This window comes from Perna viridis, chromosome 2 (genome assembly GCF_037379345.1).
Source record: "Perna viridis isolate PV_CMFRI_1.1 ecotype Kerala chromosome 2, ASM3737934v1, whole genome shotgun sequence".
Classification (NCBI taxonomy): Eukaryota; Metazoa; Mollusca; class Bivalvia; order Mytilida; family Mytilidae; genus Perna; species Perna viridis.
Genome location: NC_142446.1, coordinates 7,116,529 through 7,396,960, shown reverse-complemented (window position 1 = coordinate 7,396,960; position 280,432 = coordinate 7,116,529). Strand labels below are relative to the sequence as shown.

General features: G+C 32.6%; 10 protein-coding genes and 1 long non-coding RNA gene across 17 annotated transcripts; 5 read left to right on the top strand and 6 right to left on the bottom strand.

Moving 5' to 3' along the window:
- Positions 1-40,617: 40,617 nt before the first annotated feature.
- LOC148623498 (uncharacterized) lies at positions 40,618-45,603 on the bottom strand. The gene is made up of 2 exons (XM_088565339.1): positions 44,602-45,603; positions 40,618-42,398 (listed from the first exon to the last, which is right to left on the bottom strand). Exons 1-2 carry the CDS (start codon positions 45,527-45,529, stop codon positions 42,361-42,363), a joined length of 966 nt encoding a protein of 321 aa, XP_088421465.1. The 5' UTR covers positions 45,530-45,603; the 3' UTR covers positions 40,618-42,360.
- An 11,967-nt stretch (positions 45,604-57,570) lies between these two features.
- Positions 57,571-58,767, bottom strand: LOC148623497 (GPI-N-acetylgalactosamine transferase PGAP4-like). Its single transcript, XM_088564857.1, has one exon. The coding sequence runs from the start codon at positions 58,765-58,767 to the stop codon at positions 57,571-57,573; it is 1,197 nt and encodes a 398-aa protein (XP_088420983.1).
- Positions 58,716-69,561, bottom strand: LOC148623496 (uncharacterized). 2 transcript variants are annotated; one of them, XM_088565332.1, is made up of 5 exons: positions 69,454-69,556; positions 68,981-69,048; positions 66,114-66,359; positions 61,945-65,118; positions 58,716-58,853 (listed from the first exon to the last, which is right to left on the bottom strand). In XM_088565332.1, exons 2-4 carry the CDS (start codon positions 69,036-69,038, stop codon positions 63,686-63,688), a joined length of 1,737 nt encoding a protein of 578 aa, XP_088421458.1. In that variant the 5' UTR covers positions 69,039-69,048; positions 69,454-69,556; the 3' UTR covers positions 58,716-58,853; positions 61,945-63,685. The 2 variants fall into 2 exon arrangements, with proteins under 2 accessions (XP_088421458.1, XP_088421459.1); XM_088565333.1 differs by lacking the exon at positions 68,981-69,048 and having other exon boundaries at positions 69,454-69,561.
- A 414-nt stretch (positions 69,562-69,975) lies between these two features.
- On the top strand, positions 69,976-75,648 carry LOC148623495 (uncharacterized). Its single transcript, XM_088565338.1, has 3 exons — positions 69,976-70,216; positions 71,028-71,143; positions 75,014-75,648. Coding segments are annotated over exons 1-3 (561 nt in total). The 5' UTR covers positions 69,976-70,214; the 3' UTR covers positions 75,457-75,648.
- Positions 75,649-79,142: 3,494 nt separating this feature from the next.
- On the bottom strand, positions 79,143-105,471 carry LOC148623494 (histone acetyltransferase KAT5-like). The gene is made up of 12 exons (XM_088565335.1): positions 105,371-105,471; positions 105,213-105,270; positions 99,815-99,883; positions 95,713-95,876; positions 94,088-94,171; positions 90,627-90,776; positions 90,204-90,287; positions 89,865-89,954; positions 89,038-89,178; positions 87,165-87,258; positions 85,389-85,551; positions 79,143-79,483 (listed from the first exon to the last, which is right to left on the bottom strand). The coding sequence occupies exons 1-12, from the start codon at positions 105,392-105,394 to the stop codon at positions 79,267-79,269; spliced, it is 1,338 nt and encodes a 445-aa protein (XP_088421461.1). The 5' UTR covers positions 105,395-105,471; the 3' UTR covers positions 79,143-79,266.
- Positions 105,472-105,537: 66 nt separating this feature from the next.
- Positions 105,538-129,448, top strand: LOC148623493 (DNA-directed RNA polymerase III subunit RPC6-like). The gene is made up of 9 exons (XM_088565336.1): positions 105,538-105,695; positions 110,259-110,376; positions 111,436-111,503; positions 113,128-113,195; positions 114,178-114,290; positions 116,013-116,156; positions 125,442-125,549; positions 128,872-129,060; positions 129,320-129,448. The coding sequence occupies exons 1-9, from the start codon at positions 105,541-105,543 to the stop codon at positions 129,395-129,397; spliced, it is 1,041 nt and encodes a 346-aa protein (XP_088421462.1). The 5' UTR covers positions 105,538-105,540; the 3' UTR covers positions 129,398-129,448.
- A 2,910-nt stretch (positions 129,449-132,358) lies between these two features.
- Positions 132,359-157,305, bottom strand: LOC148623492 (methylated amino-acid transporter SLC25A45-like). The gene is made up of 6 exons (XM_088565337.1): positions 156,993-157,305; positions 152,951-153,055; positions 152,521-152,564; positions 150,013-150,093; positions 145,901-146,153; positions 132,359-136,191 (listed from the first exon to the last, which is right to left on the bottom strand). Exons 2-6 carry the CDS (start codon positions 152,994-152,996, stop codon positions 135,731-135,733), a joined length of 885 nt encoding a protein of 294 aa, XP_088421463.1. The 5' UTR covers positions 152,997-153,055; positions 156,993-157,305; the 3' UTR covers positions 132,359-135,730.
- A 2-nt stretch (positions 157,306-157,307) lies between these two features.
- On the top strand, positions 157,308-196,504 carry LOC148623491 (uncharacterized). 2 transcript variants are annotated; one of them, XM_088565330.1, is made up of 25 exons: positions 157,378-157,547; positions 159,891-160,001; positions 162,672-162,737; positions 164,214-164,307; positions 164,674-164,753; positions 165,092-165,183; positions 166,334-166,555; positions 167,319-167,398; positions 168,138-168,244; positions 168,943-168,960; positions 169,745-169,817; positions 171,436-171,530; positions 171,798-171,892; positions 172,606-172,741; positions 173,781-174,464; positions 175,545-175,735; positions 177,114-177,207; positions 180,241-180,308; positions 183,699-183,858; positions 184,189-184,351; positions 184,646-184,708; positions 186,780-188,180; positions 189,677-189,772; positions 191,968-192,114; positions 193,452-196,504. In XM_088565330.1, exons 1-25 carry the CDS (start codon positions 157,545-157,547, stop codon positions 193,478-193,480), a joined length of 4,368 nt encoding a protein of 1,455 aa, XP_088421456.1. In that variant the 5' UTR covers positions 157,378-157,544; the 3' UTR covers positions 193,481-196,504. The 2 variants fall into 2 exon arrangements, with proteins under 2 accessions (XP_088421457.1, XP_088421456.1); XM_088565331.1 differs by lacking the exon at positions 168,943-168,960 and having other exon boundaries at positions 157,308-157,547.
- A 7,135-nt stretch (positions 196,505-203,639) lies between these two features.
- LOC148623490 (uncharacterized) lies at positions 203,640-213,290 on the top strand. 2 transcript variants are annotated; one of them, XR_015919450.1, is made up of 3 exons: positions 203,640-204,883; positions 212,519-212,578; positions 213,152-213,290. It is a non-coding gene; the product is annotated as an uncharacterized LOC148623490 (long non-coding RNA). The 2 variants fall into 2 exon arrangements; XR_015919449.1 differs by having other exon boundaries at positions 212,914-213,290.
- Positions 204,950-239,382, bottom strand: LOC148623489 (RNA-binding protein 34-like). Of its 2 annotated transcripts, none has more exons than XM_088565329.1 (12): positions 239,288-239,382; positions 233,415-233,561; positions 228,797-228,972; positions 228,335-228,461; positions 225,239-225,298; positions 224,802-224,845; positions 222,143-222,226; positions 221,317-221,377; positions 214,699-214,741; positions 213,431-213,549; positions 211,332-211,442; positions 204,950-205,187 (listed from the first exon to the last, which is right to left on the bottom strand). In XM_088565329.1, exons 2-12 carry the CDS (start codon positions 233,553-233,555, stop codon positions 204,957-204,959), a joined length of 1,197 nt encoding a protein of 398 aa, XP_088421455.1. In that variant the 5' UTR covers positions 233,556-233,561; positions 239,288-239,382; the 3' UTR covers positions 204,950-204,956. The 2 variants fall into 2 exon arrangements, with proteins under 2 accessions (XP_088421455.1, XP_088421454.1); XM_088565328.1 differs by having other exon boundaries at positions 239,209-239,357.
- LOC148623488 (serine/threonine-protein kinase PAK mbt-like) lies at positions 239,361-270,465 on the top strand. 3 transcript variants are annotated; one of them, XM_088565319.1, is made up of 10 exons: positions 239,361-239,565; positions 245,461-245,699; positions 247,053-247,670; positions 251,467-251,604; positions 256,660-256,848; positions 258,788-258,924; positions 260,477-260,603; positions 262,595-262,720; positions 264,670-264,804; positions 265,054-270,465. In XM_088565319.1, the coding sequence occupies exons 2-10, from the start codon at positions 245,493-245,495 to the stop codon at positions 265,213-265,215; spliced, it is 1,839 nt and encodes a 612-aa protein (XP_088421445.1). In that variant the 5' UTR covers positions 239,361-239,565; positions 245,461-245,492; the 3' UTR covers positions 265,216-270,465. The 3 variants fall into 3 exon arrangements, with proteins under 3 accessions (XP_088421445.1, XP_088421446.1, XP_088421444.1); XM_088565318.1 differs by having other exon boundaries at positions 239,378-239,565; positions 245,458-245,699; XM_088565320.1 differs by lacking the exon at positions 251,467-251,604 and having other exon boundaries at positions 239,377-239,565; positions 245,458-245,699.
- The last annotated feature ends 9,967 nt before the right edge of the window (positions 270,466-280,432 follow it).

The window sequence follows — 280,432 nt, the reverse complement described above, 5'->3', positions numbered from 1 at the left end:
CAACCGACGCCAAGTGATGACAATAGCTCACATCGCCTTTAGTTGGGCGAGCTAAAAACGTGAGCCATTTTCAGGCGCGGATCCAAGGACGGACATGCCGTGCGTACGTCCCTTAAAATTGGGACCAAATAACTTTGCTTGCACGAATCTTGATTTTTCACCATCAAGTTCTGTCTTCAAAAAATCTTGTTTAAGGCTAAAAACCACTAATTCCACTTCCCATAGGCTTCTATGCTAATTTCACAATATTCAATGGCTTCTCTGGACTTTACCTTAACTTTAACCTGCAGATGACTATATATCAGCATGATTCTACATATGTCAGCTCACAATCCTCAGAATGGCATGTGGGGTTAGCAGACTTGCAGTGCAGTACTGGTCACCGGAAGTGAAGGGTCTATAAATAGCATGGGAAATCCCAGTGTTTTCACAAGATAGGGGTATATTTAAAAATCATTATGGAGATTAGGCTTCACATCACAAGAAGCAAAATGCACCTATAAAATGTACAGAAATGTTTTTCCTTTCAGAAACTCTTTAAATTTTTAAAATAAGATGAGAACTTTTTTCACAGCACTATGAGGAACAGGGGTAATTTCTGCGTAGGACTATTTTTGCGTACGTTCCAAATGCTCATTGGTTGAATTGGTGGTCTGTAACCTAAAGAGTCACTTTTTGTCTTAGAAAATATAAATAACTATACAGGTATCTTCCTACACACATACTGAATGCATTTGCAAAGTTTCAGTGAAATGTGACAAGCACTTTTTTAAATATTTGATTTTTAAATATAGGGTAACCAAGTTGTGCGAGCAAAAAAGTGAAAATATTCTACCATACTGAAATGCATTAAATATTTGCAAAGAACTTTTTCTGACTTCTCAAATAAGAAATATCAATCACAACTTGTTTTTTAACAATATTAATGAAGAAATAGTTTTAAAAGTAATCATTTTCTGAGAAATTGGTCTATTTTTAAAAATTTATTTCTGACATGCCTCCCCCTTTTTCTTGATCACATGTCAAAAATCCTAAATCTTTAAATTTTCACAAAAGGTGATATATTTGGCATTAAATTTGTAAATACAGTGTTTTCACATTAAAACATGACCAGTAAAGGGCACCTAAAGCAAAAAAAGTGCTCAATAATGGATTTTCCATGTTGCCATAGGGGAATGCTTATATGGCCTTAACCGCAGTAATGAAAGTGAGTTTTTCCTCATTTCTAACCTAATTTTTGCTCAAATCTACACAAAACTTGATTTCAAGTGCTTATTACTACCATATTTAGGTAAATACAGCCCTCAAAGTTTAATATTTGATATTTTTACTAAATTTTCTACACTTTTTACAAGATAGGACATAAAAATCAGCCAAAAAGACCAATTTTCCATAATTTGGACCTATAACTTAAAAAAATGCATATTTTGAAGGATTTTTGTAGTGTATTCCTCTCATGGCAAAGTTAACAAGATCTTCAAGTAGTTTAAAGCTATTTCAAGAAACTTTTCATTTTGCCATGGCTTCAGCTTAAGGCTAAAAACCACTAATTCCACTTCCCATAGGCTTCTATGCTAATTTCACAATATTCAATGGCTTCTCTGGACTTTACCTTAACTTTAACCTGCAGATGACTATATATCAGCATGATTCTACATATGTCAGCTCACAATCCTCAGAATGGCATGTGGGGTTAGCAGACTTGCAGTGCAGTACTGGTCACCGGAAGTGAAGGGTCTATAAATAGCATGGGAAATCCCAGTGTTTTCACAAGATAGGGGTATATTTAAAAATCATTATGGAGATTAGGCTTCACATCACAAGAAGCAAAATGCACCTATAAAATGTACAGAAATGTTTTTCCTTTCAGAAACTCTTTAAATTTTTAAAATAAGATGAGAACTTTTTTCACAGCACTATGAGGAACAGGGGTAATTTCTGCGTAGGACTATTTTTGCGTACGTTCCAAATGCTCATTGGTTGAATTGGTGGTCTGTAACCTAAAGAGTCACTTTTTGTCTTAGAAAATATAAATAACTATACAGGTATCTTCCTACACACATACTGAATGCATTTGCAAAGTTTCAGTGAAATGTGACAAGCACTTTTTTAAATATTTGATTTTTAAATATAGGGTAACCAAGTTGTGCGAGCAAAAAAGTGAAAATATTCTACCATACTGAAATGCATTAAATATTTGCAAAGAACTTTTTCTGACTTCTCAAATAAGAAATATCAATCACAACTTGTTTTTTAACAATATTAATGAAGAAATAGTTTTAAAAGTAATCATTTTCTGAGAAATTGGTCTATTTTTAAAAATTTATTTCTGACATGCCTCCCCCTTTTTCTTGATCACATGTCAAAAATCCTAAATCTTTAAATTTTCACAAAAGGTGATATATTTGGCATTAAATTTGTAAATACAGTGTTTTCACATTAAAACATGACCAGTAAAGGGCACCTAAAGCAAAAAAAGTGCTCAATAATGGATTTTCCATGTTGCCATAGGGGAATGCTTATATGGCCTTAACCGCAGTAATGAAAGTGAGTTTTTCCTCATTTCTAACCTAATTTTTGCTCAAATCTACACAAAACTTGATTTCAAGTGCTTATTACTACCATATTTAGGTAAATACAGCCCTCAAAGTTTAATATTTGATATTTTTACTAAATTTTCTACACTTTTTACAAGATAGGACATAAAAATCAGCCAAAAAGACCAATTTTCCATAATTTGGACCTATAACTTAAAAAAATGCATATTTTGAAGGATTTTTGTAGTGTATTCCTCTCATGGCAAAGTTAACAAGATCTTCAAGTAGTTTAAAGCTATTTCAAGAAACTTTTCATTTTGCCATGGCTTCATCTTAAGGCTAAAAACCACTAATTCCACTTCCCATAGGCTTCTATGCTAATTTCACAATATTCAATGGCTTCTCTGGACTTTACCTTAACTTTAACCTGCAGATGACTATATATCAGCATGATTCTACATATGTCAGCTCACAATCCTCAGAATGGCATGTGGGGTTAGCAGACTTGCAGTGCAGTACTGGTCACCGGAAGTGAAGGGTCTATAAATAGCATGGGAAATCCCAGTGTTTTCACAAGATAGGGGTATATTTAAAAATCATTATGGAGATTAGGCTTCACATCACAAGAAGCAAAATGCACCTATAAAATGTACAGAAATGTTTTTCCTTTCAGAAACTCTTTAAATTTTTAAAATAAGATGAGAACTTTTTTCACAGCACTATGAGGAACAGGGGTAATTTCTGCGTAGGACTATTTTTGCGTACGTTCCAAATGCTCATTGGTTGAATTGGTGGTCTGTAACCTAAAGAGTCACTTTTTGTCTTAGAAAATATAAATAACTATACAGGTATCTTCCTACACACATACTGAATGCATTTGCAAAGTTTCAGTGAAATGTGACAAGCACTTTTTTAAATATTTGATTTTTAAATATAGGGTAACCAAGTTGTGCGAGCAAAAAAGTGAAAATATTCTACCATACTGAAATGCATTAAATATTTGCAAAGAACTTTTTCTGACTTCTCAAATAAGAAATATCAATCACAACTTGTTTTTTAACAATATTAATGAAGAAATAGTTTTAAAAGTAATCATTTTCTGAGAAATTGGTCTATTTTTAAAAATTTATTTCTGACATGCCTCCCCCTTTTTCTTGATCACATGTCAAAAATCCTAAATCTTTAAATTTTCACAAAAGGTGATATATTTGGCATTAAATTTGTAAATACAGTGTTTTCACATTAAAACATGACCAGTAAAGGGCACCTAAAGCAAAAAAAGTGCTCAATAATGGATTTTCCATGTTGCCATAGGGGAATGCTTATATGGCCTTAACCGCAGTAATGAAAGTGAGTTTTTCCTCATTTCTAACCTAATTTTTGCTCAAATCTACACAAAACTTGATTTCAAGTGCTTATTACTACCATATTTAGGTAAATACAGCCCTCAAAGTTTAATATTTGATATTTTTACTAAATTTTCTACACTTTTTACAAGATAGGACATAAAAATCAGCCAAAAAGACCAATTTTCCATAATTTGGACCTATAACTTAAAAAAATGCATATTTTGAAGGATTTTTGTAGTGTATTCCTCTCATGGCAAAGTTAACAAGATCTTCAAGTAGTTTAAAGCTATTTCAAGAAACTTTTCATTTTGCCATGGCTTCATCTTAAGGCTAAAAACCACTAATTCCACTTCCCATAGGCTTCTATGCTAATTTCACAATATTCAATGGCTTCTCTGGACTTTACCTTAACTTTAACCTGCAGATGACTATATATCAGCATGATTCTACATATGTCAGCTCACAATCCTCAGAATGGCATGTGGGGTTAGCAGACTTGCAGTGCAGTACTGGTCACCGGAAGTGAAGGGTCTATAAATAGCATGGGAAATCCCAGTGTTTTCACAAGATAGGGGTATATTTAAAAATCATTATGGAGATTAGGCTTCACATCACAAGAAGCAAAATGCACCTATAAAATGTACAGAAATGTTTTTCCTTTCAGAAACTCTTTAAATTTTTAAAATAAGATGAGAACTTTTTTCACAGCACTATGAGGAACAGGGGTAATTTCTGCGTAGGACTATTTTTGCGTACGTTCCAAATGCTCATTGGTTGAATTGGTGGTCTGTAACCTAAAGAGTCACTTTTTGTCTTAGAAAATATAAATAACTATACAGGTATCTTCCTACACACATACTGAATGCATTTGCAAAGTTTCAGTGAAATGTGACAAGCACTTTTTTAAATATTTGATTTTTAAATATAGGGTAACCAAGTTGTGCGAGCAAAAAAGTGAAAATATTCTACCATACTGAAATGCATTAAATATTTGCAAAGAACTTTTTCTGACTTCTCAAATAAGAAATATCAATCACAACTTGTTTTTTAACAATATTAATGAAGAAATAGTTTTAAAAGTAATCATTTTCTGAGAAATTGGTCTATTTTTAAAAATTTATTTCTGACATGCCTCCCCCTTTTTCTTGATCACATGTCAAAAATCCTAAATCTTTAAATTTTCACAAAAGGTGATATATTTGGCATTAAACTTGTAAATACAGTGTTTTCACATTAAAACATGACCAGTAAAGGGCACCTAAAGCAAAAAAAGTGCTCAATAATGGATTTTCCATGTTGCCATAGGGGAATGCTTATATGGCCTTAACCGCAGTAATGAAAGTGAGTTTTTCCTCATTTCTAACCTAATTTTTGCTCAAATCTACACAAAACTTGATTTCAAGTGCTTATTACTACCATATTTAGGTAAATACAGCCCTCAAAGTTTAATATTTGATATTTTTACTAAATTTTCTACACTTTTTACAAGATAGGACATAAAAATCAGCCAAAAAGACCAATTTTCCATAATTTGGACCTATAACTTAAAAAAATGCATATTTTGAAGGATTTTTGTAGTGTATTCCTCTCATGGCAAAGTTAACAAGATCTTCAAGTAGTTTAAAGCTATTTCAAGAAACTTTTCATTTTGCCATGGCTTCAGCTTAAGGCTAAAAACCACTAATTCCACTTCCCATAGGCTTCTATGCTAATTTCACAATATTCAATGGCTTCTCTGGACTTTACCTTAACTTTAACCTGCAGATGACTATATATCAGCATGATTCTACATATGTCAGCTCACAATCCTCAGAATGGCATGTGGGGTTAGCAGACTTGCAGTGCAGTACTGGTCACCGGAAGTGAAGGGTCTATAAATAGCATGGGAAATCCCAGTGTTTTCACAAGATAGGGGTATATTTAAAAATCATTATGGAGATTAGGCTTCACATCACAAGAAGCAAAATGCACCTATAAAATGTACAGAAATGTTTTTCCTTTCAGAAACTCTTTAAATTTTTAAAATAAGATGAGAACTTTTTTCACAGCACTATGAGGAACAGGGGTAATTTCTGCGTAGGACTATTTTTGCGTACGTTCCAAATGCTCATTGGTTGAATTGGTGGTCTGTAACCTAAAGAGTCACTTTTTGTCTTAGAAAATATAAATAACTATACAGGTATCTTCCTACACACATACTGAATGCATTTGCAAAGTTTCAGTGAAATGTGACAAGCACTTTTTTAAATATTTGATTTTTAAATATAGGGTAACCAAGTTGTGCGAGCAAAAAAGTGAAAATATTCTACCATACTGAAATGCATTAAATATTTGCAAAGAACTTTTTCTGACTTCTCAAATAAGAAATATCAATCACAACTTGTTTTTTAACAATATTAATGAAGAAATAGTTTTAAAAGTAATCATTTTCTGAGAAATTGGTCTATTTTTAAAAATTTATTTCTGACATGCCTCCCCCTTTTTCTTGATCACATGTCAAAAATCCTAAATCTTTAAATTTTCACAAAAGGTGATATATTTGGCATTAAACTTGTAAATACAGTGTTTTCACATTAAAACATGACCAGTAAAGGGCACCTAAAGCAAAAAAAGTGCTCAATAATGGATTTTCCATGTTGCCATAGGGGAATGCTTATATGGCCTTAACCGCAGTAATGAAAGTGAGTTTTTCCTCATTTCTAACCTAATTTTTGCTCAAATCTACACAAAACTTGATTTCAAGTGCTTATTACTACCATATTTAGGTAAATACAGCCCTCAAAGTTTAATATTTGATATTTTTACTAAATTTTCTACACTTTTTACAAGATAGGACATAAAAATCAGCCAAAAAGACCAATTTTCCATAATTTGGACCTATAACTTAAAAAAATGCATATTTTGAAGGATTTTTGTAGTGTATTCCTCTCATGGCAAAGTTAACAAGATCTTCAAGTAGTTTAAAGCTATTTCAAGAAACTTTTCATTTTGCCATGGCTTCATCTTAAGGCTAAAAACCACTAATTCCACTTCCCATAGGCTTCTATGCTAATTTCACAATATTCAATGGCTTCTCTGGACTTTACCTTAACTTTAACCTGCAGATGACTATATATCAGCATGATTCTACATATGTCAGCTCACAATCCTCAGAATGGCATGTGGGGTTAGCAGACTTGCAGTGCAGTACTGGTCACCGGAAGTGAAGGGTCTATAAATAGCATGGGAAATCCCAGTGTTTTCACAAGATAGGGGTATATTTAAAAATCATTATGGAGATTAGGCTTCACATCACAAGAAGCAAAATGCACCTATAAAATGTACAGAAATGTTTTTCCTTTCAGAAACTCTTTAAATTTTTAAAATAAGATGAGAACTTTTTTCACAGCACTATGAGGAACAGGGGTAATTTCTGCGTAGGACTATTTTTGCGTACGTTCCAAATGCTCATTGGTTGAATTGGTGGTCTGTAACCTAAAGAGTCACTTTTTGTCTTAGAAAATATAAATAACTATACAGGTATCTTCCTACACACATACTGAATGCATTTGCAAAGTTTCAGTGAAATGTGACAAGCACTTTTTTAAATATTTGATTTTTAAATATAGGGTAACCAAGTTGTGCGAGCAAAAAAGTGAAAATATTCTACCATACTGAAATGCATTAAATATTTGCAAAGAACTTTTTCTGACTTCTCAAATAAGAAATATCAATCACAACTTGTTTTTTAACAATATTAATGAAGAAATAGTTTTAAAAGTAATCATTTTCTGAGAAATTGGTCTATTTTTAAAAATTTATTTCTGACATGCCTCCCCCTTTTTCTTGATCACATGTCAAAAATCCTAAATCTTTAAATTTTCACAAAAGGTGATATATTTGGCATTAAATTTGTAAATACAGTGTTTTCACATTAAAACATGACCAGTAAAGGGCACCTAAAGCAAAAAAAGTGCTCAATAATGGATTTTCCATGTTGCCATAGGGGAATGCTTATATGGCCTTAACCGCAGTAATGAAAGTGAGTTTTTCCTCATTTCTAACCTAATTTTTGCTCAAATCTACACAAAACTTGATTTCAAGTGCTTATTACTACCATATTTAGGTAAATACAGCCCTCAAAGTTTAATATTTGATATTTTTACTAAATTTTCTACACTTTTTACAAGATAGGACATAAAAATCAGCCAAAAAGACCAATTTTCCATAATTTGGACCTATAACTTAAAAAAATGCATATTTTGAAGGATTTTTGTAGTGTATTCCTCTCATGGCAAAGTTAACAAGATCTTCAAGTAGTTTAAAGCTATTTCAAGAAACTTTTCATTTTGCCATGGCTTCATCTTAAGAGTCACTTTTTGTCTTAGAAAATATAAATAACTATACAGGTATCTTCCTACACACATACTGAATGCATTTGCAAAGTTTCAGTGAAATGTGACAAGCACTTTTTTAAATATTTGATTTTTAAATATAGGGTAACCAAGTTGTGCGAGCAAAAAAGTGAAAATATTCTACCATACTGAAATGCATTAAATATTTGCAAAGAACTTTTTCTGACTTCTCAAATAAGAAATATCAATCACAACTTGTTTTTTAACAATATTAATGAAGAAATAGTTTTAAAAGTAATCATTTTCTGAGAAATTGGTCTATTTTTAAAAATTTATTTCTGACATGCCTCCCCCTTTTTCTTGATCACATGTCAAAAATCCTAAATCTTTAAATTTTCACAAAAGGTGATATATTTGGCATTAAATTTGTAAATACAGTGTTTTCACATTAAAACATGACCAGTAAAGGGCACCTAAAGCAAAAAAAGTGCTCAATAATGGATTTTCCATGTTGCCATAGGGGAATGCTTATATGGCCTTAACCGCAGTAATGAAAGTGAGTTTTTCCTCATTTCTAACCTAATTTTTGCTCAAATCTACACAAAACTTGATTTCAAGTGCTTATTACTACCATATTTAGGTAAATACAGCCCTCAAAGTTTAATATTTGATATTTTTACTAAATTTTCTACACTTTTTACAAGATAGGACATAAAAATCAGCCAAAAAGACCAATTTTCCATAATTTGGACCTATAACTTAAAAAAATGCATATTTTGAAGGATTTTTGTAGTGTATTCCTCTCATGGCAAAGTTAACAAGATCTTCAAGTAGTTTAAAGCTATTTCAAGAAACTTTTCATTTTGCCATGGCTTCAGCTTAAGGCTAAAAACCACTAATTCCACTTCCCATAGGCTTCTATGCTAATTTCACAATATTCAATGGCTTCTCTGGACTTTACCTTAACTTTAACCTGCAGATGACTATATATCAGCATGATTCTACATATGTCAGCTCACAATCCTCAGAATGGCATGTGGGGTTAGCAGACTTGCAGTGCAGTACTGGTCACCGGAAGTGAAGGGTCTATAAATAGCATGGGAAATCCCAGTGTTTTCACAAGATAGGGGTATATTTAAAAATCATTATGGAGATTAGGCTTCACATCACAAGAAGCAAAATGCACCTATAAAATGTACAGAAATGTTTTTCCTTTCAGAAACTCTTTAAATTTTTAAAATAAGATGAGAACTTTTTTCACAGCACTATGAGGAACAGGGGTAATTTCTGCGTAGGACTATTTTTGCGTACGTTCCAAATGCTCATTGGTTGAATTGGTGGTCTGTAACCTAAAGAGTCACTTTTTGTCTTAGAAAATATAAATAACTATACAGGTATCTTCCTACACACATACTGAATGCATTTGCAAAGTTTCAGTGAAATGTGACAAGCACTTTTTTAAATATTTGATTTTTAAATATAGGGTAACCAAGTTGTGCGAGCAAAAAAGTGAAAATATTCTACCATACTGAAATGCATTAAATATTTGCAAAGAACTTTTTCTGACTTCTCAAATAAGAAATATCAATCACAACTTGTTTTTTAACAATATTAATGAAGAAATAGTTTTAAAAGTAATCATTTTCTGAGAAATTGGTCTATTTTTAAAAATTTATTTCTGACATGCCTCCCCCTTTTTCTTGATCACATGTCAAAAATCCTAAATCTTTAAATTTTCACAAAAGGTGATATATTTGGCATTAAATTTGTAAATACAGTGTTTTCACATTAAAACATGACCAGTAAAGGGCACCTAAAGCAAAAAAAGTGCTCAATAATGGATTTTCCATGTTGCCATAGGGGAATGCTTATATGGCCTTAACCGCAGTAATGAAAGTGAGTTTTTCCTCATTTCTAACCTAATTTTTGCTCAAATCTACACAAAACTTGATTTCAAGTGCTTATTACTACCATATTTAGGTAAATACAGCCCTCAAAGTTTAATATTTGATATTTTTACTAAATTTTCTACACTTTTTACAAGATAGGACATAAAAATCAGCCAAAAAGACCAATTTTCCATAATTTGGACCTATAACTTAAAAAAATGCATATTTTGAAGGATTTTTGTAGTGTATTCCTCTCATGGCAAAGTTAACAAGATCTTCAAGTAGTTTAAAGCTATTTCAAGAAACTTTTCATTTTGCCATGGCTTCAGCTTAAGGCTAAAAACCACTAATTCCACTTCCCATAGGCTTCTATGCTAATTTCACAATATTCAATGGCTTCTCTGGACTTTACCTTAACTTTAACCTGCAGATGACTATATATCAGCATGATTCTACATATGTCAGCTCACAATCCTCAGAATGGCATGTGGGGTTAGCAGACTTGCAGTGCAGTACTGGTCACCGGAAGTGAAGGGTCTATAAATAGCATGGGAAATCCCAGTGTTTTCACAAGATAGGGGTATATTTAAAAATCATTATGGAGATTAGGCTTCACATCACAAGAAGCAAAATGCACCTATAAAATGTACAGAAATGTTTTTCCTTTCAGAAACTCTTTAAATTTTTAAAATAAGATGAGAACTTTTTTCACAGCACTATGAGGAACAGGGGTAATTTCTGCGTAGGACTATTTTTGCGTACGTTCCAAATGCTCATTGGTTGAATTGGTGGTCTGTAACCTAAAGAGTCACTTTTTGTCTTAGAAAATATAAATAACTATACAGGTATCTTCCTACACACATACTGAATGCATTTGCAAAGTTTCAGTGAAATGTGACAAGCACTTTTTTAAATATTTGATTTTTAAATATAGGGTAACCAAGTTGTGCGAGCAAAAAAGTGAAAATATTCTACCATACTGAAATGCATTAAATATTTGCAAAGAACTTTTTCTGACTTCTCAAATAAGAAATATCAATCACAACTTGTTTTTTAACAATATTAATGAAGAAATAGTTTTAAAAGTAATCATTTTCTGAGAAATTGGTCTATTTTTAAAAATTTATTTCTGACATGCCTCCCCCTTTTTCTTGATCACATGTCAAAAATCCTAAATCTTTAAATTTTCACAAAAGGTGATATATTTGGCATTAAATTTGTAAATACAGTGTTTTCACATTAAAACATGACCAGTAAAGGGCACCTAAAGCAAAAAAAGTGCTCAATAATGGATTTTCCATGTTGCCATAGGGGAATGCTTATATGGCCTTAACCGCAGTAATGAAAGTGAGTTTTTCCTCATTTCTAACCTAATTTTTGCTCAAATCTACACAAAACTTGATTTCAAGTGCTTATTACTACCATATTTAGGTAAATACAGCCCTCAAAGTTTAATATTTGATATTTTTACTAAATTTTCTACACTTTTTACAAGATAGGACATAAAAATCAGCCAAAAAGACCAATTTTCCATAATTTGGACCTATAACTTAAAAAAATGCATATTTTGAAGGATTTTTGTAGTGTATTCCTCTCATGGCAAAGTTAACAAGATCTTCAAGTAGTTTAAAGCTATTTCAAGAAACTTTTCATTTTGCCATGGCTTCATCTTAAGGCTAAAAACCACTAATTCCACTTCCCATAGGCTTCTATGCTAATTTCACAATATTCAATGGCTTCTCTGGACTTTACCTTAACTTTAACCTGCAGATGACTATATATCAGCATGATTCTACATATGTCAGCTCACAATCCTCAGAATGGCATGTGGGGTTAGCAGACTTGCAGTGCAGTACTGGTCACCGGAAGTGAAGGGTCTATAAATAGCATGGGAAATCCCAGTGTTTTCACAAGATAGGGGTATATTTAAAAATCATTATGGAGATTAGGCTTCACATCACAAGAAGCAAAATGCACCTATAAAATGTACAGAAATGTTTTTCCTTTCAGAAACTCTTTAAATTTTTAAAATAAGATGAGAACTTTTTTCACAGCACTATGAGGAACAGGGGTAATTTCTGCGTAGGACTATTTTTGCGTACGTTCCAAATGCTCATTGGTTGAATTGGTGGTCTGTAACCTAAAGAGTCACTTTTTGTCTTAGAAAATATAAATAACTATACAGGTATCTTCCTACACACATACTGAATGCATTTGCAAAGTTTCAGTGAAATGTGACAAGCACTTTTTTAAATATTTGATTTTTAAATATAGGGTAACCAAGTTGTGCGAGCAAAAAAGTGAAAATATTCTACCATACTGAAATGCATTAAATATTTGCAAAGAACTTTTTCTGACTTCTCAAATAAGAAATATCAATCACAACTTGTTTTTTAACAATATTAATGAAGAAATAGTTTTAAAAGTAATCATTTTCTGAGAAATTGGTCTATTTTTAAAAATTTATTTCTGACATGCCTCCCCCTTTTTCTTGATCACATGTCAAAAATCCTAAATCTTTAAATTTTCACAAAAGGTGATATATTTGGCATTAAATTTGTAAATACAGTGTTTTCACATTAAAACATGACCAGTAAAGGGCACCTAAAGCAAAAAAAGTGCTCAATAATGGATTTTCCATGTTGCCATAGGGGAATGCTTATATGGCCTTAACCGCAGTAATGAAAGTGAGTTTTTCCTCATTTCTAACCTAATTTTTGCTCAAATCTACACAAAACTTGATTTCAAGTGCTTATTACTACCATATTTAGGTAAATACAGCCCTCAAAGTTTAATATTTGATATTTTTACTAAATTTTCTACACTTTTTACAAGATAGGACATAAAAATCAGCCAAAAAGACCAATTTTCCATAATTTGGACCTATAACTTAAAAAAATGCATATTTTGAAGGATTTTTGTAGTGTATTCCTCTCATGGCAAAGTTAACAAGATCTTCAAGTAGTTTAAAGCTATTTCAAGAAACTTTTCATTTTGCCATGGCTTCATCTTAAGGCTAAAAACCACTAATTCCACTTCCCATAGGCTTCTATGCTAATTTCACAATATTCAATGGCTTCTCTGGACTTTACCTTAACTTTAACCTGCAGATGACTATATATCAGCATGATTCTACATATGTCAGCTCACAATCCTCAGAATGGCATGTGGGGTTAGCAGACTTGCAGTGCAGTACTGGTCACCGGAAGTGAAGGGTCTATAAATAGCATGGGAAATCCCAGTGTTTTCACAAGATAGGGGTATATTTAAAAATCATTATGGAGATTAGGCTTCACATCACAAGAAGCAAAATGCACCTATAAAATGTACAGAAATGTTTTTCCTTTCAGAAACTCTTTAAATTTTTAAAATAAGATGAGAACTTTTTTCACAGCACTATGAGGAACAGGGGTAATTTCTGCGTAGGACTATTTTTGCGTACGTTCCAAATGCTCATTGGTTGAATTGGTGGTCTGTAACCTAAAGAGTCACTTTTTGTCTTAGAAAATATAAATAACTATACAGGTATCTTCCTACACACATACTGAATGCATTTGCAAAGTTTCAGTGAAATGTGACAAGCACTTTTTTAAATATTTGATTTTTAAATATAGGGTAACCAAGTTGTGCGAGCAAAAAAGTGAAAATATTCTACCATACTGAAATGCATTAAATATTTGCAAAGAACTTTTTCTGACTTCTCAAATAAGAAATATCAATCACAACTTGTTTTTTAACAATATTAATGAAGAAATAGTTTTAAAAGTAATCATTTTCTGAGAAATTGGTCTATTTTTAAAAATTTATTTCTGACATGCCTCCCCCTTTTTCTTGATCACATGTCAAAAATCCTAAATCTTTAAATTTTCACAAAAGGTGATATATTTGGCATTAAATTTGTAAATACAGTGTTTTCACATTAAAACATGACCAGTAAAGGGCACCTAAAGCAAAAAAAGTGCTCAATAATGGATTTTCCATGTTGCCATAGGGGAATGCTTATATGGCCTTAACCGCAGTAATGAAAGTGAGTTTTTCCTCATTTCTAACCTAATTTTTGCTCAAATCTACACAAAACTTGATTTCAAGTGCTTATTACTACCATATTTAGGTAAATACAGCCCTCAAAGTTTAATATTTGATATTTTTACTAAATTTTCTACACTTTTTACAAGATAGGACATAAAAATCAGCCAAAAAGACCAATTTTCCATAATTTGGACCTATAACTTAAAAAAATGCATATTTTGAAGGATTTTTGTAGTGTATTCCTCTCATGGCAAAGTTAACAAGATCTTCAAGTAGTTTAAAGCTATTTCAAGAAACTTTTCATTTTGCCATGGCTTCACCTTAAGGCTAAAAACCACTAATTCCACTTCCCATAGGCTTCTATGCTAATTTCACAATATTCAATGGCTTCTCTGGACTTTACCTTAACTTTAACCTGCAGATGACTATATATCAGCATGATTCTACATATGTCAGCTCACAATCCTCAGAATGGCATGTGGGGTTAGCAGACTTGCAGTGCAGTACTGGTCACCGGAAGTGAAGGGTCTATAAATAGCATGGGAAATCCCAGTGTTTTCACAAGATAGGGGTATATTTAAAAATCATTATGGAGATTAGGCTTCACATCACAAGAAGCAAAATGCACCTATAAAATGTACAGAAATGTTTTTCCTTTCAGAAACTCTTTAAATTTTTAAAATAAGATGAGAACTTTTTTCACAGCACTATGAGGAACAGGGGTAATTTCTGCGTAGGACTATTTTTGCGTACGTTCCAAATGCTCATTGGTTGAATTGGTGGTCTGTAACCTAAAGAGTCACTTTTTGTCTTAGAAAATATAAATAACTATACAGGTATCTTCCTACACACATACTGAATGCATTTGCAAAGTTTCAGTGAAATGTGACAAGCACTTTTTTAAATATTTGATTTTTAAATATAGGGTAACCAAGTTGTGCGAGCAAAAAAGTGAAAATATTCTACCATACTGAAATGCATTAAATATTTGCAAAGAACTTTTTCTGACTTCTCAAATAAGAAATATCAATCACAACTTGTTTTTTAACAATATTAATGAAGAAATAGTTTTAAAAGTAATCATTTTCTGAGAAATTGGTCTATTTTTAAAAATTTATTTCTGACATGCCTCCCCCTTTTTCTTGATCACATGTCAAAAATCCTAAATCTTTAAATTTTCACAAAAGGTGATATATTTGGCATTAAATTTGTAAATACAGTGTTTTCACATTAAAACATGACCAGTAAAGGGCACCTAAAGCAAAAAAAGTGCTCAATAATGGATTTTCCATGTTGCCATAGGGGAATGCTTATATGGCCTTAACCGCAGTAATGAAAGTGAGTTTTTCCTCATTTCTAACCTAATTTTTGCTCAAATCTACACAAAACTTGATTTCAAGTGCTTATTACTACCATATTTAGGTAAATACAGCCCTCAAAGTTTAATATTTGATATTTTTACTAAATTTTCTACACTTTTTACAAGATAGGACATAAAAATCAGCCAAAAAGACCAATTTTCCATAATTTGGACCTATAACTTAAAAAAATGCATATTTTGAAGGATTTTTGTAGTGTATTCCTCTCATGGCAAAGTTAACAAGATCTTCAAGTAGTTTAAAGCTATTTCAAGAAACTTTTCATTTTGCCATGGCTTCACCTTAAGGCTAAAAACCACTAATTCCACTTCCCATAGGCTTCTATGCTAATTTCACAATATTCAATGGCTTCTCTGGACTTTACCTTAACTTTAACCTGCAGATGACTATATATCAGCATGATTCTACATATGTCAGCTCACAATCCTCAGAATGGCATGTGGGGTTAGCAGACTTGCAGTGCAGTACTGGTCACCGGAAGTGAAGGGTCTATAAATAGCATGGGAAATCCCAGTGTTTTCACAAGATAGGGGTATATTTAAAAATCATTATGGAGATTAGGCTTCACATCACAAGAAGCAAAATGCACCTATAAAATGTACAGAAATGTTTTTCCTTTCAGAAACTCTTTAAATTTTTAAAATAAGATGAGAACTTTTTTCACAGCACTATGAGGAACAGGGGTAATTTCTGCGTAGGACTATTTTTGCGTACGTTCCAAATGCTCATTGGTTGAATTGGTGGTCTGTAACCTAAAGAGTCACTTTTTGTCTTAGAAAATATAAATAACTATACAGGTATCTTCCTACACACATACTGAATGCATTTGCAAAGTTTCAGTGAAATGTGACAAGCACTTTTTTAAATATTTGATTTTTAAATATAGGGTAACCAAGTTGTGCGAGCAAAAAAGTGAAAATATTCTACCATACTGAAATGCATTAAATATTTGCAAAGAACTTTTTCTGACTTCTCAAATAAGAAATATCAATCACAACTTGTTTTTTAACAATATTAATGAAGAAATAGTTTTAAAAGTAATCATTTTCTGAGAAATTGGTCTATTTTTAAAAATTTATTTCTGACATGCCTCCCCCTTTTTCTTGATCACATGTCAAAAATCCTAAATCTTTAAATTTTCACAAAAGGTGATATATTTGGCATTAAATTTGTAAATACAGTGTTTTCACATTAAAACATGACCAGTAAAGGGCACCTAAAGCAAAAAAAGTGCTCAATAATGGATTTTCCATGTTGCCATAGGGGAATGCTTATATGGCCTTAACCGCAGTAATGAAAGTGAGTTTTTCCTCATTTCTAACCTAATTTTTGCTCAAATCTACACAAAACTTGATTTCAAGTGCTTATTACTACCATATTTAGGTAAATACAGCCCTCAAAGTTTAATATTTGATATTTTTACTAAATTTTCTACACTTTTTACAAGATAGGACATAAAAATCAGCCAAAAAGACCAATTTTCCATAATTTGGACCTATAACTTAAAAAAATGCATATTTTGAAGGATTTTTGTAGTGTATTCCTCTCATGGCAAAGTTAACAAGATCTTCAAGTAGTTTAAAGCTATTTCAAGAAACTTTTCATTTTGCCATGGCTTCACCTTAAGGCTAAAAACCACTAATTCCACTTCCCATAGGCTTCTATGCTAATTTCACAATATTCAATGGCTTCTCTGGACTTTACCTTAACTTTAACCTGCAGATGACTATATATCAGCATGATTCTACATATGTCAGCTCACAATCCTCAGAATGGCATGTGGGGTTAGCAGACTTGCAGTGCAGTACTGGTCACCGGAAGTGAAGGGTCTATAAATAGCATGGGAAATCCCAGTGTTTTCACAAGATAGGGGTATATTTAAAAATCATTATGGAGATTAGGCTTCACATCACAAGAAGCAAAATGCACCTATAAAATGTACAGAAATGTTTTTCCTTTCAGAAACTCTTTAAATTTTTAAAATAAGATGAGAACTTTTTTCACAGCACTATGAGGAACAGGGGTAATTTCTGCGTAGGACTATTTTTGCGTACGTTCCAAATGCTCATTGGTTGAATTGGTGGTCTGTAACCTAAAGAGTCACTTTTTGTCTTAGAAAATATAAATAACTATACAGGTATCTTCCTACACACATACTGAATGCATTTGCAAAGTTTCAGTGAAATGTGACAAGCACTTTTTTAAATATTTGATTTTTAAATATAGGGTAACCAAGTTGTGCGAGCAAAAAAGTGAAAATATTCTACCATACTGAAATGCATTAAATATTTGCAAAGAACTTTTTCTGACTTCTCAAATAAGAAATATCAATCACAACTTGTTTTTTAACAATATTAATGAAGAAATAGTTTTAAAAGTAATCATTTTCTGAGAAATTGGTCTATTTTTAAAAATTTATTTCTGACATGCCTCCCCCTTTTTCTTGATCACATGTCAAAAATCCTAAATCTTTAAATTTTCACAAAAGGTGATATATTTGGCATTAAATTTGTAAATACAGTGTTTTCACATTAAAACATGACCAGTAAAGGGCACCTAAAGCAAAAAAAGTGCTCAATAATGGATTTTCCATGTTGCCATAGGGGAATGCTTATATGGCCTTAACCGCAGTAATGAAAGTGAGTTTTTCCTCATTTCTAACCTAATTTTTGCTCAAATCTACACAAAACTTGATTTCAAGTGCTTATTACTACCATATTTAGGTAAATACAGCCCTCAAAGTTTAATATTTGATATTTTTACTAAATTTTCTACACTTTTTACAAGATAGGACATAAAAATCAGCCAAAAAGACCAATTTTCCATAATTTGGACCTATAACTTAAAAAAATGCATATTTTGAAGGATTTTTGTAGTGTATTCCTCTCATGGCAAAGTTAACAAGATCTTCAAGTAGTTTAAAGCTATTTCAAGAAACTTTTCATTTTGCCATGGCTTCATCTTAAGGCTAAAAACCACTAATTCCACTTCCCATAGGCTTCTATGCTAATTTCACAATATTCAATGGCTTCTCTGGACTTTACCTTAACTTTAACCTGCAGATGACTATATATCAGCATGATTCTACATATGTCAGCTCACAATCCTCAGAATGGCATGTGGGGTTAGCAGACTTGCAGTGCAGTACTGGTCACCGGAAGTGAAGGGTCTATAAATAGCATGGGAAATCCCAGTGTTTTCACAAGATAGGGGTATATTTAAAAATCATTATGGAGATTAGGCTTCACATCACAAGAAGCAAAATGCACCTATAAAATGTACAGAAATGTTTTTCCTTTCAGAAACTCTTTAAATTTTTAAAATAAGATGAGAACTTTTTTCACAGCACTATGAGGAACAGGGGTAATTTCTGCGTAGGACTATTTTTGCGTACGTTCCAAATGCTCATTGGTTGAATTGGTGGTCTGTAACCTAAAGAGTCACTTTTTGTCTTAGAAAATATAAATAACTATACAGGTATCTTCCTACACACATACTGAATGCATTTGCAAAGTTTCAGTGAAATGTGACAAGCACTTTTTTAAATATTTGATTTTTAAATATAGGGTAACCAAGTTGTGCGAGCAAAAAAGTGAAAATATTCTACCATACTGAAATGCATTAAATATTTGCAAAGAACTTTTTCTGACTTCTCAAATAAGAAATATCAATCACAACTTGTTTTTTAACAATATTAATGAAGAAATAGTTTTAAAAGTAATCATTTTCTGAGAAATTGGTCTATTTTTAAAAATTTATTTCTGACATGCCTCCCCCTTTTTCTTGATCACATGTCAAAAATCCTAAATCTTTAAATTTTCACAAAAGGTGATATATTTGGCATTAAATTTGTAAATACAGTGTTTTCACATTAAAACATGACCAGTAAAGGGCACCTAAAGCAAAAAAAGTGCTCAATAATGGATTTTCCATGTTGCCATAGGGGAATGCTTATATGGCCTTAACCGCAGTAATGAAAGTGAGTTTTTCCTCATTTCTAACCTAATTTTTGCTCAAATCTACACAAAACTTGATTTCAAGTGCTTATTACTACCATATTTAGGTAAATACAGCCCTCAAAGTTTAATATTTGATATTTTTACTAAATTTTCTACACTTTTTACAAGATAGGACATAAAAATCAGCCAAAAAGACCAATTTTCCATAATTTGGACCTATAACTTAAAAAAATGCATATTTTGAAGGATTTTTGTAGTGTATTCCTCTCATGGCAAAGTTAACAAGATCTTCAAGTAGTTTAAAGCTATTTCAAGAAACTTTTCATTTTGCCATGGCTTCATCTTAAGGCTAAAAACCACTAATTCCACTTCCCATAGGCTTCTATGCTAATTTCACAATATTCAATGGCTTCTCTGGACTTTACCTTAACTTTAACCTGCAGATGACTATATATCAGCATGATTCTACATATGTCAGCTCACAATCCTCAGAATGGCATGTGGGGTTAGCAGACTTGCAGTGCAGTACTGGTCACCGGAAGTGAAGGGTCTATAAATAGCATGGGAAATCCCAGTGTTTTCACAAGATAGGGGTATATTTAAAAATCATTATGGAGATTAGGCTTCACATCACAAGAAGCAAAATGCACCTATAAAATGTACAGAAATGTTTTTCCTTTCAGAAACTCTTTAAATTTTTAAAATAAGATGAGAACTTTTTTCACAGCACTATGAGGAACAGGGGTAATTTCTGCGTAGGACTATTTTTGCGTACGTTCCAAATGCTCATTGGTTGAATTGGTGGTCTGTAACCTAAAGAGTCACTTTTTGTCTTAGAAAATATAAATAACTATACAGGTATCTTCCTACACACATACTGAATGCATTTGCAAAGTTTCAGTGAAATGTGACAAGCACTTTTTTAAATATTTGATTTTTAAATATAGGGTAACCAAGTTGTGCGAGCAAAAAAGTGAAAATATTCTACCATACTGAAATGCATTAAATATTTGCAAAGAACTTTTTCTGACTTCTCAAATAAGAAATATCAATCACAACTTGTTTTTTAACAATATTAATGAAGAAATAGTTTTAAAAGTAATCATTTTCTGAGAAATTGGTCTATTTTTAAAAATTTATTTCTGACATGCCTCCCCCTTTTTCTTGATCACATGTCAAAAATCCTAAATCTTTAAATTTTCACAAAAGGTGATATATTTGGCATTAAATTTGTAAATACAGTGTTTTCACATTAAAACATGACCAGTAAAGGGCACCTAAAGCAAAAAAAGTGCTCAATAATGGATTTTCCATGTTGCCATAGGGGAATGCTTATATGGCCTTAACCGCAGTAATGAAAGTGAGTTTTTCCTCATTTCTAACCTAATTTTTGCTCAAATCTACACAAAACTTGATTTCAAGTGCTTATTACTACCATATTTAGGTAAATACAGCCCTCAAAGTTTAATATTTGATATTTTTACTAAATTTTCTACACTTTTTACAAGATAGGACATAAAAATCAGCCAAAAAGACCAATTTTCCATAATTTGGACCTATAACTTAAAAAAATGCATATTTTGAAGGATTTTTGTAGTGTATTCCTCTCATGGCAAAGTTAACAAGATCTTCAAGTAGTTTAAAGCTATTTCAAGAAACTTTTCATTTTGCCATGGCTTCATCTTAAGGCTAAAAACCACTAATTCCACTTCCCATAGGCTTCTATGCTAATTTCACAATATTCAATGGCTTCTCTGGACTTTACCTTAACTTTAACCTGCAGATGACTATATATCAGCATGATTCTACATATGTCAGCTCACAATCCTCAGAATGGCATGTGGGGTTAGCAGACTTGCAGTGCAGTACTGGTCACCGGAAGTGAAGGGTCTATAAATAGCATGGGAAATCCCAGTGTTTTCACAAGATAGGGGTATATTTAAAAATCATTATGGAGATTAGGCTTCACATCACAAGAAGCAAAATGCACCTATAAAATGTACAGAAATGTTTTTCCTTTCAGAAACTCTTTAAATTTTTAAAATAAGATGAGAACTTTTTTCACAGCACTATGAGGAACAGGGGTAATTTCTGCGTAGGACTATTTTTGCGTACGTTCCAAATGCTCATTGGTTGAATTGGTGGTCTGTAACCTAAAGAGTCACTTTTTGTCTTAGAAAATATAAATAACTATACAGGTATCTTCCTACACACATACTGAATGCATTTGCAAAGTTTCAGTGAAATGTGACAAGCACTTTTTTAAATATTTGATTTTTAAATATAGGGTAACCAAGTTGTGCGAGCAAAAAAGTGAAAATATTCTACCATACTGAAATGCATTAAATATTTGCAAAGAACTTTTTCTGACTTCTCAAATAAGAAATATCAATCACAACTTGTTTTTTAACAATATTAATGAAGAAATAGTTTTAAAAGTAATCATTTTCTGAGAAATTGGTCTATTTTTAAAAATTTATTTCTGACATGCCTCCCCCTTTTTCTTGATCACATGTCAAAAATCCTAAATCTTTAAATTTTCACAAAAGGTGATATATTTGGCATTAAATTTGTAAATACAGTGTTTTCACATTAAAACATGACCAGTAAAGGGCACCTAAAGCAAAAAAAGTGCTCAATAATGGATTTTCCATGTTGCCATAGGGGAATGCTTATATGGCCTTAACCGCAGTAATGAAAGTGAGTTTTTCCTCATTTCTAACCTAATTTTTGCTCAAATCTACACAAAACTTGATTTCAAGTGCTTATTACTACCATATTTAGGTAAATACAGCCCTCAAAGTTTAATATTTGATATTTTTACTAAATTTTCTACACTTTTTACAAGATAGGACATAAAAATCAGCCAAAAAGACCAATTTTCCATAATTTGGACCTATAACTTAAAAAAATGCATATTTTGAAGGATTTTTGTAGTGTATTCCTCTCATGGCAAAGTTAACAAGATCTTCAAGTAGTTTAAAGCTATTTCAAGAAACTTTTCATTTTGCCATGGCTTCATCTTAAGGCTAAAAACCACTAATTCCACTTCCCATAGGCTTCTATGCTAATTTCACAATATTCAATGGCTTCTCTGGACTTTACCTTAACTTTAACCTGCAGATGACTATATATCAGCATGATTCTACATATGTCAGCTCACAATCCTCAGAATGGCATGTGGGGTTAGCAGACTTGCAGTGCAGTACTGGTCACCGGAAGTGAAGGGTCTATAAATAGCATGGGAAATCCCAGTGTTTTCACAAGATAGGGGTATATTTAAAAATCATTATGGAGATTAGGCTTCACATCACAAGAAGCAAAATGCACCTATAAAATGTACAGAAATGTTTTTCCTTTCAGAAACTCTTTAAATTTTTAAAATAAGATGAGAACTTTTTTCACAGCACTATGAGGAACAGGGGTAATTTCTGCGTAGGACTATTTTTGCGTACGTTCCAAATGCTCATTGGTTGAATTGGTGGTCTGTAACCTAAAGAGTCACTTTTTGTCTTAGAAAATATAAATAACTATACAGGTATCTTCCTACACACATACTGAATGCATTTGCAAAGTTTCAGTGAAATGTGACAAGCACTTTTTTAAATATTTGATTTTTAAATATAGGGTAACCAAGTTGTGCGAGCAAAAAAGTGAAAATATTCTACCATACTGAAATGCATTAAATATTTGCAAAGAACTTTTTCTGACTTCTCAAATAAGAAATATCAATCACAACTTGTTTTTTAACAATATTAATGAAGAAATAGTTTTAAAAGTAATCATTTTCTGAGAAATTGGTCTATTTTTAAAAATTTATTTCTGACATGCCTCCCCCTTTTTCTTGATCACATGTCAAAAATCCTAAATCTTTAAATTTTCACAAAAGGTGATATATTTGGCATTAAATTTGTAAATACAGTGTTTTCACATTAAAACATGACCAGTAAAGGGCACCTAAAGCAAAAAAAGTGCTCAATAATGGATTTTCCATGTTGCCATAGGGGAATGCTTATATGGCCTTAACCGCAGTAATGAAAGTGAGTTTTTCCTCATTTCTAACCTAATTTTTGCTCAAATCTACACAAAACTTGATTTCAAGTGCTTATTACTACCATATTTAGGTAAATACAGCCCTCAAAGTTTAATATTTGATATTTTTACTAAATTTTCTACACTTTTTACAAGATAGGACATAAAAATCAGCCAAAAAGACCAATTTTCCATAATTTGGACCTATAACTTAAAAAAATGCATATTTTGAAGGATTTTTGTAGTGTATTCCTCTCATGGCAAAGTTAACAAGATCTTCAAGTAGTTTAAAGCTATTTCAAGAAACTTTTCATTTTGCCATGGCTTCATCTTAAGGCTAAAAACCACTAATTCCACTTCCCATAGGCTTCTATGCTAATTTCACAATATTCAATGGCTTCTCTGGACTTTACCTTAACTTTAACCTGCAGATGACTATATATCAGCATGATTCTACATATGTCAGCTCACAATCCTCAGAATGGCATGTGGGGTTAGCAGACTTGCAGTGCAGTACTGGTCACCGGAAGTGAAGGGTCTATAAATAGCATGGGAAATCCCAGTGTTTTCACAAGATAGGGGTATATTTAAAAATCATTATGGAGATTAGGCTTCACATCACAAGAAGCAAAATGCACCTATAAAATGTACAGAAATGTTTTTCCTTTCAGAAACTCTTTAAATTTTTAAAATAAGATGAGAACTTTTTTCACAGCACTATGAGGAACAGGGGTAATTTCTGCGTAGGACTATTTTTGCGTACGTTCCAAATGCTCATTGGTTGAATTGGTGGTCTGTAACCTAAAGAGTCACTTTTTGTCTTAGAAAATATAAATAACTATACAGGTATCTTCCTACACACATACTGAATGCATTTGCAAAGTTTCAGTGAAATGTGACAAGCACTTTTTTAAATATTTGATTTTTAAATATAGGGTAACCAAGTTGTGCGAGCAAAAAAGTGAAAATATTCTACCATACTGAAATGCATTAAATATTTGCAAAGAACTTTTTCTGACTTCTCAAATAAGAAATATCAATCACAACTTGTTTTTTAACAATATTAATGAAGAAATAGTTTTAAAAGTAATCATTTTCTGAGAAATTGGTCTATTTTTAAAAATTTATTTCTGACATGCCTCCCCCTTTTTCTTGATCACATGTCAAAAATCCTAAATCTTTAAATTTTCACAAAAGGTGATATATTTGGCATTAAATTTGTAAATACAGTGTTTTCACATTAAAACATGACCAGTAAAGGGCACCTAAAGCAAAAAAAGTGCTCAATAATGGATTTTCCATGTTGCCATAGGGGAATGCTTATATGGCCTTAACCGCAGTAATGAAAGTGAGTTTTTCCTCATTTCTAACCTAATTTTTGCTCAAATCTACACAAAACTTGATTTCAAGTGCTTATTACTACCATATTTAGGTAAATACAGCCCTCAAAGTTTAATATTTGATATTTTTACTAAATTTTCTACACTTTTTACAAGATAGGACATAAAAATCAGCCAAAAAGACCAATTTTCCATAATTTGGACCTATAACTTAAAAAAATGCATATTTTGAAGGATTTTTGTAGTGTATTCCTCTCATGGCAAAGTTAACAAGATCTTCAAGTAGTTTAAAGCTATTTCAAGAAACTTTTCATTTTGCCATGGCTTCATCTTAAGGCTAAAAACCACTAATTCCACTTCCCATAGGCTTCTATGCTAATTTCACAATATTCAATGGCTTCTCTGGACTTTACCTTAACTTTAACCTGCAGATGACTATATATCAGCATGATTCTACATATGTCAGCTCACAATCCTCAGAATGGCATGTGGGGTTAGCAGACTTGCAGTGCAGTACTGGTCACCGGAAGTGAAGGGTCTATAAATAGCATGGGAAATCCCAGTGTTTTCACAAGATAGGGGTATATTTAAAAATCATTATGGAGATTAGGCTTCACATCACAAGAAGCAAAATGCACCTATAAAATGTACAGAAATGTTTTTCCTTTCAGAAACTCTTTAAATTTTTAAAATAAGATGAGAACTTTTTTCACAGCACTATGAGGAACAGGGGTAATTTCTGCGTAGGACTATTTTTGCGTACGTTCCAAATGCTCATTGGTTGAATTGGTGGTCTGTAACCTAAAGAGTCACTTTTTGTCTTAGAAAATATAAATAACTATACAGGTATCTTCCTACACACATACTGAATGCATTTGCAAAGTTTCAGTGAAATGTGACAAGCACTTTTTTAAATATTTGATTTTTAAATATAGGGTAACCAAGTTGTGCGAGCAAAAAAGTGAAAATATTCTACCATACTGAAATGCATTAAATATTTGCAAAGAACTTTTTCTGACTTCTCAAATAAGAAATATCAATCACAACTTGTTTTTTAACAATATTAATGAAGAAATAGTTTTAAAAGTAATCATTTTCTGAGAAATTGGTCTATTTTTAAAAATTTATTTCTGACATGCCTCCCCCTTTTTCTTGATCACATGTCAAAAATCCTAAATCTTTAAATTTTCACAAAAGGTGATATATTTGGCATTAAATTTGTAAATACAGTGTTTTCACATTAAAACATGACCAGTAAAGGGCACCTAAAGCAAAAAAAGTGCTCAATAATGGATTTTCCATGTTGCCATAGGGGAATGCTTATATGGCCTTAACCGCAGTAATGAAAGTGAGTTTTTCCTCATTTCTAACCTAATTTTTGCTCAAATCTACACAAAACTTGATTTCAAGTGCTTATTACTACCATATTTAGGTAAATACAGCCCTCAAAGTTTAATATTTGATATTTTTACTAAATTTTCTACACTTTTTACAAGATAGGACATAAAAATCAGCCAAAAAGACCAATTTTCCATAATTTGGACCTATAACTTAAAAAAATGCATATTTTGAAGGATTTTTGTAGTGTATTCCTCTCATGGCAAAGTTAACAAGATCTTCAAGTAGTTTAAAGCTATTTCAAGAAACTTTTCATTTTGCCATGGCTTCATCTTAAGGCTAAAAACCACTAATTCCACTTCCCATAGGCTTCTATGCTAATTTCACAATATTCAATGGCTTCTCTGGACTTTACCTTAACTTTAACCTGCAGATGACTATATATCAGCATGATTCTACATATGTCAGCTCACAATCCTCAGAATGGCATGTGGGGTTAGCAGACTTGCAGTGCAGTACTGGTCACCGGAAGTGAAGGGTCTATAAATAGCATGGGAAATCCCAGTGTTTTCACAAGATAGGGGTATATTTAAAAATCATTATGGAGATTAGGCTTCACATCACAAGAAGCAAAATGCACCTATAAAATGTACAGAAATGTTTTTCCTTTCAGAAACTCTTTAAATTTTTAAAATAAGATGAGAACTTTTTTCACAGCACTATGAGGAACAGGGGTAATTTCTGCGTAGGACTATTTTTGCGTACGTTCCAAATGCTCATTGGTTGAATTGGTGGTCTGTAACCTAAAGAGTCACTTTTTGTCTTAGAAAATATAAATAACTATACAGGTATCTTCCTACACACATACTGAATGCATTTGCAAAGTTTCAGTGAAATGTGACAAGCACTTTTTTAAATATTTGATTTTTAAATATAGGGTAACCAAGTTGTGCGAGCAAAAAAGTGAAAATATTCTACCATACTGAAATGCATTAAATATTTGCAAAGAACTTTTTCTGACTTCTCAAATAAGAAATATCAATCACAACTTGTTTTTTAACAATATTAATGAAGAAATAGTTTTAAAAGTAATCATTTTCTGAGAAATTGGTCTATTTTTAAAAATTTATTTCTGACATGCCTCCCCCTTTTTCTTGATCACATGTCAAAAATCCTAAATCTTTAAATTTTCACAAAAGGTGATATATTTGGCATTAAATTTGTAAATACAGTGTTTTCACATTAAAACATGACCAGTAAAGGGCACCTAAAGCAAAAAAAGTGCTCAATAATGGATTTTCCATGTTGCCATAGGGGAATGCTTATATGGCCTTAACCGCAGTAATGAAAGTGAGTTTTTCCTCATTTCTAACCTAATTTTTGCTCAAATCTACACAAAACTTGATTTCAAGTGCTTATTACTACCATATTTAGGTAAATACAGCCCTCAAAGTTTAATATTTGATATTTTTACTAAATTTTCTACACTTTTTACAAGATAGGACATAAAAATCAGCCAAAAAGACCAATTTTCCATAATTTGGACCTATAACTTAAAAAAATGCATATTTTGAAGGATTTTTGTAGTGTATTCCTCTCATGGCAAAGTTAACAAGATCTTCAAGTAGTTTAAAGCTATTTCAAGAAACTTTTCATTTTGCCATGGCTTCATCTTAAGGCTAAAAACCACTAATTCCACTTCCCATAGGCTTCTATGCTAATTTCACAATATTCAATGGCTTCTCTGGACTTTACCTTAACTTTAACCTGCAGATGACTATATATCAGCATGATTCTACATATGTCAGCTCACAATCCTCAGAATGGCATGTGGGGTTAGCAGACTTGCAGTGCAGTACTGGTCACCGGAAGTGAAGGGTCTATAAATAGCATGGGAAATCCCAGTGTTTTCACAAGATAGGGGTATATTTAAAAATCATTATGGAGATTAGGCTTCACATCACAAGAAGCAAAATGCACCTATAAAATGTACAGAAATGTTTTTCCTTTCAGAAACTCTTTAAATTTTTAAAATAAGATGAGAACTTTTTTCACAGCACTATGAGGAACAGGGGTAATTTCTGCGTAGGACTATTTTTGCGTACGTTCCAAATGCTCATTGGTTGAATTGGTGGTCTGTAACCTAAAGAGTCACTTTTTGTCTTAGAAAATATAAATAACTATACAGGTATCTTCCTACACACATACTGAATGCATTTGCAAAGTTTCAGTGAAATGTGACAAGCACTTTTTTAAATATTTGATTTTTAAATATAGGGTAACCAAGTTGTGCGAGCAAAAAAGTGAAAATATTCTACCATACTGAAATGCATTAAATATTTGCAAAGAACTTTTTCTGACTTCTCAAATAAGAAATATCAATCACAACTTGTTTTTTAACAATATTAATGAAGAAATAGTTTTAAAAGTAATCATTTTCTGAGAAATTGGTCTATTTTTAAAAATTTATTTCTGACATGCCTCCCCCTTTTTCTTGATCACATGTCAAAAATCCTAAATCTTTAAATTTTCACAAAAGGTGATATATTTGGCATTAAATTTGTAAATACAGTGTTTTCACATTAAAACATGACCAGTAAAGGGCACCTAAAGCAAAAAAAGTGCTCAATAATGGATTTTCCATGTTGCCATAGGGGAATGCTTATATGGCCTTAACCGCAGTAATGAAAGTGAGTTTTTCCTCATTTCTAACCTAATTTTTGCTCAAATCTACACAAAACTTGATTTCAAGTGCTTATTACTACCATATTTAGGTAAATACAGCCCTCAAAGTTTAATATTTGATATTTTTACTAAATTTTCTACACTTTTTACAAGATAGGACATAAAAATCAGCCAAAAAGACCAATTTTCCATAATTTGGACCTATAACTTAAAAAAATGCATATTTTGAAGGATTTTTGTAGTGTATTCCTCTCATGGCAAAGTTAACAAGATCTTCAAGTAGTTTAAAGCTATTTCAAGAAACTTTTCATTTTGCCATGGCTTCATCTTAAGGCTAAAAACCACTAATTCCACTTCCCATAGGCTTCTATGCTAATTTCACAATATTCAATGGCTTCTCTGGACTTTACCTTAACTTTAACCTGCAGATGACTATATATCAGCATGATTCTACATATGTCAGCTCACAATCCTCAGAATGGCATGTGGGGTTAGCAGACTTGCAGTGCAGTACTGGTCACCGGAAGTGAAGGGTCTATAAATAGCATGGGAAATCCCAGTGTTTTCACAAGATAGGGGTATATTTAAAAATCATTATGGAGATTAGGCTTCACATCACAAGAAGCAAAATGCACCTATAAAATGTACAGAAATGTTTTTCCTTTCAGAAACTCTTTAAATTTTTAAAATAAGATGAGAACTTTTTTCACAGCACTATGAGGAACAGGGGTAATTTCTGCGTAGGACTATTTTTGCGTACGTTCCAAATGCTCATTGGTTGAATTGGTGGTCTGTAACCTAAAGAGTCACTTTTTGTCTTAGAAAATATAAATAACTATACAGGTATCTTCCTACACACATACTGAATGCATTTGCAAAGTTTCAGTGAAATGTGACAAGCACTTTTTTAAATATTTGATTTTTAAATATAGGGTAACCAAGTTGTGCGAGCAAAAAAGTGAAAATATTCTACCATACTGAAATGCATTAAATATTTGCAAAGAACTTTTTCTGACTTCTCAAATAAGAAATATCAATCACAACTTGTTTTTTAACAATATTAATGAAGAAATAGTTTTAAAAGTAATCATTTTCTGAGAAATTGGTCTATTTTTAAAAATTTATTTCTGACATGCCTCCCCCTTTTTCTTGATCACATGTCAAAAATCCTAAATCTTTAAATTTTCACAAAAGGTGATATATTTGGCATTAAATTTGTAAATACAGTGTTTTCACATTAAAACATGACCAGTAAAGGGCACCTAAAGCAAAAAAAGTGCTCAATAATGGATTTTCCATGTTGCCATAGGGGAATGCTTATATGGCCTTAACCGCAGTAATGAAAGTGAGTTTTTCCTCATTTCTAACCTAATTTTTGCTCAAATCTACACAAAACTTGATTTCAAGTGCTTATTACTACCATATTTAGGTAAATACAGCCCTCAAAGTTTAATATTTGATATTTTTACTAAATTTTCTACACTTTTTACAAGATAGGACATAAAAATCAGCCAAAAAGACCAATTTTCCATAATTTGGACCTATAACTTAAAAAAATGCATATTTTGAAGGATTTTTGTAGTGTATTCCTCTCATGGCAAAGTTAACAAGATCTTCAAGTAGTTTAAAGCTATTTCAAGAAACTTTTCATTTTGCCATGGCTTCATCTTAAGGCTAAAAACCACTAATTCCACTTCCCATAGGCTTCTATGCTAATTTCACAATATTCAATGGCTTCTCTGGACTTTACCTTAACTTTAACCTGCAGATGACTATATATCAGCATGATTCTACATATGTCAGCTCACAATCCTCAGAATGGCATGTGGGGTTAGCAGACTTGCAGTGCAGTACTGGTCACCGGAAGTGAAGGGTCTATAAATAGCATGGGAAATCCCAGTGTTTTCACAAGATAGGGGTATATTTAAAAATCATTATGGAGATTAGGCTTCACATCACAAGAAGCAAAATGCACCTATAAAATGTACAGAAATGTTTTTCCTTTCAGAAACTCTTTAAATTTTTAAAATAAGATGAGAACTTTTTTCACAGCACTATGAGGAACAGGGGTAATTTCTGCGTAGGACTATTTTTGCGTACGTTCCAAATGCTCATTGGTTGAATTGGTGGTCTGTAACCTAAAGAGTCACTTTTTGTCTTAGAAAATATAAATAACTATACAGGTATCTTCCTACACACATACTGAATGCATTTGCAAAGTTTCAGTGAAATGTGACAAGCACTTTTTTAAATATTTGATTTTTAAATATAGGGTAACCAAGTTGTGCGAGCAAAAAAGTGAAAATATTCTACCATACTGAAATGCATTAAATATTTGCAAAGAACTTTTTCTGACTTCTCAAATAAGAAATATCAATCACAACTTGTTTTTTAACAATATTAATGAAGAAATAGTTTTAAAAGTAATCATTTTCTGAGAAATTGGTCTATTTTTAAAAATTTATTTCTGACATGCCTCCCCCTTTTTCTTGATCACATGTCAAAAATCCTAAATCTTTAAATTTTCACAAAAGGTGATATATTTGGCATTAAATTTGTAAATACAGTGTTTTCACATTAAAACATGACCAGTAAAGGGCACCTAAAGCAAAAAAAGTGCTCAATAATGGATTTTCCATGTTGCCATAGGGGAATGCTTATATGGCCTTAACCGCAGTAATGAAAGTGAGTTTTTCCTCATTTCTAACCTAATTTTTGCTCAAATCTACACAAAACTTGATTTCAAGTGCTTATTACTACCATATTTAGGTAAATACAGCCCTCAAAGTTTAATATTTGATATTTTTACTAAATTTTCTACACTTTTTACAAGATAGGACATAAAAATCAGCCAAAAAGACCAATTTTCCATAATTTGGACCTATAACTTAAAAAAATGCATATTTTGAAGGATTTTTGTAGTGTATTCCTCTCATGGCAAAGTTAACAAGATCTTCAAGTAGTTTAAAGCTATTTCAAGAAACTTTTCATTTTGCCATGGCTTCATCTTAAGGCTAAAAACCACTAATTCCACTTCCCATAGGCTTCTATGCTAATTTCACAATATTCAATGGCTTCTCTGGACTTTACCTTAACTTTAACCTGCAGATGACTATATATCAGCATGATTCTACATATGTCAGCTCACAATCCTCAGAATGGCATGTGGGGTTAGCAGACTTGCAGTGCAGTACTGGTCACCGGAAGTGAAGGGTCTATAAATAGCATGGGAAATCCCAGTGTTTTCACAAGATAGGGGTATATTTAAAAATCATTATGGAGATTAGGCTTCACATCACAAGAAGCAAAATGCACCTATAAAATGTACAGAAATGTTTTTCCTTTCAGAAACTCTTTAAATTTTTAAAATAAGATGAGAACTTTTTTCACAGCACTATGAGGAACAGGGGTAATTTCTGCGTAGGACTATTTTTGCGTACGTTCCAAATGCTCATTGGTTGAATTGGTGGTCTGTAACCTAAAGAGTCACTTTTTGTCTTAGAAAATATAAATAACTATACAGGTATCTTCCTACACACATACTGAATGCATTTGCAAAGTTTCAGTGAAATGTGACAAGCACTTTTTTAAATATTTGATTTTTAAATATAGGGTAACCAAGTTGTGCGAGCAAAAAAGTGAAAATATTCTACCATACTGAAATGCATTAAATATTTGCAAAGAACTTTTTCTGACTTCTCAAATAAGAAATATCAATCACAACTTGTTTTTTAACAATATTAATGAAGAAATAGTTTTAAAAGTAATCATTTTCTGAGAAATTGGTCTATTTTTAAAAATTTATTTCTGACATGCCTCCCCCTTTTTCTTGATCACATGTCAAAAATCCTAAATCTTTAAATTTTCACAAAAGGTGATATATTTGGCATTAAATTTGTAAATACAGTGTTTTCACATTAAAACATGACCAGTAAAGGGCACCTAAAGCAAAAAAAGTGCTCAATAATGGATTTTCCATGTTGCCATAGGGGAATGCTTATATGGCCTTAACCGCAGTAATGAAAGTGAGTTTTTCCTCATTTCTAACCTAATTTTTGCTCAAATCTACACAAAACTTGATTTCAAGTGCTTATTACTACCATATTTAGGTAAATACAGCCCTCAAAGTTTAATATTTGATATTTTTACTAAATTTTCTACACTTTTTACAAGATAGGACATAAAAATCAGCCAAAAAGACCAATTTTCCATAATTTGGACCTATAACTTAAAAAAATGCATATTTTGAAGGATTTTTGTAGTGTATTCCTCTCATGGCAAAGTTAACAAGATCTTCAAGTAGTTTAAAGCTATTTCAAGAAACTTTTCATTTTGCCATGGCTTCATCTTAAGGCTAAAAACCACTAATTCCACTTCCCATAGGCTTCTATGCTAATTTCACAATATTCAATGGCTTCTCTGGACTTTACCTTAACTTTAACCTGCAGATGACTATATATCAGCATGATTCTACATATGTCAGCTCACAATCCTCAGAATGGCATGTGGGGTTAGCAGACTTGCAGTGCAGTACTGGTCACCGGAAGTGAAGGGTCTATAAATAGCATGGGAAATCCCAGTGTTTTCACAAGATAGGGGTATATTTAAAAATCATTATGGAGATTAGGCTTCACATCACAAGAAGCAAAATGCACCTATAAAATGTACAGAAATGTTTTTCCTTTCAGAAACTCTTTAAATTTTTAAAATAAGATGAGAACTTTTTTCACAGCACTATGAGGAACAGGGGTAATTTCTGCGTAGGACTATTTTTGCGTACGTTCCAAATGCTCATTGGTTGAATTGGTGGTCTGTAACCTAAAGAGTCACTTTTTGTCTTAGAAAATATAAATAACTATACAGGTATCTTCCTACACACATACTGAATGCATTTGCAAAGTTTCAGTGAAATGTGACAAGCACTTTTTTAAATATTTGATTTTTAAATATAGGGTAACCAAGTTGTGCGAGCAAAAAAGTGAAAATATTCTACCATACTGAAATGCATTAAATATTTGCAAAGAACTTTTTCTGACTTCTCAAATAAGAAATATCAATCACAACTTGTTTTTTAACAATATTAATGAAGAAATAGTTTTAAAAGTAATCATTTTCTGAGAAATTGGTCTATTTTTAAAAATTTATTTCTGACATGCCTCCCCCTTTTTCTTGATCACATGTCAAAAATCCTAAATCTTTAAATTTTCACAAAAGGTGATATATTTGGCATTAAATTTGTAAATACAGTGTTTTCACATTAAAACATGACCAGTAAAGGGCACCTAAAGCAAAAAAAGTGCTCAATAATGGATTTTCCATGTTGCCATAGGGGAATGCTTATATGGCCTTAACCGCAGTAATGAAAGTGAGTTTTTCCTCATTTCTAACCTAATTTTTGCTCAAATCTACACAAAACTTGATTTCAAGTGCTTATTACTACCATATTTAGGTAAATACAGCCCTCAAAGTTTAATATTTGATATTTTTACTAAATTTTCTACACTTTTTACAAGATAGGACATAAAAATCAGCCAAAAAGACCAATTTTCCATAATTTGGACCTATAACTTAAAAAAATGCATATTTTGAAGGATTTTTGTAGTGTATTCCTCTCATGGCAAAGTTAACAAGATCTTCAAGTAGTTTAAAGCTATTTCAAGAAACTTTTCATTTTGCCATGGCTTCACCTTAAGGCTAAAAACCACTAATTCCACTTCCCATAGGCTTCTATGCTAATTTCACAATATTCAATGGCTTCTCTGGACTTTACCTTAACTTTAACCTGCAGATGACTATATATCAGCATGATTCTACATATGTCAGCTCACAATCCTCAGAATGGCATGTGGGGTTAGCAGACTTGCAGTGCAGTACTGGTCACCGGAAGTGAAGGGTCTATAAATAGCATGGGAAATCCCAGTGTTTTCACAAGATAGGGGTATATTTAAAAATCATTATGGAGATTAGGCTTCACATCACAAGAAGCAAAATGCACCTATAAAATGTACAGAAATGTTTTTCCTTTCAGAAACTCTTTAAATTTTTAAAATAAGATGAGAACTTTTTTCACAGCACTATGAGGAACAGGGGTAATTTCTGCGTAGGACTATTTTTGCGTACGTTCCAAATGCTCATTGGTTGAATTGGTGGTCTGTAACCTAAAGAGTCACTTTTTGTCTTAGAAAATATAAATAACTATACAGGTATCTTCCTACACACATACTGAATGCATTTGCAAAGTTTCAGTGAAATGTGACAAGCACTTTTTTAAATATTTGATTTTTAAATATAGGGTAACCAAGTTGTGCGAGCAAAAAAGTGAAAATATTCTACCATACTGAAATGCATTAAATATTTGCAAAGAACTTTTTCTGACTTCTCAAATAAGAAATATCAATCACAACTTGTTTTTTAACAATATTAATGAAGAAATAGTTTTAAAAGTAATCATTTTCTGAGAAATTGGTCTATTTTTAAAAATTTATTTCTGACATGCCTCCCCCTTTTTCTTGATCACATGTCAAAAATCCTAAATCTTTAAATTTTCACAAAAGGTGATATATTTGGCATTAAATTTGTAAATACAGTGTTTTCACATTAAAACATGACCAGTAAAGGGCACCTAAAGCAAAAAAAGTGCTCAATAATGGATTTTCCATGTTGCCATAGGGGAATGCTTATATGGCCTTAACCGCAGTAATGAAAGTGAGTTTTTCCTCATTTCTAACCTAATTTTTGCTCAAATCTACACAAAACTTGATTTCAAGTGCTTATTACTACCATATTTAGGTAAATACAGCCCTCAAAGTTTAATATTTGATATTTTTACTAAATTTTCTACACTTTTTACAAGATAGGACATAAAAATCAGCCAAAAAGACCAATTTTCCATAATTTGGACCTATAACTTAAAAAAATGCATATTTTGAAGGATTTTTGTAGTGTATTCCTCTCATGGCAAAGTTAACAAGATCTTCAAGTAGTTTAAAGCTATTTCAAGAAACTTTTCATTTTGCCATGGCTTCATCTTAAGGCTAAAAACCACTAATTCCACTTCCCATAGGCTTCTATGCTAATTTCACAATATTCAATGGCTTCTCTGGACTTTACCTTAACTTTAACCTGCAGATGACTATATATCAGCATGATTCTACATATGTCAGCTCACAATCCTCAGAATGGCATGTGGGGTTAGCAGACTTGCAGTGCAGTACTGGTCACCGGAAGTGAAGGGTCTATAAATAGCATGGGAAATCCCAGTGTTTTCACAAGATAGGGGTATATTTAAAAATCATTATGGAGATTAGGCTTCACATCACAAGAAGCAAAATGCACCTATAAAATGTACAGAAATGTTTTTCCTTTCAGAAACTCTTTAAATTTTTAAAATAAGATGAGAACTTTTTTCACAGCACTATGAGGAACAGGGGTAATTTCTGCGTAGGACTATTTTTGCGTACGTTCCAAATGCTCATTGGTTGAATTGGTGGTCTGTAACCTAAAGAGTCACTTTTTGTCTTAGAAAATATAAATAACTATACAGGTATCTTCCTACACACATACTGAATGCATTTGCAAAGTTTCAGTGAAATGTGACAAGCACTTTTTTAAATATTTGATTTTTAAATATAGGGTAACCAAGTTGTGCGAGCAAAAAAGTGAAAATATTCTACCATACTGAAATGCATTAAATATTTGCAAAGAACTTTTTCTGACTTCTCAAATAAGAAATATCAATCACAACTTGTTTTTTAACAATATTAATGAAGAAATAGTTTTAAAAGTAATCATTTTCTGAGAAATTGGTCTATTTTTAAAAATTTATTTCTGACATGCCTCCCCCTTTTTCTTGATCACATGTCAAAAATCCTAAATCTTTAAATTTTCACAAAAGGTGATATATTTGGCATTAAATTTGTAAATACAGTGTTTTCACATTAAAACATGACCAGTAAAGGGCACCTAAAGCAAAAAAAGTGCTCAATAATGGATTTTCCATGTTGCCATAGGGGAATGCTTATATGGCCTTAACCGCAGTAATGAAAGTGAGTTTTTCCTCATTTCTAACCTAATTTTTGCTCAAATCTACACAAAACTTGATTTCAAGTGCTTATTACTACCATATTTAGGTAAATACAGCCCTCAAAGTTTAATATTTGATATTTTTACTAAATTTTCTACACTTTTTACAAGATAGGACATAAAAATCAGCCAAAAAGACCAATTTTCCATAATTTGGACCTATAACTTAAAAAAATGCATATTTTGAAGGATTTTTGTAGTGTATTCCTCTCATGGCAAAGTTAACAAGATCTTCAAGTAGTTTAAAGCTATTTCAAGAAACTTTTCATTTTGCCATGGCTTCATCTTAAGGCTAAAAACCACTAATTCCACTTCCCATAGGCTTCTATGCTAATTTCACAATATTCAATGGCTTCTCTGGACTTTACCTTAACTTTAACCTGCAGATGACTATATATCAGCATGATTCTACATATGTCAGCTCACAATCCTCAGAATGGCATGTGGGGTTAGCAGACTTGCAGTGCAGTACTGGTCACCGGAAGTGAAGGGTCTATAAATAGCATGGGAAATCCCAGTGTTTTCACAAGATAGGGGTATATTTAAAAATCATTATGGAGATTAGGCTTCACATCACAAGAAGCAAAATGCACCTATAAAATGTACAGAAATGTTTTTCCTTTCAGAAACTCTTTAAATTTTTAAAATAAGATGAGAACTTTTTTCACAGCACTATGAGGAACAGGGGTAATTTCTGCGTAGGACTATTTTTGCGTACGTTCCAAATGCTCATTGGTTGAATTGGTGGTCTGTAACCTAAAGAGTCACTTTTTGTCTTAGAAAATATAAATAACTATACAGGTATCTTCCTACACACATACTGAATGCATTTGCAAAGTTTCAGTGAAATGTGACAAGCACTTTTTTAAATATTTGATTTTTAAATATAGGGTAACCAAGTTGTGCGAGCAAAAAAGTGAAAATATTCTACCATACTGAAATGCATTAAATATTTGCAAAGAACTTTTTCTGACTTCTCAAATAAGAAATATCAATCACAACTTGTTTTTTAACAATATTAATGAAGAAATAGTTTTAAAAGTAATCATTTTCTGAGAAATTGGTCTATTTTTAAAAATTTATTTCTGACATGCCTCCCCCTTTTTCTTGATCACATGTCAAAAATCCTAAATCTTTAAATTTTCACAAAAGGTGATATATTTGGCATTAAATTTGTAAATACAGTGTTTTCACATTAAAACATGACCAGTAAAGGGCACCTAAAGCAAAAAAAGTGCTCAATAATGGATTTTCCATGTTGCCATAGGGGAATGCTTATATGGCCTTAACCGCAGTAATGAAAGTGAGTTTTTCCTCATTTCTAACCTAATTTTTGCTCAAATCTACACAAAACTTGATTTCAAGTGCTTATTACTACCATATTTAGGTAAATACAGCCCTCAAAGTTTAATATTTGATATTTTTACTAAATTTTCTACACTTTTTACAAGATAGGACATAAAAATCAGCCAAAAAGACCAATTTTCCATAATTTGGACCTATAACTTAAAAAAATGCATATTTTGAAGGATTTTTGTAGTGTATTCCTCTCATGGCAAAGTTAACAAGATCTTCAAGTAGTTTAAAGCTATTTCAAGAAACTTTTCATTTTGCCATGGCTTCAGCTTAACAGTCACTTTTTGTCTTAGAAAAAATAAATAACTATACAGGTATCTTCCTACACACATACTGAATGCATTTGCAAAGTTTCAGTGAAATGTGACAAGCACTTTTTTAAATATTTGATTTTTAAATATAGGGTAACCAAGTTGTGCGAGCAAAAAAGTGAAAATATTCTACCATACTGAAATGCATTAAATATTTGCAAAGAACTTTTTCTGACTTCTCAAATAAGAAATATCAATCACAACTTGTTTTTTAACAATATTAATGAAGAAATAGTTTTAAAAGTAATCATTTTCTGAGAAATTGGTCTATTTTTAAAAATTTATTTCTGACATGCCTCCCCCTTTTTCTTGATCACATGTCAAAAATCCTAAATCTTTAAATTTTCACAAAAGGTGATATATTTGGCATTAAATTTGTAAATACAGTGTTTTCACATTAAAACATGACCAGTAAAGGGCACCTAAAGCAAAAAAAGTGCTCAATAATGGATTTTCCATGTTGCCATAGGGGAATGCTTATATGGCCTTAACCGCAGTAATGAAAGTGAGTTTTTCCTCATTTCTAACCTAATTTTTGCTCAAATCTACACAAAACTTGATTTCAAGTGCTTATTACTACCATATTTAGGTAAATACAGCCCTCAAAGTTTAATATTTGATATTTTTACTAAATTTTCTACACTTTTTACAAGATAGGACATAAAAATCAGCCAAAAAGACCAATTTTCCATAATTTGGACCTATAACTTAAAAAAATGCATATTTTGAAGGATTTTTGTAGTGTATTCCTCTCATGGCAAAGTTAACAAGATCTTCAAGTAGTTTAAAGCTATTTCAAGAAACTTTTCATTTTGCCATGGCTTCATCTTAAGGCTAAAAACCACTAATTCCACTTCCCATAGGCTTCTATGCTAATTTCACAATATTCAATGGCTTCTCTGGACTTTACCTTAACTTTAACCTGCAGATGACTATATATCAGCATGATTCTACATATGTCAGCTCACAATCCTCAGAATGGCATGTGGGGTTAGCAGACTTGCAGTGCAGTACTGGTCACCGGAAGTGAAGGGTCTATAAATAGCATGGGAAATCCCAGTGTTTTCACAAGATAGGGGTATATTTAAAAATCATTATGGAGATTAGGCTTCACATCACAAGAAGCAAAATGCACCTATAAAATGTACAGAAATGTTTTTCCTTTCAGAAACTCTTTAAATTTTTAAAATAAGATGAGAACTTTTTTCACAGCACTATGAGGAACAGGGGTAATTTCTGCGTAGGACTATTTTTGCGTACGTTCCAAATGCTCATTGGTTGAATTGGTGGTCTGTAACCTAAAGGCCAAGGGTTCCGGTTTGTCCTCCGGGACAGGACCGTAAACCTTGGCTAACGAAGATGTATGAAAACAAGAACATTTGAACTTGGTTTTTTCAAATACACAATTATAAAAGAACTTCGGGTAAATCTAGATATCACGTCGTTATTGATAATGACAAATTAAAATATTCTAATCAAGTGATTAAGTATGACTAGTGAGTACATGATTTTGTGGATTCGTGGCATTTTGGTCATAAAAGTTAAACCGTTAACATGAAAAATTAAAGTTTTAGCTCCCATTTCTGTAAATTCATGCTAAATATTGTCCTTATAACAGACAATAATGCCCACTGCGTTATCTCTATTTTTGCAATTTGACGATTATTCGAGGCGTAAACATTCATATAATCGATATAAACTGAATTATAAAATTAAATTGAATTGAAGTAAATGAGTACTTTGATTTCTCTTGTAGTATTCCCCAACCCTAGACAAATATCCATAAACTAAATATGCAAAACATACGTTCTCTTTGTTATGAATGAATGATTCATAGGACTGATGCGAAAGTAATTATGGGTGTAACACCTTTTTCAACCTTCTCATCGTTACTTCCGCTCTACCAGGCTTTCTGTTTAGATTATTTGTTCAGCCATAACGGAAATCGAATAACAATCCGGGGCATATGCGACATACTATTCTATGAATTGATGACATTTCGTATTATGCAAGACTTTATTGCAAATAACACAGAAAAGCTTTCATTAAAACTAAAAGGAGATTCCAAAAACTACCAAATAGCAAGGTTGGCAAAATAAAAAACACGGTCAATACGAGTATTGACCGGATCGGTGGTCAACACTGGTTTTTACCGGTTAATACCGGTCAATACTGGTCAACTGGATGTTAAGCAATACAACATATGAACAGGGGTTCCTAAAAAGAATTAATTATATTTAATGTGTACTGTTTATTACAAAATGACTTTTCACTATTCACCCTTTGACCCATGTGTCTTTGTACTTCTGTCCTGACTATGTCCTTGTAATCTTTGTACTTCTGCCCTGACTATGTCATTGTAGTCTTTGTACTTCTGCCCTGACTGTGTCATTGTAGTCTTTGCATCCGGCACTGGTTTTATTTGTGTCTCAATAAATGATGTAGAAGTTCCAAATAGGATCTTCGGGTTTCATCTTGATGAGACATGCTGTGACAATGACCGAGTTGTGTTTTAAGCTTATAATTAAAGGACTGGTCATTTTTGGACATTATTATATTTCATCAGGTAGGAAACTATACAAATGTACACGAAATAAGCCATAGAGAGTAATTCCTCAAACATTTTCCATTTTTCCATACAATAGAATTTTATCTGGTACGTGAAAAAGCTTTAAAAAACATGTATTTTCTTAAATTTATCTCTTCTGACCACTTTTATGGTCTTTTTCCTGGTTATGAGGGTATGTTGTTTTAACAATTAAAGTTGTTAATTGACGGTACCATCTGTCAGCTAGATAAGGAGTAACCTCTTGTTACCTGTTATTTACCTGCAATAATCATTTCATCAAACAAAGAAAATTTCATGAATTTTAGTTTTGATTTATTATTAAGTTATGTATCCATTTTTTTTAAAGGAAATGTATATTTTTTTATAAAAATAAATACAGCTAAAAAGAGATATTTGAAATATAAGAATACAGAAATATAAAAGTTATTTGATATACTAATTTTTTTCAAAATGCAGTACATAAAATAATAAAAAATGACAGAAAGTCTGTTTGCCAAATTTAAATCGACCAGTATTTACCAGTATTGACCACTTTGGGAGTATTGACCAAGGCGATTATAACCGGATAAAAACCGCTGGTATATACATATATGTTAGACTATAAAGCAACTAAATATGGACAATATCGATTATAACCGGATAAAAACCGCTGGTATATACATATATATGTTAAACTATAAAGCAACTAAATATGGATAATATTGACTGCACCATGGACTTTTCCATGAATGTATTAATCAGGGGAGGATCCAGGATTTTAGATTGGGGGGCGCACAGTTAAAATTTTTTAGGGTAATTTTATGAAATATTCTTCTAGAGTGGGTACAATGTAGACATTTTTTTGTGGTAAAATTAGCGAGAAATTAAAGTTTCAACCAAAAACCGCCTAAATCTACAACTGACAACCCATGCTTTCCAAATTTAAGGGGGAGCGCACGCCCACGTCCCCGCCTGAATCCGCCCCTGTTAATTCATTTTAACATTCACTACCTGGTAGCATAAAACAAGCAGCTGTATACAAATAAGCTCAGCATTTTCCAATCCAAGTTAAAAAATAAAGTTTTGATTATGGCATATGTCAGATCGCGTATTTTAATCTGTGTGGTTGTAAATCTAAATTGTCTTGGCTGCATGTGGTCTTGGGATAGAAACTTTACGTTTTCTGGATACTTCATTTTGCTTTCTTTGCTGGGATCTTCGGGTCTGCTTCTGTAAATAGAGACCATTGATAAGATATATTTACTCAGTATACAGGTCCATACAATACTACAAGAATGTTACCACAAATTCTCAACAATTAACTCTTGATACCCTATCAGACAAACTACAAGGGTTTGCGGAGCACAGCATGTTACGACAGTTGGGGCAAGTGTGGACACCTTGTTAGTTTTTGACACAATTAAGCATTGGGACTTACAATTCATTATCGACATAACAACTGGTTGGACACTATAATGCACAAAATTTGAAATTCAAATAAAAAAATTCAAAATCAGACCAAAAACCAAAAAAAGTCGGTTTTTTGGGTGTGGCCACTTTGACCCATTGTAACTGAAAAACTGAAAGAGATATCTGAAATCTGATTGAAAACGCAGGCATGGATATTTATGAGGAATCCAATAAAAAAATCGAATAGGACCAAAAATTAAAAAAGTAAATTTTTGGGGGTGTGGCTCTTTTGACCCCCTTATAACTCGAAAACAGTAACAGATATCTGAAATCTGATTGAAATATGCAGGAATGGATTTTTATAAGGAATCCAATCAATTTTCGTAATCGGACAAAAAATAAATGTTATTTTCTTCACATCAGGAAAATGCATGTTTCTGGCCGTTTATTTCTGAAAAGTTCAAGTCTTTACGCCCAAAATCAATTTAAGTCTGACCATTGTGGTAAAGAATATTGTGAAACTGTTCAAACAATTTCATTGACATTTCTTTGCTTTTACTAGAGTATTACAGTTGAAATCTATGAAATGCTTGTTTGATGCCCCTTTTTTGTTCCTAATACTAAAACTATAACCCCCTAAATCAATACCAACCTTCCTTTTGTGGTTTGTAACCTTATTATAAAATTTTATAAAGACACAAGTTATCGCACGAAAAACATGTGTCTACGGACGACGCCGACGCGACAGGGACGACGACAGCACCATACCAATATACGACTGCAATTTTTTTGCGGTCATATAAAAAATTTTATCAGAACCGAAGTGGTCACTTTTTGACCCCTTATTCCTATATGGTTCCAATTGAAACATCCAATATCGAGGCACCTATCAGTTTAAATATGAGATCCGTTCATTTCTACTTAAGTTATTATTCGGACATACGGAAAATGCTTGTTTTATGCCACTTTTTGGCCCTTAATTCTTACAAGGCTCAAGTCTTAATCCCCAAAATCAATCGCAGTCTCCCTTTGGTGGTATGATATGACACCTTGTATAACAATTTCATACAGATTCATTCACTTATAGTCATTGTCTGGACATCGGAAAGGGAAAGCAATTTTCTGGCCCTCGTCTTGGCCCATAATTTCCAAAAATGATCGTCTTCACCACTAAAATCAATATGTCTCAGTCTGACCATTGTAGTATAGACAATCGTGGAACATTCCTACGCCTTTTCAGGAGTTATATAGTTAAATTATATGAAATGCTTGTTTTGGGGTTCTTTTGGGTCCTAATTCTTAAAAATAAACAAATGAATACCAACTTTCCTTTGTTGTACGGAACATTGTTATAGATTTTATAAAGATCAACGAACTAATACTCAAAGACTCAAATTATCGCACGAAAACCAAGTGTCTACTTTATGGACGACGACAGCACCACACCAGTTATACGACAGCTTTTTTTCAGTATAAAAACGATAATTTCATTGGTAAAAGCCAAATTTTTAACAACTCTTAAAAATGTGAAATTCACAAACGTTCTATTAAAACATACATATGCTTATTACATAAAATATGAATCTGTTCATTTGAAGTGCATTTCAAATCACTGCAGCTTTCAGGTTGACGGAAACCAACTACTCGCAATCGTAGAACAAAATGATCAATTATCACTTTAAACTGAACAGAATATCTATCATAACGATGTCTTTTGAAGCAACACACTCTCGCCACTAAATTATTGAAGTGTTTCAGGAAAATGGAAAAATATAACCAATCAAACACGGATAAAACCACGTCTTACCTTAATTGCAATAGGGATGAACAAAATTAAACTAAGATGACGTAACTAATACTCCAGTGAATTTGCAATTATAGGACTATCTTTTGAGACACAAGTAACACTTTTATACATATATTTTTTTAAAACCAAAACAGATTCATAACTATACGTATACATGTAGGAATGTTTGGTTACTGATTTTTTTATTGTTGAAACATAGAACAAATATATACTAACCGTTTGTCTTCCTTTTTACCGGTGACCCACAAAATCTTTTTACCGCTTTCTCCACCATTTCTTGGTCGTTTTTCTTTAATTTGTCGAAACCATCAACTAAAGATGGCAATGCATCTGTGCCATGTACGCCACTGAAACTTTCTTTCGGTAGCTTTTCGAAACATTCGAAGTGGCACCATGCAGTACTAGCTACACCGAAGTTAGCTTTCCCAATAAATCCAACACGAAGTTTGTCCTTTTCAATGCTCTTGGAACATTCCTTGCATGACGACTTGGCAGATTTTGCGTAATCAGCATTCAACAAATAAGACTTGGGTCCCTTTTCAACAGCAGCCTTAAAATGTAAAGGAAGATCACCTTTAAGAGCAGTTTTATCACCATCGTTCAGCTGACTAAATCCCTCAACAACTTTTTCTACTGGCTCAGATCCATTTATACCTCTTAAACTTTCACTTTCGGACCAAATGCAGGCATAATGGTACCAGGCCGTTGCCCCAAAGTTTGCCTTACCGGCAAATCCTACACGGAAAGCTCCTTTTTCAATGGGTTTCAAGCATCCTTTGCAAGACGATTTTGCAGACTTCGCGTAATCAGCTACCATGGGAAGTTTCGCTTCAGTGGAATTTGCTGTCTTCCCGGCAGCTTCTAAGCAAGATTTCGACAAATCAGAATCAAGCTTTTTTTTGTCATCACTTTTCAAATCGCTGTAACCCTGTACAACTGCTCTAGCTCCCTTAGATCCATCTACTATTTTTAGATTATCGTAATCAGGCCACACACAGACGTAATGATACCATGCAGTAGCACCAAAGTTAGCCTTTCCAATAAATCCTATTCGAAGTTCGCCTTTCCCGATGTTCTTCTGGCATCCTTTACACGCAGACTTCCCAGATTTCGCATACTCGGCAGCTAACGGTTCAGAACTCATCTTTCAGCTTACCACTAGTTTCGTTTCCAAACCAAAAGTAGGTAATATACTGCAACGTGTTCGGGCAGAGTATAATGCAAAATTGATTATGACGAGGATATTCCTCTCAGTTAGGATTGTATAACATTCTAATTTCATTATAATCCAATCATGGTCCTTCTGGGCGCATTTATATTCAACATTGATATCCAACAAGTGGCATAATAATATGGGAAGCCAAAGGGATCAAAATTCTAAATGCTTTTTTTTTGCTTATTTCTAGTGCTTATTTCTAAATTCTTAATGCTTACTTCTAAATTCTACATGCTTAGTTCCAAATTATTAATTTGTGTGGAAAAATGGGGTATTTTTGGTCATTTCCCAATATAACCAGTTTAGCTCATTAAGAACTACATTTCTATAAATTTAGAAATTTTGTACCTGATACATTTAAGGAATGACTTGTATATTTTTTCGGTCTTAGAAGAAATAAACTCAATCACGTGGTGCACAATAAATATCCGGCGTAGCAAGTTATTTGCAGGTATGCACCACGGGCATCGAGGTAATATCAATAGACCCAAAAAAATATAACAGTCATTCGATATAATTTAATTTTAGTATTAAAATTTGACGAGTAAATCATCAACAAGGTTGATGACATCACACTCACATAATAAAATTTGGTCTATGAGATGATGGACATTTTTTTATCCAATTAGAACTATCGTAAGGAGCGGTCGTGCGAGATCCGCAAGGATAATCAAGACCGTAAACCACCCCCCAACCCCCCCCCCCCAAAAAAAAAAAAAAAAAAAAAAAAATCATCAGAATTAATATATCAGAATTAAGACAGAAACATTCATGTAAGACGTATCGTGCTGGTTTCATTACAAGCAATAGCTTTTCCTAGCCGTCTCTTAGCTTTAATTGTAGTTTAAGATACTTAGTATATTGACTTTTACTATATTGAGACAAGATTTTTGTTGGTTACGAACTCGCTATGTAATTGAAGATGAAAATGTTATTATAGATGTCAAAAACCAAAATTAAATTGGTCGAGTGAAGAAATGAATGAATTAATGAAGCAGTGACAAAAGATAGCTTATTTTTCTTTGTTATGGTAGATACTTGAATAAATGTAGGAGTCACAATTATAACTGCTCTATGAGAATTTGTAATCTCCTGAACGAAAGTCATCCCAGTGAAAGTAGTAAAGTCAGTGGCGGATCCAGGGGGCAGGGCCGGGGGACCCACCCCTTTCGAAAATTGCAATTTTTATTGTTGAAAAATTGTTCAAGATACCCTCAGAATGCAGGATTTGAGGTTTAATATTTCCCAAACCCCCTAGCAAATTCAGATCACTTAATAATCCGCACCAGTGATCCTGTCAAGAATTTCTTTTTGGACCCCCCACCCCTTACCTTAAACTCTGGATCCGCCACTGAAAGTAAATATTTAACTTTACAGATTACTTACTAAACTTATATGTTTGATTAATTGATAAAATTGTTTATCTCAGCAAATATGATAATTGGAAATCTAAATCATTATTTTTGTTGAATAATTATATCAAGTTTAAAGTGTCCATCATTATTCGATTATAAATGACTTTTGGTTGGGATTATGTCGGAGAATTTTGAAAGGTCTGTCTGCAGCGATTAGTAAGAGAGGAAACGAACATCTGCTGCTGTGTGGAGCTTTTAAAGGACGTTAATTGTAGTATTCACAAATATATTATGGACGGTCGGTTGCGTTACTATATCCCATCTCAATTTTGTTGGTTAGGGGATAATAAGACAGTTAATATATTCCTTTTAACACATCTGTAAATGTTTTTTTTTTTGCTTTGTGTAAAGTTTAATTCGGAGCCATGAAGTTGTTTACGAGATATGCTTACGACAAATGTGGACCAAAAACAGTTAAATTCTTTAGTATATATTTGTGTTGGAATCATAATCACTCATGCATATCATTATATAGTGTCGATTTATTCAGTAAGGTTTCATTTATACCCAGAGGCATAGGAGGACTATCACCGAAGAGAAATATTGACCAAAACTTATTTAAAGTCTAATTATTTTACTCTCATGATATTTGATAATAAGTTGAATTTTCATGGACATCTTCACATGGGTACTTTCATTTTTGTAAAGTTTCGTAAAATTTGTGCTGCAGTAAACTTTAAGGATGACTTGTGAGAAGTGTGAAAAGGGCGCAAAATGAAGCTGTATCTTGTATTTTCGATAGATTCCGCATATTTCCGAAACAGGATTCTATATTTTTTCATCGAAAATAGTCTTTAAACACACGCTAGATTGTTATTCTAAGTAATATTCATCTCCTAAGAACATTAATTTTTTGTCTTCTTATCTTTTCTATTGTTCGCGTTTACCTAGTTTAAGAGCCGCCATCTCGTGCTGAGTGCGGAATCTCATCCTCATTTCAACCAAACAAGCGACTTCCCCAATCAGCAACCGTTATTTCCTTGACTGTTACCCATATAAAGCGATTGGTTTCCCGTGCTAAGCTTTCAATTCTTTATCCCGTCTCGAATGCGAGACGGGAATTATAGATTTCAATTTTTATTTCTGGATTCTATTTCCACAACTATAATATAAGAAATATAATTTCTAAATTATAAATGCATATATTACAGTAATAATTCAAAATGAGGAATTGAGAACTGAGGGAGGGATAAAAGATAACGAATTTTAAAATAAGGATGAAAAATCACGAAATGAATGTAGAAATCAGAATTTGGAATTGTTTGTTTGGAACTAAGCATGTAGTATTTAGAAGTAAGCATAAACAATTAGCAATTCACCAATAAGAATCAAGAAATTAGCATTAAAATAAACAAATGAGCATTAAGAATTTTGACTCCTTTGGCTTTCCATATTATACGATGTACCACTTATCACTTGTCTAGTTATAGTCCTACCGAGATGAGATGTCTTACAATTAAGAAAATTAGGTGTTTTAAACTGAGGCTTTTCTACAGAAAATTTGTCTTGTGACAAGGACAGAACTCTAGCTGTCTTGGTAAGGCATATTTGGGTTATTTCTATAAAGGTACATATCGGATCCAGACTCTTTGATAAGGAGGGGCACCAGCCGGGGTTACACAGAAAAAGTGTGTAAAGTTTGTAAAAACGAATGTTGTTATGTATAGAGGAATTACACCTTTTAAACAAATAGCGGCATCGAACGGGCACCAAATTGAACCCGATCTGTTTCTTTATTCATATGAATCAAAGTTTTTTCAAAATCTTGTGAAATACAAAAACTTAAAGGAGATAGATCGATCCTTTAACTTCACATATCGACATATTGACAATGTACTAAAAAAAATCCCATGTGTGGCTTACGTTCATTTACCGAGCATAACTAGAAATGAAAGAGCCTACTGACAAGCTTCCTCACTGTCATTTTAAACCTCTCGTTCCATTTATAATCCTACGGGTCATTTTTAGACCTTCACCAGGGATTCGACGACAGCAGTCATCTCAGTAAAAAAAAATAATGTAAACGATCTTGATTTTAAAATTATAAATTTCTCTTGCATGCGCAGAAATATACCTGGTCCAGCTTCCCGCTGCATATTGTGTTCATATTTCTCGGTAGTTAATGTATTATGGCAGAGCTAGTAACCACTATCATGTTTTCTTAATGCGCCATCGTTGTCTAAGAGATGAAAAACACGTCTTACTTGCTGCATGAAAAAGTTTTATTCCGATATCCAGATCTCATTGAGAAATATTTTGTTTCTAGCCCTTTCCCAAAATAAAGAGCATCGTAGAGCCCAGTATTATACGACCACAGTCGTCGAACTTTGTTCACTTGGGTCAAAAAGTGGGACACAATACTAGTTTGGAAATGTTAATAAATTTTCCTTGAATCATAAAACTTTGTTATCATTGACACGTATGCGAACAGTGTATTGTGCTATGGATCTAAGATATAGGGTATTCTCAAAGCACAGGATGTCGAAAAAAAATCATTTTGAGTTTAGTAAAAGAATTTAGAATATCAAGTCAACGACATCTAATGTTATAGTTTATTATGAACTGGGTAGATATCCATTATCCGTGCATAGAAAAGTGCGTATTTCTAATTACTTGTTAAAGTTGTTAAACTCAAACAACTGTATTCTGTCTAATTAATATCAATATTTATGTGAACAGGCACTAGAGTGTCCTTATAATAAAAACTATACGAAATGAGTTATGTAAACTGGGTCTTTATGATATATGGAATAATCAAGGTGGTGTTAATTGTATACATATTATAAAGCAAAAATTGTACGATGTTTACTTACAAGAATTTAATGTAGACTTAAATACTGCTGGCAAGGGTTCATTGTATAAAAATATGATTACTATTTTTTGTCTTCAATTATATCTATGTAAACCTATACCATGTATGTATAAGAAATTCTTCACCAAGATCAGATTATCTTCTCATGGTCTTGCCATTGAGAGGGGTAGATATACTAATGTCAGTAGAGGCCTGCCAATTTGTCGACGTTGTTGTTTTAATGATATTGAAGACGAATACCATTTTAAATTTGTATGTCCTGTTTATCAAGATTTAAGACAGGTGCTTATCAATCCTTTTTTTTTTTTTTTTTAAAAAAACATTCTGTTTACTAATTACTGCAGGTATTTAGTTAAGAGAGTGTCAGACACTTGTGCAATCTTGGAATATTTATTTATAGAGCTTTTAAAGTTAGGAGTGACTTTCTTTAAAAATAGTTTACTTGTTATTTATGTACTACTGTTAGTTACATTACTTGGTATTTATTATATTGCATTTGTATGCACATGATTAATTTACAGTTATGTATTATAAAATTCGTGTCTTCTATATTACTGTTATGTCAATTGACGTATATGCTGTATAGCATTTGGTATAATAAAGAATAGAATAGAATAGTATAGTTTTTGGCACACTTAAGCATAGGGACTTACAGTTCATCATACACACTTAAGCATAGGGACTTTAGTTCATTATAGAACTAGTTTGAACACAATATAGCACAAAATTCATAATTCAATTAAAAATTTCAACATTGGACCAACAATAAAAATGTCGAGTGTGTGTGTGTGTGTGTGTGTGTGTGTGTGTGTGTGTGTGTGTGTGTGTGTGTGTGTGTGTGTGTGTTGCTGATTCGATCCCGTAAAAGTCGAAAAATGTAAGTGAAATCTGAAATCTGATTGAAAATGAAGGTATGGATTTTCATAAGGAATCCAATAAACATTCTTTTTAAATCGAATAAAAAATAAATAAGTCATTCTTAGCGTGGCCCATTGACACTATTTAAATCGAAAACCGAAAGAGATATATGAAATCTGATGGGAAAATGCAGGAAGGGATTTTCTTAAGGATTCAGTGAACAGAAATATTTTTTTTAGCGGATCAAATATAAAAAAGTGATTCTTTGGGGGTGGGGTGTGGCCCATTGACCCCTAATAACTCGAAAACTCTGATTGGAAATGCAGGCAATGATATTTGCATAAGGAATCCAATAAAACAAATCGGATCAAGTAAAAAAAATATTTTTGAGGTGTGTGGCCCCACTGACCCCTTGCAACTCGAAAACAAATTTTACCAACTTAACCCGGCCGGTGACATTTTATTCTACCTGTTTGTATTGCTATTAAGCGTAAGAAATGTCTGTACACGTGTACCAAGCGGTTGTTGGTGGAGATTCTTCATACTTTGTAAAAACGATTCCAAATCATCTTCGAAATATACCGAAGATATTTTCAAAATGCTTGAATTTTTTTTTCCACAACATATTTGTCCAGTGTAGGGAACTTGTTTTTCAACAAACGGTCGGCATTCCAATGGGAACAAATTGTTCTCCTCTATTCGCTGACCTATTCGTTCACTCTTATGAGACTGATTTTATAGCTGATCTAATCCAAAGGAAGGATCATTGTTTAGCCAGATCCTTTGATCTCAGTTTCAGAATACAGATGACTTATTATCGTTAAACAATCCTAGTTACGGGGATTTTATACATATCATCTACCCAAAGAATTTGAGATAAAGGTACTGGACAGTGCGAAATCAGTCTCATATCTTAACCTACACATAGAACTCGATGGTAAAGGAAAAATATGGACTAAACTATACGAAAAAAAACGCGATGACTTTCATTCCCTATTGTCAACTTTCCTTTTATCTGTGGCAACATCCGTTCATACATGTCTTAGTTATTTACATGCTTTATTTTAGCTTGTATGAAATGCCTTTTAGTTTTAGTTTGCTTGTATTTGTATGGCATGCCTTATAGCTTATGTCTGCTTTACCCGTATATGTCTAGGATTCATTTTATGCGTTTTATTTGTCTTAAATGTTTCTATATCATATAGTGTTTGTATGTATGTAATGTCGATTTTAAAAGCTCATTAGAGCTTGTGCTATTTGTTTTAATAATGTATCGACCTATAAATATTACTTGACTTGCCTATCCAATGAAATTAAAGAGACAACTGATACACCCTCTGCTTCATACCTAGACCTTAACCTATACACAGAATCGAAACGAACTTTATGACAAAAGTGATGATTTTCACTTTCCAAATTCTTAGTTGCAATAAACGAAGATCTCCAGTCTACACGGATAGTAGTATAGATGTGGGATACGATTATTATTTTTCGGGTGGATCACCCCAATACGCATGCGCATGACGTCGCGTCCGGTGGTCGTGGACCGGAAGTGGCCGGTAGAGGGAGTGGGACCGGGAGTGGACCTTGGGTATGACCGGAAGTGGACCTTGGGTGACCGGAAGTGGACCGTGGGTGACCGGAAGTGGACTTAGAATGGGGACCCATAAAGGGAACATGGGGACCTTTTGATGAAGGAAGGGGTGTCTTAAAGGTAAGGAGGCGGAAACGACCTCCATAGGTATCCTCATTAAGTGTCCTAATTAGTGTCATTATATAGTATACTATGAACAGGTAAGTGTAAAGGTCTCACTAACCACTTCTAACGTTTCCATTACTTTACATGCTAAAAAAGTAATTTTCAAAGTTTCACTGTGAATTCCCAGGACAAATGACATCTTAAAGCTGCATACCGTTGCAAAGCTTGGAAAATAAGGCTTTCAAAATAATTTTGCTAATGGTACGATGATTGTACAAATTCTTCACAAAATTTACTTGAATGAATAATACTGAAAATCCACATTTTTACCTGTTCTGCTAATTGACAGCATGGAGGCAAATTACTCACACATGTAAACAATATTCATACACTTTTGTAGTTAATTACATATATGATTTTAAAGTACACATTCTCAGCTTTATTTTGACTACTTTTAATCATAATACACACAAATAATGCACTTACAATGCATATGTCTAGGTTCAGTGTGTTTTTAGTACTACATAGGGGGTGGCCATTTGACCTGGAAGTGATTAGTGAGACTAAAAAAGGGGGTATATTATGACAAGAGTTATCTTTCTTTGTTTATATTTCTTTTTCTATTTTTCATTTTCATTATCGTTAATTGTTTTTTTTTAAATTATTTTTGTAAATTAATTGTAATTTCATTTTCTTTGAATAAATTTTAAATTTTGATTCGATTTTCTTTGTGTTCAATGGATTGTGTAATTTGAATAGATGTCTCACGGATTAGACAGAAGTTTGAAACTCCATTTTAATGGTGATTACTGTAGCCCATGTAATGATTTTTAATCGTTTTTATTGTGCTTTATAAAAACATTACAGGTGTAAGGACGTATTGTGCAATGTTTACCACTAGGAAATAAATTTTTATAATTGTTTTTTGTTTAATTATTAGGGTCTTTCCCATTTCCCGTAGCGGAAAAACTAATTTTGGGAAATTATCTTAAACCGTTTTAGATACACACAAACCGAAAGCCCCATATTGTTCAGAAACAAGGGGCAGTACTATTTGACAAGGTTTCGTAAAGATTTGAGGTTTCCCTGGTTACGCGATTTTGCGACTTATAATTCGGTTGGTCACCTAACTTTAAAACCGTAAGTCGTACAGACTTGAGATCTTCACTGTTGATCTTAGATGATATATTACATGTTTAAAAATGTCAAGGTCAAAGGTCAAAAGTCACTTTGAAACATGACCTTGGCCTTGGTATGGGATGGACTCCGAAACCGTTACAGATAGAAGAAAATGATTGACACATAAAATGTGTATCTAAATAAGATCTACATTCGGTATGAGGAAACTAAGCGTTTTAATGTTATAGCCCAAATACAGGTATTTTTTGGTGATTTTTTGCAGTTTTTTTTGCGAATATGTCACAAACAGAGATAGAGGTCTACTGTAAATGACAGAAATGTTCAGAATAACGAGCTGTACAAGAAAAGTATAGGTGTCCATTCAATATTTTCAAAATTGTAAGAGCTATGGCCCAAAAACTGATTTTTAATGCTATTTTCATAGGATCGGTCTTTTTTTTTTCAATTGATTTCAAATAAAAGTACCTACAAACTATATATATATTCATGAACACGAGCATAAATGCTACCTAAAAATACCATGGTCAAAGGTCAAGGTCATTTGTTTCAATGGTCAAAAACTGGGTCAAATGGTTTTTTTGCCATTTTTGCCAATATGGTTCAAGATAAACAACTCAAACTACTTCCATTCAATTTAGAAGCATGGTTCCACATCCAATGATAGGCTACAATGCATACTTCCGGTCAAATTTGACGATTTTCAGAAATCGGTGAAAATACACCAATACGCGACATCATTTTTTTGTCGTATTAACTCCAGTATACCATATATTCATTCGAATAACCAATATAAGCCCTTTTCGACAAATTTTATTCTTCTTGCATTTCTTCTGATTGTTATTTTTTTTCCTGCCGCCCAATTTCCCCGCTTCTCATTAAATCATATCGTGACAAGATTTTGACCATCTTTTGCAATCTGAGATAAGACTTTGGAATTCACCCTGAGAAACGTGATCATTTGTCGTTCCAGAGTTATCTGCCACGTGGCGGAAAAACTAATTTTCGGAAAATTTTCTTACATGTTTCGAAAAAACGTTATACTGAAATGCCACATTGTTTCAACATTGTTGTGTCAACTGACATGATGGTGGAAAATTACTCGCACGTTAACACTATTCATACACTTATCTAATAAATTACAATTATGCTTCAAAAGTACACATCATGTGATTTATTTTGACAACTTTTGAATATCACACACAGTTTATCAATATCCAATGCATAGATCTACTTCCAGTGTGTAATTTTAGTACTACATAGAGGGGTGGCCATTTGACCTGGAAGTGACAATTGAAACCTTTTGCTTTAGAATACTTTATAATTATCTCCCTTTGATTTTTTTCCATTTTCATGAAAATTACAAGTTCATTTTTTTCTCTCAACTAATTGTATTGATGGAATTGACAGGAAAAAATAGTCCATAACTACACAATTACTACTGAATTCATCTTTCTTCTAAGAATCAGAACTATTTTGTAAATTTAACAATTGTCAAAAACCTCGCCTTTTAAAATATATGCAAGGAATAATTATTGTCGATCGACACGTCGCTATTAGCTGTTAAACAATGAGCCACTAAGTCGTGAGTCAAAGAAAATTACTTGTGAACATGATTACTGTCAGAAGAGAATTGGTGGGAAAGACCTTTCACTTACAAACGACCTTATCATGTTTAATATTTTAGTGTATTCAGTTTAAAATTTTGACCACTTACGATTATCCTGACAATTGTAAGACTTACTTTTGGAATGTCAATAGCTTTTGGTGTATTGCCTTTCATTTAAGATTTTTATAGTCGACCATTTCATCACCTATAATAGACCCACTCAACCTTTTCATCGATTTTATCCGTGTTATGGGACTATCGGGTAAATTCCTATTTTCATCCTTTCAATGTTTACATGTCGCGTGTACTTGATTTGACCCGCTAGTAAACCATTGACGAATTTTAAATTTCTCTCCATATTTTCATTCGTACTTTGTTTCTCACGTCCTTTTTTGTTTGAGACTTGTGTGCTCGTTAAATTCTTTTCTTTTGTTATTATAAGGAGATTGAACTTTTTACTGCTACAATATTTTCGATATTTGCATGTCGAAGTAAAGCGGAATCATAAGAAGATCGCATCGCGAAGTGTTATTTATAGGGGAAGAAGAACACTTAATGGAACAGGCCATTGAGCAGGACCCGGATTTGAAGACACCCCGACGAATATATGAATATGAATTGTAAATAAAATATAAAAGAACAAAAATCTTGTTGTGTAATAAAACTAGATTAAAGAAAGACCTCCTTACAAAACAGGGTAGCTCAAAACCGATAACACCTATTAGCAATAGCATAACAAACATATTTACTATTAAAGCCTCATAACACGGGTCAAAGTATAAGTAACATACTATAGCAATACAAAGTTTCTTATAAAAAATCATACAATACTTAAACGAGCACACAAGTCTCAAACTTTAACAAAAATGGCGTAAGAAACAAACCACGAATGAAATTATAGAGAGAAAAAAATATATGTTCCGTAGTTCAATGGTTTACCCCCATAACGAGTCAAATCTAGTACACGCGACTTGTAAACATTGAAAGTATGAAAAAAAGGAATTTACCCAATAGATCCTCATAACACGTTCAAAGGGTGTACGCGACTTGCAAATATCGACAATACTATAGCAGTAAAAAGTTCAATCTCCTTATAATAACAAAAGAAAAAACATTAAACGAGCACACAAGTCTCAAACAAAAAAAGGGCGTAGGAAACAAAGTACGAATGAAAATATGGAGAGAAAAAAATCAACAAATCAATGGTTTGATAGCGGGTCAAATCAAGTGCACGCGACATGTAAACATTGAAAATATGAAAAAAGGGAATTTACCCGATAGAGCCCCATAACACGGATATAATCGATGAAAAGGTTGAGTGTGTCTGTAATAGGTGATGAAATGGTCGACAATAAAAATCTTAAATGGAAGGCAATACACCAAAAGCTATTAACGTTCCCAATGTTCAACGTGTACACCTTACGATAGTCAGTATAATCTTTAGTGGCAAGTCAAAATAGAAATATTAATTAATCAAACTGAATACAAAAAATATTAAACATTATTAAACAAAAAACAATGATCAGGCGCGTAGCTGCCGTTAGGCAAAGATGCTTTTGCCTGCACTTAATTTTGCCATTTTTTTGGAGATAAAATACATCCAGGAGAGGCATAAATGATGCTCTAAAACGCTATCCGCGGAGCTTCGGGCTGAGGGCTTCACCCCCTGGACCTTCAATTTGGCCTCAGCTACGCGCCTGATGATAAAAATTTATTTCTTGGTGGTAAACATTGCACAACACGTCCTTACACCTGTAATGTATTCATAAAGCACAATAAAAAGCCGTTAAAATCAATACATGGGCTATTGAAATCACCAGTAAAATGTTTCAAACATCTGCCTAATCCGTGAGACATCTATTCAAATTACACAATCCAATGAACACAAAGAAAATCAAATAAAAATTTAAAATCTATTCAAAGTGCCCAATCAATTATTACACAAAAACAACGAAATTACAAATAATTAGCAAAAATACTTAAAAAAACAATGAACGTTAATAAAAATGTAAAAATAAAAAAAAGCAATATAAATAAAGAAAGATAACTCTTGTCATAATACATCCCCTTTTTATATTTACCTGTCTATAGTATACTATATAATGACACCAATTAGGACACTTAATGAGGATACCTATAGATGAACGGAGCACCTGAAGTCACTAACTTTTCATGTAACATTGTATAATAACAAGTGTTTTGTTTTTTTTGTGTGCTGTCTTTTTAATTTTTATAGGTATTGAATTTTTTATTTTGTTCTATTTTCCAATATTTTGTTAAGTTAATTAATTGCCTGCATACTTATAATAACAGTCGTAGATTTGATATATAATCATGGGGAATATATATACTTCATTACGATTCTTAATCTCGTTGCGGATCTTACCATAACGCTCGTGACTAGGTCAGACAAACAATAATAAATCACACAACTAATTATTATCGTATATCAAAGATGAATTCTTCAGCATTTTTATGCTTCCCCGAGGATAATGATGTATACATGCCCACATGGTAGAATAAATTCGGTTCTATTTGGTAAGCTGGGATTCTGGTTACGTTCGTAAAATTATAAATGGCAAGGTCAGTGTGCAAATTCTTATGTTTACGAGACAAGAAATCTATTATGGCAGGTATGAAGCGACGGGTGTACAGCATGGCCTGTGTACAACACCCTGGTGAATTCTTCAATGTATATAAATAGTTAGATATTCTATAGAAATCATACACATTTTGTCTTCCTACAATTAATGCCATCGTTACAAACACCCAAGCACCAAATAAAAAATAGGTTAGTTGTACACAGTAATGTTTAGAATCGCACATTGCAAAATGACAGAGGACGAAGACACCTGCCCCTAAACAACCAACAGATACTATCTCCAAGATCCTGTACTTTTCGTTTGCATATCCCTGCCATCTTTGTGGATAGTATAACTTAATATAGGAAAAGCGACCATTCAGTATTCTGTTTAAGTAAGATACTTTAATTTTCAGTGCATCTAAAGCATCCATTCTTGGAAGGGCGTCATCTTCCATTAAAAGTACATACTTAGCACCAAGAGAATACGCTGCTTCTAAGCAGTACATATAATCCACAGTCTCTTTGTCGTATTTACTATTGTAGTTCTGGTTACGGTACAATACGGTACGTGATTTATTTAAACTGACAGGTAATGTGGATTGTCCGTAACGCTCCAGTGTAGGTATGACATATTTTAAGAAGGCGATTTCGGTGAAATTCTGTGGTTTTATATCCACATTACATATGATCATGGTTTTGTTTGAGAATGTTTTGTCGTGGGCAAAGAGTTTATGAGTAGCTGCAAGAGTTTGTAAAACGTAACCAAGACGACTGGAATCGTAAGCCCGTCTCTTTACAGTGACAACAACAATGGCTAGTTCTGGCGATTGACTGTATAATGACTGATCTGTCTGGCGTAGGGACTCTAAATATTCTTTTGCCGTTTTCAGTCGTTCACTATTTAAGGTTTTCGCTCGTCTTAAGATGTTGCTATTCGAGTTGAATGCATGAAAAACTTTAGAGAATGGTTTATTTCTTCCATAAATAACAGACAAAAAGATAAGTAGTGATGATGTCAGCAATAGCAATAAGATATGCTGGAGCGTAGACATTGTTCCTGTCATAAAAATAATCCTAGCCTCAGGAAATGAAAAATGTTCATGACAACAAACATCTACTAACCCAATGTAGTGACATCCTACAACATAAATTATAAGTGTTAGTCTTTCATTGCATTTAAAATAAGAGTCAACTCCAAGGGCTCAAATTGCTCATCGAGCCTCATACACCTAAACAAAATGGGCACTACACTATCAAAAATTAAAAACGCATCATAAACAAAAGCTAGAGGTCCCCGACTTGAGAAGTGGCGTTCAGAAGAAATATGCTGGTGTCAGAGCTACTTACAGAGGAATTTGACACATGTAATGCCGAAACAAAACATACAGTTGGACCTTCATTCAAATAATAGTCCATGTTCTGCTGACGTGAGTGAGACATGAAACAAAATCTAAAATAGGAGATGCACATTTAATCTTTCATGAAGATTCTGTACAAGTTTCATAAAATTCCATTCAGCTTTGTGGAAGAAGAAACTGAAAAGAAATGGGTACACCATTCCCCCTTTTCCCTAATTTTCATTACTGATAAACTTCGTGCTTTGATACATGTATGTGAAACCTCTAATTGATTAATTAAGCAAATATTGATAATAAAGAATGTCCGTTTCTTGATCTTAGTAGTCATATCGATGATGGTAAACTTAATACTAAAATTTACGATAAAAGGGATATTTCATTCACTGTTGTCAACTATCTGTTTTTAGATGGTGACGTCCTCTTGTCACCATCAAATGGTGTTTCCGGGAGTGTATATTATATGTAATATAAAGTCCCTGGGTGTTTACATATCACAATTGATTCGATTTGCTCGTATGTGTAACAATGTTTCGGATTTGAACGAAAGGAATCTTACTATAATCGAGAAATTACTACATCAAGGTTTTCGATATCACAAGCTGGTAAAAACATTCACAAAATATTTCAACCGATACAAGTAACTCACTCTCAAATGCAGATGTACTTGTAAAGGATTAATACGTGCGGGTATCTCACATCCTTTGTTTAACGGTGATAGTCTACACAAAGCTCGACACTCACCCAATCAGTTAACTAAATCGTTGAATAGGCTCATTCGTAAGAAAATAGTTATGATATGTTGTTAAGGATAGCATTTTCTTTTGTATATACACTGATTCGCTCATAGGGTCTTTACATAAAAATTAAAACACTATATATCTAAAAGCAGTTTTTTCGCATGACATGGGTTGTGTTCTAACTGTAGAACTAATGGTGTACCGTGATTCTTAACCCCGCATGGAAAGAATTGTGATTGATTTTACATACGATGGGGCAGAACTTTTACTATGACTAAGACTAAGAAACTTTATTTAAAGTCGGTACATGTAAACATACAAAACAAAAGCTCTGTAGAGCTTTTATCCGACATTACAACAGTAAAATCAACAACATACATGTAACAGCACATACATACACATACACAAATATTAAATACATAAATATGGCAAAGCAAAGACAAAGCAGAACTAGCATGCTGCATTACAAGCACTAGCAACCAATTATAATTCATGCACTATTAAAACAAACTAAAATGAAGCACTATAAAAGCACTAGTAACTAATTATAATTCATGCACTATCAAAGCAAACTAAAATAAAACACTATGAAAAGAAATACGCAAGACATACATACATGTATATGATATAGCATATTGCACTCATTGAGACCCGAGTGCATTTTTGTAGGTTTAGACTGGTCTGGAGCTGGCATGACTGTCAATTAAGTGCTAGCAGTCCTTAATTTGTGCATTTGTTTCTTTATTTCCGCTCTAACAAGGGACTCGAGCCTTTTCATACTGATTTTTAGGTGTTTTTAATTGTGTAATATTTTTCCACAGTGGCAAGATTTTAAAGGGGAGGGTTGTGATCATGCCAAAGTACTTTACCCCTGCCACGTTTTTGCACCTGCCCCAAGTCAGGAATTTCTGGTCTCACTATGTCTTGTTTTGTTTTCACCTTTAGTTTATTTTTATGTTACTTGAATATATAGGGGCAACTTTTTCCCTGTAGCTGTGTATAATGATGTTTTGGAGCCAGCTGCAGCCTGCCCTGTGGAATGACGGTTACCTAGTCTTCACTGAAGACAAATAAGTGGCCTTTAGCTGGCATTTTCAACACTGTGGGATTGTTGTCTCTTTGACATATACACCATACTTATTCTCGTTATGACTACATGTAATTTGGATCAAAAGCTAAAATGGGAGATGCACAATGGGAATATGTATTTATTATCTACTGGGTAGTGCCTTGTAAACTGTATAGGATTGAAGAAATGGATAGTGCACTGGCTGACCAAAGTTTAAGAGGGGGACTTAATGTCACGCTTCAATAATTTTCTTTCATTTCAACCAATTTTTTTTCAGAAGATGGGAGGGCGTGCCACTAGGATCTGCCATTGACCCTAATCCCTTTTGGAATTTGGTGCTGGTGAATTTTTTTGTTTTAACCATTACCGACTGATGGTGGTGGTCAAAACAAAAGAAAATATTAAGCGCCGAATCCCAAAAGGGATTACCCAAGCTCCATGCAGCAGCAGACGTTGATTTCCTCCAAGTCCAAATAATTATGCCATCTTAAGAGGCTAAGGTTGCACTATACAAGTGGGATTGAGGTGAACTGTTTTGTACACAAAACTGACCCGGTCTAATTTTGTAAAACTTAAAAATAAAAGGTGAAACTTTGTGGAAATATTGATTGTGGGTAGTAGAGCATTTGTACATAAATAAATGCAATACTTGTGGTGGTACAGAGGTGTAAAATGCACGCTTTAAGCTATTCGGAAAGATTCAGATCCTCTCCGGATTGGTTTCTCTTCCTGCACCAACTGGCTGTTTTTCAAAAATGCTAAATTTTGCATGAACTTTAAGAATAAAGATTATGAACAAATGAGCAGAAAAAGGTACACTTTTTATTTGTTTTTTTTTACAATAATACCATGCCTACTTACTTTTTCTGGTAGTATTAACATGGACGGCCCAATTTGATGTGCTTTAACTTGCTATTTATTTAAATTGTATTTTATAACGCCATGACCATCGGCACTGGCTATTTATAGCCTCTTAAGTGACCTGTCCGAATTGTTTGAGTCTCTGGGCATAACGAATGTGTGTCTATAAGTTTTACCACAATATGCCCGTCAAAAATATCTTACCTACGCATTTGCACGACACAGAAATCTAAATCAACACGTTCTAAAATCTGACCTTGATGTTTATTATTGTATAATTTCGAAGCAGATCAGGAATGGATTGATTGAATCCGGATGAAGACGGGGAGAACGAAGACCTTGCATAAAATGATCCACAGGCGCGTGGCTGAGGCCAAATTGAAGTGTAGGCTAAATTACGGCAGGGGGTCTGTGGGCCGCTTAAGGCCCCCAGCAGGTCCAGGGGGCGAAGCCTCCCAAAAGCTCCGCCGAGATAGCGTTTTAGAGCATCATTTATGCCTCTACTGCATGTATTCTATCTAAAAAAAAAAGCTTTTTTGCCTAACGGCAGCTACGCGACTGATCCAAGATAAAGAGGAACATTACAAAATGGATACATACGAGGGGGTGGAACTACTCAGTCTTTCTCTTTAAAGTAGTGTAGTAGAAATGGCCGAGGAGTTCTGTTTTATATTAAAAAAAAAAGGGATTGTGGTTTCTAAGCCAAGCTTCAGTCATTCTAATTTAAATTATGCCTATCTATTGTTCTATTCACTGCCTGTCAATCTAATTAGCATGTAGACAGCCCAAGTCGGGGGGGAGGGATGTTAAAACTTCAATACTTCTTTGATTTTGTCATTTTTGTCAAATTGTCATTTTCATGTTTAAAATTGACAAAAATGGCAAACAATGCCATAGCTCCCCCATTTCTGAAGAACCCCGGGTGGCACCCCTCCTTTTCAAAGTGTCTGGATCCACCCCTTTTTTTACCACAGGCCCTTGAGACCAGGATTTTACTTCTCTAAGTATATAGATGAAAACTGGACATAGTATAAACAGCATTAAATAGCAAGCGGACATGTCAGAGAACACACATAATAACTCAAATATGGAAACAAAATGATTTAATGACAATTTTAGATAAAAAAAATCCTGGTTGCAAGGGCCTGTGGTGTAAAGGTAATAGAAAAAGGAACTGATATGGTGAAATGCAACGAATGCACCATCGTATGACCTTTATAAAAATAGGACATACGTATGTAGCGTATTTGGAAACGTTTTAGCAGTAAATTGTATCAGCTGTAGAACGTAAAATTTCCCTCTTTTCAAGAAAATGTAATCTGCGTTAAAATGACAATTCGGTAAAATGACGCACGGTCGCACGGATCTCGGTGTCGTGAAAACGGTGTTTTGTTAGGAGGCGTATGTTTAGTGTAGTTAGTAAATTAATATTGAATTTCATATTCGGGGTTACAATCCACGCTACGATGACAGATATTATAACAATCCACGCTACGATGACAGATATTATAACAATCCACGCTACGATGACAGATATTATAACAGTAACCAACATTAGTTAACCTTACTTTATTTAGGATAATGTTATATTTTTAATTGCATTTACAAGTTTACTTTTACACATGTATGCAAATTTCAGGCAAATTTGCACATGTGCAAACTAGTTGCTCAGGTATGTAAATTATTGTTATTAGATACATTCGCTTTTCTTCTCTCCCATGAAACATAAACAAAAATTGTAGTCGTCTGAATAATAGAGCAGTTCTTTTTAATTGAAAAAACGATCCATATTAATAGCAAAACAGCAACACATGATAATGAAAGGTAACAAAAACAACATAATTTTAACTTATGCGAGTATTACTTAAGTTTTGAATAATGTTAACTACATAATATTATAATATGTATAAATTAACTCCTCCTATCTAACTAGAGATCTATCATATCACTTGTCAACCTCATCACATCTGTTGACTGAATCAGCGACAGGATCGTATAATCGGTAAACGATGGGTATACCCATAAACACCTTCTTTTTGGTGGTTGGCCAGCGAAAAACATGTGCAACAATTAGTGGGCGTTCTCCACTGCCATCTTGTAGTTCAGGGCATGCCTTCCAAAGCTGGTTGCTGTAAGTTTGGGCAAAAGTTTCACATGTCATACGGAGGAGAATTTTTACTACATTCGTGATTTCTCTGGATTCGAAGTTCCATGGATATACTTGGTCGCTAGAGATGATGGTCTCTGTGTATTTGTCCAACAGACGATTCCAAATAACCTGACCTAAATATTCGTTCCCATAATGTATGGCTACTTCCAGTATCCGTCTATAAGCATTCTTAGTTGTAGCCGACTTCAGTTCGTGTTGGGTAAGAAGATAAACCAAATCCGTGTCATGACTTTCAACAGCATAATGAAGCGGACTTTTTGCCCGATTGTCTATCAGATCCACCATTGCACCGGCTTTCAATAGGGTGTCAACCATCGTTATTTCTCTTTTTTCCACAGCAAGAAATAGTGGCGTTTTCCCTTCGTCGTCCTGAACGTCAAGGCGGACACCCTGTCTCAAAATATCAATGGCCGTTGTAACCATTCCTTTACGGGCAACAATGTGGAGAGGTGTCAGTCTGTTTTTATCAGCAGTCTTTACAGAAGCTCCATAATTTATTAATGCGTGCACAATATAATCATGGCCTTTCTCGATGGCCAGAAAAACCGGGGTTTGGAGATTGTTGTCTAATACGTCAAGCGTTGCACCACGAATGACTAAATAGTCAATTATAGGAAGGAATCCTAATTCCGCGGCGTAGTGGAGTGGTTTACGCTGTTTCCCATCACTCTGGTTAACTGGCGCACCATGCATAACCAGGGCCTTGACAATTTGAAGGGTGTTCTTTTCAACTGCGTAATGAATAGCTGCTTTCATTGTGTTATCTAAAGAATAAACTGAAGCTCCTGATCGCAATAAGAGATCTACCATCAGTTTTCTGCCATCTGCCACAGCGCAATGTAGAGGCATCTTCTTTGTTCGGTCAGCGCAGTTTACAGATGCCCCTTTCTCGATAAGTTCTTTAGAAATAACTACATAACCATGTTCTACAGCATAGGACAGAGGCTGTTTAATTCTGTTGTCGGTCATATTTATCACAGAACCCGCCTTTAACAGCATTCTCAAAGCCGGGAGTTGTCCGTATTCAGCAGCGTAGTGAAGTGGAATTTTACCATTACTATCTTGAGAATTGACCCTTGCACCTACTTTAAGCAGTTGCTCCATAAGTATAGTATCACCACAGATGGCAGCACCATGTAACGTTGTTTTTTTCACGTCTACGTCGATGTTATCACTGTTGTCGTCATCCTTTTCACTTTCTGGTTCCTCTGTAAAGAAAGACCATTAATCATCCTATTTTTGTTCGGTTATATAACAGAGCTCTTTATTTTTAAGAAAGATTAACAAATAAGAATCTTTAATCAAAGGTTAATTTAAATGTATTCAACTACAATGTCACAAGGTAATAGCGAGGAAAAAAAATAATTATTTGGGTATTTGTCAAGACTTTCGATAGTAACGGCTAGGGTAGTAAAGCTGTCTGGTTGAGTTGTTGTCATTTTCTACAATTCCACCACTACTGCAGATTTCATACAAAATTGACTCTCTGTAATTAACAGGTGATTGCCTTTCTGCATCGTGCATATTCGCTATTTCAATGCTTTACACCTTTGCCACATTCATGCAGCGTCGATTCCAACTCCTCTATGCAAATTAGTACAGTACATCGGAAATAGTATCGAGGATTTGTAATGAGTTGTGTTCATGCCCAGTGATTATTTTCACACTAATTCTTAAAAGAATTTTCACACGAAGAGAGAAGCTAAGAACAAAATATTGGTAAAAATTCAACCTGTTTAGCTGTAATTTTAGAATCGGACTGGACAAATTCCTGATAGATTTGCATCCGAGGTTTTCCTCCTTTGTAACGAAAGAGGCTAGGTAGTTCAGATTGTACTGAGAAACTGTTCGGCTTGTGACGTCATGTGATAAAACGGTTCTTACAGACGAATCAGAATAGTAAATTGCTGATATTCTGCATATCGCAGGATGACCCTTTGAATGTTGTTCTGACGATGTTGTACAAAACCTGATACGCATTCTGATTGAGTATAGTAGTCACGAAAACTTTTCTCGTTATTATTATTTGTGTTTGTGTGTGTGTGTGTGGTAACAAAAAAGGCTGAGTAGTTTCTGCTTGCCGGATCTAAAAGTAATAAAAGTGGCCACATTTAAAAAAAGATCAGCTTTACAGTTTAATTATTAGGTGGATACGTAAGGATTGGAAAATCATCATGCTGTTATATGTACCTAATTATCTTACTTGAATTATTCGACCACCGTTCTTTAGCAGCTTTAAACAGGTCTACAATCTTAATGTCCTGGTTTAGCAAGACACGCTCGGCATTCTTGTGGGCCTTCAGGCATTCAACATTTGTTTCTTTGGATTGAAGTAACGATGTCCTACATCTTTTTATCTCATCATCTAGTTCAATGTCCCTTTTTATTTGGGACAAGTTTGGCCAGTATGACATACTAGTGTTATTTAAGTCTTGATAACTAGTATTAACTGAAAAAAATGACCAAAAAAATCGAAGTAAGTACAACAAAAACAAAACGAAACAAAACAAAACACACAAAAAGACATTTCCCTTCGTCGGTTTACAGCGACCAACTTCATTGAAGCAATAAGTCTTTTATAAGATTATCATCGTGACAGTTGAAGGTTTTCTCCGGGGTTAAATATGCCGGAAATATAGTCGGGATAACAGACGTACATAAGATTTATGTTTGTACAAAATTTAGTTTAAAAGGCCAGACCAGTATTGCACACAATGCTCTTGGCAGTCACATAATATTTTCACAAAAGAATGAGACGTTGTGCTCATTTAAAGCCAAGAAGCAATTTGCAACCATGTCAGTGGCGTGACGGGTCGGGTGGGGGAGGGGCCCAGGATTTGGAAATCACCCCTTTGTTGGAATTTGTTTTGTTAATTTTGTTCAATTATGGGTTACATTTGACTAATATATAGTTTGTACACCACTAATTCAACAAATGAGCTTACACAAATTTTAGTGCACTTGTGGTATGTCACTGTGGAATAAGTGTGCGTCAAATCTGCACAAGTGAGCCTGTTTTAGCGGAGAGTCATATTTTTTTCATCTGTACATAAAATGGTCACGGTAACTTACTGAATTTAAATATTTTAATGAGTTCTGCATCCAGACTTTCTTTTTGTGAAATGTCGGGGATTTAGCTCATTGTCTTAGGAGCTGGTGTTGCACGGCAAGGTAGTAAACCCTACATGATATTTTCAGAGCTAATAGTGAAAACATGCAGCATTTGGGTGATATATAGTCTTCTTCAGGAACACCCTCTCTGGATAAACCAATTCACAGACACGGATGGTTCCGACCAAACCCAACTATTTTCTTCGACAACTATTATTTTATTTAATTCTTTATTCTAATTTTAAAAAATGCATCTTTGTCAGTTCTACGTTTATGAATTGAAGAAATCACAAAGAAAACACATTATATCACCATCTGATAATAAGATAATGCTTTAGCGAAGATTAAGGGTGAAGATGTTTGTGATCGTCACGGAACTAATTTTATATATGTAAGTTTTCCGTTCGTTAGACCGCATGTATTATCAATTTTCCTACAATACTGAGTTAAAACGCAGATATATTAAATGATATAAAAGTAAGGATATGCAATCGCTACATGGAATAGCATAAAAACTGAGCACTAAAGAGAAACTTCGTGCAAACGTTTCAATTAAAGATGGAATTTTCACTCATATAAACAGCATTAAGCTTACCATCATCATCTTTAATTTAATTCCTCTTTTACGGAGATTGGTAAACAGTAGACAATTCTTTGAATGAAACAAAGCATGAAAAAATATTCATTTTCAAAATAGGGTAAATATCAGTCCTCCTTCAAACTGGCCACATAAGTTCATGAATTAAAACAATAATTGTTCATTGTCAAAGATATTTTATATGTCTGTGGTTTTGTAGTTTGAAAAAAAAAATAGAAATCAGAAGTTTTTCTTAAAAACTGAGAACATAAGTTCATGAATTGGAACGATGGATGTTAGGCAGCAACCACTTGATTTTCAGGGCTATCATGATATTTTGTGTTCGTCCTCGGCTCTTTTTTTCGCAACAATTCAAAACATTTGTCTCCCAAAAATCAAATGGGTGCAGCCTTTATTGCCAAAAGTGGTTTTATCAGAATATGTCGGGGCTGTTGCCATCAGTTTATCCAGAAATAGAAGAAAAAGGTGCTCAAAACATCAGCCCAACCATGTCGCCGAGAGAAGAAATTCAATGACAAGATAAGACTACAAACTGGTCTTTACAAGACACATTTTTTTAATGATGAATGGATATAGTCAACCACGAAGGTCGAGTTAAAAATGATTAATTGTTTACCAAAATAGCATAAATACTCATTAATTTGTAAACAGTATATTCCAGGTGCCTTGTTTGGCTTAAGTTTTGCACACTAGTAAAAACGTTCTCAAATATGACAAAGAACTGTACCTTCAGTTGTATCCACTATATCACCGTGTGAAACATTATAATCATCTCTCATGAATACAGTTTTAAATTCGTAAAAATAAATAATATGCACGTACCATTCGGGTTTTCATGATTAATGGGCTGTAGACCTACCCCCACATAAATAATTTTTGAAGATTTTAGCCTGGAAAAGCTTCATTCTTCGAAGATATCTTTTGTATATGATATATATGACAAAAATAATAAAAATCGTTATATTTGATTACTGTTGTATGTAGAAAGATTCTCCATTTATTCCCAATTTGTAAAAAATGAGTAAGGAGTCTTTGTTGGTTATATGACACAACCAGTTGACAATAATAAGGCGTTCGTACGATGTAAGAAGTTATGTAAATTATGCCACATATTATGGCACGAAAATTCGATAATGTTTACAAATATCCTGTTGATAAACATGTTATTTTTGAAAGTAAGATACAAACAACATCTGAAATTCTTACCCTTTTCTAACATCTCAGACTATAAAAATATAGAACGTTTTGGGCCTTGCGTCTGTAACTACCCATATAATCCCCCAATGGATCAATTTAATCGTTATTAAGTCATTTTTACTTATTGTAGCTCTTTAGTTAACTAATGAATAATGTGAGTATACCTGAGCTGATGCTGCTTATTGATGAATCAAAAAATCCAAAAGGTGCACTTGATTCCATAGTTGATGATCTACAGATATGAAACGTGAATGAATAGTGTATAGTGCTCTGCCTGTGAGAAATGACAACCAATCTAAATGTGATGCAAAGAAGTAAGGCACGTGATATGTTTAAGCAGAATGATGCCATAACACAACAGAGAGAGTATATATGGATCGTAAGCGATTTGAAGACTTCAAAAAACGCTCAGTAGGGCACTGGTGAATAAAATGTATGACTGATTATTTAATTCTTGATAAACTTTTGAAAACAAATAAGAAAATGCCAATGAGCTTTTCATGTTTAATTGAATAATCATTGAACCTTATACATTTAATGTTAATGAAATGATTACCTCCAACTATTCACGTTTGAAAATATACTAAAATATAGAAAGTGTCAACCAAACACAAACGAAATAACAGTTATAACTCACCGTTATTATCCTCTGCTTATATATTATCTAGTTATAATTGCTGACGGTGTCATAATTCTGTGTGTTCCACCTTCACAGTCCGTGGGCAGGTATAGCGGGCTATTGTTAAGTAATCAAATTTATCATTCATTTAAGTCATAATTCTTTTGTTTGACAATCTTTATATTTATGGCAATTGCCCAAGTCCTCTTATGCCTATGCAGACAATGATATACGTGTAGTGATTTTTTTTCTTCATTTTAGAATCTGTTGGGATGGCGGAATTTCATTCTGTACTATCTTGAAACCATGAAACGAAGTAATTAATATCACGTGGCTGAATCAAGAGTTTGTTGAAAAGTTCGCTTCCCGAGTGCGACTAAAGGGACTTTGTCGATCGATTTTTGAAGTTTATTTTTAAGTATATAGTTCTGAGGAAAGATATATTTGCTTCCCGAGCGCAATAAATTAATACAAATGTCAACAAATTATACAAATGTCGCTGAAGGGACTATATTGGTTATTTTTTTTTTTAAATTTGTATCGGAGTATAGTTCCGAGGAAATACAGGTTCGCTTCCCAAATGGTACAAATTAAAAGACTTTAACGATCGATTTTTGAAGTTATTTTTAAGTAAAATTTCGATTGGTTCGTGGTCATTTAATATTTTCTTTTAGACCTAAGTCCATATTTACACATCTATATGGAGACGGTATCAGTGTGTACACAACTAATTTTAACTCAAGCAGGATTCCTGAAACACACAGCGTCAACACATTGGCATGTAAGTTATAACACTGCATCTATTAAGACACTAAGGCCCACTCAAAAAATTACAACCAGGAACTTGTTCTTCCTATCAACAGTGATGCTCTACACAACATCTTTTGTCACTCAGGCATTACATATATTTTTTTGTCGATTCTCTTTCTACACCGACTCAATTTATATTGTCTATTGTCGATCATCTTTGTACACTGTCACATTTGTCGATTCTCTTTCTACACTGACGCACTTCATACGGTCTTCTGTCGTTTTCATTACTGCACTGACGCATTTCATATCGGTTTTGTTTCTACATCAACGCACTTCATACGGTCTTCTGTCGTTTTCATTACTACACTGACGCAATTCGTATCTTTTTTTTATTTTGTTTATTTTGTTTATTTTATTTTTTTGTCGCTTGACTATATCTTTGTGTATCTAGTCCTTGTTCTTTTGAACGTTATGATTTGTAAGTTTTATTACTGTAACCATGTATATTCTTTTGGTATATTTGGTTTACGGGTAAACATAACTATGCGAATGCCTTTCTTGGCTATTAATGAGGTATTGACACCACACCATTAAATGCTGAAAAACCTTTTTGAGCCACAACACGGCTATTGTATCCATTTTAATGAGCATTGGCGGATCTAAGAAATTCTATAAGGATGGGGCACTGACTGGTTTATGAGAGCTTTACTGATATCCAGTGACATACTCAACCCGAGCACGGAGTTTTGTTTCGTCTATGATGGGAATGACATTTAATTGAGCCGTGTTTAAATTGCCAAATGTACTGTCGTGTATAATTGTTTGTTTTTTTTTTGTAGGGACTTTACAGAGATAGGACTTTTCCAAAGGAAACGAACGTTCACAGACCAATACAATGGCAATGATCACAATACGGCTGCCAAGTATCGACGCACATTCGAAACCCATTGTATAAGTAAGAAAATAATCACCTTTGGAGAAAAAAAGATAAATATTGGATATTTATCCACGCGACAACAAACCAACCATAAATCCTTACTTAATTAAAAGAAGACAACAGACAAGAATGTAACGAGATTGGATCACAGGTACGTGATGACAGGACCCTGTATGGCACCCCATAGCGAAGCGCTTCGCTCTTACATTCGAACTGGACATGATTGATAGAAAATTGCACATATGCGATGACATTATGTTATATTGGTACATGTATGATGCAAATAAACGATAATTAGTGTTTTTTTATATAAATATGATAATGAGTAGGGCTATTGGGGTGCCATACAGGGTCCTGTCCTCACGTACCTATAAATTGAATATTGTGATTATGTCAAAGAGACCACCCCACCTGGATGAAAAATGTCAGCACAAGGCCAGCCATGTGTCTTCAATGAACGACGAGGAAACCCTCACACCAAAGGGCAGGCTGCAGCTGGCCCCAAAACAGCATTATACACAGGTACAGCGAAATAGCTGCCCCTATATTCTCCAGCAACATAAAAGTAAACATAAAAGTGAAAATGAAACAATACTGAAAGAAAGACTTATTATGGCATTTAATGCTGAACCAGTCTTTCAATTAGCTATTAATCTAGTTAAAATTAGAACTATCAATTATTCCATTCAGTCACTGCAGTATGCAGTAATTGATAACTGAACATTAGATTGAATTAGCTAACAGAACAAAGCCTTTCCTCTTCTTATCATTATGAAGAATTCATAAATGTGCAAGTCTTTGTAAAACCCATACTCAAGACCAGGACATATAGAAGAAATTAAAAGGTGTCTGCCATATAACATCAGGAAAGCACCACGTTATCTATTCAAGGCACAAGTGAGTCAAGGAATGTGCGAATAACCAGAAATATAAACCCATGTCGTCTTTTTCACTTTGATTGATATTATGGAGGCTCTCGGATTTGGGTCGTTAAAATGAAAACGCCTGGGGTTACAAAATTTGATATTCATATATTATCACGATTATGTTCAATGGCATGCGTAATGGCTGGACTGGTGATATGATATACATTTTAGTCCCTTTTATTTAAGAATTTATCCACATATGTATCAACAAATTTCTGCTATATTGTTCGAATTTATCACATTTAATAGAATATTCGTTCTTTTGTTCAATGCGATCGAGTTTGAATGTGTTTCTATGCATTTCTGTTGTATGTAAGAACATGACTCAAAAACCACCCCATTTCTAGGAGGGGGTACCGTTTGTAATTTTGCTGGAGTCACAAAACAAACAACACAAGGTATCTACTCATACTCCATTTAATATGGGTATACATTCTTAAGTAGATTTATGCAACATTTGAAATCATTGGATGAATTGGCTTCCCTTATAGGTACATATATAAATATGGTAAATATTCATGTCGTCAAAAGGACCACCGCTTTTGGGGAGACCAATCTGGCATAATGAGAAGGCCAGTGCCCATGGGATTGAATAATATTTTTCCAATTTAATATAATTTGAAAGACTTTATTTGCTGTTCAATTTTGTTTTCACGGCACTTTACACAGTGGTGGGGACTAGGGTCAAAATTTAGCACTTTTCACATTGTATGTAAAGAAGCCATGGAAATGGCCCAAAACTGCCGCATGATCCTATGTTTTGAAAGTTGCAAAAGATGACTTGGCTTATGAACCTAAAAAAGTGATACAGAAAACTGCTTTATTTCTAAAGGTTTATTCACAAAGGGCATCACTTAAAATATGGGTTTGCATTGGAAGCAATGGGAGTTTTTTTTACTGAATTTATTATTCATCAACAATTTTCCTATTGATACTTTTTATTACTTTTCGGATGTAGGTTGAGTTCAACGTAAAGAAAATGCAGAATTTATAAGTCTATTGCTACTTACAAACCTTTACTTAGATATAAGAGTCACCAAACAGCTCAAGTCATGGCTACCAAGCTTTCAAAACGGCCCCGTGCAGGTCCGGGTGTTAAAGGAATAGGCCTGCAGCAGCGCTAAGCTTGTCGTAAAAGGCGACTAAACTGTGCTCAGAACCCTAGCCGGGGGCTAGGGCGCTCTGCCCACAGAGCAACTGGGATGTGTGCCCCAGGTGGTGGAATGGGGTACCCCTGGCGTTTTACATGCTGGGGTTGTCAGGCTACAATACGGAAAACCTGACAGCAAACCATAGTGGTGTACCGTGTTGGGAAAGATGCCACGTTCCTTGCACGTTAAAGAACCCTACTGTGGTATTCTCCCGGAGTAGGAACCATAGGGCTCCGCCACAGGAGGCTAAATTGCCCGACCCTACCCAACTCTCCCTATTTTCAGTGGCAATCAAAATTTGTCGACCGCATTGTCCTTGTGTCCTATCCCTTTTTCATTTCATCATCATTTCATGTCCATTTTGTCATCAATTTCATGTTCATCGTCTGAATATAGCTGAAATATTGCTGCACGGACGTAAAACCCCAACAAAAAAAACAAACAAGCTTTCAAAACGCAAATGTGTGAGATTTGACAGGAAAAAATGAAAGATCAAAATAAAAAAAAACCAATAGTTTCCTTTGATCTATTGGTGCTTTTTTGGCTTTGATCTTTCATGATTATGCCGCTAAATCAGTTTCAAAATGAGGGAGTCTCATGCAAAATGCACAAGACTTGATAGGCCTGGACCTCAGTTTTCTGCAACTTACCTGTTGACAGTTAAAATCAACGTGGTACTTAAAAAAGTAATGATCAAAGTCATCGCGATGGAAGTTAAGAATATCACGATGTCATTTAGAAGCACTACGATTGAAATCGAAGATCTTAGAAGCATCATAATGGAAGTCAAAATCATCGCGATGGAATTGACTTTCACCACTATGCTTTCGACCTTTTATTCCTTCGTGATGATTTTTACTGTCATCGCGATGCCTTTGTCAGTTTAAAGATACTTCGAGCAAATGTCATGATACGTTTAACAAAGTCCAATGAGTTGCGGATTATAAGATGCCCCCCCCCCCCCAAGGTCAACCAATGACGAAGCGCACGTTTTGCATCAAGTAACCCCAAAAGTCATTCAGATGGTAAAAAATCATGCAGAAAATATCGTTATTTTGACATGATTGGCCACTTAAAGATTTATCAATCCTGATAGTCACATCTTTATCAAAATGAATTTTTTTGGTCAAATAAAACCTTATCTGGAACTATATATAGTATTTTACATGAACTACCAATTACAGGCGAATGGTAATTGTCACCTTAAACCCTGAAATGATCAGATTTGTTACTAAGGGTTTTTTTAACGTCCTTGATTACCCTGTCGGGTCTCGCACGGACGGCCCAATTTGGTGGGCTTTATATAATTTTTCTATTTATTTAATTTGCATTTTAACAACAAAAAAAAAACAAAACAAAAAAACAAAAAACAAAACAAAAAAACAAAACAAAACAAAAAAAAAGAAATAAGTAAAAAAAAATTAGAATGAACCATGTAAAGGAGAAAAATGCCAAGTTTAATATTTCATCAAAATGCCCAAATTGTATTTACTGGGATTATATACAAAATAATATATTGCAATTTTGTTTTTTTTAATTTTGTTTTGGGTAGGAATGTCAATTTTTTCACCTTATTTTAAAACTAAGACACTATATGAGTTTACTGTACCATATGAAGGATTGTTTGAACGATGGTATTGAAAAAATGTCAATAACGAAATGATTGATTAATTGATCTAGTCTTAGATTGATATACTAGGCACCCGAATTGAACAGATATGTTGCATACTTTGTTATTATTTAAATGAGATATATTCATATTGTAGCACTTACTCAAATTTGACTTGCAATTCATCATATTGATCTTTCAGATATAAAAAACTCGAACATATTTCTGGATTTTAACCAGCATTATGAGGCAGTTCAGTTTCAATGTGCAATGAAACTAGACCAATACAGACCTGGTGTACCTTACAGACTGCTCCACTACCCACTCAAAAGTTATGTAGAAATCCTGTTCAAGATTTCGGACTTCTCATTCTTGTCAGAACTTCATCTGGTTTTGAACTGCGGGTCGATGATGTACCAGGGACGTATTGACATTCTTTTCAATGATAACCCTGTCGTTATGGACTACAGTGGACTAGCCTGTGACATGGCTTTCCATGAGCATTTGTTCTCTCTACCAAGACAATTGTGTGTTGGGGGAGATAATAGAATTAAAATCCAACTAAGTGACAAAAGCCCTGGTGTATGCTGGCTATCAGATGCCAAGATCTGTGGTGTCTATCATCAATGTAATTTATTACTTTAGTGTGGATTCTTCTTGGATTGTCATTGGGAAGACTTATTCCACTGGATTAGTCTCATTTTTTTTTCTTTCCATTTGTTTGTACATTGGTAGTCATACAGTAGAAACACATGCTTTTTGAAAGTAGAATTTCAATCAGTTTGGTTAACCAAAAGTGGTATACCTTTTTTGAGTAAACAAACTTGGAAGTTTTAACTGTTGAAATGTTCTTTAAAGGTAGGTTGCATATGACTATCGGTTTCAGTTGTAACAGAATCTTTTTTTACACATGTAAAATGCCTTTTTTGGTTTAAGACTAAGACACCCTGTTTAAACCTAATTCCGGAAAATTTTGATAGTGCCTACAAAATACCGAGTACACAATATCAAACACGGCTGTCATTATTTATACTAGAATATAGGATAACAAAATGTTGAAACTTGCCCAGAAATAGACTACGACTAAACAAACTTATAAAAGTGACCAAAAAAAAAAACAACAAAAAAACAAAGCTCACTTGGTGATAACCCCGCTCCCTTCTCCAGAAACCAATATAGGAAACCCCATAAGTGATTCAAGGCATTTAGACGTAAAAAATGAGGTGTACAAATCAAGTGGTGCTATGTGCAGTAGTTACGGATTAGAAGATGGCCCCCCTTGGTCGACCAATGACAAAGTACATGTTTTACATCAGGAAACCCCGAAAGTCATTTCGGTGGAAAAACAAATTAGGAGTTGCACAATGGCACCACACGAAAGGCCGGTCATCAAATTCCATTGAGTGGTTTCAGAATAGTTGAGTGCACGGACTCCATGATCACTATACAACTTCCGCTTTTCAACGGGAATAAAACAAATAAATGCTGGCAAATATGCAGATCCGAAAGGGGTGCCGGCCTTCTCTAATGCAATTGAATATATTTTTCTATGTGTTGTAGTTTTTTTATATTTAAACGTTTCATGATTGCTTTCAAGTGTTGGTAAGAATAATTTAACCAATAGTTGAAAATTACCCCTTTGTTTTAATTAAGAAAACCCTAAAAGAATACAAAGTCAAGCAAGTAACGAGAATATTGTATTTGTTAACATTAACACTATATATGAAATCGATATTTTTTAATGCGGATCAATACTGGAAACCATTAAAGCACACCAGTTCTGTAGTTCGTGGGCCAAAATACCAAGTTGATGGACAAAATTCATGTTTTAGTTACCATAATATTAAAAATGGTTGGTTATGTGCAATACCCACATGGGATGGGCTAAATACACTGAAATGCATTTCAATAGATAGGTACACGAAATTAAATAGAAAGCAAAATATCGGTAGTTTAATAATTATCAAGCAAATTCGTAATTCAGCATTGATTTATCAAAACATGTGAATTTGATACACAATTAAATTCAGGGCCCTGGGAATGGGCCAACTCCTTGTTAATTTATTGCCATTTAAAGGGGATAATGTTTTTTTTTGTGTTTTCTTTTTGAATTTTCTAGCCAACATCTTGTGAACCAAAAACCATAACAACTTTCATTGATGAAATGTTCCTTTCTTCAGTCAAATTACACTTGTTTACAACCACATACTAGTATATTACATCTGCCTATGCATAAATGCTCCACTACATTTAATCAGTATATCCACCAATTTTCAACTGTTAATGTTAAGTTTTACAAAATTAGTCAACTTGGTGTGCAAAACAGTGCATCTGAATGTAACCGTATAGTACATCCTGTTAGACTTAATCTAGCCTTCCCTTTTACCACACATTAACTATTTATATGATCCAATAAATGCTTTCTAGGGCACAGCTTAATATGTCACAGAATTCTGAAAAGTTGAGGTAAGTTTGGACACATCATTCAAGCTAAATTCAGCATTAATTTGGATTGTGTTTAACCTTTTCCTTCTGACTCTCTTATTTTCAAACCCTCCCCCTTTTCTAGGGCTTGAAGAAGGCTAAAACCATGGATTTCTCTGCACTTTTTTTGGCTAATTTGACTCGAAAGGCTTTCAGCTAAAAAAAGACAATCTGTAGAGAAACCCTACAGGCGGATCCCAGAGGGAGAATGTGCCCCCTCTGGGGATTAAGGGGAAGAAGATCCCTTGCTGATGGGAAAATCTGGAAGCCTTACAGTTTTGTCAAATAGTCTAAAAAATTGTTCGATACCTATATTTTATGGGTTTCGCAGGTTTCTGACCTAACCATTTGATACTGGTTTTTAAAATGTCAAAGTCATTTTCAGTGAAAAAATGCATTTTTCTGCCCCTTTGAGACCTCCGGCTGTCTCCATGGTAAATATGAACCTGTCTCTACAACCTGTGATGCCCAACACTCCACATTGACTGTAAAGCAAAAAAGTATAACTCCCTACAAACATTTTTGTGTCTGGAAGACACAGATGATGTCTCTGCACAGGAAAAATATGTCTCATTTGAATTGTTGGAAGTGCTTTTGAGTTATAGTGTGAAAATTGGAAATCACCCCTTTTTAATTTTGAATTTCTGTAACTAAAAAACAATTACAAGATTTGAATTTAAAAGAAAAATAAAAATAACAACCGGCTCCCAGGAGCCTGAATCGCTCACCTGGTTAAATTTTGTCTTTCAATGGCAATGAATTTAAAAAGAAGTTTACTAATAATTTTGACCCAAGAAGACTTTGGTAGGACTTATCATAATGATCAATACATGGCTTAACAGATAAAAATGAAAATTTGACCACAGATAGATCTCATCATGCTGAACACTTTTACCCTAAGTCAGTATTTGGATGAACCTAACGGTTTTGGAGATATTCAATCGAAAATTGACAGTCTGACCCCTACGTTCTGTTTTTAGTAATGGCGGCCATGCTTTTTGATGGGTAAAAAATCTAAACAAAACTGTTGTGCAAGATACTCCAAGGACATTCATATAAAGTTTGGTTCCAGTTGGTCAAGTAGGGTTAGAGGAGAAGATTTTTGAAAGAAATGATATAAAAAAATAGCAAAAAAAAATTGTCGAAAAAGGGCAATAACTCCTAAATGGCTGGACAGATTAAAATGAAAATTTGACTACAGATATATTTCATGATGCTGAACACTTTTATCCACGCCAGAATTTGGCTTAACAAAATGGTTTGGAGATATATGCGAAAAACTACAGTCTGACCTCTATGTTCCATTTTTAGTAATGGTGACTGTGTTTTTTTGACGGATCAAAAATCTGAAGACAATTTTTGTGCAAGATACCCTAAGGAACATCTGTGCAAAGTTTCATATAATTCCTCTCAGTAGTTTCAGAGAAGATTTTTGAAAAATTGTTAACGGACAACGACGACGGACGCCAAGTGATGGCAATAGCTCACATGGCCTTCGCCAAATTTGGAACTTTCTGATTATGTGGACCTACAAGTTTAAGAAATTTTTACAAAATTGGTTTTTCCACTATGGGGCAGATAACTCTGAAAGAACAAAATGTCTCGCAGGGTGAATTCTTATCTCAGATTGCAAAAGATGAATCTTGTTGCGATATGATTTAATCAGAAGTGGGGATATTGGCTGCAGAAAAAAAAAGAAAAATAATAATCAGATGAAACACAAGAAGGTCTTAACCATTGAAATGGGAAAAACCTTAATTAATAACCAGTTAATGAAAGAACAAAGAAAATGCAAATACTTCTTTTAAATTCAAGTTTGAGGAAAATGCAGACAAATAACAATTAAATCAGCTAAGTGCATTTATTGTTTGCCATGTCATAAGAAATATTTTACACAACACATGACCTGTCATATTCTACAAGAGAACATGCCAAATCAAAAGGTCACAACAAATTCTTCGAAACAGGTTTTCACCATTTCCCACGCTTACTCCAGTCTTTAGGTTGCCAGTGTAAACACTTTGGATCTATTCGTATTGTTCTTTTCACTATAGCTTTATTATTCATGTCAATGTGTTCCTTAGTTAATGTCACTATATATTGACCTTTGTAGTAGTTAATGAGGTTGAGATGTTGTAATGTTGATATTACATCTTCTTTCTTTATACTTGTAAGTTCTGAGATCTCACTGGAAACAATAAAAAAATAAAATTAGAAACAATAAAGCTTGTTTTGGTGTCAAATTCAAAGACTTTCAACTGATGAAATAAACAGCTGCACCATGGATGCATGACACGCCCAAAATATAATTTATGGAATAACACGGGGTTGTACATGATGTCATTCTAAGTATATCCTGACTCATTCCTTATTGCGGCTCAATAGGAAGTTTATATAAGAGACCAACAAAAACTGCTTACATGTTTTACATGTATATGATACCAAATTGAAGCAATAATTCTGATTAAGGGAGCGAAGATTTTTGCAATGAAATTGTGCATGTCGGTACATAAATTGAAATTTCAATGTTCCATAAAACAGAAAGTAGATAAAAGAAGAAACAAAAATTAGTTACATGTTTCAGTGTTCATCGTATAATGTTTCTATTAAATAAATCCCCCATATTGGTTCTTTCTGAGGGCTATTCAATCAATAAATATATGGGAAAGTTGGAAGGCAGTTTTTTGTGACCCAACCACCTCCTGAATTCCCCTCACAAGACATGAAATGTGAAAAAACACCCCCTTTTACAACAAAAATCAATAAAAAATTCAGTAACTAAAAAATGAAATAAAGAATCATCACAAATAAGTATACAGATCTACAGATTGATATAACTAACATTTATATGCAAAAATCATAAATATTTTTTGAGATACAGCACGACATGAGAATTAAACACCCCCCCACCCCATTTCAGTATCAAAGTCCTGTAACTCAGAAAGTTTTCATCAAACTTTCACCAGAAAGTATACAGACCATTTGACCATTATGAAAACAACAACATTAAGTTTCAAGAAATTTGAATAAGTTGTTCTCAAGTTACAGTGTGACATGTTTACGACAGACAAATGGGCGGACAGCGGACATTTGTATACAGGTACCTTAATACAACCCGACAAAATTGACAGGTGCATAAAAAAGACAAAAAATTGAAACTTGTAACAAATTTTCATGATTATTTGAAATTACATTCCTTATGATTTAACAAACAAAATCACAACAATTTAAAATATTAATTATTTATAATTTGATTGTGGCACCAAGAACCCCTTAGATCTGCCCTCAGTTTCTTAAACCTTGTAGGTCATTTTTGGTAAATACCCTAAAATTACATATACAGATAAAGCTGTCTTCAACAAAACCTGAATTAAACCAGAAACCTACTTTAATTGTAAAATAAATGAACAGTGTTCCAATGTCTCCCATGCAAAAAAAAACAACTTTTAAATTCACTGAAATTTTCTAAGTCCAAGGGCCATAACTTCCATAAAAATCAATTAACTGTAACTGAAGTTGAACTTAACATGTAACTTCCAATAGTAAGACTACATACAAGATATAAAATCAATTGGTGAAAGCATTACAAAAAAAAAGGGGGAAACTGAATTCACCAAAATTTTCGAAGTCTGAGGGCCATAACTTCCATAAATATGAAGTCGATCTTAATCTGAAACTCTTCATAATAAGGCCACACACTATATACAAACTTATTTGGTAAAAGCATCACAAAACTAGAGGCTCAAGAGAGCCTGAATCGCACACCTGGTTAACCATTTGCTTATTTGAAAAACTTGAGGAATGAGACAGGCTAAGTTAAAATCAACTAAATTGACCCCTAAGTTCCATTTTTAGTATAGGCAGCCTTATCTATTCACAGATTAAAAATCACAACAGTCATTTTCAGCACAATACACTAAAGAACTATTATGCTTATTTTCATTCAATGATTTTAAATGGTTTTAGGGAAGATTTTCAAAGTTGTACATGTGAAAAAAAAAAAAAAAAATCAACAATCCCAAAAGTCATTTTGTGTGGGATACCCTAAGGAACATAAATGCCAACTTTCATTGAATTCTGTGCAATGGATTTTGAGAAGAAGATTTTCAAAGTTGCACATGCGAAAGATGCAAAAAAACTGTTTTAGGGGCCGTAACTCCTACATCAGTTGACCAATCGTTTTGAAAATTTTGGCATAGGTCTGTCTAATGATACTGAACAACATTACCCATACCAGAAATTTGCTAAAGGCAACGGTTTTTGAGTTATTTGCAAAAAACTGCTATCTGACCCCTACGTTCTATTTTTACTAACAGCGGCCATGTTTTTTCATGGATCAAAAATCCCAATGGTGATTTTGTGCAGAACACCCTAAGGAACAATCATGCAAAGTTTAAAACCTGTCAGTCCAGTAGTTTCAGAGGAGAAAAGTTTTAAAAATTTGTCCATGACGACGACGACGATGGATGCCAAGTGATGGCATAAGCTAAAAAAGTGAGGAAATGTGGATGTTTGGACAGATGCCTGGCATTTCCATGTCCCGTCGTGACGCATCGCGGCGGACAGAAAATCTGAAACTTGTTCAACTAAACAAAACCTGAATAAAACCAGAAACCTGTTTAACTGAACAAACACTGAATAAAACCAGAAAATCTGTATAAACTGAACAAAACCTGAAAAATAACAGCAACCTGCTTAAACAAAACCTGAATAAAACCTGAACTCTGTTTGATCTAAACAAAACCTGAATAACACCATAAACCTGCTTAAATTGAACAAAACCTGAAAGAAACCCTGAAACCTGCTTGAATTGATAAAAAAAACTGAATAAAACCCTGAGCCTGCTTAAATTGATAAAAAAAAAACTGAATAAAACCACAAACCTGTTTAAACTGAACAAAACTAGAAAATCTGCTTAAACTAAACAAAACTTCTGATTCAAAAGGTTTTAACAGGTTGACTATCATTTCAATTTCATAAACCAATGTATCAAGTTTTATAATGTGGGACTCTTTTGCCAAATTGCAAGATTTTCCTACTAAGTCCCATTTTTCCCAATAAAAAGGTTCATTACTTTTAAAACAACACTAATATAAAAATAAGGCATCAATGGAACAAGTGAAACCCCACCAAGTAATGGTGAAAAAAGGGGGATGGCAAAAGGCAGTTGGGTTCTAAAAGACTAAAACTACATTTTCGATTGTGCTGAAAATTCAACTCATCCTTATTTTAATGTACTAAACATTTGAGCAAAGTTTCCCAAAAAAAATTCTCAAGTTATCTCTTGGAGAAGCAAGATAACAAATACTAGTTATAAAAGATAATAATATTTTGGTACATGTGCTGAAAATCCCTCACTCATTTCACAGCTTATTATATTTGTCAAAAGGTAAAGTGGGGTCAGACATTACTTAAGTACTGTAAAAGTGGAAATTTTCGCTACTTTCGCGATCAAAAAATATTCGCGAAAATATCCCCCACGCGAATTTCTATGTGTTATTTCAGGTCTCGAGTGAACATCGACAATACGTTCATTATTATTTTGGGTGTCCTAGTTTGGTTATTTTCATTGATTATGCAGGTTTATATGTTCAATTAATAGAACGTTGTTTCATTTGTAAGTTGAAAGACATGTAATTTAATTTCATGTATCAATTTTATTACAATTTACCGCAACAAATCAAAATATTATCAAGGATGCATGTCAATCGTCAAAATATCGCTGTTTACAACATTCAGAACTTTCACTGGGCATGTGCAGAATAAGAGGCTCACATGGGGAGTCCAATGGCCTCAAACGATTGCTGAATATATTCAGTTTCTTTTTCAAACTTCTCGTGACATTTAATAACCCATTTGGCGTGTAGTAGCTTTACAACGGATGTTCGTAAGTCAATTTTCACGTGTTCGCGTTCTTCGCCGGATTTTCTATCCTTCAACATTTTAGCAAACTCATCGGCGTACCAAAGTTGAAATTGTTTTTTAATGTCATCTTTGTATCGTTTGTTGATCGTTTGATCGAGAGGTTGCAGTTGGTCAGTACAACTTGCAGGCACAAAAACATAATGAATCCCCGACTTTCTCAACAGTGATAGTAATGTTTCACTTCTGTGTGCCTTGAAAACATCAAATATGGCTAAAGCTGTTTGGTTGTGTTTAGTCACAGGTAAAGACTCTCTAACCGACTCGACGTACGGAATTATGATTTTTTTTGTGAAGCGAACCATCGTTTCTTCTGTACTCCAATGAGATTCAGTATGAGTTACATCCCAATCCTCTGGGAATGTGACTTTCAGATGGCAAGCATCGGTTTTACCGGGATATATCAACTGCGACGGCAGTAGTCGGCCTGATTTAGTTACGGATAATAAAGCAGTTATTTGTCTTTTGTCACCCAATCCAACCATTTTCACTTGTTTAGAACCCTTTAAATCCATTGTCCATTCACTTGTTGGTACAACGTTGAGACCTGAAATTTAATTAACGGTCAATGAAATTCTAATCACTGACATGTTTACTGTTATAAAAACATACACCGGGATAGGTGACACTTCAAACAGCTGATTAGAGGGATTAACAATAAAACCAATCACCTGTAAACATTTGACAATAGTTAGGTATCAGAGAGTGGGCTAGATCAGCGTGTGACAATGTATTAATAGTATTTTGACAGATGAACACAAATTATTGCAACAGAAAATTTTCATTGATTTGCTTTGCCATTTTGTTTAAATATTGTAATTTTTCTAAATATTAAAATGCCTACCAGTTTGATATTGTAATATTTCTAAATATTAAAATGCCTACCAGTTTGATCCCAGTTTATAACCAGTTGATCTGGAATGTCGTATTTTTTAACAGTTGTTTCAATTCTATTCAAGTATTCCCGTTTCACATCTTCGAAATCTGCTGGTAAATGTTTAATTCCTTTTGTAGCTTTTCTCTTTTTAAAGTTCAACCTGTCTAACACGGATCTAGCCCATTCTCTTGATAGTTCAATTTTTCCCCCGTATTCAGGTAGCGAAGATTTGTTTCTTTTCAACATAACTCCTCTGCCGATGCTTTGCACTATTAATGTGTTCACACATCCACCTTCATCCTGGAGGTCACGAATGTAGTCACATACTTCTGTGTCTAATTCCTCACCAAGAAGGTTCGGTCGACCTCTCGGTTTAAGAACAATTTCAGTTAGAGTTTCTTTATTGTTTTTTGACTGCAGCAAATACGACGATTTCATCGAACGAACAGTACTTTTGTTAAGTTTCTTCCCAAAAGTATCAGAAAAGTGACGGGCAGCTCTAGTGGCTCCATGTTCTATTGCGTAGCGGGCTATCTTAGCTTTCTGTTCTGGAGTATAATGAACATATTCCCTACGTTTTCTTTTCCTTGATTCAGACCCTGGAGTTTTAGCAACATATTCGATTTCCACAATGTCATTTAATTCCTCCGTAAGTTTTTGTTTTTCTGGCGTAGAATGCTTTGTTGGGTCTGGTAATCCAATTTTTTTCGGAGTTTGCTCTAGCCATCGACGAAGCATTTCAATTGCCACAAAATCCGTCTGTATTTAGATGTAAATACGACTACATGTAGTTAGTAAAGTTCACCCGTAAATATAGATTTAATCCCATAGGGTAACCCCTGGACTTGGTTAATCAGTGAAAGAAGGATAACTCTGTTTCATTTTATTTCCAACAATCGCGAAATTTCACATTTTGGTAAGAAATTTTCTGTGAAAATTTCCCCCATGCGAAAGGTTTTAACATGTAAAACGCGAAAATATCACCCCGCGAAAATTTCCACTTTTACAGTAACTAATTATATCAAAAGTTAAAAGTATAATAGAGCAGAGCTAAAGCCTTAAACTGATCATGACTTAAAGATACCAAGCAGTGTAAAATGTGAATTTCTGGATACATCAATGTAGGGGCACAGTATATAGTGTATCTAAAATTAATATTTGAAAATGAAGTACCGTACCAATGCAAATCAAGGTGCTACACCTCTGAGATGTGTAGAATAAATGGACAAGTATAGTTCCCTGTTACGTTCTAGGGTATAAAAACTATAAACAACTTAAAATTCAGAATACATACTTGATTGTTATTATTGGAGTTTCATTTCCATCTGTCGGTTTCAACCCTAAGAGTATTTCCAGGAGAGTTTGTGACCAATAACTTCTATATGAGAGTAAACCAAGATCAGACAAAGGTTTTTCTGGTGAACCAGTTTTTCCTTCACATTTTGACAGTTCATAACCTAAAGAAATCATGAACATATTTTCTAGTTTTTGGGGCATATCAAACCCTTGAAAATATTTGTTTTTAAATGTGATACTAGTATTTTTCAAACCTTGCAAGTGTCAGCTGGCAATCAAATTGTTCAACTGTTTAAAATTAAGAAAGAATTTTTCAAAACACAAGTTGATTCATGATCATAGTACAAAATGCTATAATGAACCTTAATATTTATGTTAGCCCTAAACTAAAAAAATTAAAGAAAACATTAAAAAACTGAAATTACCAATGAAAATGGACAACAACATCAACTGGATTTGCAAGTATGATTTTATTTTTAACAAAATAAAACACAGCAGGCGTTGGTTCACTTTTCCGTCTTAATTAAAAAACTGAGTTTAACAATGCACATTTATACATCTAATTCATTTTGTTCTGGTATTTGAATTTAATGAACAAAAGTGTCCAATTGGAAACAAGTAAATCATTGAGACTTACATTCAACTTTAAGTTTAATCATCATACTGGTCATTGACGGCTATTCAAACTTAAAGGACAGTGTCCAATAGATCACACAGGTGTACTGTGGTAATTAAGTAGGACACAGTGATATAATAAAGGGCAGATTTAAATTACCCAGTAGCCTATATAGATTTGTACAGTGAAACTTCTCCAAACCGGCCACCACTGGGACAAGAAATAATGGCTGGTTTATAGGGGTAGACGGTTTTGTGAAAAATAGCAATCCATTCTAAGAGATGTTTCCATTAATGTGTTCTATAATCCTACACCTTGTCATTTTGTTGGTCGAGACATGTTTTATGACAATTCAAAACTTTATGCCTTTTATTACATTTCAAATCTTGCATCATTTGTAAATGATTTGATTTTACAAACGGTATTGCCAACAAAATAATGTTCAAGGTTTTGAAAGAATGTGTATTAAAGATCAAAGGGCTATTGATGGTAATTAATCATTTATATTGTTTTCGTAGATTAACTATCAACAAAGTCTAATAATTTCACCCCTTTATTGTTTTGGCTTGGGTACAGGTCACTTAAATTGACAGTTTTAAGATCATACTATTAAATGACCCCAATTGCCTGACGTTTGTACACACTAATTAACACCCAACCAGTGACAAAATGTGATGTCTGGATTAAATTTGTTTTTTTAAACTACCGTTCTCTTCAATTATCATCTGTCCACTGATGAAATGCACACCAGTCAGTGAATGTGAACAATAACTGGGCGGCCGGAATTGAGAGGTTGTTTTTACTTGAAATATGTAACTAAAACTGTGAAAAAACGGCTGATGTACCGTTTTAGGGGGTGGCCTGTCTATTGAAGACAAAACGCACAGGTTTTAAGCTATATCGGCAGGGACTTTTGAAAATGGCCGGTTTGAAGGGAAGACTGGCTTTCTGGGTGCGGTTGGGAGAAGTTTCACTGTATTATAAATAATCTGTACCAATAATTTTCAAAGTGCTTTAAAATTTCATGAAGATCTCTATTATTAAAGTTATTACATAAAGATTAAAAGTACATACCAATGATAATGACAGTGCTATGCCGTTAGAAATTTGTAGTCATATTCAAAATAAAACCATTTTCATAGACTGGAAGTAACTTACTAAACTCTATCAGCAGTTTTCCGTAACCTTTTCTTTGGTAGGGAGGTAGTGATAAAATACAAGCTACATTGTAATCTTCTGAAGATTCTTTCTCCTGAAATATACAAGACATACTGTATAAGCTTTTATTTGGAAACAGAAATGTTCAAGGTGTGACTAAAACCATCTGATATTGTTTCAGCAGTCATACAAAGTGAAACATAACATGAAACAAAAATTTAAATTTTATAACTTCATAAAAGTGTTCCTAAATGAAACCTAAAATATTACTAAGCTGTACAGCAAAACTAAGTAGTACAGTAAACAGGAAGTAATATCATTATGTTCTACAATAAACAGGAAGTAATATTATTATGTTCTAAAATAAACACGAAGTAATATTATTATGTTCTACAGTAAACAGGAAGTAATATCATTCAGTCCTACGGTAATCAGGAAGTAATATTATTATGTTCTACAATAAACAGGAAGTAATACTATTATGTTCTACAGTAAACATGAAGTAATACTATTCAGTCCTACAGTAAACAGGAAGTAATATTACTAAGTCATATGGTAAACAGGAAGTATTATTACTAAGTTGTAAGGTAAACAGGAAGTAATTTTACTAAGTCCTACAGTAAACAGGAAGTAGATAAACAAGGAACCTGGAAAAGGGAGACACTGTACAAGTCATGAAAAAGCAACATATTAAATATCTTAGCATTCCCTCTAACAGAAGCTTAGACAGACAGAGTGACTACAATGAGTGGGGTATAATTTATGGAAATACATAAATGAAGAAAATGCTTATTTTGTATCCTTTTTTTACATTAATTCCTATACTGTAAAGGCCATAAACCCATCAAAAAAGGTCTCACTAACCACTTCTAAGATTTCCATTACTTTACATGTAAAAAAATAATTTCCAAAGTTTCACCGTGAATTCCCAGGACAAATGATATCTTAAAGTTGCATACCATTGCAAAGCTTGGGAAATAAGGCTTTCAAAATCATTATGCTAATGGTATGATGATTGTAGAAATTATTCACAAAATTTACTAGAAATAAATAATACTTAAAATCCACATTTTTACCTTTTCTGCTAACTGACAGCATGAAGGCAAATTACTCACACATGTAAACAATATTCATACACTTTTGTAGTAAATTACATATATAATTTTAAAGTACACATTCTCAGCTTTATGTTGTCTACTTTTAATCAGAATACACACAAATAATGCATAGGTCTAGGTTCAGTGTGTTTTTGGTACTACATAGGGCGTGTGGCCATTTGACCCGGAAGTGGTTATCGAGACCATATTACTCATGTGGTTACAGAACCTATAATTTCACTAAGATTCATACACTTTAAGTTGAAAAATTATTGCCCAAAACAAGAAAGGTGTTGGTTTTAGCCCATCATTTCTTCACAAATACATTAACACTTCTATAATCAATCATAGTCTGACTTTGTTGGTACGGAATCTTGTGATACAATTGCATAGAGGTTCTTTTTAACCTTTTTTCCTAACCAGTAAAGGTTATAAAAAGTACATCAAAATCTTCCAATGATGGTATAGAATGGTACTAACCTTAACATAAGAATGGTTTTACCATTGAAGGAACATACCAGTAAGTGTTTAATTAACAAAGATATATCATACTGTCAAAGTACTATTGTTTGTGGGGTACCAATTTTCGTGGTTTTCATGGATAGGTCAAACCACATAATCTGGTTCCCAAGGAACAGTTGATTCTCATTAATGTGTATACTGAAATCTTTAAAACCACGAATTCAAGAATCCATGACCTTGTGATTTTTCCCAGATCCACGAAAATTGGTATCCACAAATTAAAGTACTTTCACAGTAGTCTATTGATTGTTTACCTTAGAGAAATATCCAACTATATGATAACCTTTGTTGTCTATTTCACACATAACATAAAACAGGAATGGATCTGTATCATAATATAATGTCTTGTGATCTAGAAATAACTTGGCTAGGAGACATAAGTTCTGAGCATATACCTGAAACAAAAAACAATTAGTTTTTAATGTTTCCATCCTCCTAACACTTGCAATTGAGTGCCGATAAAACCAGAATATAAATAAATAATCTCCCTATTTACATGAACATGAGATATTTGGTTACAATTGAAAAAAAAGGCTCTCGAAGAGCCTGAACTGTTTACCTGGCAAAACATGCCTTATTAACTAAGTAAATTTTAAATGATCAATTTATGCAGGATACCCTAAAATTCTATTATGCCAATTTTCATAAAAGTTTGTTGCATGGTTTAAAAGAAGATTTTCAAAGTTGTACAAAGAGCCTGAAATGCTCACCATGAAAATCATGCTCTATTAACTAAGTAAGTAAAGGTATCATGCTTTGTTGGCATGTTTGACAAAAAATTGCTGAAAAAGAGCATATATAGATGAATTCAGTGTTCAAAAGAGTACCTAAGGCACTGTTATATGATAGAAATGCCTTTTTTATTCAATGAAAGTATTCGAAAATCTATAAACATGTATTTCAACTGAGGATAGTCCTTTAGTCTGGTTTGAATAAGTGACTCTTACTATGTATATACGGATGAAGTTCAAACAAAAAGATCTGTCCTTCATAAGCAAAGCCTATTCACTAAATTTTTGACAACACACTGCTTTTAGGTTGTCTAACAAAAAATGAATTAAGCTAAGCTACTATAACTTACCTTATTTTTCCTGCCATCTATCTCAAAGAAAGATATGTTTGCCTTCCTGTAGATCTCATTTCCAGGTGGATATTTCAGCATACATTTAGCCTGAAAATGTTTTACACAAGTATGCATTAACAAGTTCACAATTTTCTAGTAAATTATAACCGACAAGACAACAATTACTTTGGCATGACCAAACTTTCGAAAACTAACAGAATCTGTTTTCATGCTTTGGAAAAGAAAAGAAACCTAGAGATCTAAGTTGACTTGGCATAAGGTTAAATAATGAACATAAAAGTATCAAAACTTGACACATTAGACAAGACTTGAGTAAATATAAAAAAATAGACTTACCAGGTGTCTCTCCAAACACTTTTTACTTTTGACATATTTCAAACAATATTCACAGATATAAACTATTGGTGCTGATGTTAACTCCTACAAAAAAGAACACTCATCATTGTAAGAGTCTGCAGAGGTCACTATAAACAATTGGGACAAGTGTGAACACAACATTCAAGTATCATAACAAAGTCAATTAACAAATGGTGGAGCAGTCAAACAAATGATAAGACAGACAAGTAGAAATTAATGTGGAGGCAAAAATACCGAAATAATATGTTTATCCCTGACCTTTGCAGGGATTGGACAAATAAAATTGTTGTGTGAGAGATAGAAAATAACTAGAAATATTGGGAGCAGACTCACAGTAAAAATTATATTATTATTATCATATACTGGACTGAGAGATTGTGAGATCCAAATATAAATTATAACCTGTGGGTATGGTGAGAAGTACCAGGGCTTGATTCTGTTTTTACCAAGTTCAATCAGTTCTATATTTTTCATTCGAGTAACAATGTCATCATTATGTGCAACCATACTTCCTGTCTGCCGTGGCTTCTTTTCTGCTGTAGGGTCTTCTGGCTGTAAAGCATAACAAATTCACTGCAACATTAACCTATGAAAATGCTAGGACCGTACTGAAAATAATTGTTATTTTAATATAATATTATTTATTGTTTTTTTATTTGATAAAAAAGTATTAAAATGCAGAAGAGAATCAAACATAAACAACTTAACTTTCTACCAATAAGATAATAAAATGCTTTGCAGGGTGCAGCATGGTGTGACCACAGATGTTGAACCTGAATAATTAGGACAAGTACGGACACAGCATTCAAAGATTGTGATTCAGGGCCTACTCTGGCTTCCAAATTTCTGTTGCCAGAAAAATCAACACCTCATAATTTTCATTGCCAATTTTCAGAAAGTGGAGCCAACATGGGTGCAAAAAAAAGCAAGAAATCTGTTAGCAATGGCTCACTAGTGATACTCCTGCTTTCAATCATAATATCAGGAACATACACTAAGTCCATGGTAAACAGGAAGTGGTCGTTGAGTTTCCAGAAGGTGGACTCAACCATAAAAAGAATGTGTTCAAATTTGAAGCAGTTGTGAAGAGTAGTTGCTGAAAAAAGTGTGAGGAAAACCTCAACTTGCAAAATCATAAAGTAAAAAAAAAATAAACAAAGTCCTTGATAAACAGGAAGTTGTTTTCGAATTTTTCTGAAAATTGAGCCCACCATATAGCATACCTACAGGATTTCAAGCCACTTAAACAAGTAATTGCTGAGAAAAATGAAACTGAAATCGGACAAGAAATAAAAAAGTAGATTTTTTTAGATATGGCCCCTTTGACCCCTTCCAACTCAAAAAAGGAGATATCTGGAATCTGATCAAATATTGCAGGCAGGGATTTTTATAAGGAATAAAAAAAATTTTTTTTATATCGGACCAAAAATAAACAAGAGGCTCCCAGGAGCCTGAATTGCTCACCTGGTTAAAGTTTGTCTTTCAAGAGCAATAAATTTAACAAGGAGTTGTCAAACAATTTTGACTCAAGAAGACTTTGGTAGGACTTATGATAATGATCATTTCAGCATTATTATCATAGGTTTCAAGATATTGACTGAAAACTATAAAAAAAATTTTTTTTTCAACTTTCAAGGGCAACAACTCTTACAAAGAGTTGCCTGACAACTTTGATCCATGAAGACTTTTGAAGGCCTTATGATAAGGATCATTTCAGCAATTGAAAGAGTTTGGCTAAACCTAACGGTTTTGAGATATATGTGATCCCTACGTTCTATTTTTTGTAATGGCGGCCATGTTTTTTGATGAATCAAATATCCCCAAATCAGCTCTATGCAGGATATCTCAAGGAACATTCATACTAAGTTTGGTTTCAATTGGTCAAGTAGAGTCAGAGGAGAAGATTTTTTAAAGAAATAAAATTAAAAATAGCAAAAATCGTTGAAAAAGGGCAATAACTCCATTATGGTTTAACAGATTAAAACCAAAACTTGACCAGAGATAGATATCATCATGCTGAACTTTTTTTATCCATGTCAGAATTTAGCTAAACCTAACATTTTTGGAGATATATGTGAAAAACTACTGTCTAACCCCTATGTTCTATTTTTAGTAACAGTGGCCATGTTTTTCGACAAATCAAAAATCCCCACATTAGTTCTATGCAGGATACCCCAAGAAACATTTATACCATGTTTGGTTCTAATCAGTCAAGTAATTTCAGAAGAGAAGAGTTTTGTATAATTGTTAACGACGAGGACGGATGCCAAGTGATGCCAATAGCTCACATAGCCTTGGGACAGGTGAGCTAAAAAGTTGATTTTTTGGAAGTGCTGCCCCTTTGACCCCTTATACATCGAAAAACGGTCCAAAAATAAAAATTCATCAAATCTGCTGATACATTACCAGAATTACCAGGTAAATAAGGAACAAATAAAAAAAGAATAATCAAAATCGGAAGAAAAACATTGTACATTGGTTTTCATAAAAAATTATTTTTACCCTGTCTGGCCTCTTATTCTAAAAATGTTTGGGGCCAAAAGCTTCAACAGAACTAATTCCTCGTAACCATGTACATTTGAAGACCAAAGAGGATATGATTCATATTGGATGCAATTTTTATGGTGGATAGACTAAGCACTTTTGACACACAATTTGCTGCCATTTCTAAAACACCCAACTCAAAACAGCAGTTAGTACTATTTCTTGTTGACAACACAATTACAGAATATGTCTAATTCTTGACAATATGTACATCTCCATACAGCAATCTAACTCTCCATTGACTTTCATAGTAATTGTGCAGGTTGTTGAGGACAACGTATCAGATAAAGTTTGTTGAAAAATGCCTAAGTTCCAACAGCCGTCATTTCTACAATATTTGTCCAAACATAAATTCCTGACAATATGCACACTCCAAATGGTAATGTCACACTCCATGGAGTTTCATAACAATCCTGCAAGTTGTTAAGGAGAAGTTGTGGACAACACATGAGACCAAGATTTGCTGGAAAACAGCCATCATTTCTACAATTTTTGTAAAAAACAAAAATTCCTGACAGTATGTACATATCAATGAGGTTATATTACATCCCACGAAGTTTCATAACAATGTTCCAAGCTGCTTAGAATACAGATCAGACAGACAGATGGATGGATAGGGGTATAATAAGTCTATTTTTATTAAAGCTGCATTAGGTGTCATTTTCATAAATTTTTGTTTCTGTTGAAATATATCTTAACTTTAAACCATTTGTACTAAATTGCACTTTTCCTGTATAATTTCATTTGATATCCACATAATAAAATGCATTACATACATGAAAAAGGTGTCTATATATTTAGTGTCTTGCAAGACAAAAAATCAACCTAAATAAATTCGTATGCATTTGACTTCTGGTGACCTTAATTCGCGCATGTGCTGTAAAGGTCGCTTCTTTAATCACAAATCTGATTGCAAAGAGAAAGTAGTTTTTCAACAGCAAGGAAGACTGATGGACTCAAGTCGTAAATGAAAAAACTTCAAATATATAACCCAAGGATCCTTTTGAAATTAACCTATTAGGATATAATGTGGCTCAAGACTAATCAAGAAATAGATGAAATGAAATGAAAACAAGACACGTGCTTACCTGCTATCCGTTTTTGTTACTTTTTAAGTAAGGTTAAAGTATTTTTAACCCAGGTGAATGTCCTGTCGGCAATCTTCTGAAGTAATGGCGAAAAATAATTAGATCAGAGCTATCAATCTTCTCTGATTAAAAAAAATGTTTTTTTCACAATATTCTGTAGGTATTAACAACACTTATTGCTTCAATTGCATTACTACAAACATATTTCATTCAGGTAATAAAAAATCTTACTGGAATTTCTTCTTCTGGTCTCGGTCTTTTTCTGTTTGCTGAGGCAGAGGCTGTGGCTTTTTTATTGGTATTACTATTTCCATTCTACAAGTATACACTGATAGCAACAGATTCATTCTTGTATGCCTTTAATGTTTTAGTAGAACACTTCCACTTAAAAGTCTGCACACTTCATAAAAGCTGCAATTTTTATCATGAAATTCATGGTAATCTGTACATATTACAGCTCTAATAAAAGTATGGGAAAACTAGTCTAAACCAAATCCTATTGGGACAGATTTATTTTTCTGTTTAGATAGGTGTTTAGTTTATAAACAATGCAATGCTTTGAATCTTATATAAAGAAACTGCATAAGATTTAGACAGGTTTCCTGATGAATCAGGTTTGGACTATCACTGTTTAAGAATGATAACACTGCAAATTTGTTAAGAACTCGATTAAGTCTTATAAAAGCAATACCATTACTGAAGAAAAGTTTATCAACCAAATTACTTGTATATACATGTATGTCTCTGGGATGTTCATTTACATAAAAAGTATGCACTTGAGGCTAATATGACTTCATTAATCTTACTAGCATGCTATTGTGTTATATTTTGTAAATAAAATGTATTAAAGGGGAATATATTGCCTTCCTTGGGTCTCACTTACCACTTTTTAGTGAAAAGACCACCTCTATATAATACCAAAAGTACTTTAAATTTAGATCTATGCATTGTATTCAAGTGAACAATCCGTGTGTATGTTGATCAGAAGTAGCCAAGATAAAGCTAAAAATGTGTACTTAAAAATCATACTACAGAAGCGTATGAATGTTGTTTACACGTGTGAGGTATTTGTCTCCATGAAGTAAGTTAGCAGAAAAGGTAAAAAATGTGGATTTTCAGCATTATATATTCAAGTAAAGAAGTAAGTTCACTAAAACCCAATATCAACCCTGATATAAGCCCAAATTTTCATAGACATCATAATGACGTAGCAAAATGAACAAATCTCCATTTTTTTTTTTTTTTGACCATTTGGTTTTTTGCTAAAAGTGACAATGGCCACATGCCTCAACCATTGTAACAATTTGCTAATCTAATATGTCCAAGTCAGATACATGTACATGTATCTATCACAAAATTTGTTTGGTTGATGGGTGCGGCCAGTGTTGTTGCAATAGATTTGTAAGTGGAAACCTCTGAAAATTGTCATGAATTAAGATTCCCAGAAAACTTGTCCATGTTTCCTCGTCGTTCATTGAAGATCAAATGGGTGGCCTTGGGCTGATATTGTCATCCTGGTGGTGGTGTTGTCTCTTAGACATCTACACCAAACCTATTCTTTTTATATTTGGTTGATCACCATCCACATTACTTTTATTGCCTTTTATAATTTGTTTCTTAAAATATTGAGTCTTATGACTACCCTAGCAATAGATTTTAGTGAGATTTTTGGCCCAATTTGTACTTTCCTGAACCTACTCCTTTGGTGAAAAATCAAACCAATAGCATAATGATTTAAAAAGCCTTCACCTGAAAGACATCAGTTGTCTTGGGAATTCACAATGAATTTTTTTTAATTACAAGTTAGGTCATGGAAATGTTAGAAGTGGTAAGTGATACCTGGGGATGAATCTCACCACAAGAATTATTTCTCTTTCTGGACTACTTTGTCTAGATCCAGGTCCTGAACCGATTTTACTCGGAACTTCTTTTTTCGGGGTTTTCTGATCCTTCCTGGGTGGTTCCAACTTGCTCATGTCCATCCTTTCTTCAGGTACCCATTCATCCAAACGTTTATTATCTAAAAATTCAGATGTAACATGTATATAAACATAAAGTTGCTTTGTCATTATTTTTCAATGGTAAGTTTTATCATACCAATAACTACTGATAAAGTTGATACCAGTATCATGGTAAGTAAAAGAGTTGTTTGTCTTTTGTTAAATGTGTATCTGGTACTGTGAAAGTGCTTTAATCTGTTGATACCAATTTTCATGGATTAAGGAAGATACACAAATTTGAGGATTCTTGACTTTGTGGTTTTGTGGTTTTCAGTGTATACATCAATGGGAATCTCCTTTCATTGGGAACTTAATTTTGTGGTTTAGCCTACCCACAAGAAACCATGAAAATTGGCACTCAAAGAACAATACTTTCACAGTATTGAAAATGGATTTTAGAAGTAGAGAGATGAGTGGTTAAGCAAAAATAGTTATATATACAAATGTACATTATAAATTTGAATGAATATTAATAGTGGTAGAAAAATATAATGAATACTAAGCTTGAATACCTCTACAGTACAGAAATTTTTGAAACAGAAACGACAAACAGCTGTACCCAAAGCGCATGACCAAGGAAATGTGTTGACAGTAGTTTTAACCCATGGAGTGTAAAAAAGGTTTTGATGACATTACAAACCTTTCAAACCAAAGAACAAAAGCAAAATTAAGTGGGTCAACTATTAAAAGGTTGAAATGTCAGAGGTTGAACCCTGAACAGCTTCAAATTATTGCGATTACACATTTAACCCCTCATTCCTAAACGGTTCAAGTCTTAACCCCAAAGTCTTATCTTTGAGCAGGGGAGTGTATTTCAGAGGGAGAAGTCACGTGTAATAATAAGAGACAGGAGAATGGCATTACATTTTTCATTTATTTGAAATAAGAGGAATGCAAATATTTCCCAGTTCTTTTGTCTTTTTTGACAAATGACAGAAAAAAGTCAGTTTTTTAAAGGTTGATAAAGGTTGATTTGTCATTGAATGTTTGTGAAAACTACTGCAGCTATAAATAAAACTCATATCAATTGAAAGAGAAAAATCTACTGAATGGCTACTTTTTATGGTGTATCCATCAGCACCATGAAAACTGATGTATTCAACGGGTCATAGTTTTCCTTTCCTCGTTAGTCTACCCCGGACTTGACTTTTTATGAGCAACTTGGTGGTATTTCTAGAAAAGCAGAGGACGCTTACCCTATCGGTGCACCTGGTCCATGCTCCCAGTTTTTAGTGGAGTCCAAGTTGCTCATTTACTTTTGTTACTTTGTATGTATGATTTTAGTTACTTTATGTTCTTTGTTGTGTATGTCTGTTTTCCATGTCTGGTCTTTGTCCCTGGATTACATTCTTTTAATTACCGCTATAACCTTGGTTCCCTTGATTACTCTTTAACAAATGCGATTTGAATAAAAATTAAATGATGACTAAATGAATGTATCCATGTCTTGAGAAAGTAATATAAAAACTTTCAATTTCAAATACTATACTCCAGTATGCTGCTGCATGTTTAACCTTTAGAATTTAATACCAATTAAAAGATTTAAGAAACCTCTTAATAAATTAATTGCATAACAATGAGATTGAAATACTTAACTAACAGTTAGAAGTTGACCAATTCCATTAATTTTCCCTAATAACTAATAAGTAATTATTGATTTTTAGAGGTATATTTTTAAATTCTTATCAACCGGAAAATCAAAGAATGAAGTCTTCAAAGTTGCTAATCGTCAAATATTCTGTGCCACTGATTTTGGCTTGCTTTCAACATCTGAAATGGCACCAAGATGATATGCTTTAAAATGGGGTGACTCCCGCCAAAATTTTTGGTTCCTAGACATGATTACTCTTTCGTAAACGTTATGACCAGATTGTTTCCCAATAAAAACAATTGGTTACCAGAAAGTGTGGGTTGCGTTTTCATTCCACAAGTTTCTCTTAAATATTTAGTGATCTTTGGGTCGTTTATGATACTGACCAGGAACCAAAATTAGGAACCATATTAAACAACTGGCAATGACTATATATATAACACATTTAATGGAAAAGGAAAAGAAAGCTTGGTTTAAAATAAAATAGTCTTTGTCATTAGACAACCCCTGTAAGTTAATGGAGAAATTATTTGATACTTTAATAGTTCCTGTTATTTTATATGGAAGTGAGGTCTGGGAGCTGCTAAAAATTACAAAGACTCACACCCATATGAACATTTACACCTAAAATTTGTAAAAGAAATTTTCGGAGTTTACAGCAAGGCAACAAATATCGCCTGTTTATCTGAACTAAATAGGATACCTTTACACCTCAGAGTTAAATTAAATATTCTGAAGTTTTTAGTACACATACATGTACTTAACTCTCCCATTCCCTGGTTCATAATATTTTTAACAAATTTAAAGAAAGTAGTGTATGGATGTCTCACATCCAAAATATGTTGAATAATTTAGGATTCAGCTACCTAAATCTAAAGATAAACATCATTGAATCTCACATTAACAGAATTGAGCAAAGAATGCTTGACTAAACTAAACAAAATATTATTAATGTCTTATCAGCAAGTGAAAATCGAACATTTTTCCGAAAAAACCATTTACCAGTAAAGCGACCTGCATATGCAGACATTTGTAAAAATAAATCTGATAGATCCATTCTTTGTAAATTCCATATTAGTGCCCATTCTTTAGCAATAGAAAAGGGGAGATATTGCAAAATAGATAGAAATATTAGAACTTGTAATTCATGTAAAAATTGTAATATTGAAGATGAACACCACTTTTTCTCAATATGTTCCCACTATAACCTACAAAGAAACAAATTAATAGAAAAACTAAATAAAGTTGATAATCTTGTCTCTAATTCATTTTTCACAATGACAGAATTAGTTTCCCTATTAAACAGTCGCCTATTCAATGTTATCAAACTATTTACAAAATTTATGAAAGAATGTTTTGAAATCAGAATAAATACATAAATTTATTAAACTGTATACCATTGTTGCACCTTGATCATATAATTGTTCATATTAATATGTCATATTACTTTTATTTGCACTTTGTTTTGTATTGCTCTATACCATAACCATTTAATGTAAATGTGTTAGTGCTAATAAATATGATCTATTGTCTATATGTCATAAACATTATTGGGGCCCTGATATGTTTATCACCTATACAGTCAACTGTAACGAAGCCCTGTGTCTGAATCCAAGACTGCGTAATATTAGGTTCAATGCTAATCAATCATTTCATCTTTTATGGTAAACTTCCCATTTTCATACCAGTAAAAAACACATATAGAACACACATGTATGATATTAAAAGACAAATCACACTAACCAGTTCTGATGTTAGGAATTTCATGAAAATTTACTGGAATGGTCTCAAGTATAAAGACATTGAAATAAGCTCCTAAAAAATATAGGTCACCATGCTTTTAATAAAGATATAGCAGTTCAAAAATTTGTAAAAAAGTTTTTGTCATTTTTCCGAATTCAATTCAGACGTCTCTGATCTTGCCAATATTTTTATGACACATACCATACACCTGTAGATTGGAAAATTGCATCTACTTCATTCATAAAACATTTAAAAACAAAACTAACTTTTGAACCATATTCATATGTTAAGATTTTTTTCAAACTTGCGGTATGAAAAAGTATCCATTAGCTGATGGTATAAACTCTTTAAAAAGTGAAGGTCACTGATCAAATAAGAAATTTAATCACATTTGTGTACCATTTCTGTATCATTTTGTTTGATTTGAACAATTTCTACTCCAAATGTTATGTTGGATGAAATTACGTCATGGTCAGCGACGGGACATCTTTACTTTTCTCTTGTGATATTAACTTTATTTGAGGTCACTGATAATTCGTAAATCTGTGCATAACAAAATTTATATGAAAATAAAAGTAACTTGAAGAGAAAATCTAAATAATAAATAATTAAAAATATACATACAGTCTTCATAATGGACATAGTACATGTGCTTTCCATTGACTTCTTTCTTTCCCAAAATCTCTGCAAAGTCTGTAAAAAAATAAAAGGAAACTGGAGACATTCAATGCTAAATGATAAGAGATCAGAACCCACATAAACATAAACTATTGTCACAGAGATTTGCCTAGCCTGTTGCACATGGATTTTAATTGTGACTAGAGTGATGCTGACATTGTTACTAATTTCATATATTGTGGACAATATATAATATCAATATGACCATTTGACACCACTGAAGTTGACAGATTCTTCAGGTATATCGACTGCATACAGGGAACTGTGTTAAGTGATATTTCAGTAACTCAAAATTTCAAAGTCAATAGACTATGAATGTGGGGCATATACATGAAATAGATATAGAACTATGAAGCAGTGATGCAAATGCAACTACATACCAAATACAATTGACTTAGTACAAGTGATTCATGTTTAAATGACCTCAGGCCAAAACAAAATAAATGTGTGTTTCCTATTACACGCCAAAAATGACATAGGGTAGGTAGGTAGGAAAAACATTTTATTTTGAAAATAAAAAATATTTTCTTGCCTTTTCATGGGCTGCAGAATGGTTTGATTGAAAACTTTTACTTTTCATCTGTTAAATCTTGAATAGCAAGTACTATTACACAGACTTTCTTACTTGTGTTTAATTTCCGTTAAACGGGATGTGCTAAAACCTACGTGACGGTCCTGATCTCATATCAGTAGTCAAACGAAATTATCTTGGTAATTTATGATATTTTATATTGCAAATTAGTTGTTTATTGTCAAAATAAAAATGAACAAGAAGCAAATGATAAACATTTTCTTGTTTCATAATGATGAATCTGTTGAAATATAATTTTATTTTTTAAAAATATGAGTTCAGAAATGGAGTACTTATATTGTTACTGTAAAGTACATGAAAAACTTCAATGGTGGGGAACATTATAAAATGGAAAAGTTTTTGATGTTTCCCACACTGGTTATAGGTTATTCGCAAAATATTCCATCTTCCATCAACTGTTTGAGAAATGGGTCATACTTAAATATGCTTGTAGAAGAAAAGCATACGCCTGCAGCATAAATATTGTGTTTTCTGTGAAAATAATGTTATATTAGCTTAGTAAGATGTATTTTGTTCAAATAAATTACACTTTCAGGAAATATATTTGTTGATGGGAAGTAGAACTAGCCGATGTAAATAACGACCTGGCAGGCGTTCCGACAATCGTGATTGGGCATGCGTATTTCATATGAGATAACTATAATTATGGAAGTAAGAGAGATGAAAATAAATGTATTGACTTATCTAATGTGTAATTTCAGGGAAAGTGTGGTGTACTCTGGTGTAAAAGTCTTGTAAATGGTGTGTATAACAAGAATGTTCAAGTTCAAAATATCATTTAATATAAAAGAGTAATCAAGGGATCTAAGGTTATAGTGGTAATCAAAAGAATGTAATCCAGGGACAAAGACCAGACAAGGAAAACAGACATACACAACAAAGAACATAAAGTAACTAAAATCATACATACAAAGTAACAAAAGCAAATGAGCAACTCGGACTCCACTAAAAACTGAGTGCATGGACCAGGTGCAACGGTAGGGTAAGTGTTCTCTGCTTTTCTAGAAACACCCGCCGAGTTGCTCATAAACAGTCAAGTCCGGGGTAGACAAACAAGGAAAGGAAAACTATGACCTGTTGAATAAATCAACTTTCATGGTGCAGATGGATACACCATAACGATCCACGAGTTCATGATGACAACCATAAAACTTCTGTAGTGATGACTTCAATCTTCTAGCAACATAACCCCGTTCCAGAAGCCTATTTGTTAGAGTTCTAGCGCGATACAAAAAGTCTGCATAGTTTCGGCAAGCTCTGGCATAACGTATGAGTTGTGATATGAACACTCCATACGCAGGTGCCGAAGGGATGTTGCCACAGATGAAAGGAAAGTTGACAATTCTGAATGAAAAGTCATCACGTTTGTCGTAAAATTTGGTCAATAGTTTTCCTTTACTATCGATTTCTAAGTGTAAGTCAAGATATGAGGCTGACTTCAGAGTGTCTGTAGTATCCTTTATCTCAAGTTCTTTTGGGTAGATGTGATGTATCAAATCCCTGAAATTAGGATTGTTTAAAGATAATACGTCATCTATATAGCGGAAACTGAGATTGAAGGATCTAGCCAAAAGATATTCTTTCTTTCTGATCAGATCAGCTATAAAGTCAGCCTCATAAGAGTAAAGGAATACGTCAACAAGTAAAGGAGCACAATTTGTTCCCATTGGAATGCCGACTGTTCGTTGAAAAACACGTCCACCACACTGGACAAATATTTTGTAGATTAGAAATTCCAGCATTTTGTAAACATCTTCCTCTGTATATTTGGAAGATGATTTGGAATTATTTCTTACAAAGTATGAGGAATCTCTACAAAGAACTATATATTTGTATCTAGGTGTACCATCTTTTTTGGAAAAACAACGATGTATGTTTTTAAGTCAGGATTTTAACTGAGTATGGGGAATAGAAGTATACAGTGTTGAAAAATCATAGGTTTTAATGCTATTCTATTCAGATAATAGTCTTGAACTGATTGTCTCCAAAAGATCTTTCAAATTTTTCAGGATCCACATTGAATTAATACCACTACAGGAGTAACAAATGTTGTGGTAATACTGCAGACCCTCTTTGATAGTTGTGAATACAGAAGTTAAAAGTTTTGAAAGAGGTTTGGTGGTACATTTTGCAAATCCAGCTATGAACGTTTGTATGGATTCTTGTGGAGTTTAGGAATCCAGTACATAGAGCATTTACATGTATTTATTCATATTTATTAATTTTAGTTTTAAATTCAACTATTCAAACCGGCAGGCATATACATTTCTTCTACAGGCGTATTTTTAACCTGCAGGCATCTGCATCTGTAGGTCTCAGTATCGTATTAATTTTCCCATAGACTTCTATAGTGAAGTGCATATTTTTAGGATTTTTTAAAAAATATGTAAATTGATTCAATAAAACTTTCACTTATGTAGCATTTCTAAGGACATGTGAAAAAATTATTTCCCGCAAAGAAAATAGGGTGAGTCCACAAAGATCGGACAGAAAAGTAGTCTCGAACTATAAATAGCCATTTTCCCTACTTTCACTTTCGTTTTGCACTCACCAAACCAACCTTTTCAGTGGAACATTTTTATGATATTATGTTAGATTTTCTTTTAAAAAAGTTCTTCATCTTACAGTGTGATGTTTGCTCTATTTTATAAGTCATTGTTCATATCTTTTGACAAAATATTAGTTTGTAGAGAGGCAGAAAGAAAATGCACTATATTTTTTATAGCATCCATGTTTTGACGTACACCTGCTCAGGGATATGCAATATGATACTGGTACCTATTACTAATAAACATTTCAATATAATCATAAAAGTTGTTGTTTTTCTGCTAGAGTATTCATTTTCATACTGAAAATTCAGAACATCATTGCCCTGCTATAAACATGAGTTTTCTATTAAAATTTTTATATAGGTACCCTATTCCAGGCATGAGACTAATATCTCAGTGTTAGCCAGAAAATATTACTTTTGATAAAAAGCTGCTGCATTAGTCAAACTAAGCAAATTTGTGGTTTATTCTGACATGGTAGATACATGAGCTGTACTAAGAGTTCCAAATCATTATTTAATCCCCACTTGTGACTTCCATATATGGAAATATTAATATTCGAACCTCCGTTTTTGTCTTTAACTCAAGGGAGCCTCTTGTTTAAAGTAAAGTATAATGACTGGTACAACCAACTGTTTTAAACTATAGATATGGTCATTTCAATTATAATAAATCCAAAAAAAATTATACCAATATCATAGTTTAAAAAAAATATAGCTTTTCATATGCAGAAAATACAGATTTTAAGCCATTTTGGTACCCCAGGCAGATACAAAAGGACCTCAATATGACAGGAAAAGGACTTTTTCTTTAAAACAGATAGCTATGATGCAAGAAAATAGTTTATTGGTATAAATATTATAATAACAACTGTCTGCTTTAGATACTTTTTGAAAAAATTCAGTTTTTATATGAAAAAACACCTTTATTTTTCTTGCCGCATTAGAATCTGTCCATTTGAACCACTAAAAAAAGTCCACTAAAAAATTGGCTGTTGACTTTTGTGACATTTCTGTGTTTAAATCAACCACACAGTTATATGGCAACTCATTTTAGCTATTTATTTGAAAGAAAAACAAAAAATAAAAAAAATATTCATTTTTTCATATATAAGAGGCAATGTATGGAAAATGACTATTTTCAAGTCCTAACCACATACTTAAAATGTGTTGTAACTTGAAAACTATCCTTTATGCAGGAGTATTACTTGCTTTAGGTTACATGAATATAGATATGCTCATCATAAACAGTCAAGATCATAATTTTATTGAACTGATATTATACAAATTCATGAAAACAAAATGCATTTCCAAATTTGGTAAAGATTAACCATAAATGCAAAAAACCAGAGCTACCATAAAAAATCAGGTTCAAAAGTTGGCTAATTCATCTTAAAAGTGTTACCTGCACTGGGGCACTACTTTTTCAGCTGGTAAAGACCACTTGCTGAATATCCAACTTTACTTGAAAAACTGGCTTACTAGGTCTCAGTATCGTATTAATTTTCCCATAGACTTCTATAGTGAAGTGCATATCTTTAGGATTTTTTAAAAAATATGTAAATTGATTCAATAAAACTTTCACTTATGTAGCATTTCTAAGGACATGTGAAAAAATTATTTCCCGCAAAGAAAATAGGGTGAGTCCACAAAGATCGGACAGAAAAGTAGTCTCGAACTATAAATAGCCATTTTCCCAACTTTCACTTTCGTTTTGCACTCACCAAACCAACCTTTTCAGTGGAACATTTTTATGATATTATGTTAGATTTTCTTTTAAAAAAGTTCTTCATCTTACAGTGTGATGTTTGCTCTATTTTATAAGTCATTGTTCATATCTTTTGACAAAATATTAGTTTGTAGAGAGGCAGAAAGAAAATGCACTATATTTTTATAGCATCCATGTTTTGACGTACACCTGCTCAGGGATATGCAATACGATACTGGTACCTGTATTAAAGTATGACCAGGGAGGGGGGGGGGGGAATATACAAATTTTGAAACCTTTTATTAAAATGTAATATATGCTGGACCTGTTCATTTCGCATGAAATTTCAAGTATACTGATACTCATATTTTTAATAATGGTGCAAACTTTTATAGGCAATACATATAAATACTCCCCATTTACAGAATCTTGACCTGAATATTGAACTCTTATATTTTTTTGTTTACAAGATTATCCCCCTTAGTACGTTACTTACGCCACCCTTCTCCATTTTTCAATAAAACTGGTAATCTACACCCTTCTACTATTTCAGTCTGGAAAGAAAAAATAAAGGTATTAAAATGAACAGACTGGTCGAATAAGATAGCGCTAATATTCCAATCAAAATGACAAAAACCCTAGAATATTAGGTACCTGCACTTCCGTCATCACGGTCATATTGTAGCCCTGCACTGAATTTCAGGAGAGTCCTACTTTTTTAACTTCTATTTTTTTATTTTTGATTTATGTTTTACTTCTACTCAAGTTTCATACGAAAAGAATCTCTTTTAGTATATATTCACATATATATTTTTTATTCTGACATGTATCTTCATTGCAGAAATAAAATCACCTGCAACATCCGGTTTTACTTTCGGTTTTATCTCCGTTCTTATGGTACATGTACATGTAGAAGAATGGCATCAGCAGCCATAAGTGTAAACGAGGATCAACCAGAGATTCTGAGTTTAGAAGCAAGGTAAGAATTTGTCTGTAATTCCGTTTCCCCTGTTATATGAAACAGGTGCTAACTGAAGAATGTTTTTAAGTAAAATTATGAGGGCCATGAAAATATGGCTGCCTCCCCCCTAAAAAGGGTAATTTTAGTACTAATATTTAGTAAAATTGAACAACTGAGGAAGTGCTTGAAAATAAACAATAAGAAATTATCATTGAAACTGAATATAAAGGTAATTTCGACTTTTGTTATTTCAAGCCATCATTAAAGGCACTGATTTGTTTCCAACACACAATCTGAAAAAAAGTGTAGCAGATTACACGTTCTATATCTACAATGAATTTTGTCATAAAACATTCTTACCATGGACCTCCCATTCTTTTTTTTTTGATAAACATGTCTGTTCTTGGTGGAATATCATTTTAGCTTACCCACATGGCAAATTTTGAGTTCCACATTTGTGAAAAACCCATGCATTGCAATTTTGCAGGGGAAAGTCGCCAAATTGTTGCAATTTTAAATATGTATGTGTTGAATATGAAGGAAAAAATCAGTTTAAACATCCTGTTAAAATTAAAAGTATTCATGCATCTAACAATATATACAAATTGTATCATACTTGAAAACTGTTGTATTTTAATAGTATTTTAATAAAAAGATCTTTGTATTTTGTACATGTATATATTCATTTATATATTATTTATGTTTGTGATAATGAATGCATAGAAATTGTATAAAAGAAGGAAGTTTTGAATGATGCTAAAGTTTTCCTTTCCTCGTTTGTCTACCCCGGACTTGACCTTTTATGAGCAACTGGTGGGTGTTTCTAGAAAAGCAGAGGACCTTACCCTACCGGTGCACCTGGTCCATGCTCCCAGTTTTTAGTGGAGTCCGAGTTGCTCTTTTGCTTTTGTTATTTTGTATGTATGATTTTAGTTACTTTATGTTCTTTGTTGTGTATATCTGTTTTCCATTACTGGTCTTTGTCCCTGGATTACATTCTTTTGATTACCACTATAACCATGGTTCCCTTGATAACTCTTTCAAGAATAAGCTACACTGAATATGTAATTGGTGGTTATAAGAAAAATAGCATTATTCAAAATTTTTATGACCCGTTGAATAAATCAGTTTTCATGGTGCAGATGGATACACCATAACGATCCACGAGTTCATGATGATGACCATAAAACTTCTGTAGTAATTACTTCAATCTTGTAGCAACAGAAGCCTTTTTTTTTTTTTTTTTAAGTAACGAATTATGTGCTCATTATGTAGAAATTTCTTTTTTCATCATATGCCTAATGTTAAAACATTTTTTTCTCCAATGAAGTTTATTAGAGTTTTCCTTATTTTTGGTCTAAAGGTAAGTAAATCAAATTTATTGCTATTGGTAATCATATGGTCCATACTTTTGTCTAAAAAGTAGTTCCTGACAGCTATTATTTTGTTGTTGAAAATACAACCCTTTTTTACAGGCCATATATTATTGAATTGGACCTTTGACAACATGTTAAGCCATAGCAGGACTTTATAATATTGATACTGTCAACTATTATTTGATCATTTCTGTGGTGTCTATTTAATGCTGCAGGTTTTTGTATTAGTGTGTATAAGGTACACTCTGTTTTATTCATTGCTTGTTTATAAACTTCATAAACCTTTGAAATAATACAGTGTTAAACTAGGAAGATTTTGCTATATACTAATCAATATTTATAAGGAAATGAAATTTTAATGATTTTTTTGTTATTTATGGATATATGGGTTCATATGAACCTTGATAAAAAGATATTTATCTTTCATCTCTCAACAATGATATGAGGCAGGGTAAACCTGTAAGAGCCTAATAATAATAAGTTGGAGAGGCTTTATTTATATTTATGTAAACTATAAAAAAAACTTTGATGAGTCCTAGTAGATTAAGCAGATAGACTCTCCGAAAATTGTTTCATGGAAATGATGCTTGGAACATACAGGATTTATGTAGATTTGTTAAACTGCATTAGGCTGAGCTACATCAATAGATATTTATTGAATTGTGTAAGTAAGAAAGTAATTATTATAAACTAAACTAATGAGATAACATGACTGAAACAATCTTGTGGAAAACAATGGAAGGAGGTGAAATATCAAAACTCTTTTCACATGCAGGAACTGTCAGCACCCCTGCTGTGCATGATATGCTGTCATACATAATGTACAAGGAAAGTAATAAAATTCCAAATTGTATCCCTTGTTTCTTCACATATTGCTACAAGCAGAGTTGTTTTAAAAAAATGGAAGGAAAATTGCACTGTGACTTACGAATATAAAGCCCGAATGCACTCCAATCTTTAGTAATACCTGAAACACTCCAGTGATCTCCTGAGGGCCAAATAGCATCACATTGCGCTGATGCTATATTTTTTATCAGGAATTGCTATCCAAAAAAAATTTTCATAGAGTCCAGTACAAATGTGATTCTATAAATTGTAGTTGCAAGATGCTATATTGCGATTCAGGGGTTATCAGGATGCTTTCTATAAATCTTATGGAGGATACTGCACTTCTGAAGAAACATAAGTTTATACCACTTTTTTAGGTCAAATCTTTGTCTGTCTTTCCAATGTTTCATTGTGGGATCATGGCATTGCTGAGGTTTGAGAGAAATCTTGTGCCAGAAACCCCTTAAATAAACCATCTTGCAGAATTGTTTTGGAGCTTATAGTATATTAGATCATTAATTTTTAAATTTAACGATATTGGATCCCTCTGCTTAGATCCCTTCAGGAACATATGCATCTTATCCCTTTCGTGAAGTTAACAAATAATTTTGTTGTAAACTAAACCAATAAACACTAACAAAATATGTTAACTTGTACATTGTCTCTGTTGCTTATTGTCTAACATCTCAGACACAAATGTCTAATTATAAAAAAATGTAAGCTCAAGTCCACCCACTGGTCTTCAATATATGGGAAGGGAACCTTCAAACCACAGGGCAGGCTGCAGCTGGCCCCAAAAGTATTCTAAGATATTTTTCATGTTGATAAATGCCATGATATTTTAAATGGTAACACTCAGTGAAGATTAAATGTTGGTCCTTAATGTGAATTTCAGATTTGATTATTTAAAGTGAATATTTCATGTTATTGGCAAATATTGCCAATAGTGATTACAGTCTTATTACAACTTTGTATTAGTCTACACAAATATCCATATTGCTGTAATAAAAAAAAATCTTCCACTCTCATCCAACTTTTCTGAAAAACTAGGGTAGGGGGGACAAATTTTATTCTATGTTTTTTTTATTTTTGCTACAGTTTCATGTGTGCCAAAGAACTGGTATTGTTCTTATCATTATCTGTCTGTGCTTAGTGATTGACTTTTACAGCACAAATGTGTAGAGCTTTGTGGAGGTATATGTGTCCACTGCTACACCCATACCAGATTTCACTAACTTGGAACCATTTTTAATAGCAGGAAAACAGTTATGATGACTTACAAATCCGAAATTACTAAATTGAGATTATTTTTTACTGGGACTGGACAGGCCACAAAAAATTTGAGTCAGGGATCATTTTTCCAAAGCATTTTGGAAATTAAAAAAAATTGGGGCTGGCATAAAAAATTGGCTTGGGTAGGGATGAGAATCTAGGATTTTGTTTATTATGGCCTTAAGTCCATTTTATGATTATATTCTGTTAGTATTTGATAGTTTGAAAGAAAGGCAATAGAGTTGTCTTTTCCTTACCCAATTGTTGTCATAAAAAAGATTATTCTTAAAAACTGACACTTCACTCTCAAAGCATAGGGGTTATAAATGCTGTTCCATTCATCATAATTCTTTCAAAACTACAACATATAACTCATGCAAAGCTTTCAGATTAAATTGGCATCTTTCAGTATTTTGAAAATGGTAAAGGAGGGAAAATAACAAAATATTTAGATTTTTTTACGAAATGACTTTTATCTTAAGTATTAAAACAAACAAAAAACAACAAAAAAGTAAAAGGAAATGATTATGAAATTATTTAAAAAAACCTATGGCTGTTGGCTGTGTCATTGTGCCTTCTGACACAGAGGGCTGTGTTAATGTGTCACATAGGAGGAGATAGTTATGTTTGGGTTTTAGTGTTAGAGTTAGGGTTAATGATTTTGGCAAAGGTAAGGCTAAAGGTAATTGTAAGGGTACTGAGTTGGGATTTGGAGTTATGTTTTAGGATTAAAATTTAGGGCAAGGGTTTAGGGTTAGGTTTAGGGTAATGTTAGGAGTTAGGATTAGGTAAAGGGTCGAGGGTTAGGAATAGGGAATTATGATAGCAATAAGTGTAAATGTCATATTTTAACATTAAAGACTGTTTCAGTGTGCCAGATACATGTATCACCATTGTGCCAACTTTTGTCAATGATTTGATGTTTCAATGTTTCAATATGTCGATGCTTCAATGTGTTGGTGTGTCAATGTTTAAATTTGTCTATGTGTTGAAGTGTTGATGTGACCATTTTGCTATTTTTATAGATTCAAAGTAGAGAACTACATGTACTTGGTCTGTATATGCCAGTTGATCAGATATTTGTATTAATTAATTTTTTTTTCAGAATTATAGAACTGTGTCAGGACCAGATAGATGGAATTACTGATGCTATTATTATGAAAGATTTACCAGACTGCAGCCCACAACAGAGGGTTACTGCTATAAATAGGTTGTTATCTACAGTAAGTAAAGATTAATGCATACAATTTGCATATTCATTCATGCACAGTAGTGGATCCAGATGAGGGTGCAGGGGGTTGGCACCTCCACGTTTTATTGGAAAAATTGTCATTTTCATGTGTAAAATTGACAAAAAAATGGCAAATAATGTCCTAGCATCCCCTTTTTTTCTGAGAAACCCTGGCTGGTACCCTTCCTTTTCAAAGTGCATGGATCTGCCCCGATGCATACTTCATGTTGATCATTTTTCATATAAATGAAAAAGTGAATTACATTATTACACTCCCCTTTAATTTGATAACACAATGTCATGCAAATGTAAGGTTGTCCATTGATTACACAATGTCATTGACTATGTAACATTGATTACCAATGTCATACAAATGAAACATTGATTGCACTATGCCTTGATTACAATGTCCTACAAATGTAACCTTGATTGAAGTGTCATACAAATGTAACCTTGATTGAAATGTACTACAAAATTAACAGGGGTTACCACTGTCATATAAATGTAAGATTGATTGCACAATTTCATTCAAATGTAACACTGATTATGCAATTTTTTTTCAAAAGTAATCTTTATATACAAAATGTAATCTTGATGTACACAGTTCCATACAAATGTAATCTTTATATACATGATGTTATACAAATATAACATTGATACAATGTCATACCAATGTAACAATGATACAATGTCATACAAATGTAACATTGATAGGATGTCATACAAATGTAATTTTGCTTGCCAGTGTCATACAAAAGTAACCTTGATTACAAATGGTATACAAATTTAATTTTTATATACACAATGTCATATAAATGTAATCTTGATATGTTATGAAAATGTAACCTTGAAACATGAAGTCATACCAATCTGCATGTACCTGCTACCATCTTTAAATTATCTTATTAGGAAACCATAGATGAAACTGTTTCAAGCCCAATTCAATAACGATTTTTTTAATAGTCAACTTAAATTGGCCTATTTGTATTTCATAGTTGTATAAGCATTTTACATAAAATTAAGTAAAAGTGTTATGTATTTTCTGTTTCAGGGGAAAATTGATCTTCTGAGAAGTGGGAATAAACTCATTTATAAACTGAAAGATCTTGATGTAGCTGGGTTTGTCTTTACTTACTACATGTACCATAACAAAAATTTGTAACACATAAGTCAGCTTTTGTCACAAAGAATAATTAAGTAGCACTCCAGCTAAGAATCATGCAAAATGTGATACATAGTTGGAAAGCCTACATATTTTTATTTTTGATATTTTGTTTAAAATGCTTTAGTAAACAGAAATTAACATTTTGTTTTTCATATAACCCATGCTCATAAGAGATAAAAATTGTATAGAATGCACTGTAGAATTCGAAAGTAATGGAGATAACTCTGTAAATGACACTCACATACAATAGAATCTATTGGATTTTCAATGTTGATTATCTCCTAAGAGCAGGCAGATATGAATGAATAATTACACATTTCATAATATAGACCCGTAAAACAACTTAATTACAAAAAAAAAATATGTAGCCTTTTTTTGGGGTGTGTCACATTTTTCAGATTTTGTATGATTCTTACAAAGACAGCTACTTAATACATTTGAAGTAAATCTAAGAAACAAGAAAAAAATGTACATACATGAATAGGTTGTATGGGAAAAAATGTACATACATGAATAGGTTGTATGGGAAAACAGATCATGTAAGGTTATCCAATGAAGAAGTGTAACAAAGTTGTCTAGGGAAGAAGTGCACATTATAAAACAAGGATGTCCATGGAAGAAGTGCACATTAGCACATTATGAAAGTAGATTTTCCAGGGAAGTAGTGATTTTTATGAAACAAGGTTGTCCATGGAAGAAGCACAAATTTTAGAACAAGGCTGTCCAGGGAAGAAGTGCACATGATAAAAGAAGGCTGTCATGGGAAGAAGTGCACATTATAAAATAAGGTTGTCCAGGGAAGACGTGCACATTATAAAACAAGGTTGTCTATGGAAGAAGTGCACATTATAAAACAAGATTGTCCACAGAAGAAGTGCACATTATAAAACAAGGTTGTCCAAGGAAGAAGTGCACATTATAAAACAAGGGTATCCAAGGAAGAAGTGCATATTATACGACAAGGTTGCTTGGAGAAGAAATGTGCATAGAATAATTTTGTTTAAGAGAAGAAATGCACATTATGAAATAAGATATCTTGAGAAGATATGTGCATAGAACAATGCTGGATAGAAGTATCGTTTAATGTCCTATGGCAGATATTATAAACCTTTTCAAGATAATTTCAAGTCTTCAGTGAGTCTCAGCCAGTTTATGGTAAAGAAAACAGATTTTACAGCATAGGTTAAATAAGTGCATTGATCATAATGACATTAAGACCACAACTGATGTTAGCAACTTAAGTGCTATGTACAACATAAATACATAAGGCCATGTTTGATCTAATAACATAGGTTTATATATAATTATAATGAAATAAAGTTTGTGGATGATTGATCACAGAGAAAACATGTTGTACATGTTCCAGCTGAGGTCATTTCTGTAATGACATTGAAGTCATGGTTAATGAAGTTTGTATTTTGGGAAGGCAAATATGTTGCCTTGTCTTCTCTTCAAGTATACAATCTTCTCTGGCCATTGTTACAGATTCTCTTTACTTTGTTTTACATGTGCTGATTCTAAATTTTCTTATTTGAATTTTCTTTTACAGTACTGAAAACGAGTTTTGTAAATTGACAGGTTGACAAAGGGTTCAGATCATCAAGAGAAAGTTGTTTATCAGATCATTAAGGATGCAGGTAATAAAGGTAAGTTAAACTATATAATGGTACATACATGACTATATTATATTACATAATCATACTATAGTCATGTATATACCTGGTTAAGAATTGACACATTGATGTGACCACAGGGGCTTGCTCCCACTATCAAATGCAGTCCCACTAGTATATAACCACAAAAAGAGTGATCCTAGATTTGGGGATACCTAGCTTCAACTCAATTTTTGTTTCTAATAAAATCGAATATATCACTATTTACTGCTCAGCAATTACTTGACAAATGATGAATCTAATAAATAAAGACAGGTGCCACAATCAAATACTCCTAATCAAATCAACACAATAATTTAAACATTCAAACTCCATATTTCTGGACCGAAAGTGAAACTAATGCAACCTTGACATCGCTGCACATTTGATAATGGAAACAAGCCCCTGTGATGTGACATTGCCATCAGTGTCATTGGTCATGTATGTACCTGGGTGTGACATTGTCATCAGCGTCATTGGTCTTGTATGTACCTGAGTGTGACATTGGTATCAGTGTTGTTGGTCATGTATGTACCTGGTGTAACATTGTCATCAATCTCATTGGCCATGTATGTAAATTGGTGCGACTGTCATCATTCTCAAAGAATATTCTTGCCTTACTTCTCTCATCATTTAATTCTATTTATGCCACCCATAGCCCAAATTCCTTGATTGGCTCTCTTCTAATCTGAAATACATATAACTTCACTTACCCATACTGGTAAGTCATGGGTACACTTGTAAAATATGCTGTGGAATTATTGTTTAAATGTTTGTTGTAAAGGTATATTTAAGGGGTTCAGGAGGTCATTTTCTAGGTCAAAAGATGGAATTATGATCCTTTAAGTCAAAGGTCAGGGATTGAATGACATAGTTATTCATTATTTTGTGAGGTTTGTAGATCTTATAATGATTTATAAATGTGAAATGTTAGATGACATGAATTAACCATTTATATTACTTTTTTATTCTATAGGAATATGGATTCGGGATATAAGATTTAAGTCTAACCTTCTTTTGACACAAGTGAACAAGATACTGAAGAATTTAGAGAGTAAGAAACTGATTAAAGCTGTTAAATCTGTTGCTGTAAGTAAACATTGTTTTGCAGTACATATTAGAGAAAAAAGAGGAAATGATGAATTTGCCAAACAAGAACCAAACCAAACTGTGAAAAAAAAACAAAAAAAACAACCAAAGGCAGTCTATGGGCCTTCAATGAACAGTGAGAAATGTCCCACACCCCCAGTCTGCATTTAGCTGGACCCTGAAGTGACCAATATACTGGTTCAGTAAATTGGTCATTACCCTAAAACTTATTCAGTGTCAATGAAGGCTCGAGACTGGACAGGCATAATAGATGCATCAGGGTTGAATTAGTTTGATGGAGTCCCATCCCTCCCTCTTCCTCTAGCTAATGCAGACAACAAGATACTCAACAATACACAATCAAACTCAATTCAAAAGAGGTCTGTGTAAAGAACTGATGAAACCTAGCATAAAACTATTAACATTCAGTAATAGAAGTTACTGACATGCTAGCTCAAGACCACAATTTATTGATTGAAAGATTATGCTTCACCTCATAGCACATGAATCATAACACTTCCCAAGTAAAATGTTTTAGTATAATCATTATAATGATATCATAAATTATGATAGAGAGAATAACCTATAACATGCTTTTAAACAGATTTTTAACTTTGAATCACCTTGTCAATCCCCTGGTCTGAATTTCCTCGCTATTTTTGCATCTCCCAATGAAAGGATTGATTTCAATTTTTGTTGTCTGGCTTTTTATAGATATGGCATACGTTTAAGGAGTTTTGGGTGTTGTCTGATATAAATTTCCTGTTTCATGCAACTTTTCCATTTTTCTCTATATGGAATGATAGAGATAACTTTCTTCACAAATATCTCAGCTTCCAATGGACAGAATGATTTCAAATTTGGTATATGGCTGCATATAGACTGGGCATACATTGTTAAATGATTGGCTGCTGTCTGATATCAGCATCTTGTACAAGTGGGCATATACCAAGCAGGACAACTTTATGTTGTAAATTAAAGAAGTTTTTATGAAGGCATTTCTATTTTTGTACTTTAACAATTTTGAAAGTATTATTGTATACCACTGTTCATCCATCAGTCCACCATCAACACTTCTTACAATTTTTCAAAAGTGCTTTAAGCCATTTAAAACAAAACTTTGGTCAATTGTTTATATTGATGTAAGAAAGCTCTGTTTAATTTTACATTAATTTTGAACATTTAGTTTTTGAGTTATAGGACGATTTATATATATATTTTGATTTTATGTTTTTGATTTTTGGCATTTATTCATAAAAAAATACAAATTAAAATACAAAAATTGGCCAGTGTTAGAAATTTGCATTCACCATGTATCAATCATGTGTAGATTATAAAAATATTGGAAATGTTTTGAAGCATATTAAAATGGCTTTTTGTGTCTAGCAAATATCATCAAAAATGAAAAATATAGGGACTTCAAAACACTTAATGTTTGGTATATCAGCCCACGGGCGTATCATGTGCTTATGGCTCGACTGTTTATTTATCTTGATACTAATTACAAAAACTGTCAAGTTCAAGATCAATTTTATAATGTGAATAGCATAATTTGGAACTTTGGAGAATGTGCAATGTCAACAATTAGGTTTGATTTTTGATAAATGGAAGTTATAATCTATATCTATTGTGTGAAACTCCACACAATATTTCTGATTATTATTTTACTTTACAGTATTTAATGTATCTGTAGCAATAATTCAAGCCTTATATGTTTTATAGCAATCTAAGAAGAAAGTATATATGTTGTATGATTTGGAGCCAGCTCAGTCTGTTACTGGGGGAGCTTGGTACAGCGATCAAGATTTTGAATCTGAGTTTGTTGAAGTGCTCAATCAACAATGTCATAAGTTCCTGGAGCAAAGAGTATGTATGATGATTTTAGGGGTGATAAATAGATTACCAAAATTGCTGGACAATCTCAGTGATAAAATTGATAGGCATGGTTGAATGCTTAGGTTGTTTTTGGGTGTTATGACCTGAACTGTTTAGGAATAAGGGTCTATGAAAGACCCCCCAAAAAAATAGCGTGAGTAAAGGTGTGTTGATTTTTCTAAAAATTTACAACAAAGTTCCATACCACAAACGAAGGTTTTGATCAATTATGTGGTTTTGACCATAATTATGGAGGACTAAGGGGCCAACCAGAGTGTATGGATCTTTATGTACTTTTGGGTTCCACATCAACTTCCTGTTTACTGGAACAATTTTGTTGCTTATGAAAATTTTAACGTTTTATATTTTTTATATGAAAATATATAAATCTAAGGGAATCTTTTTATAGAATGATTTGTAATTCAGTATGCAGCTTTATCTTGATGAGTTGTAAGCTTTTTGGATCAGTTCCTATTTGCTTGAATGATTTGTTGCTAATTTTTTGGGGTTTTGTAAATTTTGTAAAATTTTGTCACAAAAATCTCAGCAATCCTTCATGGTAATGTTAAAGGTTTATTTGAACCTTCATTTGGATTGATTTTATTATGTTTCTTATTTATATTGTTTCAAACTATTGCTAAATGCATCATTCAATAACTGTTTATTGTCCCTTTTAATTTTAGGGATGATTTGGCATCCATGTCTTATGGATACATAACTTCTAAATTTTATACACTTGTCTTTCTAGATGAAACATATAATGGTATACCAGTGTCTGTCCTTTCCTCTGTTGTTGACACTGCACAATAACTAAAAAATGCTGCCACCAATTTTTGTGTAGCTTTGTGGTTTTTTGTTTGTTTTTTCTGTTGATGTGAGCTCCCTTTTGATTTTTGTTTATCCCATCACAGGAAGTGTGAGGTATTATGTGACCCACCAAAAAATAGTATATCCATCCATCCATTTGTCCATTCCCTGGCAGTTTCCAGATGATAACTTAATAATGGATCAATTAAATTTTTTCAAACTTTGCTGATTTGTTCAGCAGCATTAAATCTATTACAAATGTATATAGTTTTGGCTATTTTAAACATTTTGCCTTCCCTTTTTTTCATCATCCCCTTTTTTTCACCATAACGTTGTGGGGTATCACTTAATGTTCCATTAATGCCCTACTTTTGACCTTTCTTATTTGGGTATAGTTAACAACATACTGTTAAGATGGCAATTGTATTTGCTGGGTCAAATATTTTGCTTTGGTGTAAATTTCAACAGTATAATGTCTGAATGTCTTAAACAGTTAAAAAGGAAATTTATTGCTTGAAGATTATTTTTGATGATGTTTTATGATCATGGATGTAGCTTTAAGTAAATAAGTTAAATTTTAACTGAATATGATAAAAAAAAAAAGCAACTGAAAAATTAAGGAAGTTTTTATTGAGTTTATCTCCATAGGAAACAAAATTTCAAAATCTTTTTAATATTGGTGTTTTGGGTGAGTATTAATAGTCCTTTTCATATTTACGAAAAGCAAACCATTTTAGCATGTTTTTCAAAGGGACATAACCCACTAACATCCAATAACCTGGTCGGCAGTCTCATTTGATACAAGGGAAAATAATGAACATTTTTATTGGAAGTCTAAACTAATTTCACTCTGGTAAGTACCTGAAAGGTTTGAAATAAGTTATTTAAAAGTATCCAAGTACTTACCATTACCAAGTATTATAAATTGAATACTTAAATTTGAAGTCTACTGCTGTCCATTGCTCCAATTTGACAGTTAACCAGTCTGTCGGACGACAGATTTGTAGAAAGTTATTCCCCTTTGCTTAAAATCTTAAAAAACGAAGCCAAAGTCGGGAATATGAAAAAGGGCTATTCCCACTGTGGAAATCATACACTCAAGAAATATATGTTTTTTTAACCATAGGAAGTGATTCTAGGGTTGAAAATATTTATGCATTAACAGTTTTTTTAATATTTTGCTTGTGCCACAAATGCATAATGCCCTATGTGAGAAATTGTTTTGTGAAAATAAACAAGTCTGGTCAACATTTCCGATAACACAACACAAATAAGATGGCAGCTGGACTAGTCAACTAAAAATTTGCTCTGCATTTTGTAAAAGGATCAGGAATCGGTATGAGAATCTGCATAAAAAGTATACTAGCATGTGCAGAAATTATTGGAGTATGTCTGTCTTTAAATTTCTTGAAGACTGAACTGACTGAAAAGGATATTTGTAAAACTTTGGCTATTTATTAGTAAAATTAGTGAACAGTGTTTAAGATACTGTTGGATTATTTGGATTATTGGATTTATTGAGTCTACGAACAGTTGTAGATTTTCAACCTAGTTGGAATGCCTAGAGGAGGAGATAATAATAGCGATATAACAGTTCAACAATTACTGGTATTAAAGAAACCTGATAAATCTAAGCCTAAGGACAATAAAAATCCTGACCTTCAAACAAAGAACTACTAAATAAAAGGTTGGCAAGTGAACTTTCATTTTATAAAAGTGTTGATTTGAAATCAATTCAGAATGATCTAGATTAAACCTGGACTTAAACATGTATTGAGAAAGTCTGACCAGGCCTCACATGTCAAAAAGAATGACATGATTGAAAGTATAGTTACAACTAGTTGAAACAATGAAACAAATAAAGGGAGAAATTTGACAGGCAAACAAAATGTATTGCAGAACTTAGACAAGAGAATGAGAACATTAGAGAAATGATAGTCCATTTAAAAAAAACAACCTTTGAGCTAAGTCAAGTAGCCAATGACAATGAAATAAAATCAAAATAATCAATAGAGATATTCAACTATAATGAACAATATTCAAGAAAACTCACCATCAAGGTCATAAATTATAGAGATTGTGAAGGAAAAGTTGGGTGTTGCAGTACAACCATCAGAAGTACAGGCAATCCACCTTATTCCTGCCCCGTGCAGGTCCGGGTGTTAAAAGAATAGGCCTGCAGCAGCGCTAAGCTTGTCATAAAAGGCGACTTAATAGTGCTCAGAAACCTAGCCGGGGGCTAGGCGCTCTGCCCACAGAGCAACTGGGATGTGTGCCCCAGGTGGTGGAATGGGGTACCCCTGGTGTGTTACATGCTGGGGTTGTCAGGCTATAATACGGAAAACCTGACCGCAAACCACAGTGGTGCACCGTGTTGGGAAAGATGCCACGTTCCTTGCACGTTAAAGAACCCTGCTGTGGTATTCGATAGGAGTAGGAACCTTTGCGCTCCGCCACAGGAGGCTAAATTGCCCGACCTTACCCATCCCCCTTTTTCCAGTGGAAATCAAAATTTGTCGACCCTATTATCCTTGTGACCCATCCTTTTTTTTTCATTTCATGTTCATTTTATCATCCATTTCATGTTCATTGTCTGAATATAGCTGAAATATTGCTGCTCGGACGTTAAACCCCAACAAACAAACAAACAAACCTTATTCTGGAAAGAAAGATCAAGTCAGACCAATTATTGTGATGCTTCTTAACTCTGAAGTAAAAAGTCTAGAGTTATGAAGGAGAAGAAAAACTTAGCCCCAACAACAACATTAAACTGGTAGATGATGTGACGAAGAACAACATGGGGTTAATCACACGACTTTCAGACTCTTAAGAAATTTGACGTGTGGTACTTCTATGGTTGTGTGTATGGACAGAAATCAGGCACATGCAGGAAGATCAACTTATTTGACAATATTAAGGAAAGGCTACATAAAAACAATATCAATGAAAAAGATGACAAACAGTCATAACATTTCACAGCATTCTATGTAATATGTATATCTACATTATAGTATGGAAAGGGGAAAAATTCTAATTTTATTGGTTTATTGTACACAAAATTTACAGGTTTTCCATTTTATCCTCTATTTTCTCGAATTGAATGAGTATGCCATTTTTTAAAATTAAAAAAAATGTTATCTTATCTGGTCAAATTTAATTATTCAAAAGAGTAAAGGGATATAAATTCAGTATTCTATTTCATAATACATTAATTTCTGTGCTCCTTAATTAGTATAAAAGATCCAAATAAACTGCAGCAATTAAGATACAAGTGTCTTCAATCATTTCAACATCTTGAGCAAGGGTGTAGTGTTAGTGTGAGAGTGTTTGTCTTCAATCATTGCAACATCTTGAGCAAGGGTTTAGTATTAGTGTGAGAGAGTGTGTCTTCAGTCATTGCAACATCTTGAGCAAGGGTGTAGTGTAAGTATGAGAGAGTGTGTCTTCAATCATTGTGACATCTTTAGCAAGGGTGTAGTGTTAGTGTGAGAGAGTGTGTCTTCAATCATTGTGACATCCTGAGCAAGGGTGTAGTGTAAATGTGAGAGAGTGTATCTTCAATCATTTCAACATCTTGAGCAAGGGTGTAGTGTTAATGTAAAGAGTGTGTCTTCAATCATTGCGACATCTTGAGCAAGGGTGAAGTGTTAGTGTGAGAGAGTGGATCTTCAATCATGGCGACATCTTGAGCAAGGGTTTAGTATTAGTGTGAGAGAATGTGTCTTCAATTATTGTGACATCTTGAGCAAGGGTGTAGTGTAAATGTGAGAGAGTGTGCCTTCAATCATTGCAACATTTTGAGCAAGGGTTTAGTGTTAGTGTGAGAGAGTGTGTCAGAGTAATGTTCTGTTGTAAATATATTGTGTATTTTTCTAGCTTGATGTTCAACAGTATAATCTTTGATGTTCACTAAAGTGACAGGGGAAATTACTGTTATTTCTTTAAATGTAAGGGGCTTATTTTCTAATTGGAGGGAAAGAATAGATCTGTATAATGGGTGGATGAGAAAAATGCAGGTATCTTTTTCTCCAAGAATCTCACAGTACAAAGGAAATTGTAAAACAATGTGAGGATGAATGGAGTTCAAAAATATTTTATAGTCACTGCAACAGTAGAAGTGTAGGAGTATATGTTATGATTAAAAAGGGTGTTGATATCATTGTTAACAGGTAGCTACATTAGTGATACAAGTGGTAGATATATCATGATGGACTTCACTGTTAAGAATCAAAGATTTACACTTGTATGGTTATAATAAAGATGGACATGAATTTTGTGACAATATTTTGAAAGAGTTAACCTTATTTAGAAACTCTTGCATTTTGTAATGTGGTCATTGGAACTTTGTTCAAGATAAAAATATTGACACATACAATATTGTACTGGATAGGCATCCAAATTGTAGAAAATCTGTTGAAAATATGGAGTAGAATTGACTATTTTTTAATATCAGAAGACATATTCATCACTAAAGAGCATTGATATAAGTACAGGATATAGAACTGATCATTCCATGATATCCTTAAGTTTTTTCAATATCCTTAGAACGAGTGGAAAAGGGTATTGGAAATTCAACTCACAATTTTTACATGGTTATAATTATGTTGAAATGGTTGAAAAATGTATTACAGAAACAATTTTAGAATATCAAATTTCAGGAAACATAGCTGACCATGAAAACATTGTTTTGTCTTGCAACAGCCAATACTTTTTGAAATTTTAAAAAATGAAAATTATAGCATTAACAAATCTAAACATGAAAAGAAGGAAGTGACAGAATTAAATGAAGAAATTGTGATTTAGAGAATGAATATAGTCAGAGTCCTAATGAGCAATTTCTAAATACATTAGCTGATAAGAAGGAAGCACAGAGAAGCAGTTGTAAGAGCTAAAGCTATTGTTATGAAAATAGTGAAAAGTGTCCTAAATATTTTTTAAGTCTTAAAAAAGGAAACTTTATCTCTAAAACTGTTTGTGGACTTATCGATGATCATGGAAATCATCTGTCTACTGCTAATGGGATTTTAAATGAACAAAACTGCTTTTGCAAAAATTTATATTCTTCAAGGTCAAAACATGACAACATGACAACTCTTTTGTCAATCATAGTGTGAAACAGCCTATGAGTGAATCTTGCGAGGGAAATTTGACTTTTGATGAGTATAGTGAAGCATGAAATAACATGTCAAATGGGAAGGTTCTGATCAATTTACCTCTGAATTCTATAAATTTTTCTGGATATTGACATGTTTGTCTATCACTTTCTAAAGTATGGCAATGAATTTAATAGTTTTTCAGACTATCAATACCAGAGTGTAATCACCTGTATACCTAAGGAAGTGAAAGACAGGAGATAAATAGCTAACTGGCGACCTATCAGTCTTCTTAATGTAGATATGAAAAGAAGTTTCCTCAGTACTTGCAAATAGGCTTAAAAATATACTACCCAGCATAATTAGTGATACACAAAAAGGCTTCATGAAAAACTGATTTATAGGAGAAAAGTTTGCTTTATGATCTTATGCATCATCTAGAAGAAAATGATGTGAAAGGGCTCCTTTTACTAATTGATTTCAAAAAAGCTTTTGACTCCATTGAACGGAACTTCATCATTAAAGCTCTGGAAAGTTTTGATTTTGGACCTTCCATTTGTTGTTGATTCACTATACTCTATAAAAAGGCAAGATGATACTTTTTTAACACTTTTTAAAACAACGAAATATCATTCAGGGAATCCTCAAAGATTTTTGAAGCTTTTCATAAAGTTTCAGGCTTAAAAATGAATAACTCAAAAACAAGCAGTTTGAATTGGAAGTAAAAAATAATCTGATTACATTTTATGTAAAGATCACAATCTTAATTGGACTAGCACAGATTTTACACTTCTTGGCATAAAATTTTCATTATGTCTTGGGAATATGATAGAGCTAAACTTTAAACAAAAATTATGTGACATTTCAAAACTATTGAAATGTTGGCAGCGCTGTAAACGTTCTCTTTTAGGAAAGGTCACAGTTGTGAAGTCTTTAGCTTTATCAAAAATTGTACATCTTCTTACATCTATGCCAAACTCAAAAATTTCCATGATGAATGATATCAATAGACTTTTTTACAGTTTTATTTGGGATGGAAAGACAGAAAAGATTAAGAGAAACACTCTGATTGGACATTTTTTTTTATAATGGTTTAAATATGATCCACATTGAGTCTTTTAGTACATACTTAAAACTTATCTGGATTAAAAGAATTATAAATGACAGCTCAGGGATTTGGCAAGATGTTGCAGAAAAACAATATATGTAGTGAGGAGGTTTCAGAATTTCTCAAGCTGAAAAAGAAAAGTTGCTTGAAATTATGGATTTTGTTACAAACACTTTTTGGAGGGATGTTTTAAAAGGTTTATATATTGTCAAATCTGTTATGAATATGAAAATTCATGATATACTAATTTTAGACATTTTGAACTATGCACCAGTACATGACATTCCTAATTTGTAGAATGGAAGGAAAATGATATTGAATGTCTCATTGATTTGATAGATGAAAAGGAAAAAAGATTTTACACTTTCAGTCAGATAAACCAAATTGTTAATACTAAGAATTTCCTTATTCTTTGGAGAATATTGTAAGAGTAGAATTGAGGAAGATGACGACAAATGAGCTTGAATACATTATTACAAAAAACCGTTTTATTGAATAGCTTAGAGGAAGTAAAAGTTTGAAGTATTTATACGTTAGCATGATCAATAAAAAGATTTTTCTTCCAAATCATAGAATAGAAGAATGGCAGAATAAATTACAGATAGAAAATCTTGGAATGAATCTTATATGGGGCTTAAAAACGTTGCAAAATCTTTTATCTAAAAATCTTTCAATACAAGAATTATTCCTACAAACATTTTTTGACATTAAGTTAAATTAGTAAACTCAAGACTTTGTACAATTTGTAAAGGTTATGATGAACATTGAGCATTTGTTTTTTGTTTGTGTTCATGTGAATAATCTGTATCATAACTGTTTTTTGTCAGCTCAAAAAAAGCTCATTCAATAAGAAGGAAATTTTACTTGGTTTTACCAATGAATCCTTACTTCCTAATTTACTCATGATTATTGCTAAAGAGTAATCAAGGGAACCAAGGTTATAGCGGTAATCAAAAGAATGTAATCCAGGGACAAAGACCAGACATGGAAAACAGACATACACAACAAAGAACATAAAGTAACTAAAATTGTACATACAAAGTAACAAAAGCAAATGAGCAACTTGGACTCCACTATAAATTGGGAGCATGGACGAGGTGCACCGGTAGGGTAAGCGTCCTCTGCTTTTCTAGAAACACCCGCCGAGTTGCTCATAAACAGTCAAGTCCGGGGTAGACAAACGAGGAAAGGGAAACTATGACCTGTTGAATAAATCAGTTTTCATGGTGCAGATGGATCCACGAGTTCATGATGACGACCATAAAACTTCTGTAGTGATGACTTCAATTTAGTAGCAACATAACAATATATCTATAAGTTAAAAAAAAACAAAAACAAAAACAAAAATTACTATGGAAGTTTAGATTTGTACAATGGAAGGAAAATTTGTTCCATTAAATCTGAATTGTTTTGGGTCCAGTTAATGTAATTTCACCAACTTCGGTCTGTTAAATATATTGTAGCGTACTTTAAGCAGGCTTATTAACTAAATGTGTATGAAAGGATATGATATTTGTGTTTTTTTTTTATATTTAATGATATGGATGCATGGTATATGTGTCTTTAGTAAGTATTTTTCTTTATTTTTTTTCCAGTTGTAAATTGAGTTATCAATTGAATGTTGTTGGTTGAACTATTAAGTTTGAAATAGTCAGATATAACTATATATATATTAGATCCTTCATACCCTTGAACACCCTAGTCAGGTAGTAATGTTTCAATCCTGACTAGAAAAAAAGATTTTTTAAAAATATTCAGAAAATATGTCTAATGCAAGTATTTTGTTGTGATTGTGTATTCTTTGCATAGGGGAATCAGGTTTATTTTAGCCAATTGTCTGGTAACATATCTTAATATGTATTTCTTGCTTACAGATGCATTAAAGGGTTTTAAAGGAACAGAGTTGTCTTTTGAAATGAGCTTTTACACATAATAATTCATTCTGCCATTTTGTTTACTTAATGCTTTAAAATGGACTCTCAAATAATTCATTTTTTTTTTAAATTCTCTTTACGGATTATAGTTCTAATCTCAATATTTCAGACATCCATATGGTAGGAAAATGGATTTTTCTTTTTAATTTTTTTCTGTTTATAGTAAAAAAAATCTAGACAGTTTGATAAACTGTTGTGCAACAACTTAGCAAATATATATGAGGAGAATGATTTTTACAATGAGTACTTAGGTATATAGTTACCTATTATTCTTCCTATATAACAAATGAAGAACTATTTTTCACCATATAATATGTTTCACTTTTTTTTGTAGGCTACCATTGCCAGAGATACAAAGACAGATCCTATAGCTCAAAGAAATGCTTCATTTACCCCTTTACATGATGTTTGGAAATTCATTTCAGAACTTGGGATAAGCAAGGTAAGTTGCAGAACTTGATATATATATAAAAAGAGAACAGTAATTTTTTTGTTTGAGCCTGCTCTCACCATTTTTATACAGCCTTAAAAAAAATTGGTGTGGTGCTGTCACTGCTGCCGTTGTCTGTGTCGTCGTCCACAGACACTTGGTTTTCATGTAATAAGTTGAGTTTAAATTGGTTGATCTTTATAAAATTTAATACCAAGGTTTTGAACTACAAAAGAGAGGTTTGTATTGAATTTAGGGGTTATGACCCCAAACATTTTAGAATTAGGGGCCAAAAACAAGCATTTCATGGAATTGTAATATATCTGTTCAATAGAAGCATAAGAATGTCTATGATATTCTTTTCCCCAATTGTCAGACTTGCGTTGATTTTAAGGATAAGGATTTGAACTTTTCAGAAATTAGGGGCCAAAAACGGGGAACAGAAACATGCATTTTCCTGATGTCCAGATAATAACTTGGATATTAGTGAATGAATCTTTTTGAAATTGTATTACAAGCCGACATACCAAAAAAGGAAGACTTGGATTGATTTAGGGGTTGTGACAAGTAAGAATAAGGGGCCCCAAAAGGGTCAGAAACAGCTATTTTTTAATTTCTTGACCATAGCTTGTTTATTTCTGGTCTGATTTTGAAATTTTTTTTTTTATTAAATTCCTCATGAAATTCCATTCCTGTGTTTTTCAATAAGATTTCAGAATCTTTTACTGTTACAGTTTTTGAATTATTAGGAGCCAGTGGGGACCACACCCCAAAATTGTATTTTTGGTGCCATTTAGATTTTTTTATTGGATTTGATATGAAAATACCAGCCTCAATACAAGAGCTACAAGAAGTATGCTTAATTACCAAATTAACCCTATCATTTACTATTTTTGAAATAATAAGGTACAAAGCAATCCATGAATCCACCCTGAAGCAGACCTTTATACTTTTGAAAATTGAATTTCATTGTGCAATATTGTGACCAAATGAGTTGTTGTGTTCATAATGAACTGTAAGTTTAGTGTGTCAAAAACTAATAATATGTCAAGTGAACAAATTTTTAAGTGTGGTCATGTCATGCTGCGCACAGCCAAGCTTTATATTTGTTTTGCTTACCTTTTTATAAGACTGCAGTAGTATAGGAGTACCACAAGGTTCTGTACCAAAAAAGGAAGGCTGGGATTTATTTTAGGGGTTGTGTCTTGATAAGGTTAGGTATTACAGGCCAGAAAGGGGTCAGAAAAAGGCATTTTCATAATGTCTGGAGTCTTTGGATAATAACTTGATTAATTGCGAATGGATTTCTTTGACATAGTACCACAAGTTGTTATACCACAAAAGGAAGGCTGGGATTGATTTTTGGGGTTGTGACTCAAACTGTTTATGAATTATAGGCCGAAACAGATGCCAGAAACCTGATTTTTCATGATGTCTGAACAATAACTAGACTATAAGTGAATGACCTTTGTCAAATTGCACCATAGGGTGCCAAACCACCAAAGGATCTGTTTATGAAAAACGGTCAAAAAAGCCTTTTCATGATGTCCTGACATATGAATGGATCTCTTTGAACCATACCACAAAAGGAGTATTTGAATTGATTTTGGTTTTGTGACTTGAACTAATAAAGAATGAGGAGTCGAAAAGGGGCCAGAGTCACGCATTTTCCTGATGTACAGGTAACAACTTGAGTGAAAGTAAATGGATCTCTTAGAAAATTGTATCAAATGTGCCATACTCCCAAAGGAAGGCTGGGAAAGATTAAGGGGGTTGTGCTAATTGAGGAATAAGGGGCCAATGCAATGCAAGTTTTTAGCCAATGTCTTGAAAACCAAAATAGATATAACAATATTTCAGTTGACGAAATGATCCTTATGATAAGGCCAATTTGTTGTGAGTTTTTGCCCCAGAAAGGCAAAAAAATGGCATGAACATTAAACATCGTTGTTACTAAAAAAATAAGACTGTTCACCTTAATACAAATATATAGTTCTTGGTAGAGATTCCTCATACTATGTAAAAAAAACAATTCCAAATCATCTTCCAAACAAACGAAGAAGATGTTTTCAAAATGCTGAAATTTTTTATCGACAACATATTTGTCCAGTGTGGTGGACACATTTTTCAACAAACGGTCAGCATTCCAGTGGGAACAAATTGTGCTCCTCTTCTTGCTGACCTATTCTTTCACTCTTATGAAGCTAATTTTATAGCTGATCTGATTCAAAAGAAGGAACATAATTTGACTAGAACCTTTTTTAACATCAGTTTTAAATGTATGGATGACCCATTATTGTTAAGCAATCCTAGTTTCGGGGATTTTATACATTGCATCTACCCCAAAGAACTTGAGATACAGGATACTACAGACACTTTGAAGTCAGTTTCTATCTTGACCTACACTTAGATATCGATGGAAAAGAAAACTATTGACCAAACTATATGACAAATGTAATGGCTTTTCATTCTGTATTGTCAACTTTCCTTTCATATGTGGGAACATCCCTTCAGCACCTGTGTATTGAGTTCATTTCACAACTCATATGTTATGCCAGAGCTTGCTGTTATGATGTATCAATCTGCACCATGAAAACTGATTTATTCCATGTGTCATAGTTTTCCTTTCCTCTTTAGTCTAACCTGGACTTGACTTTTTATGAGCAACTTGACAGGTGTTTCTAGAAAAGCAGTGGACGCTTACCCTTACGATGCACCATGGTCCCAGTTTTTAGTGAAGTCTGAGTTGTTCATTTACTTTTGTTAATTTGTATGTATTATTTTGGTTATTTCGTTATTTTATGTTCTGTGTTGTGTATGTCGGTTTTCCATGTCAGGTTTTGTCCCTGGATTACATTCTTTTGAATTCCGCTAGAATCTTGGTTCCCTTGATTACTAGTACTCTTTGATGTTTTTAGCCAATATTTGAAAAACCATAATAGATAGGAAAAAACTTTTAATTGATGAAATGATCTTTACAATAAAGCGTACAAAAGTCTATGTGGTTCAATGTTGCAGGAAAACTCCTTGTTAGAGTTATTGCCCTTGAAAAACAAAAATGAACCAGGTGAGGCTCCTGTGAGTTTCTAGTTAAATGGACAGGTCCTATTTTGAAAAATTCATATAATGACATGTAATGACATGGAGTTCATGTTGAATTATTGCATCAATTTGTGTACAAAATATTGGGAAAGTTGGTACTGGTCCTAAAATCAGAGCTGTATCATGCTTGAATATTGTGTCTATCCATACTTAAACCAACTGTTTGGGGTTTGACCTTAACAGTCGTATGAAACATTTTTTGTTATTTTACTTTGGCTATTGCTAATTTTAGGTTCAGTTAAGTAAAGAAGACATTGAAACAATTTTGAACACATTGATATATGATGGGAAGCTGGAAAGGTCCATTGTAGCATCAGCAGGGGGTTCAGGTGACTCCTCAGGACAAACTAAGTTATATAGAGCTGTTAATCCAATAGTAGAAACTACTGGTTTAATGAGAATGCCATGTGGATCCTGCCCTGTAAGTTCTTGATAATTTAAAATATGTGCTTCAAGTATATTGAGGAATTTACATCCAAATATTTATCTCGTATCTAAGTAAAAATATTTTACATAACCATTATCTTAACAAACTGGCAAAACTTTCTCAATCATATTTACATGAAAAGATTGACTAAATCATTATTTTACAAACCTTATGTTTCATTCTGATTAAAACTTATATGGTTTATCATTTTATTGAAACATGTTTAAATACAATAGTTCCTTCTTAATTGCAGGTTTTTGACAGATGTTATGAGGGAGGAGCAGTTTCTCCTACCAACTGCATTTATATGAAGGAATGGCTGGACATCTGATACAAACATGTGTACTGTAATTGTTTAATAAAATGTATTTATAATAACTTATTTATTATTATGTTTTAAATACCGAGATAAACAATTAATACAGCTATAGAAATAATTTGAGTAACAGTAAGAATTATGAGAAAAATTTATGTCATTAACACTAGGAAGGATAATCATACTCAAACAATAAAGTTAAGGATAAGTTTTGATGTGTAAATCTGTGAGTTCATCTGTCTGTCAGTTGTTGTCTTCTCATTGCAACGCCTCTCAAACTACTGAACCGAATTTCATAAAACTTGGTATTTAGATAAAAAAAACAAAACAATATGTAGTTGTGACCAAGAAATTTTAATTTTTTAAACATAAGTCACTGAAGTATCTTGTCATCACAACTCAAACTACTGAATAGAATTTCATGAAACTTGGTATGTTATAAGAAGACAATATGTTGTTGTGCCTATTCTCAAATTTTGTAGGTATTTTGTTTTCTGAAATGCATTACTGAAATAATCTTTCAGTGAAACTTCTCCCATCATGTAGTTGCCTAATTGTTATTATAATAAAAAAAACTGCAAATAATTGTAGTTGTTTAATGGTACCATATTGTCGTTGCCAGCTGTAGACATTTTGTGTCTGTACAATAACTTGGGTATAAGTGTATACATCTTGTACCACTAGGTGACATATCACAAAAGGAAGGCTGGGATTGATTTTGGGGGTTGTGATTTGACAGTTTAGGAAAACGGGGCCAAAAGGCAAATTGAAACATGCATTTTCATTATGTCCGTACAATAATTTGACTAAGTAAATGGATCTTTTTGAAATTGTACCACAGTGTGCCACACCACAAAAGGGAAGCTGTGATTGATAATGGTATGGTGCATTCGTCCATTTCCTTGTCCTTGTCCGCAGCCCCCTTTTTTTTATGGTTAGGGTTCAAAAAGGAGACAAAACGAGTATTTCAATGAATTTTTACTACATAATTGCAGTAAAAGCATATGGATATGCTTATTATTGTTCCACAATATTCTACACATGTACAACTAAGATCAAACAGGGATTGATTATTGGTTTTTTTTTTTCAAGGATTAACTTTGATTGGATTCCTATTTCTGGTCTTAAATGACTTAGTTTTTTTATATGACCTCAAAAAATTTATTATTTTTTGTCTTATTTTGAACATTTGTTATTGAATTTAAAATTTTGTGCAATATAGTATCCTAACCATTTGTTGTGTCTAATGTGTATAAATCTTGTAGTGATTTGAACAGTTTTGGAATAAGGGGCCACATCGAGTCGAAAGTTTATATTATGTCAAGCATTAAATTGTAATTCAAAAATATAGCTATACCAAATTTGAATGGTGTGTCCATACTCCTCCACATGTTCAGGGTTCAACGTCAGTGGTCATAATCAAGCTGCACCCTGCAAAACATTTGTTTATTGTTGCTATTTTATTATAAGATGGCAAAAAAATGAATGGTATTATGTTACGTTGGCATTGTTTCCACGTGATAACTTTAGTTGTAGTTCACTAAACGTCATGAAATTTTCATACATTGGTACTTGCCATGCTTGCTGCTAAGAAAAACTCGCTGGGATCACTGTTTCTTTCCATTTGGCAAAAGGAGCCTATATGTTTATTAAAGACTGATATAGAAGGTAATATAAATGTTTCTCTTTTAATTTTGACTTGTTCTTTTATAAAATGCTGTTTTAAGAATATTCAACAGATTTTAAATAGCGTAAAAAAGCATTATCAGTCTACAGGGGGTCCAAGTGAGGCCACACTCTGAAAATAAAGTTTTCATTTGAATAATGGTATCACCCTGTCGTCTTATCATTGTCGGTGATGTCCATTAACTTAACTTTTGTTGATTTAATGTAATAACTAGAGTGTAACTTATCACATCAAATTTATCGTGCTGTACATAGTAGGCTTACCTTTAACCGTTTTGGAATTAAAGGGGTACAAAATTGGGTCATGCCCAAAAAATTACATTTTTATTTTTGGTCCAATTTTGAAAAGTTTTAATGGCTTCCTTATGAAAATCCCAGTCTGTGTTATTTTCTATCAGATTTCAGAAATCTTTTACTTTTTGAGCTGTCAGATGTCAAAGGGGCCACACCCCAAAAATTGACTTTTAATATTTGTCGGATTTTGTTTTTTTTTATTGGATTTCTTATGAGTATTTAAATCAGATTTCAGATATATCTTAATGTTTTCAAGTAAAAAGAGTCAAAGGTGCTACACCACCATCTGATTTTGAAAAAAAATTAATTTTCAAATTTTATGCTATATTGTGTCCAGATCAGTTGTTGTATCCACCATGAATTATAAGTCCCTATGCTTAAGAGTGTCAAAGACTAATATTGTGTCCACACTTACCCAAACTGTTCAGGGTTCAACCACTGCAGTGATATCATGCTTTTAACTACTTGCCCCAAATGATCAGTGTTCAACATAAGAGTTCAACTGGCTGCAGTTGATTTGAAATTTCAAATGCAGTTTCATCTTGATAAGTTGCAATCTAATTAAAAAGATGATCTCACAGTGTTACACACGACAGAAAGCCGGGAGCTGTGAGATTTTAATTAGATTGGATAAGTTGTAATGCGAGTTTTCGGAAGGGTTGCTTATGAACTTTGTGTCTAAGAACACTGTCCTTAAACTTTGTTGCTTTTTAAAAGGCTTTTTCATCTTTTTTTAACTAAGCAAACACTCTTCAAAACAATTTAAAATGTTAATTTGCAGGTTGTACCAGGTGTAAGCTTTTAGCTTATCACCCATCAACTGCCTGTCTACTAAAATGTTTTGTTGCTTTTTTCAATTTTTATAAAACTGATTGAAGATTATACTCTTTTTCTTATGCTTCAGTATGCTGTGAAAAGTTGCTGTAATAAATTAGTCAATCTCTAGGTATTTTTGTATATCTTCGTTCATTAATTGTCAGTAAACAATACGAGAGCTATTTAACTAAGAACTTTAATGAAGTAGGTGCTGAAGCATTAAAACACTTATACATACTTTGTAAGTCAGCACAAAAACTGAAAGCAAACTGGATTTCCCTGCAAAGTCCTATTTTGTCATAAAAGGTCTATACATCAAAAACAATAATTTAAACATGAACATTAATACAGACCTTCCTTAGGTTTCAGGAAATAACATATTTGAATTTGGAAAGATTCTGTCAAAGACTATTAAAGTTACAAATTTTGGTTGCTGCCCACTGTACATCATGTAGCAAAAAATTTAGGACACTTCATATAAAGACTTAGAAAAATAAATTTATCTCCAGTAATTATAACCTTAACCTTTGATCTACTGACCTTACAAAACAACAAAAGGCTCCCAAGAGCCTGAAAATTGCTCCCCTTGTTAAAATTTTGCCTTTCAAGGGCAATAACTCTAACAAGGAGTTGTCCAACAATTTTGCCTCAGACGACTTTGGTAGGCCTTATTATGAGGGTCATTTCAGCAACTGAAAAAATCATTCTATCTATCATAGTTTTGACTGAAAACAGTAAAAAAAAACATCATTTTTCACCTTTCAAGGACAATAACCTTTACATGGAGTTATCAAGAAAACTTGCGGGCCTTATAAGATCATTTCAGCAACTAAAAGAATTTGGCTAAACCTAACTGTTTTGGAGATATATGGGAAAAGCTACTGTCTGACTCCTACATTCTATTTTCAGTAATGACAGTCATGTTTTTTGATGTAAGAAAAATCCCCACACCAGTTCTTTGCAGGATACCCCAAGAAACATTCATTCCAAGTTTAGTTCCAATTGGTCAAGTATTGTCAGAGGAGAAGAGATTTGAATCATTGCTAACGACGATAACGACAGACGCCAAGTGATGGCAAAAGCTCACATGGCCTTTGGCCAGGTGATCTTAAAATCAATATGGCATAAACAATTGTGGATTGGAGGAGGGCTGAAGGAAAATGTTTTAGCCCTTCACCCATAAATATCTACTGTCTCCAAACGTAATGTCAACTTCAAGTATTTACTTTTCTAGGCAAATTTATTAATCACTTTTCTAAGAAACAGGAGACTAAATTTAACAACATCATAATTCAAAATAAAAAAATATACAACAAAAAATATAAATTTTTAATACAGATATGTATGTTCATCTATATGGTGTACAAAGAGGTTCAAAAGTATTTTTATTTGCATATGTTGTATAAAATGAAGCATATGCTACATTTTTTTTCAGCATATGCAAATAAAAATACTTTTGAACCTCTTGGTACACCATACATCTAAAACCTTTTGAATCAGAGGCACACAAGAGCCTTAAAATGAGTCTATGGTAACAAAAAGTATTGTTTTTTTCTTTAACTTTAATTCTTTACCAGTATATTAAAGTTAAACCTTCCATGAAGCACAAGGTCATGTTTATAGTGAAAGTAAGGGTTTAGTTAACTTTCAGTTATGTTATTATGATGATTACAGAATCAATAATGTATGATGCCTCATCTCAGTACTTCCATCCCACCTGTGGATCACTTAAGAAGCTGTCTTTGTAAGAATCATGCAAAATCTGAAAAATGTGATACACCCCTAAAAAGGCTACATATTTTTATTTTTTGTAATTAAGTTGTTTTTTTGGTCTATACTATGAAATGTGTAATTATTCACTCAAATCTGCCTGCTTAGGAGATAATCAACATTGAAAATCCAATAGATTCTATGTGGGTGTCATTTACAGAGTTATCTCCCTTAATTTTGAAATCTACAGTGCATTCTATATGATTTTTATCTCCTAAGAACACAGGTTATTTGAAAAACTGAATGTTAATTTCTGTTTACTATGGCAATTAAAACAAAATACCAAAAATAAAAATATGTAGGCTTTTTACCCATGAATCACATTTTGCATGATTCTTAGCTGGAGTACTACTTACATACAATGATGTCAACTCCCAAAATGTTACAAAATGAGTTCAAAAACAGAAGTCATTGCACATAATTTACATAACTGTCTGGGAAACATAAATTCTAATGAATCACAATTACCAGTAGACAAATTTATGTATGAACATTGTTATTTTTTGCACATATGTTTTAAACAGTATGATGAATTGAAATCCACAAAAATATTTTGGTTAACAGGAAATTATATTTTGATATTTCATATTTTATCACTCGGTTGGCACCTGCTAGTCTAAACGATGTTATACTGACAAATAGAGCAAACTTCTGTATGAATACTTCAGATTTCAACTGTGGTCTCAGTGATGTGTACAACTTAATCTGTGTACAAATAAAGGGTTATTAATTATCATTTACATGATCAATAAATAAAGAGTTAAAAAATTATAGAAGTTTTGAAAATTTTAATCAACCTGCTTTTATTGAAGATTTAGAGAAGGTATAATTTGTAAACATAGAAGATGAGAGAATCATAAATACTATGTATGACAATTTTGAAAAACAATTATTTGTCAGTGTGATTGAAAAACATGCACCAATGAAACTCAGAAAACCTTGTGCAAAAACCTACTTCTTTTACAAATAAAAAAATGTTTTTATTCTTAACTGACAATTAACAGAACAGTACACCAAAGCAAAAAATTGGTCAATTTTTTTTTCATAGAGTAACAACATTAATCATTATACAATCATTTTCTGCCCCCTTCGGAAAATTAAGTTCTTAAAAATATAATTTTTTTCATTATCTAGTTTATAGAATTAGAGAGTAGGTTCTAGCTGAACAAACCTTTGTAAAAAACTATAGTAACAAAAACTGTAATTAAACAACAGGGTAGAAATATGGAGTTTTGATGTACTGATTTAATTAGATGTGATACTTGTGTTTATTAGATTCATCATTTGTCAAGTGGTTTCTGAGCAATAAATAGTAATATATTCAACTTTATTTAAAAACAAATTGAGTTGAAGCGAGACACCCAGAATGTTGTGTTTAGATACCTGGTACTAGTCGGGCTGCATATTTGATAGTGGGAGCAAGCCTAAGTAGTCTCAAACAGTTGGGGTATGGCAATATGTGTAAAACTCATTATGTCAAAGATTAAAACTAAATCTGAATTCCTTTTGCCCTGTAGAAGCTAGGGAAAATGCATGTTCCATATTAAGGATCCTAATTATTTCACCTAATAAAATGTTGCAAAATTTTTTTAAGCAAACTTGGATCTTTTGGGAATGTTGCCTGCAAAAATATTTACAGTTTTGAATGATTGATTAACAATTAAGAAATTATTTCATACATAAAAATCATTGGATTGATTCAACATTTTGATAATATAATTTCATCTAAGAGTAAATCAACTCTGGTGAACATTTTACTAGTATCACTGTAATTTATGTCAACTATGGTAGAAACTTTGCATCAAAAATTTTCATATACTCTGCATATACCATTAAAGTAACAGCATTAACTGGAAAGGCTCTTAGACATATTAAACTACCCCCACGAAAAAATGCTTTTACACCATTATCTGTGTAAGTTTTTACAGCACAATCCCAGAAGTTTTTGTATAATTTCTTATCATAGTCAGCCTGTATACGACTTTTCATCACATCAAATGGAATAATAGCAGCCCAGCTAATGATGCCTGCAATACCACCAGAGACAAAGTTAACCAACCAGCGAGGAACACTTTCCAATTTATTATTGCCTTCATATGACATAAATTCAAAAACTGTGAAATACATGGCACTAGCAATGACATCACGAGGTAACTGTACATTGAATCCTCTATAAACTCCCTGCACTCCATTCTGTTGCACTATATGTTTAATGCTTTCAAAAGGACCATGGTAAAATCTACCTAAAAAAAAAAGAGTACAATGGTAATTTACAAGGCATGCTTGGTAACTGGTTTCTTTTTACTAGCAGCCTATCAAGAAGTTGCATGCAAAGTTGTGTTAAGGATAGCATTCCTTGTGTCAAAACTGAGTTCTTTAACTAGAAAATTGATCTCACACATTAAAGAGAAACTATACATTTTGATGAGACAACCAGAAAGAACAAGGAAGGCAGCGGTTTAAATCAGTGGTAATCCAAGGTCTGGGAGCCTCAATTTATGACCCAGGACCTTTAATATTTCATTCACATAGGTCCTGAACCTTCAACCCTTTTCTTTAACATTATATAGAGGACTTATACAATGCTTAGCAGGGCGTAGTTGGACACGATCGAAGTGGTCAACCCTGGACAGTTGGGGCATATATGGACACAACATACAAGCTTGATCAAGATCAGAGTTTGGATTGTGATTAAACATTTGACACAGAATAAGATTCTGATATAGAATAAAACTGTTAAAAAAACTTTAATAATTCCACTCAAATATTTCCTTAATCTGACCCGATTTCCATAACTAAAAAGTAAACAAGAGGTTGCATGCTATGTTGTTCTAAGAACAACCCCACTCAACCTGGAAAGGGAGGCAATCAGTAAACAGGAAGTAGATGAGCAATTGACCTGATAAGAGGAGTTATGGTAAAAGTCAACATGCAAAGCAATATATCAAATACCTAAGCATTCCCTTATATACACCGGGTAGAAGCTGAGAAATAAATATGTTAAGAAAATTTCATCATGTACAGCCTGAAAAACCACAAAATCAATCGGTAAACAGGAAGTAGATGATTGAGAAACCTAAAAAGATAAGACAATGTAAGTCATTATGCAAAAGCAATACACCAAATATCTAAGCTCATCTCCAATAGCAGCTGAGAAACGTGTTACAAAAAGTGTAACATACAGACCGACGGATGGACAAGGTGATTGCAATATAGCCCCAAACAAGTCAAAGAATACGGGTAATTTCATTTATGATCATATCAGTGAAGACCTAACAGTGTTAATAATACAATTATTAAATAGATAAATTTATTGAACTATACATTTCCTTCCTTAGTATTTTTAAGGTTTTGACAAGAAATATATAACACTTTGAAAAATTTTAAATTCCATAAAAGGCAGGTTAATGCCATCTCCCCTTCCCCTGGATCCAACTATGAAAATATACCTAGTAATAAAGAATAGTAAATGTATGTCTTCAAAAACTGTTATATTGAACCTTTCTTATTTAAATAAATTTGCCAGTTACTTAACTGGTTGTAGAAATGATAAAAATCATATAATTTCTCACCACATAATATACAATAATTATTAGTATAGTACACTTACATTCAATTTAATGAATATAACAAGAATAGGTATGACACATATGTCAAAAAGACAACAACCCCACTGGGATGAAAATGTCAGCCCAAGGCCATCCACAGGTCTTCAATGAATGACCAGGAAATCCTCATACCACAGGCCAGGCTGCAGCTGGCCCTAAACCATCATTATAAACAGGTACAGGAAAAGAGTTGCTCCTGTATACTCAAGTAACATAAAAAATAAACTATAGGTGAAAATGAAACAAAACATACAGAGGCCAGGAGTTCCTGACTTTGGACAGGTGCAAAAAATGTGGCAGTGATAAAGTATTTTGGTGTGATCACAACCCTCCCCCTTAAAAATCTGGCCACTGTGAAAAAAATATTACACAATTAAACAGACCTAAAAATCAGTTCAAAAATGTCTGAGTCCCTTGTTACAACAGCAATAAAGAAACAATATTAAAAGGTCAATTGTTCCAGAACAACTGAAAGGTCTTTCCCACCAATTCTCTCCTGACAAAAATCATGTTCATGAGAAATGACCTTTGCCTCACGGCTAATAGCTTATTGTGTTCTAGCCTGTAGAAACGCCGATGATTATTGGGTTTTTTTAACGACCTTGAATACCAATACAGGCCTCTCACAGGCGATGTTATTGGGTTAGTAGAACCAACTGGTGTTGGTGGCGGAGCCCAGCCTTTGCGATACCTGACCAAAGAGCTCGGTCAGAGTATGTCCTACTAGTGTTTGGGCTGCTGTGTTGACGCTCTGGCCTACTCTCAGGCCCCACATGGATCCGAAAGTGTTTCCCCACTCTAACTGTTTGGGAGTATGTCAACGTGAAGAGTGCTGTAGAAACAGCTCGATCGACAGTATTTATTTCTTGTACAGTCGACTCCACTTAATCGCATATCGCTTTATTGCATATTTCAGTTATTAGCATAATTTTCTCCTGCACAAAACCATTTCCTATTATTCTATTAGGGAAAAAATCGCTTATTTGCATAGGCCTTGGAGGAGCATTTCGGTTTATTGCATAGAGAATTTTGCCTCATCCAGGTAAAGACAGGTTTTCCCAAATTCTATTTTAAGCCTTCGGGTCATAAATATGTCAATCATATTTATTGTTGTAAAAACTAGATTATCATCAATCAGGAGGTGTTAATAATGGAGTAAAAACATAATGGACATAAAAGATAATATAAATGATTTCTAATTACGTTAAAATAAACAAGCACCTAGGTAAACAATGACTTCTGACGACATGCCAAACATCACCTTATGATGCGGCTTGGGGTATTTTTTGTCCCTATATAAATTCTTCCGACTACAAATGATTCTCAATGTAAATTTAATTTTCTTTAATGTATATATATTTTAAATGGCAAGGTTTTTGACAATTATTAAATTTGCAAAATGGTTCTGATTCTTATAAGAAAGATGAATTCTGTAGTAACTGTGTTGTAATAAACTATTTTTCCTGTCAATTTCATCAATACAATTAGTTGAGAACAAAATGAACTTGTGATTTTCATGAAAATAGATAAATTCAAAGGGAGATAATTATAAAGTATCCTAAAGCAAAAGGTCAAATGGCCACCCCTCTACGAAGTACTAAAAAACACTTAACCTAGAATTATGCATTGTAAAGGTATTATTCGAGTGTGTATTCAACAAATGTGGTCAAAATAAAACCCTGATTGTAAACTCTAAATTTGTACTTTTAAGTCTCTACAAAAGTAAGAATATTGTGTGTTAATAATGTCCCTCCATTGCGTAAGTTGGAACAACAATGTCGGAACAAAGTGACTTTACAAAATTACTGTACAATAGCTGTTTAAATATTTTGATAACCAAGAAGTCGGTCTCTGTTCTTGCTATTTTAAGGCAACTAAAAGTGTCAATGTAAATTGATTCAGTACATGAGTACTTTGATTTTCTGTTTTAATGACAATTGAAAATTATTAATACATGTTTATTTATCGTGATATTCTCGCTATGCTATTGTTTAAATGTTAGGCCAAACATGGGGTTGTTTTGCATATATATACACAACGTCTCAGAATGTGACGACTCTATTTGCTACACTGCTCCATTGGATCAAATTGATACAGGGAAGATAAATAAACGTATAGAAAGGTCTGAAAAATTCCTATCGATGTAAGAACTGTCAAATTTGCGATGCAAATTTTTGGTCGTTCCCTCCGCGGGTCTCGGACTCATACTGCTGTGACATCTATGGCAACACCGCCTGCACAAAGTCCAGCGCCCTAGACCAAGTGTACTAAGTTACAGCCCTAGATTAATCCTACGAAGAGGAATGACCCGGCCAGCAAAAGCTATATTTTAATATAGCCTAGCTGGCCGAGTGGTCTAGGGCGCTGGACTTTGTGCAGGCGGTGTTGCCATAGATGTCACAGCAGTACGAGTTCGAGTCCCACGGAGGGAACGACCAAAAATTTGCATCTCAAATTTGACAGTTCTAACATCGTTGGGAATTTTTCAGACCTTTCTATACTTTTATTTATCTTCCCTGTATCAATTTGATCCGATGGAGCAGTGTAGCAAATAGAGTCGTCACATTCTGAGACGTTGTATAATACTGATTTGTTGTGACATACATCATTAATTTGATCCTCTATCCTACATATTAACATCTAAATGAACTGTCCCGTACCACCATACATCGTGTACTAAGTTACAGTCCTAGATTAATCCTACGAGGAGGAATGACCCGGCCAGCGAAAGCTATATTTTAATATAGCCTAGCTGGCCGAGTGGTCTAGGGCGCTGGACTTTGTGCAGGCGGTGTTGCCATAGATGTCACAGCAGTACGAGTTTGAGTCCCGTGGAGGGAACGACCAAAAATTTGCATCGCAAATTTGACAGTTCTAACATCGTTGGGAGAATGTAAATTATACATAACATATAACATTAACAATAATAAATTCACAGTTTTCATACATTATTTTTAGGTTACGAAACAGTAATCAAGTATAATAGTAATTTTAACTACATTGTATAAACAAATAAATTCTTAATTTACCCCGGAGAATTTAGTCGTTTAATTATAATATTAATAAACTTACATAATTTGCTAAGCTCTGAAATGTTTTGAGTTTGTAAAAGACCTCTCATTCTCAATATATTGGGTCGTGTTTTATATTTCACTTTAAAAAAAATTGTCCAGTCATTCTGGAATGCAGGGCAAACAAATAAATAATGAAACTCGTCACCAATTTTGTGAGAGTTACACAAATTGCAATTTCGCTCATTTCTCTCAATGTTTCTCCATCTACCAGATTCAATAGATATATTATGACTGGTAGTCCTAAATCTACAAAAACAAATAGCTTGTTTGGTGTCCAAAAGTTTAAAATAGTTTTCGAATTCAAGATTTTCTTTAAAAATTCTGTAGTTGAGAGCTTTCGGTGAATTTTGCACTGGAGACCCAAGACTGGGTAAATTGATCTACCAATTTCTGTTTTACTATCTTATAGAGCCAAATATTACTAATAAAATTTTGTGTATCCCATACATATGACATTCCACAATTGTCTAAAATAGATTTTACATAATATACCCAAGTTATGGTTTTACCATTTAAGATTTTTCTGAAACATAAATTGTATAGTATAACAGGCAGTTTCTCTGGTTTTCCTGATAATAGTTTTGACCAGTAATTGATCATTCTCAATTTAATTTAAAGATCGTAAATAGTGGTTTTTACTGATAAAAAGCTGGACATCCCCGATTTAGGTACCGATGATAGGTCTGAAGCCACTTTTTAAAAAAATGTATTGGAAGTATACTTTTAAAGACAATTTTCAAAAACTAACATTCACGCATATATTAACATTATTTACTTATTGTTTTATAATATAGGGTTATTGCATGAATACTGGTGAATATTGTCCCAAGCTTGCGAGTTTTTAAAGGAAAAGTGTGAGAATGTTAGAAATGCTAAAAAATTCATTATAATCATTTGCAGAATTATAACTTCAATAATATTTTCAAAACAAAATCTTTTAATTTGTTCTATTTATTGAAACGATACGCAAATGGTGAATACATATTACAACTTTTTGAACACATCAACGTTGGGGAGAAGTAACAAAAAAGTAATACTGGAGGTCGCAACAAAAAAATTAAGTTCTAATTAGATTATCCTTGCCGTAGAAAACGATAGTCATTAGCTTGAAAAGTACGAACATACAAGGAAATTTAAACTTCATTATTCTTTATTTCTGTGATTCATTTTTCCACTTAAAATTTGGAGTTACGGCGCTTTGACCGCATATGTTATAATGATAACGTAAGCTGTTTCAAACAAAATAAATATTTGTCAAGCAACTAAATATGCATTCATGGATTCATTTGAAGCTTTGAATAAAAGTAGTGAAGGTTTCTGATTAAAAGCAGCTACGAAATAACCCTTGAGCATGAGGCCATCATACTCCATTATCACATTTTCATTACATAAATCATGATTTGGATTACTTTAGAAAAATCTTTATCCATATTCTTTTATTCGATTAGTTTTATAAAAAAAAAATGCAATAATTACGGTAAGAACTTGTTTTCAACATGTGCACCAACTTTCAAAGAGAGAGGTGATATTCAATAACCAATACGGACAAAGACACCACTAAAGGAATTCGTTGTATATGAATATAGTTCCAAATGTCAATGGAGAGTTTTCCTATATAGATACATATTTTGACTGTAAATACTGTCTTACTAGTAGTTATAACTCATATTATAAAGACATAAACAAAAATCTACAGCAAAAAAGTGCCCCAACAAAGATTCAGAAATGACCATACAAATGAGGTAAAATATCTTATCAAAGTTTGACAAAGAACCATGAATTGCATAACATACTGCAAATCATTTAAGATCAACAGTGAAGGTCCCAAGTCTATACGACTAACAGTTTAAAAGTTTAGTGACCAAACCCAACAATTTCATTTTAGGTCGCGAAATCGCGTAACCAGGGAAACCTCAAATCTTTTCGAAACTTTGTCAAATAGTACTGCCCCTGTTTCTGAAAAATATGGAGCTTCCAGTTTGTGTGCATCTAAAACGGTTTAAGAAATTTTCCCAAAATTAGTTTTTCTGCTATGGTATTCTGGAGTCAATACAACAAAAAAATACAATTTTTGAAAATGTCCCATATTGGTGTATTTTCACAGATTTCTGAAAATCATCAAATTTGACCGGAAATATGTATTGTGGCATATCATTGGGTGTGGAACCATGCTTCTAAATTGATTGGAAGTAGTTTGAGTTGTCTATCTTAAACCATATTAACAAAAATGATAAAACCATTTTTGACCCAGTTTTTGACCATTAAAACAAATGACCTTGACCTTTGTATTTTTAGGTAGCATTTATGCTCCTGTTCAAGAATATAAATATATTTTTAAACATACAACATATCATCTAAGATCAACAGTGAAGGTCCCAAGTCTGTACAACTTACAGTTTTCAAGTTAGGTGACCAACCGAATTATAAGTTGCAAAATCGCGTAACCAGGGAAACCTAAAATCTTTACGAAACCTTGTCAAATAGTACTGCCCCTTGTTTCTGAACAATATGGAGCTTTCGGTTTGTGTGTATCTATAAAACAGTTCAAGAAATTTTCCCAAAGATAGTTTTTCCGCTGCGGGGCAGATAACTCTGGAACGACATATGATCACATCTCTCAGGGTGAATTCCAAAGTCTTATCTCAGATTGCAAAAGACGGTCAAAATCTTGTCGCGATATGATTTAATGGGAAGCGGGGAAATTGGGTGGCAGGAAAAAAAAATCATAATCAGAAGAAATACAAGAAGGTCTTCCCATTGAAATGGGAAAGACCTTAATAACTTACACAAATGTACAAACTAAGGACTACTAGCAGTTAACTGACATGTCAGCTCCAGACCAGTTCAAACCTACAAAAAGTTATGTCAAAATCAATCCCAATTCTTCCCATGCAGGGTTGAGAATCACAGTACATTGTAAGTCATACAAAAAGGACACAACCCATGTCATGCCAAAAACTGCTTTAAAATATATTGTTTTAATTTCAATGTAAAGACCCCATGAGTGAGTCAATGTATCAATGTTTATACCAAAAAATGCTATCGTTAACAATTTGACAAAAATATCATAACTATATCCCTTACGATTGAGCCTATTCAACAGTTTAGTTAACTTATTGGGTGTGTATCAAGCTTTCCATGCTCTGTGTAGAATATTACTGTAAAACAAAGGGTGAGAGATACCCGCATGTATTACGGTAATCATTTGCAAGTACATCTGTATTTGAGAGTGAGTTTCTTGTATCTGCAGAAAAATTTTGTGAATGTTTTTAGGAGCTTGTGATATTGAAAACCTTGATGTAGTAATTTCTCAGTTATATAAAGATTCCTTTCCTTAAAAACTGAAACAATGTTATAAATACGAGCAAATCGAACCAATTGGGATATGTAAACATGTGGTGACAAGGGGATGTCACCATCTTAAAACAGATAGTTAATAATAGGGAATGAATCAAAGTGCTGAAAGCACTGGCTGTTTTTGATTCTTGTGAAAATTGTAGCATGAACAAAATTTCAAAGATTATATAATGTTAAATAAAATGGTGATCATACATTGCATTTTAAAAACTATTAAGAACTGTCCTTTTTTAATATGTATAAACTGAAAATCAATCTATACTACAGATGCAACTTCATGCACATTTACAAATTTTGTTCCATTTCACCTTTTTCACTAATTTTAAATCTATCCAAAAAATTAATGTGCATCTACATTCATTTATTTGCATAAATAAGAGAATATTATTCAGCTGATAAATTGCAAGAAACATATTTACTTGTTATAAAAGAAGTATTGAAAGATGTAAAAGGAATTACATTTGGATTATATTTTTGTGTAGTGTTCAGAAATAGTAGGGAAGTTCCAGTGATAGACTGTCAACATAAGATATTTTGACCCTGAAGGATCAAAAACCCAAAAATCATCCCTTTTATCTTAAATTTTAGTATTAAGTTTACCATTATCGATATGACTACTAAGATTAAGAAACAGACATTCTTTATTATCAACATCTGCTTTATTCAAAAAGACAGTTATACAGGGTATATATCTTTGGTATAAATATTGAAGTCATTGTTATGAACTTGAGTCAATCATCAATGTTAATGAACACTATTTACAACATATAAACATGTTAAAATTAATAAACAAATTTAATATGCAACTAAATTGAGTAACACCTAAAAATAAAACAGTTGTGTAATTCCATCCAAGTATTTTTACCTCATCTCATGGACAAATATTATAATATAATTAACACGAACTAATGGTACCAATTTGAATACATTTAAATTTATCTTGTATGAACACAACATTTCAGCCTAACTGATACAGCTCTAGATAAGGATTAAGATTAAATGTTTGTCAAAGGATATGTGTTTGCCCAGAAATGGTGTGGCCCTAATTCCTTATCAGTACAATTCACATAGCCTAAAATTAATCCTTGTCTTCCTATTACTGTATGGCACATTGTGATATAATTTCAAGGACTATAAGGAGATCTTAAATTATTTGTCAGGACATCAGAAAAATGCTTGTTTCTGGCCCCCTCATTCTGAAATGGGTGAAGTCATAACCCCTCACCCTAAAAATTAATTCTGGCCTTCCTTTGGTGGTGTGGCACCTTATGTTACAATTTCAACTCTCTTTTTATGTAATGACACATTGTGGTCAAATTTAAAACAGGCTCATTCACATTTTACTCAAGTTTGATCCCTGCATCATTGGATTTGCTTGTAAATTTTTTTCAATAGAATGTTAAAAAATGAGGTTTTCGACAGAGTTATCTGCCCTTTAAATGTTCATTTACAGTGCATTTCAATGAAATCATATCTCAATGCACCAACATGATATGGAAAGTCTTGTCTTTTTCATTTGATTCTGATCATACAAATAGTCAAATTTCACTATCAAAATGATGGGGTTTTTATACCACGTTTCACCCACTGCCTGATTCTTACAAAGACTGACACTTAAGCATATAACTTCCAAGAAGTTGGGTTTTTCCTTTTGTCCTTTGGAACCTTGAGGTAAAATATCATAATTTAACCAAATGATATTCAAGTTACTGCATGAAAACCACGTGTCTATGGACATCAGCACAGATAATGATGCAAACCATTCTATGACAGCATTTTTTGTGATTATACAAAATTCAAAAATTTATAAAAATTAGTAAGGAGCACACATCATTACCTAGAAACAATACACCAAAGTTTAGCAAATATTGGCAACATTTTAGTTATTGTGAGTGACATATAAGAATTTCTACCTGAATGTTTGCCATGAGGTATTTGAGACTGCAATACTACTTTGATGACTTCAATAGGACAAGCAACCATCAACTGAACAACTCCACTAAATCCACTTGCTACCATAATTTTTATATAATCTGGATGATCATGCTGTTTCTCTGGATTGGTTCCCATCAACTTTAAAACCTGGCTGTATACACCAAAAAACACAGAGTTGATCAGTCCAGCAGAAACTACTGGTCCGGAGAGTCCACGGAAAAAACCTTTTGACTAAAATTTAAAAACAAAAATTAGCTTACATTCACAGACAAGACAAACTGGAATTATTAAAGTATCACATTTTAAATGAAAGGTTGTCTGCCTTACATTAAAATAAATTCAGCTTCATTTGTAGCACTGTCTTTGGTTGGGTAATACATCAAAAGGCTCCCAGGAGCCTGAATGGCTCACCTGGTTGAAATTTTGCCTTTCAAGGGGAATAACTCTAATTAGGAGTTGTATGACAATTTTGACTCAAAGAAGACTTTGGTAGGACTTATCATTAGGATGATTTCATCGACTGAAAGTTTCTTTCTGTCTATTATAGTTTTCAAGATATTGGCTGAAAAATGCTAAAAACATTTTTCTTCTTTCAAGGGCAATAACTCTAACAAGGAGTTGTTCGACAACTTTGATCCCCTGCAGTCCTTGAAACATGGATCATTTTGGCAATTGAAAGAAATTGGCTGAACCTAATGGTTTTGGAGATATATGCGAAAAAAATTCTGTCCAACCCCTATGCTCTATTTTTAGTAACGGCAGCCATGTTTTTCTTCAGATCAAAAATCCCCACCTCAGTCTAAGGAACATTCAAATTGAACTGGTAGTGTCAGAGGAGAAAATTTTTGAAAGAAATAAATTAAAAAAATACTTTAAAAAAAACATCGAAAAAGGGAAATAACTCAAACATTGCCTTACAGATTCACATGAAAATTTGACCACTGATAGATGTCATTATACTAAACACTTAAACTCTGTCAGAATTCGGCTACACCTAACGATTTTGAAGATATATATGTGAAAAACTTTTGTCTGAACCCTAAAGTTCTATTTTTAGTAATGGCAGTCATGTTTTCTGACAGATCAAAAATCCCCACACCAGTTCTATGCAGATCACCCTAATGAACATTCAAAACAAGTTTGGTTCTAATTGGTCAAGTTGTTTAAGAGGAGAAGATGTTTGAATAAAATGTTAACGACGAGGACAGATGCCAAATGATTAAAATAGCTCACAGTCTTTTAAGGGCATTATATCAGAATTGAAGATTAACTTCTCAGAAACCACCTTTTATGTGACTCGGTGGGTGGTTGTGATCACTAAAAGTTGCCATGGACTCCCTATGGAGAAACACATTCTGCCTTTACATGGTTCAGGTGGTGATGTGGACAGCAGGAATGATGGGAACTCTTTGTACCTTTTGTTTAAATGAGCAAATGAAAATAATTTCAAACACACTAGGTGTGTGATTCACATTCTTGAACCTCTACTTATGGTTTTGAAGATATATGCGAAAAACTACTGTCTGACCCTTATGTTCTATTTTCAGTAGCGGTGGCCATGTTTTTCCAGGGATCAAAAATCCCCAACAACAGTTCTATGCAGGATACCCTAAAAAAATTCATACCAAGTTTGGTTCTGAGTGGTCAAGTAGTGTCCATTTTTGAACACAACTATATACAAATGTAGGAAAATAGGATTTATACAATTGAAAATATAGGATATATATAGGTTTTTTTTTTCATGAATTTTAACCCAAAATGTATGGCCTCCTCCATCCCTTTAGCCATACTACACCTCCCTTTTAATTAAATGATATTAAAAAATTATTTCAAATGCTATTACTCGACATTTCTTTCAAACATACAGGGAAACATAATAAACAGAGGCTCCCAGGAGCCTGAATCACTCACCTGGTTAAATTTTGTCTTTCAATGGCAATAAATTAAACAAGAAGTTATCTAACAATTCTGACTCTACTTTGGTAGAACTTATCATAAGAATTATTTCAGCCATTGAAAGTATCTTTCTATTTTATTCTCAAGATCTTGAAAACTGTAAAAAAAAAAAAGGTCATCCTAACTCATACAAGCAGTCCGCTGACAACTTTGATCCCAGGATACTTTGTAGGCCATATAATAAGAATCATTTCAGCAATTGAAAGACTTTGGCTAAACCATATGGTTTTGGAGATATAATGTACAAAAAACTACTGTCTGACCCCTATGTTCTATTTTTAGTAATGACAGCCATGTTTTTTTACGGATTAAAAATCCCCACATCAGATCTATGCAGGATACCCAAAAAAACATTCATACCAAGTTTGGTTTCAAGTCAAGAAGTGTCAGAGGAGAAGATTTTTAAAAGAAATAACATTAAAAAATAGCCAAAAGACATTGAATAAAGAGCTGCACTTAAAGCGCATGATATGCCTGTCGCCCTTTTAACTTGTCTTTATACTTTTAATGAATTTATATGATCAACTAGAAATACTGTGAGACCTGTCAAATATCCTCCTCCCCCCCAAAAAAAAATGCACAAAAAATTGGCACTATCAAGGATACCTAAAGTTTAACTAAGTTTGTCTTCTTCATTTTTCACCCATACATTTCGATCTTGTTTAAAACATACTTTTCTGACAAGGTTACCAAGTACCTTTTATATTTACTAGTCAATCATCATAACAAATGGTCTGTTTTAAAAGATTTTTCAACGAATAAAATTTCCTTGGCCATTTCCAGCTTTTTTTTTAAAGAGTAAAACTTCATAACACGTAAACGTAAAATTTGACATTTATACAAATCATAAGGGAGCTTACTTCAATAGATATGAACAATTCACCAAAGTTTCATAAAAGTTAGTGAAAGTGTTTTTGAGTAATTGTGCAAAAACTTGAAAATCTCCCCCTTTTTAAGTATGAAAATTCATAACATGGAAAGGAAAAATCTGAAATTTATAAAAATCAAAAGGGTGCTTATGTCAATAGGTATGAACAATTCATCAGAGTTTCATAGAAGTTGAAGAAAGTGTTGTTGAGTAATTGTGCAAAAACTTGAAAATCCTCCTTTTTTTAAAACATGGAAACGAAAAATCTGAAATAAACAAAAATCGAAAAGGGAGCTTACATCAATAGATATGCACAGTTCACCAAACTTTCATTAAAGTCATGTTTTTCCATGGATCAAAAATCCCCATACCAGTTCCATGCATGATGCCCCCCCAAAAAAATCATACCAAGTTTGGTTCCAAGTCAAGTAGTGTCAGAGGAGAAGACTTTAGAAAAATTGTTACCAGTGATGGACTACGATGGATGCCATTTGATGGCAATAGCTCACATGATCAAACTGTTAGACCATTATATCAAACAATTGAGTGAAGTTTGTAGTTAAATGAAAAAGGGGTTTTCAAGTTACATTGCTACAAGATAACACACACAGGCGGACAGGTGGTGGGGGTCTTTCAAGGGCAATTAATCTAATAAAAAGTTAAACCACCTGGGAAGTTTTCAGGCCATGTCATATTGGGATCATTCCAACAATCAATGTTTCTTTCTAGCTTTTACTTTTCTAAATCCTCAGCTAAACAAAATGCTTTGCATGGCACAGCTTGCTATATTATGGCAGAGGTCAAACCCTAAACAGTTGGGGCAAGTATGTATACACCATTCAAACTTGAAGCAACCTTGAATTTCGAATGCAATTAGAAACAGATGCACATGGTCCATGTTCCCAGTTTTTAGTGGAGTTGGTATTGCTCATTTACTTTTGTTACTTTGTACATATTATTTTAGTTATATTATGTTCTTTGTTGTGTGTGTCCGTTTTCCATGTCTTGTTTGTCCCTGGATTACATACTGGTACTTATGATTTCTGCTAGAATCTTGGTTCCCTTGATTAACCTTGTAAAAGATGAGAACTTGACAAAAATCAAAGTGGCCCATTTTTGGCCCTTAATTCCTAAATAGTTCCATTCACAACCTCCAACAATAGCAGACAAATCTAACATCTGATGCCAGGCTAACTAAAATGTGAAAGTTGTGAATGGTATATACCAACCAAACTAGATTTCTGGACTCAGTTGTAATATACTTACCAATGACTGTTTCTTTATGGTGGTGACACAATCACCCACATTTCTATACAGATTTTCTTTACTTTGAATCTGTAGTTGTACCTTAATTGAAAGAAAATTAATCAAAGGTGTAACTAAAGTCTTTCAAATATCAAAAAAATAATTTTTGATCTATCATGAAAGTGATGTAATAAGATACATAAGGTTAGAAGACTCTAAAGAGCTCAAAATGCAAAATGGTGAGGAAAATGGCAGCCATTTTAAAATGCAGCCACAGGTCAGCAAGAAGAAGAGTATAATTTGTTCCCATTGGAATGCCGACCATTTGTTGAAAACCGCATCCACCATACTGGACAAATAAGTTGTCAATAATTCCAGCATTTTGAAAACATTTTCTTCAGTATATTTGGAAGATGATTTTGAATTATTTATAAAATAAAAAATCCTGTGAAAGTTTCATTCACTCCACTCAGTGGAGTAGGAGTAACAAACAAGTAGATGGTGCCTCCAATGTCCCCATATTCACAAATGACAAAGGAATCAGATCAACATCTTAAATAGGAGGTGGGAACAAGTAATAAAGATTCTGTGAAACTTTCATTCACTTCCATCTAGTGGTGTAGAAGGAGTAACAGATAAGATATGGAGCCCCTGTCTGTCTCCATTTTCATACATGACAAAGTCCATGTTTTGCTATGTGAAACCCCAAAATTGGTTTTGAGCAAAATTTAAAGTAGGAGGTGCACAATAGGAACATGTAAAAAAGATTCTGTAAAAGTCCCCTCTGTGTAACAGAAGGAAGGTCAGAGGGACAGAGGGACGGAGGGACACCCCTATCACTAGCAGGGAAGGTTCGAGTCAATTGAACCGACAGAACCAGTATAGGGTCTATTTGACTGCTTTGAATAACAATTATCAAACCTACAGAGTGACTGCACTATCATGAACTGGATAAGATTTCTACTGTTGAGCCAATGGGGGAGAGGAAGCCAACTTTACAAACATGTAATTGCTGTTCCATAGGGAAAAAATCTTTGAACAAGAGGCTCTCAAGAGTCTAAATTGCTCACCTGGTTTAATAGCTTTAAGAAGATGAATACATGCAAAAACTAAAATGGTCAAACACCTTTAACCAAATTTTTCACTGATGATATTTGTCTAGATACTGATCATTCAAACATTAATCCTCATTCTACTTATGTTAACTGAATTAAAGAGCGAAAAATGTAATCAACAGATTTTCCCTAATTTGCACCGATCATAGATCTTTATATACTTTGAAACATATATTTTTTTACAATTTACTTTAATCAACAATCTATTATTGTTTTGTTAAAAACAGACAAAAACTGGGAAAATGGTCAAAAAGACACTTTCTGGGGCCATAATTCCAAGAAGTGTCAAAAGATTTTTTTGAGATTTGCACCAAAAATAGATATTGAAATACTGAACATTTCATCAATTTACATATTCATCAATCTGCTTTTGTTTTCTTAATAATGGGCAAAAACTGATAAAAACATCAAAAAATGACACTTTAAAGAACCATAATTCCAAGAAGGATCAACAGATTTTTCTCAAATTTGCACCAACAATAGATAGTAAAATACTGAACATTTTATCAATTAACAATAATCATCATTCTGCTTTTGTTTTCTAAATAAAAGGCAAAAACTAATAAAAAAACTTCAAAAATGACACATTCAAGGGCCTTTACTCCAAGAAAGGTCAACAGATTTTCTTTTTAAATTTGCACCAAAAACAGATATTGAAATACTAAACATTTTATCAATCTACATTAATCATCAATCTGCTTTCATTTTCTTAATAATAGGCAATAATTGCCAAAAAAAAGGTAAAATAAGCAAAAAAGGGCTATAACTCCAAAATCGGCACATCAATTATCTTGAAATTTTCAGGGCAGATCCAAAGAGCAAAAGAAGTCTGAGATTTCTTCTATCTGTTATGGTTTTTGAGATATAAACAAAAATATATGGTGATACCCCAATGTTCTATTTTTAGTAACAGTGGCCATGTTTTTTGGCAAGGGACCATAATAGATATATGGTAATTATGGGTTGGGAGTAGACATGCTAAGAACCAATGTTTCCAAGTTTGATCAAATTCTGTTCAGTGGTTTCAGAGGAGAAGATTTTTAAAGAAAAGTTAATGACAGACTACTGGTGAGCCAACTAGGACATTTTTCATTGACTTGAAGGATACATTACCTATGTTTTGACATTTACTATTTCTGTAGGATGTTTGTTTTTGACTGAAAGAAGCATTTCAAAATACTTATATTTTTACCTTTTCTATTTCTGAAGGAGGCTTGTCGTTGACTGAAGGATACATTTACCTATGTTTTAACCTTCACCATTTCTGTATGAGGTTCGTTGTTGATGAGGAATACATTTACCTATGTTTTGACCATCACTATTTCTGTAGGAGGTTTATTATTTATTGAACAATACACTTTCCTATGTTTTGACCTTTAATATGACCGAAGGATAAATTTTAAAATATATTTACCTTCACTGTATCAATAGGATGTCCAATAATTACTCCTGCAGAACCTGAAATGTATAAGTTCTTTTCATAAACCATGTTTCTAACAATTAATCATGGCAAAGTTTGTAACATTCCAAGTATAAAATTGCTTTATTCAAAACAATTTCCAGTAAAATTACTAGGATATAATTAAGTCATATTTAACCTAAAACTTGTTTCTCTCCTGAGCATTAAAAATTAAGACTTATCCTGTAACAACAGGAACAATATTATCCAAGATATTTAATCTGTAAAACCTTCAGTGGTGATGGTGGTTCCAGGCTATTATTCACCAATTTTGCCCACATTTTGAATGAATTTAACAATTTTTTCAAACAAAAAGGGACTTCAACCCCCAGAACCCCTTCCTTGAAATCCACAACTGACCTAGGCCTGATTACACGCTTTTCACCTGAAATCCATCCAGCAAAAAAGTCATGAAATATTCCTTTTGTCATTTCAAGTTTCCTTCATACTTCTGTATATATTGTAAGTTTGTCTATTCCGATTATGTTAGCTGAAATGGGAAAAAATAATTATGGTAAAGTAAGGACTTACAAATACAATCATTGGATAAGTAAAAACTAATTACTGGAAATTACTAAAAATTAACCAGTTATTAGGTCGTCTTTCTGATGGAGTACCTGGTTTTATGTACAGGCACATATTTCTTGAGCTTAACCCACGTCCTATACCTGTTATATATCATAGTTCGTATGTTGATCTTAACTTGGTGAATTTCATATTATTTGTAAGAAATAATAATTTTTTTTTTAAATTGTTGGACTTCAAATTTCAGACAATAAAATTCTTCACAGGGTGCAGCTTGATACCACAATGAAGGTCGAAACCAGGACAGTTTGTACAATGACAGATACACTTTCAAGATTGTTACAGTTCTAAATATGGATTGTGATAAATTGTTTAACAAACTTCTGAATATATGGACAGAACGAAAGTGGTCAAAGAGCTTAACTATAGTAAATCAGTGCAAAAAAAAAGATTTTGAAAATGTTTATTTCTGACTTTCTTTTAATTCACTATTCCTTAATATTTAGATTAGCTATAACTCATTTAATCAATCAAACCCTTCCTTTATGATAAGGAATCTTGTAGTACAATTTCAAAGAGTTAAATAACTTTTACCAATGCTATTGTTAAAAAATAAAAATGGTTGTTCAGTCCTATAAAAAGGTTATAGTCATAGTGATAGGGATGTCTATCAATCTTCAATAATTTATTAATATTCTGTGAAAGTATTAGTAAATTCCATTCTGTGGTCTAAGAGGATAAAGGTACCCCTCTGCCTAACAGAAATATGGACGGAAGGATGAACAGTTCTATCACTATACCAGAACCCCAGCCCTCCCCAACTTTGCAAGCAAATTTCAAAATTTAAATATCAGAAAACAGCTTTCTTTGTTTAAGTGTTTTTTTTTCCTCACAGTTTGTTTTCATTCGTTATACACCACTTGCAAAGCAGATGGCAGTATATAGTGATAGGGTGTACGTCCTTTCGTCTATTCTTCCATCATTGCATTAGGAAGACCCATCTCGTATCCATTACTATTCCTACTCCACTGTGTGGAATTTAATCAAACTCTTACATAACCCCATTGTGCACCTGCTATTTAAGATTTAGTAACTCTACAATAGTGTATTAGTTGCATGAGATGACCAGTAAAAGCTATAGAAGCGTAATTCCAATGGGGTCCCTCTCTTTAAAAAGTCTCACAATATGTTTATCCTAAAAATAAAAATTAATCAAAGTGCTGCTAGTACTAGAGGTTTATGATTCTTGTGAAAACTGTAGCATGAACAAAATTTCAAAGAATACATGATGTAAATTGAAACTGTGATCATACATTGCATTTTTCATATTATTTACAACTGTTCTTTCTAATATGTACATGTATAAACTGAATGTTAATCAATACCACAGATTTCTGAAGAATAAACTGTAAACAGATTCAAACTTCACACACATTTACAAATTTTGTTCAATGTCACCTTTTTCCCCCAATATTTAAACCTGTAGGTTAAGTTCGAATTTACATTGTGTATTTTTCCTATAATGAAATTAAAATTAGATAAAACCAACTTCAGCTTAAGAAAATAATTTCCTTGATGAACATAATTTTTTCTTAAAATTAGAAACTTTTTATCAATTTGAATTATTCCACCAATTTTACTTGGTTAAAATCACTGCTATTCACTTCCTGTTTATTAATTGGTAAAATATTATGATAGAATTGAGATTTTTACTGATTAGTGTGTTAAGGCACGAAAATATTTTGAAAAGAGCTGAAAAAAAATAAAAAAATTCAGAATTTTCAACAAAAAAAAATTGAAAAATCTGAAAAAAAAGGAGGAGAAGGAAGAAAATGAAAAAGAAGAAGAGGAAGAAGAAAATGGAAAAGAAGAAGAAGTGTGTTCAGTGCATTAAATATAGTTATTAAATTTACAATATGTTAACTTTTTATAGTTTATTTTCTATAGGGGTCCATGTTACTCATGTTTTTTAGTTCTTTGTTGATTTTAGTTTTTTGTGTGCTTTATATGGGTTTGTATATATGCATGTTGTTTGTTTTATCTGATTTGCAGGCTACCATTCTTTGAATATATATAGGTCGCCTTAGGCTGTCGATTTTCCATTCCTGGTTGAGTGGTTGTCTCCTTGACATATTCCCGATTTCCACTCTTTTTATACCTTGGATTTGTAATCTCTTGATTATTTTCTGTTTTTTTTTTTTTTTTGCACCTAGCCTTTGTAATATACTAAATGATTGTACAATAGATATAATGACTGGATATGAACTGAACACAAAACCAATAAATACCAAACACAAAACTGAAAGAAAAACATAACACTTTAATATTTCAAAAGAAAAAACAAAAAAGTAGATTACAACATGTGATTTTGATTAGAAATGAAGGAAAATATTGTAAATGTCTAAAACATTGTCTTCCAAGCAATGCAAGACAATGGCGGAACATAAACATTTTTTTGAATGTTTTCTTTATCTGTTGGTTTGTTTACTAGGAGGCGGGAAATATTGTCTGTTTGAACTTTATTTTGTTTTTCTGGTCTACCACATTTTAAAACTGCTTGAGCTTTCCTCTTCTCTACTTTTTTCTTGTTTTTTTGTGTTTTTTCTTACAATCTCCTTTTCTCTAGCTGAAACACCAGACCTTTAAGTGATTTTTTCTTCATAATTATATGTTCAGCTTTATTATATTAAATAGTTAAGTTTAGCTAAGATGATTGTCACGTAGCTTTTACCTATGTTTTATTAATATCATTTTATACTCATTCATGTATACATATATTATGGTGTAATTTACATTATAGAACTATTAATATTGATGCTAAGTATCTCTAGGGATCATTTGTTGTCACTGTTCAAACCTGATATTCTCTGAAACAAAACAAAAATAATGCAAAAATGTGTTTGAGTATGTATTTACGTATGATTTTCTCAGGTATTCCTTGCTTGCAATAACATATGGAAATGGAGGACATTTTAATTGCAACATGAAAATTCAAGAATCTTGGTATCTCCATGATGGTCTAAGGGAGTACCATAGTGCAGGAACTAGCCTACAGAAACTTTGCTCACCAAAACCAAGACAAGGCTATAGACAAAATTATGTTATATATTACCGTAATAAAATATCACCTTGAACCACATGCAATATAATATGCATTTTTCCTATAAGCATACACTGGGATATTGCTCTTGCAGAGATAAAAAAGCATACACTTCAGGAAATTAAAAAAAAACAACAAAAAAACAGATTAGTTTCTCCAAAAAAAAATTAAAATATTTGCTGAAAGTGTAAAAAAAAAATTCCATTTCATTTTGGTCTGAAAAAAAAATTAATTAGGAAATCCCAGCCCTCCCTCCCCCCCCCCCCCCCACCATAAGAAAATGGTTCGTGTCTAATAAATGTAACATGCTCAAAACATTTTATACACCTAGATACTGCAATAAATAAATTTCCTTAATGAAAATTAATTACTAAATATCTTTCCTGGCCAAACAGGAGTCCCTGAAATTTTCAGTCATTTGAACGCTAGATCTTAATTTTATTTACAGTAACAATAGAATATTGTTGAGCTGAATTATTTCCAGAAACATATTGACTGGAAATTGTTATTAACGAAGCAATTTTAATCTGAAATACTATCAGTGCCTCTTTGGTCAGCTTGTAGTTATGAACAAGTAAAGCCAATCCTCCCATTTCAACACACCCCTTGCATACCCGTAGCCAGGTGTGTTCGGACGAACCCTCCTTTGAAACCAACACGCACTATTTAATTCGGAATTTAGATTGAAGTCTGACAAATAAAGTCGAGATTCGTGAGTCGATGTAACCCCCTCACAAATTCCTGTCTACGGGCATGCCTTAGAACTACTTAAATAATAAATAAATAACAATAGCGATTATACCGATTACTTTCAATTTCTACTTTCAATATCACTCAAGCCAACTTTCGACAAGTGCGCCCTCTGCAGGTGATCGATCGAAATCTTATTAAAGTTCCCGTATGATTTATAATTTGACACAAAAGACCAAATTTGTTGTCTAGTTATTTCCTTTATCTTAAGTTTATTCGAAATGAATATTCATAATTTGATATCATATGTATTAAATTTCACTGTTCACACAGAGAGAATCATAATTATGGTGTTGTTTCTGTTTAATCTAAACAGTAAGAAAGGTCCTCTCTGCTATAGAAAATCATGTGTTTCCGCCAAATTTTCACCCATACGCATGCGTTCAAGCGGAAGTCAGCAGGAAAATTTACGCCCACGTGATTTTTATCCAATCGGATAGCGGAATTTCTTGATGACAAGTTGTTGTTTCATTTGGTCGTGGTAGCCAACTTTCATCTGTGTGATGAATTTGTTCGCCCTTTAAAGAAATTCTACTAAAGACTTCTGGGAGGATATTTGAATATTGTTTTATATTCGCATGCTTGCCAGATTACGTGAATAAATATGGTAAATAGTTTTAATAAGTAACCATTTCAAGAAAAGCGTCAGTTTTCATTTGTAAACAAGTCTTCCACATAATTTTGTGATCTTTCCCTCATGGCTGTATTTGTGTTACATTCAGTTTTGAAGACCAACATTGTCTGGTCTTTTGCATCATTTTTCGATCCTTACATTAAATTATTTATACACATTATCCCTATGCTCTTCGCGTAACAGTAACCAGGTTTATGCTTGCACTTGCGTGCATCATGTACAGTGGACATACACAAAGCGTCAAAGGTACTTGTACAGATGTACCTGTCTGTTACATACAAATTCTGCTGAGCTTGGACATCACCCTGATCAGCCTGAATAATGAAAGCATTACAATTCCAAATTTTAGCCACATTGTCCAGTCTTAAAGTCTCAATCAGCTCACCAAAATTTTATCCCTCAACAAAAATTGTATGATAGCTCATTTTTGAAAGAAAGATATCAGCAATCTATTAGATGTTTTTCTTAAATTTTGGGCATGAAAGGAGAGGATGACAAATCAGTTGGCAAGAATTACTTGCCAGCGATATGTATTCTGTGCCCAGTATAATTAACAGTTCTATTATTTGAATAAGAGTAAGAATATCTTATCCATATATTTGGATTGTGAATAACTACAGCAACAAGAAAGTTGAAAGTGTATTTCATAGTTATGCAAGGATCTCCATGGATCAAAATGAACACGTGGCTCACTCTGTGGTTAGACAAATTTTCATTGTGTCGCGTGTTCTTTCACACAAAATAAATTGCTAAAGAAAGTATGATAAGGTTAAATGAGACATATTTAATAGCACAAGCTTCAACAGAAATTTATAATCAACAATTATGGTAAATGTTTCTATCTGCACTGTCTAACTCAGTTATACTGAGGGGAAGTTTTCCTTTCCATATAGGCTTGATCATAGGTCCACAGCTCTGGAGAAATTAAAATTACTAGTAGGTGTGGTCATTTTGTTGGTGCCATTAAAAAAGATTTTTTATAATTTAACCACAAGAACTTGGACAGTCAAATGTCGTTTTCGCCCGAATCTGTATCATTGAACAATATTTTAGAGCAATTGAGAGTCGATCCATCACCCTTTCAAAAAAGGAGTGCAAATTGAAAAACTTTCTGTGTCGGATAAATGCCGATTTGTAATGTGTGACGCAAATTTGAATACATGGCACTCATTTTGAATTCATGGTGCAAGGAAAGTAACACATAGCGCCATGCAAAAAGAGGTGAACCCTGGTTGTGACAACTGTGATTAGTGAATGTAAGCTGAATACTGTAAGAGTAATCAAGGGAACCAAGATTTCTAGTGGAAATAAAAAGAGTGAAATTCAGGAACAAAGACCAGACATGAAAATAGACACACACAGCAAAGAACATAAAATAACCAAAACAATACATACAAAGCAACAAGTAAATAAGCAACTCCAATCAAAACTGGGAGCATGGACTAGGTGCACAGGTATGGTGAGGGTCCTTTGCTTTTCTAGGAACACCCACCAAGTTGGGCATAAAAGGTCAAGTCCGAGGTCGACAAAAGAAGAAAGGAAAAAAAAGTGAAACATATTTTAATGGTTTAAAAAAAGGTTAAGATTATATAATTCACTGGCAGCAACCAAAGTTTCTTTGAAAATGTGTAAGCATTTCTAATATTGTCTTTTTTTTAATGTTACCAAGAAAAAAATGGTACTCCCTAATTAAAAGGCCAAACAGACCCAATACCATTGATTGTTGTTGTTGATGTACAATGTATAGTGATTCCTACTGACAACAGGACTTGCATAAATCATTCATTTATATTTGCTACATCAATGGAATCAGACACCTCGATATATCTATTTTCATTTTTCCTTTGTACTACAAGACAATGGAAAATGCTCATTGGTAGAACCTAAAATTGTTACTTCACTGACCATGAAGACATAAGGATAGTTTACACCTACATGTATTTACATGTAACAACACTGAAAAGATAAAATAGATTGTTTAGTGCTCTTTTTTAGTTATTGCTTTAATTACCAAAAGTTCACTGCACACAGTAACTAATTTCCGAAAACTGAAGTTAAACTGTAAAAGAGGCACAAACATAGTAGAAATGAACAATTCAGTGTACATTCTTGTATTTGCCATATATATGTACAATACTTGTAGTATCCAACTTGTGATGTTTACCTATTTTGTCTTATCACATTGGAGGTTTTGTGTTCATGTGTGTTTTTTTTAATTCTTGCTTTAATATGCTAGGGGGAAAACCATTATTTTAATCAAAACAAAGAACTGAATTGAAGTCTGTTAACTTCTAACATTTTTTTGGCTCTTTTCAGACTGGTGATGAACCTCCATATTTAGCTGTGGGAACTGAAGTAAGTGCGAAGTACAGAGGAGCTTTTTGTGAGGCCAAAGTGAAAAAGCTTGCAAGATCTGTGAAATGCAAGGTTTGTATGATTCATTTTTGTCCCCATCCACAGTGCAGAAAGGGACTTCAAATTACCAGTGTTCATCTGTCCGTCCAAACTTTGTCGATGCAACTCTTCTGGGACTGCTACATAGATTATGTTCAAACTTTGTAGGGTTGTTATTTACCATATGTACATGTTGTTGATCATATTCATCCACCATTTTGATGGAGCAAATTTTAGGGGAATTATGGGACTTATTTGATTTTTACATGTTACATTATAGGAACACTATATGGATGCAACTCCTCTGAGACCCGAGCTCATGCTACTGGGCGATTCGGGCAATATAGTCGCCTTGTTGTCGCTCACTTTGCCCTCAGTCGATACCAAAAACAAGTGAAGTCGTCCTCTCATTTTCAGACATTGCTCATGATCAGGACTGAACTCTATCTTTTAGCAGTATTTTGACCAGAGTTGTCTCTCTGTGGATAACAAATTTTAAAAAATGGCCCCTGTTCGAGAAAATAAATTGCATAAAATCTACAAAATCGATCGAATATTCGGTTACAAAGAAGTATTTTAATCGGCATTTTGTTTCAAACATTTAAGACAGGATACAGAATTAACATTCTTCACCCCAGTTTATGATAATTCATGTTTTATCGTTCATATTTCGTTACAACACGTCCTAATTTGTCCTGCGGTTTCTTGGGACTTCAGTTAAATTTATCTCAATTGATAATCTGGTAGAAAACTTAAAGTGTTTCTTATGATCATCTTGTTTCATAACTGAAAGGTAAATTCTCCATTTCAACGGGACGTTTCTTAAGCGTGAGACAATTATGTACCGACCGCTGCAATATATGTCTAAAGTTTCAGTCTTGATTTTTGATTTGTCAGTAGTAAATTTTGAACGTGATTATTCATACTCTTGATCAACTTATGTCAAGAGGCTGGATATTTTGAACAAGAAATCACGATGGGTTAAGTGGGACCAGGAGAAAAACAAAATGAAAATTCCAACAGAATGTCACTGCTTGAAATTTTCTATTCCAGTCTCAAAAATGACAATAGTTAATAGGACAATGCATTGCAAGAAGCTTTGCTTTACTCAATCATATATTAATTTGCTGTAATAAATTTGGTAAGGGGTTGAGGTATAGATCAGAAATTCAATTTTATGAATCTATAATACAGCCAATCATTCAGTCAGTAGACTCATTTCATTTTGTCCAAAATATTTAGTTACTAACACATTTAGCTGAAAAGAAAAAGTAACATTTATTTCAGTAAAAGAAAATAAAAGTAAAAATACCTGCATATATTATCTGCATATAAGTAACATATAACACAAATAATTAAAACAAAAAAGTTAGTAAATGATGCACATACACGTTCACTTCTCTCTGATCACTCCCTACTTCTCCCTAGTGTTTTTCTGAAAGTCACTTCTCCCTGTTTTTCTCAAGTAGCTTGAGCCCTGGAGACTGTGAAATGAATTTGGTTCAAACTTTGTGGGATTGTTTGTCAATATACATGTATGTAGTTGATCATATTCAACCGCCATTTTGATTGGGCAAATTTTACCAGTCATTGGATTTCGTTTATTTTTTCACATGTTACACAATAGGAACACTTTCAGCTAAACATCATTTTTTTTACTGTACAAAATTATCATAAGTGATCTTGTATCATGTTTATTATATCTAGTGCAGCTTAGTGGGAATATTATTTTCACCAACAAACCTGCATAAAGACTTCGTACCTTTTGTAAAGGTTATGGTGAGCATTGAGCATTTAATTTTTGATTGTGTTCATGTAGATAATCTGTATCATGATTTTTTTTATCAGCTCCAAAAAGCTTATTTAATGGTTTAAAACAAAAAATATTTTACTATAAGAAGTATAGATTTATACAATGGAAGGAAAATTTGCTCCATTAAATCTGAATTGTTTTGGGCTCCACTTATTCTGACTTAATGTAATTTTCCCATCATCAGTCTTTAAATATTTTGTAGCGTACTTTAACAAGCCTATTAACTGAATGTGTATGAAAGGATATGATATTTGTTTTTTTTTTTATATTTAATAATATGGATGCATGGTGTATGTGTCTTTAGTAAGTGTTTTTCTTTTTTTTTCCCTAGCACTTCTTTATATTTTTTTTCCAGTTGTAAATTGAATTATCAATTGAATGTTATTGGTTTAAAAATTAAGATTAAAATAGTCAGATATAATAATTTATTTATTAGGTTCTTCATACCCTCGAACACCCTAGTCAGTTGGTAATGTAATCCTGACTAAAAAAACAAAACAAACAAATTCAATATTTATGAAACTTTTGGAGTTTTGGCACATTTAAGCTTCAACTTTTTTTGCGGCGGTGGTGGACATATGGCTACTAACATCAACTTGTCTCTTTTGTTTAACTTTTTCACTTTGAACTCGAAGGAGCATGTGTCAATGAAGGACATGATACTTACACGTATTTTGTATAGGTAGGATAGACAGTGATTTTCATCTATGTATTTACAATGTGTGCATTCATGTACCAACTTGTGTTTTCAAAACATACAGGTTCTTGAAGCAGAAGCACACATGTTATGGCATCAAGTTTTGAATAGAAGCGTGGTCTCTTATAAAATGATAGATTTGCAATAGAAGAATGTTTAATACATATTATAATGTTAACATATTGTCTTTCAGGTAATTTTGAAGGACTCGCAAATTCCAATGATGGTGACAGATGACAAAGTGAAAGGAGTATTAAAGGTACATAATACCTTATTTTGGTGTGTATTATGTGCACATTTTTACATAGAACTTATTTCCAGAACATGGGGGTGCGTATTATACATCAATGCATAAGAATTGGCCATGAAATTAAAGATTTTGGTACATGAAAAGACATTGCGTAATGAAATGAACAAACCGGAAGTGAAATGTTACTGAAAGAAATTTTACCTTATCATCAAATACATCTTTAAGTATTAAATTTTTAGTGATATTTTCTTCAAATCATATTCAAATGTCTTGTTAACATGTTTCAAACAAAGAAATCAATATGAAACAACTAAAAACCGAAAAGTAACTAAGTCCTTTTTTTGTCAAACCCTCCTTATCAAATGCTTTTACAGCTGAAAATGATTATTCTGATGCTTATTTTGATTGTTTCTTACAATTGTCTTTCTTAAAAATATGTTTTTAAATGAAAAATTGTGAAATTTAAGGTACAACCAAAATCGGAAATGTCCTATTTTCCCAACTTTTAATTTTGTTTTATTAGCCATTTCATACATCTTGTGTCAATTTTTATCAAGTTCGAAATTAAAATTATCCAATTTATGTGGCTACTGATCTTTACATGATGTTTTAGTCTGTATAGAAGTTTCTTTCCTTCATATTTTCGTAGGAAATACCGCATCAAGGTAAATAAATTGACCAATCAAGTGCAAAATATCAATTTTTTGTCTTACAAAATTTTACTGCAATCTAAGTCTAAAAAACATTTTTCACACATTAAGACTTTCAAAATTGCACTATGCAGAATACATAAATGCGCATTATACACACCAAAATACGGTAATGCACTTGAAGGTTTCTTTTTGTAATTAAAACAAAATAGTTGACAAATGGTATAAAAAACATGTATTGTCATTTTATTAGTTTTGAGGAATCTATTGAAATTGATGAATAAAGTTTATCATCCTTGGTTGATTTTGGGGCCACGAAGGAGCCCTAAACCATATGGTAGAATCATTCTTGTGGTAGTTTCCCCCATAATGAGAGGGTTAACAGACATGCTCCTGACATTTTACAAGCCCTACAATCTTTGTGTATCTCATTGAGTGAACTTGCATTATACTTATTCACTTCAGGTTCCCATTGAATGTGAATTGGGATAATTTTGTGTGTCACTGTCAACACTCAGGGTTGCATTCAACTGAAAAATATTTGTGCTACAATGTAAAATATTTGTGCCGATTGCTGAAATGTTGACTTATCATTGTAACAACAATTTTTGAAAAGCCCAACAGGCATTCAACAGCATGCATTTTGCAAACTTATAGCTTTTCAATGGCCATGAGTGTTGGGCTGCTGTCCAATTTCAGAGACAATAAGTTTCAAAAATAGTTGTGGTATTTATTGACATTATTGGTAAACATTTTCTTTCAAGAAATCAAGAACTAAAACATGTACTTGAAGCTCAATTCCATTTTTATGATTATCTTATTTGTGATGATTTAGATTGGAGAGGTAGTAGAATTGCAGGATCCTGATTCCAACCAGACTGTGGAAGGCACTATTAACAAATTAACTGACTCAAGCATGTACACAGTTGGTATGTTGTTGAATGATAGAAGTTGTCTTTTTGTCCCCTGCATCAATGGGGTCACATTCATGATATTAAGTGGTTATAGCTCTACTTCTTTCTAAATTTTGTATGTACACTAGTGTAGTCTTCATGAAGTTGAGACTTTTTTCAAAAGAAAATCAGCCTTTAGATTGGAGTGGAAATTATCCAGTATTATAAAAATGTGGTTATCTGTTCATTCAAGGAAATGTTTTATCAGTTACTTAAAAAAAATACTGGTATTTTTTCTGTTAGAAAAAAAAATTATACTTCATTGTATTCTTACTTATTGTGATTTGTCCTGGTGGTTTTCATTTGTTGGTATAAGTTTTCTTCCTGTAACTATATTTATAGTGTTCGATGATGGAGATGAAAGAACATTGAGAAGGAGCCAGTTATGTTTGAAGGGAGAGAAACATTTCATAGAAAGTGAGGTAAGTCAGTGAAGATACAAAACTTGTTTTCTGAGCCTTTACCAGTTTGTTTTAGTGGCCCTTTCTTCTATTTAAGATTAAGCTTCAAAAATTTAATGTTACACCTTGTATCTTTAAGTTTAAGTTATATCACCATGTATGAGATTCCAACTTGTACACTTTGTATCTAATGGAACAATTTACACAAGTTTGTTTATAAACTATTTGTTGTTAATCAAGTATTAACTGCCTCAAAATTGGTCATTTCACATATTTTGTATAAAAACAATCCTTAAATGAAAAAATGAACTTTTCAGAAATTTGCTCTGTGTCATATCTGAACTTGCTCTCTATTACAGACACTCGACAACTTACCTTTATCACATCCAGAACATTTTGGTACTCCAGTCATGCATGGCAAAAAGGTCAAAAGAGGAAGAAACAATGGAGGGTAAAATCATTAAAATTTCTTAGCGATGTGTTGCTTTGTACTGTGAAAACAAAATTTTGTTGGATCAGTTGATATGTGTGTAAATTTAATGCTAGATTCAGTTAATTTTTTCATACCTTGAAAAAATGTAAAAATTATATTTTCTGCTAATAAATATAAATGTGAAAAACGTAATGTCATTAGTATAAAGATTAGTGTGCGGATTGTTTATATTAAGTGTTGTTCAAGTTCATAGTTAAATTACCCGGTAACACCTGCACTGTGACACTGTCAAATAAGTACAAAAACAATGGATTTTTTATGAAGGCAGTTCAAGTTGTCAACAAAAGACAACATCGAACCATTTTGTCTTTTTGAGAACAGTTTCATGTGAAATAAACAGATAAAGTTTCACTGCTATTTAAAAGTTGTTTTATCCATTGATGCTGTTTTCTAGTATCTCTTAGTTTGTACAAAAAACCACAACTAGCTTCTTATTTTTCTCTCAAAAAACGCTGTCCTAATTATAACGTCGTCACCAGTGTGTGATGGAGCATCAAATACACAATAACAGGAGTGCCAACCTATCCTCGGGCCGATTGTCATTTAATTGTTAATTAACAAAAGATAATTTCAAAGGTGAAAACAGTTGTCACTTCTTTAATCTGCTTGATGAATTTTTCCAGATGTCAAATACCAATACACGAACTTGGCTAATTGAAACATTTTTTTTATAAATGGTCAGATTTGACACCATTGTTATAGTGAAATTTGCATATGAACAGGAAATGTGAACATTTTAGCTGACCTGTTGAATGATCCAATACATTGCTGTATTTAATCAATAAATGGCTTGCAAACTCAGGGAAACATTAAAAAAAACACTTTTATGTATAAAATCAACAATGAAAGGATATGCATTTCAGGGAATTTACTGGAATCCTTTCATCTCAATGTGGTCATCTTCTGGTGATTCCCAGTGCTCAAACACATGAAAGAATATTGTATATGATGTTTGATACATGCTCACAATAAGCAAGAATTTTTTTATATGTAAACTTTCATATAAAAGCCAACTATAGGGTTTTTCAGAAAAATTATTGTTCTAATGTTGTGGAGGTGTACATTTTGTGAGTCTGCTGGTATTTCATAAATTATTTCTCAATAACAGAAATGATGATGAGACAGACGAAACTAGTTCAGAAGATGGAGTTCCCAAAAGAGCTAGTTACAAGGGACGTGTTAAGGAACTTGTTGGCAAAGTCATGGTTTTGGATATAGGGGAAAAGCGGAAGCAGCAGCATCCAGTATTAGTTGTGTTGCCAGATGCTCAGCCAGTAGATCCAAAGAAAAAAGATCACATTCTTGTCAGGTCTTTTAAAGATGGAAAATTGTAAGTTTACTATAAAAAGTTTAACATTGATTTTTAACCTAAACAACTTTAAGGAGACAAAGTTGGTAACATGATTATCAATATGAATTTAACCTACGAATTTTGAATTACTGAGAGTTATTTGATTCTGACAGGAAATGAATGATGAATCTCATACTCATGTCTGATAAACATATGTGGTTAGACTTGTCACCTTATTGAAATAGTTGTTAGCTTAAGTAGTAAATACTGTAATCTTGATACCAAATGATTTAATCAATATTTGAATTAGGCCTATTAAAGTTGTTTCACTTTTTTTTTCTGAGAAATTGAAAAAAAAAATATTCTGTAAATTTTTCATTTATAAAGTGCAATGGTAGCTTTTAATTGGACTTGCCTGTCTGATGACTTGTTGATATAATTGTAACTATACTGAATTAAAATGTTAAATAAGGGATGAAATCATTTCTTTTAGATGTCAGATAAATGCAGGTTTTAACAAGGTATTGCCATTGTTAAAAACTATTATTTTAGAAATGTATAGTGATAGGTATTGGAGCCTAATCAAAGAGTGAAATGAGCAAAAACTTCTCCATGATTGTTCTCATTTGTCTTTGACAGGGATAAATTTTTGTAATGTATTACATAGACAAAAATGTCAATATTGTTTGTAATTATAACATAATTATCTGTTAAAACTTCTCCTTGTCATCAGTGTCTAGATTAAGCCCTGTTTATTACCTATTTTTATTACAAGAGTAAAAAATCTGTTTGAATGTTTTAGTGTATATGCACAGCGAAGGGAGCTGAAAGATTTTACACGGGAAATAGCAATAAAAAATGAGGACAAGTCACTAAAACCTGGTAAGCTGAATAAACATTTGCATGCTCAAGATTTCATAAGTGGTTTTAATTATTCTGCTTTTGAACTGAAATTATCACATGCTTTACCACTTATTTGACAGTTTGAATATATATGTTAGGCCAAATAAAAAGAAAATTAAAATTTTTATTGATATGTTAATGAACCCTTCTGGTAAGTTAATGTGATTATATGACAGCAACAAACTTGTGGTAATACAATGGCATCATGCTATTGTATTCTTTGTCAGTAGATTTTTCATGTGTGGACAATGATTTGATTATAAGTCTATACATATTTCTGAAATTATACCAGAGGGGGACATACCACCAAAAGGAAATGGAACAGAAAGAAAGCCTCATATTATTTGGGAGATATGACTTGAATTGTTCAGGGACAAGGGGCCAGAAACAATCATATTCACGATGTCCAGACAATAACTTAAGAAAATGTGAATGGAGCTCTTTTAGATTTTACCACAATGTGTTGTTCCACATATATAAAGTAGGGATTGAATTTAGGGGTTGTGACTTTTAACTGTTTAGGATTGATTGGCCAAAAAAGGGCCAGAAACAAACATTTAATTACAATCCAAACACTGAACTGCATTAAGCTTGAATGTTATGTCATTATTTGCCCAAACTGTTCAGGGTTCAACTGCTGAGGTTGTATCATGCATTTTCTTCTATTTTAAAATTGGTATTAGCAGAAATTTTGTTCATGTATAAATCTTATTTTCAGCTTTGGAAAAAGCCCTTTTGTATTATGATAATCAAGATTTGCCTGTTAACTGGGATCATGATGAGTTGCTGGGAACTGATGATGATGAGGATTTTAATGAAGAGGAGGTAATAGGGGTTCAAAGATTGAAACTTTAATTTTTCCTATATTACACAACCACACAAATTTTGCAGTACTGCCCTGTCATCATCTCCATTGTCTTTATAAGACACTTAGTGTTTTGTGCAGTAATAATGAGTATTTATTTATTGATGTTATTTTTTACCACAGCAGGTTTCTCTTTAAGAATTTGGATGTTTTGATTTCTTTCTTGTCAGAATCTTGTCATAGCTGTATGAACTTAAAATGTTATGTCCATACTGATCAATGTGTTCATATCAAGCTGCACTCTGCCAATCATTTTATTGCATTATGGTCGAATATTTTCAATATGGTTCAAACTAAGGTTCAAGGGGTCCAAAATTTAACTTTATTAAATATTAAATTAAACAAAAATTGGATTTCTTGAATTCAATTTCAAATTTTAAGTTCTAAGATTACAGTAATTTTTTATGACACAAACCTATCAATTGCCAACAATTTCATACCAATAAAATATTGTTGTATAAAGCCGTGTAACAATCATGTTTTGACCATGAAAAACTACAGGTAGTTCTTTTTTCATTTAGTAGGGTAGATTTTACATACTGCAGAAATTATTTTAATATATTACATCATATTTCAGAGCTGAGTAATAATGACCATAAATAATGTATTAAATAGAACTTAAATAAAATTGACTATTATTAGAGATAATTTGTGTTAGTTTCAGCCTTTAAAACAGGTAACAGTGTTAAGTTCACTATGCACAATTCACTTGTTAACAGATGGACTGTTCATATTTGCTATATAATAACTTCGTCCTAAGTAATAAGCATATGTGTATCATTTGCAATATTTTTAAAGTTAGTTGACTAATGGTCCTTTTTATAAACCTGAATCTGTTACTATGAATGAGCTGACAATATGAGTTTAGCCATGTGCTTAATACTTAGTATTTTAGAGATATTGGTTTGTAAACAGGTTAAATAGTCTGGTTTTATAATACATTCTAAGCCCACTATTTTCAGTCAAAGAAGTTCTTGTTTCAGAGAATTTTAGAAATAATTGTTATCACAGTTCAATGAACAACCAGACTTAGTCTGAATATTCCCTTCACAAACTTTATAACCCTTCAGTTTATACTAATAGCTGGTGATCTGGCCCTCATTTCCTTTGTTTTACTGTGTTATGTGACATTTTATTGCAGCTTTGTTAAGCTAATGTTTTGTGTGCAACTTAGTAATTGAATTTTGTCTTATTCAGTCACAAATTATCTTGTGTGTGTGTGTTTTTTTTTTTTTTTCATTTTTTTTTTACAGCCCTTGTCATTACATTTTAATTATCTTTAATAAAGATAATCTTTATCATCACAAACTATAAAATAACTCTACTTTTACTAAACTCAAAAATCTGTTCGTTCATGCAAATCTGATTGTATATTGATCTTTAATAACGATGTGGAACATAATAATAAATTAAACATATTTAGATGTTGATATATATATATAATGGTATTCTGATTTCAGTCGTCCGATGATGAACCAAGTGAAGATAAAGATTGTTTTGTTGCTCAGCTTTACAAGTTTATGGATGACAGAGGTATGTAAAACACTTGGGACATTGTATTTTTAGCCTTGAGAGATTGCCTTATCCTGCCTAAGGGTTAGTTGAAACGTCGCAAAGAAATATGTTATGTTTGCATACTTTACCATTGTAACAAGGGACTCAGTCCTATTTGAACATTGCCTGAATATAGCTGAAATATTGCTGCTGGGGCATTAAACCCCAACAAACAAATGAAACCTTTTTGAACTGATTTTTAGGAGTGATTAGTTGTGTAATACGTTTTCCACAATGGCCAGATTTTAAAGGGGGAGGGTTGTGATCACAACAAAGTGCTTAAACCCCACCACATTTTTTGTGCTTGTTCCAAGGCAGGAATTTCTGGCCTCTATATGTCTTGTTTAGTTTTCACCTTTTTCATTAGTTTTTCATGTTACTTGAGTATAATGAGGTAACTCTTTCACTCTACTCCCTGTGTATAATGATGTTTTGCGGCCAGCTGCAGCCTGCCCTCAGGAATGAGGGTTTCCTCATCATTCATTGAAGACAATGGGTAGCCTTACGCTGACATTATCATCCTTTTGGGGTTGTTTTCTCTTTGACATATATACCATACCTATTATTACATTTAATATAGTGAGAAAAAAATAAATCAGGTAGTGAAAGACTATTAAGTTTTTATCCTTGTGATGGGATTCTTCATGAAGTGTTTGATTTTTCTCATGGGTTGAGTTTTTTTTTTTTTTTTGGAATAAGGGAGATGGTAACAAATGTTGTTAATCCATGTACAACTGTAATGGTTGAAGCCTGTCTTCAATGCTAGAAAAAACATGCATATCTACACTAAATTCCAGTAATTTGAATTTGAACAGTGCTTTCTTATTAATAACAATTAACTTTTTAATGAAGTTAAAGGTATACAAATTTGACTTAAAATAAAGTGCATATTTAATAATCTTCTGGTGAAAAATGTAACAAAAAAATTATTAAAAAAAAGCATGAAATCCCATTAAGATATTTATCTAAATTTAAGGCTTTATATTGTCAAAATCTTTAAAATATGGATTTATTTTGCTGATTTAAAGAACCTTGTATTATCTGCTAGATTACTACTTTTCAGAAGATTGAATACAGGAAATTTGAAATACTGACATTACATAAAGGATTTTATCTCAGTGAACATACATACCTAGATTTTGATTTGTTGAACTTTGATTAACTATTACATACATGTACATACATGTGTGTTTAGGGACAACAAAACACATTTTGCCCCTATGGTTTTAACTACGAAATTTCCTCAAACTTCTCAGCATTTACTTTTTACTGCCACTTTATATTTTTTCAGAAGCATTTTATATTGTTGGATTACATTTCAGACTTAGGTTACATTGTTTAATCCTTATTGTTTAAAACTTAATTTCTGTCACACATATCTTGACAATTCCTTGTTATATCGAATGAAGCTATTTTGGGATATGTTTTTCGGGTATCATTAGTGAGCATCATATTTACTTATAACTGAAAAATCATATGTAGAAAGATATTTGAACGACATCTTCATCTTACACTTGTCATAAATTATCAATGGCAAGTATTTATGATACACAATGGTTGTGATAGCTTTACTTGATGTCAATTTGATTTTTTCTAGGAACACCTATTAATAAGGCACCAGCCATTGTCAATAAGGATTTAAATCTTTATCGATTATTCAAAGTTGTACAGAATATTGGTGGTTATAATAAGGTAAGGTAATGCCATTTCAGCAGCTATTTTGATTTTTTAACTGAATGAATTGAGGGCTTACTTAGCTATTGACTCGTTTGCTAAAGGTACCTATGTCAGGCAAAAAATTATAGAATGCTTTTAACTTTTCATTTGAATAAAACTTGAGTTAATTAATTTCAGTATTAAATGGAAATTCTAGAAAGTACATACATACATGTCATAGGGATGTAGGATTTTTCCTCGCCTGAATTCTAGTTGATAATTTTTGTTCTTTGTGATTTTAAGGTGACCAATCAGATGAAATGGAGAATGGTTTACTCAAAAATGAACCTTCCGCCTGTCAACACAGCCTCACATCAAATCAAAAATGCCTATAAAAAGTAAGTGTGTTCTAAATGTATATGTATGTTTCCAGGTTTATTGCATAAACTATTGCCATAAGCCATTAACAATTTGCATTAAGAAAAACATATATTTTCTCTATGCTAACTCTTGAAAGTAATCTGAATGAATGGAAAAGGGAGAAATAGAGGAAAAAATGCAAAATTTCTCATTTAATTAGAAATCATTTTATTGAAATATTTCTGCTGTTGTTAAAAGTACTTAATCAGATTGACCTCCCAAGTCTTTTTGTGAAAAAATATCAAAATGTGTGGTTGCAATAAATAGATGAACTTGATAAGTACCAATGAAACACTCAACTGTTTAAATAGATCTTTGTTGACTCTATGGCAGTCACTTAATGAATTGTTAGTACTAAATTCAACAGAATTGGCTATTTGTCATAAATCATCAGTAACTGTTGTCTTTTGGTGTAGGCTTTTGATATTTGAATAAGGTAGATCAGCTCTATACAGTGTGTAGCATACCATGGTTGATGACCTTTGACCTTGAACTTTGACCTCAAGTTCAAATAAATGATTTTTGGATGACTGTTTTGTGTCTTGGCTGTAATAAGTTTTGCAGGATAAATAGAATGTGTTGTGCATGGCTGATGTACAGGATTTTTACAACAGGATCCACATAGATGGATTCCATCTCAATGATATCTCATTGACCTTAATAGAAGTATACATGGATTAATGCATTTCAGATACCTCCATGCATTTGAGGATTTCTACAGAAAACTGGGAAGTTCCATGGGTACTATAAGTCGTCCAGGCAGAAGCAGACATAACTCGGGCAGGGGTATTGTTCAGTTTCGTGGAAAGGACACTAAAGATGAAAAGGTATGTGTCAGAATCAAGATATCTTTTTCCTATAAATGATTTGCAGTCATATGGTATCTTGCTGTCTTGGCCATAGTCGTTTGTAGACACCTGCACTTCCACTCGATAACTGGCATGTATGTATAACGATATTTATGAAATTATACCACAAGGTGCCATATCATAAAAGGAATCTTCGGAATGATTTTGGGGGTTATGACTTGTTTAGGAAAATCGTAAATTGCCAAAGGGATTTTCATGAAATTATACAGGTAGGTTGGGCATCATATGTAGATGTCCATGAAGAATCTTGTTATTGTTGGATGATTCCAAAGGGAGATAATTGGGCTTAAAGGCTAACTCCATTGTTTGAACCAAGGGGGATTCTGTTTGTGAGCTCTTGCTCACAGTATTTCTGGTTAACACTGTTAGGTGTTCACTGATATGATCATTATATCAAAGATTTGTCCCATGTAGTCTTACATAAATGAAACTACAGGTATTCTTTGACTGGTTTAAATTTTCAGTGTTGAGTTTAAATGGAAGTTTTTAAAGTTCTTTGAACAGTTACATTGTCAGTCAGAATCTTATTCTGTGTAAAACATTTAATTACAATCCAAACTCTAAACTGTATTAAACTGTAAAAGTATTAATTTTCACGTTGTACTAATGTTCGTAATACCAGCGAAATTGATTTTTAACACTATATCAGGCTTATCATGTTTTCAATCCGCGAAAATTCACACCTGCGAATATGTTCACTTGACAGAATCTACGAAAATTAATATGTTTACAGTACTTGAATGTTGTGACCATCAACTGTTGAAGCTTGGACCACTGCGGTCATATCAAGCTGCACCCTTTGAAACATTTTATTAAATCTTCATGTCAACTGATGGTAAGATGTCATCGTAAGTAGACATTTGGTTTTCATGATCTTATTAAGAAAAGAATAGTTGAGATAGATTTTGTGTTAGGTTTTTAAGACACTTAAGTTAAGCAGGTGATGTTAAAGAAGAAAAAGGTGAAGGTGTTTCTGATTTTTTGGTTATTTTTTCAGGATACTGAAAGTGTAGCAGATGATGTTAAAGATGATAAAGATGAAGGTGTTTCACCATCTAAGGAAAAACCGCTTGGGGTACATACTCCAAAAAGAGTTACACGTCAGGATGCAAGTGATGAGGCAGCAAAAAAGGAATCTGAATCTAGAAAAATTTCTAAAAAGGAGGATGCTGATGAAATAAAAAAGAAGGTTGGAAAGAAAGAAGAAATTGAAAGTAGAAAGGAAAGTGAAAATAAGAAAAATCAGAAAAAAGAGGAAAGTGATTCAAAGAAAGCAAAGGATGATGATGGTAAGAAAGGGAAAGAAGATGCTGAAAAAAAAGAGGAGAAAAAAACTGATGAAAAGAAGAAGAAAGAAGAATGCACTGGAAGGAAAATGGTAAAGTCAGAGGAGATAAAAAAAGAGAAAAAAGACGATATAGTTATGAAAAAGGCCAAAGTATTAGTTAAAAAAGAAGATCCTAAAATGAAAAAGGACACTGAAAGTGACATTGAGAAAAAAACAGAGAAGAAACATTTCCTACCAGCTGCTGATAAAAAACAAACAAGCCAAAGTGGAGAAAAGAAAATAACTACTTCTCATACTGATAAAAAGCCTGTAGATAAAAAGGCTTTATCTTCAGGAGACAAAACTAAGTCAGTCACCAAGTCCGATTCTGATGATAAGACTTCACCTAAAAAGGTAAAATGGCTGTAGATATTGGTACATAAACTTTCAAAATTTTTCAAAATTTCAATCAATTTAGGCATCATTTGAAAAGAAGAATTTAAGTGCCCTTTCAAGAGTTAAGTCCAGCTGAAGTAGTCAAAATGTTTAAAAAAGGTTTAGACAAAATCTCAGTATTACTTATTATCCCACCTGCAAGGAAGTTTGGGGGTATATAGATTTTACCCTGTCTGTCTGAACTATTTTTTAAGCTACTTGCAGATTTTTTATGAAACTTTGTGGGATGTAATATTACCACATGGAGATTTGGATACTGTCAAGTATTTATGTTTGGGGGAAAATTGTAGAAATGACGGCATAGGCATTTTTAAGCAAAACTTGGCTGTATACCTTATCTGCAACTCCTCAATGACTTGCATAATTTTTATGAAACTTGATAAAGTGTTTAAATTATTGACCATATTGGGATGTGCATATTGTTAGGAATTAATGTTAGTGCAAAAATTATAGAAATGATGGGTGTTGTCAGTAAAATTTGGTCAAATGTGTTGTCCTCAGCTCCTCCTCAACAACTTACAGGATTGTTATGAAACTTAATGGAGTGTTAAATTACCAAATTGGGATATGCATATTGTCAGGAATTTATGTTTGGGCAAAAATTATAGATATTGTTCTTAGATGATATTTTAGAAAATCTTGTTCTGATGCATTGTCTGCAACTCCTCCTCAACAACTTGTGGGATTGTAATAAAACTCCATGGAGTGTTAGATTACCTTATCATGGCTTATTGAGGAATGCAAATTGTTAGGAATTTATGTTCAATGTAAATTTTCAGTCATATTCTGTTATTGTGTTGTAAACAATAAAAAAAATGGTAGTGATTCAGTTTGGAGTTGGGTGTTTTAAAAATTGCAGCAAAATTGTGTGTCAAAAGTGCTTAGTCTAACCCTATAAAAATTTTGTCCATTATGAATTGTGTGTCCACATTGGTTCACCAATTCAACCCTGCAGGCGGTATTAGTCCGGTAAAGGGCAATGTCTAGTTTAAAAGATATGTAAGAATAGTGCATTGTTTTATGATGTGGTCTTTGCAGCTTGTGAGAAGACGTTCAATGAGAAAAGAAGATGGTAAAGAAGAAAATGGCACAGCTCAAAAAATTGTCATACAAAAAGAAGTTAAAGTCAACCTTGGAAAAAAAGACATTAAACAGGAGCTTGTTAGAAAGATTAAAAAGTCAAAGGTAGAAGGTCAAACAGAAGAAAAGGATTCAAAGGAAAAGAAGAGGTAAATTATGTGTACATATTTTATTTAGTTTTTAGCAATCCCCTGTAAGATGGAAATATTTTGTTTGGGTAAGCCTGAATAGTTAGTGTGTACAAACTTAGTCTATAAGTAGGGCTCCTCTGGAATAAGTGGTACAGTTGGAACCATGCTACTAGCTAAAATTTATAATATCATTTATGTCCAATACTATTTCCATTTCAAATTGTTTTCTGTCAATAAGAATAGTTCATGTGAGGCCCTTATTGGCCCTTTAAAAAGAGTCACTGGCCCCTTCTGTTATGAGAAAGGAGCCAAGTGGGGTAAAATAGGTGTTTATGGAAGATTTATTTTCCATTAAGTTTTGACAATTATTTTAACTTGGATGTCATGTGACTTCCGAGTCTTATAACCATCTGATGGTGATCCTAAGGACATCCGTTTGATAACCGCCTTAAAAGTACTTCCACCACAACAAACTGGCAGATAAATATTAAAATATATCAAATGGATAATTTTGTATAAATACACTGCCTGTTTTTACAGTATATGATTGAAATTACACTTTCCATAATTGATTGTAAAAAAAAAAATCAAATATATTTATAGAAGTTGGAACTATATTTTATCTATGCCTTTGATATTCATGCATGGATTCCATGTGATTGACCACCTTTAAACCTAATATAGGTTATCAAGGTTACACATAGAGAAACAAAATAAAAACAAAATGAAACGAAACAAAAAAAAATGGAAAAGAATTTATAGAAATTTTGAGTAATCACATATTGTGTGGATGTGTAATTTTAGTAGTGGTGAAGCGCTGATCCCGTTGTTAATAATTAATCTTTTTGAAAACACAGAAAGAACAAATTTCCATTGGCAGATTATGATTAGCTTCTTTAAAGTACTTATAAATATCTCATGAAATCCAAGGTACAGTGTTATTGGCGCTTTGATCTTATTTTGCTTCTTACATAATTTTAATTCGTTTGGAATATCTCACACTGTTTTTGAGTTACAAAAGGGCCAAAAAAGGTCATTTCGAGCATGATTCTCTAAGGAACAATCATCTTAAGTTTCATCCAAATCCATTCAGTAGTTTCAGAGGAGAATATGATTGAAGAAAATGTTGATGACGACAGGCGCCAAGTGATGGCAATAGCTCACATGGCCTAAAGTTAAAAAGAACACGTTAGTTTAGTTTTCAGTTATATCAAGTGTTAACATGCTATAAAAAGCAGGCAGAGCTATTTGAAAGATTCATTGGTGGTGGTTGGAAGTGTAGATATGATAATTATGTTTATAAGATGTTAAATATTGGAAATCCTACTTCATGTAATCACAATGAAATTTTAGAAACATCAAATGTTAATATTTATACTTATGTTTATGGTTTTAGTGTTAGTCAGAAGGAAGCTAGGAACTGTCCACTGGGTACCAGACTGAAAGTAAAGTATGGAGGAGGAAAAACAGAGAAAATCTATGATGCTAAGGTAAATCAATTTTCATACAACTGCAAAAAAGAAATTTCATTTGTATAATGGTATCACATTGTCGCCATTGTCCTTGTTGTTCATTTACGCTACCGTATTTTGTGTGTATTGTGCACACATTTTTACATAGAAATTATTTCCAGAACATGAGGGTGCGTTTTATGCATCAATACATAAGAATTGGCCACGAAATTAAAGATTTTGGTATTTGAAAAGACATTGCGTAATGTAAACAAACAAACAAAAAGTGAAGTGTTACTGAAAGAAATTTTCTGATCATCAAATACATCTTTAAGTATTAAATTTTTAGTGATATTTTGTTTTAATCATGTTCAGCTGTCATAATAACATGTTTCAAACAAAGGTTGTACTATATTTCCTTCTTATAAAACATAGTTAGATATTAAAATGAAACCACTAAAAACCAAAAAGTAACTAATTCCTTTTTTGTCAAACCCTCCTTATTAAATGCTTTTACAGCTGAAAATGATTATATTCTGATACTTATTTTGCTTGTTTCTTACAATTTTCTTCCTTAAAAGTGTGCTTTTAAATGAAAAATTGAACAATTTGAGTTATATCCAAAACCTATAAAATTATAACATTGCAATTTATCAGCTCAATTATATTCTATTATTTATGTATATAAAATTAAGATCTAGTCTTCATATCAACTCAAGATTTGAGGGACTCCTTTTTGCCCTTGAAAGATATTTTGTAATAAATTTACATTCAGGAAATTTATGTCTGCAGTAATGTATCTGGAAGGATAAAATGTGTTAAATATTTTCATTGTAACACACTTATAAGTATAATTATCCATCCTATCATTAATATTTTACCATTTATGAATAGTAAGTGAAGAGCATGATTTTAACCAAGTAAACTTGGTGGGAAAATTCAAATTGATAAAAGTGTCTAATTTGTGAAAATTTTGTGGTTAAGAAATTATTTTCTTATGCTGATAGTGGTTTTAATTAAGTATAAATGATGTGTAGGATAAATACTCTGTTACTATAGCTTTTGAATGTAAATGGACATCAATTTTTGATTGGGGAAAAAGGTGAAATAGATAAAATTATGTAAATGTGTGTGACATTGGGTCAGTAGTATTGATTGACTTTCAGTTTATGCATATTAAAAGGGACTGTTCATAATAGTATTTAAAATGCAATTTATGGTCACAGTTTTATTTCATATCATATAATCTTTGAAATTTTGTCCATGCTACAATTTTAACAAGAATCAAAAACTGCCAGTGCTATCAGCACTTTGATTATGATTCTGATGTCAGTCTGTTCCTTTTGAAATTCTGTTTAAAAAAAAAAGTACAGGGGAGGCTTATCTTTTACCCTTTTTGAGTTCAAAGGGTAATAAAAAATAGGGCCATGTCAAAGGGAAATGAACTTTTTTTATTTTTGGTCTGATTTTGAAAATTAGTGGATTCCTTATGAAAATCCCTGCCTACTCTCTAATCAGATTTCAGATATCTCTTACGGTTTTCGAGTTATAAGGGGTCAAAGGAGCCACTCCCCAAAAAACAACTTTTTTATTCATCCCCTACCGGCTTAAGCTGAAGGGGACTTGAGGTTTGCACTTCGTCTGTCTGTCAGTTCAGTTTTCTGCATTTTTCTCTAAATGCTGGCAGATATTGAGCTGACTTTTGGTATGTTAGTCATCCTTGATGAGTTACAGTTTATGTGTTCATTTCTTCCTGCTCCGCTGAGTTTTGTCTGAGTTAAGGCCCTTGAACTTTGAAAAATTTACTGAAATTTAAGTTTTCCACATTTTTTTCTAAATGCTTGCAGATATTGAGCTGATTTTTGGTTAGTATATCAACCTTGATGAGTTAAGATTAAGTTATGTTTCGTTCCCCTCCACTGATTTTTAACCAGGTTATGGTCCTTGAATTTACTAAAATTTAAGTTTTCCACACTTTTTTTTCTAAATGTTTGCAGATATTGCTCTGATATTTGGTATTTAAGTCTACCTTGATGAGTTACAGATCAGGTTTACTTTTCCACTTCGCTGATTTTTGGCTGAGTTATGGCCCTTGAACTTAAAAAAATTTACTGAAATTAAATTTTCTGCACTTTTTTTTTCTAAATGCTTGCAGATATTGAGCTGATTTTTGGTATGTAAGTCTACCCTTTTGAGTTACAGATCAAGGTTACGTTTCATCCTGCTCCACTGATATTTGTCTGTGTTATGGCCCTTGAACTTTAAAAAAAATTATGGAAATTAAGTTTTCCACACTTTTTTTCTAAATGCTTGCCAACATTGAGCTGATTTTTGGTATGTGAATCCTATTTGATGAGTTACAGATCAAGTTTACATTTTGTTCTGCTTTGCTGATTTTTTCAAAATCAAGGTCATTTCCTCAGTTTGTCATTTATACTTGATGATCCAAAGTAGTACTTGGGTCAGTGATATAAACAGCTGGTAGGGGACTATGTATTGTTTTGCAATATTTTCAGAATGCTTGCTTTTGGTCAGATTTTGAAATTTTTATTGAACTTCAAATTTTGTGCTATATTGTGTCCAAAACAGCTGTGTCCACAATGAACTGTAAGTCCCTGTGCTTTAGTGTGTCAATAACTAGTATTGTGTCTACACTTGCCCCAAGTGAACAGAGGTTTCCATGCTGCACTTTTCCAAGCTTTTTGTTGGATTATTACTTGGACCATGAAGGGATTAGAGGTCTTTAAGTGGCCACATAGTATGTGGTTGAATTCTTATCCTATGTCAAATTCTTGTTAGCAATCAAAAGTCAAAGCTGTTTCAAGATTGAATGGTGTGTCTATACTTGCCTCTTCTGTTCAGGGTTTGACCTCTGTGGTCATGTCAAGCTGTAAACATTTTATTTTTATGATTTTCAGCAGTTCTTCATTTTGCTTCCAGGTTGTAAAATCAAATAATTTTGAGATATGTAAAGATGAGCATATCATGCACTCGCACAGCTGTTAATAATTAGCCAAGTATTACCATAATGGTTGTTTAGTGAAAGAATTATATACTGGTTGTATTTTCTAGGTTGTTGAGTGTCAGGATGATACTAGTGGATTAAGGTATTTGGTCCATTATGCTGGATGGAATAACAGGTAAGTCGGCATTATTTATGTATCCAAATCAAATTTCTGATCTGTATTGGCCTGATTTTGGGGCCAGCTTCAGTTAAGTCAGTAGTAAGCTGAATATGAAAAGGGTACCACCTTGAATGCCATCAAAGTATTTGTTTACTTTGGCAAACTGCTGAAATAAAAATGTGCCAAGTTGATCTGTTATGTTACAAAAAAACATTTTTTCTGGATTTCATACATTTGGTCACATTAAAGGCAGTATTTTTTTTTAGCAGCATAAAACCAAATTTGACCTCACTACCACATTGGCCTTTTCTGGCATATTAAAATCAATTTGAATGCAATTTTCATTTAGCCAACAGTTCACCTGTGCTGTTGCTATTACTTTGACTCTGTTGATGTCGTTCAGTGATAAATTTACTGTATGGATTGTAACTAATATTCCAATTGTTAGAGTTGTAAGGAAACTCCTTACTGTGGAAGTATTATTGGTTCCCAACAAAAAGGTTTTGTTTGTTTTGTATGTTGGGGTTAAATGCCCGAGCATCCCAACAAAAAGGAAATTCATTACTATGATGAAGGTATCCACAAATAAGGTACTTTCACAGTATTCCTCAAGGAGGACCAAACTTGATATATTTTTTACAGTTTCTGACTTATATCTTGAATAATGTTTGAATATCAAAGATGTTGTAAAAAAAAAAAGGAATGATCCTCATGACAAAGTTTTCAGTTGGAGACAATATCCTAAGGAGTAATTTCACTCCTTGCCAAAAAATGACTATGCTCTGTTTTTGGCTTCTATCATGGAAGTCAAAGAAGATAAAAAGATATTTTTATTGATGGTAGGATTCTTATGACAAAAAAAAAAGGAATGATCCTCATGACAAAGTTTTCAGTTGGAGACAATATCCTAAGGAGTAATTTCACTCCTTGCCAAAAAATGACTATGTTCTGTTTTTTGGCTTCTATCATGGAAGTCAAAGAAGATAAAAAGATATTTTTATTGATGGTAGGATTCTTATGACAAAAGTCTATTGGGTCAAAGTTGAGCAACAGCTTCTATGAGTCATTGTCCTTGAGAGGCCAAATACAATAAAGATTTTTACTACTTTTGGCTTATGTCTTGAAAGAGTTATCAAGGGCACCACCATTCTAAGGGAAATCAAAAGAATGGACTCCACTAAAAACTGGGAGCATGGACCAGTGTACTGGTAGAGAAAACATACATGGCCTTTCTAGAAACACCCGCTGAATTGCTCATAAAAAGTCAAGTCCAGGGTAGACGAAAAGAGGAAAGGAAAACTATACAAATGTATGTTGATCAAATAAGTTGGATACACCGTAACAATCCACAAGATCATGACGACGACCATAGAACTTTTATAGTGATGACTTCAATCATGTAGCAACATAACCCTGTTCCAGAAGCCTTATTGTAAGAAGAATATGATACAAAAAGTCTGCATAGTAATGGCAAGCTCTGGAATAACGTATGAGTTGTGATATGAAAACTTCATTCGCAGATGCTGAAGGGTTGTTGCCACAGATGTAAGGAAAGTTGACAAATGGAATGAAAAGTCATTTTGTTTGTCGTATAGCTTTCCTTTACCATCAATTTCTAAGTTGAGGTCAAGATATGAGGCTGACTTTATTTCAAGTTCTTTGGGGTAGATGCGATGCAGGGATCGCGCTGGGCTTTGCCAATGTCGCAATTTGCGTTTTTTTATTTGATCTGGCGACAAAAATAACCAGTTGGCGATTTTCTTTGTGCCTAGGTTTTGTATATTAAAATTGACATGAAGTTTGTCAGCGACAGATATTCTCTCCAATTAAACAGTTGTGTTGACACATGGTCAATGTTAATGACCATAAACAAATTACGACTGATGCCAATCAAAGGTAATTATTCCAGATGACCATGACTCACAATATCCTCTTGGGAGGTGTCAGTCAGATGTAAATTTATTATTGAGCCAATCAAAACTCTCACCATCTGGTCAAAGGTAAACACAATCATGGCCATGTGCACGTCGCTACATACAAGTATCACGGCCCTATTATACCATATGATACATTCAGAAACAGATTTACCTTATAACAGAATAAATTAAATCCAATTAACAATGATTATCCCATCAGGAAGTGTCTTAAACACTACGAAATGCAAGAATTGATCAAAGAAAATGGATAACATTTGTTTACACTTTTGTCATGTGCCATTTTTGGTGGGAAAATTGCTAAACAAATAGATGGGAATTCCCAAATTCTAATTAAGGAAATATTGAAGACATTAAGTTATAATATTCAGATGAAGAGAATAAGAGATTATTGAAAAGGGACACATTTAATGGTCCATAGTAGTTTGCTAGAAATTTGATCACTTGAAAAAAGAATCAAGTTTGTTCAAAATTCATAAATAAAAAGTAAAATTATATTTTAAGATAAACTTAATGAGACCACAAAGGTCCACATGTTTTAAAATTAGGGACTATATGAGCATAGTCCTTGGTAGAAATAAAACAGCTGGAGTAGTACTTCATTATTTTGCATATAAAAATGGTTTTAGATCCTGAATAAGACTAGAGCTAAGAACCTGCTTTATACATGCATCAAGAGTGAATCTTGGATACATGTATGTCATGAATGAAGGAATTATTTTGATGAACTGACAAAGATAACTCATCACTGGACTTAATACTGTCATATTTTTAAAAACTTAGAAAAAAATGTTGGCACCCATTTTGGCTCTAATTTCTGAAAATTGGCGACAAAAACTGGTAGGTGACGATTTTTCTGGCAACAGAATTTTGAAAGCCAGAGCAGCCTCTGCTATGGATAAAATCCCTGAAACTAGGATTGTTTAATGATAAGAAGTCATTCATATTGTGGAAACTGAGATTAAAGGATCTAGCTAAACAGCATTCCTTCTTTTGGATCAGATCAGCTGTAAAGTCAGCCTCATCAGCGTGAAGGAAAACGTTATAGGTAAAGGCTCTTCTTGAGTGCTGAAATTCTTAAAAATTCCTAATTTTTTTCAGTTTGGCTAAAATTTCTTACAAAAAACGTGAAAAAAAATGAGAATTCCCAAAAAAAAAGGCCTTTTTTTTGTGTGAATTTCTAAGTTTTCATGTTACTTCACTGCTGTCTTAGGATTTTCGAAAATTATCCTTGCAGTTTTTGTTTTAATGATTGCTTGTTTTGTAATTAAGAAATTCATCCTAATTGTCTTTAAATGTTTTCTTCATCACAGATAGTCAGGTTCTTCGGTAGGGAATTCACAAAAGACATGAAAGAAAAATTTAAAAAATCATAACTAATGTTTGACAAGCCACGAAAAATTTGATGAATCTACTAATTAAAGTAAACAGAAATCCTCAAGACGAAGGCCTATACATTTTACTATTATAGGTATGATGAATGGATACAACCAGAGAGAATTGTTAGTATTGTTGAAAGACCTCCTACAGATCTTGTTGCCAAAAAATTGGAAAAAAAGATCAAGGAAAATGCATCTCCGAAGACTCCTAAAATCTCCACTACCCAACCTGTTCTCACTCAACAGCAGCAAGTAAGTTGGTTTATAAACTAAGCTTGAAAATATTCACATGTTAATGATGTGATATTTAAAGGATAAGGAAAGGACTTTTAAAAAAATGTATGTATTAACCTACCTGAACTAGATGTTTAGGAGATTATTATTACTATATGATTATTGCAGCTATCTTCTCTTTTCATTAAATAAAAAGTCAATGTAAATGAACAGTGTTATTTCAACCTACATAACAAAGTTGCAGGGGATATTATATTTTTCACTGGTCCCTTTATAGTTGTGTGAATACTGCTTATATTTTTCATCCAATGCCCTGATAACTTGTACAAATTTGTATTTATTATACAGATTATTAAGAAAAGAGCTAGATCTGGACCAACAGAATCCCCCTCTTCAAGTCCTGCCAGGTCAGAAAAAGCACGGTCTCCAGCATCGACCTCAGTTGATAAAAAGAAATCTAGACCAACCAGGTCAAACAGTGTAGAAGTTAAGGTGCTAGAAGGACTGCAAGGTATTTTTTACAATATCAATATGTCTGTTGTCTATTTATTGTGGTGGACATCCACACCATTTAGTCAAGTTCTTATTGACTTTAATGACAACCTTGTATATAGGATTTCTTTGAATCAAAACAAATATGACAGAATAGTGCACTTTAATGGAAGCAGGCAGAACATGATAAAGTCAGGGCTGCTGTTCCTTTCTAAAAGGCTTCCTGAGAAATAACTGTACTTTCTACATCAAAAGAATACATTTATTTAGTTGTTAAGATAATGTACTGTATTATGGATTTTAATCATTTTAGTGAAGCAGAAAAGAACAAGGAGAAATTCAGGTCTTACTGAGTCGTCTGACATTTTATCTCATGGTAAGTTGATTCTGATACATTCCTTTGAACAGGTTCAACAACCCTACCAAATGATGATTTTGATTTTTATATGACCATAAAGAACATTGTTGTAAAATGTTACAGCACTTCCATCATTGTTTTTGTTTGTAGACATTTGGTGTCTGCCCTTTAACTTGAGTAAAAGTTCATGGATCTCTATGATATACAACACAAGGTTCCATACCACAAAAGAAAATTGCTATTGTTTTGGGGGGAATCCTTTTGGATAATAGTAGGCTATAAGGGCATGAAATAATCATCTTCTTTTCACTTTGTATTTAGTAAGTTTTGAGTGAGGTTTGATTGAAGGTATTGTCAAACTGTATATTTAGATTTTCCCATTTTGGCTCATTTTAAAGTTTCTTTCATTCACTTAATTTAAAAAAAGAAGTTTTGATAAGCTGAAGCTAATAGTGCTTTTAATGTGGCAAATCGATCCATGTACATGTGTTGAGATTTTTTTATTAGTGGTAAGAAACAAGTTTTTTTTCTGATGTCCCATTATTAATGAGTAAAAGTGAATGATTCCTTTTTAAATTGCACAAGGTACCATTCGGTCAAAAGCAGGCAAGAATTTATTTGGAAGTTTTCAACTTAACCTACTCAAGAATGAGGGACCAAAAAGTTGCCAAGAAAGTAACTTGATTATAAGTGAATGGGTCTTTTTGAAACTACCCTAAGGTGCCATATCCCAAAGGAAGGCTGGAATTGATATTTTAGGTTGTTACTGAAGATGTTTAAAAGGGGCCACCTTGAATCTGGTCAAATTCCTATATTCAGTAGCAATCAAAATTTATAGCTGTATCAAGCTTGAAAGATGTGTCCTTACTTGCCCCATTTGTTTAGGGTTGGACTGCTGCAGTAGCAAAAGCTGCTTCCTGTGAAGCATTTTATTGAGTTGTGACACTTTATGTCTGAACTATTTTCTGAGCAGCTCGCAGCATTGTTGGATTTATTATAACCACATGGAGTGCATACTTTTAGGAATTTACATTTGGATAAAAATTTTAGGAATGACTGCTGTAGAACTTAGACTTTTTTTTTTCAGCAAAACTTAGTCTCATGTGTTGTCAACAAATCATCTTGAATGATTTGAGCATTGTTATGGAACTTCATAGGGTGTTAGATTACCAAATTGGGATGTAAAGTAATTTGCAGTCATATTCTCTCATTGTGTTGTCAACAACAAAAAAAAAGAGTTCTGATAATGGTTTGGAGTTGGTTGTTTCAGAAATGGCAGTAAAATTGTGTGTCAAAAGTGCTTAGTTTATCCAACATAAAAATGGTATCTAATATGATTGTTCACACTGGTTCCCAAATGTACAGGGTTCAACAGGCTGTGAGGATTATTAGTCCCAATATAGCCAATGTTTCCTGTTTCTGGACTAAAACTAAAACTCAAAATACTTCCACTAATTGTCATGACTAAATTGTTCCTAGTATTCAAGTTATTTGACCACTTTCATTCTGTTCAAAATCTTATCTAGTGTCAAATTTTTAATTACAGTCAAATTTCAGATCTGTACTTAAATTGAATATTGTGTCCATATTTGCCCCATTTGTTCAGGTGGCATATCTAAGTTTGTGTGCAGTCTTTAATTTATGTAAAACACACAATGGATAAGTGTTTATATTTGTTACATAAATGTTTTATTACTATTGGTTGAAGTAACAAGATTAAATGTATTTTGAGTTCATATTAAATTAAGTTGATGTCTTCATATGTGTTAAAAATGCTATGTCATAAAATGACACATTGTAAGAAATGCTATCCTGTAAGTCATAATTTCTATGATGCTGTTGATCATTAGAGCACACAAATAGTGTTGGAAGTTTAAAACAAGTAGATCATTTGATTATCACCATATTATGGAAGTGTTGCTGTATAACTGATGACTCTCTCAAGGTATTAACCATTATATTGAACAAGGTTTGAATTGTGCAAATTTCTTACATATACCAAAATTATTGAATTGCCACCAACCCCTTAACATTGTTAACTGAAAATTGTTTCCAGTTTTTTAAAAAATAATAATTTTGCTGCTTTCAGCCTCATTCACGGATGACACAGATAACTCTGATGAGGAAACTGACAAAGCAGAAGAAATTGAATTATCTGATTCTCAGTCTTTACAGCCTTCTGTAGTGGAGACCATGGAAGAATATAAAACATCTGACTCAGAGGATAAAAACACTGTGGATGTTGTGGAAGTCAAAGTTTTGGTTGAAACTCCAGCTGATTTGGATCCTGTTCTAAGGGACATAAAGGATACACCAGAAATAGTAAATTCAGTGGTAGAGGCAGAGGTAATTGAGAAAAGTGAGGAAAGTGAATTAATGGAGACTTGTAATACTGATTTTGTTGACCGAGAAGAAGCAAGTAATAAAGAAGAAGAGAAAACATCACTAACAGAATCTACACAACAAACATCAGATAACCAAGTAGTGGAGATAAAAGATGAAAGTAAAATAGTTCAAAACGTGGAAAATGTGGATATTAAATTTAATGAGGAGTCCAGTAGTCAGGATAAATTTGAATTTAGAGAAGAAGAGAACAACACACAGGACTGGAACACAAATAAACAGTCAGATGAAGACTTGAAACCCAGAGGAAGACCTAGGAAGACACCTAATAAAACAGAGGTGAAAAAAGAATTTACACCAAAAGACAAAAAAGAGGTTAAGAAAACTAAAATGACCATGGCAGAGAGAAAGTATATGGGTCAGTATCCTCCATGTTCTGAAATGGAACCGCCAATTAAAAAAATAAAGGATGAGGAGGAGGTCAAGGACACTAATGATGAAGATACAGAGGAAGATGATGAAATGGAGAAGAAAAAAGTAAAAAAGAAAACAAAGAAAAAAGATACAGTGGATAGTGATAGCAGTGACGTTGATCATAAAAAAGTTGTGAAAAAAGACACCAAGGTGATAAAAATGAACAAATCAAAAAAGAGATTAAAGGAAAGTGATGACCTTGATAAGAGGTCATTAATGTCGGATGACGATTCTAGTGTTGCAAGTGAAAAATGTGATACAGAGAATCCAAGTGATCTAACAATAAAGTCTGTGATAGAATATAAATCTAGTGCTGAAACAATAGAAATCTCAGAGCAGACAGACATTACTCCCGGTACATTTGTAAATACTCCCCCCACATCCCCTGAGCAAGATACTGACACATGTGTCAATCAACCACATTCCGAAGAGTCTCAAAAAAACGTCTGTACAGAACAAAATCCATTAGAATCTCCTCCTCCTCCTCCACCAGGTAATACAAGCCCATCATCTAATGATGGCAGTATAGGTAGTGGCAATGTTGCAGGTTCTGATAGTAGTGATGTAGTTCATCTGGGCAAGAGAAAGAAAGAGAGTGATGACTCTGTCCCTGCCAAAAAGAAGAAGCGGGGAAAATCAAAATCTGCTAGTGATAAAAAATCAAAGCCTCATGGTAAGATTTGTTCAGTTAAAATAAGGTTATATTGATTGATAAACCAATCGTAGTAGTGACATTATGCAAATTTATTTACCTTAAATTTCAACTTATCATGCATACTTACATAAATTTCATATTTATGCCACAGTTTTTTAATTTGTTGGTTTATGGATCCAGCTTGGAGAAAAAAAAATAAAATTGGAATTTCAGTTTTCCAATCATTATTTTTACTGCCACCAACTACAAGAAAATGGCAAGTGCAAAATTGTATCATCTACTTTTTAAAGTAAAGTTATGGACAATGCCTGCTTCTAGTTTTATTCATTCAACAACTTGAAGTAAAGTTGTTGAGAAGATCGAGCGAAAATGGCAGCAGAGTTTAAATACGTCGTGGGTTTGTTTTCATTCCCAACAGGAAGTAGATAAATAAAGGGGAGATAATTGTTAAATGAATAAAAGAAGACAAATGTTAAAAAAAAATTGATGTTTTTTTTTTTTTTTTTTTTTTTCATTTTCATGAAATCTGTCTGTATACTCAATTTTCTGTCCCTGAATTCTTCCTCAACTTTTTAGGTTTTTTTTCTATATTGACTTTTCACTAAGCCCTTCTGTTTCACAGCTTGTTTACACCAAAACAATGCTAAATGATAAATTAAATAGTACATGTTTTTGACCAACCCTGATTTATAACCTGAATTTTCTTTTGATTTTAACTTTAATTATTTGGTTATTTATTATCACCTTCATTTTAAGCTATTAACTATGTCATACTGTGAGGAAGGCTAGAGACACAAAAAATAGAGGAAGTTAACATTGTTTAAGCATTGAATTTATTGGACACTTAAAAAATTTGAATGATAATTTGTGTTTATTAATTATGTGAAGGTACATACAGTAGATTAAAATCCCACTTCTAAAGTTTAGATAATGGAATCTTCGAAAATAAAAAAAGTGTTTTTATTTAAAATATAAAGTAGATACGCATTTCTGGTTCCCATTTAATTTTTATTTTTTTCTGAATGACCAACCTGATTCCTTCCAGTAAAAAAATCTGTAAACCAATAAATTAAAAAACTGTGCTTTCAAAAGTCTTTACCCCACTGTAGTATTTTGACTCCAAGATCTACAACTTGTCTGATACAAAGGAATCAAGATGTCTGAACGTAAATCAAAACCATTTCAACCAGATAAATACAACATATGAATTGCAGGTATTTGAATATATGCCAGTTGAGTTATGGATCAAGTTTGAGGCCATAGATGGAAATCAAGCTTAGTATAAGATGGGGGGCTTTTATATAGTTTTAAAAAATCTCACTCTTCTTCCTAACCTCATCTTATAAAATATGAATAAATTTAAAAAAAAAAACCTCTATCTCCTTACTTTTTGCAGAGGTAAATAGATTAAAAATGAAAACCTCTCTCCCGCGTCAAATTTTGACCTTAAAAAAAAAGGTCAAATAACCAAATTCTTAATATGGGTTTTATTGAAACTTGGTCATTTCTTACAGGAAGTGATAGTGATGAAAATAGCAATCAAAACTCTGGATCTCCAAGTAAAACCCGTCCACGTTCTCCTAAAACACCGAAGTATAATCTGAATCTTGGTATGTATTATTGTCTGTTTTGTATACAATCTTTCTATGGATGTACTATGGTACACTGATTACCATTTGTTTGTTTGTCCTCACGTTATAAAAAACTCGTAACATTTCGAGGGATTTTAACAATATTTACCTCAATTTGAGATTTGGTCAAATTATACCATATCTGTGCATCAGTAAATCATTAACTTTGAACATTTTGTTCAGTTTTGTGAGAAGTTGTTTTTCGGTGAGAATGGTGTTTGGGGGATCCTCTCATAGATTTATTCATGCAAGTATACATGTAAGTGTTTAAAAACTTGGTAAGATGGTCTTCAGCAATGACCTCATCATGCTTTTGTAGCATTTAAACAATACTGGATAACACATTTTAGCCTATATCATTTGATATTCTGGGCAAATATTCATTTCACAGCTTAGAATTGATGTTCGAGTGGTTCTTTCCAAAAAATATACTTGATTTCCCATTATTAACTGTGGCAACCTGAGATGAGAATCTGATTTGCAAATTTTCTAAGATCAAAATCTCTGAAACTGCATAATCAAATACATGTAGCTTGAGACCAATTGGGATTGCTGAAATTAATCCACTGTTTGGACAGCACAGTTTGATCCTTTGATGGCTGAAGCTGTTTTTAGAAATGACAAATGACATTTCGATTTGGCAATCTGATAATGATCCACCATTAGTTTCCTTTGATTGTAGATGGCCACTGACATACAAAAAAATGAATAAGCTATTGTTTGGCTAATTTTGAAAGTTTAGCACCTCTGAAGCCACATATGAGGCTTCTGAAATTTCCTTTTAATCTCTTCAGATTAACACATTTGGATGATATTTTTAAAATTTCAAAATATGTAATATTCCTCTCGATTGAATAGTAAAACCTGTTTTCTACATGTATATCCATGTGTGAACTGTTAGTTTATTCTGCAAATTAAAGACAATTGTAGTATTTTTTTTCCCTCAGAATCTGATTTCTTTTTCTTATTTCACTCAAGTCTTTGTAGTGGACTACAATATATTGGTACCAAGACAGCTTTGGCAGTTTGTAGATCTGTGGTTACTGAATATTTCAAGATGTTCCATAGCTGCCTTGGTTTCCTAGTTGGTGTAGTACAGTTATTTACAAGACATTTTTATGTTATTACTTCCAAACATTTTCTCCTCTGACACTATTGGACCAATAAGAATCAAACATGGTATGAATATTCCTTAGATTATTCTGCATAGATCTGATGTGGGGATTTTTGATCTTGGAAAAACATGGCTGCCATTAGAACAAAGGTGTCAGTCAAAAGTTTTTCTCATATAACCTCAAAACCATTAGGTTTAGCCAAATTCTTTCAATTGCCAAACTGATTCCTATTATAAGTCTCACAAAAGCCTGTATTGGATCAAAGTTGTTCGACAACTCCCTGTTAGAGTTTTTGACCTTTTACTGTTTTCAGCCAATATGTTGAAAACTATAATAGACAGAAAGGACTACTCCTTGTTAGAGTTATTGTCCATTGAAAGGCAAAAAATAATGTCTTCTGGAGTTTTCAGCCAATATCTTGAAAGAGTAATCAAGGAAACCAAGGTTCTAACGGTGATCAAAAGAATATAATCCAGGGACATAGACCAGACACGGAAAACAAACATACAAAACAAAGAACATAAAGTAACTAAAATGGTACATACAAAATAACAAAAGCTAATGAAAAACTGTTATAGATAGAAAGAAACTTTCAGTTGATATAATGATCCTTATGGTAAGTCCTACAAAAATCTTCTCGAATCAAAATTGTCGGACAATCCATGTTAGAGTTATTGTCCTTGAAAGGCAAAAATTTAACCTGGTGAGTCATTCAGGCTCCCAGGAGCCTCTTGTTAGAGTCTACATTCAGTGCAATATCTAGAAAATTCACCCTATAATATCCCTTTATTTCATCAGATTTTTCCTGTAATGGCCTATTTTTAGTCCTATTAAAAGCCCTGTTTTTTAACCAAGACCCACTTAAAGGCCCGTTTAAAGATTAGCCTTCTCGCTCATATACTAGTAGTTATGAGAAGTCTAAAACACAGTCTGCTTCATTGATATCCCTCAAATTTAAATGAAGTAAGGTATATATGAGTTATTTACATATGTGTATCTCTCTCCACTAACAATTAGGGAACAATAAATTATTTTTCTACCCTGGTTTTTTTGTTTCAGAGGAAGGAAAGTATCTTGAAGGAGAACAAAGAATTGCTTTCCTGATGGATAAAGCACAGGAAATACGCAGAATCTACATGGACTTAAAGGCTGAAGTAGCACTAATAGACAGAAGAAGGAAACGTGCTAAGAGAAAAGGAAGAGAAAGTGAGTTTTTTTATGAAATTCTGGTACAAAAAATGATTTCTCCTCTCTTTTAAACCTTTAAAGCACTTTAACCCTAACTTTTGACCTCATTAAACTGGAATATCCCACTGTTTACCCTTCCTATGTGGGAACCGTATATAAGCGGTCTGGGGCTGTTTTCCAATTTTTGGGTTCTTGCAATGTTATTTTTAGCTTAGGAAACCACAAGCAGTGTGAATCTTATATAGAGTTTTATCAAAAATAGGGCTTGAGATCTGAACATGAGGTCATGAGTTAGGGTGGCAACAAAAAGTTGTGATTTTTTTTAGGGCTAGGGTTCATTTCTTGGCCTCTAACAACACCAAAATTGACCCATAGTGCTTCATTTCACCTGGTTTCTATAGAATAATGATGTCTCTCATGGTGTCAACCCTTTATACTAACCACATCCAGTTTAAGGCCAATCTGAAGTCAAAAATTGAAAAACAATCCCCATTTTTTCTCATGAATGACCCTTCTGGATACCCCTGACCTTCCACTTATGACTGTAATGAACCCTATTTGGCTTAAATGGCCATCAAAGGGAACAAGTTTTGGAAAAAAAAATGCACTTGAAAATGCACAAAAATGACACTGTTTTACCCTTTACCCCTGGTGACCATTTTCAGGCAACAGACAAATTTTCCATTGCATGCCCAACCACCATCCTTTAATTAGTAATAATGAAGCTTAATTTCTGTGTTCATTTTAAAAAATGACACCTTCACTTATCCTGAAAAAAAAAAAAACAGCTGAAGGTAGGAATTAGGTGGAATTAAAAACAACCATTTATTAGATTTTACTGTTTAACTCAAGTAGAAGCCTATGGATCTCGATGAATTTGTACCACAGACTTTGGTTAATTTTTGGGATTATGACCTGAAGTTCTGAATCATTTAGGAATTAAGGGCTTAAGGAAAAATGGGTAGAAGTAAGCATTCCTTTCCAGCTTAGTATAAATTTCACATTTTCACATTTCACTTAAAGCTCCACTTCCATTCCTGTCAGAATCTTTTCCAAGAATTACTAAAATGTGTTGTGTCCATACCTGTCCAAACAGTTCAGGATTTGATAATATCTATGATTGTATTAAGCTATGCATTCTATTCATATTATCTAATATATAAAACAAAGTTTAATGTATTTTTGCTCCTCTTATTGAACTTATTTTAAAAAAAAAACACACAAAAAAACTGAATAAAAATGATATGCAGTGTAGGCAATTTTACTTATTTAGAAACCTAAGTCATTTCTACATTCAGTATTCTGTAGATGAGGTTAAAAATAATTTTTATTACATATTACCAACTGTTTTGCAGGTAGCCATGCAGCTGATAATGATTCATAGCCTTGTAAGAAATTATACCTTACCTAAGCAGCATTGGTGCATAATGTGTTCACAAATTGGATATTTCTGAATGCCAGAAGTGCACCAGTTCCTAAGTATTTACCAAATATTGACACTTGGCTGTAGTATTTAATTATGTCTTTTTAATGGTTACCATGGCAATTACAAGAAATTATGAGTTGTTTATTAAAAATTCTATTGGTGCATTTAATGCATACAAATTTGTTAGATTTAATGTCAATGTGATGATATGAGTTCAATATTTTGGCATTAAATCTCATATTTTATGACAAATGTATGAAATTGTTATGCTGATAAACAAGTCAAATAATGTACTGTTATTAAAATTTAAGCAATTTTGAGCTGTGATATGTTTTAGTCTTACCCATATTGGTTTTAGATTTGGCTTCACCATTTAAGGAACACACAAGAAAATATTTGTTAAAAAGTACTTGATGTACATCATACATAAGAGATATGTTTGTGAGGCAGATAAATCTCATAATCATGAGTAAGATTTCAATCTACTCTAAGGAGGACAGAGATAGATTAAAAATTGTTTAGAGTAAATTTTCTGATATTTTCAGCAGTAATTGGGATTTAAATTTTGAGAATGGCCATTTAATTGGTACTAAGAATTTCAAAGGGCCATTCTTAACATTCTTTGGAAAAAATTCTGAATTAAATGGGACATTTTTGGCTAGAATGTGGCCCCTCTAATCCCAGTCACTGTCTTGAATTCAGATGATTATTATATAAGAATTTTTATTGTAATTTGAATTGTCTAAATATTCACAAGTTTTTTTTGTGAAATATTGTTTTGTCGCCAATGACTTAATTAGTGGAAAAAAAAAAACCAAAAACAAGTTAAGAATATTCCAATATTAGCAAAGTGTGTTTGTTAAAGACACTTTCTGCCAGGGTCTCTTCTAAATGCTTTTTTGTAAGAAAATATGTCAATTATATACACAAAGTTGGACTTACTTTGTGTTTTAATAAAATCAGTGTTTGAAATATTACAAATGTAATTTTGCAGCGAATGTTATGTTGTATTAACAAAAATGTTGCAAGAACCATTTATAATACTTTAAAATAGTTTTTTTTTTTCTCAGAACCATGAATACTAATACCTGTGAATATGTGCCATTTAATATTAAATACAATATGTGAAAATCAGCAAACATATTTTCTCTTTTTTTTTTAAATTTGGTCGATTTATTTCCAGTTATTTAATTGTTGCAAATCAAGTCACACAAATAATAATCATTAAAAGCGGTAAAAGCAGAAACTAGCTAGGTTTCAATTTAAAATAGGAAAGAGCTTCTTTAGAAAAGTATCGGTACAGATTCTGTACATTTTTCATTTAGTTAAGGGGATTTTTTTTTGTTCAGGAAAGTTTTTTTTTATATGATTACTTCACAGTGTTTTTATTTGAGGGAATTATCTACTAATGAGATGGGAGGTCAGCCACTTAACTGATATAGAAAATTTTGAAAAGGGGGTTGTGAGCATGGTGCAATTCAATTGTAGTTTAATGCTTATAATGGGAGGTAATACAATAACTGAAATGTTTTACACATTCTTAGGTTTAATTGAACTTAAGCTCATTAACAGTATTTCTAGTTGTCTCTGGAATACCCATAATATACATTGTATCTAGTTGTTTCATATTTGTTTTATTAATAAGACATAGGTTACAATAACCTTTGTATGTCACCATCATTTAAAACATTATGTTATTATTATGTGTTTTTTTACTTGTTTATCTGCAATAATTTATTAAGAGTGCTATTGTTGTTGTAGAAAAAGTTCTATTTTTTTTACTGATGACAAGGTTTATGTATCTTGTTTATACATGTTTACATATATGTTGTTTTGTCAATTATTTTAATTATACTGTCAGATGGTTTTCCAAACAGATACAAGCCTTCTGGTCTTATTTTGCATTTTTTTTTTATCATGATCTTGACCGTTTCCCTTTCTTTTTTCTTCTGTGTAGTCAACTATTCCATTAACATTTGGGGAAAAACATTCTGACTGAACATATATTTTTTTTTGGATGGTGTATGTTTGCATTTTGTCTCAGGAATACTTGACAAATAGAGATTTGCCAACTGATTGGCCAGTGTCAAAATTATAATTAGTGTGTGTGCTGTGAAGTCTTGCCAATAGAAATCAACAAGGGAAATTTGGCATACTGACATGAATTTTTAAGGTGCTAGCACACACAGACTAATCAGACATTCTATCTGATTCTGTCTAAGGTGCTAGCACACAGGCTACTCTGACCCCTATTTTACTCAGTCTTAAATGCTAGCACACAGGTTGTCCGACCCCCTTTCTGATGTCATAAGTGCTAGCACACAGACCACTCAGACCTCATCTTATTCTGTTTATCACCCACATGCAGCCAGGAACTCCCTGATTCAAAATCTGCAGTACTACTGTCATTGATAGAACCAATGCTCACATTAGGTTTGGATATTGAACCAGATATTTTTAGATTTGATTGATTGGTAAATAAAAACTACAAAATTGGGTGGAAAACTTACTTTTACTAAACAGTATATAACTTGCAGAAGGGAAATACATTAGTTTGAGAAGTATTTCTATACACTTAAGTACTTTTACTAAACAGTATATAACTTGCAGAAGGGAAATACTTTAGTTTGAGAAGTATTTCTATATACTTAAGTATTTCACAGTATGTCATCTTTTTGGTTATTTATAGATCCAGGTTTTCTGTAGTTTATGTATCTAATGACTTTACATTAATTTTGTGTATGTAATTTTACTTCTTAAATCATGTCATTTTTGTTTAAATTTTACAGAAATGTGACATTTGGATTTTATCCAGTTCATATGAAATTTTACTGCAGTGATATTAATCAAAATGTGCATTTCTTAAGTCTATTTATAGATTGTAAATATCTTTGTACAGTCATCTCTCGAATCATTTTACATAACTTATTAAAGTCATCTAAGGTAATTTATGTTGTAACTATTAAAGTCATATGTAACAAGTTTTGGAAACAACTGTTTTGTGATTCTGAACTCCATTCACCTATGTTTTCTGTACGCCCACGTTAATGAGTGGACAGGGGCGTATCTCCATATACGCAAAAAACGCATTTGCGTACACATCCAAAAATCAGCAAAAAATAAAAAGAACGTCTTTTGCTGGAGAATACAAGTCTAAGGTGGTACGTTTTGATTTTAAATACTAATTCATCTAGGTTGCCACAAATTGAGTTGTTATTTCTTCGACATATTTTCTATGCCAATAATTTCCATTCCTATTGTATTACAAAAACTCTCATATGTAATGTCATCCAATATTAAAACCGGTATTCCGCGTACGTTTCTTGCTTTACTTTCTTTAAATTATATATTGCACAAATTTCAAAATGGCAAAAAGAAAAAAGGTTTTTCTCCACCTTATCCTAATGTAAATAAGTCTGAATATTTAAGTGACTGTTTTAACTGTAAAACACACTACTGTGAAAAGTACAGTGTAATGACAGAAAAAATGGGAAAAAAAGTTCACCGTTTTAATTAATCTGCCAGGTATGGATCGATCTTATTTAAAATCTAATGTGTGTTTACCCCATTCCATTAACTCATTCATGAGACGGAGAAATGTAACCAGTGTATCATTGCCCAATACAGATATAGTCAATGAGATATAGATGTATGCTTGTTTCGTAGGACTTTCGAGTCACGTTCTCGGTTTCGCCGGCGTATGTCCGTCTGCCTGTTGCATTTATTTTTTACGCCTGTCCCAAGTCAGGATTGTCTGGTCCCTCTATTAGTCTTTTTTCCTACTTCAGTTTCCTTTCAAGTTGCTAATGTAGTCTGAAAATGCATGTACTAGTATTTCGCTGGACCTACGTGCAATGTTATCCTTAGTTGTGAAGCTATCCTCGGCAGAGCCGCCATTCATCGAAAACAGGTAATGTTTCGTACCATGGATTAATATTTTTCACCCTGATTGTTGGCCTTATTTGTTACACGCGACAGATGCTTTTAACAAAATGATAAATCGAAAAACAAAAAAAAATTAGTTAGGTTGACAGAAATTTGACATTTAATATCCCTCTCTGTATCCAAATTCGTCCCAATTCCAGTGAAAACCCCTTCCATGACTGTCTAATTAGAGGCACTGCTCATAAATCATTATATGGAGTTATATAATGCACTACAAATCTAAGAAGGCTACCGAGTACTAGTAATTTCTTTAGGTAGAAATCTGCTAAGTCTGAATAGCTGTTAATAATGATGACCTTAACTCCATCAGTGTGTTTGGGCAACTTAAACTCTACATTCAAGTGGTTTACTTGCTTCAGATTAGAGAACATGGTTTATTTTATGTGAACTAGAGGATGCGGTCGATTGAGTAAAGTGTGGACACAGTACTACATTGAAGAATCCAAACAAAATGAGTAATCGTTGTAAAGGGTATACGATCATCTACCATACATCAATGATGTACACTTTTGTTCGAATTACTTTAGTGGTTTAAAAAAAAAACAATTCTGAGTCAAAAGAAAACCAAGTCCCCCTGAAAGTTTAGTGGTAAACCGCCTTTTTGCTAATTTGTACTTTTCTTATGCATGTGAGCGAATTATTTTATTTTTTCTATTCACATTACTTATTTTTAACTATTCATTACCAAATTATGTTTTTTCAAAAGACGGGATCGAAATTTTTTAACAACCAAAGAATAAAACCAAGATCCCCCCCCCGGTGGTGCGTTCCTAAGCAAAGTTTCATACCCTCATGCTAATGCACTTTCCAGGAAAAAATGGTTTTATCTGGGACTAAGAAGCTGTTTTATTGGTCCCGGGTTTAATTTGACCCAGGGCTATGGGAGAAGCTGATGTCTTACGAAGATGACGACACAGACAAACGCAAAGAAAAGACTTTAAAAATTGATATAGCCCGTTGAGGAAAAAGACAATCTCCATTAAAATATACTTGCGGTTGCTCCAGAAATGCGTTGCGTCATAACGTATTTTTGCAGCGATCGATTATTTCATGACTAGCTGCTGTCTCTACATATAAGCCTGGTGCTATTAACTGGTTATCCTGAGGCTTCGCCCAAGTTTTCATTCCATGGCAAGTGGGCAGCAAGAGAATAATTAACCTTGATTTTTATTTTATCAAGAACTCTGCTTATGTGCACGTTATAGGGGACCTGCTTGGTCTGATTTGAGGATGTTAACATTTTTTTTTCATTGTTGAAGACCCTCATACAACATCAAAACGCAGAAGAGGCATTAAAGTCCTGTTCCTTGATATCAGTTATTTTCAATGTATCGAGTGAGGTTTTTTTTTCAGACGCACGTTCACTTCGTAACCATCCTTTTTATATGAATGTACAAATACGTGATCAACCCCCGAACTGGGACTTGTTCGCTCGTATGTCGTTGAATTGGCAAGAAAAGGGGCTTCTCCGGCATTTTGTCCTATTATTCTGCGAAATTTCCTGTTAGTTATCAAAGAATTACGCCCAATAATGCATTCAAGTAGGTTATCAAAGTGGTCTCTTGCTAACTCGAAAAATATTTTTTTATCTAGCTCAAAATCGAACTTGCATGTATTTTTGTGCTTATCAACAGTACAAAGTTATGTTTATCAAATGGAAAACGCCGGGAAATGAACGGACAGACAGACGGACACTCAACTGAATTTTTAGGCATAATAAAAAGTTTGCTCGAACGAAACTTTTTATCATATATAAAGAAAGACAACCACACGTATACTATAAGCTTTTCAGACTTGGTACTATATTTTTAAGTCATTCTAAATGTGTGAAGATGTCATTTCCTGTTGCTTGTGACTGATGATCCAGTGTTTGTTTGTTTTTTTTTTTTGGGGGGGGGGCGGGACGGATTGAATGAACACCCTTTAATTTTCTTAAAGTTCTGCTCAACCCAGTTAAAAGCAAAAAGGTGCATCACAAATTCTTCATTTTTAAATTATTCAATGTTTTAATCAAAACAATGGGTAGGGGGTTTACCAGTCATGCCAGTTTACACATAAATAGGGGGGAGTGGTCCGGATTCGGGCGCAGATACACGTAGAAGGGGGAAGGTTTATTTCGACACTTTCTACGAATTTCCGTGTCTTCACAGTTTTGCACCTTAGAAAAATAGTGGGTGTCATTTAATTAAGCAAAATAATGAACGTACAATACTCGTCTAACACATACACAGATGATCCGGACAATACTTCGATTAAGCGTGCGCTGAAGCGTATTATAACACTCGGACCAATGATGGTCTCCAAATTGGGATATTTCCCCCAAAAATTCGCGTTTTTCGTAGAAAAAAAAAAAGATTGTTTCAGGCAAAGACAAATTTAGGAAGTACATAACACTATATTTATACCTCATATCACAAATATATTCGACCTTGTATGGTTTCAGGTGAGTTGTGGCTCAAAGAAATCGGTCGCTTCCTTTAGGCTAAAAACCACTAATTCCACTTCCCATAGGCTTCTATGCTAATTTCACAATATTCAATGGCTTCTCTGGACTTTACCTTAACTTTAACCTGCAGAGGACTATATATCAGCATGATTCTACATATGTCAGCTCACAATCCTCAGAATGGCATGTGGGGTTAGCAGACTTGCAGTGCACTACTGGCCACCGGAAGTGAAGGGTCTATAAATAGCATGGGAAATCCCAGTGTTTACACAAGATAGGGGTATATTTAAAAATCATTATGGAGATTAGGCTTCACATCACAAGAAGCAAAATGCACCTATAAAATGTACAGAAATGTTTTTCCTTTCAGAAACTGTTTAAATTTTTTAAATAAGATGAGAACTTTTTTCACAGCACTATGAGGAACAGGGGTAATTTCTGCGTAGGACTATTTTTGCATACATTCTAAATGCTCATTGGTTGAATTGGTGGTCTGTAACCTAAAGAGTCTCTTTTTGTCTTAGAAAAAATAAATAACTATACAGGTATCTTCCTAGACACATACTGAATGCATTTGCAAAGTTTCAGTGAAATGTGACAAGCACTTTTTTTAAATATTTGATTTTTTAAATATAGGGTAACCAAGTTGCGCAAGCAAAAAAGTGACAATATTCTACCATACTTAAATGCATTAAATATTTGCAAAGAACTTTTTCTGACTTTTCAAATAAAAAATATCAATCACAACTTGCTTTTTAACAATACTAATGAAGAAATAGTTTTAAAAGTAATCATTTTCTGAGAAATTGGTCTATTTTTAAAAAATTATTTCTGACATGCCTCCCCCTTTTTCTTGATCACATGTCAAAAATCCTAAATCCTTAAATTTTCACAAAAGGTGATATATTTGGCTTTAAATTTGTAAATACAGTGTTTTCACATTAAAACATGACCAGTAAAGGGCACCTAAAGCAAAAAATGTACTCAATAATGGATTTTCCATGTTGCCATAGGGGAATGCTTATATGGCCTTAACCGCAGTAATGAAAGTGAGTTTTTCCTCATTTCTAACCTAATTTTTGCTCAAATCTACACAAAACTTGATTTCAAGTTCTTATTACAACCATATTTAGGTAAATATAGCACTCAAAGTTTAATATTTGATATTTTTACTAAATTTTCTACACTTTTTACAAGATAGGACATAAAAATCAGCCAAAAAGACCAACTTTCCATAATTTGGACCTATAACTTAAAAAAATGCATATTTTGAAGGATTTTTGTAGTGTATTCCTCTCATGGCGAAGTTAACAGGACCTTCAAGTAGTTTAAAGCTATTTCAAGAAACTTTTCATTTTGCCATGGCTTCAGCTTAAGGCTAAAAACCACTAATTCCACTTCCCATAGGCTTCTATGCTAATTTCACAATATTCAATGGCTTCTCTGGACTTTACCTTAACTTTAACCTGCAGAGGACTATATATCAGCATGATTCTACATATGTCAGCTCACAATCCTCAGAATGGCATGTGGGGTTAGCAGACTTGCAGTGCACTACTGGCCACCGGAAGTGAAGGGTCTATAAATAGCATAACTTTTTAGGCTAAGCAGAACTTTTTTTTTATTTTTGACGCTAATACCGCGCCATAGATATGGCTAAAAACTTGTAATCACATCTTATATTATTTAATTTGCTGTGATATGGTGTTCCAAGCATAGAAGCAAAGATATTCAAGGTTATTCGTATTATAATTCGCCCAAAACTAATAGGCTTTTCATATTATTGCGCTTCTATATCTATTTAAACATTGATAACGTCATATTGTTTTTATAGTTTTCTGGTAAGAAATATTTTAAAGATACGACCAGTACTGCGCACCATACATTTTTTTCTGACATACCCATGCCTGATTGCACATGACCGCTGATTATAAGACCTACCACTTTTAATAAAATTTGTTTATATTCAAAAGGTGTGTTGGGAGAAGTGGGCACTTAAAATATGAGCTTTTTGAGATTTAAGAGAAAGATGAAATAAAGGGACACTAAAGTTTATTGGTATTATACATACCTTTATACGCAACATAGCGAAATCAAAGCCCAATAGAACCAAGGAAGTGTTCAGTTGGTCAATTCTTTGTGAAAAGACCACACATGCAATTTCACGTTATATGTCATATTGCCTGTGCGCATCGCTATCGAGAACAGATAAATGCACGATATAGATAATAGTGTAAATGATGTGCCACATGCTACTATTGAAATCTTTATCGGTGTGCATATTATCTTACTAAAGAACGTCCTAAATATTAACCCGGTCACTAGTTTTGCCTATGTTTACATTCAAACTTTACGTTAATTCCTGACCAAACTTGGTACTTTTAAGGTATGTGTCAAAGGGAACTATCTCCTGAATGAATATAGACGTTTGTAGTCAGCAGTTTACTATCATTTTCCAACAGTTTTGCATTATAGATGTATGTTTAAACCATTTTTCATCACGATGGTTGTATGAATATTGTGATATGTTTATGAGTACTTAGGCTGGTAATTTGCATTGAATCTGACCAGGACATTGTGTTGAAACGTTGCAAGTTATTTTTAGATTTTTTTTAAAGAATTTATAGCATTACTTCATGCCCTGCATGTATGGACAGAAACTTTGAAACATTTACACTACACATATTGTCAAAATATGGTTCATAGTATTGAACATGTTATGTTGGTTTTTAATATTATGATTTCTTGCATTGTACATGTATGTTTGTAAAATTGTTTTTTTTTTCGTTTATTGTAGACTTTTACCCTCTTGGAGGGTAGACTTTTTTTTTAAAAAATGTTATTGAAAAACATTATAATAACATTTAAGTGAATGGATTTTGAAAACGTTATTAGAACATTTCTGCAATCATACATTTTTTACGTTTTAAAAAATATTTCTTAAAAATAATTTCAGTCTTTTTAAGGAAGCGTTTTAATAAAATTATAGCGAATGGTTATTGAAAACATCATTATAACATTTCTGCAACCATACATTTTTACGTTTTAAAAACATTTCTAAAAAATGTTTTCAGTTTTTTTTTAAGGAAACGATATAATAACATTACAGTGAATGGTTATTGAAAATGTTACGATAATTTTTCTGCAATCATACATTTTTACGTTTTAAATACATTTCTAAAAAATGTTTTCAGTCTTTTTAAGGAAATGTTTCTAAAACATTTTTATTACGAGTTTGTGCTAGCTGGGTAGGGGTCAGAAAGAATAATATATCTCCAAAACAGCGCCTCTGCACTTGTGCAATTGTCTACTTCTGTGTCGACAAATTTCAACCTCTTAGCCATTCATGGTTCTGGTCTTGCATTCTACATTAATAGGACGTCGCTCATGCTACGTCCATATTATAGTTTTCTAGATAAAGGGCTGAAAACTAAAGAAAAAACTTCATTTTTCGCCTTTCAAGGGCAATAACTTTGACAAGGAGTTGTCCAAACCAATGGAGACATTTGTCAAACTTATATAAAGAACATTTTATCAGTTTCAAAGTTTTTTTTATCTATTAAATGTTCAAGATAATGGCTGAAAATTGTAATTTCTTGTCTTTCAAGTTTAGTTTATAACTATTTTATTTGCTCAACTAGAAAAAATGGGATAAGACACAAGTTAGTCAAAACTTTTGAAGTCTTTCAAGGGAAATAACTCTAACAAGGAGTTGTCCGACATCTTTGACCCAATGCAGACTTTTGTAGAGCTCTAAAGCTGAAGAAAGAAGGTCACATTTATTTTCAAATATTTCTTTTAGTTTTTGAGATTGATGTAGAAATTGCTGACTTAAAACTAAATATCATAAGGATGCTGATGACCAAGTTTGGTAATAATCCACTGAGTGGTTTCAAAGGAGATTTATTAAAGAAAAGTTAGAATGATGAATGCCAAGTGAAGAAAAAACTTGCATGCCCTTTTAGGCCTGGTGAGCTAATACAAGAGGCTCCCAGGAGCCTGAATCGCCCACCTTGTTAAATTTATACTTTTCAAGGGTATTATTCTAACAAGAAATTGTCCGACAATTTTGACTCCATGAAGACTTTGGTAGGACTTATCATCACTTCATCAAGCGAAAGTTTCATTCTATCTATTATTATTTTCAAGATATTGACTGAAAACTACAAAAAACATAATTTTTTGCCTTTCAGGGGCAGTAACTCTTATATGGAGTCGTCTGACAACTTTGATCCATAGAGACTTTTGCAGGCCTTATAATAAGAATCATTTCTGCAATTGAAAGTTTCATTCTATCTATCATAGTTTTCAAGATAAATGCTGAAATCTTTATAAAAAAAAAATAAAAAAAAATATATATATAAGGATATTTCAGCAATTGAAAGGTATTGGCTAAACCTAACGGTTTTGGAGATATATGCAAAAATCTGCTGTATGACCCCTACGTTCTATTTTTAGTTACGGCAGCCATGTTTTTTAATCGATCAAAAATCCAAATGGTCGTATTGTTAAGGATACCCTATAAAACAAAAATACCAACTTTCATTGAATTCTGTGTGGTAGTTTTTGTTTAAAAGATTTTTGAAAGTAATAACATCAAAAACAGCAAAAAATGTCCAAAAAGGGCAATAACTCCAACATGGGTCAACAGATATTCACCAAAATTTGACCACAGATAGATCTCATCATGCTGAATACTTCAATTTTGTCAGAATTTGGCTTAACTTAACGGTTTTGGAGATATATGCAAAAAATCTAATGTCTGACCCCTATGTTCTATTTTTAGTAATGGCGGCCATGTTATTTAACGATCAAAAATCCAAATGGTCATTTTTTGCAGGATACTCAAAGGAACAGTTATGATAAGTTTCATGCAAATCTATTTAGGAGTTTCAGAGGAGAAGATGTCTGAAGAAATTGTTAACGATGACGACGATGGACGCCAAGTGATGGCAATAGCCTACGGCCAGGTGAGCTAAAAAGGCATACTTCAGAAATGAGTACTTCCTCTCTAAACAGTCAAGAGCGACATTAAAAAATGTTCTACTTTTTATTTTTCATTCTATATTTGGTTTTGACTTTTTTCCCCTTTTTACTTGCAGATGAGTCAATAAAACTAGGGCGTTTATTGTTAGATCTTCTTTCCTTAAAACGTTTCTTTTTTTCAAGCTGTTTGTTGTGGAATGGATCTGCCTTTTTATTTGTGCTTCTAAAACTCATCTTCTTTCCACTTGATTTGTCCTGTCCTGTTTTTGGTTGGATTTTGTTTAACATCTGTTGCTATGTCAAGGATCAAATTACCGGAACACTGAACAAAATGCATTATCAAATAAATGTTTTTTTATACACTAATGGAAAAATGAAACTCTACATTCCCATTCAATAGTAACAAAACACTAAATGAGCATAAAATCATTAAAATTGCAGATATTTGCTTGAATTTTTAATACAATGCCAAGGTATTGGTGTAGATCATTTTACAGCAAAAATTTAAAAATGTGTGAATTCCACTTTGAGATTACAAAAAAAAAAAAACCAAAACACTTTTTTTAACTAAAAACTATAAGAAGTCTACTTTTTGCAAAATTCATTGTGTAAACTCTCAACAGAATGAGGATCAAATGTTTCCATTGGAAATCATAATCACAATCTGATATTTAAAAATGTATGCATTTTTTTAAAATCAGATTTGTGAAGTCATATTTTGCACCACCTATCTTTTTTTGTCAAGAATTTTTTTTCCCCACTCAATCATGGAAACTTGAATCAGGATGTCCACGAAATAGGAATAAGACCTAAATGTTGAATATTGAAAGAAATTTTTTTCTCCAAAGGTGTGCTCAGTTTCTTTTTTTCCACTAGTACATTAATTGCTAATAGTAGTCTAAATAATTAACGCTAACCTCAGATTAACAGTTCATAAAAGGTCAAAAGGTTGAAGGATGTTTTCATGTAACAATTTTTTTGTGTGTGAAAAAGAATCTTTGGTTGGGATTTAGCCCAGATATTAAGCTGTCCAATTTAAAAAAAAAAAAAAAAAAAAAATTAGTTTTAGAGGTTCCAAAAGGAGCAAATTCAAAATGTTTAGAAAGTGGAAATATCTTCAAAACTTGATCAAAAAGTATTTAGTGTTCAGAGAGAATTCCCTTTTATCCCAATTCTATTTGGAATACCAATGTTAGTTTCCATAATCATAGGTTTTGTAATCCCATCAACAGTGTGAAAAGTCTCAAACTAGATAATGATAACAAACTAGAAGCCCTGTTTGTCACAGAAGCCCCTGCGTCATATGTTAGTAGTGACTTTTTTAATTAAATCAAATGTGTCTGTAAGACACTAATGATGCCCACGCTCGCTAAATTTGCCAAATTAAGAACATGTTTATTTTTGTATGATGACATAGTTTGCAGATTCAGAAATCCTTCCAAGACTTGTGATACTCATGGTCTGTTGGTTCAGTTCAATCCTTCCAAGACTTGCAATGTAATACTGTTCCAGTACCATAACTCAAAAAAATTGGGGATCAGAATTTTCTAAATACATGCATATCTACATATTGTATCCTGGCCAAATAGCGTCATGAAATTCTGTTCGGTAGTGTCAGACTAGTTGCAATAAGAAAAAGTGCACTGATGGCCAGACTGACGGACACATAAAAAATTTTAACACCCCCAACAACAAATCCCTAACTTTGTTGCTCGAGATATATTTCTGACAAAAATTACAACTTTCACCCAGTTCAGTAATATTTCATGAAAATCAAGATCCTATGTCCTTGCACACCATCATCATGTGTAGAAACATCCTGCAAAAAATATTTTAGATGTAGTTCAAAAACTACAGGAGGAGATAGCCAGAAAAGCCATACAGCCCTATTTCTGGTGAAAGTGTAACTATCACCAATGCCTGTCATATTTCACAAAAATCAAAGTCCTTTGGCCCTGCACACCTTCATCATTTGTACAAATATCCTGTAAAATATTTTAGATGTAGTTCAAAAACTGTATGAGGAGATAGCCTGACAAGCACTTCATGTGTAATCCGGACGGATGGACCAACGGACAAACATTCAGACAGGGGTAAATTAATATGCCCTGACAGTTTGTCGCGGGGAATAAAAACATCCATATAACCTAATGTACCTACAACAACTGAAACATCATAATTTTTCACAGAATAATGAGTAATATTACTGTAATTTTTGCGAGGTGCTAATTCTGGAGTGTTTTAAATAAATGCCAAGATAATTCAACAAAATATTTATTCAGGGCTTAAGAACTTAGCATCCGCCAAAATTAGAAGAGCCAAAATTTTTCGTGCACCTTTCTGCATCAAAAGATGTTAATATTATACCCAATATTATATGCTGGAGGACTCCAAAGGGAGATTATCTAACTTAAGGGTTTAACCAGTAGAAACCTTGTAAGCACAACTCCTCTTAAACTGCTCATGGAATTTTGATAGAACTATATGGGAAGGTTGGGCATTATATGCAGATATGCATGAAGGAATATAGTGACTGTCAGAGGACTCTAAGCACATTTTTTTTTGGTTGGTTTACAGATTTTTGACTTGAAAAAAATTGGGTCGGTCGGTCAAAAAAAAAATTAAAATAAAACTGGACCCAGAAATATATATCTACTATTTATATTTTAATTAAAAGCATTTTTTAAAAAATTTTTCAGAGATTTCATTATCTAACCTGACACAGTTTAGACCTGGGATTCTTACCTATTGCATGTACCTACACATCATTCATAAAGTACAATTCTCATTCCAAATTTTTAGGTGTCCAATAAATTTGATTTGCAATACTTCATCTATGTTAATTTCCTCTATTTTATTAGAGGTAAAATTTAAGTGAAAATTTGAGTTTTAAAACAGGGTAGGTCAAAAACATGTACTGTTTAATTTATTATTGAGCATTGTTTTGGTGTAAACAAGTTGTGTTACAGAATGGCATCGTGACAAGTCAATATTGAAAAAAAACTACAAAGTACAAAAAAAAAAAAAATTCTGGAAAATTTAGTATGCGGACAGATTTCATAAAAAATGAAGAAAAAAAAACATGTATCTTTTATTTTCACATAACAATTACACTGAGAGACTGCATTACATTTTTAAATACTTTAAAAATAAAAAAAAAACATTAAATTATTTAATGGTTTTTATATATAAAAAAATACATTAAAAACTAGTAATTAGAAGGCAATGAAACTCGTCTTTTTTTTTTACTACGATTTCCCTTACTTCTTGTATACAACTAATATTTTGTTTATTATCTTCCTACATATTTGATTTTAATGCTGCTGATGAGAGGTTACTCCTTAAAACACTTGTACAGCATATCGAAATTTACAATATATAAAACTGGTATTTTTCTGTATTTATCAACTTCCTGTTGAGAATGAAAACAATCCCACGAGGTTTTTAAACTCTTAAATCATTTACAGGAACATTTTACACCATTTTCAATTAAAGACATTTTGATTTTATCATCTGTAGCCAGTGTTAACTTGCTTCCCAAACTACCAAAACCCTTAAATATGATTTTATTGATGGTGGTGAAATTTATGCAGTCATGTTCATTCGATCTTCAGACCAACTTGTTGAATAGACAAAACTAGCAGCAAGAATAGTAGATGTAACAATTTTACACTTGCTAATTTTATTTTGTAGCCAGAGGCAGTAAAGAAATAATAATTGAAAAACTGAAATTGCATTTTTTTTTCTCCTTGCTGGAAAAATCAGGTCGGTGGATTTAAAACTGTGGCCTAAAGGGGAAAAATCCAATGTTACAGTTTTACATGTTAAACCTAGTAAGTGCAAGACCTCCTACACTGCAAAGGCATTTTGATGAATCTTTGTAGGAAGGTTGGGCATCATATGTAGATGTGTAGGAATATAGTTACTAATGGAGGACTGAACACAGAGAAAATCCAACATAAGGGTTTTACATATTGATACCTTGTAAATGCAACTCCTCTTAAACCACTCAAGTCATTTTACATTTATAGAAGACTGGGTATCAAATGTGAGGTGATTAGGAGTTGTGCTCACAATGTTGTAAAATGTAAAACCTATAATATGGATTATCTCCCTTTGGAGTGAGACAACAGTTTTTATATTTTTTCATGAATACTCAACCTTCCCATAAAACTTCATCAAAATACCCTGAGCAGTTAAGGAGGAGTTGTGCTTAGAAGGAATGTGGACAGATGAGTTGATTCCTATATACCCCCAAACTTTGTTTGCAGGGTATAATTATGAGATTTTTACATAGTTGAGCAAAATATTAAATGAACAAAGACAACAAACATAACATGACAGGATGGCATGAAAACACTTGGACTTTGTAATCTAAGTTAGCTAAAAAAATAAATGAAGCTTTTTATCATACAGACAAAAATTGAACAAAAAACTTTAAATTCCCAAAGGTAAGACAGACAACAGTATACCATACGATCAGGGATCACTCGGCTTTGCCCATGTTGCAATTTGTGATTTTTATTTGATCTGGTGACAAAAATAAGCAGTTGTGATTTTTCTTGGCACCTAGGTTCTGTTCAAATTGACAGAAAATTTGTCAGCAAAAGCCATTCCAATGACACTTGGTCCGAGTAAATTGACCTTTACCAATTTAGGACTGAAAGACAATCAAAGGTGATTAGACCAGATGACCCTAACTCAAATAAGTAAATACACACCAAATTTGGCTGTGTATGATGATATGGGCTGGATGCCATGTAAAGTAAAACAATGGACTTGTGTTTTAAGAAATTGGTCTAGAGTTACCAAAATGGGTAATGAAAGAGATAACAAAAAAGGTGTTTTATTGGGTAATTCCCAAGGAAATAGGAAAGTTGAAAATTGGCAATATAAGGTTAATACAAAATTTAAGAGAAATAATATGGATTATTGGTGTGATACCAACTATGTTATGTCAAAATCTGTTATTAAAGATATTGAGAATAATTCTTTTGAAACGTTGGTATTGTAAACTTATGTCAAATGATACAAGAAAACTTCGTTAATACAGAAAATTTTAAAATACTTACACAAAGAGAATTATTTGATAAGAAATATGCCTGGTAAATATAGAAGTTCTTACTCTAAATTTTGGTGTGGTGTAGCACCAATAAAAATCAAAACAGGTAGATATGAAATAGAAGAAAGAACATGTTTTAATTGTTGTTTTAGTGTTGAAGATGAAAAGCATGTGTTACTGGAATGTCCTGTATGTGCAGATATACGTAATTAATTTTTTACCCATGCCGTTGTATTTATGATGATTGATGAACATGTCTGATGACGAAAAATTTATTTTTATGTTCAGTAATGATGCCATGCAATTTTATACTGCCAAAACCAGCCATACTATTGTATTAAAATGAAAAAGTGTTTTATATAATTAGTATTTTAATATTGTTATTGTAGTCTCAAAATTTATTTAGTTAGTCATCCCTTAAAATAAATTTTCATAGGAGGTATCAATCAGATGTAAATATATTACTGAGCCAATCAAAACTCGCATCATTTGGTCAAAGGTAAACACAAATTACCATATCCATGTACACCTCCCTACATAAAAGCATCACCACCCTGTTAAACCATATGATACATTCAAAAACAGAGTTACCTTATAAAATAATATATTAAATCTAAATAACAATGAAAATCTTACCACTTGTGTAATGGTAATGTGATTTTTTGGCAGAAAAATCGGTTAACAATTAGAAAGGGAATTCCCCAAATCTAAAAAAGGAAATATTAAGTCATAATATTTAGATTACAAGCAGAAGTATAACAAAATAAGAGAGAACAAAAAAGGGACACGATTAATGGGGCATGGTAGTTTGCTAGAAATTTTATCCCTTGAATGAAGAGAATTAAGATTGTAGAAAATTTATAAATGAAAAATCAAATCGCATTTTAAGATAAATTTAATAATACCAAAAAGGACAAAGGTCAATATGTTTTAAACATTGACTTTATGAATATATAAAGTCCACCATAAAATATAACACCTATTTCTGGAGTAGTATTAGATTACTTGGCATATGAGTGACTACCCCAGTAATAGTTTTAGATCATGGCTAAGACTAGATCTTAAAAAACCTGCTTTATATATGCATCAAGAGTGAATCTGAGGTACATGTATGTCATGAATGAAGATTATTTTGATAAACTGACAAAGATAACTCATCAGTAGACTTACTGTTGTATTCAAAAAGGAATCTTTTTGGGCACCCATGTTGGCTCCAATTTCTAAAATTAGACAGTACCCAGAGCAGCCCCACTACGTTAGTCAAAATATGTATAAAATCTATGAGTAAACTGATACCCATAAATAAATAAAAAAACTTTCACAGTATTAGTGCTAAACAAGTAAATCATACTGTTAGATTGAAAGGATACTTTTTCTTTCTTTTTTAAGGCAGTTTTTGCATCACATCTCATCACCCGAACTTTTCTTCCATTCAGGGAACTTTCATGCAGCTTCAGGGCAAATTGTACACTGTCTTTCTCCTGAAAATATATGACACAGTTTGTTATTCAATAGCTAAGAACAGTAAAACATGCAAGAAAACAACAAAAATAGTGTTCCTATAGTGTAATATGTACAGATTTTACAAAGTCCCATAACTCCTGTAAAATTTGTTGAATCAAAATCAATATTTGCTGATGCTGTAAGAACTATAAAATCAGTATGATCATCAACTACATATGGTGACTAACAATCCTACAAAATTTGGACAAAATCTGTAGAGTGATTTCCGAGGAGTTGTGTCCACAATGTATGATGGATGGACGCATGCACCCACCCACACACACACACCAGTATTTCTATATCACCTTCCACATTGCAGCAGGGGTAAAAAATACAGAATACATTTTTGCCACATGACAAAATTATTATACGTGCATGTAGATGTAATACAAAAAGTGGAAACAGTGATAACTGTGGACATTTACTATTCAAACTAGCCATTAATTCATATTGTGATGTTAGACAAGATTCTGACAAAAACTAAAGTAGTCACAGAACTTTAAAATTTGCATTTAGAAAATAGAAATAAGCAATTTATAAAAAGTTGAAGAAACTGCTTATTTTGGATCCCTTTTTGTCCTTAATTCCTGAATAATAAGGGCTATAACCCTAAAAATCCAGCAAAACATTCCTATTATGGTATGAAATCTATCACTTTAAATTAGGTCAATGTGCACAAACTGGAAATTTGTAGGTTTTTGGCCCCTATTTACTACATAGATACAGTAAACATTTCAAAAATCAACACTGGCCTGACTTATTGATGTGGAATTCATGATATTGTACCACAAGAATCCAAACCACAGAAGGACTACTGGCATTAATTTTAGGAGTTGTGACTTGAATGGTTTAGAAATTAAGGGCCAAAGAAAGAGTCAGAAACAAGAATTCCTATTGTGTCCAGACAATAGCTTGACAATAAATGAATGGATCTCTCCAAAACTGTACCATAATGTTTCATATCACACATAGTGAAGGCTTGGATTGACTTGGGATCATGAGGAATTAGGGGCCAGAAAAATGCATTTTCATGAAGTCTCACATTCCATTTCAGGGTCAAATGGCCACCACAGTATGTAGTACCAAAAACACACTAAAGCTAGATCTATGCATTGTAAGTGCATAATTTGTGAGTATGTTGATCAAATGTAGTCAAAATAAAGTCAAAAACATATACTTTAAAATCATACTTGAAATTTACTACAATGTGTATGAATATTGTTTACATGTGTGGGTAATTTGCCTCCATGTTGTCAGTTACTAGAAAAGGTAAAAATGTGGATTTTAAGTATTCTTTATTCAAGTACATTCTATGAAAAATTTCTAAGATCATCGTACCATTTTTAGAAGCTGTAATTTCCGATCTTCACAATGGTATACAACTTAAGATGTCATTGGTCCTGGGAAATCACAGTGAAACTTCATTAATTATTTTTTTAACATCTTCAGTAATGGAAACATTAGAATTGGTTAGTGACACCTTAAATCTGGACAATATCATGCCTGAAAGTGTATGTACTGTAAACTGAAATTCCTTTGAAATTGTATCCCATAGAGTCATACCACAAAAGAAAGGCTGGAATTAATTTTTTATGGGTTATGACTTGACAGTTACAGAATAGGTGGCCATAACAGAAAACAGTTTCTTTTGTTCAAACAATAACTACATTTTAAGTTTAAATTCCAGAAACACTAGAGGAAAACAAAATAAGATGGTGCCAAATTGATGAATGCTAACCTCTGTAGTCTTGGAATAACATCACAAATTTAGCAATATCATATATCCTGATGCTGTAAGATGTTCTGGAACAATAAAATCAAAAAGTATTGGCTGCTAGAGAGTTAATATCATGATCATCAGATCTTTTACCATCAGCAAAGAATCTTTCATTATGATATTGATTCTGTCTAAAATAGAGAAGTGTTTTGTTCCAATGACAAGAACAAATTCATAGCTCAACCATACCTGAAATTTTATGTATCCAAAACCTTTACCCATACCAGTTTTACTATCTCGAATTACACGCACGTTTTCAATTTCTCCACAGTCTTGAAAATGATCCCACAATTCATTTTCTGTTATATCTAAAGTAGAGAAAAGTTCCAATATAAGCTTTTCAAACAAATAGTTTTTGGAAAAATATCAAATACTGGAACATGTTATAATCAAAAAGCTGTTAGTACTGGTTTTTTTTCTTCTTGTGGATATTGTAGCATAAACAAAATTTCAAAGATTACATGAAGTAAAATAAAACTATAAACATACATTCACATTTCCAATATAATTTAGAACAGTTTATAAACAGAATGTCAATCAATACTACTAATGTCTGAGGCACAAACTGTAATCGATAGTTTTAACTTCACCCATATTTACAAATTTTGTTCCATTTCACCTTTTTCCCAATTTTTTAAACCTGCCCAAAAATTAATATGCAATCACATTCAAAATATTTCATAAGAGCATTATCCTACACAGTAATTATATACTCAAATGGAACCAATTTAAGCTTAAGAAAATAATTTCCTTGATCAATTTTCAAAACCATACACACTTTTTAAAAATTTGAATTTTCCCACCAATTTTTCTTGGTTAAAATCACTGCTCTACACTTCCTGTTTATTATTCCTAAATATTATTGATAGGTTGGAGATTTTGACTAATAATTAAATTAATAGGAACATTTAGTACATTTAATGCCTCCTAGCACATTACTGCAACAACTTCATTCCCTAAATGCAAATTTATTACTAAACATCTTTCAAAGCCAAAAAGGAGTCCCTCAAATCTTCAGTTGATTTAAGACTATATCTTAATTTCATTTGCATATAATAACAGAATATTAATGAGCTGAACAATTGCCATAAACATATTAAGAGGTTATAAAAGTTGCATTGAATGATATAAAAGGAATTACATTTGGACTATATTTTTGTGTAGTGGGGTAGTGAAGTTCCAGGTGACATAAGGTATTTTGATTCTTAAGGATCAAAAATCCAATAAAAATGCAAATATTCTAACAAAACTCAACAGCTGGTGTCATAATGTCAAACAAAATTTTTGCTGGAATTGCAAATTAACTGCTGTACCTGCAAACATCAAAATTTGGTAACATTGTAATTGAAATACCACCTAACTGTAAACCATGGTATACCATGAGTTGTTGAGTGTCATTATCACTGTGTTAATAATATAAAAAAAATGGAGAGAAAAAAAAAAACATCAATACTTACCATATGTAAGATTTCCAATAAAAACTGTATTTGTTTTATCATGCTGTAAAAATTGAATACAATTTATATAAGATAAGCATCTTCAAGATTTATGTAAAATCTACTGATAACTATAGCAAGTATTTGGTGAAATTTGATCAGGTGTATAGTAACAATATACCAGTGGTTATAATTTACATCATGCTTCAATACTTATACAGTTTTTAAGAGTATGCAACTCTTTTCCTCATTCTACTGTTTGGAAACCAGAGAAATACCAGTAGTTGTTTTTTTTGTTTTTTTGTTCTTTTCTGTCCATTATTTTAAAACAGTTCAGGCGATAACATAAAAAAATTAATCCAAGTTAGACATTAGTTTTTATCATGACAGTAAGTAATCTAGAATACTAAAAAGAAACTGAAGCTTAAAATTTTACCATGCACTTTTAAGGCCCTCAAGCACCTACAGCTCTAGTATCATAACATGCACATAGCCAAAATAGCCAAATACATTACACCCTCATTATACCGCCCCTCTTTAATGGTGGTCCCTCACTTATTGCCACACTTTTACAAGTACCCTTTTTCTAAAATTACTGCAGTTTCTACATAAATAATTCCTCACAAATTGCCAAAATTTGGCCTGGTCACAAAGGTGGCAATATATCGAGGACGCACCAGACCACAGACTGACACAATACCCAAGAAATGCATTATTGAAATTCCTATGTCATCGTCTATGCAAAGTTTCATTTTTATTTGTCATAACCAGGCTTCAAATGTCATGAGGCGGTAACCATAATAAAAATATTTGACACAGTGGGTTATACATCAGAATGGTTTTGGTGGTTATGCTTCCATTTTGTTAAGAATTTTGCCAAAAAATGAGCAGCGAATAGTAGCCTGAAACTCCTTTCTTAATGTAAGTTTCTTGATCAGAACCACTACTCTTTTTTGTAAATATTTGGATCTGCTAGGGCTGGCATGAAATATCTGAATACAGCTCTTCCAATTGGTACTCAGCATTCCTCTTTATATTTCAATTCTATGAATAATAAGTATTTATAACCTCGTCAAGTTTTCATTTCAAGCTAAATATCAAATGGTTTATTATGTGTATAAAAATTAATAGGTAACTTGAATATATCAACACTGAAAGACTGGTTTATTCAGGTAAAAGCATAGAAATAAAACATGCAGGTTGTGATAAGACTCTACAGGTCAACTATTTTTAATTGGAAAATTGTTAATACAAACCAAATTAATCAGCAAATTTAGTTCACAGTAAAAGTTGTTTATTGGGTTTGTTTTTTTTTTGGCATAAATTAAATAGAATTTAATAGAATTTATTTTTTGTCTGCAAAAACATATGTCTACCCCTTGTGAGGATTTTTGGCAAATTTCTAAGTTCAAAGAGACATTACTCCTACAAAAATTAGGGGGTCAAAATTTCTTGGTAATGTGCAAAACAACATATGATGTTCTCTCTATATACCATGTTTCTAAAATTTTTGTCCATAGTTTTAGAGTAGCTGCACTGACAAGGAAATTAATGAGCATTTTTGGAAAATTTTAATGTTCAAAGGGCATAACTCCTACAAAAATTGGGGGATCAAAATTTCCTAGTAAAATGCACAACATATGATGTTGTTGCTGCATACAACATTTCGTAAAATTTGGTTTAATAGTTTCAGAGGAGTTGCACTGACAAGGTAATTAATGAGGATTTTTGGCAAATTTTAATGTTCAAAGGGACGTAACTCCTACAAAAATTAGATGATTATAATTCCCTGGTAATATGCACAAGTACATATGATGTTCTTGCTACATACAAAGTTTCATAAAATTTGATTCAGTAGTTTGGAATGTTCATATCACAACTCTAACAAATAGGCTTCTGGAACAGAGTTATGTTGCTACAAGATTGGAGTCATCACTACAGGAATTTTATGGTCGTCATCATGAACTCGTGGATTGTTATGGTGTATCCATCTGCACCATGAAAACTGATTTATTCAATGGGTCATAGTTTTCCTTTTCTTGTTTGTCTACCCCGGACTTGACTTTTCATGAGCAACTCAGCGGGTGTTTCTACAAAAGCAGAGGATGCTAACCATACCGGTGCACCTGGTCCATGCTCCCAGTTTTTAGTGGAGTCCGAGTTGCTCATTTGCTTTTGTTACTTTGTATGTATGATTTTAGTTACTTTACGTTCTTTGTTGTATATGTTTGTTTTCAATGTCTGGTCTTTGTCCCTGGATGATATTCTTTTGAATATCTTGACCTACACTTAGAAATCGATGGTAAAGGAAAACTATTGACCAAACTTAACGGCAAACGTGATGACTTTTCATTCAGAATTGTCAACTTTCCTTTCATCTGTGGCAACATCCCTTCGGCTCCTGCGTATGGAGTGTTCATATCACAACTCATACGTTATGCCAGAGCTTGCCCAAATTACGCAGACTTTTTGTATCGCGCTAGAACTCTAACAAACAGGCTACAAGATTGAAGTCATCACTACAGAAGTTTTATGGCCGTCATCATGAACTCGTGGATCGTTATAGTGTATCCATCAGCACCATGAAAACTGATTTATTCAATGGGTCATAGTTTTCCTTCTCTCGTTTGTCTACCCCGGACTTAACTTTTCATGAGCAACTCAGCGGGTGTATCTAGAAAAACAGAGGACGCTTACCCTACCGGTGCACCTGGTCCATGCTCCCAGTTTTTAGTGGAGTCCGAGTTGCTCATTTACTTTTGTTACTTTGTATATATGATTTTAGTTACTTTGTATGTATGATTTTAGTTACTTTATGTTCTTTGTTGTGTATGTCTGTTTTCCATGTCTGGTCTTTGTCCCTGGATTACATTCTTTTGATTACTGCTATAACCTTAGTTCCATTGATTACTCTTTGAGAGGAGTTGTGCTGACAAACTTTGTGGCGAACAGATAGACACAGACGGACAAGCCAAAAACAATATTTTTCTCAACCAAAGTTGGGGGAGACATATCTATTAAGTGGACCTAACTATCTCATTGAACCTTGTTGCAGATGCTATCAGGCTTTACAAATCTAAAGGATTTGGGGACTGATATATCAATTCTAGATATAATCTTCAATCTAAATTGATAAAAATCAAATTATTTTAATTTGAGTTTAAAGGTCAAGTTTAATGTACCCATAATATTTTCTTATGGTGATTCAACCACATACTGAAAATGTATAGCCTTCATCAAAAATGTGTTCCAGGCACAAATAAATGTTAAAAAAAAACATATAATTATGACCCTGAGGTCGACTGTCAAGGGCATATAGAGATCGTGAATGTACACAACACATTGTCTCCTAGTGATACACCCATGTGCAAAATAGGGTAGGCCCATAGGAATCCATGCTAATAAAAAAAGTCAAAAGTCAAGGTCAATTTAATGTCATGAATGTACATGACACACTGTCTAATGGTGATACACCCATCATGTGCCAAATATGGTACGACTATGTCAAAGAACATAGAAGTTATGGCTTGGACACAAATCTATGTTAAATTAGACATTGCCCCTATTGGGACTAATACCCCCTGCATCTAGTTGAACCCTGTACATTTTGGGACCAATGTGGACATACAATTCATATAACAATTCTTATGGGGGATTAACTCAGCAGTTTTTACACACAAATTTGTCCTCATTTGTAAAAACACTGAACTCCAAACCACAATCAGTTCTATTATTCTTGTTAACAACGCAATGACAGAATAAAATTGCAAATTTACTTTAAAAATAAGTTCTTGACCATATGCACATCCCAATAAAGTAATTTAACACCCTATGAATTTTCATAACAATCTTGTAAGTTGTTGAGGAGGAGTTGCAGACACCTGAGACCAAGTTTTGCAAAAAAAATGCACAAGTCCAACAGCTGTCATTTCTAAAATTTTTGTCCAAACACAAATTCCAGATAATATGCACATTCCAACACGGCTATTCTAATAAGATGTCCTTAACAGGCTTTGAAATCACAACTGTAGTTGATTTTCGGTTGTTATAAGAGGAGCACACGACTTATTGGATGTGGCTTGTTTGTGTGTAAATTACTGCCCACCTTAATCATGTAAACAAACACATGTAACATTCCAATGTGTATCAGCTTTGATTATATATTTCAGTTGCATGAATTAACATCAAATTCATATTTAATCAAAGTGCTGATAGCACCGGGGATTTCTTATTCTTGTGAAAATTGAAGCATAAACAAAGTTTCAAAGATCATAAGATGTTAAATAAAATTGTGATCATACATTTGAATTTAAAATACTATTAAAAACATTCATTTTTTAATATGTATAAACTGAAAAACTATCTATACTACTGATCCAACATCAGACATTTACATTTTTTTTTTCAATTTCACCTTTTCCCCCAATTTTAAATCTATCCAAAAGTTTATGTGCATTTACATTCTAAAGCTATATTAACAGAGTATTTATCCTACATAACAATTATACTTAAATAGAACCAATATTAGTTAAAAAAATAATTTCCTTAACACAAGATTTTTAAAATCTAGACTTAAATCAATTTGAATTTTCCCGCCAATTTTACTTGGTTAAAATCACTGCTCTTCACTTCCTGTTTATAAATGGTAAACAATAATTCGACTTATAAGTGTGTTAAAATGAAAATATTAAACACATTTTACCCTTCCAGACACATCACTGCAAGAAATAAATTCCCTAAATGTAAATTTATTACTAAATATCTTTCAAGGCCAAAATGGAGTCCCTCAAATCTTGTGTTGATATGAAGACTAGATCTTAATTTTATTTGCATAAATAACAGAATATTATTGACCAGATAAATTGCAAGCAACATATCTATTTCTTATAAAAGAGGTACTGAATGATATAAAAGGAATTATATTTGGACTATACTTTTGTGTAGTGTTCAGAAATAGTAGGCAAGTTCCAATGACAGAGCGGTGACATAAGGTATTTTGATCGTGAAGGATAAAAAATCCAATAAAAATATTAAACGTTATGTTTTAGAAAAGTTATATTATATTCCAGCTATTGCCATACCTAACATCATTCTACTTAATTTGCCCTTTCCTTCATTATAAAAAATACAAAGCATAGTTTCACTAACGACCATTTCAACTGACATAGCTAGCCCAAAGTGTACAGCCAAATCAGGACAAAAATGGCAAGTCTAAGGTTACTGTAATAGGTCACGAAAATGTCCTATAAGAATCAAAATAAATCACGGAAACTCCATTTTATCATTGTTTTACCACAGGCTGACCATTTATGCCAATATTTTTCCCTCGCTATCACTCCGGGTAAAATAATACAGCATAAATGGTCAGTTAATGGTAAAACAATGATAAAATGGAGTTTCGGTATTTAATTTCTTAATCTAACACTTCAATGAGTTTCTTTATTATCCAGCAAGTTGTTAAGGAGGAATTGCAGACTACACATGATACCAAGTTTTGCTGAAAAATGCTTAAGTTCAACAGCTGTCATTTCTACAATTTTTGTCCAAACATAAATTCCTGACACTATGCACACCTCCATCTGTTTATATTACATCCCACTAAGTTCCTTAACAATGCTGTAAGCTGCTAAGAAAAATTTGGACAGATGGACGGACGGACAGACAAAGTGGAACCAAAATCCCCCCCTAACTTTGTTTACTGGGGGTATAAAAACCTATAATTTTGACCATGAGGTCAAGGGTAAAGGTTAAATAGAGGTCATGCAATCATCTCATGGGGATACACGTGTGCCAAATATGGTATGCCTATGTTAAAGAACAAAAAAGTTATGGTCCAGACACAAGTCTGCACGACAGACAGAGTGATTCCTATATACCTGAACTTTGTTCGTGGGGGATATAATAAAAAGCTTGGCCATCAGAATATGACATTCATGCCACTTAACTGTTATTGAATGAATTGTCTTTATACCTTTCTGCTTTGCCAAAATATTTTTTATACAAAGAAAACACTAGACCACTATTCTATGAAGGGATATTTACTTAAAAAGCACTACAAATTACATTATTTATAAAATCAATGTTTGCCTATTATTTCAATCTTTTCTGTATGAAAATTCAAAAATCAAATTAAATTCCATTTTGGTAACCATCATGTGCCACCCACACACATATATTTTTCTGATTTTCGTATATAACTGTACTTGACTTTAATATTTGTGTTTGACAAATTTGATTGACAGCAGTGCTAAACTGCTCCCCCCCCCAAAAAAAAAACAACAAAAAACAAACAAACAAACAAACTTTCACAATATGCATGGAAATACATGTACATGGACCTGACACGATAGACCAAATAAAGGAAATCATGCTACCTTTTATTAATAATGTCCCTAAACTTGTAAATGTAAAATTAGAAATTTTTAAACATTGTGATTTTAATTATTAGATATAAATTCATAAAAAAATGCCTGAAAAAATGATTTTATTCATTTAATTTTAAAAAGTGTTTTGGACGAGATGGGCTTATAAATAAAATGTGGACAGACAGAAGACAATGTGATTCCTATATACCCCACCCTAAACTTAGTTTGCATGGGTTATAAAAACATTGTAGTTATTAGACAGTTGAAGACAAACCTTTTTGGCATTGTTAGAAATATCAACCCTGATGTGAAAACCATCAACCTCTTTCCCATTTCTGAAATTTACAAAAAAAAATACATCATTTGTTTCTATTGCTATTTTAATACAATGATGAAAATTGACTCATCTCAAGAACAGACAAAACTTTACAATGTCAACAAAAATTAATGAAGGCAAAATGAAAGTTTGTTTTGCCTACAAAAAGGTATGTTTTCTGTTTTTATAGTTCAAAGGGTAAAACTCCCACAAAACTCAGAGGATCTTTAATTCATAGTACATGTATTATACACAACAACATATCATGTATTTACTACCCTACAAAGTTTTGTGATATTTGGTGCAGTATATATCATCTGCAAAATGGATTATGGCGTGTATAAAAACAACTGCAGTGGAAAAAGGCAAAATTCTGCATAACAAGAAAATCAGTTAAGAACAACTACAAGTTTCTCAACAACCTATAATGGTTAATTGGGGTCAGTTGAAGTAACAAATTTATCAAACCAATAATGAGTAGCTTTTCAACTCACGTTTTCAAACATTACATCACAATTTCCAAATAAAGAACAAATATACAGAACAAATTATATTCATCTGGAGAACTTCCACCTTTTCAGGAAAGTTTTAAGTGGATGGTGAGCTATTGTTTAATTGGTGCCATATGAAGTGCTAGTTTGAGATGAACATTTTCACAGCTATAATTTTTCAAACCTTCTTCAAAGAAGAATTGCTATCAATTCTAAGATTCTATAAATTTAAAGATTTATCTTATGTTGGAGGAAGTGTTAAAGTTAGACAAGCATATAGAAATACTACTCACAGTTTTAGAGCTTTTTGTGCACTCTCCTCTTTCTCATAGCACACATATGATATGATATTATGTCTGTCCTTGTGGAAGGTCTTCCTGTAAAGAAATGCACATAATTCATTGTATCATAAAGTGGCACAAACTACACCTAAAGCCAAGAAGTTTATCCGAAAACAACTTATAACTTTTTGTTTAAATTTGAAGAATGTTAAAACGAAGCATGACAACTCTTGACATGACATAAAGATGAAGGGGCATTAGGCTATGATGACAACTCTGACATGGTTTTAAGGTGAAGGGGCATTAGGCTACGATGAAAACTGACATGGAGTAAAGGTGAATGGGCATTAGGCTACGATGAAAACTGACATGGAGTAAAGGTGAATGGGCATTAGGCTATGATGACAACTCTGAAATGGTGTAAAGGTGAAGAGCATTAGGCTATGAAGACAACTCTGACATGATTTAAAGGTGAAGGGGCATTCGGCTATAATGACAACTCTGACATGGTTTAAAGGTGAAGGGGCATTAGGCTATGACGGCAACTCGGACATGGTTTAAAGGTGAAAGGACATTAGGCTAAGATGATAACTCTGACATGGTAAAAATTTTATTTCGAGCCCTTTAATGCAGACAATTAAAATGAATCAGTTAATTGATGCTCTGAGAAGATAGCCAATTGGGAGAACCTCAGTGAGCATGCTTACATGCCCCATATTCTCATAATGAACATCACACCAAAGAAAGTACCCCCTCCTTCAAAGAATATCAGTGAAAAAATTCTAACCACAACATTTCCTTAAATTTGATAGAAGTTTGACAAAAAACAAGAGGCTCCCAGGAGCCTGAATAGCTCACCTTGTTAAAGTTTGTTTTTCAAGGGCAATAAATTTAACAAGGAGTTGTCCAACAATTTTGACTCAAGAAGACATTGGTAGGACTTATCATAAGGATCATTTCAGCAATTGAAAATTTTTTCTACCTATTATAGTTTTTGAGATATAGGCTGAAAACTGTTAATAAATAGTCATTTTTTGTCTTTCAAGGGTAACAACTCTTACAAGAAGTCATCTGACAACTTTGATGCCTGCAGACTTTTGTAGGCCTTATAATAAGGATCATTTCAGCAACTGAAAGAATTTGGCTAAACCTAACAGTTTTGGAGATATATACAAAAAACTTGTCTGACCCATAAGTTCTATTTTTAGTAATGGTGGCAATGTTTTTCGATGGATCAAAAATTTCTATATCAGTTCTATGCAGGGATACCCCAAGAAACATCCACACCAAGTTTGGTTCCAATTGGTCAAGTAGTGTCAGAGAAGAAGATTTTAGAAAGAAATAATGTTAATAATAGCCAAAAAAGGGCAATAACCCCAACATGGATAACAGATTAAAAACAAAAATTTGACCATAGATAGATTTCATCATGCTGAATACTTTTATCCAGTCAGAATTTGGCTAAACCTAACTGTTTTGGAGATATGTGGAAAACTACTGTCCCCTATTTACTATTTTTAGTAACAGCAGCCAAGGATAAAAAATCCCCACAAATTGATGGCAATAACTCACATGGCCTTTGGCCAGGTGACCTAAAAAATTGATAGCATGTGACATGGATAAATGTATATGTTCTTTATGGAAATCATTATCAACATATTACAAAATGTAGGGTGAAAATTAATACCATCCATGCTTTTATGATAGCCAACACTTCAATCCTGTTTGAAGAAAATTTGTCAAAAAATGAAGGCTGTATCATGGCATCAGCATAGTGATGATGAATGAACAGATAGACAGACCAACATGGGGTATAAATAGACAATAACAGTGTAATCACTTGAAATAAAAACAATAAATGAATGAAGCTTAAAATGAGGCTGTGCCATGCCTTTTTATCCGATTCATGCCATATTCCTATATTGTTTTTTATTTCCTGTCACTATACTGTTATTGTGTTTATAGTGCAGTCCAAATTATTTTTTTAATCAAGTTGATTATATAAAAGAACGATTACAGTATAATAACAAGTAAGACCATAACTAAGTCACTTTACTAATGGATATATACAATATTAGGGTAATACACTCTGTAGGTATATAAGGCTTCAGGGTGGAAAGAATGCAAGTTCTTTTGGCATAGGATAGTCCGTTTTCAGCAAGTCCAATGGATAATCCTTCACCAAAATATATCACTCATTATGCAAAGAATATTTTGCAACAACTATAAATTTCAATAAGATATGAAGAAGAAATAAAACTTCAATAAAAACTTACTAAAAATAAATCCTGTCAAACAGATTAATCAGTTATCTACCACACATGATGTTCCACATGATAAGTTGATACATCACATAGTGATTTTGGATAATTATTGATAATAAATATAAGCAGAAATGTACATGTACAACTGTATTCTATACTTTGTATCAGTGCATGAAGACAATGATTGTATGATGCAGTTTTTCATGAACATCTATTATAAAAATTACTTGAGTAGTTCAACATGTTAAAACCCCTGTGTTAACTTGTCTCTCCTTGGAGACATGGTGATATAGTCTTTTTTTTTTTTTTTTTTTTTTTGGGGGGGGGGGGGGTTGGTTGAGGTTTTTAAATTATATTCTAAATGGTTTCCTACCCATTTTTGTTAATGTGCAATGAATTTAACTTACGTGATAGCAATGGCTCTCTTAGGTAACTTCAAATCAGCAGGAGGCTATGGAAATAAAATAAAAAAATGATATGTAAGAGATCCCTGTTCGGTGAAATAAAACGAAGATGATTTATTAGCCTTGTCTGATACCAATAATTATGGTACACAGCAACAAACAAGAGACAAGTGGCTTGAATATCCTTGTACCAACACTCAACACATATAAGTTCAATTTATATCCAGTTTCCTGATCATTCATAATTAACATTCCTATATTTCATTATTTCCACATTATTTTTATAGGAAGACAAGCAATCATGAAAATTTGACTTGCATGAAGGGTCCCTTGCTCCTACTGGTAATTTCCATGAACATCTACAACATTTGTTAAAATACATTTGAACGAATAACAGCAATTATGGTAGCAATGTAAAATGAAGAGTTATTACCACTTACTGCACAACGGAATCTTAAACTTTCTATAGCTCCAAAAGGTAGAAACAGCTTCTTCAGTTGCTAAAAAATTCAACATGTTGACATTCTAAAACATTATATTATTTGGATGCATGAAATAGCTGCAATATAATGAATTTTCTAAAGAAAAAAACTTCTATATTTCATATTTATTCAAGGAAATCATCTCAAAAGAATCCCATGATTATCTGACATCAGTTGTTTAGGGATATCCTTTCACAATCATCAGACTTCAGAACAAAAGATTTGTGGCCCAGATCTTATACTATTACATGTATATTCACCTGTATACATAACTCAGCAGAACATGTGAAGGTTTGAAGCTTTCCATTACAGTTCCAGCTAGCTTAAAGTCAAAATTCAGTGAGTAAATGCCATATAGTGGTAATGATGTAATGTCACTGCGCAATAAAATGTTTTGCAGCATGCAGCTTGAAACAATCACAAAGATCAAACCCTGAACAAATGGGGCAAGTATGGACAAAACATTCAACCATGATGCACCTTATAGACTTTTATACCTGACCCAATACAGAGCTTAGATTCTGACCAAAATGAAAGTGGTCAAATTCTAAAATTAGCAAAATGAGACATAAAAATAAGTAATTTATATAATTTATACAAAGTCAAAGAAAAATCTAAAATCTGACCCCACTATGGCCTCTTATTCCTAAAAAGTAAGGGCAATAACCCTTTAAATCCATCAAAATCTTCCTTTTTTGGTATAGAATCTAATATGTAATACAATTTCATAGAGATCCACACACTTTTACTCAAGGTATTGCCTGACAACCACGTTTACAAAGTTTACCAGCAAATAATATTTGTCTTAACCAATTTGAGTTACAGATTAGGTCAAATAAAAATATTATGTGTAGTTCCAGTCACCTTTTTGAATAAAATATGGTCGGTAGGTTGGAAAATTATTCTTGTTTTTATTTATATTTTTTCTAAAACAACTAGCAAGGTCAGCTTGAAATGTCGCTAAATCCTGATGGAGATGCAAGTGTTTAATGAAAATATTATTTACAACTGTTCACTAAACAATCATCAAAAATAGGAATAAAACATCAACGGGCTGAAATTTTACAAATTTCAGTTCTATTGTGCACAGCCTTTGTTGTTTACTATTATAAATGCTGAATTTGGATAACCAGGTAAGGTTAGTTGATTTTTTATTTCATTTTATTATTTTCACTTTGGCCAAAAAAAAAATCTAGGGTCAGTCAGGTGACTGAACCCACAGATACTTTTTTATTTGGCTTTACAAAAGGTAGGTACAATTCACATCAGTATAAATGGCTTATAATTTTCAACATGCTAAAAATATAAGAATTTCTCCATAGGAAGTGGTGCAGATCTTCAATATGTATATAAATACTGTACTAACTTTGAATTTTGGAGTCACAGATTACAAAAGAAGTTATTCACTATGTATGAAAGAGGGATGGACAGAGTTAATGGCTACTAGACCTGCTTTCAGTATTGGTGATGGAGATAAAAATACATTTTAAAATGTTCAGCATCCACCATTTGTGTTTACATTTGACAACAATGTAATACAATAGGGGTCTATTTCAGAATGCATTGGTTCTTGTCAAAAAATTATTTTACATCTTTCGTGTAAATACAAGGATGTATTTTCTAAGTTTCTAAGGCTTTTCAATTGAAATAAATAAGTAAATATTTATTATTGTATGATATTGTGTTATCTATTATAACTAGTTCCTGGCATTCAATTCAAAATATAAAACTAGTTTATGTTTTTGATAGCATCATTCAGTTATGGATTTTTTAACAATTTAATATAGCCCACTGATTGCATATTATGAGTCACTATATAATGTTATATTGAATGTTCTAACAACTGACAAAATTTTTGAAAATTCCTTGACCTTATCACAAAATAAACTAAAAATAAGTACCGGTACTTGGTTTTATTCAGAAGGGTTTCACAAACAACAACTAAATGTTTATAATGCTGAATAACAGTTATACCAATTTTGAAAAATGATTGATTGATTGGGGTTCAAAGCCTGAGCAGCAATATTTTAGATATATTCAGGCGATGAACATGAAGTGGATGATAAAATGAACATGAAATGATAATGAAATGAAAAATGGGATGGGACACAAGGATAATGGGGTTGATAAATTTTGATTGCCACTGGAAATAAGGGGAGGTGGGTAGGGTCGGGCAATTTAGCCTCCTGTGGCAAAGCCCTATGGTTCCTACTCCAGGAGAATACCACAGTAGGGTTCTTTAACATGCGAGGAATGTGGCATCTTTCCCAACACGGTGCACCACTATGGTTTGCGGTCAGGTTTTCCGTATTATAGCCTAACAACCCCAGCATGTAACACACCAGGGGTACCCCATTCCACCACCTGGGGCACACAACTCAGTTGCTCTGTCGGCAGAGTGCTCTAGCCCCCCGGCCAGGGTTCTGAGCACTATTTAGTTGCCTTTTATGACAAGCTTAGCGCTGCTGCAGGCCTATTCTTTTGACACCCAGACCTGCACGGGGCTTGAAAAATGAAATTACATATATTGCATCCACATGAAATTCTTATTACATGTATGTAATGAATAACTGAAGTATATATATTTATATATTACTTTTTTCATTTTCCCTATATAAGGTGAATTCATTCGTATATTAGTATGTAATCTTATGTTTCAGTGACAACTTTGAGCAGCTAAAGACAGAGCAAAAACAATATCTGAACAGCTTTGAATGTTGACTGCAGTAAATAATTCTACCAACTTTCAAAACATATGCATACATGTCTGTTATTTAAGAGGAGTTGTAAAATCTTTAAAATCAGTTGATCTAGTTGATATCTTTATTAATCAAGTGGAAACTAAAGTGGATTATTTATAGAGAGAGTCACTTAAACATCATTTAAACAAAGTCAAGACATAACTGGATAGCAGGTTGTCAACAAAGAAAACAATATTAGCCAGTCAATTGGTCTATGTCAATTCAAAAGGATGATCTGCTCCTCATTCTTAAAGGCTAGCATTAAAATGTTTTTGTCTAGGAAAATTATTCAAATTATGTTACAATGTGTTACCTTTTTGTCAAATGCTATGGGCAGATTGCCTACAAATATCGTTCTTGGATCTTTTGTCCTATCTCTCCTGTTTTTGTGTCTTGGTTTTCTTCCTGAAGGTTTTCCTTTTTCATCATTTTCATCATGCCTAACAATAAGAAGACATCTGAATAATTTATTTCACAGTACCATGATAACATTAACAAATTATGTAATTTTTAAACACAAGTGTTACCAGACTTCTTTACCAAGTGTTACCAGACTTCTTTACCATATGTCATTCTATTGCACAGTCAACTAATGAAGGAGATAAGAGAAACAATAATTAACATGATCTGAGTCTAATCATGTGATAATTGTCTGTTATTGATAGATGAACCATTTTAACCTGTTTATCAGAGACACATAATCAATAACGGGGAGGGGGTGCCGGGGTCAGAAGGATCATATCCATTCTGTGATTGTTCAATAAATTATGATTACCTGTTTATTAGTGACTCATGAACAATACCCGGGGGTGGATCATATCCAGTCTGATCTTTTAATTCTTCACAAGTTTCTAATTTTCTTTTTTTAGTACTTGAACTTGTCTTCTTTAATTTGTCGTTCTGTTTCCTTCCACCATCATCTTGAGTCCTTGATAACACAGATACTGATTCCTTAAATAAATCAAATTCAGAGTGATAAAACCGTCATAAACTAGAGGCTCTAAAGAACCTGAATCACTCAAATGTACTTGGATAAACATTCCTGACCAAAGATTTCCTCAAGTATCACAGTCTTCTTTCTAGTATCCCCAGGGCAGTTAAGATTTGTATTGAAGATGTTTGCAGAGGAATCAGTTAATGTTAGAGTACATAATAATTTTTTAGAAAATATGTGTTGTGCAAAGAAAATTAGTATGTTGACTTGGTAAAGAACATTTTTGTTATGCCTATTCACAAAATAGAAGAATGGCAACAGTGTACTGATATGGAGAATTTTTAATAGAAGAACAATTTTTAACTATTGCAAAAATATTGTAATAACACATATTTAAAACATTTTCATATATAAGCTTCATCATAGAATTTTATCTACAAACATTTTTCTATTTAAAATTGGTTATGTAAAATCTAGAAAATGTGGCTTTTGTAAAACTTTTGATGAGACCATTGAACAGATATTTTATGAATGCACATATACCACGCAATTTAATTATTATACAACAATTTGTAAGATATCTTAAAGATTCTCTTCTCAGATATAAAAAGAATGTATTAATCGGTTATATTAATGGAACTTTACTATCAATTATAGCAAAATATTATGTCTATAGATATAAATTAGATATGGTTGTACCGAACATAACTGGCTTGAAAGAAATGGTGAAATACTATAGGAGTTTAGATATGTAAAATGGAAAAAAAAAGAAAAATATCCATCTCAGAAAAAAAACTTCTGGGTCCCTACTTATCCGTTTTTGTAGTACACAAAAAGTTCTGATATACAGTGTGCCCTCAATATATCTCCACCTTTGGGACCAGGCCAAAGTTTGGCAACATACGAGGGTGGCAAGGATTTATTTAAGAGTACTTGGAAAAGTGTGGCAACAAGTGAGGGACCACGATGGTGATATAACGACGGTGCACTGTATTCTTTCCTTTTTTTTGAATTAATAGTAAAAAATCAAACTGTGTTTTTTCTTTGTATGCCTGTTTATACAAATAGGAAATTGCTGAATGAAAGAGGGGAAATTTGTTTCATTCTTTTTTTAAACCTTTTTTAAACATTTAATAAGAATATGCTCTTGACCAATGAAACTGCAGTATTTCAGTTGTGTATGTGGAGTCCCTGAGGCTCTGATTGATTGATTGATTGTTGGGGTTTAATGCCTGAGCAGAATACTTCAGCTATATTCAGGCAATGAACATGAAATGGGATGATAAAATGAACATGTAATGAAAAAATGGATGGGACACAAGGATAATAGGGTCAACAAATTTTGATTGCCGAAAGAAAAAAGGAAGGGATGGGTAGGGTCGGGCAATTTAGCCTCCTGTGGCGGAACGCAAAGGTTCCTACTCCTATCGAATACCAAAGCAGGGTTCTTTAATGTGCAAGAAACGTGGCATCTTTCCACTATGGTTTGCGGTCAGGTTTTCTGTATTATAGCCTGACGATTCCAGCATGTAACACACCAGGGGTACCCCATTCCACCACCTGGGGCACACAACCCAGTTGCTCTGTGGGCAGAGCGCCTAGCCCCCGCTACGTTTCTGAGCACTATTTAGTCACCTTTTACGACAAGCTTAGTGCTGCTGCAGGCCTATTCTTTTGACACCCAGACCTGCACGGGGCCCCTGAGGCTCTGAGTACACAAAATGTGTACACAGACACACTTTCTTCTTTTAAATATGATAGGGTAGTCATGTTAAGAATTAATAATTCCACAAAAATAACACAAGCAGGAAAATAAATAAGGCAGTGACTCTGCATCATACAGCATCATATGTGCCCTGTACTGCATGTACACTGTAATACTTAAGGCTCATTCATACTTCATCGGCGACTGTTGTGAAAATATTCACTTTCTCTATTGTTCATGAAAAGATACTTCTATTGTTAAAATGCTGGATACACATGTTGAAATGTCAAGTGAATACTGTGAGAACATTGCTAATCTTTTGCTACTGATGTATAAATATGTCTAATACAAAATGTGAAAATGAATTTTTACGTTACCACTAGAAATAAAGCAAAGAGGCATGACCATGCTGGTTTCTATCAGATTCTTCCTTAATTATGTAATTCCGATGTCTTTCATTTATTATTATTATTTTTTTTATTTATAATTTTTAAATATACCCTTTTCAACCCAGTTCACATTGTTATTTTAGTTTCTCCTTCAAAACGGAAGTTGAGGTTTGTGAAAACTTACTGTCTGTATACATTTTTGTACATGTATTATGACGTAACATTGTCAAACAAAGCATTCTGCATACAAAACATCCAATAACCAAAACAACTCAGCAGAAATGGTACACTAATGTGTTTTTTTTTCTTATTTGAATGGTGACCCCCACTTTAATACCATCAACTAATGGATACCTTTTCATACAGCAAGTTTGAAAAAGTATTAATGTGAGAAGTATGTGAGATACACATGGATATGGTTCAAAAGTTTTTCTTTTGGCAAGAAACAATAAAAGGTTCTTTTTAGACAGATTAAACACATTTTAGTTCATTTTTAAAGATCTTAAAAATAAAGCAGACAATTTCCAATCTACTGGAGTGTGACATGAGTCAATCATTAAAATAGACTAGGCCACAGATGTCCAAATTAAATTCTGGAAATTTCAAAAACTCACGATTTGACATATTTTTTAACTGCTAAATCTTTACTTTGAGCATGGTTTGTTTTTGTTTGTTTGTTTGTTGGGGTTTAACGTCCAAGCAGCAATATTTCAGCTACATTCAGACAATGAACATGAAATGGATGATATAATGAACATGAAATGAAAAAAAAAAGATGGGTCACAAGGATAATAGAGTCGACAAATTTTAATTGCCACTGGAAAAAGGGGGGATGGGTAAGATCGGGCAATTTAGCCTCCTGTGGCAGAGCGCAAAGGTTCCTACTCCTATCGAATACCACAGCAGGGTTCTTTAACGTGCGAGGAACGTGGCATCTTTCCCAACACGGTGCACCACAATGCTTTGCGGTCAGGTTTTCCGTATTATAGCCTGACAACCCCAGCATGTAACACGCCAGGGGTACCCCATTCCACCACCTGGGGCACACATCCCAGTTGCTCTGTGGGCAGAGTGCCTAGCCCCCGGCTAGGTTTCTGAGCACTATTTAGTCACCTTATACGACAAGCTTAGCGCTGCTGCAGGCCTATTCTTTTATCACCCGGACCTGCACGGGGGATGAGCATGGTAACCAATATTTTTTTATAAGCCTATTTCCATGCCTTTATACTTGGGAACATTTCTGAAGAATTTTACAAAATTCCTACCACAAGAATTAATAAGTGGGATTCTGGTACTGGGTTTCACTTTTTTTTTAAGATATTCATAAGGATTAAATGTATACACATGTATCTATAAGGATATATGTACACCAAAATAACAATAATATGTAATGACAGTAGAACAACACACGCATTAACATACTCTAATTAAATCATTTTCAAAATATTTAACTTTTTAAATCATAAATCTCAAATGTTTAGGAAAAAGTATGGTTCTGTCTAAAAACCAGGCAGGGGGTGATTCATCATATCTCAAGATAATTGATGAAATTGTTCAAACACACAACTCTTCCAAAGTTCATTTCCTTAGATCTGCTATACATGTATATCATGAAATATTTTTTGACTGGTTACAAAGTAAAACCTCTATTTTCATACTTTTCTGTATAACATAACCACCTTCACTTATATTTTTGAATATAGTTTCTTTAAGGCCTACTGAAGGACTTCCAATCAATCACAGTGCTGTTAGCACTGTTTTTTCTCTCTATTTTCCTAAAATGTGTAAACTGAATGTCTGAAGTTAAACATGTAATCTATACAGTATCCAACTTCACACACAATTCCAAATTTTTTTCCGTTTCATCACATTCAAAACTACATATATTTCAACAAAGTATCATCTTACACTGTAATTATATACTCAAATGGAGCCAATTTCAGCTGAAGAAAATAATTTCCTTGATCAATACTAGACACTTTTTATCAATTTGAACTTTCCTACCTAATTGTATTGAGTGGAACATCCTTAGTACATTTAATGCTTCTTGGCACAATACTGGAAGAACTTCATTCCCTTAATGCTAATTTATTACTGAACATCCAAAAGGAAGTCCCACAAATCTTCAGTTCATTTGAAGATTAGATCTTAATTTTATTTGCAAAAATTATAGAATATCACTGAGCTAAGAAACATATTTGCAAGTTATAAAAGATGTACTGAATGATAAAAAAGGAATTATGTTTGGACTTTACTTTTGTGTAGTGTTCAGAGACAATAGGGAAGTTCCAGGCATTAACTATTAGTATTCTACAGACTTTCAATACTTGAACCCTTATACAAGTATGAATAAAATAAGAAATACCTTAGAACATATATTTTTAACTGGAGGTGCAAATAATTCAGCAAGCTTGCAAAGTTCTCCATCTGATGAAGTTTTCCCTTTTAATTTTGAAGCTTGTTGAATGACCTTTGAAAGACTTCCAATCTTGTACTCCTCTTTCATCTTGTCCTACAATTTTCAAAAATCAAAACAATTTGTAAACAATGTCATAAAATACCTGTCTCTCTTTGCCAAAATTAACTATTTTTTTTGTTTTTTTTTTATTATACATGTACAAAACTGAAGGATCAAGGTAAACCAAGGTACATTGAATTGCCCTGAAGTTTGACAAACTGACAAAATGAAGTCAGATGTAATTCATGACAATAACTTATGTGGAAGTTTGTTTAATTTCTAGTACAATGTATATGTATTTAAATTGCAATAGTTGGAACTGTAATGTCACTCAATGCATAATAATATGCAGATAGACATGTCTGAAATGGTCAAACCCTGAACACATGTTGAAGATTTGGATATTAAATTCAAGCCATACCTGCATTTGACCCTTATCTGCCACAAAATAAAGTATATGTCTTGCATGCTTATCAAATTTGTATGCAAAGGTCTATTAGAGATATATTATGAAATTATGACAGAAAGTCAAAGGACAAGAAGTCAAAGATAATATTTTGGTGGTTTATCCACAGAAAAAGTTTTTATTTTATTGATTTTTATATTATAAATCTCAACATTTATTTTATTTTTTTTGTTTATAATTTTTTTGACTTTGAAAATAAAAAGATGAAAAGAAGATAATATATGAAATACAGTTTCATGAGAAAAAAAGTATTAATTTGGCTTCTTGTTTGTTTTTTAGTTGCTAACATTGTTACTAATTACTAATGACTATATAGGTCATATACATACACATATACATTGGCAGGCCCCAATATCTATAAATATTCATTGCCAGTTGTTTAATCTGGTACCTAATCTGGTTCCCTGGTGAATATCATAAGTGACCCAAAAATTGCTAAAAAAATGTACCTCTTTTTAAAAATATCATACACATGCCTATGTGTGTTTATTGCTTGTATGAGAATGCGAAGTTTACATTAAAAGATGAAATGACCAATTAGCATTGAATTTATGTAATATTACCAAGTTTCTGATTCAAACGGGACTTGTTACAATTGACAAGGGCATATCTATCGATAGTAAGACCTAAACTAGAGTACAGTTGCACTATGTGGGATCCACATACTTCGGAACAAAAAAATAAAATTGAAATGGTACAGAGACAAGCTGCCCAGTATGTGTGCAATAGCTACCACAACACTAGTAGTATTACCAACATGATTGACATGTTCTTGGTTGCCCTATGCTAGTGGAGCGCCGTCTTAAAACCTGATTAATCATGTTATATAAAATTTCACACCAGCTAATAGCCATACCATCGACTGTGTTAATTTCATCAGATACCAGAACAAGAAAAAACCACAATCATACATTTAGGCATATAACAGCCTCAAAAGATACCTACAAATGGTCATTTTTTTTCATGAACAGTCCAATGGAACCTACTACCACAAACAGTAATTTCATACACTACAGTTGAAACCTTCAGAGAACAGCTCACTCCAGCTGTTTTCTCCAACATAATATAAACACAAAAGTCTATACTGTAAATAGTTTTAACTTGTATATAAAAATTTTCTTTTTGATGATGTAAATTGCTAATTGAATTCTGAAATAGTTCCTTTAATTTTTATATCCTTACTCCAGGCATGCGACAGCAAGTAATCTTTGGCAGGACGAAGTTATGCTGTATAACTAAAGAAGAAGACTATATAGGTTCATATACATTATCAGGGCCCAATATCGATATATAGCCATTGCAAGTTGCAGAGAATATCTGACAATTAGCAACTTTGAAGACTTTGGTCTTTGATTTTTAAAATTGTAATTTTTTTTATCATCTATACAGATTTCAAAATTCAATTCATTACAAATTGTATGAAGTTTGTTTAATCAATGAATGTGTCACATTATTGATGTATAGCTTCAAAGGAAACAAATGAAAACCTTCCACATAAAAACACCAAACTAATTGTTATATACAGGGTCTGACAGAAAATAAGGTGAATGACCCCACAGTTCAAAAACATAATTGATAAATTTAGTATTATTAGCTTTGTCGAAACTTGGACAGGTGAAACTAATGATATTAATATCGCAAATTTTGAAAATGTCCATTCAAGCAGTAGAAAAAAACACAAAAAAGCAAGGCGTCATTCTGGGGGGATAAGTATTTTTGTCAAACCAGAAGTTAAAAAGGGTATAAAACCCATGAAAAATAGTCATGCTGATATTGTATGGATAAAATTAGATCATTTATTTTTTAAGACCAAGAAAGATATCTTTTTGGGAGTTGTATATATATCACCTGAATATTCCAATGATAAAGTAAATGATATTGAGTCAATTTATTCTGTTCTTTTGTCTGATGTTGAAAAATATTGTAGACTTGGTGATGTTATAATTCAAGGCGATTTCAATGCCTATACTAACATAAAACCAGATTATATTGTATTCGATAATGATTCTGAATTTGTAAATATACATGATTTGAATCATAAAGTTGATATTCTAATGTCAAGAAATAATCTTGATCACAAACACACCAATAATAGTGGCAATTTGTTGCTCAATTTTTGTAAAGAAACCAGAATGAGAATTTTAAATGGGAGAATGATTGGAGATTTAAAGGGTGAATTTACTTGCATCACATATAATGGTTGCAGTCTAGTGGATTACACTTTAGTGTCACAAGATCTATTAAGTTCTGTTGGATATCTCTACATTTTTTATCTGGTATATGTACCATTTTCTGATCATCGCCCAATTAGTTGTACATTTTTTATAGATTATCTGTCACAGTGACATAGAACTGTTCAGTTAGATGCCCTCCCACGTAAATTTATATGGTCTAAGGAAGCCAAATGCTTATTTAATGAAAAAATCAATAATAATGAATTTAAAGGTAAATTTTTGGATTATATGAGTTCTGAATTTGAAGATTGTGACCAAATCACTAACTCTTTCAATTCTATATTAATAGAATGTGCTAAGCAATTTGCTAAATACGTCAACCAGTCACCAAACAGAAAGAAAAAAGGTACAAAACCTACTAGACAACCTTGGTATGCACAATCATGTGCAGATTTAAAGAAGTTGGTTAAATGTTATGAGAAACTTGTTAACAAAAATCCTAGTAATGGATATTACAGGAGAATGTATTATACTTATAAGTCAAAATATAGAAGGATTTGTAAAAATGAAAAAAAAACAATATAAACAGAAATTATATGCTGAAATGAATAATAGCATTGATAATGATCCAAAATCATTCTGGAACCTAGTAAATAAACTAGATCGGTCGAACTTGAGTCATGATTCCGATGATACTTAACCAAAAGAAGAATTTGTAAATTTCTTCAAAAACTTAAATAAAACTGATAGTAATAATTCAGCTTTTTATGATAACATAAACCAAAAATTTGAACAAGCTATGAAAAATATTAATGAAGGGCCAGCTCAAAATATATTTGATAACAAGAAAACTGTAGACAAAATAGCAAAGGTTATTAAACTATTGAAACTTGGAAAAAGTACTTCCACAGATATGATCTCTAACGAAATGTTAAAATATAGTGGGAATACTATTCTCAAACCTCTTGAAAAATTATATAACTGCATTTTCCTCAAAGGAACATTTCCTAAACTATGGAATGAGAGCTTTTTGGTTCTTCTTCATAAATCAGGTAATAAGACTGACCCCAGTAATTATAGGGGAATTTCTATAACTTCTAATTTAGGAAAACTCTTTAATAGAATAATTTATGCTAGACTGCTGGAATTTACAAACAGCAAATCTCTCCTAAGTGAAAACCAAATTGGTTTCAGAGAAAACAGTAGAACTGATGACTATCTATTTTCAATCAAATCCATTTTTGACCACTATAAAAACAAGAAAAGAAAAGTTTTTGCTGCTTTTATTGACCTACGTAAGGCTTTTGATACCATTTGGTAGATTGGTCTTTTTTACAAACTTGCGTCAGCAAATGTTCCTCCAAAACTATTTCAAATAATATTTTCTATGTAACATAATACTACAAATAGAATCAAATTTTCAAATGGACTAAGTTCCACATTCAAATCAGAATGTGGTGTCAAACAAGGTGATGTTTTGAGCCCTTTACTATTTAATATTTTTTTAGATGACATTGTAAAGGTATTAAAGTCAAATAATTACAATCCTGTAAAATTGGGGATATATCAGTAAATTGTCTTTTATATGCTGATGGCTTAGTTATATTATCTGAAAGTAAACAAGGTTTACAAACTAGTTTAAATATTGTTCATGAATATTGCTGTAATTGGAAATTATATGTTAATGTGTCCAAATCTTAAGTTATTGTATTTAATTCAAATGGTAGATCTTATATTAATGAGTTTACATACAATAATGATATCATTCAAACAGTACCAAAATATTGTTATCTTGGTGTCATGTTACATTATAATGGTAAATTTAATTTAGCTGTATCTTTGCTGATGGAAAAGGCTAGAAAAGCTTTATTCAAGATAAAAAAAGTCAGTAGGGCTAGTTCATTCATGTCATTTATTAGAAAAGCTGTTTGATACTTTAATTATCCCCATTCTTTTGTACTGTAGTGAAGTCTGGGGTATAGATATTGATACATGTACTTTTAATAACTCAGTTGTAGAAAAATTTCATTTAAAATTCATCAAGGAAATTCTTGGTGTACACTGCAAAGCTACAAACGCTGCATGTCGTTCTGAACTTGGATGACTCCCACTTCAATCAAAAATTATGTTTTCCTGTGTCATCTTCTTTCCTCAGAAAACCCTTCGGCTTTTAAAATATTTCAAGCTACAGAAAACAATAACACTTGGACAAAGAAAATATATTTCATTACATGTATCAATAAACTTAGTTTTTCACACATAATCTATCAAAAATGTAGCTTTAAACCTATTTTATCAAATATAAAACAACGAATAACCGATTAATTTATGCAAGAGCAACATTCCCAAATCCAAAATTCAAATAAACTAACATTTTATCGAAATTTACACATTTATACTCAGTGATTTGTATACTATACTAAAGATTATCAGTAATTTTTTAGATATTATTTTTTCTATCAGAAAAATTTTATTTCATAACAAATATCTCTTCTCATAACATTTGATCAATATTCTATTTACATGTATACTGCTACTATATATGTTACACTTTTATGTATCAATTATATGGGCCTTTGCCAATTATTGTAATTGTGTTTGTGCCAATAAATAAAGAATAAAGAATATAAGCAAATTGGGTTGTATATATGAGTATCAGTTTTAACAAATTACAGTTTCTAACTAGCGGATGGAATTATGGCTTCTTACAAAAACAGCTATGTTTCCCTTTCTTTCATTTTATTGCTTAAAACTTTTCTAACCAACTTTTCCCATCAGATTGCAGTCACTATAATTGATGTCAACTTTTATACTCCGTGACTTTTTATCCTACAAAAGGACTTTTACAGTAGACAGGATTGGAATCTTGTGTAATATTACACAGACAGCATGTATACAAAAATGTATATGTTGCATAGGGAACAGTGAGATTACCCATATTGCAATTCCTTAATAATGCCTGTGGGTTAATTAAGAGGGAGGACATTTTCATTGCTTCAACTTTCGTGTGTATATAAAGTCATAGTTAAAGGAAAATTTAGAAAAGCGTTTTTGCATGTACCTGTTTTTAATGAAATACCGACTATAGGATGATGTACAATTCCTATATTTGAGAGAAACTTGTGCAACGAAAATATTACCCGGGCTTCCAGGTTACATGTGCACTTGCTTTATTTTGGTGCTTACAACGCCATCTAGTGAATAAACGACCCAAAATTGAAGAACCCGGATGTTCTGGTTGACAAATGATGGCGTCAAGGAAAGCTTGTTTTCGCGAAATACTGTTGTATTGTTACTATCTTTGCTAACTTTTATTCTTTTCAAGAAAAAGTTAATAACTTTGTTTGTTTTCTTACCGAGATAATTAGCGGTTCATAAAAATTCAGTTTGGATTACATTCGCACCTGTAGAGGGACAGGTAAACAAAATATTGTTTGGGTGTGTGATGACAGGGTCAGTGAAATCATCCAGTATTCCCACTCAGTATTACTTTTTACATCCTTATGCCGAGCCTTCCATTACTCATTTTTATCATTCATGTCTTGGTTGTAGATTTAATTGAAAATAGCATGTGCTAATGAAGTAATATGTGCATAAATTTCTTGATTTTGTAACTGTAAGTATTCAAAATATGTTGATACCGGAAGTCAAGTGAGATGTCCGTGAGTTCGAAATTTAATTCAAATACATTGTACTATTAGACGTTGTTTAATTATAATATTAATATGATATAAGATATGTTACCTAAGATACACACTGAAGCCACTGATGCCCGAATACCTGTAATTGTTAAGGATATAGTTATAAGGCATGGAAGCCAGATAATTTCGCCTTTGCTTTTGAGTTTTTTTTCTGTTTAAAAAAAGTAGCTCATGTTTTAGGACTGGTAGGGTCATCCTTACATTCGTAAATACGCCTACATATGCCTGTAGCATAACAATACTCCTTTTTCCTATATCCAACTTTGGTTTCGTTTTTTAAGATTTTAATCAAAGGGGAGTAACTTTCTACAAATTTGTCATCCGACAAACTGATTTACTGTCAAATTGGAGCAATGAACAGCAGTAGACTTCAAATTCAAATATTCAATTCATTAGAGCCTCAGTAAGTACTTGGATACTTCTAAATAACCTACATGTATTTCAAACCATTCAGGTGCTTACCAATTTGAAAATAGTTTGTTTCCTAGAAAATGTTTACTGTTTTCCCGCAAGTCTAGTAAACTTCATTTAAAATCGATATATCAAAGAAGAAATATAAGCTCTGTAGAGCTTTTAAAATTGACAGAAATAAATACAAGATATACACATAAACTTAAAGCAACTTGACATACAAATTATAAATAACATGCAAGAAATCAAGCACACAAAAAAAAACACTATGATGAAAGCAATGCAGACTAAATTTAAAATCAGATGCTACTAAGCAACTAAAAGCATTAAAATTAACATGCCACCAAGATTAAAATAATAAATGAAAGATTTTAAGATGATGTTGCACCTGTCAGTTGGGTAAGCCAAACTATTGGCAAAAGGAGCAAGAACTTCCCCCTCCCATTTACTTTTAAAACTTTTAAATTGATCAAGTCCCTTGTCCCCCAATAAGACAGCCAACCAGTTTGTCCAGTGTTTGTGGGTTACATACCTTTGAAAAACTTGCTAAAATGGCTTGCATTTCTGTAAGTATGAAAAACTACAGTGTTTTCTGCAATAATTATGTTATATTAGCTTAGTATTAATATGTATTTTGTTCAAATAGATTGTACTTTCAAAAAGTTACTTGTTGATAGGAGGTGGTATTAGCTGGTGTGAAAAAAGGATCTGGCAGTCATGAATGGGCATGCATATTTGTATATGAGATAGCTAATTAGAAAAGTAAATTTGAGAAAGGCAATGGACATAGATGAATTTAAATGTATTGGCTTATTTCGCAAGGACTTTCTATACATTTCTAAGGCAGGTATACATGTATTTTTAAATAACAGGCATCTCCAGGTGCATCTAAGTAGGACCCCACTGCAAAAGTTAATAGTTGTATACTGGTATCAATTTTATCATGCTGTTGTCTGCATACAATTTGGTTTCCAGACAATAACTTGGGAATAAGTCTTTGAATCAGAGATCACCCTGAAATTAATTCATGATGAGCCCATCAAATAATTCATAGCATTTTCTCACTTTTACAGCCATACTTGGAGTAAAGTGTATACATGTAGGTGTTAACACTCCCGATTTCATGGACATCAACTGCAAGACCTCCCATGACTGTATTTTTCATTTTTAAAGGTTGCCATTTTTGTTTTTTTTTGTTACACATATTCTGTACCAGTGGTCTCGTATGCGCTTTGTTAATTTAACACTTCAAACGGCTGATTAATGCTCCGAGTCAACAAGGATACTCTGTATAGTTTACAATTTTGAATGGGATCTCAGTCTTTCCGAAGGTTTGTCGGACCATTGGATATCACTAGTAAAAATGTGACAGAACCGGTAAAAATGAATTTCTATACCTCTATCCCTTACCAAATTTATTACAGCAAAATTAATATACATGTACATGTCTGATTAAATAAAGCAAAGCTTCTTGCAATGCATTGTCCTAATCAAAATTTATTACTGAAAAATCAAATAAAGGCTGAAACTTTATTGACACATATTGTAGGGATCGGTACAAACTAGTCCCAAGCTTTCAGAAATGCTCTGTTGAAGTGGAGAATTTACTGTTTAATAATGAAACAAGAAGATTAAATGAAATGCTTATGTTTCACAACCGAATTATCAATTGAGATAAATTTAACCCATGTCCCAAACTGCAATTTGCACGTTTCATAATGAAATATGAATGATAAAACATGAATTATCCTTAGCTAGAGTGATGAATGTTCATCTTTAATGTTTGAAACGAAAAGTTGATAAAAATGTGTGCTGGTAACCATATATTCGATAGATTTCAAAGATTTTTACAATTTATTTTCTTGAACGGGCACCTTTTTTGTTTGCATTGTTATCTGGAAAAGAGATAACTGGTCAATTTACTGCTAAAGATACAGTCCCAATCATGGGCGTTGTAAAAGAAATGAGAGGCTGACTTCACTTCGCTTTTAATGTTCGTCTGAGGGCGAAGTGACTGACCCAAGGTGATTGTCTCACCTGAATGGCCCAGAAGCATGAGCCCTGTAGCTGTTACCTAAAACAGAACAAAGGGTCTGTGAGAAGTTTTTTTTTCATACATGTACATGTATATCTCCAAAACTGTTAAGTTGTAGCCAAATTCTTTCAATTGCCGATTTGATCTTTATTATAAGGCCTACAAAAGTCTGCAGGTGGATCAAAGTTGTTGGATGACTCCTTGTTAGAGTTATTGCCCTTGAGAGGCAAAAAATTATTTTTTAACAGTTTTCAGTCAATATCAGGAATACTATAATAGATACATTTTGTAAAAAGAAACTTTCAATTGGTGAAGTGATCCTTATGATAACTCCTACCAAAGTCTACTTTGAGTAAAAATTGTCAGAAAACTCCTTGTAAATTGTCCTAGAAAGGAAAGAATTTAACCAGGTTAGGGATTCAGGTCCCTAGAAGCCTCATGTTTATAAACAGTCATTTTTGACGCCTTTGTTTTAGTGAAACACTTGCATAGGAACAGGGAATGTAAACATTTTAGCTGATTATTCTTGTATTCATAAATTTATTACATCACAGTACTTTAAGCAATAAATAATTAAGATTAATGATGAAAGGGTACACATTTCAGGGCATTTATCAGAATCCTTTCATCTCAATGTGGTCTTCTGTTGGTGATTTTTCCCCACTTCCAAAATGCCCATTTTACACATAAACTAACTTTACAATGATCTCCTTTGCTAAGAAGGGGGTGCTTGGTTTACAGGTACAATGTATGTGCAGAATACAAGGAAGAATACAGTTTGTTTTTTATATCCCTGCAAACAAAGTTGGGGATGGTGGTATATAGGTTTCACCCTGTCAGTTCGTCTGTCCAGACTTTTTTCTTAGCAGCTTGCAGCATTTTTATGAAACTTTGTATATTCACATGGAGATGTGCATATTGTCAGGAATTTATGTTTGGACAAAAATTTTAGTAATGACGCCTGTTGAACTTGGGCATTTGTCAGCAAAAGTTGGTCTCGTGTTGTCTGCAACTCCTCAGCAATTTGAAGGATAGTTGTTAAAGTTAATGGGGTGTTAAATTACCATATTGGGATATGCATTTCATCAGGAATTTATGTTTAAAGTAAATTTGCAGTTATATTCTGTCATTGTATTGTTAAAAAAAAATAGTACTGATTGCAGTTTGGAGTTGGTGTTTTAGAAATGGCAGCAAAATTGTGTCTCAAAAGTGCTTAATTTATCCCCCATAAAATTTGTGTGTCCACAATGGTCCTCAATTTGTACAAAGTTCAACAGGCTGTGGGGGTTTTAGTCCCATTAGGGACAATGTCTAGTGTTTATTCTTCAAATAATGGAATTAGTAAATTTGATAGATTCAATAAAACCTGCATATGAAGGTAGTACAGCAAATAATTGGTTTCCCCTAGTTTCGGGATTTACTTAGTGAGTACTGCTGATGGCAACCAGTCTAGTCTCACAGGTTCTCAAATTTCCATGTCATGTGACAATTCTTGTCATTTCCTCTTTTGCACTTAAGTTTTTTTTTCATTTTCTGCCAGACTGTCACCAGGCTCTCAGAGATTCCAAGGCCGTAGGTTAAATTGTATACTTGTATATTTATTTTTAGATTTCTGTGAAATTTGATTGATTTTTTATGAGAAATGAATGAAATGAAACAAGTGGTATGAGTGTATGACTTGTCTCTTTGATTGGTCAATCTTTGTCATCTTGAAATGCATGAAAAATTTGCATTAGGACGTTTAACCATAATCAGTCAATCTTCTTTTCAGTGATGATAATCATGATGTTTCCAGACTTTTTTTCTAATTGTTAAGTATTGATCATTTAATAATAAAAAAATCTTACAAATTATGGCAAATATCATAGAAATAAATAAGTCAGCAATAATGACATGAAATGATATAATGGTAATCATATCATAGAAACAACATAATGCATATGATATACAAATGTATGCAGAGGTCGTAATATCTAGTGACTATTTATAATGGAAGTTCTTGTTTTTCCAACTCTCACAAGTTCCTTAAAACAACAGTCTTGGTAACTTCAAGTAACAAGTATAATTTCTTTAAATTTGGCCAGGAATAGTAGAATCTTGGCAAATATTTAATTTTCTGAGGTTGAGTTCTCTTCTGGTTCATTGATTTTTGAATGAGCAATGCCCCCAATGAACTTAGAAAAAAATGTACTGCAGGCAAGGCATTCATGTAGTGCAGACACTTCTAAGATTATGTTAGTACAATTTGAATAGCTTACCACATGTAGTACATGTATGCACTGGTACATGTAATACCCTATATTTTAATTGTGTCTGTCTATCCATCCCCTGGTTGTTTCCTTGTGATAACTTGAGAACCAAATGTAAAAAATAGTTCTATTTTAAATAGAAATTTCTTGTCAAACTAGTAAGATAAAATGTACCTGCACAATATGGTTTCTTTGAGTATCTGTTTACATGTATCATTAAGCCTTATTGTAATTCCGTTTGGTCTATCAGGCTAAAGTCGCATGTACAAAAAAATGTAATGTCAAGTACAAATGTACCAAAGCCAGCTATGCATTCATTAATAAGTCTTCTTGTAAAGTATTTTGCATGAAATGACTTGTAACCAACTGATTTTCAACTTATATGTAACTTGTTTCTTCACTGGAGAAATCCTATTACATGTACAGTGTATTATCAGACTTAATACTTTTTGAATGAGCTATTTACAATGTTTCTAACAAAATTAACTTTAATTTTTTTTTGGTTTTTGTTTATTGAATTCTTAGGATTCCAATGTAACAGTGAGAAGTATGTGTTTATTTCATTTCCTGTACACTGACTCTGTATCTTGTCAAAATTATTCGCCAGTTGTGTTATCAGTCATAACAATGAGAGGTCAAAGCACTCTTGTGTTTTTCTGTTATTTCTTATCATGATAATTATTAACCCTATCTATGAGTTGGTTTAGAAAAAATATTAGTGTGTATATTATTAGGATAATCATAAAATTGATTATTGTACTTTGGTGAATTGATTTAGATCATAAAAAAGGTACTTATTTAAAGGAAAACTACAATGTATGTACATTTACTTTATCGGTGTAAGATAATTGTCAGTCTGTAACTCTCTATGTTTTATAAGATAATATTTCAAGTGAAAACTTCCTGTCTGTTAGCAGGTATCCTAATGGTATCAAACAAATAGGCAGCTATGTTTAAGAAAGGGAAGAAACGACCAGAAATTTCCACACCCAGTAATTTTGAACACCGTGTGCATACTGGGTTTGACAGAGACCAGGGGAAATATGTCGGGCTACCACCACAATGGGCTGGAATAATTATCCCTGAGGAAAATGATAGGAGAAAACCAATTGTTGATGCCTCAAGGATTACACATACAGATATTCAACCACTTAAGGTAATATATAAATATTCGGCCACAAAAGTAATAAGCATAGCACATTTTATTATCATCTGTAGGGATGTTTTCACAATGTACAATGCAGTTTACAGGTACAGAATGTACATTTTGATGTAAATGTATTTAATACAGGTACTTTTGACACACTCAATAGTGTGTGATATCTGAGATGAACATGTATGTATATTTTTGAACTTTTCCTAAAATTTGAGACGATCAATTTGATACAAGTAAAAATAATTAAATGCATGTAATAAACATACTTTTTTGTTAAAGAAATGTTTGGATACATCTTATTAGTTGTTTTAAGGAGCCATTTTCAGAAACAAATGCCTATTCATGTGTCTGGAATTTTCCAGCTTTCTGTTTTTTTGTTTTTTTTTTTACCTAATATTGCCACTTGTTATATGACTTCCCTTTTTAGACTTTAGAGTTTATCATTTCAGTAATTTTGTTACTACCCTTCATTTGTGTTGTTTGTTGGTGAATTAATAGTATACAAATATTTGAAACCATTGTACACGTTTATATTTTTGTATACATGAAAAGTTAATTATAATTGAAGAATTATTTCTTCCCCTGGTGTCAGGAATTTGAAAAAAAAGATATGCTTTCAGTTTTTCTTCACAACAGAAGTAAAAGTTAATTTAAAACAGACTAATTGGTTGAAACATATGGCAGTATGAGGAGCTTGTCAATCAATCTATAGGTTTAGCAGTATGTGCATACATTCTTCAATACTATTATATCATATGTACTTGTAAAAATTATTTTTCCAGTTACAAAAAAAAACTCAATGTTATAATAATAATATGATAATAAAATCTTTATTTCAAGAGGGTTACACAGTTAGTTTACAAGCTAATCTTTCCTGAGGCCCTCCCACACCAAACTGTACTACTAAAACTACAAAGGAAAGCTGATTTAAAAAAGCACTTTAAGATAATGTACAATATACATGTAGAACATTTAAAACCGTGTAAACAGCAAAAATATGCTCTTTTATGAAACTCTATTCAGAAGTCTTAAAGTATTCCTTTAAATTAATTTTGAATGAGTTTGTAGTGGCCTGATTATATAAATGTTTGGGTAACTTATTCCACAGGACAGACCCAGAATACATGAATGAATCTCTGAAAAGTTTTAATTTTGGGGATTATCAAGTTTCCTTGTTCAGCATTTCTTAGTGAATAAGGTTTATTTCCTGAAACATAATAAAACCTTTCTGATGTTTAACTTGGTGCCTCATTGAGAGATTTTTAGATTAAAAGGTATTTGTGATATTTAATCTTATTGACTTCTGTTCTTCACTCCTTTCGCTATGATTTTCAAATAATTTTTTTTTTTAAGACAATCATTGGTGAGTCAAAACATATGAATGGGTACAACCCTGATGTACGATCTATCACTGTGGCACGTTCGAATTCATTACGTAGAGCAAGTCCACTACAGCAGAGAAGATATGTACCTGATTATCCAACACTGCCAGAAGATGAACAACCACATGATAGGTCATACCAAGGTCGCCCACCACACTATGACCGTGAACCTGAAAGGTACAGAGGAGATCCACGCCAAGATCCAAGAGATAATAACAGGTATTCTAATGATCAACGCCGGGACGTGAGAGACCCACGAGATAGACAAGATCCAAGAGACTATCACAGAGACCCACGAGATTATCGAGACCACCCCGATAGGGATGGGCCACATTCATATAGAGATGGAACTCTGGACCGTAGATCTGATGACCATAATAGAAGTCACAATAGTTCATTTGACAATAGGGACATGTTTCACCCTAAACAGGCTCATTTTGATGGCCGAGGGCAGCAGTATCCATATGATCACAATCAAATGCCAGTGAATGGCAATTCTATGCATCATCCTGACAGGTCACCACGTCACCATGGTGATTCATCACCTCATGGACTTCCCAAAAATACTGCAGGATTACAGTATGATCGGGTAAGTTCAATTTTTGACCATGTTTATGCTTGGTCAAAAGTTTTTAAAAGATTCTTCAAGTTTGAAAAAATTGAATATGCAAGCTTTTGCTTTTTCAAATGCTAATAAGTAAATTCCTGTGATATTTTTTCACAATAAAAACAAGATCACATGAAGCAGTGATTCATTAAATGTTCATCACTTTCATCATTCACAAATTGTCCTCAGAAATCCCAAATAACATTGATAACATAATTTTTCAGAACCACATTTTAAGGTGTAAAAACCATGTGTGGATAATTTTGGCATATTTTAGTGGTCTGTTAGAAAATACCAAAATATATTTTACAAGATATTTACTCTTGGCTTAAGTACTTATAGCGCCACCCAGCCAAATTTAGAAACAGAAGTTTTCTGCAAATTTGTTTTGCCTAAAAATGGCAAAATCTTAATCTGCTACATGGTAATCATACATTAGTGTGTATGTTAGTAAACAATGAAGCCTTAAAGTTGTATGACCATGAAAGCTTATCAAATGTAATAATGACATTGTTATCCATTTAATAAGAAAATTTGTGAATACATGTACATGAAACTCAGGGATAAAAATTAGCAGTCGCCCAGTACCCATGGCTACTAGATGCAGGGAACCAAATTTTTGGGTAAATTTAGTTGAACATAGGGAAAATATTGATTAAAAATATGGTCTGGGCTACCAGCTTGTATTTCCTTATTTTTACCCCTGGAATTACAATGTTCCATACCACAAAGGGGTGATAGGGAAAAGTTATGTTAAACAATAAAGATATCTAGACCAGTATTTATAATGAAATAAGTTCAAGTAGCTTATTTTTCAAACATGGGATTTTATTCATATTTTTGAGATACCATGTATTAAGAAGTTTGATTTTGGGAATGGTTTTCAAGTTAGTCAATATTTGGGTAAAAAAAAGTCAGAGCTTTGGGGATTTTTTACATGTTGAATCATGCATGAACCATATGTCAAAATCTTGAGCTTCTGCTTGAATAAAATTCCCTTCTGCATTCAGATCAAGTTGCACTACAGAGCATTATTTTTAAAGTTGTGATTGGAAAATAGGTTGAAATAGAAAGAAAAGAAAAATTCTGATGTTTAAAAATGGACATGACACCAAAATATTTCTTACACATGAGAAAAATCACATGCATAAAAATTTGCTTTTCAGTAAACTTTGCCTTAAAAGAGGGTAAAGGATTAAAACCTCACAATTCATACCATAAATAAAATCATTAGGCTGTTCTATAAATATATTTAGATGAATGACCTTAAGTCCTGTATTTTAGGTGTTAAATCTTGGTGCACAAAAATGACTTGTCTTACTCAAAACACCTTTTGTAAAGTGGTTACTTTTGACAGCCAAATAATGAAGACAAAAGCTAGTTAGAATCTCTATTATGTTCTTGAAAGATGTTACATATCATTGTCCTAGCTAGGGCAAAATGGAGGGGCGTCACGTCCCTCTGCCCCAATTGAGTACCCCTTTGGTGCCCATTTACAATTTTCTGAATGGCCCATTATGATTTCCACTCTTGTTAATAAATTACCACAAATCAATTAAGAAGTGTCACCTTCATTAACTATATCCTGACGTAATTAACCCTCAGGTAAACCTCAGGTATTTATCGGTGATCAATCAGCTGACCAGGGTTATCCGATAATGATTGACAAGTAGAAAATGAATCCCGATTGGATCTATAACAATTCTGTGGAAGCCAATCAGTGGTTGATAATTAATTTCTATTGCACAACTAATTAAACAAATATTTTCAAGTTAACAATTCTAAATTTTGTAGAACTATTGGTGTAAACAATTGCATGTTGCACATTTATTCAAGATGTCAGTTACCTCCCTTATAATTTTAATATTTTAAAAATTTTCTATATCTTCAACAGTAAAGGACATTTTCCATAAGTTGTGATTGCAGTTGTTACAGGAAATAATATTTCTTTTACTTACGGTTTTGATATCAATGAAGCAATATTGAATACTTGTAACATTTCCTACAACATTTCACCTCATAGTATGTCATAAATGTAAAGAATTACTTGCCCTTATCACCTCCTTTAGTTGACTTGCTGCTTCACTTTAAGAACAGTGACAAATTGTGTTCACACAACATTTGACTAAAACTCTTTCATAGTGGATCTGACGGCTATAGTAATAGAGTTTCAGCTGAATCGCCTCTATATATAAGTTTTAAAATTTCTAAAAGCACTTGGTCATCTGAGAAAGGTCTTTCAATACAATAAGGGTGTCATGCATATATTAATCATGCAGTCAAATTTACTCAGTTTGCTAATTATGATGCAACCTTCATTTTAAAAAGTTTTCAGGTGAGCAATAAGAATACAAATTACTGACTTAACACAAACATACAGAATCAATGTTCCTTTTTTGTTGAAAAAAAAACATGCTATGCGTGAAAGTGCCCTCTTCCCTGTGCCCCTCTATTTTCAAATCCTAGCTAGAACACTGCATATTATACATGATAGATATATTAACATTACCATAGATATGCCACTAACACACATGTCTCTGTAATGTGAAGTTTTTTGGCAACTTCTTTGACTTGTCTATTTGAACTACAGTATGATGACTGATCTAATCCTATTGTAATCTTCATATCTGGAAAAAATGAGCTATTCTTTTTGGTCAGAACATGTGGCATTTATTTATGTGCATAGATCATTATTATATGGTGTTGTTCGAATGTGTTACAACACAGTATTGCCTGCTTCAGATTCTTCAGTGAAAAAAAAAACAACAGTTGCTTATTATGGACGGCGTTATCAAGAAACTCACTGCCAAGGTTCAGTGAAATGTCTAATGATACCCTCTATGTATGCAACTATTGTATAAATGAATACTGAGTTCATGAAAAACTTATTTGAGAAGATAATGGGTTCAGATACACAGATAAACACCTGAGTCCCAACCTTAAGTTTGTGCATTTATTTTCAACTTATGGCATGTTTAAAGTAGCTTGCATGACCTTTATGACCTTTCAGAGTCGGTTACAGTTACTGCAATTGTGTACTGGAAAGATGAAAAAAAATGAAAATAAATGCCATTACAGCTGAAAACAATTATACACACGAGTATGATATGAAGCATGGTGTTTGATTTATTGCAGTGTATGGTTTTAGGCATAATGTTAAGAAAACTTCACAATTATATAACTAATCAAAAGACAGAAAAAAAAATGGTGCGGCATTGTAGTAAAGATATAGGTAACCATAATATATCATTCAACAACACTGCACCAAGTAAGAAAAAAAAGTTTTCCCATTCAAACCAGCCATATTGATATACAATATATGATCAAGCTTTATCTAGATATTCAGATATGGTAATTTTGAATAATCAGTTTAAATCAAGAACAAGGTGACTACTGGTAAAGATCAGATTGTTTGAAACCAGTAGAAAGAATCAAATAAACCAAACTTACTAGAAGAAGTAGACCTTAATTTGCCGCAATTTAATTTTTGTGAAATTTCCTAGAAAAAAATTAAAGTTTCTCAACTCATGTTAAGTGAAGTCTCTGGAAATTAATGATGAATTTCTTAGTTCTGCTATAGACAGCAAAATTTAGGTTGAGTGAAGTAGAAAAACACATTTTCGACAACAAATTTCAAAAACTTCATTCTGCAAAAAATACCAGTTATACGGTACATATATGTAATACATCATAGAGATATATTCCTCTGTTGCATTTCTTTCAAGCTTGTATAGCCTGCATGGTAGAATATATTGCTTTTTTGTTTGTTGTGTGTTAGGGTGGATCAAAACCTTCCAACTTGCAAGTAGCACAGTCAAACTATTCTCCGACACCAAAAATGCAGCCAGCACCACCGAAATCCCCAACCAGCAGTGCACCTGGGTCTATTCAGGAACAGAGGCTAACACATGAACAGGTATCACTCTTAATTGAACCAATGTTAAAACTGATTTATGTTGTAGGTTTTCAGCAGCCAATTAAAGACTTCAGTTGTAAAAATGTAAAAATCATCATTAAACCATCAAGAAAAAAAATTCATGAAAAGGGAATTTCATGAGGCACCTGAAAGAACTGAAAAACTATATATGTAATTTAGTATTTGTCCATAGGTATTAAGTACAACTCATTTAATCTACACTCAATAAGTCACCACAACAAAAAAGTTTTCGGGAAAATATCTATTTAGCCAATCAAAATTAACAAGATAATGAAGGTAACTCGACAGTTCTTTGGCTATAGGCAGCCCAGTAAATTTATTTTCTATATTTAGAAACTTGTTAACCATTTTAAAATATATATACTAAATTTCCAATCAATGTTAATTCCATCAGGTAATGCCTTTAGATGACTAAAGTGTAAGAATTGATCAAAAAAAGAAAATATCTGTCCTGTCAATTCTTTTTAAATTACCATGTGACATTTTGGAAGGAGCGTCAATAAGAAATTGAAAGAAAAAGTCATTGTTTAAAAATAGTAATGATGGAAAAAACATTTTAAAAAAGAAATACCCCACCAACATAGAAAAATTTATTTGTACACAACAAAAATGTAAGGGTAGATAATTTTGACTGCAGACTTGTATGACTGAACACACAAGTCCATCATGTCATGATTTTGAATATGAAAACGAGAGACAGCAGAAAGGAACACAGATGATCTAACATTTATTTTGCTGGCTATTTAGCTATTTATTCATATGAATGTAAATGGATGTAGGATAAAGATTCATAATGAAATTTCAAATAAATGTAGCTTGATATTTCTTGCACTTCAAAACTGGTAATATTTGCTATAAAATTATTTCAACATAATAGCAAATATATATACACTAACTCTGATAACATTGCATTTCTTTTTTTGCAAAAAATCACTACTTAGCTCACAGCTACATTTTGTATCATTTTGAAGTGTGGTTAGTCCAGCAATTTGTTTTAGTGAAACTGTTTTGGTACTGCTGATATGGGATTAACATTTTCATTTTGAATTAGAACAAATTTAGGTTTGTAAATCAATCTTGGTGTTTAAATATAGGTTTGTTTTATAGATAGGGAAATGGTGTATTTTGTTATGGGATGATTTATTTATCAGAGAATGTCAGCAAAACATTATGTGTTGTGGCTCATTGTGTTTTAATCACTAATTTACATCTGTGCTTTTAATCTGTATGATATTGGCATTGTTCATAACACTAACTGTGAATATGCATAACTAGATTTCCAGCATCAAAATACTCTTTTAGTTGAATGTATTTGCAATGTTCGACAGTGGTTACCTGTAGTCCATTTAATTTGATTACACACTGTTATATACACTTATTAGTGGTATGAACAGATCCTGTTGTCTGTGTGGATGTCTGTCCATACAATTCTTGTTTCTGATTTGAAGAACCATAAATTGTGTTGACTAATACCATTGGTCAATGTTGTATTTTGATTAAATGTTTACTACATGTACTTGTCAATTAGAACATTTTGGTGGTTTTCTATCTTTCTTGAAAGATAGTATTTGGCTTCCCATCCAAAATATGTACTTTGCTTTTAAATGAGACCAGTAACAAGCATATTCCTGTCATCTGTACAGTTAAAGGAGGCATGACACCAACTTTTTTTTTCAATTTTATAATTTAGTACACCTAATAAATATATAATTAAAACGCCCCTTGTCATTTACATTGTTTTATTGAAGATTAATTGATACGTAAGCGACGATGACCCAATCCTTATGAATTTCAATTAGACATGTGGTCACATGACCATGTTACATCATGGTTCTCAATTCATAGATCAAGTAGTTGAAATGCGTGGGGCTTCTGCATTTTTACATGATTTCTACAACTGAGAGTGAAAATGTTGAAAGTTTTGGTTTGCCAATGAATATATACTTACAGTTGTATCAATTTAAACCACTTGGAGAAGAAAATGGTAAACAATGTCAGAAATATTAACCTATTACATGTATGAAGACTAGACTATCCACAGTAAGACGACACAATTTCTGTCCAAATATTACATAGAAATATTTCATTATATGTTCTCTCATGTAAGATTGAACTTTTTACATAAGTAAGTTAAATTCATATTCTAAAACTGTTCTGATCTCAATCTTTAATGAAAATATTGATTTCGCCCTTTTTTTACAGCATGATACTCCTGTCAAGTATACCAGTACAAGGGAGTAATATAAAGTCCCTGCAAGTATGGAGGATAATACGAACATGTTTATTTTTCATTGGTTTTTGGTGGTTTTATTTGATAACCCATAAGGGTTTTGTGCTAAATCTTTTTTGCTGAAATCAAATATTTTAACTGACCTTTAAAAAAAAATATTGTCTGTACCAGAAAAGCTCTCTTAAACTCACCTAGGGTCACTTATTATATACTGTGTATCGTGTCAAATTCTTTATGTAAATTGTTTTATTTTAAATTTTGCAAGACAAAAGAAATTCTATTATATTTCAATTATTATCGAAGTCATACTCCTTCGTCGACACCTGTGTCATGGGGTCACCCAACCATGTAAAGATAAAAGAAGTTGCCCACTCTCTCTCTTGGTCATAATTAATTAGGGCCCCGCCACTAAGTGGCGCCACGCTATAGTAATCAGTCTGTCCGTCTGTAACAAAATCAGTTTTCCACACTTTTTTTCAATATGCTTGCCGATATTGGGCTGATATTTTATATGTGGGTCAAGTATGAATAGTTACAAATCAAGATTAAGTTTCGTTCCACTCTACGAATATTTTATCAAGTAATGGCCCTTGGACTTTGAAATTTCAATAAAATCGCCATTTTCCGCTTTTTTTTTCCCCTAGGCTTGCAGATATTGGGCTGATATTTTGTATGCGAGTCAATTATGATTAGTTACAAATCAAGTTTGAGTTTCGTTCCGCTCCACCGGTTTTTGACCAAGTTACGGCCCTTGGAATTCCAAAATTTCACTAAAATCGCAGTTTTCCGCATATTGTTCCCATACGCTTGCAGATAATGGACCAATGTTGTCTATATGTGTCAAGTATGATTAGTTACAACTCAAGTGTATGTTTCGTTCAGTTCCACTGATTTTTGACAAAGTTACGGCCCTTGGAATTACAAAATTTCACTAAAATCGCAGTTTTTTGCACTTTTTTTCCATACGCATGCAGATATTGGACTTATATTTGGTAAGCAAGTCAATCATGTGTCAATTATGATGAGTTACAAGTCATGTATACGTTTGTTTCGATCGACCAATTTTTTACCAAGTTCTCAATATGTCCTGTTAAGCAGTGGATATTTAAAAATATATTTTCAACCAGTGAAAACTCAGATAAATCATTCTAACTTTATTTAGCACTAACCTGATGAGAAAGTGTTTGTTACACTTGTATCTAAACATACTATTGTTTTTTATGAATATAAATGTTTATAAAATGATGTTTTTTGTGTCACAACTCCTTGAATTGAGTAAAAGTGGATCTCTTTAAAATTGTACTAGGTCCAAACCCCTAAAAATAGGATGTGATTGATTTTAGAGGTTATAACTTGAACTGTTTAGGAATTAGGGTCTCTTTGGATGTGGTCAAATTTTTATTCTGTGTCAAATCTGGAATGGTGTGTCTATACTTGTCCCAAAATTGTTCTTGGTTTGGCCTTAAAGTCAAACATTTGTGGTGATAAATATTTTAGTACTATAAGACTCTTCTCTACCAACAAAGTAGACATTTTAGTACCAGATTTTTTTTTACCCTTTTTAGCACCAGTAAATATAGTATATTATATATGTATATATATATAGTTATTTCCTATTTAATCTTATAAAATATGTAAAATGTTTAAAATGATAAGAAGCACTAAAGTCTGCATGTTTATTACATCAAAAAACTAATAATTTATAAGTCAACAATGACTTTGTACTTTAATCCAAAAGCATGTTTATAATGATCGCTTGTGACATTGTCATGAACTTAACTTTGATAAAAGTCTATCAAAAACTGTTCCTTTTCCTTGTCTTCTCTCAGTTGAGGAGCAGGGAGGTCGATGTTTCTCATCTTAATGTAGCTGGTGGTTTGGATCTTAATTATTGTGTCTTAGACTTTTATAAAGTAAATTTGTGGGTGACTTTCATAGAACTGCTCTGTGAGCTTCTGGGCCCATTTGTTCAAAAGATTAATTGTTGGACAAAAGTTATCTACTGGATATGTATAGTACAATCTGTACAAGTAAGCCGGTGGATAAATATTTATCCAGCAGATAAAGTTTTGAAAACCTGGGTCCTGGTCAGCTATATTCGAATGTTTGTTTTGTGATGGAGACTGTCCATGAGTTGAAACAAAAAGTGATTCCTCAGTAACATTGTACTTTGTCAGATAGTCAGCAAATATAACCAAATTTTCATTGTTTGGCTCTACCAGTATAAAGTCTTCAACAACACTTTGTAAACTTTATATTGTTAACCCTTAAATATCGAACTTCTTTCCTTGATTTGTTTCAACCAATGTCAGGTTCATGATTACCCCTTGACATATTTTTATATTGTGAGTAATTCTTGAAAAAAGAGTGTTCACAATACATGTAGGTGTATGGGTAGTTTATTTGTCCTGGGATACAAGATCAAACCACCATTAAAGGTTGTATCAAGTTGTGTCCTGTGGGCTAAAAACAAGCATTTTAGTAAATTTAACTCATTCATAATATACCACATGGTTTTATACCACAAAAGTCAGATTGGGATTAATTTCAAGGTTATGATCTGAATATTTTTTTCCGGAACTATTTGAACAAAGTGCAATTGAAAAAATGGTATATTATTGAAATGCATGAAATATCTACAAATAGACATTAATCTTTGATCAATCAATTAGGATAAGGTTCTTAGATCTGCAACATGGACAGATGAAATACATTAACATATCGGATATCTTTGCCTTTTATTGGTATTTATTTGTCTATTTTATCTCTAGATTAAGGCGTAATGTTTTGGTTTTTTTTTCCAGTTCCGTGCAGCATTACAGATGGTTGTTAGCTCTGGTGACCCCCGGGAAAATCTTGGTAACTTTATCAAAATTGGAGAGGGTTCTACTGGAATTGTGTGTATAGCCACATCAAAAACCACAGGTCAGCAAGTAGCAGTCAAAAAAATGGACCTGCGCAAACAACAAAGGAGAGAATTGTTGTTTAATGAGGTAATATAACCCGTCTGTGGGAACAACTGTTATACAATTGTTGTTTAATGAGGTAATATACCCCTGTCTGTGGGAACAACTGTTATACAATTGTTGTTCAGTGAGGTAATATAACCTATCTGTGGGAACAACTGTTATACAATTGTTGTTCAGTGAGGTAAGATACCCCTATCAGTGGGAACATCTGTTATACAATTGTTGTTTAATGAGGTAATATACCCCCGTCTGTGGGAACAACTGTTATACAATTGTTGTTTAATAAAGAAGCTAGGGACCTTTCCTATGTGTATAAATTAGCTACTGCAATGGCATTGTAGATATTTTTAACTTTTTTAAATGCAAATTCTAAAAGCAGCCAATATACTAGGTAGTAGATGCTTTTTATACGACTGACTGCAAAAATGAAGTGCTTTAATAATATGGTGTTATCATTGTTGTTGGCAGCAGCAGCAGCATTGTAGACAGTTGGTTTCAACACAATCTTGGTATTAGTGTATGCATCTTTATTAAATTGTACCACAAGGTTTCAAATGAGTAAATTGATTGTATGGGCTACCACCCTAACCATTTAGGAATTAGTGGCAAAAGGGAATATATAACAAGCTGTTTTTCTATTTTTAATTCAACCAATGTTTTTGGTTATAAACTTAACCATTTAAGTGTGCAAAAACTGAAATGTTTTTCAGCACAATAATTTGAATAAATGTGTATGGATCTCAATAAAATTTTAACATTATAAATATAAAAGGAAGGTTATATTTTATAATTACCATATTTTGGTGTGTATTATGTGCACATTTTTACATAGAAATTATTTCCAGAACATGGGGTGCACATTATGCATCAGTACATAAAAATTGGCCACGAAATTACTGATTTTGGTACGTGAAAAGACATTGCGTAATGTAAACAAACAAATGGAAAGTGAAATGTTACTGAAAGAAATTTTATCTAATCATCAAATACATCTTCAAGTATTAAATTTTTAGTTATATTTTCTTCAAATCATGTTCAAATGACTTAATAACATGTTTCAAACAAAGGTTGTATAATATTTCCTTCTTATAAAGCATGGTTAGAAATTAATATGAAACAACTAAAAACCAAAAAGTAACTTATTCCTTTTTTGTCAAACCCTCCTTATCAAATGCTTTTACAATTGAAAATGATTATTCTGATACTTATTTTGATTTTTTTTTTTTTTGTTTTTTTTTGATAATTTTCTTTCTTAAAAGTATGTTTTTAAATGAAAAATTGTGAAATTTAAGTTATACCAAAACTGGAAACGTCCGATTTTCCTGACTTTCGATTTTGTTAAGTCATTTCATACATCCTGTGTCAATTTTATCATGCTTCGAAATTAGAATTATCCAATTTATGTAGCTACTGATGTTGTAGTCTGCATAGAAGTTTCTTTCCTTCACATTTTCATAGGAAATATCGTACAACAAGTGCAAAATATCAATTTTTTTTGTCTTACAAAATTTTACTGCAACTTTAGTCTAAAAACTTTTTTTCAGACATTCAAACCTTCAAAACTGCTCTGCGCACAATACATAAATGCGCACTATAGACACCAAAATATGGTATTATAAGTTTAAATATTGACCCTTTGGAACATAGTAAAGACTAGTTTTAAAAGTAAAAGACAATAAAAAAGAAATGGTTGTTCTTAGATACACAGACAGATGAATTATTTTGGATTTTTTAGGTAATGTCAATTACATATATTGAAGTTCTTTGACCACTTTATAGTCTGGTCAGAATCTTAGGGTATGTTAAGCCTTTAATCACAACCCAAAGTCAGAGTTGTAACAAGCTTGAATGAATTGACCATACTTGCCCTAACTGACTGTTGTTGTGTCAAGCTATTACCCACAAAGCATTTTATTTACATGACGAAACAGTACTTATACTTACAAAATGTTGTCTTCACTAGGTTGTGATAATGAAAGATTATCACCATCCAAATATTGTTGACATGTATGCAAGTTTCCTTGTTGGTGATGAACTATGGGTAGTGATGGAGTTTCTTGAAGGAGGAGCATTGACAGATATTGTAGTTGCACAAAACAGGTATAATTCTGATATTGACTGGTTCTTTTAAAAATTCTAATGCTGAATACTTTCATTCACACAAATTTAAATTTAAATCAATTAATAGAAACACCATAGTAGGCATTTGTTTGTTCTATAGTTGTTCAATCATGATAGGAAACCAGCATAACAATTTAAAACTTATGATAGCTTGAGAGCATGTCGCTGAACATAACTAATTAGAACATACAATAAAAACAATAAAACCTGACTACATTATGCAGAATATTTAACAAATCCAATCATCTTTCATCCGAAACTTCATATAAAACTTTTTCCCAATTTTAAGCCCCATATATTTTTCATTGACTGGTTTAATTCATTTTTGTCGGTAGAATTCTTCATGGTTAGAGAAAAAGGATATTTTGTTGATTACTTGAATCAGCGGTTCGTGGGTAAAAAAAATCTATGAATTTGCCTGCATTTTCAAAAATTATTACCAAAGCAATTTTTTATGCTCAAGATTTGAAAGGAAAATTTTGCAAACATTTGCTTTTTTCACAACACGGATGTTTAAAGGGTGTTTAATACATCAATAAAGTAATCTAGACTTCTGTTTTTATTTTTTTCAATTTTTTTTTTGTTGCTATTTTTAATGTTATTTCTTTAAAAAATCTCTTCTGACGCTACTGGACCAATTAGAACCAAACTGGGTATAAATGTTCTTTAGGGTATTCTGCATGGATCTAATGTGGGCATTTTTTATCCATTGAAATCATGGCAGCTGTTGCTGAAATTAAACTTTAAAACTGTTAGGTTAAGCCAAATTCTTTCAATTGCTGAATGATGCATATGATAAGCCAACAAAACTCTGCAATGGATCAAAGATGTTGGACAATGCCTTGTTAGAGTTATTGCCCTTGAAAGGCAAAAAAAATGACAGGTTTTTTGCAGCTTTGGAAACTATGATAGATAGAAACTTTCAATTGCTGAAATGATCCTTACGATAAGGCCTATAAAAATCATCTGCTTTGGATCAAAGATGTTGGTTGATGTCTTGTTAGAGTAATTGCCCTTCAAAGGTGGAAAATGATGTTTTTAGCAGTTTTCAGCAAATATCTTGAAAAAGAAACTTTCAATTTATGAAATGATCCTATGATATGCCCTCCCTATGTCTTCTTTTGAGTCAAAATTGTCTGACAACTCCTTGTTAGAATTATTGCCCTTGAAAGGCCAAACTTGAAACAGGTGAGCAATTCAAGCTCCTGGGAGCCTCTTGTTCAGTACAGAAAATTTTAATTAGTCATCATTATAGATTGTTCAGATAAAATTCCATTATCATCATATGAATTGAAAATATCCCACTTTCTTAACATGAACTACTTGGTATATATATGTTTATTAAGCCCCTAACCTGAAATTCCTGGATTAGCCCCCAATAGCATATATCTGTAGTCAATCAGATATTGTTATAGTAGGTCTACAAAAAAGATTCAGAAACTGTATATTTATTATATAATCCACTAAACTTATTCTACTCCTCTTTTATACTAGTTGTTTCTTTGATTAGGAATTTACAACTTTTTTTTAGAATGGATGAGCATCAGATAGCAACTGTGTGTAAGGCTTGTCTGAAAGCATTGGAGTTCCTACACAGAAATGGTGTTATACACAGAGATATTAAGTCTGACTCCATACTTCTGGCTCATGATGGAAGGGTATGTAACCAGTGAGAAAATAATAATGACAAATTTATGTAAAGAAATATTGATACACCTTAAGAGGTGGTAATTTTTAATAAAAAATACTAAATTTATATTTGCATTAATGGTTAAATACCATTTAAATCTAAAATGTTTTAAAATTATTTCCTGTTCTCTGTATTCCTGAACATTGTAAGTTGCAGTGACAACAGATATTAGTGCAAAGATTCATTATAACAATCTTCTAAATATCTGAATTTACTGTATTAATAAGTTGTAGGAATTACTGTAATACATTTTTGGTCCAGTGTTGCAGGTTATTATCCAGTGTAACACATGCATTGGGGTTCTTTCAAATAGACCAAAAAAAAGTTATAGATGGTAATTTTCTTTGCAACTCCCCTCAAACTACCGGAAGAGTTTCACAAAATTGTATGCTGTAAGGATTCGTGCATATTACCTGGAAATTTCCATTTACTGATATTATTTTTATATAGATTTATACTATGTGTATGTTTTATTGTAAATTATCACATATTTTATTGGAATGACACTGATTTTGTACATGTAATATAAACATTAATTTCTGTATAATATTTGGGTAGATAACATGGGTCAGCACTCTCGTGAGTAGCACTGATTTCACTTCTACTCAACTGATCCAAACTTGATGAGACATTAAGAATCTAACACCTGTATGAGTGCAAGATAGGGAAATCTCTGAGTCTCCACTAAGTTATAGATTTATTACATCTTGCCCAAGGGTGTCTGAGACTTTTAATGGGATATTTGATTGTTTTTTTGTTTTTTTTTTTCACATCAAGTAATCTGATCATGACATATAAGGCCATTGAAATGTCATGACCAGACGTAAAATTTAGGTCACTTCAAAACAGCATAAGCAAATAAGTGCTTGTTCTTGATTAAATTATTATTTCAATATAATTTTCAAACACATATTTGATATCGGTAGGGTATGATCATTCATTCAATTGTGCCACTCTTTTTTTACGCGAAATCACCAATCCTCTGTCTCAAACCATGGATAAAAGAAGGAAATCTTGCCCAGCTAAAAATTGGAAACTTCTCGTCTCTTTAGTGAGAAGTTATTCTGTTCATTGGCCAAGTCACAGTCGACAAAACTTTGTCATTTGAAACTGCAAATTTTGTTTTTAGTAGCTTGATATAGTAATCTATCAGGCAATAAGAACAACAAGAAAATGTTATGTTGCAGATAAACAATCAACTAGTGTCATTATGGAGATTGATGCTGCTATAAGTATAGAGAGAAAAGTCATATGCAACAAAAACATGTAGAAGCAAAATAATAGGCATCACACTTCATCTACTAGCCATTTATGGTTTAAATGTATTTAATGTACACCTGTCCAAACTGACTGAATTCTACAGTCCAAAAGGGGTTTGGTTTAGAGAGGTTTTCCTTATCATTTTTGTTCAAATGGGCAATAATAATAAGGCCATGTATCAGTCTGTAATTATTAATTTTGAATCATAGTGCATAGATATTATAAAAACAACCAGTAACATCAAATAACATCTGCATGACATTTGGAAAATATTGTGGTGTTTTTTTAATTTGTGAAAAAAGTCGAGATATTAAGTTATCAACAGAAGTGTTTACTTCCACATATTTTTGGTATTTTCTACGGATTTTGACGGCAAATCACGCTCTACGGATTGTGAATATCGTCTTGGTACCTTTGTTTAAATTTAAGAAAGTTCAGGATTTTATGGATCATATCCATAGAATACTGTGAAAAATACGGATTGACATCAAGTAGTGTAAACAGATCTGTATCAAACTTTTAATACCTTGGAAGAACTCAATAAATCACTACTATCTATATTGTATATAGTAAATGAAACTTTTATTGTAAGATCAATATTAAGTTGTGTCATAACTAGCTGCTGGGCTCAGCTGAAAGAATTTTGATTTTTGAGTTGTTTTTTTGGTAAATTTTTTAAAAGATGCAAATGTTTTATAGGTGAAGTTGTCTGATTTTGGATTCTGTGCACAAGTTTCACCAGAGTTACCTAGGCGGAAGTCATTAGTTGGCACACCATATTGGATGGCTCCTGAGGTTATTTCACGACTACCATATGGTCCAGAGGTAAGTGCTTCAATGTTGAGGATATTTAATACAAATTGAAGTTCTGTGACACCTGTAAGTTTCAGGTTATATAATTATAAAATCAAGCAGCTCATTCTGGCAAGTTGATTATTATATGGCAGTTACTTAGGTGTCAACAGTTACTTTATTGTTGTCTTAGGTAGACAGTTGGTGTCCACATAGTTACTCGATTGTTGTCTTAGGTAGACCTTTGGTGTCCACATAGTTTCTCGATTGTTGTCTTAGGTAGACTTTTGGTGTCCACATAGTTACTCGATTGTTTTTAACATAGTTGCTTATTATTATCTCTTTTGTCCCTTTTTGTCCACATAGTTATGGCTCCCACCACCTTGGTGGGGAGACGTATTATTTTTGGCAGGTCCATATGTCCTTGGCTTGTGTCCAATACAAAGTTTGGCATTGCAATTTTTCTTAAATGACTGAACCGAATTTTACGAAACTTTGTATGTGGCAGGAATTTCATATGTAGATGTGTATATTATCAGGAAATTTTGATCCCCTAATTTTTGTAGGAGTTGTGCCCTTTTGAACATAGAAATTTGAAAAAAAGCGATCTTTGGGTCACTTATAATATTGACAGGGTACCAGTTTATGAACCAGATTAAGCAGCTGGCAATGAATATTCATAAATGTCAGAATGTGCTAATGCATATGACCTATAAAGTCTTGTGACTAGCTTCAGTGCCTGAATCAGAAAATGGGTAATGTTCAAAGCTAATTGACCATTTCATGTAAACTTCCTGTTCTCATTCAAGCAAGAAACACACGTAGAACACATGTATGATATTTAAGAACTATAACGCTGTGGGGATGAACACGGCAAAGATCTGCTGAATTATGTGGTGTATAACTACACATTAATGCAAATCATATGCAAATATTAAATACAGAAATTACAAGTGCAAGAAGTCGCTAACACTATCAGCGACTTAAAAAATACTGATAGAAATTCATACTGAAAATAATCTAAAATTGGAAACCATTTCATTACCTTCATAGCTTTCAATTCTCCTCAGAACAGTTTGCGGGAAGGGGAGACATATGTTTTTGCAGAATTACCTGATTGTTGTGGACCTTTGGTGTCCACATAGTTAAGTGATTGTTGTCCTCTATAGACCCTTGGTCTCCAGATAATAGTCTGATTATTATCCTCCTCTGTAGACCCTTGGTGTCCACATAGTTGTCTGATTATTATTCTCCTCTGTCGATCCTTGTTGTCCAAATAGTAACTTGGTCCAAAAAATGATAAAAATGAGAATGAGATTGATTTCATATAAGTTAAAATTTTGTGGGGTCTTCAATATTATCAGATAAATTGTCCAAATGGTCAGAAATTAATTTTTGTTTGATTTTACTGATAATGATATGGCATTTGTGTCTTTGTCTGTTGTGGACATTTTGATGTCCCAACAATAACAGTAAAAATGTATGGATCTCTTTGAAATTATACCTCAGGTGCCATACCACTAAGAGAAAGCTGTGATTGATTTTGGGGATTCTGATTGATTAGTTTAGGAATAATAATAATAATAGAAACAAGCATTTCTCTGATGTACGGTTATCACAAACTCACATAGCATCTTATTATATTTTTAATAACATTCTAAGATGGGAGTTATTATCCTATACAGTGTCCATAAAACTGTTAAATATTCCTAAACAATCAATTTTTAAACATGGTCTGTAAAGTGTTTGTAGAAAATTGTCTTTTGTTTCTGAATTCTAATTGTCTGTAATAGGCAATTTCAAACATGTTATACCATGATGGAGAATGTATAGTGTAATTTTATTATTAATACAGTAGTTTTTGGTTCTGTATGTCATGCTGTAGATAGGCTTAAATGGTCTATATTGAAGTTGTTTAAATATAGAAGAATGCCTAGTTTTGCTTTATCTCAAATAATTGAGATTTTGTACGACTTTTTCAGGTTGATGTATGGTCATTAGGTATAATGGTGATAGAAATGATTGATGGTGAGCCACCTTTCTTCAACGAACCTCCCCTCCAAGCCATGCGTAGGATTAGAGACATGCCACCACCTAAACTTAAGAATGCTCATAGGGTAAGAGAAATAGTATACTTTTCAGTACTTGTAATTATAATGTACTGATATATAAGATTCATATTGAAATGTTTATCTCTAAATACTTGTTACACTTAAAATGAATTACTATTTACATCAACTTGTTTAGCTTATTACAAAGTTCATGCTAGTGAAGTTCTAGGAAAGAAGAAAGCAGTAAAAATATTCAACTCACTTATCTTTAAATTCAATCTTTTATTTATTTTTAAATATAATTGTGTAATGTAGGTTTCCCCACGATTACAAGGATTTCTTGAAAGGATGTTAGTACGAGATCCAATGCAGAGAGCCTCTGCAGCTGAACTCTCACAGCACCCATTTTTACGTGGAGCTGACAAACCGTCTTGCCTTGTTCCTTTGATGAGAAGTTTTCGGCATAGTCCATGTTAATGACTTGGATGAAGAAAGTCAAAAGTGCTAAATATGTCCGTAGTAGAATTGTTACCGTTATAATGATGATTAATTGTATAGTGATTGAGGGGAATAAAATGAAGTAAATAGTTTTTGAGGAAGTCATAGTAGTATAAAGTTACAGTTTAATCTGTGATAGTCTTCAGATTTATAGATTTGAAAGTTAACTACAGGATTACAGTATGTGCCTGATGATTCATAAACATTCTTGTAGTGTTTTTTTTTCTACAGCAAATAGAAAGTGTGAAACAAGTAAATCTTGTTTAGTTACTTTAATACACATCCCATGTGTTAAGTTTGCTGCATGTATACTTTTTATTAAGTTTTTAGAGATGTATGTTTGAAAGTGATGTATGTTAGTCCCTATGGAAGGCTTATTACTGTTTTCTTTGTTAATCACCATTTACATAGTATATAATTTAATGAGATAAATAGCTGGTCTTAGTTTTCACTTAATAAGATGGTTTATATATGGTGCACAGAAAGCATTTTCATAGTGTACATAGTCATATTAAAGACATTGTATTTTTTTAATGAATGAGATTGTACATGTTTGCTATTTTACAATATACATATCATTATGTTGAGCTGTTTTACAAGTGACATTCCATATGGAAATCATTATGTATGTAACTAGTCATCAATATAGTATCATCTCAGTTTGTTTCTCCTAAGCTGCACATTTTCCACCATTGACAGTCAATTGTCCAATATTTCCATGTTTTTTTTTATCTAAGCATCTCCAAGATTTTTGCTGCAGGCTTAGAGTTGTTAATAAAGTAATTTGTTCACTCTGGAGTCTTTATATTGTGACCTTAGTCACATTTTTAGCTCACCTGGCCATAGGCCAGGTGAGCTATTGCCATCACTTGGCATCCGTCATTGTCAACAATTTTTCAAAACTCTTCTCCTCTGAAACTATTTGACCAATTGGAACCAAACTTGGTATGAATGTTCCTTGGGGTATCCTGCATAGAACTGATTTGGGGATTTTTGATCCGTCGAAAAACATGGCCACTGTTACTAAAAATAGAACATAGGGGTCAGACAGTGGTTTTTCACATATATCTCCAAAAATTAGGTATAGCCAAATTCTGTCAATAGCTGAAATGATCCTTATTTTTAGGAGAACAAAAGCCTTCAGGCATAAAATTTGTCTGACGCTTTCTTATTAGAGTTTTTTTTTTTTTTTTACAGTTTTCAACCAGTCTTCAAAACTATGATAGATTTAGACTTTCATTTACTGAAATGATCCTTATGATAAGTGCTATCAAAGTTTTCTTGAGTCCAAATTGTTGGACAACTTCTTGTTTAATTTATTGCCCTTGAAAGGCAAAATTTTATCAAGTGAGCGATTCAGGCTCCTGGGAGCCTCTTGTTTAAATTTATTTTTCTACAATTCGAACTTGGGAAGGTAGCTTTGAATCATGTTCACCATTTAAAAATTTAATTTATTATTTTATTTTATGACTACATGAATTTTTTTTTAATGTTTACACTTATTTGCAGATAATTATTATAATTTTTTATGCAAGGTTGTATTGAGGTAAAACTTTTTTGAAATATTTGATATTCTATAACAAAGGGATTACTGAACTGTTGATAAGGTATTGGGATATTTACTAGATAACTTCTCTTGGGACTTTAATTGGCAGTTTTTTTGGCCAGTTGAAACAGTTAGTGTGTATTTTTTAAGATAAAACACACTAAGTATCCATTCTTTACTAGGCTAGTGTGTAACCGTCTTGGCATTTATCATTGTTTTATATTTACTGTGTAGACTTTTATATGATATTATTGTTATATACAGACATTGCTTGTACATATCAGCTGTAATTAGGCATATTAGGTTGTCTAGTTATTTATATACATTTTAAATTTTATTTACATAAAAGTTATATTATTTTATGAAGAAGAGTTTGTATTTTAATTCTGTGATGTAAATAGTATAATCATAAGGTTTTGTTGAGCAAGTAGATCAATTGTAATACACTAATCTTCTGCCTTGTCATCTTAGTTTAATCTTTTGTGATCAGTGAACTACTATGTCAAACAAAGCCACATCAACTCTGGGTAAAACTAACTTGGGTTCATTAACAACTGTATACATGCCAACATTTTTGGAACCAAAAGTGGTAGGGGGGGTTTGCCTCCTCAGAAAAATTTTTTATCCTGGAAGCAAAATGCTGCATCCTGGGCACATTTTGGAGGATAACCTGATAAGGAGTGATGTCTTTTGCATTGCCCTTATGTTTTAATGTGGCAGTGTGTTTGTTGAGGTCCCCTAGCCCAGCATGGTTTATTGTCTGTCCGACAATATTCACAAAATGCATACATGTTTCCCTTACGTGAGGCCTTTATGAAGGGAAATTTATCGATCCATAAGGACTTGACTGTATTGTCATAACGCTTCATAACTTGGACTTCCATTTCTTGGGCTTCATCCCCCATCATTGTATTGTATCAGGAATTTTCCCCAAGTTCAAAATCTAGTGCGCCAATAAACTTTTTTAATTGGTGCATATGTATTTAAATAGCCAATGAAAAGGTTTGGTTATAGATTATGTTGGTCATGTGTTTCACTTCCCTTTATTAAACTCCCCCAGTAATTGCAAAGTTGTCACATTATGGACTCAACCATAACGTAGAGTTGAATTAAATAAAGATGAAGAAAAATTGGTAATGATTTTTGAAATTGGTAGAAAAGTTTCTGAAGTCGGTAGGCAGTAGAAACACCAGAAAATCAGTAGATCACCGCCTGAAGCAGTAGGGTTGGCATGTATGCAACTGGTAGTACTAAAATTAGAGACTGATCTTAGATTAAGTTTTAATTGAATACAATCTGATTTGATATTGATGTGTGAGAGGATACCAATGTTATGTTCAAAACATTTTTTTTTCTGCAATTAAACTGCAAAAATATAATGATTTGGATCTACACTGAAAATATGATAATTAAGTTTTAATTAAAAGGGACTTATTCAGTAGGAATACCTTCCTCATACTTCTACAAAACAAAAATGCTTTATATACACTTGTATCAAATGTTCTGTGAATCCTTTAGTAGTAACTTGAAAGCCAAATTAAAGTATAAACAATTATTAAATAAGCCAATCTTATTAAAATACTTTAATTTATTTTAATACATTGAATCATTTATGTTACAAATTAGTTAATAATAGAAAAAAATATTGATGTCATTTGTAATTATTGTTCATTTGTTAAGCAGTTTAAATAATGAATTATGGACCCACAGTAGAAATAAAGTACAACAACCAGATAAACTTGATTCTATAATCCTATATAGGGTATATATATGTTATAATTAGACATTCTAACAATGTACAATTATGACATTGTGTATTTTAGTTTGAAAGTAAACATAATAAAGATAGATTTTTTAAAATAAGTTCAGTGCTGACCATTTGAAATATAATGAGTTCTTAGTAATTATTAATGTCTATAAGGTCAATACATATTATAATAGTAATATCTTCGCTATGGATGTAATACCATTTCTGTTTGGTCCAGTTTTTAGAAAGTTTTCTGAGGGCAACTTTATTTTTAACTTCTATTTCTATTTTTATGCATCTGCCACAAATTCTTACCCTTGTGTGCCAATCTGACATTCCTCAACAAACAGTTTTCCAAACTTTCTTTAAAAACGTGCAGGTACTTAGCTAATTTTAATGCCCTCTGAACAAAGTTATGGGTTGTAAAGTTGGAACCACCCTGTCCATCCAAAACTACAACTGTTCCTATACCACTGAAATGGATTTTGATGAACCATGTTGGAAGGTGTGGCATCATTTATTGATGCACATAAAAAAAAAGATAACTATTGTTTGGTACCTTTAAGGGGAGATAACTTGAAGATGTTACGTGTTTAAGGACTTCTGTTCCTAATATATGGAGTAAGACCTTTTACCATATTTCAACTATGTACTTTAACAACATTATTAGAGTTTTTCAGGCTGGGAACATCCATAAACACCCCTTCTGTTATGGGTCAACACTCTGGGCATTAATTTGACCCAACATATCATTGTTTTAATTAAATAGTATTGACTGAATTTTTCATTATTCAAAGTCTCATTAAAATAAATGTATTAAAATTATCTTTTAGTTGTAATTAAAATTTCGATTTATGAACCATAAGTCACTGGACAATTGTGGTTGTCATTATTATTATGTTAGCAGAGGTCCTATATTAGAAACACCTTGCCCTTAAGTCTGAAAAAAATGAGGTGGCATTATTCTCAGCCTACATGACAGCATAGTAATCCCTACCTCAACATATATTTTGTAGTAATTTCACTTCTTCCAACCCCCAATTCCTGTTTAATTTGATTTTGTTGCTAAGTAAAACTTGGTTCACTGCCTCTGCTTGTCAAAAAATTTTAATATCTTATACACAACTTTACATAATAAGCTGTATTTAGTTTTATAGGTTTTCAACCTCCTAAGGAATATGAGGAAGTTAATATTATTTTGAATGAGATCAGTATCCTATGCATGCATTCCTTCCTACCTCTTGTTTTTCTCCAACAGTACAAGGACAGGTGATTGTGACGTGCTAAAACTGAACATGTTTGCACTAGCGGGAGTGTCTAAAGAGTTTGGTTTGGTTTGGTTTGTATGTCACATCAATTTGCATTGTTCATTTAGTAGTATATCATCATTGGTTACCATAGCCTTTCTCCTGGAATAAATACAGTATTAACCATAGTTTTGATCATCAAAGATCATTAGTTCATCTTCCTCCAACTAACTTTTTATTATTATTAAGCATTCAAAGTAAGTTTATAATTATGCAATATAGGAAATGTCCATACTATTATATTAATATCATGTAATGATATAGATAGAGCTTTATTGTAGAAATAAAACTAATTCTGAATTATTTTCACTTTGTTTGAAGCAAATTGTAGGTACAGTGCCAAATAAAGCTTTATGGGGCACAGTGTGTTCCCATTGTCATTCGTATATCATATACATTCTTATTTTAGAAGTTTAAAACAAAACAAACAGTACTTTTTTGTATGTATCGATAACATCTGTGTATTTGTCAAATCTGATCATTTGAATTACTGGTTGTATTAATTTGAAATCAACTTTACCCCATTGGGTAGGGGAAAAACAATGAAACATTATGTATAAAGCTGTATATATATATGCTTCTAAAACTTTACAGTCTGGTAAAGGAAAATAAATACAATATTAACCATATTGATATTGTAGTTTTTTAATGGCCCTCTTAAGTTTATGATTATATAGATTGTGTCAGTGTGCAAGTAATATTTTCTGTTACTTGTAAGGTACCGTACACATTTGTGTTTAAGGATTTTTAGAAGAACACACAAAATTATATGTTTTCCTGAAACAAATTTGTGAATTTAAATCATATGATTTGAAGACACATAAGATTGGTAAATAATTCCATGATGCAAATTTTAATTGGTGTGATTTTACGCAAGTCACAGTTTTTTTTTATTTTTAATTGGTGTGATTTTAAATAAGTCACTTTTTTTTAAGTTTTAATTGGTATGAATTTAAGGAAGTCACAGTTTTTTTTAAATTTTAATTGGTGTGATTTTAAGTAAGTCACAGTTTTTTGTTTTTTTTTAAGTTTTAATTGGTTTGATTTTAAGTAAGTTTTTTTCACAGCAAAAAGTAGTCATATAATGGTATACTGTCATTGCTATCGTCTTCTGGGGTCTGTAGACAAATTGGTTTCCAAGCAACATCTTTAATATATATGTATGGATTTTATACAACTGCAATATTGTGGTCCTATTATGTTAAGATGCTGTCAAGGTTGTCATCAGCATTGTCATTGTTGTTATTTTTTTTTTTTTTTTTTTTTTAGTGGGATAACTTGAGTTGTAGTGAAACAAATATCATGAAATTTTGATATATTGTCATTTGATGAAAATGGGGTCTCTGGCCCCTACCGTTCTACCAAAAAGGAGCCAAAATGGGTAAAATAGATGTTTATTTAAATTTGTTTCTTACAAAATACCATGTTGAGTATACTTAACAGATTATAAATAGCATCTAGAATTTTCAGTCTATTGGAAGCCGAAGTTGGGCTACACCCTATAAATAAACTTTTTAATTTTTTGTCCAATTTTAAAAAAAATATATTATCAGATTCCTGAGGAAAATCACTGCCTGCATTTTTCAATCAGATTTCAGATATGTCGTACAGTAGTTTTTTTTTTCTTTTATTTCTGGTCCAATTTCATGAGATTCTTTCTGGAAGTCCATTCTTGCATTTTCAATCAGTTTAGAATATTTCTCACTGTTCTTGATTAACAAGGGGTCAAAGGGGCCAAAACTATCATTTTTTGGAAGTCTGTGTTTTTTTCATATTTTTCATCCAATTTTAATGACTGAAAGCAGAACATTTTACTAAAATTGAATATCAAAACATCGTATCCAACCAGTTATGCCCACAATGAAAGTCCCTATGTTAAAGTGTGTCAAAAACTAATATGGTGTCCCAGGCCTTTCATTAAGAGGCGGTACCAAGTACTTTTACCCTTCTATACTACTGAAAGGTACCTCCAGAATTTTGAAATTTCATACATTTTTATCAAACAAAATGAAAAGTACCTCATACAAAACCAAAGGTACCTGCATTGTAAAAAATAATGAAACCCCTAGTGTCCACACTTGCTCTTAGTGAATATAGTTCAACTGGCTACTGTCATATGTTCAGCAAAGCTTTTTATTTTTAATTACGCCATAAGGTGCCATGCCACAAAAAGAAGGCTGTGATTGATTTTGAAGGTTTTGACTTTAACTAGGATTAGGGGCCAGAAACACACATTTTTATCATGTCCCAACAATAACTGATTGGATATTTTTGACAATGTACAGGATGTCATACCACAAAAGGAAGACTGATTTATTTTTAGGGTTGTGACTTGAACTAGTTAGGAATGAGGGATCAAATAGGGCAAGAACCAAGTATTTTATTTATTTACTATTGTTGAGATCAAGTTAATTGATCTTGAAATTGTACTACAACGTGCTATATCTCAAAAACAAGACTAGGAATGATTAATGGGGTTATGTTTGAACCTATTAGGAATGAGGGACCAAAAGGCACACTAAACAAACATTTTCCTGATGTCTGGATAATAATGAGTGCAAGTAGATTGTACCAAAAACAGCCATACCCCATGGCAGACTGGGATCTAGAGAATTATATGTTACCAAGGACGTTCATTGTTGTTGATAGTCCCATAGAAAGTGTTCAAAGATATAATCTGTACTTGTGGACGGTTATTTTACTCAGTACAATAGAACTAGTTAAGTGTGCAGTGTCTTATTTCAGAAATAAACAATTTTAAGGCCTATATTATTATACCAATGGTTTTGTTAATCGCTTTCAATTATCGACAAAGTAAGGCGGAATCAGATATTGTCTTTATAGTAGTATCCTTATCTGGAATGTAAATATGGCTTCAAAGTATGAGGATCCCGTAAATTATTTTGACATGGATTTAAAGGGTGTGTACAAAATAAACAAAACTGCACATCTACGGTTAAATCAGTACATAAAAAAACTGGAGAAGCAAGAGGATAGATGTATGGTGAAGATGGATCACGATATCCGGGAAACAAAACGGAGCATTGCTAAGATTGAAGACGAGAAAAACAAATTGGTGATGAAACTGTTGAAGTCATACGTTAACAAAACTACACAGAAGAAAACCAAACGGAGTAGAATACCGGGCTCCGTTGGTCAGAGTAGAAGTGATATTAAAACGGGATTTACCTTTAGTACCTACCGGGATACATCGGTGTCAGATTCTGTCATCACACCCGCACATCTGCCGTCGGTTAATAATCAGAGACCAGTGTCAATACACATACCTCTTAGAGAGGATAAAAAATCAAGAGGAATTCCAGAAGGGAAGGCTGTGTCTGAGTTCGAGCTTCCTTTCAGAAAACAAAACTTTCAAGAACATAACCATCAGGATGTGCAAACTAGAGTTTCTAAATCAAATGATAAACGTACTGGTCTGTTGTCTAGAACATCAAATCGAACCAGACATTCTAATAGACTAGATATTCCGTCACGAATTTCCAGTAAACGTGACGTGCTCTCACGTGCCTCTAAAGTTAGTGATCTTCCAGCAACCCGTGGCCATATAGCGGGACAAGAACATTCGATACAACTTCATGTCCAGAAAGTGAAAGACTTTTTAGGAGGTAATACATGTCTATACAGAGGACATCCACCCGCTAGGGGATACAATGTCGATATAACTCCTAGACAAGACAAAGGATTTCCCCTTTCAGATATAGACCCAGAGGCAAATATCAAACCAGGAAAGCTATTAGAGAGAATAAAAATTTTTGGCAACATCAAGATTCCATCTAAATTATATAAAAGTAGTTTTGATTCTCGGGGAAAAGGTGTGTGCGATTCGTTTAGACGACGGAAACCCACTTTACCCCTAGTTTTATCGGAAATGTAAAACAATTTGAAAAGATCCCCATTGACAACCAAACTAAAACCATTGCTAAAATTGTTTTATAAACTCTATGTGACCCCTGAGACGGTCCACATCCAAGTACTCTAACAGAACATACTTTATTTCGCTTATCGTTTCGTGATCGTTCAGAACAAACTGATGAAAAGTTGTTAGGTAGTTCTATAGGGCAAACAGTTAATGGAAAAAGCAATAAATTCATAGTTTATACATTTGTTGAGTTTTTTTACTGAAATCCCCAATTAAATTTGTAACAAATATGTTAAAAATATGTATTTTATGATTTATTTTATATCATTTAATACTGATATGGGTGTATATATTGATATCTTTAAAGTTAAGTAAATTGTTTTATTAAAAAGTTAACAATAAAAATAGGAAAAGGTAATTATGCAAATAAGTTTAAAGTATGTACATATGTGGTGCTTCGTTTAACTGTCTTGCACTACAACAACCTTAATAGGGAAAAATTGCAGTAAATGTATGTGTGACAACATACAATGTACCATGAAACAGGTCAGTTTATGCCACTTCTTTCGTCTCGACATTAAATGGAGGGGTCTTAAAAAATCTCGAGTAAAATATCTTTCTAGGCAATTATTTTTATGCTTTGACAATTAATTGTCTGTTAGTTTTTATAAGACCGCAAAAATATGCGTCGTCATTGTCTATGGACACTTCGCCTCCGTGAGATAATTAGTTTTGGTTGAGCAATTTGTTACGAGATTTTGATTTAATTTTACTAACCACTAAAGGGAGGTTCCTATTTCATTTGGGGTTTGTGGCCTCAACCGTTTAAGGATAAGGTGCCAAGAAGTGTGAAAATGTGTGATATATTAAAACCCATGTAAAATGTTTGTTTTCCTTCCGATTTTAAATATTCTTTTTTTTTTATTGTGTTCCTTATTTTATTCTGGTAAACAAATAAACAGCAGATTTGATGCGTTTTGGACTGTTTTCAAGTTATAGGGGGTCAAAGTTGGATAACGCCCAAAAATTAAACTTTTTTTATTTTGGTCTGATATCGATTTTTTTTTTTTTTTCATATTTCTTGCGGTTTTCGAGTTATAAAGGGTCAAACGGGTCACACCCCAAAAAAATCGATTTTTTTATTTTTGGTCCGATTTCGAAAATTTTTTTTATTGAATTCCTCATGCTTGCATTTTTCAATCAGATTTCAGATACCTCTTATGGTTTCGAGGTATAAGGAATCAAAGGTGCAACACCCCAAAAATTGACTTTTTATTTTTTTTGGCCTGATTTTGAAAATTTTCAATTGAATTTCAAATTTTGTGCAATATGGTGTCCAAACGTTTTGTTGTGTCCATAATTAATTGCAAGTCCCTATGCTTAAGTGTTAAAAATTAATAATATTGTGTCCATGCATACTTGCGCCAACTGTTTAGGGTTTGACCACTGTGTATCATGCAGCACTGCGCGAAGCTTATTATTATTTGCTATTGGAATTTCTTGAGGAAATATTTTGAAGAGGAAAAACAATTGCACACTCCGATATTGAACGGTCCTTAATACACCCTATGTTTATGTCACGAATAAAAATGAGACGCATCTATCTGAAATATTTCTTCCTTTTTCGAGGAGTTGATGGTCATTGCATATTGCAATGGAAACGATCATGGGACCACATGGTAACAGTACCTAGAATGTAGGGTGTTCTTGAGGATTCTGTATAGTTTACGGCATTGTTTCTTATTGATATATTTGCTGTGACTTGTTCTCCACCAAAATTAATTGTGAATTTTCTTCCTGCGACTTCATTTCTGTTTTCCGTTTTGCACTTTTAATTATTTTAGTATAGTTTTGATGGCTAATTGTATTTTAAAGCTGGCAAATATGAACAAATACATTGTTGCATGTTATGATTTTGCAACTTGTGCTGTATTTTTATATGACTATTTATGGCTGCAGCGCTGACATGGAATTCTAGTTGCCACTATTCTAAGTATTGTATTGTTACGTAAATTGTTTTATTCTCGACAATAACATTTGATCAAAATTTCAAATTTATCCACACATGCGATGATACCCACCACTGTTACCACCAATTAGATTCTTACTGTCAGTGATTGTAGTTCATTTTAATTTTTCACAGACGATGCGTGTTGAAAGTATTACAAGGTCAATAGAAATAGAAAATTCAAATGTTAATTGATAATCATAATGTAATGCTGAACTTGGGAATGAAGGTAGCGAAATCGACCTGTCACCAACAATAGTTTTATTGATATGTATACACAACAGGAGGACTTCCATTGTAATTACGGTGATAGATCATAATAATAACTGGTCTAAAAGTGAAAAAGTGTTTAGGAAAGATTTTGGATGACAAAAAAATTTCAATTTTTTTTCTGATGGAATTAACGAGAAAAAATAATTCATTGTTGGGTCCCGGTCTTAAACTGGTATAGCACCATGTTATACTACAATTTTTGTTTAACTTCATATTTACTTTTTTTTTACATTTAAGGTTCCACTGAAGTCAATATCTAGGGCATTCCTTGTTGGATTGTTCTCATTCATCATTTAAAGTATGCATTAAATATAGCTCTGAAACATTGCTATATATATATATCAACATGATTTAAGCATGTGCCAGTTTTGAAAAAAAATTTAAAACTTCTTTATTTTACAAAAACCAAAAGGTAAACAACATATTTTATATGAAACTACAGCTTTCAAAATTCATCTTTAAAGACTAAAAATTCCTACATTCCTGATCCTAATGTATTATGCAGGACAAGCGGACATTGATTTCCATAAAATAATTGGCATTTCTTCAAAGAGTGATCAAGGGAACCAAGGTTATAGTGGTAATCAAAAGAATGTAATCCAGGGACAAAGACCAGACATGGAAAACAGACATACACAACAAAAAAAAAACAAAGTAACTAAAATCATACATACAAAGTAACAAAGGCAAATGAGCAACTCACACTCCACTTAACTTCAAATTTTATGTTTATGCTGTGGCCCAGCTAAATACTAACATCAATAATTATAAAATATTACAGTTTTCTCTAAAATCCAGTTATTAATTTATAATAAGTGCCTGCTTGTCCTGCACTATATGTCTAGGTTACAGAATATTGTGTACATCAATGTCCTGGTAAAGCTGTAGATTTAATTAAAAGTTTCATGTTTACACTTATGTTGTTTACAATATATATTAACATGTTATATTAAACAATGGACCACGTTATGGGTGGATTATTGTATCACGATGTATTTAGCCAAGTTTCAGGGATTTACTTCACACATTAGTGAAGTTGCAAATGAAATTCGTCTAGTTATGTCCTAGATTTTGACTTTAGCGCAACCACAATTTATGTAAAAAAAACACCTTAGTTCTCATTCAGCTTCGTAATCTTTTGGTTATATAAGCTTCAGAATATATATATTGATCTTGAACTAAAAGTTGATGAAGGATGTCGGTTATCCGAAACATTCAATGTAAATTTTACCATCATCATATTTAGACGTTTGTTCATAACATGTATTTATCTGTCTTCCAGTCGTGATACAAGAAATGAAGTAGTCATAGATATAAGAACACAGAATGAATGCAATTTGGTTTAATTCTCAATCTGATCCCCGTCGTCTTCTCATACTTTTGTTTTGCCTTTGAAAAATACTATGGGATGCAGTCCACAATTGATAGCCGAACCGGGACCAATTTATCGCTTTGTCCAATCTTGAATTTACTCTTCATCAGACTCTGACATACTCCTGCAATGCTAGAGGTTGTCTGGCAAGCTATTTTCTGACTTGGTGCCACCCTAAACCTCTAGCATCTGACATGTTGAAAGCCACCGCAAATGTTAATTAGCTAAAAGTGTTTTAAAGAGTAATCAAGGGAACCAAGGTTATAGCGGTAATCAAAAGAATGTAATCCAGGAACAAAGACCAGACATGGAATACAGATATACACAACAAAGAACATAAGTAACTAAAATCATACATACAAAGTAACAAAAGCAAATGCAAATGAACAAATGTTTAAAATACTTTGTTTTTTCATTTACATAAAAGTTTAACCTACCGGAAATCGAACGATAAAAATCCTAAATATTTGTTAATTACCTAGAAAATATTTGAAATGAAGACAGTTGTCAAACTGACCAGCAATTTTGAATCAGGTGACTAATTTTACGGAATACAATATATTTTTGACAAAACGAACTTAAAGTTGGTAAAGGCAATTCGTTGGTTAATTTGATATGTTCGTTTCGCAAATTTTAAAATCCGTAATGTTATCAACCGGAATTACACACCCAAAAAGCTAAAGACCAAATATGAAGTTCATTTTAACTGCTTTTACAAAGGATTTCCAGGACTGCTGGATTTTCTCATCAGGTGGGTCATTGCCTTTCTTTAGTTTTGCCACCTTCTCCCGTGTAATGGTAAAGAAACTGTATAAAACGTTTTAAATGGAAAATGGTTTACTAATATTCTGCCGATTTCAAGGAACGGCGGAACGAGCGTAATGCAATATGGCGCTCGGAAGTAAGAGGTTGGGGTATGGAGGACAGGAATTCCAACCTCTTACGTTTTAGGAGTAACTCTTTTACAATAAAAACATGCAATCCTTCACGTACATGTATTGACATATGATATGCCCAACCTTCATAGAAAGATTTTTAAATAGAGTGTCTTTTTTGTTTTTTTATATTGGGGGTGTACCTACAAGGTAAAACCCATAAGTTGGATTCTTTTCTCTTTGAGTCATCCAACAGCAACTATATTCCTTCATGCACATCTACATTTTATGCTCAAGTTTGATCAAAACACAATAAGCGTTTAACCAGGAAATGTAGACAGATGGAACAACAGCGTGATTCCAAGGCAACCAAAACTTTGCTGACGTGGGCATAAATATACCATTTTTTAGTTACATTTTTTTTGTCCCATGACACAAAGGTCATTTACGTAAACCCTCTTCATAGAAGCCTGATCTTTACTAAAGATATTGAAGGAAACCATATTGGAATAAAAGAGCTTCCTACAATGATCTGTCAAATCATATAATGACTTGGTCAGTGGTTGGTTCGACAGTGGTATACCATAAGTTGTACTAATATGCTCATTGTTTTTTATGTTGGGTCACAACACTAAAAATCATCTTCAAGTCCCCAATCTTTCTTCTGATGTAAGAAACCTGGTAAAAGTTTCAAACAGATTCATTCTCATAACTTCATATCATTGTCGGAAAACAAAATGTCTCTGGACAGTGACATCAGGAAACATCGCAATAACAATTCTTTATGACCATTATGAAACCAGAAAATGTCCTCATTTGCAACACAATTATCTGTCTTGAAAGCTTTCTGACCGGAAATTTCAGATACTCTGCATTCAAAAAGTGTTGCAAGAAAAATGCCAACTATTCCCGTGATTTTTTAAAGATCAAAATGGCAGGATAACAGAATGAAGAACATTCATGACTAATCTACACTTATCTATAAACCAAAGACGAATGCAAATTTAGAAGATTTTCATTTCTAAGTTCAGTAAGGACTGGATGGACGAACGAACAAACTGAACAAAAACTATATTCCCCATACTATGCAGGAGTCAAAAACAATTCGAAGTATCTGTTTTTCAAGGATCACCCTTGCTTTTAGAAATAGAAATAAAATGCTTCAAAGAGTGCAGCTTATTGTGACCACACAGGTCAAACCTTGGTCAGATGGAACAATATAGGAACAATTTTGAAACTGGATACAGCTCTTTATAAGTACTTTGATCAAATGATTAAAAGATCAATCATGATCATACCTTCCTTCTCCCAAATGTAAGAGTATGGCTATCAACCATGATCATGATCATACCATTCTACTCCGAAATTGTAAGTGTATGGCTATCAACCATGACCATAATATTCTACTAAAAAAATAAGAGGATGGCTCTGGCATACCTGTTAACCTTTTGAATGCTTAAAGAGGGAGATCTTCATTTCAGTTTTTCAAAGATAGAGATTTAGCATGACAACTTCTTTGTAGAAACTATGGCTTCTAAAGAGCCTGAATCGCTTACCTGGTTTGAAAAGCAACATTCTATTTTTGTTTGTAAAACAGAATTTGTTTTCTTGGATAAAAATTCCTAATGCTTAAACATAGGAAACAATCGTATCAATGTCCAGAAGCCATATTTTTCAATGGGAATAAAATTTATTTTTCAATGGGAATAAAATTGCCCACATCATTTCATACCAATTTTACTTCTCTTTGGTCGGGTAGTGTCAGAGGAGAAGATTTTTGAAATAAATAACATTGAAAATAGTGAAAAAATGTCCAAAAAGGTCAATAACTCCAACATAGCTGAACACTTTTTACCCATGTAAGAACGGTTTTTTGTATATGCAAAAAGTTTCTGTCTGACCTATGTTTTATTTTTAGTAACAGCAGCCACATTTTTTGATGGATCAAAAATCCCCACATCAGTTTTATGCAGAATACCCCAAGGAATATTCATATCAAGTTTGGTTCTAATTGGTCAAGTAGTGTCAGAGGAAAAGAGTTTTGAAAAATTGTTAATGACGATGATGATGGATGCTAAGTGGGCACGAGCATATCATTCTATTCCCAAATATAAGAGGATGGCTAACAAGGATTAGCTAATCATTCTACGCCCAAATGTAAGAGGATGGCTATCCAACATGTACATAT

Coding starts and splice junctions, on each gene's coding strand:
- LOC148623498 (XM_088565339.1), bottom strand. CDS start 45,529: ATGAGTTCTGAACCGTTAGCTGCCGAGTATGCGAAATCTGGGAAGTCT. Junction 42,399..44,601: donor GGTAAAAAGGAAGACAAACG/GTTAGTATATAT, acceptor CTCTATTTACAG/AAGCAGACCCGAAGATCCCA.
- LOC148623497 (XM_088564857.1), bottom strand. CDS start 58,767: ATGTCTACGCTCCAGCATATCTTATTGCTATTGCTGACATCATCACTA.
- LOC148623496 (XM_088565332.1), bottom strand. CDS start 69,038: ATGGAATCAAGTGCACCTTTTGGATTTTTTGATTCATCAATAAGCAGC. Junction 66,360..68,980: donor AATAAGCAGCATCAGCTCAG/GTATACTCACAT, acceptor CATTTTTTTCAG/TTAATACTAGTTATCAAGAC. Junction 65,119..66,113: donor ACGGTGGTCGAATAATTCAA/GTAAGATAATTA, acceptor CTTTCTTTACAG/AGGAACCAGAAAGTGAAAAG.
- LOC148623495 (XM_088565338.1), top strand. Junction 71,144..75,013: donor ATTCGAAACCCATTGTATAA/GTAAGAAAATAA, acceptor TTGATCTTTCAG/ATATAAAAAACTCGAACATA.
- LOC148623494 (XM_088565335.1), bottom strand. CDS start 105,394: ATGACCGTGATGACGGAAGTGCAG. Junction 87,259..89,037: donor TAGTTGGATATTTCTCTAAG/GTAAACAATCAA, acceptor TGTATATTTCAG/GAGAAAGAATCTTCAGAAGA. Junction 79,484..85,388: donor ACTCCAATAATAACAATCAA/GTATGTATTCTG, acceptor TATTGTTTCCAG/TGAGATCTCAGAACTTACAA.
- LOC148623493 (XM_088565336.1), top strand. CDS start 105,541: ATGTATCTTCATTGCAGAAATAAAATCACCTGCAACATCCGGTTTTAC. Junction 105,696..110,258: donor ATTCTGAGTTTAGAAGCAAG/GTAAGAATTTGT, acceptor TTTTTTTTTCAG/AATTATAGAACTGTGTCAGG. Junction 111,504..113,127: donor AAAGATCTTGATGTAGCTGG/GTTTGTCTTTAC, acceptor GTAAATTGACAG/GTTGACAAAGGGTTCAGATC.
- LOC148623492 (XM_088565337.1), bottom strand. CDS start 152,996: ATGACAAAAGGAATATTTCATGACTTTTTTGCTGGATGGATTTCAG. Junction 146,154..150,012: donor CCATAAAGAAACAGTCATTG/GTAAGTATATTA, acceptor TTTAAATTTTAG/TCAAAAGGTTTTTTCCGTGG. Junction 136,192..145,900: donor ACCTCATGGCAAACATTCAG/GTAGAAATTCTT, acceptor TTTTTTTTTTAG/GTAGATTTTACCATGGTCCT.
- LOC148623491 (XM_088565330.1), top strand. Junction 175,736..177,113: donor GATTCAAAGGAAAAGAAGAG/GTAAATTATGTG, acceptor TTATGGTTTTAG/TGTTAGTCAGAAGGAAGCTA. Junction 183,859..184,188: donor TTCTCACTCAACAGCAGCAA/GTAAGTTGGTTT, acceptor TTTATTATACAG/ATTATTAAGAAAAGAGCTAG.
- LOC148623489 (XM_088565329.1), bottom strand. CDS start 233,555: ATGAAAGAGGAGTACAAGATTGGAAGTCTTTCAAAGGTCATTCAACAA. Junction 213,550..214,698: donor TATTGGAAATCTTACATATG/GTAAGTATTGAT, acceptor TCTCTACTTTAG/ATATAACAGAAAATGAATTG. Junction 211,443..213,430: donor TTGGATACATAAAATTTCAG/GTATGGTTGAGC, acceptor ATATATTTTCAG/GAGAAAGACAGTGTACAATT.
- LOC148623488 (XM_088565319.1), top strand. CDS start 245,493: ATGTTTAAGAAAGGGAAGAAACGACCAGAAATTTCCACACCCAGTAAT. Junction 245,700..247,052: donor CAGATATTCAACCACTTAAG/GTAATATATAAA, acceptor TTTTTTTTTAAG/ACAATCATTGGTGAGTCAAA. Junction 256,849..258,787: donor GAGAATTGTTGTTTAATGAG/GTAATATAACCC, acceptor TGTCTTCACTAG/GTTGTGATAATGAAAGATTA.